General features: G+C 38.1%; 2 pseudogenes; both read right to left on the bottom strand.

Annotated features, from left to right (window-relative positions):
- Positions 1-49,863: 49,863 nt before the first annotated feature.
- LOC112301093 (ADP-ribosylation factor 1 pseudogene) lies at positions 49,864-219,553 on the bottom strand (annotated as a pseudogene).
- A 31,439-nt stretch (positions 219,554-250,992) lies between these two features.
- LOC112301094 (nascent polypeptide-associated complex subunit alpha pseudogene) lies at positions 250,993-251,629 on the bottom strand (annotated as a pseudogene).
- Between the last annotated feature and the right edge of the window lie 36,729 nt (positions 251,630-288,358).

Here is a 288,358-nt window from a genome sequence, read left to right as displayed (position 1 = left end):
TTTCATCTATACAGTATCTTTCAGTTTATAATGAACTTTCTTGTTATTGTGGATTTTTTTTTGCCTCTCTTCCCAAATTCATATTTTGAACTCTCAACCCTCAATGTGGTGGCATTAGGAGGTGAGGTCTTTGAGAAATAATTAGGTCATGAGGGTGGATTTCTCATGAATGAGATTAATACCCTTATAAAAGGGACTCCAGACAGCTCTCACCTCTCCTTCTGACAAGTGAGGATAGACCTCACAAATCAGTAGTCTATACCTAGGAAGAGAGCCTTCACCAGAATCTGACCATGTGGATACCCTGATCCTGTACTTCCAGCCTCCAGGTTTGTGGGAAACAAAGTTGTGTTGTTTAGGCCATTCGGTCTATGGTATATTCTTATAGCAGCCTGAACTGAGTAAATCACTTATTTAATTCCCACTTTGGTGCTTCTAAATTGTGTACAAATTACCTCTTTAAGACTTGGCTTCCTCATAGGCTAAATGGACTACCATTTACCTTACAAGGTGATGGTAGAAGTTTAAGGAGATGGTGCACCTGGAAATGCATAACTGGTTTTGCTCATGGCCAGTATTCAATATGCATACACTGTTAATGCTGTTAGTATTTCTTGGAATTCAAACAGAAACCACTCTGTGTATCCCAGTATATGGAGGGAATAATATATAATTCCCTCTATAGAGAATTAGAGGCTTGTACAACTTTTGAAAAGTATAAAGGAAGAAAGATCAGGAAAGTCTCTAATCATCTCAGCCTGCAGCCCTGAACTGGCTGGTCTAGACACTCACTGAAAGGTGCCTTGATTCTCAGGAGCCCAGGATGCCTGCTGACCAGCTCAGCTGGCCACACCAAGGGCAGGGAGTCCCAGAAGATGCAGCTTGCTCCCTCAGATGCCTGAAGTGGGTGACTCATGGGGTGCATTCAGACACTGCTGCAAACTGTGCATCTGCTGCAATTCCTCCTTAAGTAATCACCTGATTTCCCTCCTGCTCCCCACTTCTTGTACAAAGAGCTTCTCTCTGGTAGAATCAGCTTGGAGAGATTCTGACCTGCGGATTCTGGGAATTGCAGTTCTGGCTTCTGTGTAATGCAGAAGATACCCCAGAAGGGGGTGGCAATGATGTCAAGGTGACTTCAGACAATTTGGCTTACTTTGTTATTCCTCTGATCTCTACAGTTCTTTCAAGTATGTATTGTCCTCACTATTTAGGTGAGAAAACTGCCACTCAAAGAGTTGACAATTCTTTTCAAAGTATAGTTGGTGGCAGACCTGGACTCCAAATTCAATACCCCTGCCACTATACCATCATCCCCTAGATGTAGTGCAGAAAATTAGCTACCATTTTGGAGTCATTAAAGGGAATGAAAAACTTATTTTTCCCAAACATCTTTTTCTCATAAGTATAAATGTCATTATTATTAATTTGATTTAAAATATTGATGTTTTAAGAGTAACAGTAAAGTAATAGAGAGGAGTAGCCATAAAGACATTATTGATTATTGCTGCCTTGCACAAAATATCTTTTCATCAAATTCATGTGTTATGTTAGAAAGATTCTATTGACCCTCTGGCTGGTTTTCCTACAGAAGAATGTAATGAAAAGAGAGTGGATTTTAGAGTTTGACTTGATCTTGGTTTTATGATTCACTTTCTAAGAAAATTTAGGCAAGTTATTAGCTTCCCTAGGCTCTGGTATTTTTATAAATAAAATGAAGATGATATCATATACATCAGAGGTTTGATATAAATATTAAATAGGGCAATATCAAGACAGCATAGAAAAAGCACTATATTTCTTTCCATATCTGTATGAAAAACATTTGAGGTGCACCACTGTGTTAGGTGCTATCCTAAGCAATATGAGGACTGATGAGGCCCTGGTTCCCATGGGGGATTCATTCTAGTGTGTTTGGGAGGACAACATTATAAACAAATAAAGTAGTAAATAATTTAGCACAGATCCTCACAATTGTGATAAGGAAATAAACAAGGTGATGGGGCAGGGGTGTCTAACCTGTGGCCCAGGATGGCTGTGACTGTGGCCCAACACAAAATTGTAAATTTACTTAAAACATTATGAGATTTTTTTTGTGATTATGTGACACAATGTTTTTAATATATGGCCCAATAGAACTCTTCTTCCAGTGCGTTGCAGAGATTCCAAAAGGTTGGACACCCCTGGAGAGAGCAAGGGTGTGGAAGAGCATTTTAGATGGATCAATCTACTCTGAGGAGGAGGATATTTGATCTGAGACTTGAAGTACCGAATTAATTCTTTTTTGCATATGTTTATTGAAAAGCATTTTAAGTGCTAGGCATTATTGTAGGCACTGGACATAAAACAGTGAATAAAACCACAGTAACTGCTCTCAGTTCTAATAAGGAGAGACATAATAAACAGACATATAAGTAATCATATAGTATCTCAGAGGGTGATATATTCTATGGAGAAAGTAAAACAAGGCCCACATTGCTGCTATGAAGACATCTGAGCAGATTCTGAAGGGAGTCACAGAGGAGCCGTGAGAATATCTGGAGGAAGAACACTCTGGGCAGTTGAAGAAGCAAATGCAAACATCCTGAGGCAGAAGCACAACTGCTTTTGAGGAAAGCTAGCAAGCCAAGTGAAAGCAGTGAAGGGAATAAGGATAAGGGTAGTAGAGGAGAAGCTCTAAGAGATAACAGAAGGTCAGATAATGTGGACCTTTGTGGTTTATTACAGAAAACATTGTCTTTTTCTTTGAGTAAGATGGATGACTCTGCCTGTGGAAAATTGACTCAGGAGCAAGTGTGAGAGCAGGAATATCCACTAGAATTCTAGATAATTATTCAAGTCTGGTATAATGGTGGCTTGAGTCAGAATGGTTGTGGTGGTGGTGGTGGTGATAGGTAGTTGGATTCTAGGTGTATTTTGCAGGCAAGGCCAACATGAGGCATATACTAAAAGGCTGGATGTAGAATGAAAAAAAAGGGAGTCAAGTATGTCTCCAAGATTTCAGGCCAGAGAACTTCAGAAGATGAAGTTGTTATTTATTGAGATTTGGAAGCAAGTTTTAGGGCAAGAATCAGCCATTAATGTCTTCTTCAGTGTAAGATACCTATTAAGACATCTACATGACAGTGGAAGTCTGAAGTTCTTGGAAAAGTCAAATACAGAGATCTAAATTTGGAAGTTGAGAGCATATAGATAGTATTTAAACCCGTGAAAGAAAATGAGATCACTGAAGAAGTGACTATAGATGGGGTAGAAAGGATGGTCTAAGTCTAAGCTGTGGGGCACTGCAGTTTACAAGTGGAGCACTCAAAGGGGACCCACCAGAAAGGACTCATTAGTAAGAAAAGGAGACAGTCAAGGGGAGGAAGGGCTTCAAGGAAGCACGTTGGTCAATTGTGTCAAATGCTGTAAATAACTCAAGTAAGACAATGAAAATCGTTTGGATTTAGCAAAGTGGGGTCATTGGTGATTTTGCCATAAGCAGTTTTGATCTAGCACTATAGACACAAAGTTGATTAGAATAGGTTTAAGAAAGATTCTAAGAAAAGAAAGTAGACTCTTTGAGAATCAAAAACATGGGAAATAACTCAGAGGTAGGAGGACAGTTGTGTGGTTAAGGGTCAGCAGAACTGTAAGGTGCAAAGATGCTTCGGAGGCACTAGGAGTGCATCAGAATCACTAGAATGGGAGGGGGGGAGTGGTGCTTGTTAAAACAAGCTGGCTGGTCCTGCTTCTCCTCCAGAGTTTCTTATTTGCTAGGTCAACGGGATGGAAAGAATTTTCATTTTCATCATGATATCAGATGATGCAGATGCTGCTTGTCCAGAGAACACATTTTGATTACCCTCTTGGGTATTCATTCCTTTGCTGATCCTTCTGCCTACAGCAACACCCCATTGTCCTACCCATTTCTCTCACTCTCTCATTGTGTAAATCTGCCTTATTTATAGTTCTTTATTTAAATTCCCTTTGATATAGTCTTTGTAGGAATGGAGAGTTATCAGAATTATCAGCGTATTTTTACTATTGCTCCACCTGTGTGTCACACAGTGCTTGGCATACACTTGAAACTAAAAAAGGGAGGGTGGTATAAGTTAATATACATGAAGAAGTGAATGAATAAACCAAAACTTTCAAAGAGAGTCACCTAAAATGGGGAGACAATAAAAGAACATGCAATCAATAGGAATGGAAGACTCTCCACAAAAAGAGCTAAATGAAATGGAGGTAACGAAACCATCAGATATAGAATTCAAAATAATGGTTATAAAGGTGCTCAAGGAACTCACAGACAACTATAAGGAACTGAGTGAGAACTACAACAGTATGAAAAAGGAAATAGAAACTATAATAAAAATTAGGAAGAAATCAACAATAAAACCATTAAAATAAAAAACACACGAGAAGGAATTACAAGCAGGGTGGAAGAAGCAGAGGATCTAATCAGTGAGCCAAAGGACAAGGAAGAAGAAAACACCCAGGAGGAGCAGGAAAGGAAAAGAGACTCAGAAAGAATGAAGAGGTGTTAAGGGAGCTACAAGATGACATGAAACATAATAATATCCATATAATAGGAATACCAGCAGGAGAAGAAGAGTGAGGGATAGAAAACCTGTTTTTAAAAGTAATGATGAAAAATTCCCTAATTTTATCGGAGAAGAAGCGACAAACACAAATCCAAGAAACACAGAGAGTCCCAATCAAGAGGAACCCAAAGAGGCCCACTTCAAGACACATAATAATTAAAATGGCAAAATTCTGAGGCAGAAAAAGAATCTCAAAGGCAGCAAGGGAGAAACAGGAAGTAACATACAAGGGAGCCCAGATACGACAAGCAGCTGACTTCTCAATGGAAATGCTGCAACCCAGAAGAGGATTGCAAGAGATATTCCAAGTGATGAAAACCAAAGGCCTGCAACCAAGACTACTTTATCTAGCAAGGCTCTTGATTAAAATGGAAAGCCAAATAAAGAGCTTTCTGGACAAAAGAAGCCTCAAACAGTACACCTCCACCAAACCAGCTCTGCAAGAGATGTTAAAGGGTCTGCTTTAAGAAAAGGAAGAAAGAGAGAGAGAGAGAGAGAGAGAGAGAGAGAGAGAGAGAGAGAGAGAGAGAAGAAGAAGAAGAAGAAGAAGAAGAAGAAGAAGAAGAAGAAGAAGAAGAAGAAGAAGAAGAAGAAGAAGAAGAAGAAAACAGGTACAAAAAAATGGCAATGAATAAGTACCTACCAATAATAACCTTAAATGGAAATGAATTAAATGCTCCAATCAAAAAAACACAGAATAGCTGAATGGATAAGGAAACATGATCCACACATATGCTGCTTGCAAGGGACTCAACTCAGGACAAAAGACCTACACAGACTGAAAGTGAAGGGCTGGAAACAAATATTCCTAGCAAATGGACAGAAAAAAAAAAAAAAGCCAGGGTAGCAATACTCATATCAGACAAAATAGACTTCAAAAAATGAGCCATAAAAAGAGACCCAGAAGGTCACTTCATAACACTCAGTGATAGAATCTATGAAGAAGACATAAACATTGTAAATATATATGCACACAACAGAGGAATACCCAAATACATAAAGAAAATCTTGGAGGACTTCAAGAAAGATATTGACAGCAACACAATTATAGTAGGGGATTTCAACGCCCCACTGTCAAAAATGGATAGTTATTCCAAACAAAGTATCAACAAAGATATTGCGACATTGAACAATGTCCTAAATCAAAAGAACTTATCTAATATATGTAGAACCTTTCATCCCCAAAAGCAAAATATTCATTCTTTTCAAATGCACATGGAACATTTTCAAAGATAGACTACATGATAGGACAGAAAACAGTCTCAACAAATTCAGGAAAACTGAAATCATACCGAGCATTTTCTCTGACTGCAAGGGACTGAAACTAGAAACCAACCTCAAGGAAAAACCTCAAAAACACTCAAATTCATGGATATTGCATATCATGCTATTAAACAATGAATGGGTCATGAATAAGATCAAGGAAGAAATCAAAAAGTCTCTGGAAACAAATGACAATGAACTCACGATAATGCAAAACTTATGGGACACAGGGAAGGCACTGCTGAGAGGGAAGTTCATAGCAATACAGGCCTACCTAAAAATGACAGAACCATTTCAAATAAACAGCTTAACCGTACAGCTACAATAACTCAAAGAACCACAACAAACAAAGCCCAGAGCAAGTAGAAGGAAGGAAATAACCCAGATTGTAGCAGAATTAAATGACATAGAGAATAAAAGCACAATTCTAAGGATCGATAAGTTCAGGAGCTGGTTCTTTGAAAAGATAAACAAAATTTACAAGACTTTAAGCAGACTCATCAAGAAAAAAAAGAGAGGACCAAAATAAGCACAATCAGAAATGAAAGAGGAGAGATTACAACTGATACCACAGAAATACAAAGGATTGTAAGAAATTACTATGAAGAACTATATGCCAAGAAATATGAACACCAAGGTGAAATGGACAAATTTCCAGAAAAAATATAATCTTCCAAAGCTGAATGAAGAAGAAGCAGGAAGCCTGAACAGACCAATAACAGCTGATGAAATCAAACCAGTCATCAAAAAATTCCCAGCACAAAAAAGCCCTGGACCAGATGGTGTCACAGGAGAATTTTACAATGCATTGAAGGAAGAGGTAACCCCTATCCTTCACAGACTTTTCCAAGAAATCTAAGAAGATGGAAAACTCCCAAAGTCTTTTTATGAAGCCAGCATCATCCTAATCCCAAAACCAGATAAAGACACAATGAAGAAAGAAAACTTCAGGCCAATATCACTGATGAACACAGACGACAAAATCTTCAACAAAATATTGGCAAGCCAAAGCCAGCAATACATTAAAAACATCATACACCACGACCAAGTTGGATTCATCCCAGGGATGCAAGGATGGTAAAATATTCATGAATCAATAAACATAATACATCACATAAACAACAGCAAAGACAAAAATGAGGTGATCATATCAAAAGATGCAGAAAAAGCATTTGATAAGGTCCAGCACCCATTTATTATAAAAACACTAAGCAAAGAGGGAACAGAGGGAGCACCCCTCAACATAATAAAGGCCATATATGAGAGACTTACAGCCAACTTCATACTCAATGGACAAAAAATTAGAGCTTTCCCACTAAGATCAGGAACAAAACAAGGATGCCCTCTCTCACCACTCCTATTCAACAAAGTATTGGAAATCCTAGCAACAGCAATGAGACAAGAAAAAGCAATAAAAGGCATCCAACTTGGAAAGTAGGAAATGAAACTTTCACTGCTTGTAGATGACATGATAGTGTACATGGAAAATCCTATAGACTCCACCAAAAAACTACTTGACCTAATAATGAATTTGGCAAAACAGCAGGATACAAATTTAATAACCAGAAATCAAAGGCATTTTTGTATACCAACAATGAAATATCACAAACAGAAATCAGGAAAAAACCCCATTTGATATAGCAACAAGGAAAATAAAGTACCTAGGAATAAAACTAATGAAGGAGGTAAAAGACCTGTACTCAGAAAACTACACAACATTGAAGAAAGAAATTAAGACACAAACAAATGGAAATATATACCATGTTCAAGGATTGGAAGAATTAACATCATCAAAATTTCCATACTACCCAAAGCGATTTACAGATTCAATGCAATACCTTTTAAAGTACCCATGATGTATTTCACAGATATATAGAACAAATACTTCAAAAATTTATATGGAATCATAAACAACTGCAAATAGACACAGCAATTTTGAGAAAGAAGAACAAACCTGGAGGGATCAAAATACCTGATATCAAACTGTTACAAGGCCAGTGTAATCAAAACAGCCTTTTACTGGCATAAGCATAGACACATGTACCAATCGAACAGAACAGAGAGCCCAGAAATAAACCCAAGTCTCTATGGACCATTAATATTTGACAAAGGAGTCAAGAGCATAAAATGGAGCAAAAAGAGCCTCTTTGACAAATGGTGTTGGGCAATCTGGAAAGCTACATGCAAAAAAATGAAACTCGATCACCAACTTACACCATACACAAAAATAAATTCAAGGTGGATAAAAGACGTAAATATAAGTCGCAACACCATAAAAGTCTTTGAGGAAAACATTGGCAGGAAAATCTCCGACATCCCAAGCAGCAACCTCCTCACAGACATGTCCCCTAAACAAGGGACATAAAGGAAAGAATAAACAAATGGGACCTAGTCAAAATAAAAAGCTTCTGCATGGCTAAAGAAAAAAGCATTAAAATAAAAAGAGAACCAACAGTATGGGAAAACATATTTGCCAATGATACCTCAGACAAGAGTTTCATCTCCAAAATATATAAAGAACTCATAGAACTCCACTCCAGGAATACAAAACAATTCAATTAATAAAATGGGCAAAAGACTTAAACAGACACTTCTCCAAGGAAGACATAGAAAGAGTCCAGAGACATATCAAAGGATGCTCAGCATCACTGGCCATCAGAAATATGCAAATAAAACCACAATGAGATATCACTTCGCACCAGTGAGAATGGCCATACTAAGAACTGTCTTTTGATTTGGCAATTCCACTTGTAGGATTATATCCTAAGAACACTGAAACATCAATCCAAAAGAACCTATGAACTCCAATGTTCATAGCAGCACAATTTACAATAGCCAAGTGCTGGAAGCAACCTAAGTGCCCATCACTAAATGAATGGATCAAAAAACTATGGTACATTTACACAGTGGAATTCTACTCAGCCAAAAGAAAGAAGGAGCTCCTACCTTTTGGGACAGCATGGAAGGAACTATGGTGCATTATGCTAAGTGAAATAAGCCAGGTGGAGAAAGACAAATACCATATGATCTCATCTTTAATTGGAATCTAATCAACAAAACAAAGAAGCAATCAAAATATAACCAGCGACATTGAAATTGGGAAGAAGCTGATGGTAACTAGAAGGGAGAGGAGAGGGGATAATGGGGGAAAAGGGTGAAGGTTTTACAGGAACAACTATAAAGGACACATGGACAATAAAAAGGGTGTGTGGGAACAGGGGAGGGAGGTGGGAAAGGCTGAGGTGGTGGGGAGTGGTGGGGGGAAAGGGCTGAAAACTGTACTTGAGCAACAATAAAAATCAAAAGTATTAGAAAAAAGTTTCAACAGTGATAAAATTTTTTTGTTTACGCTTTTAAATGTTTAAGGTTTCTTTAGAAATGTTTGTGAGAAAAAAAGGTTTTGCCAAATGGCAAGTGAAAATATTGAGTTATTTCATTTTCAACCTCCAAGACACCCTGAGGGATCTGAGCTGGTTATTTACATTTCAAAATTCATGGTAACCAGCCCAGAGATCCCTAATGTGGCTACTGTGTGGTGTTTCAAATATGATCATGTAACTTAAAAAAAAATGGTGCTTGGAAAACAATGTGTTTTTTTTTTGTCATTAACTATTTACATGTAGGTCCCCAATTGTCACCATTTTAGAAACTTCCCTTGTATAGGAGAAAACAGTAAAATTATGCTTTGGCCTTCAATATTTAATTAGCCTATAAGTCAACCCATTTGTAGCAGGCTTCATTTAGGTTTTACATGAGGGCTATTTCAGGCCCATTTAGTTGGAAAACAAACAAACCAACAAACAAATGACAACAACAAAACCCCCATGGTAGCCAGGTTCCTGGTAAAGTTTGTTTCAAGAGTGTTAAATGAAAATGTCTCTGCTTGATATTCATAATTTGGCAATGACAGTTTCATCACTCAGACAACATGAATAAAAGATATTACTCTTAGTCATTAGCAACTCAGTCAGGGAGAAAAGAAAAATTGGACATTTAAGAACATTTTACTTTTCTGTCATTTTCGGCTAAATGACACTCTTAAATGATGGCTAGTCAAACCCACAGAATCCATTTAGTCAAAGCCACAGAATCTATTAATAACTCAAAAATAAGTGTGAAGGGATGCCAAAACCCAAAGAAATCTTAAACCTGCATTTATCAGGCCTGTCACATCATGGCTACTGGTAATAAAATCATTTTTGTTTTATGTTGCAACGTCTACAGAGAATAATGTTTTTTTACACCAGAGTAAAAAGTGATATTGCAACATTCATCACATTCTTCGATATACAATAGTTTAAAAAGGTTGGAAATTGATGTTCATTATTTTAAAGCTAATTTAAAAACCTGGTATATTTACAGAAGTTTTCCTGGTTGCTTTTTATAAAGTTCCATATTCAATTTTCAGAATCATCGCCCTACATGAATTTCATGGGTTTCATTGGGTTCCCAGGAGTAACTACTCAGGTGTTACTGGTGGTGACAGAACCCAACCAATTTACTTGTGCATTTATTTTCTTATATCATTCAGTCCCTGGGCCTGTTACACTGCAATGACCAAAGAAACAAAAAATTGTCATTTTTCAGTTTCTGCAAGATTTAATCAGAGTCCAAACTTTTACTGTCTTCTTTTTTCATTTATTTTTCCTCAAGGTCTCCAAAGCACTGATCCTATGAAAGAAAACTCAATGTAGGAGGTGAAAAAGAACCAAGATTCTGGTCACAGTTGACATGGACTGCCACAATTGTGTGTATATTGATTTTACATGACTGTATTAAAAAACAAAATACCATCCTCTGTGAGCCATTCAGAGTTTCTTAGATAAACTAAAGACAAAGTAAATCCAAAGTGGCCACTCTCTCTTTAAGTGAGAGTTCTGAATCATCTCTCAAGAAACAAACCTGTATTTTTATGTCCCTTATTTGATGAACAGCAAGGACAACTGAATTTTCTTAAACTACTGAAATTTGCATAGTAAATTAGGTAAAATTTCTCTTAGAAATTCATAGTTAAGACAAACTGTTAAACTGGAGATATAAGAGATTCTAATTCTGCCACTTAATTATCTTCCAAATATTAGAAAAGGAAAGAAGAGATAAATGACTTAATTTTTTTTTTGAGAGTACTGCAGGAGGTGTTTATGTACTTCTCTCCATGACTGTGGCATGACCAAGCTAGCAGAGCAGAGCAGAGCAGATGTATCTTCTGGTAAAATGCAAGTTGATTTAAAGAGGTACATGACCAATGCATTTTATTTTACTAGTTCGAGATTCATTTATATATGACAAAGTATTCCTTGAACCTCTTTTCTTTTTGACTTCATGTATAATATTATTTGGGCCAGGTTAAGAAAAAGAATTAATTAAAATAAAGTTAAAAAAAATAATAGAATAGGGTATTCAAGGTATGGGTGAAGAAGAGTGAAGGATGAAAGTATAGGAAATACTGCTAAGGTATAGTTATTTTTCTCAAGACATCAATCAGCTGTGTTCAACATTTATAACATATTTGAAGAAGAGGGTGGGAGGAGAGAACGAGAGTGAGGGAAGGAAAAGAATGGACCTGGCTATTGGAGAGGTATAGCTGCTGGAAATTCATCAGGAAGGAAAAAAGAGGAAACATTACAAAACATATTTTGAAAAAAAATGTAAATAAGTACAAAAGTATAGAGAATAATATACCTAACACCAATGTATCCATCATGCAGCCCAAGAATGATCGAATCATGGCTGACTGTATTTCATCTGTATCTCCATTATCTCAGATTATTTTGGAGTATCCAAGATATAATATCACTTCACTTTGTAATAAATATTTCTGCATGAATATTTTAAAAAGAAGAAATCTTTAAAAAAAAAGTAGACTTCTTCTCTCTGTCCAGAACTTCCAAGTTGCCACTCTGTTCTCACAAGAAAAAAGCCAAATACACTAAAAAAATCAACTTTTCTTATATCTTTCAGGGATGTAACTTCACAAGGCAAACCACTGCCCCAAAGTTGGGAAAACAGACAAGTGAATACAGAGAATCACAACTTACTGGAGTGGCAATCCACAAGCAAAAACGTCCTCTGGATCCAGTACCAGGTAGGAAAACTTGAACTATAACTGATAAATTGCTGGAGGCTCATTGTAGACAATTCTGAGAGTTAAAAACTCCAGGGGGCCATAGTCATAGGAGGGGCTTTCACATTTTTATTTTATGTCCACAAATTCTGTTAGACCTTCACAGTGAATATTGGGAAAAATTCCCCGTGTGTTTTGGCAGAGGGGATGGGGAAAATAAACCATTTTGAAATACACCAGAACTCCCTGTCCTTCTTAACAAGACCTGCCCTTGGTAGAAATTATCAGAGCCTAACCTACTGAGATTTTATCAGATCTGGGCAAGGGAAATACACAACATTAGCCAGCTCTAGGCTTCCACATGGGGGGAAAGGAAATACCAAAGTCCAGTAACTGAAGCTATCCTGTCTCCACATAAGCAGTGGGAGAAAACCCTGAGAAGTACTTGTGCAATTCACAGTCCAGATGCACAAGCTTAGCAAAAGATTGCAACCTAATCCTAGACTGTTTATAGACTGTTTCATACCCCCTTCTTAACGTATCACTAAAAACCTATTTGCTGCAGTCTCTTTACCCAGCACATGATATTCCCCCTTCAACAAAAAATTACAAGGCATATTTAAAGTCAAAAAACAAAGTTTGAAGAGAAAAAGCAAGCATCAGAACTGGAGTCAGATCAGACAGGCGTATTAGAATTATAAGAGCAGGAATTTAAAAACTATGATTCATATGCCTAGGGCTTTAACAGAAAAAGTAGACAACACACAAAACTAATTGGCCACTGTAAGAAGAAAAATGGAAAATTTAAAAAAGAATCCAAAATAATACTACATACCAAAAACAGTTACAGAAATAAAGAATGCCTTTGACAAAAAGAGAACAGAATACACAAGAACTGTAAGTCACTACAAAAGGTTTAACATACACATAATGAGAATACCAGAAGGAGAGGAAAGGCAGAAAAGAACAGAAGCAATATTTCCCCTAAATTAATGTCAGACATCAAACAACAAACCAGAAAACTCAGAGAAACACCAAGCAGGATGAATTCAAAGAAACCTATACATAGGCATATCATATTCAATTTTCAGGAAATGTAAGGTAATAAAAAATGTTGATGAAAACTAGATGAACCCCCCCAAAAAAAACACCTTACCTACAGTGAACCAAAGGCACGAATTAACCATAGTGTGGTAAAATATTTAAAGTGTTAAGAAAAAAAGACCTTCACTAACCTACAATTCTGTACCCTCTAAATTTATCTTTCAAAGGTGAAAGAAAACTAAAGGCTTTCAGAAAAAAAAAATTGAGAGAATTTGATTTGTTGTCAGTAGACTGTCATGGTAATTCCCTGAGCCCCTGCCCTGACTACCCAGCCTTTGGGCTCTTCCAGCATCTTTCTGTGCTAATGGTCTCTCTTGTTTTGCTAGGTGGACTTTTCTAAAATCTTTCAAATCTCCACAAACCCTAAAAAGCAGCTTCTAGCCTTGGTGTGTCCTGTACGTCCTACCAGCAGCCTAAAGCACAGCATTAATGGTGGCTGTCCTTGGTTTTCAGCTTACCTCTCCTAAGCATTCAAGCCAAGCACAGGTGGCAACCATCTGAAGACCATTTTGTACCTCCTTGCAGGTGGTTCCAGACCAGAGATAGGCAGCAGCTAACCTTGGCCTGCCACCGGAGCCCTTCCCAAGAGGCCCCACAACTCACCTGATGCCTGGCTTCAGACTACACCAGATCACCACCCAATTAGCACCACAAATGAAACATGTATAGGTAGGCTCAGCAGGCACCAGAGGCTTGCTAAAGCAAATCACACTTCAAGGGGTCATCACACACACAACAGCTTATCTGCTATAATTACACCCATTCTTCATAGCCAGTGAGCTTGAGGGTCAACCCCTTCCACTGATGTCCAACATCACTCAACACCCAACTACAAAAGACTGCACACAGAGTGCACACAGGGACACCCCTGGAGCACCCTGCTCAGGTGACCAGGGAGACTGCGCCATGGGGCTCCACAGGACAATTACTCCAAAAGCTACTCTGCTAAGATTGGGAAACATAGTAGATCTATCTAATACATACCAAAAAAGAAAAAGAAAAGAAAAAAAAACACAGGGAGGTAGCCAAAATGAGAAGACAAAGAAACATGTCCCAAATGAAAGAACAGGACAAAACTCCAGAAAAGAAATAAAATAAATTCAAACAAACAATCTGCCTGGTGTAGAGTTCAAAACACTGGTTATAAGGATGCTCAATGAACTTAGGGGAAGAGTAGATGAACTCAGTGAGAACTTTAACAAAGAGATAGGCAACACAAAGAACCAGTCAGAAATGAAGAATACAATCAGTGAAATGAAGAATATACAGTAATGGGTCAATAACAATTAGATGTATTGGAGGATTGAATCAGCAATCTGGAAGACAAGACAATCTGGTAGAACACACACAATTGGAACAGCAAAACAAAACAAAAATCTTTCTAAAATAGGATAGTTTAAGCAACCTTTGAGGCAACATCAAGCATACCAGCATTTGCATCATAGGAGTCCCAGAAAGAGTAGAAAGAGAGCAAGGAATTTAAAACCTATTTCAAGAAATAATGATGGACAACTTCCCTATCCTCATGAAGGAAGCACAGAGAGTCCCAAACAAGATGAAACCAAAGAGGCCCACACCAAGACACATCATAATTAAAATGCCAAAGGTTAAAGATAAAAAGAGAATTTGAAAAGCAGCAAGAAAAAGGCATTTAGTTACCCACAGGGAGCTTCCATAAGATTGTTAGGTGATTTTTCAACAGAAACTTTGCAGGCCAGAAGTTGGTACAAAATATTCAAAGTAATGAAAAGCAGGGACCTACAACTAAGATTAATCTACCTGGCATGGACATCATTTAGAATCAAAGGACTGATAAAGAGCTTTCTAGACAAGAAACCAGTATTACAAGAAATGTTAAAGGGACTTCTTTAGAAGGAAAAAGAAGAAAAAAGATTAAAATATGAATGATAAAATTGCAATTAACTATATATTAATAATTAATATATGCTTTAAATGTATATTGCAATCAAATCTAGGACAACCACTAAAATTTTTAAAGAGTATAAATGATAGGCTAAGAAAGGAAAGAACATGGAATCATATAAAATGCTCAATTAAACTAGAAGTGGCAGAAAAATGAAGATAAAAATAGAAAGAAAGAACAAGGCCAACCAATAAAAATCAGCAACAAATATTGAATATATTAATCCAACTGTCTCAATAATGGTTTTAAAGGTCTATGGTCTTAATATTCCAATGAAAAGACAGGGCTCATCAGAGTGGATCTAAAAATAAAATACAATTTGCCTATAAAGGCACATATAGATTAAAGTAATGGGATCTCACCTTTAACTGGAACATAATCAACAAAAGAAAAAAGCAAACAAATTATAATCAGAGACATTGAAATTAAGAACAATGTAACAATAGTCAGAGGGGAGTGGGGAGGGGATAGTGGAGAGAGGGGTATACAGGAACTACTATAAAGGACACAAGGACAAAATCAAGGGGGAGGATAGAGGTGGGGGAAGGAGGTGGGATTGGCTGGGTTGGGTTGGAGGGATGGGGAGAAAATGCAGACAATTGTAACAGAATAAAATTTTTTAAAAAATTTAAAAAATAAAGTAAAGGGATAGAATGGGGAAAAAGGTGGGACAACTGTAATTGAAGAAAAATAGAAAAAAATAATAAAAAATGAAAAAAAATAAGACTGTACACTGTAAAAAGTAAAGGGATGGTGAAAGATATACAAGGGTAATGCTAATTAAAAGAAGATAGGAGTAGCTATATTAATTTTAGATAGAACAGAGTTTAGAACAAAGAAAATTATCAGGGAAAAAGAGAAGTGTTACATAATGATAAACAAGTTAATACTCAAAGAGAACATAACAATCTTTAATGCATATACATCAAGAACAACATCAAAAACATATACATCAGAACCTGATAGAATTGCAAGGAGGAATGGATGAATCCAATCATAGTTGAATACTTTTACCACCCCTCTATCATAAATGGACAGAGAATGCAAGTAGAAAATCAGTAAAGACATAGTTGAACTCAATAGCACCAAAAATCAATTGGATTAAATGGACATCTATAAACTACTTCACCACCAATAGCAGATTACACATTCTTCTCAAAGTCACATGAAACATTCACCAAGATAGACACATTCTTTCCAAGAAAAGATACCTTAGCAAATTTAAAAATATAAATCATATAATATCTTCTCTCATACCACAATGGAATAAAACTAAAAATCGATCATTGAAATACAGCTTTAAAGTCCCAAATACTTTGATATTAAATAACAGATTTCTAAACAAAGCATGGGTCAAACAAGTAATGCCAAGAAAAATGTAAAATTATTCGGCCTTTTGAACTAAGTGTATATGGAGATACAGCATATCAAAACTTGTGGAATGCCATGAAACTAGTGGTTAGGGGAACTTCTAGTATTGAATGCATATATTAAAAAATAAGAAAGATGTAAAATCAATATCTTGGAAAAGTCACAGTTAAACAGTTAACAGTTTACTTGGGTTTGTAAGTTGGGTGGAAAGGAGTCTCAGGGGATCTCCAGGGCAAGGCAAAAAGTGTTAGCCAGGTTGATGGAATCTCAGATATGGCAGTGGCCTGACGACTTTGTGGCTCTGTGAGGGCAGAGTTCAGAAAGGGACAATGGCCTCTGCTCACCTTTTTCTATCTGAGGGAAAACTCTCCCCCAGCTCTCATCTTGATGTCAGACATTTTAGTTCCTCCCCATATGCGGTGGTGGGTTTCACGCTGCTACCCCAGTGCTGGAGCTCAGAGAGAAAGAATCTGAGTCTATGTGGGGGTTCTTTAAGAGGTAGCAGGTTCTTTGTAATCATTATCAAAATTCCAGCAAGTAATTTTGTGGATTAAACAAACTATTTCTAAAATTTATTTGTAGAGGCAAAAGACACAGAATAGTTAACTAAATGTTGAAGGAGAAGAACAAAGTTGGAGGACAGACACTACCTATTTCACTACTTACAATAAAGTCATAGTAATCAAGACAGTGTAGTATTGGTGAAAAACTAGACAAACAGTTCAATAGGACAGATTACAGAAGCCAGAACTACACCTACATAGAAAAAAAAAAAAAAAAAGCAAAGGCATGCCCTGGCCGGTGTAGCTCAGTGGATTGATTGTGCACTGCAAACCAAAGGGTAGCTAGTTCTATTCCCAGTCAGGGCACATACCTGGGTTGCAGGCCAGGTCCCCAGTAGAGGGTGCATGAGAGGCAACCACACATTGATATTTCTCTCCCTCCCTTTCTCCTTCTCTTCCCCTCTCTATAAAAATAAATAAATAAAATCTTTTTAAAATAAGCAAATGCAATACAATAAAGCAAAGATAGTCTTTTCAACAAATGGTGCTGAAACAACTGAACATCCACATGTAAAACAATGACTCTAGACACAGACCTTCCACCCTTCGCAAATGAACTCAAAATGGATCAGAGACCTAAATATAAAATATAAAACTACTAAATTCCTAAAAGATAACATAGGAGAAAATCTTGGTGACCTTGTGTATAGTGATGACTTTTGAGGTACACCACAACCAAATGCACATCCATGGAAGACATAATAAACTGAGCTTCATAAAAATTAAAATCCTTTTTTTCTGTGAAATACAAGATCAAGAGAATGAGAAGAAAAATGACAGGCTAGTAGAAAATGTTTGCAAAAGACACATCTGATAAAAGACTGTTATCCAAAATATTTAAAAAACTATTTTAAAACTCAACAATAACAAAGCAAACAATCTCATTAAAAAATGGACCTTAATAGACACCTCACTAAAGAAGATGTACAGATGTCAAATAAGCATACAGAAAGATGTGCCACATTATATGTCATCAGGAAAATTCAAATTAAAACAACAATGAGATACCACTACATATTGATTAGAACAGCCAAAATCCAAAGTACTGACAACACCAAATGCTGATGAGGATATGAGGCATCAGGAAATGCAAAATGGTACAGCCACTGTGGAAGACTGTTGAGCAGTTTTTTATAAAACTAAACTTACTCTTACTATAATATCTGGGTAAGCATGCTCCTTGGTATTTACCCAAATGGTTTGAATATTTGAAAAATCTGTACATGGATATTTGTAGCAGTTTTATTCATAACTGTGAAAACTTAGAAGCAAACAAGGTGTCCTTCAGTAGGTGAAAGGATAAATACACTGTGGTACATCGAAACAATGGAATATCATTCAGTGCTAAAAGAAATAAACTATAAAGTCATGAAAAAACATGGAAAAACCTTAAATGCACATTTAAGGGAAAGAGGCTATACTGAAAAAGCTAGAAATACATATCATATGGATCCTACTACATAATATTCTGGACAGTAAAAAAAATAGTGATTTGTAGAAGGGAGAGAGACATGAATAGGCAGAGCACAAAGGATTTTTAGGGCACTGCATCAACACTTATAGAATGTAGAACACCAAGCATGAACCCTAATGTAAATTATAAACTTCGGGTAATAATTGGTCAATGTAGGTTCAGTGACAGTAAAAAATATACCACTCTTGAGGGGGATGTACATAGCAGAGGAAGTTGTATGTATGTGGGGACATAAGGTATATGGATACCCTCTATACTTTCTGTTCTATTTTATTGTTAATATAAAATTGCTTTAATAATAAAGTTTACCAATAAAAAAAAGTACCAGTGTACAGTGAGAATGGCCATCATAAACAAATCAATAAACAACAAGTGTTGGAGAGGTTGTGGACAAAAGGGAACCATAGTGCACTGTTGGTGGGATTGCAGACTAGTGTAGTCACTGTGGAAAACAGCGTGGAATTTCCTCAGAAAACTAAAAATGGAACTGCCTTTTGACCCAGCAATTCCACTGCTGGGATTACACCTTAAGAATCCTGAAACACCAACTCAAAAGAACCTATGCAACACAATGTTCATACCAGCACAATTTACAATAGTCGAGTACTGGAAGCAACCTAAGTGCCCATCAGCAAACAAGTGGATCAAAAAACTGTGGTACATTTGCACAATGGAATACTATGCAGCAGAAAGAAAGAAGTAGCTCCTACCTTTCACAACAGCATGGATGGAAATGTAGAGCATTATGCTAAGTTAAATAAGCCAGGCCAAGCGCTGAAAGACAAATATGATCTTACCTATAAGTGGAACATAATCAACAAAACAAACAAGCAAGCAAGATACAACCAGAGACATTGAAATAAAGAACAAACTGACAGTAACCAGAGAGGAGAGGGGAGAAGGATAATAGAGGGCAATAGGGGAAGGACTGTGTAGGAACATGTATAAGGGACACATGGACAAAGCCAATGGTGGTGAGTGCCTGGGGGGGGCAGGGATAGGTAGGGCAGGGGGCTGTGGTGCGGTGAAAATGGAGACAACTGTACTTGAAAAATAAAAAAAAATAAATGTACCAGTATAATTCTTTTTCTTTTCAAAAAAATTTTATTGTTATTCAATTACAGTTCTATACCTTTTCTCCCCATCCCGACACCCCACCCAAGATAAACCCACCTCCCTCACCCACCTCTATCTTCCCTCTTGATTTTGTCCATGTGTCTTCTATAGTAGTTCCTGTAATCCGCTATCCCCACTGTCCCCTCCCCACTCCCCCCTGGCTATTGCTAGATTGTTCTTAATTTCAAGTCTCTGGTTATATTTTGCTTGCTTTTTTTCTTCTGTTGATTATGTTCCAGTTAAAGGTGAGATCATATGGTATTTGACACTCACCACCTGACTTATTTCACTTAGCATAATGCTCTCCAGTTCCATCCATGTTGTTGCAAAGGGTATAAGCTCCTTCTTTCTCTCTGCTGCATACAATTCCATTGTGTAAATGTACCATAGTTTTGGGATCCATTCATTTGCTGATGGACACTTAGGTTGCTTCCAACACGTGGCTATTGTAAATTGTGCTGCTATGAACACTGGGATGGATAGATTCTTTTGGATTGGTGTTTCAGGGTTCTTAGGGTATAATCACAGCAGTGGAATTGCTGGGTCAAAGGGCAGTTCCATTTCTAGTTTTCTGAGGAAATTCCATACCGTTTTTCACAGAGGCCTCACCAGTCTGCATTCCCAACAACAATGTACTATGGTTCCCTTTTCTCCCCATCCTCTTCAACATTTGTTTGTTGATTTATTTATGTTGGCCACTCTGACTGGTATGAGATGGTACCTCACTGTGGTTTTAATTTGCATCTCTCTGATGTCTAGTGATGCTGAGCATCTTTTCATATGTCTCTGGGCCGTCTGTATGTGTTCCTTAGGGAAGTGTTTCTTCAAGTCCGTTGCCCATTTTTTTTTAAATTTTTATTTTTATTCAATTACAGTTGTATGCCTTTTCTACCCACCCCTCCACCCCACCCCAGCTGAACCCAATCCCTCCCCTACCTCCACCCTCCCCCTTGATTTTGTCCATGTGTCCTTTATAGTAGTTCCTGTAATCCCCTCTTCCCACTGTCCCCACGCCACTCCCCCCTGGCTATTGTTAGATTGCTCTTAACTTCAATGTCTCTGGTTATATTTTGTTTGCTTTTTTCTTCTATTGATTATGTTCCAGTTAAAGGTGAGATCATATGGTATTTCACTCTCACTGTCTGGCTTATTTCACTTAGCATAATGCTCTCCAGTTCCATCCATGCTGTTGCAAAGGGTATAAGCTCCTTCTTTCTCTCTGCTGCATAGAATTCCATTGTGTAAATATACCATAGTTTTTGGATCCACTCGTTTGCTGAAGGGCACTTAGGTTGCTTCCAGTACTTGGCTATTGTAATTTGTACTGCTATGAACATTGGGGTGCACAGGTTCTTTTGGATTGGTGTTTCAGAGTTCTTAGGGTATAATCACACCAGTGGAATTGCTGGGTCAAAGAGCGGTTCCATTTCTAGTTTTCTGAGGAAATTCCATACTGTTTTCCACAGAGGCCTCACCAGTCTGCCTACCCACCAACAGTGCACTAGGGTTCCCTTTTCTCCACATCCTCTCCAACATTTGATTGTGGATTTGTTTATGTTGGCCACTCTGACTGGTGTGAGATGGTACCTCATTGTGGTTTTAATTTGCATCTCCCTGATGGCTAGTGATGCTGAGCATCTTTTCATATGTCTTTGGGCCATCGGTATGTCTTCCTTGGAGAAGTGTTTGTTCCAGTCTTTTGCCCATTTTTAATTAGGTTGTTGGTCTTCCTGAAGTGGAGTCATGTGAGTTCTTTATACATTTTGGAGATCAGGCCCTTGTCTGAGGTATCATTGGCAAATATATTTTTCCATACTGTTGATTCTCTTTTTATTCTAATGCTATTTTCTTTAGCCATGCAGAAGCTTTTTATTTTGATGAGGTCCCATTTGTTTATTCTTTCCTTTATGTCCCTTGTTTAGGGGACATGTCTGTGAGGATGTTGCTGCGTGGAATGTCTGAGATTTTCCTGCCAATGTTTTCCTCTAGGACTTTTATGGTTTTATGACTTATATTTAAGTCTTTAATCCAACTTGAATTTATTTTTGTGTATGGTGGAAGTTGATGATCGAGTTTCATTTTTTTTTTTGCATGTAGCTGTCCAGATTGCCCAACACCATTTGTCAAAGAGGCTCTTTTTGCTCCATTTTATGTTCCTGCATCCTTTGTCAAATATTAATTGAGTGTAGAGACTTGGGTTTATTTCTGGGCTCTCTGTTCTCTTCCATTGTTTTATGTGCCTGTTTTAATGCGAGTACTAGGCTGCTTTGATTAAAGTGTCCTTGTAATACAGTTTAATATCAGGTATTGTGATCCCTCCTGCTTTGTTCTTCTTTCTCAAAATTCCTGCAGCTATTCAGGGCCATTTATGGTTCCATATGAATTTCTGAAATGTTTGTTCTATATCTGTGAAATATGTCATGGTTACCTTATAGGGATTGCATTCAATCTATAAATCGCTTTGTGTAGTATGGCAATTTTGATGATGTTAATTCTTCCAATCCATGAGCATGATGCATGCTTCCATTTGTTTGTGTCTTCCTTAATTTCTTTCTTCAATGTGGTGAAGTTTTCTGAGTACCGGTCTTTTACCTTCTTGGTTAGGTTTATTCCTAGGTTCTTTATTTTTCTTGTTGCTATATCAACTGGGATTTTTTTCCTGATTTCTGTTTCTACTGTTTCATTGTTGGTATCCAGGAATGCCTTTGATATCTGAGTATTGACTTTGTATCCAGCTGTTTTGCCAAATTCATCGATTAGCTCAAGTAGTTTTTTGGTGGAGTCTACAACATTTTCCATGTACACCATCATGTCATCTGTCAACAGTGACAGTTTCATTTCCTCCTTTCCAATTTGGATGCCTTTTATTGCTTTTTCTTGTCTGATTGCTGTGCCTAGGACTTCCAATACTTTGTTGAATAGGAGTGGTGAGAGAAGACATCCTTGTTTTGTTCCTGATCTTAATGGGAAAGCTCTAAGTTTTTGTCCATTGAGTATGATGTTGGTTGTAGGTCTCTCATATATGGCCTTTATTATGTTGAGGAATGCTCCCTGTTTTCCTACTTTGCTGAGTGTTTTCATAATAAATGGGTGCTATATCTTATCAAATGCTTTTTCCCCATCTTTTGATATGATTACCTAATTTTTGTCTTTGCTGTTGCTTATGTGATGTATTATGTTTATTGATTTGCAAATATAATACCATCCTTGTATCCCTGGGGTGAATCCCTCCTGCTTATGGTGCCTGATGTTTTTAATGTATTGCTGGATGCGGTTTGCCAATATTTTGTTGAGAATATTAGAGTCTATGTTCATCAGCCATATTGGCCTGAAGGTTTCTGTCTTCATTGTGTCTTGATCTGGTTTTGGGATTAGGATGATGCTGGCTTCATAAAAAGAGTTTGGGAGTCTTCCATCAGTTTGGATTTTTTAAATATCCTTGGAAGGCTAGGGGTTAGCTATTCCTTAAATGCTTTGTAGAATTCTCCTGTGAAACTATCTGGTCCTGGGCTTTTGTGTGTTGGGAGTTTTTGGATGACTGCTTCAATTTCCTCTGCTGTTATTGGTCTGTTCAGGTTTTCTGCTTCTTCTTCACTCAGTTTTGGAAGATTATATTTTTCTAGAAATGTGTCCATTTCACCTAGGTTTTCAAATTTCTTGGCATACAATTTTTTGTAGTAATTTCTTACAATCCTTTGTATTTCTGTGGTTTCAGTTGTAATCTCTCCTCTTTCATTTCTGATTGTCTTTATTTGGATCCTCTCTCTTTGTTTCTTGATGAGCCTGCTTAAAGACTTGTCGATTTTGTTTATCTTTTCAAAGAACCAGCTCCTGGATTCATTAATCCTTAGAATTGTGCTTTTAGTCTCTATGTCATTAAACTCTGCTCTGATCTTGGTTATTGACTTCCTTCTACTTGCTCTGGGCTGTCTTTTTTTTCCTCAAGTTCTTGTAGGTGTAGGGTTAGGTTGTTTGTTTAAAATGTTGCTATCTTTTTAAGGTAAGCCTGTATAGCTATGAACTTCCCTCTCAGGACTGCCTTTGCTGTGTCTCATAGGTTTTGGGTTGTTGTTAGTTCATTTTCATTTGTTTCCAGAAACTTTTTGATTTCTTCCCTAATCTCATTCTTGACCCAGTCATTGTTTAATAGCATGCTCTTCAGTCTCCATTATTTTGGGTTTTTTCCTTTGGTGTTGGTTTGTAGTTTCAGTCCCTTGTGGTCAGAGAAAATGCTTGATATGATTTCAATTTTCTTGAACTTGTTGAGGCTTGCTTTGTGTCCTATCATGTGGTATATCTTTGAAAATGTTCCATGTACACTTGAATATAATGTGTAATTTGCTTTTTGGGGATGAAAAGCTGTATATATATCAGTTAAGTCCATTTTATCTAGGGTGTTGTTAAGTGACAAAATATCCTTGTTGATATTTTGCTTGGAAGATCTGTCCATTTTTACAGTGGAGTGTTGAAGTCGCCTACTATAATTGTGTTGCTGTCAATATCTTTCTTGAAGTCCTCCAAGATTTTCTTTATGTATTTGGGTGCACCTATGTTGGGTGCATATATATTTATAATGTTTATGTCTTCTTGGTGGATTCTTCCTTTGAGTATTATGAAGTGACCTTCTGGGTCTCTCTTTATGGCCCTTCTTTTAAAGTCTATTTTGTCTGATATGAGTATTGCTACTCCTCCTTTTTTTCCTGTCCGTTTGCTTGGAAAATTTGTTTCCAGACATTCACTTTAAGTCTGTGTATGTCTTTTGTCCTGAGGTGGGTTTCTTTTAGGCAGCATACGTGCGGGTCATGTTTTCCCATCCATTCAGCTATTTTGTGTCTTTTGATGGGAGCTTTTAATCCATTTGTGTTTAAGGTTATTATTGATCGGTAGTTATTCATTGCCATTTTTTGGTACCTGTATTCCTCTCTCTTTCTCTTTTCCTTCCTTTCCTTAAGGCAGTCCCTTTGGCATCTCTTGCAGAGCTGGTTGAGTGACGGTTATTCTTTTAGATTTCTTTTGTCTGGGAAACTCTTTATGTGGCCTTCTATCTTGATTGAGAGCCTTGCTGGTAAAGTAGCCTTGGTGCAGGCCTCTCGTTCTCATTACTTGGAATGTTTTTTGCCATTCTCTTCTGGCTTGGAGCGTTTCCATTGAGAAGTCAGTTGCTAACCTTATTGGGGCTCCCTTGTAAGTTACTTCCTTTTTCTCCCTTGCTGCCTTTAAGATCCTGTCTTTTTCTTGGAATTTTGCCATTTTAATTATGATGTGTCTTGTAGTAGGCCTCTTTGTGTTCCTCTTGCTTGGGACTCTCTGTGTTTCCTGGATTTGGGTGACTTTTTCTCTCATCAGATTAGGGAAATTTTCCATCATTACTTTTCCAACAGGTTTTCTATCCTTTGCTCTTCTTCTTCTCCTTCTGGTTTCCCTATTATATGGATATTATTACCTTTCGTGTTGTCCTGCATTTCCCTTAATCCCTCTTCATTCTTTCTGAGCCTCTTTTCCTTTTCTTGCTCTTTCTGGGTGTTTTTTTCTACTTTGTCCTCCTGCTCGCTGATCTGATCCTTCTCTTCATCAAGTCTGCTTTTGATTCCTTGTACTGTGTTCTTCAGTTCAGAAATTGTATTCTTCATTTCCTCTTGGCCCTTGTTGATAGTTTCTATTTCATTTTTCATGTTGATATATTTTGCAGTGAGTTCATTGCAGTTTCCCTGTAGTTTCTGGTAATTCTCTGTGAGCTCAATGAGCTTCCTGATAAGTATTGCTTTGAACTCAGTATCTGATAGTTGACTTACCTCTATTTCATTTAGCATTGTTTCTGAGGCTTCCTCCTTTCCTTTCATTTGGGGATTTTTTCCTTGTCTTCCCATTGTTTGTGAGTTTCTTCTTGTTAGCCTCTGCTTCTTAAATCTTATCTGTTCTGACTCCCTGGGTTTATGGTATGAACTTCTATGGTAGAATGCCAGTGGGATTCAGTGGTGCCGCCTTCTTCATCTGCTGAGCTCACTTGTCTTGAGCTGGCATTTATGGGTCTAACAAGGTCTTACTCTGGTCTTTTGACATCTCCCAGTTTTATTGTCACATGTGGGAAAAGGAGAAAGAAGGAAAAAGAAAAGAAGGGAAGGAAGTTAAATGGAATAGAAATGGATAGAAAGGTAAGAAGGAAGGAAGGAAGGAAGGAATGAAGGAAGGAAGGAAGGAAGGAAGGAAGGAAGGAAGGAAGGAAGGAAGGAAGAAGGAATAAAGAAACATCAAAAGAAAGATAAGAAGAAGCAATTTTAACAAAAATTAAAATAAAAAATATATAAAAGAAGGCAGGAAGAAGGAATAGAAAAGTAAAAGATGGAAGGAACAAGGAATATAAAAATAAAGAAGGACAGAAAGGAAGAAGGAATTTAAGGGGAAAGTAAAAAAAAATGTCTTCTGCCGGGTTTAAACTGGTCAGGTCATTTCTGCTGGTCTTCCTTTCTCTCAAAAGTGAGGTGGTGGGTGAAGGGATTGGTTTCAATTTTCTCTCTTCCTGAGCCACAGTCTTCACTGTTGTCCAGCCTGTAGTCCAGTTCCTCAGGGTCCTTCTGCTCCCCCTAGGCCTTTAGTTCACCAGTTGTGTTGTCCTTGCAGTTCACCAATTAGGGGCAACTCCCACTCCACCTTCTCACCCTTTGCTGTCCTAGATGCTAGGGCTCTTGGTGCTCCTTCAGGGTAGTTCAGCACCCTACTGAGTGAAGTCTTTCTGGGGACTGCAGTCTCTCCCAGCCATGCAGCTCCCCTCTGCTGGGTTTTCTTCTGACTTCCTCCTAGAGAGTGAGTAGGCCACGTAGGGCTCTGTGTGCAGGGGCTAGGTGGGAGGTGTTCAGACCCTGGTGCTTCAGCCATGGTCACCCGTGGGCAGCCAGGCAGTTTATTGGGGTGCGCACCAACCCAGCTTCAGATGTGGGTGCCCAGGCCGCTGATCTGAGTGCGAACTAGGCAGGCTTTGGGTGTGTGCTGTGATTGCTTATCTGGTGTTCACAGTCCAGGGGCTGAGTGGGTAGGGGCACAAGAGGCCACAGCTGCTGTGGAGAGTTCTCTAAATAGCCACTCAGTGCCTCTATTTTATCTTTTTCTCTTTGAGAAATTCCTCCTATTCAAGCCCCTCTGGTCCAAACAAGCACCTGACCTCTCACATAGCCCACCCTGGCTCTCTCCCAAGAATCCTACAGCAGACCTGCACCCCGGCATGGGCTTCAGCCGCCCTGATCCCCGTGCTGGTCCCAGGGACCATATTGTCCCTAAGCACTCTTCTTACCATCTGATCTTTCAGTGTCCCCTAGCTCTGTTCTCCGATCTTCATATATGCTGTAATATCGTTGGCTGTTCACTCTTTTCCTCAGATCAGCTAGACATTTCACTGGTGTTGAGGGGAAGTGGACTCTGCTCCCACCTATCTCGTCATCATCTTCAGTCACCCCAGTATAATTCTTATACCAAAAAATGACAGTAATCCCAAATGCCATCAAACTTCAACTTAATACATGAATGTTCCTCATTGCCTTATGAATTTATTTTTAATTCTTACAGTTTGCTGGAATCATGTTCTAAATACAGTCCACATACTACTATTAGTTGATTGGGATTGTCTCTTTATTTATAGATTATCCACTCCTTCTCTTACTTTTACTATTTTTTACTCTGTTGAATTAATGTAGTTCCGTAGGTCTCGAGTTTGCTGTGTCCTAAAGGTATCATTTAACCTGTTTCTCTGTCCCTTGTATTTTTGAGTGGGTGATGAGTTTTTTAGAATTATAGATTTCACTAGATTCAGTTTTGATTTTTTTTTAAGAATACTTAGTTGATATTGGGTATGTCCATCAGTAGATGATAATAACCTGGCTTTGCCTTATTTGTGGAGTTAGTGACAATTGATGCTTATCAAAATTATTATTTTATCAGATGTTGCAAAATGATATTCTAATTTTATCATTTCTTCTGCAATCATTAGCTGAAATACCTCTATAAAGGGAAATTTCTCTTTATCATCTATTGGTTACCTGGAAATAGAATTCATACAAGAAAGAATACATATTTGATTATTTTCCTTCTCATTTACCAGTTTTCAAAATGATTATGGCTCTTTGCTTGGAAAAGGTGACCAACCATGTAAAAGGTAACACCATCAATTTTTTTTTCTAGCAAGACAGTGTCTTTGAGTTCTTCCGTGAATCAAGTATCTGTTGTATTATACGAATTTACTCTTAGTTTTTATTTCTGTTTTCTATTTTAGTGAAAATAAAATGCAAATTGTTAAGCTATTGCAGAGTCTTTAATATTGGGATTCACATTTCTTCATCTTTTAGGTATCAGACACTCAAGTGTCTCCAGGAACCTGGCATGCCACATCTACAAGTGAAGTGGTTCTGCTGAAGGATGTGGCCAACTGGAGAGTTCAGGTTTCCTCTGAGGTGGCAGAAGGTATTTAACTCTGTCCACCATTACCCCAGAGGTAATGGGGTGGGGGATAGTATAACCAGCTATTCAAAAGAAGCTGATAAACTGAACTTTCTGATAATGTCTCTTGATTTTTTAAAAAAAAAATATTTATTTATTTTTATTCAGTTACAATTGTCTGCATTTTCTCCCCTTCCCTCCACCCCACCCCAGCCAGTCCCACCTGTCTCTTGACTTTTAAAGGTTGACAAATAATATAAAAATTTAAACCACCACACCTGGTTAAAAAAAAATCTGCAAATGTATCTAGCTGTGGCCGCCAAAACATTATTTGTACGCAAAGTAATTTAATGCAGTATTTCATTTCTGTTTACATGTATATTTTCCTTTCAGAAACCAAGGGGGCACATCCCCCTCTCCTTATTCCCCAGGGTCCCTCTCAATTTTAGACTGTGACCATACCTGAGGAAGAGCTGATCTGGCCCAAAAGCTTCACTTTCCTTTCCTAACAGGACACTGGCACTCAGAAAGGAGAAATATCTTGTGGATGATCTCAACCTTGAATCCAGATCTGGTGCCAGTGCCAAGTACCTTCCACTGAGTACCATAACCTTTTTTAGCAAAGCAATAGACCAGCACTGTCACTCCCTCCCCTAGTAGAAGCATCCACTTTCCCAGGCCTTGGCCTCTCATCACTGTCCCATCACTTGAAAACAGAGGCCAGGAACCTGTCTTAGATGTATATTTGTTACTTTAATAATTAACTATCACACAAAATTCCCAAGTTGTGGGTATTGTTATGTTTTAGAACAGATGGCAAAACTGAGGCTCAGAGATAAGTAACTTTCTAACTAACAGACCTGCATCAGAGTGACTCACAAGCCTGTGTTTATTCTATAACCTCAAACTCCCTCCTCCCTCCAAGCTCCCAATGACACCCAATGCCATTTTCTTAATTTCTGCAACAGCGTAACCTGATCAGATGGCTTCCATGGCCATGCTGCGTCCTGAGAGGACAGCCAAGGACCACAGTCAGCATGTGGCCCTGGAGCTTTCTCTCCCTTCACCACCTACTGCTCTCTTTCCTCCTCTTCAGATTGCTTTTCTGGAACTCATTTACTAGCCAGAACTAATTTACTGCCTAGGTTAGGGTCCCGGGAGGAGGCAGGTAAAACATCCAAACTGGGTAATTGAGTGGAGTATTGTATGGGGATTGCTGCTGAGGTATGGGCAGTGTTAAGAAAAGCCAGGGAGATGGTGAACCAGCCCTTGGTGAGCCCCCTAGCTGTGACCTTGGGAAAAGAATGTGGCTACTGCTGCCTCAGCGCCTTGCAGGGAATGAGCTGGGGAATAAACACGACAAACCCTCCTTCTTCCATAAAAACAAACAAACAAACAAACAAATAAGACAGAAAGAAAGAAATGAAGGAAGAAAGAAGGAAAAAAAGAAAGAGAGAGAGAGAAAGGTAGAGAGTGGAGAGACAAAGAATATCCCAAATGTTCTCCCTGTTTTTCTATAAGCTACTGCCACCAAAGTAGACAGGAACCCTATTCTGAAGGGCACCTCTGCTAGAAAGGATCAGCATGCCTCCCTCAGCTTCCAGCTTCACTTCTGCCTCCCTGGCTGGAGGCCCAGCCAGCTTGCCTCGAGACAACCTCTTTAGTTCTGCACTAGCAGACATGAGAGCCCCACCATCTGGGTCAGGCAATTGGGATTTTCAAGTTCAGTCTTGAGTATCCTGAGCAGAGAAGCTATATTCTTTCCCCAGCACATGTGCACTGTTAACACCTGCATGCTCTAGCTCTATGTAGAGGCTTAACCTGCCTTCTCACTCTACTCCTGTTTTCTCTGGTCCTGCCCTTTTTCTTGAAAACCCAGAAATATTTCTCCCACAAACCCCTCTGCTACTAGGCCCAGAGTGCCAGCAAATCAAGTTATTTTCATTTTATGAATATGCATATACAAAACACAAGCTATTTCTGGGATAAATTGCAAATTTGATCTGCAGGAAACATGTTGCTATTTCTGCCAACGGGTAGAAATTCTGTTAAATTACACCGGGGCAACCATTTTGCCTTTTGGGGAGAACTCCTTTTTCAGGGTGCATTTGCTGCTTAGAAAATGGCTTTCCACTTCCCAAACAAGCTGATAAAGTTGAGTTGTGCCCACCTTCAAAATGGAAAAGTTGATGTCCAACCTTCTTTACATAGAGGTATAAGTTAAGCACTTGCTTAAGAAATCCAAATTTCTTTCCTAATTTTTATTTTTTTACTTTTTTAAAATATATTTATTGATTATGCTATTACAGTTGTCCTATTTCCACGCCTTCACTCCACTCCATCCTGCCCACCCCTTCACTCCCACATTCCCCCCCTATAGTTCATATCCATGGGTCATACATATGAGTTCTTTGGCTTCTACATTTCCTATACTATTCTTACCCTCCTCCTGTCTATTTTCCACCTAACATTTATGCTACTTATTCTCTGTAACTTTTCCCCCTCTCTCCCCCTCCCACTCCCCTGTTGATAACCCTCCATGTGATCTCCGTTTCTGTGGTTCTGTTCCTGTCCTTGTTTGCTTAGTTTTCTTTTGTTTTGATTTTAGGAGTGGTTGTTAATAACTGTGAGTTTGCTGTCATTTTTACTGTTCATATTTTTTATCTTCTTTTTATTAGATAAATCCCTTTAACATTTCATATAATAAGGGCTTGGTGATGATGAACTTTAACTTGACCTTATCTGAGAAGCACTTTATCTGCCCTTTCATTCTAAATGATAGCTTTGCTGGATACAATAATCTTGGATGTAGGTCCTTGGCTTTCATGATTGGAATACTTCTTGCCAGTCCCTTCTTGCCTGTAAGGTCTCTTTTGAGAAATCAGCTGACAGTCTTATGGGAACTCCTTTGTAGGTAACTGTGTCCTTTTTGTTGCTGCTTCTAAGATTCCCTCCTTCTCTTTAATCTTGGGGAATGTAATTACGATGTGCCTTGGTGTGTTCCTCCTTGCGTCCAGCTTCTTTGGGATTCTCTGAGCTTCCTGGACTTCCTGGAAGTCTATTTCCTTTGCCAGATTAGGGAAGTTCTCCTTCATTATTTGTTCAAATAAGTTTTCAATTTTTTGTTCTTCCTCTTGTCCTTCTGGTACCCCTATAATTCGGATGTTGGAATGTTTCAAGATGTCCTGGAGGTCCCTAAGCCTCTCCTCATTTTTCGGAATTCTTGTTTCTTCATTCTTTTCTGGTTGGATGTTTCTTTCTTCCTTCTAGTCCACAGCGTTGATTTGAGTCCCAGTTTCCTTTGCACCACTATTGGTTCCCTGTACATTTTCCTTTGTTTCTCTTAGCATAGCCTTCATTTTTGCATCTAATTTGCGACCAAATTCAACCAATTCTGTGAGCTTCCTGATTACCAATGTTTTGAACTATGCATCTGATAGGTTGGCTATCTCTTCGTTGCTTAGTTGTATTTTTTCTGGAGCTTTGATCTGTTCTTTCATTTGGGACATATATTTTTTGTCTCGGTGTACCTGTTACATAGTAAGGGGCAGAGCCTTAAGTGTTCACCAGGGCAGGGCAACCCATGTCGCTGCATTGTGATGCTATATGTGGGGAGGGGCCTAGAGGGAGCAATGGTGCTTGCCCCACTCTCTGCAGGATTTCAGTCACTCCCTCCACTACCCACAATCAAATTGGGCCCCTCTGGTGCTGATTCCCGAGCAGGTGGGCTTGTGCACGCTCTAGGCCCCTGTGGGTCTCTCCAACGAACTCTCCTGTGAGGCTGGGATTCTCTCCTGCTGCGGCCTCAACCCCCATGGGTGTTTTCAATCAGAGGTTTGAGGCTTTATTTCCCCATGCTGGAGCCCTGGTTTGTGTGGTCAGCTTCGCTCCCCCGCCATTCCTTCCGGTTTATCTATGCGTGAATGTGGGGCCACAGGGTCTGCCAGCCACCACCTTCTGGGGTATGCTAGCTGCAGCCTGGCCTGCCCCATTCCCTATTCCACCACCTCGCTGAGTCCGCCAGCCCCTGCCTTGTCGCGAGTCCTCTCCACCTGGCTGCCCATCTCTGCCCCTCCTACTGGTCTGGATGAATGTTTCTTCTTTATCTACTTGGTGTCTGACTTCCATACAGTTCGATTTTCTGTCAGTTCTGGTTGTTTTTTGTTTTTAAATTGTTGTTGTCCTTGTTTTGGTTGTGTGAGGAGGCACAGTGTACCTACCTATGCCTCCGTCTTGGCTGGAAGCCTCAAGAAATCCAAATTTCTTTCCTTGATCATCTCAGATCTAGCATTTCCTTCCTCCTCTTAAGTCTTCTCTTGTGCAGTCAGCAAAAATGCTACAAGTTGACACATTTCAAGTTCCTCACAGCTTACCCCTTCCTATCCCCATGAAGTTTGTTTGAAGCACCATTGTACAGAAAGGAGCAAATGAAATAGACCAATCTCAAAAGGTGGGACTGAGCCATGGAATTGCTTAAAAAATTAAGCTTATGCCAGTTGAACTTTCTGGCAGTTGACTTATGTAGGCTGATATTAAGTTACTTATGTCATTGTTATATGTTCCCTCCATTCCTCTCCTAAACAGGAAGACACCCTTACAATTTTCTTTGCCTTTGCATTTCTCAACACTGAAGCAGTATGCACAGTGGATAAAAGCACTGGCTGTGGAGTCTGATGGACATACCTGAGTCTGTGCCTTAGTTCTGCCATTTGTTAGTGGCATGACTTCATGTAAGCCCTTAAACTCACTGAGTCTCAGATCCCACCTAAAAAAACTGGGAAATAATAGTTCCATTGCAGAGGAGTTCTGTGATTGTTAAATGAACCAAAGCAGGTAAAACATTTAACACCATTCCTGCACCACAGTAAGTGCTCAGTAAGGGTCAGCTATTACTGCTAATTTCCATTAAGCTACAAAAGCAGTGCCTATGGGAAGAGCTACCTGTAGATTCATCCTTCCTCTCCCAATATGAAATTTGTTCCAAATTTGATAGGCACTTACACTAAATTTCTGCATTTAAGTACCCTCTGCCTTAATGCTTTGATTTTGCACCATTCTCTAGGAATTCTCTAGGCTCTTCCTTTATAAAATGCTCTGTGCTTTCATTAAAGCGACACTTATACTGAAGTGTTAGCATATTTATTGATGGATAGAGTCTCCTGGGTCTTTTCTACTCAAGTGGGAAAGCACCCATCTGATTTGGGGCATTGGCAGATCTGACCTTTTGTTACTATTTTTCCAAGACCTAACCCAATGTCATGATGTCATTTAAAAAGTTGTTGCCTCAAATTTAACCTTAAATTATGTTCCCCTTTCATCTCACTGTTACCTCATCTCAAACTACACTCTAATCATTCTTCTATGTTGTCTGTACAGAAGCAGAACTTAAATTTGAATCTTAATTGCTAAATGCACTGCTTACTTTTTATTTAGATTATTTAGCGCATATTACTGAGAGCTATGGACTTTTCTTTTTAATTTTTAGTTTATTGCTGCATTGAAAATATCCTTTAAAATAGATTAAAATGAAAGATGTTATTACCTTAAAAAGAACTTAAAAATTAAAGTAAATATTTTCAACAAAATGCTGTATTTATAAAAATGTATAAGGTATAAAGAATAATGATACAATGACTATCTGTACATCTACTACTAAGTTTATGGGGAATAAATATAACCTTTGGTTTGAAACCCCCTTAAGTGCCCATCCTGAAATCATCTCTTTTTTTTCAGAGATAATACTGGTACTAAATTTATCTTTTGCATTTGCTTTCATTCCAATGTGTAAATGAATACATCACAATTTATTTTTACATTTTACTTCTGATGGATATTTGAGTTCTTTCCAGTGTTTTTAAAATTAAACTTTTTGTTTTGAACTAATAGTAGACGAGTGTGAAGTTATAAGAAATGATACAGAGAGGTCCCACATAAACTCAGTTTTTCCTATCAGAATATCTTATAGAACTCTAAATATTACAACCAGGATATTGATATTTCCCTCAGCCCACAGATAGACACACTCACTTCCCTCAGATCCCACCTCTGTCTTTAACCTGAGGGAGGCAACCAATAATCTGTTTTCCATTTTTATAATTGTCTCTTTTCAAGAATGTTACACAAATGTAACCATATAGTATGTAACTTTTCAGGACTACTTTTTTTTCTCAACATAATTTTCTGGAAACTCATCCAGCTTGTTGCATGTAACAATAGCTCACTTTTTCTCACTGCTGAGTCATATTCTATGGTATGGGTGCACTATACATAGTTTGTTACACCATTTACCCGTTGAAGACATACGGAGTTTATAGTTTGGGGCTATTACAAATAAAGCTGCATTAAGTATTTTGGTCCAGGTTTTAGTGTGTACTGGAGCCCTCATTGTCATATGATAAATGTCCAGGAAAGCAATAGCTGTGTCATGTGATAATTACATCTTTAATTATCTAAGGAACTGCTTAATGGTTTTCCTGAGTGGCTGTGCCATCTTACATTTGTACCTGCAATGTTTCATTGACAGTTTCTCTTCATCCTTGATAGCTTTGGTGTAATCATTATGTTTTATTTTACCCATTCTGATAGCTGTATATTGGAATCACATTCTGGTTTTGATTCATGTTTCCCCAATGGCTAATGGTGTTGAACATCTTTTCATGTGTTTATTAGCATCTGTTTATTTTCTTTGGTGAAATGTCTTCTTTTTTTAGTCTTGTTTGCTTTTTAAATGTTGAGTTTTATAATTCCTTAAATAAATAAAATAGGTAGATAAAGAATGTATCATTGTTTTACATAAGTGTGTAATCCATTTTGAGTTAATTTTTGTATAAAATGTTAGAGTTAGGTAAAAGCTTTTTTTTTTTTTTTTTGTCTGTGCATGCCCACTTGTTTCCAGCATCATTTGTTGAAAAGGCTATTCTTCCACTGGATTATTTTTGTACCTTTGTCAAAAATTAGTTGGGCTTATTATGTTGGTCTACTTCTCTGTTTCCTATGAAGCCCATTTACTTATATGTTTTTCCCTTCTTCAATACTACAGTCTTGACTACTGTGTGCATTGAAATCAGTTAGACTGAGTCCTCCCATTATTCTTTTCCATAATTGTTTTAGCTATTTGAGTTTCTTTGCTTTTATACATAAATTTTAGAATAATCTTGTCTATAGTTACAAAAATTTTTGCTTGAATTTTAGTAAGAATTGTGTTAAACCTGTTTTGGGAGAATTGCCATCTTTACTATGTTGAATTTTCCAATGCATGAACATAGTATGCCTAACCATTTATTTTAATTTTTGAAATTCTTTATCAGCATTAAGCAGTTTTCATGTATGAGTCCCATGTATGATTTGTTTTATGTATATACTTAAGTTTTTCAGCTTTTCTTTGAGCTACTGAAAATATTATTTTTCAAATTTTGGAGTCAACACATTTTTTTTCATATTTATTTTATATTCTCCAATCTTGCTGAACTCACTAATTAGTCCTATGTGATTCTTTGGGATGTTCTACATGACAGTTATATCATCTGGAAATATAGTTAGGTTTATTTCTTCCTTTTAGGTATCTATGTATTTGATTTACTTTTCTTACTGAATTATACTGGCTAGAACTTTAACACTCTGCTGAAAAAGAGTGGTGACAGTGGACATTTTTGCCCATCTGTTCTGAGTCTTAAGGGGGGAAGCATTCAGTCTTTCACTACTTTGTCTAATGTGCACTAAAAGTGTTTTGTAGATTCTCTTATTGGTCTGAGGAAGTTCCTATCTATTCCTATTTTTCTGAGAGTTTTTATCATAAGTCAGTGTTGAATTTTGGTAAATGATTTTTTTCCTGCATAGATGGACATAATTATGTGATGTTTCTTCTTCAGTTTGTTAACATTGTGGGTTCAATTGATTGATTTTGTAATGTTGAACAAGCTTTGCATTCTGGAATAAGTCCCACTTGGTCACTGCATATAATGTTTTTAATACACTGTTGAATTCTGCTGTTACTGCTTTGTTAAGGTTTCTGCCTGTCTATACATTCATAGAGGTTATTGGTCTTTGTTTTTTAATTTAAATTGTACTTTTTTTTCTCTGGTTTTGTAACAGGTTTATACTCATTTCATAAAATGAATTGGAGAACATTCCTACCACTCTTATATTTTCAAAAATACTGAGTAGAATTGGAGTTGATTTTCTTTGTAATTTGGTAGAATTCTCCAGTGAAACTACTAGGGCCTGAGGATTTCTTTGTGGGGGAGTATTTTAAATCTATTAATTCAATTCCTCAGTAGTTATATGGCTATTCAAATCATCTATTTTAAGTTGGGCAAGTAGTAGTAGTTTGTATTTTTGGAGGAATTGGTCCATTTCACCTTAGTTGCCAAACAATGTGAGTAGAGTTGTTCATAGTATTTCCTTATTATGCTTTTGATGCCTGCAGAGCTTCTAATGAAATCAATGGTTTCATTCAATTAATATTGATAATTTGATCTTCTCTTGTTTTTCTTAACAGTCTTGTTCAAGTTTTGTCTATTTTATTGATTAACCCCCCCCCAGCTATTTATTTATTGATTTCATCAATTTCCTTTTGGTTCTTCATTATGTCTGATTTCTTTGCTGAGACTTTTAATTTCTTTCCTCAAGAACTCTTTTCTTTTATTTGTTTCAAGCATACTCATAATTGCTCACTGACCCATTTTTATGATGGCTATTTGAAAGTCTTTGTAAGATAATCCTGATATCTCTGTCATCTCAGTATTGACATCTATCAATTACATCGTTTTATTCAGCTTGAGATCATCTTGGTTTTTGATATGGTGAGTGAATGATTTTTGTTTGAAACCTGGGCTGTTTTATATTATTTTATGAGAATCTGGGCCTTGTTTAAACATGTGGTTTTAGCTGTTTTCTTGACACCATTCCAGCAGGGTTAGTAGGAGTCATGGCCTTGTAACAACTGGAAGTAAATGTTCCCAACTGAGCCTCTGTTGACCCCCATGGTGGGGTTCATCATTTGTGAAACTGCTGGGTGATAGTGGGCACCCTGATTCTCCTCCAGGTCTCATTTCCCACCACCTCAGTGTGGAGATGGAAAGCACCTCATTACTGCCAGGTGAGGACATATGTCCCCTCCTCAAATGGCATTCTGGGAGCCCATCTTGGTAGAGGTGTTATGGCAATTCATTACAGACTTGTGAGGGTGAAAATATAGGCTCACCATTTGGCTTTTGATAGTGTGGGTGGAGGTGGTGCCACCGGTGTTTAATGTGGTGTCTGGCTGGAGTGAAAGAATATTGTCGGAAAACCAAGATGGTGGCGTAGGTAGATGCACTGCGCCTCCTTCCACAACCAGAACTGACAGAAAATCAAACGGCAAGGAAGTCCGACACCAAGTAGATAAAAAATAAACATACATCCAGACAGGTAGGAGGGGTGGAGACGGGCACCTGGGCGGAGAGGACTCACGTGGCCCTGGTGGAACCCAGACTGGCGGAGTGTGGGACGAACGGGGCAGGCAGTCTGACCACTAGCAGACCCTGTGGCCCCACATTTGCGCACAGATAAACCGGAATGAATGGAGGGGAGTGAGGCAGACCACGTAACCCAGGGCTCCAGCGTGGGGAAATAAAGCCTCAAACCTCTGATTGAAAACACCAGTGGAGGTTGGGGCGGCAGCAGGAGAGAATCCCAGCCTCACAGGAGAGGTCATTGAGAGACCCAAAGGGGCCTAGAGTGTGCACAAGCCCACCCACTCGGGAACAAGCACCAGAGGGGCCCAATTTGATTGTGGCTGGCAGAGGGAGTGGCTGAAATCCAGTGGAGAGTGGAGCAGGTAACATTGCTCCCTCTTGGCCCCTCCCCTACGTACAGCATCACAATGCAACGACCAGTGTTACCCCGCCTCCCCCCGGGAACACCTAAGGCTCCACTTCTTTAAGTAACAGACACACCAAGACAAAAAAAAAAAAAAATGGCCCAAATGACAGAACACTTCAAAGCTCCAGAAAAAATACAAATAAGCGAGGAAGAGGTAGCCAACCTATCAGATGCACAGTTCAAAACACTGGTTATTAAGACGCTCACAGAATTGGTTGAATTTGTTCAAAAACTAGATGAAAAAATGAAGCGTATGCTAAGAGAAACAAAGGAAAATGTACAGGGAACCAATAGCGATGCAAAGGAAACTGGGACTCAAATCAACGCTGTGGACTAGAAGGAAGAAAGAAACATCCAACCAGAAAAGAATGAAAAAACAAGAATTCGGAAAAATGAGGATAGGCTTAGGAACCTCCAGGACATCTTGAAACATTCCAACATCCGAATTATAGGGGTGCCAGAAGGAGAAGAAGAAGAACAAAAAATTGAAAACTTTTGAACAAATAATGAAGGAGAACTTCCTTAATCTGGCAAAGGAAATAGACTTCCAGGAAGTCCAGGAGGCTCAGAGAGTCCCAAAGAAGCTGGACGCAAGGAGGAACACACCAAGGCACATCATAATTACATTCCCCAAGATTAAAGAGAAGGAGAGAATCTTAGTAGCAGCAAGAGAAAAGGACACAGTTACCTACAAAGGGGTTCCCATAAGACTGTCAGCTGATTTCTCAAAAGAGACCTTACAGGCAAGAAGGGACTGGCAAGAAGTATTCCAAGTCATGAAAGCCAAGGGCCTACATCCAAGATTACTGTATCCAGCAAAGCTATCATTTAGAATGAAAGGGCAGATAAAGTGCTTCTCAGATAAGGTCAAGTTAAAGGAGTTCATCATCACCAAGCCCTTATTATATGAAATGTTAAAGGGACTTATGTAATAAAAAGAAGATAAAAAATATGAACAGTAAAAATGACAGCAAACTCACAGTTATGAACAACCACACCTAAAACCAAAACAAAAGAAAACTAAGCAAACAACTAGAACAGGAACAGAACCACAGAAATGGAGATCACATGGAGGGTTATCAATAGGGGATTGGGAGGGGGAGAGAGGGGGGAAAGGTACAGAGAATAAATAGCATAAATGATAGGTGGAAAATAGACAGGGGGAGGGTAAGAATAGTGTAGGAAATGTAGAAGCCAAAGAACTTATAAGTATGACCCATGGATATGAACTATAGGGGGGGAATGTGGGAGTGAAGGGGTGGGCAGGATGGAGTTGAGTGAAGGGGCGGAAATGGGACAACTGTAATAGCATAATCAATAAATATATCAAAAAAAAGAAATGCAAGGAAACGAGTGAGAATAAGCAGAGAGGAGAAGGGAGCACTTCCTGTTTAGCAGTTACAAAAAAATGCCTTCGAATTTTTGGGTATTTCCTTTTCTAATTATAAACACAAAAGGAACCGTTACTTAGAATGTTTGTTACTCCCATAGACTAATAAACCAAATTCTTTGAACTTCTATTAGCATCAAATCATCATATAATTATATATAAATCATATAACTATTCCACAAAAAAAGAATATTGTCATGTTAGGATTCTGTCTTGTTACATTTACCTTTTTCTGGTCCTCTGGCTAGCGAGAGCAGGATCTTGTGAGGGGGGCCTTTTTTCAGTCTGTTTTCCTTGGCATTTTGGGATTGCCAGATTCTTAGCTCCAAGTCTGATATACATGAGACAAAAAGAAAATTCAGGAAACTAGTCATTTTTAGGTCTTTTTCTCCCAGCCAGTTTGACGTCTCTCCACTGTTCAGAGTCGTATATATCTCCTTCACTTTCTCAGCAAAATTTTAGTTGTACTTAGTGAGAAGAATAGGAAAAAGTACATCTGCTCTTTTTTTCCCAAGAAGTTTAAGCAACTCAGCTATGCCTCCTCACCCCAAGGCCTGTGCAGTCCAATACATTAACCACTAGCATATATGAATATTTCAATTGAAATAAAAATGAATTAAAATATAATATTTATGTACTTCATCAAAGTAGCCACATTTCAAGTACTTGGGTACATATGGCAAGTCACTACTGTATTGGACAAACAGATTACAGAGTATTTCCTTCATTGTTAAAGTTCTGTTGGGTAGCCCTGGCCAAAAGTATATACCTAAGTGCAAAGTTGGTGGCTTGAAGATTATGAACTTCTTAATCTTCATTAGTTAATGCTAATCTGTTTTCCAAAGTAGCCATATTGATTTATACTTCCATTAACAATGGATGAGAATTCCTATTATTCTACATTTGTATTAACATGGGGTAGTGTGAGGCTTTAAAAGTTTGCCATATTGATGGGAATGAAAATAATGGGGTATGTTTTTCTCCATTTACTAAAGAGAAAAAAATATTTTATGTTGCTATTGAACATTATGAAATAGGCTGTTCAAATCTTTTGCCCATTTTTCTATTGATGTTTATGGGAGCTTTAAAATATATTGGATACTAATCTTTTATTAATTAGATGTACGAAAAATGTCTTCTCTACCTTGTAGCTGCCATTTTTGCTCTGGAGCTTCTTAAACAGTATAGAACAGGCTAAACTGGGGGTAAAAAATAAATCTTGAATCTTAGTGGAATAACAAAATTTGATGGTGGTAGGGTGGTTCTCCATCTTGATGGTGTGCATTAGAAAACACATGGCCTTCAAAGTTGGGGGGCAAAGGGAAAGAGAACTGGAGAACCTGCATAAGATGTTTCCACATTCTAGGCCTTCACATGGCTTATATCGGTCACTACCATGCAAATTGCATCTATTTATGAGGCCCCAAGGGAGGATGAAAAATGTAGAGGGGCATATTGATAATTGGGAGTACTCATAGTCTTAGCCATATGGTATTTTAAATAAATGGATTATCTTAATTCTAATGTAATTGAGTTTAGCTCTCTTTCTTTATGGGTTCTACTTCTAGCATATTTAAGAAATCCTTCCCTACTCCAAGATCAACTCCAGGAAAATTGGAGAATTCTTTGAATGGAATGGTGTAGATATTTTTCTATGTTGTCTTTTTATATTGTTATACCTTTTCTGTTCCTATGTAGGTCTTTAATTCCTATGCAATTATCTTGTTTTATATAGCCACTAATTTTATTTTTTTACCACTATTTATAGAAAAATCAATATTTCCTGCTAATCTTTCAAAAAAACTTCCATGTGTGTGGATATATTTCTGGGTCTTCATATTGTTTCAATAGTCTATTCATATATCCCTGGACCAATATTCATATAACTTAAATATTAGATTTTATAATACTTGAAGCCTGGTAAATCAAATATCTCTACCTTATACTTCCTGTTAAGGGCTGCTTTGACTATTATTTTTAAAATTTTAATTGTTATTCAATTACACTTGTATGCATTTTCTCCACCTCCCTACCCCACCTCCACCCTCCCCCTTGATTTTGTCCATGTGTCCTTTTAGTAGTTCCTGTAATCCCCTCTTCCCACTGTCCCCACCCCACTCATCCCTGGCTATTGTTAGATTGTTCTTAACTTCAATGTCTCTGGTTATATTAGCTTGTTTTTTTTCTTCTATTGATTATGTTCCAGTTAAAGGTGAGATCATATAGTATTTGTCCCTCACCACCTGGCTTATTTCACTTAGCATAATGCTCTCCAGTTCTATCCATGCTGTTGCAAAGGGTATAAGTTCCTTCTTTCTCTCTGCTGCATAGAATTCCATTGTGTAAATATACCATAGATTTTGGATCCACTCGTTTGCTGATGGGCACTTGGGTTGCTTCAAGTACTTGGCTATTGTAAATTGTGCTGCTATGAACATTGGGATACACAGGTTCTTTTGGATTGGTGTTTCAGTGTTCTTAGGGTATAATCCCAGTAGCGGAATTGCTGGATCAAAAGGCAGTTCCATTTTTAGTTTTCTGAGGAAATTCCATACTGTTTTCCACAGTGGCCTCACCAGTCTGCATTCCCACCAACAGTGCACTAGGTTTCCCTTTTCTCCGCATCCTCTCCAACATTTGTTTGTAGATTAGTTTATGTTGGCCACTCTGACTGGTGTGAGATGATACCTCATTGTGGTTTTAATCTGCATCTCTCTGATGGCTAGTGAGGCTGAGCATCTTTTCATATGTCTCTGGGCCCTCTGTATGTCTTCCTTGGAGAAGTGTCTGTTCAAGTCCTTTTCCCATTTTTTAATTGGGTTGTTTGTCTTCCTGGAGTGGAGTCGTGTGAGTTCTTTATATATTTCGGAGATCAGGCCCTTGTCTGAGGTATCATTAGCAAATATGTTTTCCCATACTGTTGGTTGTCTTTGTAATTTGGTGCTGTTTTCTTTAGCCATGTAGAAAGATTTTATTTTGATGAGATCCCATTTGGTTATTCTTTCCTTTATGTCCCTTGCTTTAGGGGACGTGTCTGTGAGGATGTTGCTGCATGGAATGTCTGAGATTTTCCTGCCAATGTTTTCCTCAAGGACTTTTATGGTGTTATGACTTATATTTACGTCTTTTATCCATCTTGAGTTTATTTGTGTGTATGGCGTAAGTTGGTGATTGAGTTTCATTTTTTTGCACGTAGCTGTCCAGATCTCCCAACACCATCTGTTGAAGAGGCTGTTTTTGCTCCATTTTATGCTCCTGCCTCCTTTGTCAAATATTAATTGACCATAAAGACTTGAGTTTATTTCTGGGCTCTCTGTTCTGTTGCATTGGTCTATGTGCCTGTTTTAATGCAAGTACTAGGCTGCTTTGATTAAAGTGGCCTTGTAATACAGTTTAATATCAGGTATTGTGATCCCTCCTGCTTTGTTCTTCTTTCTCAAAATTGCTGCAGCTATTCAGGGCCATTTATGGTTCCATATGAATTTCTGAAATGTTTGTTCTATATCTGTGAAATATGTCATGGGTACTCTAATAGGGATTTCATTGAATCTATAAATTGCTCTGGGTAGTATGGCCATTTTGATGATGCTAATTCTTCCGATCCATGAGCATGGTACATGCTTCCATTTGTTTGTGTCTTCAATAATTTCTTTCTTCAATGTGATGAAGTTTTCTGAGTACAGGTATTTTACCTCCTTGGTTAGGTTTATTCCTAGGTACTTTATTTTTCTTGTTGCTATATCAAAAGGGATTTTTTTCCTGATTTCTGTTTCTGCAGTTTCATTGTTGGTGTACAGGAATGCCTTTGATTTCCGAGTATTGACTGTGTATCCAGCTGTTTTGCCAAATTCATTTATTACGTCGAGCAGTTTTTTGGTGTAGTCTATAGGATTTTCCATGGACACTATCATGTCATCTGCAAACAGTGACAGTTTCATTTCCTCCTTTCCAATTTGGATGCCTTTTATTGCTTTTCCTTGTCTGATTGCTGTGCCTAGGACTTCCAATACTATGTTGAATAGGAGTAGTGAGAGAGGGCATCCTTGTCTTGTTCCTGATCTTAGTGGGAAAGCTCTAAGGTTTTGTCCATTGAGTATGATGTTGGCTGTAAGTCTCTCATATGTGGCCTTTATTATGTTGAGGAATGCTCCCTCTACTCCCATTTTGCTGAGTGTCTTTATCAGAAATGGGTGCTGAATCTTATCAAATGCTTTTTATGCATCTATTGATATGATCATGTGATTTTTGTCTTTGCTGTTGCTGATGTGATGTATTATGTTTATTGCTTTGCGAATATTATACCATCCTTGCATCCCTGGGATGAATCCCACAAGGTCATGGTTTATGATCTTTTTAAAGTATTGCTGTATGCGGTTTGCCAATATTTTGTTGAGAATTTTAGTGTTTATGTTCATCAGAGATATTTGCCTGAAGTTTTCTTTCTTTGTTGTGTCTTGATCTGGTTTTGGGATTAGGATGATGCTGGCTTCATAAAAAGAGTTTGGGAGTCTTTCCTCAGTTTGGATTTTTTTGAATAGTCTGTGAAGGATAGGGGTTAGCTCTTCCTTAAATGCTTTGTAGAATTCTCCTGTGAAACCATCTGGTCCAGGGTTTTTGTGTGTTGGGAGTTTTTGGATGACTGCTTCAATTTCGTCTGTTGTTATTGGTGTGTTCAGGTTTTCTGCTTCTTCTTCATTCAGTTTTGGAAGATTATATTTTTCTAGAAATGTGTCCATTTCACCTAGGTTTTCAAATTTCTTGGCATACAGTTCTTCATAGTAATTTCTTACAATCCTTTGTATTTCTGTGGTTTCAGTTGTAATCTCTCCTCTTTCATTTCTAATTGTGTTTACTTGGATCCTCTCTCTTTTTTTCTTGATGAGCCTAATTAAAGGCTTGTTGATTTTGTTTATCTTTTCAAAGAACCAGCTCCTGGATTCATTGATCCTTAGAATTGTGCTTTTAGTCTCTATGTCATTTAACTCTCCTCTGATCTTGGTTATTTCCTTTCTTCTGCTGGCTCTGGGCTGTCTTTGTTGTTGTTCCTCGAGTTCTTCTATGCATAGGGTTAGGTTGTTTTTCTGAAATGTTCCTATCTTTTTAAGGTAGGCCTGTATTGCTATGAACTTCCCTCTCAGGACTGCCTTTGCTGTGTCCCATAGGGTTTGGGTTGTTGTGAGTTCATTTTCATTTGTTTCCAGAAAGTTCTCGATTTCTTCCCTAATCTCGTTCTTGACCCATTCATTGTTTAATGGCATGCTATTCAGTCTCCATGATTTTGAGTGTTTTGGGTTTTTTCTTTTGGTGTTGGTTTGTAGTTTCAGTGCCTTGTGGTCAGAGAAAATGGTTGATATGGTTTCAATTTTCTTGAACTTGTTGAGGTTTGCTTTGTGTCCTATCATGTGGTCTATTTTTGAAAATGTTCCATGTACACTTGAAAAGAATGTGTATTTTGCTCCTTGGGGTGTAAAGCTCTATATATATCAGTTAAGTCCATTTCATCTAGGGTATTGTTAAGTGACACAATATCCTTGTTGATATTCTGTTTGGAAGACCTGTCCTTTTTTGATAGGGTGGTATTAAAGTCCCCTACTATAATTGTGTTGCTGTCAATATCTTTCTTGAAGTCCTCCAAGATTTTCTTTATGTATTTGGGTGCTCCTATGTTGGGTGTCTATATGTTTACAATGTTGATGTCTTCTTGGTGGATTCTTCCTTTGAGTATTATGAAGCGACCTTCTGGGTCTCTCTTTATGGCCCTTCCTTGGAAGTCTATTTTGTCTGATATGAGTATTGGTACCCCTGCTTGTTTTTCCTGTCCGTTTGCTTGGAAAATTTGTTTCCAGCCCTTCACTTTCAGTCTGTGTAAGTCTTCTCTCCTGAGGTGGGTCTCTTGTAGGCAGCATATGTGTGGGTCATGTTTTCTTATCCATTCAGCTATTCTATGTCTTTTGATGGGAGCATTTAATCCATTTGCATTTAAGGTTATTACTGATAGGTAGTTATTCCTTGCCATTTTTTCCTACCTGTGTTCCTCTGTCTTTCTCTTTTCCTTCCTTTCCTTACAGCAGTCCCTTTAGCATCTCTTGCATAGCTGTTTTGGTGGAGATGTATTCTTTTAGACTTGTTTTGTCTGGACAACTCTTCATTTGGCCTTCTATCTTGATTGAGAGCCTTGCTGGGTAAAGTAGCCTTGTTTGGAGGCCCCTGGTTCTCATTACTTGGAATATCTTTTGGCATTCTGTTCTGGCTTGGAGTGTTTCCATTGAGAAGTCAGTTGCTAACCTTATTGGGGCTCCCTTGTATGTTACTTCCTGTTTCTCCCTTGCTGCCTTTAAGATCCTATCTTTGTCTTGGAATTTTGCCATTTTAATTATGATGTGTCTTGCAGTGGGCCTCTTTAGGTTCCTCTTGCTTGGGACTCTCTGTGTTTCCTGGATTTGGGTGACTTTTTCTCTCCTCAGATTAGGGAAATTTTCCATCATTACTTTTTTAAACAGGTTTTCTATCCCTTGCTCTTCTTCTTCTCCTTCTGGTATTCCTATTATACGGATATTGTTACGTTTCATGTTGTCCTGCATTTCCCTTATTCCCTCTTCATTCTTTCTGAGCCTCTTTTCCTTTTCTTGCTCTTTTTGGGTGTTTTTTTTCTACTTTGTCCTCCAGCACGCTGATCCGATCCTCTGCTTCATCGAGTCTGAATTTCATTCCTTCTACTGTGTTCTTCAGTTCAGAAATTGTATTCTTCATTTCCTCTTGGCCCTTGATGATAGTTTCTATTTCCTTTTTCATGTTGATATAGTTTGAAGTGAGTTCATTGTAGTTTCCTTGTAGTTTCTGGTAGTTCTCTTTGAGCTCAGAGAGCTCAGTGAGCTTCCTGATAACCATTGCTTTGAACTGAGTATCTGATAGTTGACTTGCCTCTTTTTCAGTTAGCATTCTTTCTGAGGCTTCCTCCTTTCCTTTCATTTCGGGATTGTTTGTTTATCTTCCCATTGTTTGTGAGATTGTTCTTGTCAGCCTCTGCTTCTTAAATTGATGTATTCTGACTCCCTGGGTTTATGGTATGAACTTCTATGGTAGAATGCCAATGGGATTCAGTGTTGCTGTCTCCTTAATGTCCTGTGCTCACTGGTCTTGAGCCTACGTTTATGGGTGTAACACGGTCTAAGTCTGGTCTTTTCAGCACTCCAGGTTTTCTTGTCTCACCTGTAGGGAAAAGAGGAAGGGGGGCAAAAAAAAAAGAAGGGAAGGAGGGAAAATGGTAATAGAAAAGGAGAGGAAGGAAGGAAGAATGAATAAAGAAAGATCGGAGGCAAGATAAGAAGGAATTTTAACAAAAATAAAACAACAGAATAAATAAAAGAACGCAGGAAGAAGACATAAAAAATGTAAAGAATGGGAGGAAGAAGGAATAAAAAAAGAAAGAAGGATAGAAAGGAAGAAGGAATTCAGGGGGAAAGGAGGAAAGAAAAAAAAAGTCTTCTGCTGGCTTTAAACTGGTCAGGTTAGTTCTGCTGGTCGTCCTGTCTGTGGAAGAGGAGGGGGTGGTTGAAAGGATTGGTTTCACTTTTCTCCCTTCCTGAGCCATGCTCTTCGCTGTTGTTCAGCCTTCAGTCCAGTTCCTCAGGGTCCTTCTGCTCCCCACTAGGCCGTTAGTTCACTAGCTTCGCTGTCCTTGTGTTGCACCAGTTAGGGGCAACTCATATTCCACCTTCTTGCTCTTTGCTGTCTTAGATGCTAGGGGCTCTGGGTGCTGCTATGGAGTTGTTCAGCCCCTTACTGGGTTGAGTCTTTCTGGGGAATATAGTCTCCCCTAGCCCTGCTTCTCCCCTCTGCTGGGTGTTCTGCCTTCCTCCTAGAGAGGCAGTAGGTTCTGCAGGGTTCTCTGTGCAGGGGTAGGTAGGAGTTGTTGAGAACTGGTGCTTTTGGGTGTGGTCGCCTGCAGGCAGCCTGGCAGTTGATAGGGTTGTATGGCCGATCTTGGCTTTGGGCCTGGGTTGGCTGCTGATTCCCCACTTTGGGTCTGTGTGCGGGGGCAGCCAGCCACTGATCCTGTTGCGCTCCCACCCCAGGTTTCAGGTGTGCGCGCCCACCCAGGCGCCTTTTGTCTGTGCGCCCTGGCAGCCGGGCTGCTTATCAGGGTGCGCGCCCACCTGGGGTTTCAGGTGTGGGCCCCAGGCCACTGATTGGGGTACGTGCCCACTGGGGCACTTTAGGTCTTGCGTCCAGGTAGCCGGGCCACTTATCAGGGCTCCCGCTCACCAGGAGTTTCAGTTGTGGGCCCCCAGTCCGCTAATCTGGATGCGTGCCAGCTGGGCTTCAGGTGAGCTCTGGGGCTGCTTTTCTGGCATTCACAGTCCAGGGACTGAGGGGGAAGGGGCGCCAGAGGCTGCGGCTGCTGCAGAGAGTTCTCTAACTAGACTGTGAGTGTCTCTATTTTCTTTTTCTTTCTGATAAATTCTTCTTATTCGGGCCCCGCTGGTCCAAATAAGCACCTGGCTGCTCACATAGCCCAGCCTGGCTTTCTCCCGAGAATCCTGCAGCAGACCCTGTGCCCGGGCTGGGGCTTCAGCTGCCCTGGTCCCCCTGCTGGTCCCAGGGACCTTATTGTCCTTAAGCACTCTTCTTAACATCTGATCTTTCAATGTCCTCTATCTTTGGTCTCCGATCTTCATATATGCTGGAATACTGTTGGCTGTTCGCTCTGTTCCTCAGATCAGCTAGGTGTTTCACTGGCGTTGAGGGGAAGTCTGCTTTGACTATTCTTGGTCTTTGCTCTGCTACTTAAACTTCACATTTTCTGTCAAGTTTCAAAGTAAAACTCATTTGGATTGATTATACAGATCAATTTGTGGAGAATTGATATTTTTACAATATTGAGTCATTCTATCTATGAACCATGGTACATTTCTACATTTATTTAGCTCTTATCTAATATTTCAATAAAGTTTCAAAATTTTTTGATGTTGTTAAGGTCTTGTATATATTTGGTTAGATTCATTCATTGGTGTTATTGCAAATGTTATTTTTACAAAATTACATACTTCAACTGTTTATCCTATATGGAAATTACATTTTTTGGATATGTGTACTCTTTTTAATCTTTAAATATTTCCTCCTGGCTTCCATTCAGAAACAAGATGTAGATAGCTAGTTTCATTTCTTAATCCTAAAAGGTACAATTTTATTACTTATTTGCATGTTGAGGGTGTAATTTTTTAGGTCAGGTATATGTTTAGAATCTCTTTTTAGGCTTTCCTCTCTGAAAGATTTTTCTCATCCTTCACTGTCTGTGAGGCAATGAAAAGTGAAACCCAAAGTTATCTGGGCTCAGAAGATACTCTTAGGGTGAAAGTGAGCTCTTGTCCTCTGCTTACCACATTGGACTCCTATTTTCTCTTAACTTCAGGATTGTGGACAATCCTTCCCTGCTTGCCAGTTTGTCAGTGCAGTAAAATATTGTTTGGGCAGAAAGTTTGTTCGGTTTCTTCCATAAGATGGATCTACTAGTGCTTAATTGTCTTTAACTTTATTCAAAACAATTTTGTTAGATTGTATTATGATAGCTGTCATATCAGCATACATTTAAAAAAACATCAGAAATGATCAATTTTTGTGTAGCCATTTTAATATCGAAGATGGAAAAAATAAGCAACATTTTTGGCATAATATGTTTATTATTTCAATAAAAGTAAAAATGCAACTGCAACACAAAATATTTGTGTAGTGTATTTAGAAGGTACTGTGACCGATCAAATGCATCAAAAGTGGTTTATGAAGTTTTGTGCCAGAGATTTCTTTTATCTTTATATTTTTTTATTATTTATCGTGTATTGAAACCAGTAAGAGATTCAATGACACCAGATAAACCAGTTCTGAGGTTTTCCTCCCAAGATAAAGTTTAACAGCTCCAGCTTTTTCAGTGTTTATCAAAATACAAAAGAAAAAAGTAGAGGTTGTTGATTTTTATGTCAAATCTGACCCTTGCAGGCTGAGGGAGTGAAAGCACGTGTGGATGGGGCCTCTGAGGAGCTAGGCTCTAAGATGACTGGTCACATGTCTGGCTCCTACTGGTAAGACCCAGACAATCTGGAGCAAGTGAGCATGCATGGGGACCATGGGAGGGCTCCTGCTCTGGCGTGAGTGATCCCACAAAGCACCTATACCACCCTAAGGGAAACCTGGGGCCCCTCCAAGGGGTCCTTCAGTGGTGGCCACAGCCCCCAGCCCTTCCCAGGGGCAGCGGTGTAAGCGCAGGTACAAGCGAACACTATGGGATGTGGAAAACCCAGCAAGAGAGCCATTCAGGGACTGTAAGTGACCATGCAGAATGTTTTGTGGCTGGTTCTGCCCATTGCATGCTCCAGACTGGAGAGAGACTATGGGTAGACTGGACTCAAGCCATTACTCCAGAACCTACACTAGGCACATTTCTCCCTTCTCTGTGTTCAAGTGCCTCCTTATCTTGTGTTTGTAACTATTTTTAAAAATGCACTGAATTTGGGTTAAAAACCAACCATCAAAATGGATCTCAACACAGATCTAAAGCTCAGAGGAGGAGTGTTGGACTGATTTGACAGCACCTCCTAGAGGCCCAGGTGCCTAAATTCCCTTCTCAGTACAAGACAGTGGGTTGATGCTCATTTTACAATAAAACAAGCTGAGTAATATTGCATAGGAGTACCAGAAACTGCCTCATTGGAAACAAGAACTATTTACATTAAATAAAAACCCAGTTGAAGGCTGCGTCTGCACATGTACAGCATGGTGAAGCACCCTGGGATGGGCCTTGAAGACAGCTTCTGGCACTCACACCAAAGGGGCAGGCTGCCACAGGAGAGGAAAAGCGAGGGTGAAGGAGGGAGTGAGAGGGGAGAGAAGACTGCAGCTCACTCTGGTTACCGAGCTGATTGGACAGCCAGTCCAGTCCCTCATAGAGCCCGTCCCCACTGGTGATACAGGAGACCTGAATGTGCCAGTTCCTCTGGTGCAGAAAGTGCAGGCCCAGCTTGTCCGTGATCTCGGCCATGTTCATGGCATTGAGGCAGTCCTGCTTGTTTGCAAACATGAGCAGGGCAGCATCCCTGAGCTTGTCCTCCACCAGTATCCACATGAGCTCCACTGGGGCCTCCTTCATGCACTCTCAGACACTATTGTCAACCACAAAGATGAGACCTTGTGTGCTCTGGAAGTAGTGGCACCACAGATGCTGGATCTTGTCCTGACCGCCCATGTCCCACATGGTGAAGCTGATGTTCTTGTACTCCAGAGTTTCCACATTGAAACCTATGGTGGGGATGGTGGTCAGGATCTCACCCAGCATTAGTGTGTACAGGGTGGTAACCTTCCTTCGAAGCGTCCAGGTTCACCATGAGAATACACACTTATTTTTTGTGCCAGAAGAGCCCTTAAAGAGGTTTGCAAAAATATCCCCCATGCTGTAGACCGGATGGAGAGACATTGGCTGGAGAAACCCTTTGCCTCAGCAGCGCTGCTGCTCCAAGTCAGATGGTAGGTTTTGCTCCCTGGTGTTAGAGATTTCTCGCTGGACGATCCATGGTCAGGTAGACCAGTTGAAGTTGACAGAGATCAAACTGAGACATCATTTGAGAAGATCAGTGTTAAACCATGCAGGAGATAGCCAACATATTCAAAATACCCAAATCAATAAAGTTGTTGGTGAAAATGAAAAATGTGCCTTTCAGGAAAAAACTAAGTGGACTTTTTGGCCAACTCAGTATATATAAAAACACATATACATATATATAAACATATATACATATGTATAAACATATATACATATATATTATAAGATGTATTATAAGAAGTTTATTAAAAAAAAGAAAAATTTAAAATCACTCGTGGTCCAGCCACTGGATAATAATTACTATTAGTATATTGGTGGTTCAGCTTTATTGCTGTGTATACCTGGTGTATTTTTTTAATTTAGTTTCAGTCAAGAGAGTATTTAGTCTACCATGCAGCCAGAAACTGAAATTAAGATACATGCACTAATACATATATAATTTTAAATACCTTCAAAACAGTGTAAGTGTAAAATGATATTTCTATAATTATAAAAATAATTCTAAAGATAACTATAATTCTTTTCATTTAAATGACAGTCCCTTTGAATTAAAAATCTTGGTAGCAAGCTTATTGTCATTTAACCCTCTTTCACTGATTACTTTTTTCCCTTTTAATTTTCTCCCCATGTTTCACTGTTAGGTCAATAAAGTTCTCTAAGGCTTGTGGTCAACAAAGTTATCCTTCTTGTTAGATGAAAAAAATTCCACTCATCCTCCTAACACTATGGCCTTTATTCAGTATACTAGGAGACAGTGAAAGTTGACACTAACCTTGCTAAATCTTGCAAAGTCAAGTTGTCTGTGTTATAAACTTTCCTCCCTTACCTGTCAATTAATCAACAAGTAGCTATTGAGTTTCCACCACAAATCTGTTTTGTGATAATGGCAAGCTTGTTCTGATAGCTATGGGTATTATACCAGGTTTCCCTAGGGTGAGAATCTGACTAAACAGATCTTTTATGATTACTTTATTTTTTTCCCCTTCTTTCACAAAAACACTGTAGGAATTTCTTGGGGAGGCTAAAGGGTAAAGTTAATTATTTTTTGAGGCTTCTCCTCTGTGGATGGCGAAGACAACACAGAAGAGATAGAGATGATACTTTAAGCCCTAAAGAAAACTCTGGCAATTGAGTTATATAAAATTCAAAATTATCAATTTATTTGGTGCTTTATCATTACAATTAATATTAAATTACCTAAAGCAATATCCAAATTTGTTAACTTTCTCTTATAATTTTTTTAAAATTTCAAATACAGTTGACATACATTAGTTTCAGGTATACAAAATAGTGATTAGATATTTGCATAACTTATAAAGTGAGCTTCTCTTTTTTAGTAAGTGAACACTGGTCCATGACATACCATATTTAGAGATATAATCTCATTATTAAAGATCTGTCTATAATTAAAAGAAATATCTGGCCCTGACTGGTGTGACTTAGTTGGTTGGGTGCTATCCTGAAAAACTAAAGGTTGCGAAGTCACCAGTTGAATTACCAGATGAGGCACATGCCTGGGTTGTGGGTTCAGTCCCTGGTCAGTCGGGGTATGTGCAGGAGGCGGCCAATAGATGTTTTGCTTTTGCATTGGTGTTTCTCTCCCTATTTTTCTCCCTCCCTTCTCCTCTCTCTGAAGATAAACAAATAAAATCTTTTTAAAAATCTGGTAAATATTTCTCATCAAATTAGTCTCTGCCCAAATAATTAAAACACTTGCCTTTTGAGTGATTGATAGATCGATATATTTTCTTATCATCAAAAAATACTTTTATTTTATGTAATTGATCACTGTTTGCTATTGAAAAGGAAATAGAGACAAGGAGATAGAAAAAAACATATATTATTATTCAGAAGCAACCACTATAACATTTTTAAATGTTTTATTAGACAATAATTTCAAATTTCCAAAAAGGTTGTAAGAATAATACAGAGAACTGCCATGTAACCTTCACTCAAATTTCACTTGTATATATTTTTCTATATTCTTCATGTATCATTTTATATTTATATCTATTGTTTTATATATATATATGTATGCATATGCATTTTTTTCTGAATCACTTGAGTGAAAGTTGTATTTATCAAAACCTTTTACCCCTATGTGCTTCAGAATATATTTCCAAATAACAAAGGCATTCCAATTATATGACTACAATTATGTGATCAAATTTGGAAAGTTTAGCATTGATATAATACCTTCATTTAAAATTCAGTCCATATTCAAATTTTATCATTTTTTCAATGTTGTTTCTCATAACAATTTTCCCCTTACCTAGGGTTCAATCAAGAATCATGTACATAATAAATAGAAGAAAAAAGGAAACAAAATATAACCAGAGACATTGAAGTTAAGAACAATCTAACAATGGGCAGGGGGGAGTGGGGAGGGGACAGTGAGGAGAGGGGATTACAGGAACTACTTTAAAGGACACATGGACCAAATCAAGGGGGAGGGTGGAGGTGGGGGAAGGAGGGGGGTTCGGCTGGGGTGGGGTGGAGGGATGGGGAGAAAAGGCACACAACTGTAATTGAATAACAATAAAAAATTTTTAAAAAGAATCATTTATAGAACTTATTAATCATGTTTCATTGATCTCTTTTTATCTGGAGAAATTCCTCAGCTTTTTTTAAAAATCATTTTTGACATTGACATTTTTGTGGAGAAGAGGCCAGTTTTTCCTAGAATGAGTTTCCATTTGTTGGTATTTTTTAAATGTGAAAACACTTTGAGAGAATCGTATAATCCCATTGCCAGCCCTGCCTTCCCATTCTCTCTTAAGCTCCCAATTTACTTTAACTTTTGTCCATATCATTCTTCTAAGATAGCATTTATTGAGTCACAAAACTCAATGGTCAATTCTCAGTCCTACTCTTATTCAACTTTTTGGCAAAATTTGATGGCATTTCTCTCATCCTCCTTTTTGAGAGTACATAGCTTTCTGCTTTACCTTCTTCCTCAGTGGTCCTTTATAAGCTTTGCTAACACTCTCAATTTTCCAGACCCCCTAAATGATGGAATGCTACATGGCTCAGTCCTCAAACCTCATTGCCTCCTACATTTGTTTTCATATAAATACCATTTATACATCAAATTTATAATACCAACCTAAACATTACTCCAGAAGTCTAATTCAACTGTCTAACTCCCATTTGGAGCTCTGACAGGCTTCTCAAATGTAACATGTCCATGACTAAACTCTTATTCTTTCTAAAGCCTGAGAGTCTTTTTGCTCCATTCATTTTTTTTATTAGAAGCCATTCTTGTTTTCCTTACAGCTGCCTTTCAAAACTAACAAAAAAATAAGAAAACAAGCAAGTAAAAAACAGATCGAACTTAAAATGACCACATGTTAAACTCTTGCGAGAAGTTTTCACAACTTCCCTTGTATGTCATTGCTCTCAGTTCCACTGGTGAGAGAGAGCTTAAAGGGTGGGACTAGGAGAATCCACTTTACCTGGGAACTTGATGTAAAGGGACATTCTTTTTTAAAATTTTTGTTTAAATTAAATTTATTGGGGTGACATTGGCTAATAAGATCACTAGGTTTCAAGTGTACATTTCTATGGTTCTAGATCTGTATATTCCACTGTATGCCCACTACCTAAAGTCAAACCATTTTCTGTCACCATATATTAGGCCCCTCTCCACCCCTCACCTCCAACTCCCTTCCCTGTGGTAACCATATTGCTGTCTGTGTCCATGAATTTCAGTTTTATATCCCATATATGAGTGAAATTATATGGTTCTTAGCTTTTTCTGACTGACTGACTTCACTTAGCGTAATATTGTCAAGGTCCATCCATAGTGTCATAAATGGCAATATTTAGTCTTTTCTCATGGCTGAGTATTATTCCATTACAATGGAATAATAATAATTATTTTATATATATATATATATATATATATATATATATATATATATATATATATATATCACATCTTCTTTCTCCAATCCTCTATCAAAGGACATTTTGATTGTCTTCATGTCTTGGGCACTGTGAACAATGCTGCAATGAACAGAGGGGTGCATATATCTTTGTGAATACATGTTTTTGAGTTTTATGGGTAGATATCCAGAAGAGGAATTACTGGGTGATATGGTAGCTCTATTCTTAATATTTTTTAGGAACCACCAGATTGTTTTCTATAGTGGCTGTAGCAGTCTACATTCTCACCAGCAGTGAATGAGGATTCCCTTTTCTCCACAACCTCTCCAACACTTGTTATCACTTATCTTGTTGATAGTAACCATTCTAACAGGTGTGAGATGGTATCTCATGATAATTTTGATTGACATCTCTCTAATAGCTAGTGAGCTTGAGCATCTTTTCATATATCTGTTCACCATTTGTATGTCTTCTTGGGAGAAGTGTCTGTTCAGATACCCTGTCAATTTTTCAACTTAATTGTTTGCGTGGTTTTGAATTTTATGAATTCTTTATGTATTTTGGATATTAAACCTTTGTCAGAGATATTCTTTGCAAATATCTCCCATCTGGTTGGTTGCCTCTTTGTTTTGTTGTTGGTTTCTTTTGCTGTGCAGAAGCTTTTTAGTTTAATATAGTCTTATTTATTTGTTTTTGCCTTGACTTTCCTTGCCTTTGGAGTTAAATTCATAAAATGTTCTCCACAAACAAAATCCATAAGTTTGGCACCTATGTTTTCCTTTATGTAATTTGTTATTTCAGATCCTATGTTTAAGTCTTTGATCCACTTTGAATTACTTTTTGTACATGGGGACAAACTGTAATCTAGTTTCATCCTTTTGCATGTGGCTTTCCAATTTTCCCATCACCATTTATTGAAGAGATTTTCTCTTCTCCATTGTGTGTTTCTCACTCCTTTGTCAAAAATCACCTGCCCATATCCATGTGGTTTCATAACTGGGTTCTCAGTTCTGTTCCATTGATCTGTGTGTCTGTTTTTCTGCCAATACCATGCTATTTTGATTATCACAGCTCTGTGGGATAAGTTGAAATCAGGTAGTATTATACCTCTGGCTTCATTCTCTTTTCTCAGAATTGCTTTGTCTATTTGGGGTTTTTTTTTTTTGTGTGTGTGTGTGTGGTTACGTATAAATCTATGATTTTTTGTTCTATTTCTTTTAAAAATGACATTGGGATTTTGATGGGAATTGCATTAAACTTGTATATTGCTTTGAGTAATATGGCCATTTTGACTCTATTGATTCTTCTAATCCATCAACACCGAATATCTTTCCATTTCATTGTATCTTTTTCTATCTGTTTTAGTAATGCTTTGTAGTTTTCAGTATATAGGTCTTTCACACCCTTTTAAGTTTTTTCCTAGGTGTTTTATTCTTTTGGTTGCAAATGCAAAAGGAATTGATTTTTTCCCCATTTCTTTTTCTGAAGTTTCATTGGTAGTATACAAGAAAACAGTGGTTTTTGTATAATAATTTTATATTGTACAACTTTGCTGTATTTGTTTATTGTTTCTAATAATTTTTAGTGGTGTCTTTAGGGTTTTCTATATACAGAATCATATCATCTGCAAAAAGTGACACTTTTACTTCTTCCTTCCCAATTTGGATGCCTTTTATTTCTTTCTCTTGCCTTATTGCTCTATCTGGGACTTCCAGAACTATGTTGATTAAGAATGGTGAGAGTGGACACCCTTGTTCTTGATTTTAGAGGAAAACTTTCAGTTTTCCACCATTGAGTATGATATTAGCTGAGGGTTTGTTATATATGAACTTTTTTATGTTGAAGTACTTTCCTTCTATTCCTATTTTATTGTGTTTTAATCATAAATAAATGCATGTTATCCAATGTGTTCTTTTGTTAATATGGTGTGTTACATTGATTGATTTTCATATGTTGAATTGTATATGTCAGATTTATAGTATCAGTTTAAACATTACTCCTGAACTCTAGATCATCTGTCTGCCTCCCATTTAGAGCTCTGACAGGTTTCTCAAATGCATTGTGTCCATTACCAAATTCTTATTTTTTCTAAAATCTGACAGTATTTTTGCTCTATTCAGAATAAAAATCAAAATTTAATTTCCCACTAATTCTCTGATCTCATTTCCTACCGCCATTCCTTTTACTTTATCCTACTACACCAAGTACAGTTGTATCTTTATACTTGCTGGTCCTTTGCCTGGAGTTCTCTTCCCCAAGATAACTATGTGACTTAATTCTCTTACTTTAGGTGTCTGGGGAAATAATTTTCATCAGAGAAGTGTTTCCTGACCACCTTTATAATATAGAAATGTTCCCCACAACACCCCTATCACTCTTTATTCAATTTTCCTAATTCACTTCTTTTTGTTACACTTATGGTCCTAAATATAGTTTTTATCTCTACCCCTTTCCCCACTAGAATGTTAACTTAATGTTCATAGAGACTTTGCTTTGTTTAATTCTATATGTACAGCTCTTAGAATAGTCCTTGGGTTATAGTAAGCATTCAATAAATATACTTTCAGATGTTTTTTATACATAGAAATGCCACCTTAAAAATTATTTGGATAATGTTCTCCCTATGGTTCTGCCAGTTGCTGTCTTTGTAATATGTCCTGAAGATCTTTCAACAAAAGCAAATATAGATCTTAATCATTTTTAATAGTCTCAGAGTGTTCCATTGTATGAAGGTGCTATAACTGATTTTTTTGAACTCAACCAATGGACTGTTGGATTGTCTTAAATTTTTTGCCTATTTCAAACAGTTCTATAATGAGTAAGCTTACAGTGAAGTCTTTTTGTAATCCAGGTTGTCACACAACTATTGAGTATCTGCTACATGCAGGTCACTGGCCTGAGCAATGGATGGCAAGTAGAAGCAAATGGAACACAGCTTTTACATTCAGGGAGCTCCTGACATGCTCAGAAAAATGGAGACTGATAAGTGAAAATGGATATTTTATAGAACTGTGAATATCACAAGGTCAGTAAAGAGGTGCAATGTGCAAGTAGAATTCAGGGATAGGACCTACTGGAAGGGATAGAAGAAGGTGCAGAAAAGCTTTCTGGAAAGTCTACAAATTTAAATGGGGCTTTGATAAAGTTTTTTTAAAATTTTTATTGTTATTTAAGTACAGTTGTATGACTTTTCTCCCCATCCCTCCACCCCACCCCAGCTGAACCCACCTCCCTCCCCCACCTCCACCCTCCCCCTTGGTTTTGTCCATGTGTCCTCCATAGTAGTTCCTGTAATCCCCTCACCCCATTGTCCACTCCCCACTCCCCTCTGGTTATTGTTAGATTGTTCTTAACTTCAATGTCTCTGGTTATATTTTGTTTCCTTTTTTCTTTTGTTGATTATATTCCAGTTAAAGGTGAGATCATATGGTATTTGTCCCTCACAGCCTGGCTTATTTCACTTAGCATAATGCTCTCCAGTTCCATCCATGCTGTTGCAAAGGGTATAAGTTCCTTCTTTCTCTCTGCTGCATAGAATTCCATTGTGTAAATATACCATAGTTTTTGGATCCACTCATTTGCTGAAGGGCACCTTGGTTGCTTCCAGTACTTGGCTATTGTAAATTGTGCTGCTATGAACATTGGGATGCACAGGTTCTTTTGGATTAGTGTTTCAGGGTTGTTAGGGTATAATTCTAGCAGCGGAATTGCTGGGTCAAAAGGCAGTTCCATTTTTAGTTTTCTGAGAAAATTCCATACTGTTTTCCACAGTGGCCTCACCTGTCTGCATTCCCACCAACGGTGCACTAGGGTTCCCTTTCCTCCCCATCCTCTCCAACATTGTCTGTTGATTTGTTTATGTTGGCATGATAAAGTTTTTATTCAACTGGAAGAGGGGCTGGAATAGAGAGTGCCACACATTCAGAAGATGGAGACAACTATTGGTAGGTTATTAGCTCTCCGGTTTGGCCAGAACAAAAGGTGGGGCAATAAAAAGGCCAGAAATGTGGGCCAAGGCTGGAGCATATGGCAGGCCCTAATCATTATCAAGCCAAAGTACCCAGGGATAGAAAGTAACATAGAAATGGATCCACTTACCTATCAGGCTTACCTATCAAACTTTTTCCTTTTGGGAGAAAGAATTGATGTGGACTATCCTGGCCTGTAAAATGCAGAGTCATTATATCCAGATGTTCTGGTTATTTGAAGGGAAGCTGAAAATCTGTATTGTATTGGTATTTGCAGAATAGCCACAAAGATGTGAATTGCAGCATGGGGAACATAGTCAATAATATAAAGATAACAGGATATGGGACCAGGTGGGTGCTTAGAGCAGCCGGGGAACCACTCTGTAGAGTGCATGGTTACAAACAAACAAACAAACAAACAAACAAAAAACTAAAACAAAAAGAAACTAAAGATATAATTACAAGACTGATGAGAATAAATCTAATAAATGTAAAAAAAGTGGAACTATTTGACATTTAACTGTTGGCTATTCATTTATATTTTTCAAACTCTCTTTTGTGAAATACAGAACAAAATAAACAATACTAAAACCCCTAACCCACACAATATTAATGGGCCATATGTATCCTATGAGGTACCAGTTTGTAAACTATGTCCCCTAATATGGTGAACTTATTCTTTTTCAGACATTGAACCACACCAAAATATTCCATTTTACATCACAACCTAATATATGCACACATATAAACATATATAAGCAAAGCAAAGCTTTTAGAAAACAATATTTTACACTAACACTTTACTTAACTGAATTGGAAGCACTCCAATCTAGTCTGGTTCAGTGTAGTTGATTCAATTGTAAAAAGCAATGCTTGCCTTGATGTACTGAATTAACTTCAGCACTCACAGTGGCCACAAACTTATTGAAAACACAATCTTGACTATGATGCTTTTTTGCCATCTAAATCTATGTTGTTTTGTAGTATCTCTTAAGAATTGTCTTCTCAGGTATTTAGGATTGAGGAATCCAGGTGGAATACAAACAGCTCTGGGCACAATCTGCTCTTTTCTCTTAAGACCCAGAGTCTAGACAAACATAGCAGGTATTCAACAATTGGATGTTGGGACTGGGGCCTCTGGGAGTCTATACAAGCCTGTGAGTCCCGGTGGCCTTGTGTCTGCAATCCTATTTCCTGATTTAGCTGGTGAAATGGTCAGTGGACTTCAGTTAAGAAACCCAGCTTCCCTCTAACAACGTATCCATGAACCTCAGCCCAAAATGAAGATCTTCATACTCTTGAGGCTAAATTGATTCAACTGACCACTAATCCAGTTCCTGTCCCAACCCCAATCCATGTCCTAGTTGGTAGATTCATTATGAAGGATGAGTCATACAAGGTCCTAGTATTTTAAGCTTTGTGTGATCAGAACCTTTCCTGGTTATGAAGAAACACAAATGATTTTAGTTACCTTGGAATTAAATGTAGCCTAGAACACTCAATATTTGTCAGGTCATGTTGTAAATGAGCTACCATATTCATAATGGATATGCAACCATCATAAATATGGCAAAAAGACATTTTCAGAAAGATGATTATCTACACCGATAGGAAAGAAATACAAGCTCAAGAAATTAATATTCTCATCATTTCCTGGCCTCTCTTTGCTTTGTATTATTTAGGGATCTCTGATAACTTGACTAAAATCCTCCCTGCCCACCAAACCCCAGTGTGATGAGCTTCTGGAATATATACCTCCTGACATCAAAGGAAGTCTCTGTTAGAGGAGTTGATGTTTCCCCTCTGATCTCTGGGTTAATGGGAAGAACTGTATGCAAAGACATCTTTGTCTCAGTGGGAAAACCTTAGACATCTTTGGTCTTGATTTACATCAGTTGCAGGTATACCCTGCATCAAAGCAGATGAGAGAGTGAGAAAGAAGCCAGATGAAGAGTAGATCCAGGGCAAGAACTGAAATACAGAATGTTTTACTTCTTTGTTTAGCTAACTGTGCAATAATACCTGGACAACATTTATAATGTAGTATTATTATATTATTTATTATATATTTATTATTTATTGTTATTACTTATTACTGAGCACTTGCTGTGTACAAGACTAGTGGCTCCAACCCTCCTGTTCATTTGAATCCCCTGTGGAGCTTTTTAAAGCTACTTTTGTCCTGGCCTTACCCCCAAAGATTCTGATTTAATTGGTCATGGGTGAGGCCTGGAAATGGCATTTTTTTAACAGCTGCCAGGTGATTCGAATGTGCAGCCAGGGTTGAGAACCACTGTATTAGCTACTGTTTTAAATCTTTTCAATTATTAGCTCATGTACTCCTAATAATAGGTCTATAAAGTTGGTGTTATCATTATTCTCAATTTTCACAACAGAAAACAGAGGTAAAGAGAAGTTAAACATCATGCCTGTGGTCAAACAAGCTAGTAAGGGGTGGAATCCAAATCTGAATTCAGGTAGTTGGATTCCAGAAGGCAAAAGAACTTTAATGCAAAGATCAGGGAGAGAGGAACACTTCCTGCTAGGCTTTTGAGATAAAAGTGGCAGAGATGACTATTGAGGAAGATGATAAGGGGAGAAATAGGATGTTCAAACCCTCTGTAGGACTGGCTTCAACCTGTGTATGTGCTTGGAAGGGTTCCATACTTAGTTGAATGCCCTGTTGTTGTAGTTTAAAATTTTTTAATACATTTCAAACAAAGAGCCCCAAGTTGTTATTTTGAAATGGGCCCCCAAATTTATGTGTCCAGTCCTGAGTGTCAGACCCATGGACAGGGAATACTAGACATTTTCCGTGGTTTGAATCATGTGTGTGATGAAGTAGGTTATTGCTTCCAGGAGTGATTTAAGTGAAGCACAGACCATCAATGCCCTAGACAGGGCTTTTATTTATTTATTTATTTATTTATTTATTTATTTATTTATTAAATTTTGTATTGTTATTCAAATACAGTTGTATGCCTTTTCTCCCCATCCCTCCACCCCACCCCAGCTGAACCCCTTCCATCCCCCACCGCCACCCTCCCCATTGATTTTGTCCATGTGTCCTTTATAGTAGTTCCTGTAATCCCCTCTCCTCACTGTTCCCTCCCCACTCCCCTCTGACCATTGTTAGATTGTTCTTAACTTCAATGTCTCTGGTTATATTTTGTTTGCTTTTTTCTTCTGTTGATTATGTTCCACTTAAAGGTGAGATCATATGGTATTTGTCCCTCACAGCCTGGCTTATTTCACTTAGCATAATGCTCTCCAGTTCCATCCATGCTGTTGCAAAGGGTATAAGTTCCTTCTTTCTCTCTGCTGCATAGAATTCCATTGTGTAAATATACCATAGTTTTTGAATCCACTTGTTTGCTGATGGGCACTTAGGTTGCTTCCAGTACTCAACTATTGTAAATTCTGCTGCTATGAACATTGGGATACACAGGTTCTTTTGGATTGGTGTTTCAGGGTTCTTAGGGTATAATCCCAACAGCAGAATTGCTGGGTCAAAAGGCAGTTCCATTTTTAGTTTTCTGAGGAAATTCCATACTGTTTTCCACAGTGGCTTCACCAGTCTGCATTCCCACCAACAGTGCACAAGGGTTCCCTTTTCTCCGCATCCTCTCCAACATTTGTTTGTGGATTTGTTGATGTTGGGCACTCTGACTGGTGTGAGATGGTACCTCATTCTGGTTTTAATTTGCATCTCTCTGATGGCTAGTGAGGCTGAGCATCTTTTCATATGTCTCTGGGCCCTTGTATGTCTTCCTTGGAGAAGTGTCTGTTCAAGTCCTTTGCCCATTTTTTTTTTTTTTAGTTGGGTTGTTTGTCTTCCTAGAGTGGAGTCGTGTGAGTTCTTTATATATTTTGGAGATCAGGCCCTTGTCTGAGGTATCATTAGCAAATATGTTTTCCCATACTGTTGGTTGTCTTTGTAATTTGGTGCTGTTTTCTTTAGCCATGTAGAAACATTTTATTTTGATGAGGTCCCATTTGGTTATTCTTTCCTTTATGTCCCTTGCTTTCGGGGACGTGTCTGTGAGGATGTTGCTGCATGGAATGTCTGAGATTTTCCTGCCAATGTTTTCCTCAAGGACTTTTATGGTGCTATGACTTATATTTAAGTCTTTTATCCATCTTGAGTTTATTTTTGTGTATGGTGTAAGTTGGTGATTAAATTTCATTTTTTTGCACGTAGCTGTCCAGATCTCACAACACCATCTGTTAAAGAGGGTGTTTTTCCTACATTTTATGCTCCTGCATCCTTTGTCAAATATTAATTGACCATAAAGACTTGAGTTTATTTCTGGGCTCTTTGTTTTGTTCCATTGGTCTACGTGCCTGTTTTTATGCCAGTACCAGGCTGTTTGGATTACAGTGGCCTTGTAATACAGTTTGGTATCAGGTATTGTGATCCCTCCTGCTTTGTTCTTCTTTCTCAAAATTGCTGCAGCTATTCACGGTCATTTATATTTCCATATAAATTTCTGACATGTTTGTTCTATAACTGTGAAATATGCCATTGGTACATTAATAGGGACTGTGTTGAATCTATACATTGGTTTGGGTAGTATGGACATTTTGATGATGTTATTCCTTCCAATCCATGAGAATGGTACATGCTTCCATTTGTTTGTGTCTTCCTTAATTTCTTTCTTCAGTGTTGTGTAGTTTTCTGAGTACAGGTCTTTTACCTCCTTGGTTAGGTTTATTCCTAGGTACTTTATTGTTCTTGTTGCTATATCAAATGGGATTTTTTTCCTGATTTCTGTTTCTGCAGTTTCATTGTTGGTGTACAGGAATGCCTTTGATTTCTGAGTATTGACTTTGTATCCAGCTGTTTTGCCAAATTCATTTATTAGGTCGAGTAATTTTTTGGTGGAGTCTATAGGGTTTTCCATGTACACTATCGTGTCATCTGCAAACAGTGACAGTTTCATTTCCTCCTTTCCAATTTGGATGCCTTTTATTGCTTCTCTCCTCTGATTGCTGTGGCTAGGACTTCCGGTACTATGTTGAATAGGAGTGTTGAGAGAGGGCATCCTTGTTTTGTTCCTGATCTTAATGGTAAAGCTCTAAGTTTTTGTCCATTGAGTATGATGTTGGCTGTAGGTCTCTCATATATGGCCTTTATTATGTTGAGGAATGCTCCCTTTATTCCCACTTTGCTGAGTGTTTTTATCAGAAATGGGTGCTGTATCTTATCAAATGCTTTTTCCGCATCTTTAGATATGATTACCTCATTTTTATCTTTGCTGTTGTTGATGTGATGTATTATGTTTATTGATTTGCAAATATTGTACCATCCTTGCATCCCTGGGATGAATCCCACTTGGTCATGGTGTATGATCCTTTTAATGTATTGCTGGATGAGGTTTGCCAATATTTTGTTGAGAATTTTACGTCTATGTTCATCAGCGATATTGGTGTGAAGTTTTGTTTCTTTGTTGTGTCTTCAACTCGTTTTTGGATTAGGAAGATGCTGGCTTCATAAACAGAGTTTGGGAGTCTTCCATCACGTTGGATTTTTTAAAATAGCCTGGGACAGATAGGGGTTACCTCTCCCTTCAAAGCTTTGTAGAATTTTCTTGTGAAACCATCTAGTTGAGGGCTTTTGTGTGTTGGAGGTTTTTGATGACTGCTTCAATTTCATCTCTTGTTATTGGTGTGTTCAGGTTTTCTGCTTCTTCTTCATTCAGTTTTGGAAGATTATATTTTTCTAGAAATGTGTCCATTTCACCTAGGTTTTCAAATTTCTTGGCATACAGTTCTTCATAGTAATTTCTTACAATCCTTTGTATTTCTGTGGTTTCAGTTGTAATCTCTCCTCTTTCATTTCTGATTGTTTTTATTTGGATCCTCTCTCTTTTCTTCTTGATGAGCCTACTTAAAGGCTTGTCGATTTTGTTTATCTTTTCAAAGAACCAGCTCCTCGATTCATTGATCCTTAGAATTGTGCTTTTAGTCTCTATGTCATTTAGCTCTGCCCTGATCTTGGTTATTTCCTTTCTTCTGCTGGCTCTGGGCTGTCTTTGTTGTTGTTCCTCCAGTTCTTGTAGGCGTAGTGTTAGGTTTTTTGTTTAAAATATTTCTATCTTTTTAAGGTAGGCCTGTATTGGTATGAACCTCCCTCTCAGGACTGCTTTTGCTGTGTCCCATAGGTTTTGGGTTGTTGTGAGTTCATTTACATTTGTTTCCAGAAAGTTTTTGATTTCTTCCCTAATCTCATTCTTGACCCATTCATTGTTTAATAGCATGCTCTTCAGTCTCCATGATTTTGAGTGTTTTTGGTTTTTTCTTTTGGGGTTGGTGTCTAGTTTCAGTCCCTTGTGGTCAGAGAAAATGGTTGATATGATTTCAATTTTCTTGAACTTGTTGAGGCTTGCTTTGTGTCCTATCATGTGGTCTATCTCTGAAAAAGTTCCATGTACACTTGAAAAGAATGTGTATTTTGCTCTTAGGGATGAAAAGCTCTATATATATCAGTTAAGTCCATTTCATCTAGGGTATTGTTAAGTGACACAATATCCTTGTTGATATTCTGTTTGGAAGACCTGTCCTTTTTTGATAGGGTGGTATTAAAGTCCCCTACTATAATTGTGTTGCTGTCAATATCTTTCTTGAAGTCCTCCAAGATTTTCTTAATGTATTTGGGTGCTCCTATGTTGGGTGTCTATATGTTTACAATGTTGATGTCTTCTTGGTGGATTCTTCCTTTGAGTATTATGAAGCGACCTTCTGGGTCTCTCTTTATGGCCCTTCCTTGGAAGTCTATTTTGTCTGATATGAGTATTGGTACCCCTGCTTGTTTTTCCTGTCTGTTCGCTTGGAAAATTTGTTTCTAGCCCTTCACTTTCAGTCTGTGTAAGTCTTCTGTCCTGAGGTGGGTCTCTTGTAGGCCGCATATGTGTGGGTCATGCTTTCTTATCCATTCACCTATTCTATGTCTTTTGATGGGAGTATTTAATCCATTTGCATTTAAGGTTATTACTGATAGGTAGTTACTCATTGCCATTTTTTCCTACCTGTGTTCCTCTGTCTTTCTCTTTTCCTTCCTTTCCTTACAGCAGTCCCTTTAGCATCTCTTGCAGAGCTGGTTTGGTGGAGGTGTATTCTTTTAGACTTCTTTTGTCTGGAAAACTCTTTATTTGGCCTTCTATCTTGATTGAGAGCCTTGCTGGGTAAAGTAGCCTTTTTGGAGGCCCCTGGTTCTCATTGCTTGGAATATCTTTTGCCATTCTGTTCTGGCTTGGAGCGTTTCCATTGAGAAGTCAGTTGCTAACCTTATTGGGGCTCCCTTGTACATTACTTCCTGTTTCTCCCTTGCTGCCTTTAAGATCCTGTCTTTGTCTTGGAATTTTACCATTTTAATTATGATGTGTCTTGCAGTGGGCCTCTTTAGGTTCCTCTTGCTTGGGACTCTCTGTGTTTCCTGGATTTGGGTGACTTTTTCTCTCCTCAGATTAGGGAAGTTTTCCATCATTACTTTTTTCAAATAGGTTTTCTATCCCTTGCTCTTCTTCTTCTCCTTCTGGTATTCCTATTATACGGATATTGTTACATTTCATGTTGTCCTACATTTCCCTTAATCCCTCTTCATTCTTTCTGAGCCTCTTTTCCTTTTCTTGCTCTTTTTGGGTGTTTTTTTCTGCTTTGTCCTCCAGCTCGCTGATCCGATCCTCTGCTTCATCAAGTCTGCTTTTCATTCCTTCTACTGTGTTCTTCAATTCAGAAATTGTATTCTTCATTTCCTCTCGGCCCTTGTTGATAGTTTCTATTTCCTTTTTCATATTGATATAGTTTGCAGTGTGTTCATTGTAGTTTCCCTGTAGTTGCTGGTAGTTCTCTTTGAGCTCAGAGAGCTCAGCGAGCTTCCTGATAACCATTGCTTTGAACTGAGTATCTGATAGTTGACTTGCCTCTTTTTCAGTTAGCATTCTTTGTGAGGCTTCCTCCTTTCCTTTCATTTTGGGATTGTTTCTTTTTCTTCCCATTGTTTGTGAGACTCTTCTTGTTAGCCTCTGCTTCTTAAATCTGATCTGTTCTGACTCCCTGGGTTTATGGTATGAACTTCTATGGTAGAATGCCAATGGGATTCTGTGGTGCTGTCTCCTTAATCTCCTGTGCTCACTGGTCTTGAGCTGACATTTATGCGTGTAACACGGTCTAAGTCTGGTCTTTTCAGCACTCCAGGTTTTCTTGTCTCACCTGTGGGAAAAAGAGGAAGGGGGGCAGAAAAAGAAAAAAAGAAGGGAAGGAGGGAAAAAGGGAATACAAAAGGAAAGGAAGGAAGGAAGAATGAATAAAGAAAGATCGGAGGCAAGATAAGAAGGAATTTTAACAAAAATTGAAAGAAAAGAATAAATAAAAGAAGGTTGGAAGAAGGAATGAAAAAGGTAAATGATGGAAGGAAGAAGGAATAAAAAAAAGAAATATGTACAGAAAGGAAGAAGGAATTCAGGGGGAAAGGAGGAAAAAAAGAAAAGTCTTCTGCTGGCTTTAAACTGGTCAGGTTAGTTCTGCTGGGTTCCTGTCTGTGAAACGGGAGGAGGTGGTTGGAAGGATTGGTTTCACTTTTCTCCCTTCCTTGGCCACACTCTTTGCTGTTGTTCAACCTCCAGTCCAGTTCCTCAGGGTCCTTCTGCTCCCCCCTAGGCCTTTGGTTCACCAGTTGTGCTGTCCTTGAGTTGCACCAATTAGGGGCAACTCACAGTCCCCCTTCTTCTTTCTCTTTGCTGTCTTAGATGCTAGGGGCTCTGGGTGCTGCTATGTGGTGGTTCAGCCCCCTACTGGGTTGAGTCTTTCCGTGCAATGCAGTTTCCCCTAGCCCTGCTTCTCCCCTGTGCTTGGTGTTCCGCCTTCGTCCTACAGAGCCATTAGTCCCTGCATGGCTCTGTGCGCAGGGGTTAGGTAGGAGTTGTTCAGAACAGGTGCTTTTATGTGTGGTCGCTCACAGGCTTCCAGGCCGTTGATCAGCTGATCTGCTGCTTTGGGCCTGGGTCGCTTGCAGCTGGTGGGTGTGCCACTTTGGGCCTGGGTTGTGCACGCAGCAGGCTGGTCTCCGCTTTGGGCCTGTGGGTGGGGCAGCTAGCCTCTGCTCCTGGTGGGTACCCACTCGAGGTTTCAGGTGTGGGCGCCCGGCCAGGGTCTGAGGTGTGGGCGGCCAGCTGGGGTTTCAGGCGTGGGCCCGCAGTCCGCTAATCTGGGTGCAGGCATTCGGGCTTCAGGTGAGGGCTGGGGCTGCTTATCCCGCGTTCACAGTCCAGGGGCCCAGGGGGCAGGGGTGCCAGAGGCTGTGGCTGCTGCAGAGAGTTCTCTAACTAGCTGTTGAGTGCCTCTATTTTCTTTTTCTTTCTGATAAATTCTTCCTATTCAGGCCCCCCCTGGTCCAAACAAGCACCTGGCTGCTCACACAGCCCAGCCTGGCTTTCTCCCGAGAATCCTGCAGCAGACCCTGTGCCCGGGCTGGGTCTTCAGCCACCCTGGTCCCCGTGCTGGTCCCAGGGATCTTATTGTCCTTAAGCACTCTTCTTACCATCAGATCTTTCAATGTCCTCTATCTTTGGTCTCCGATCTTCATATATGCTGGAATACCGTTGGCTGTTCGCTCTGTTCCTCAGATCAGCTAGGTGTTTCACTGGTATTGAGGGGAAGTGGACTCTGCTCCCACCTATCTCACCGCCATCTTCCCTCCTCCAAATCCGAGAGTGCTTTTCTTAGAGCTGGGAAAGCAAACATTAGCTCTGACAGGGGGCAGCAGGAGTTGCATACACTGAAATGCAAAGGGGAGGGGGTGATATGAGGGAACCAAAGAAGGCTTGTCATGTTCTGAATGACAAGTTCTTCTATGTTCTAAGCACTGTTTTATGTAGTGTACATGCATTTTTCCTTCAATTTTTACTCCTTTATTAGATAAATACTTTTATCTCTCTTTTATGGCTCAGGGAAATAAGATACAGAAAAGTTTAGTAACTTATCCAAGGTCACAGAAAGGTCTGTAAAAGGAATAACTGAGGTTTTAACCAGATCAGTCTTTCTTCACTGCTCTTAGAACAAAATGGACCTTATGTGTTCACCTGAGTTTCTGACCATTGCATTCTCCAGAGAGGCTTCTTACCAATCTCCTCTTGGTAATTCCTGAATGTGGAGGGAAGGAGTCCAGTACCACATGAAAAATTTATAAAAGATCAGGAGACCCAAGTTCTTGTTCAGTTCCATCTCTGCTGTTTACTAGTCAGACAACTCTAACCACGTCATATTAACTCATTTATTTTTACTCCATCATCACCCATTCAATAGTCATGGGGCACCTTTAATAAGGTGGACACTGTGCTCCTTTTTTGACTTTCAACAGTAAATAAGAACAGGTCTCTTACCTCTTGGAACACACCTCATTTTGAAAATAGATTTGAAGTACTTAATTACCAGCTTCAGTTTCCCTGTTTGTTAAAAAGCAGGTGTATGTGATTTGGGTTGAAGATGGGGGTGAGGGAAGATAATAGCTATTTAAATTATAAATAGAAGGATTTAGTGAGATGATTCTGTGCAAATATGATTTGTTATTACATATTCCCCCTTATACAGGTTGGCCTTTTTACTGAGTTCCTAAGTTTGACTTGTGATTACATCACCAGATACTTGCTGTTTTAATCCTACAATTTAAGACTGAGACCAAATTCTATCTATTTCAATTGATTTATTTTTCTGGAATTTTGTAAAATTGAATCATAATGAGGATGGTGATTCTAAGAGCCTTTATGGAGCATAAGATATGCCAGACACAGTGGTGGCAGTTATTGCACCAGCTCATTCAATTTAACTCTTAGCAGTAGCCCAATGTGATAGGTACATTTTACAGGTGAGATTAAAGCTAGGGGAGGAGTAATAAATTATTCAGTATCACCCAGATAGTAATCCTAAAGCAAGTATTCAATCCCTACTTTGCAGGGCTCTTAAATACTCTTTCAATGAACCAATTATTTAGCATTTCTATTATATAAATATATTATGTATACATATTTATATTACATACAAATATTAATATTTACATTACACTGTTGTTGCACGTTGATACAACTCCATTTATTTAATACCCAACTTACGTTGTTATTGAAACTGGATATAGAACACATGTTGTGAGTTAGCCTCCAAGCTCTTAGAGGAAGCTGTCATTTAAACTTAATGTCTTATGCAGCATTTTAAATCATGTCTCTTGTGGTATAGACACTCAAACATTGACAAAAATTTAACTTGAAAATATACTATAATATCTAATTTCAGTTCAGGTAAAAAAAAATCTACAAAATACTTTATACGAGACCATGTTTCCTCTTGGTTTGCCATTAAGTCTTTATTGCCCAAAGTTCTAGAATTTTATTTAGAAAAATAGATTAGTTAGTTTTAGTCCAAACAAAAGAGTAGTTAGTGTTATTGAGCACTTTCCATATCCCCAGATATTGCCTAATTTTCTAAGTGCTCTACCTGCCTGAGGCCATATAATCTTTATAAGTACAGTGGATTTAGTGCCACTTCCTGCCTGTCTTATTCTTTGGGGTTTGTGCTTCTTCCTTGGAGCAGCACCAGTGCCTCAGGGGAAGCAGGTGTTTCCAGCTTCTGAATGAGTCTGATTTGTCTCCTATTTCCTTGACAGCAGTTAGTGTAGGAACCCAGGTCTAAGACAACCGACCATTCCTGGACAAAAGAATGGGTTCAGGGAATGGCATACAACTCAGTGCAAGTAAGAAGACTGCGTGGGATGTTTTCAGGGGTCATGGGGAAAGGGAAAGCCATGAAAAAAGTTGTCCTCCCTTGGTTGTGGACATAGGCAGGGCAGAATACACAGCCTTCCCACTACTGGCTCAAAAATGAAGCCAGCAGTGAGAAAAAGGGAGAGACCAGAGACTCACAAATAAAACAGAACCTGGGTCCAGATTAGTCACCCTATCTGTGGAACTTTTCAGTTTTGTGAGGCAATAAATTCCATTTATCATTTAAGATATGTTGAAATGGATTTTCTATTTCTTGTCTTCAAAATCATTGTAACTCTTACATAAATACTGTTTGTTATATTATGTGAGTATTAATATAAGAGGATATACCAAGAATCAAAATATGAAAATATAAAAATACTTCCACATCACATTTGCATGGTGCTTGATATTTTTAAAAGCACGTATTATGCATTTTAAACTCATTGAGTTTCTATAAGCTTAACAAGTTAGGTGAGACAGGTATGATTGCAGTGGAATTACATTTTACTCAGGAGATGGGTTCTAAATATACAGGGTGAAAATTGTGTATAGTCAAAATTATCCTTTGGAATCCTATACTGCAATAAGTCACTTTCCACTTTCTCTTCATTCATTCCATCAGTCAAAAATGTTTATTGAGAAACTTCTATGTGTCACAAAGAGGGTACAGAGTAATGATAAGATCTCTGATCTCATAAAATTTACTTTCTAGTGGTTGAGAAAATTATAAAAAAAGACAGTTGAGCTCATAAAAAGGTTGGAATTATTGAGATTAATAAGATGCAGAGGACTTTTGTTGAAGGTAGTCAGGGAAAGCTTCTATGAGAAGTAACTGAACTCTTAAGGATGAGAATGAGCTAATCTGTTGACAAGTGGCCAGGGACCATTCTAGGCAAAAGGAAGAACAATGATGACAAAGACCTTAGTTGGAAAACTGTACAATGTGTTTGAGAAAGAGAAGAATGGTAGGGGATGAAGTCACAAAACAAAGCAACCCTTAAAATATGCAAAATATTTCTGTAGGTCAAGGTATGGGAATTTTGATTTTATAGTAACAGGAATGGAGAAAGGCTTAGAGCAAGGTAATGGCATGCTCTGATTTGATGTTTAAAAATAATTACTATAACAAGGAATAAGAGAGAAAAACAAAGTAGTTAAGTGGGTTTGAAATTCAAAAACATTATAGTAGTGTGTGGTAGGGTGATGGTAATGAAGACCAAGGGAAGTTTTTAGAAATCAAAAGTATTTGGGAAGAAGAACTTACACAACTCAATGATGTTTGGATGTTGGGAACAGGTAAAGGAAAGGAAGGCGTGAATGATGACTCCAAAGTTTTTGTCTCAATTACCTGAGGGTAGAGGGATGCCATATACATGAACAGGACTGCAGTATGAGCATTAGGGTGGGAACTGAAGAGTTCTATTTAGGGCTTATTAAGCTTGAGATGAATGATAGACATGTTATTTTATTGTTGAGGAAGAGGACACAGAGAGGATAAATGACCTATTCATACTCATATGACAAATAAATAGAGAACTTCTTTGACCTTTGGTCTTCCTGAAGATACAGGTGGCTCCTTTAGATATTAGTCTACACCATTTTAGCAGTGATTGACCAATTGAGTTGTCATTTGATTACAAAACACCTCCCAAATAGTGAATATATGCTTACAAGTTCAACCATGGTAGCAGCAGCTTTTAATTGTTTGTGAGCATTTCCATTGACAGACCCCACAGAACCAGGATGGGAATGTCAGTAGTGCTACAAGGCTAAGGTGGTTGATGGAATGAGTAGGAGATATATCTTCCTTGTCTGATTTTCCTGTCCTTTGGGTATCATTATCTCCAGTAGTTCACCTGTAAAAATTCCTTTTGTCAGGTAACTACAGGAACTATGTACAGTAGTTATGTGACAGAGTTCTATATAAGAGGATATATTAGTGGGTGAAGTCAGATAATTATAAAAATGATTTCACCTTGCATTTGCATACTACAACACTATTTTGCAAAATGCCATTGTATATTTTAATCTATTTAGTTCTATGAACCTAGTGAGTTTGGTTATACAAGTACGCATTGTTACAATTATCATTATAGTAGAGTTTCATCTTACTTGGCAGCTAGGTTCTAACGTACATAAGTAGAAATTGTGTGTAGCCAAAATTACCCCAGATAGTTCTATTTTTCAAAAAGTTCAACACAGCTAATTTTCAGACAAGTATTAGAATTCATTGTTCTTTTTCCACTCACACCTGGTAAAGTGAGTGACTTCTCTTTGGGGTCATGCCGTAACAAAAAATAGAGATACACTCAGTGCAGCAAAATACTATTTTCTCTTCCTTTCTTTTTCCTTCCCTCCCTTCCTTCCACAAATATTTATGGACTCCTACATTTCAAGTGTTATTCTAGACACTGAAATTACAGTGATTAGCCAAAGGAATAAGTTCTTGACCTCAGACTTAGTGAGGCACATAGGTCACAGGAATAGTGATGCGGCCTCTACAGCAAACAGCAGAACATTAATGGCTAGCAGAACTCTTGACCTAATTCAATTGTTTCTTTCTCTTTTCTGAGCACTTATTTTTGAATTTTCACGTGCTATACTATTAGATGCAATTCTGTATTCCCATTATACATGCAAATAAACAGGCTAAAAGAGATGACTTTCCCAATAGTCTTATGATTGTAGTAGAATTAGGTTTCAAATTTGGCTTCAAATTTAAAGTCCTAACTTTCCTCTCCTCTACCCCCTTAAGCATCTTTCCCTTTCTTCTGATTTGGTCAGTCTTTTTTTGATTTGTTTGTTTTACTTTTATTTTTATTTTTTTCAGTACCATGTATCCACCTTCTAACCCTCTACTCAATCACCACACTGTTGTCCATGAGCCCTTTTTACTTTTTGCTCAATCCCACCATTCCCCCACCCTCCTACCCAGTACTGACAGTGTGCTCTATTTTTATGGGTCTGTCCCTCTTTTGATTGTCAGTTCAGTCTGTTCATTGGATTCCACATATGAGTGAAATCATATGGCATTTTCTTTTTCTGATTGGCTTTTTTACTCAGCATAATGTTCCCCAGGTCCAGGGTTAATTTTTTTCCCCCAAAATATGTATTTATTTTATTCTGTAAATTATTTAGCCCCCATATTTTCTTTTTTTTATAATTGTAATTTTTTATTGTTATTCAATTACAGTTGTGTGCCTTTTCTCCCCATCCCTCCACCCCACCCCAGCCGAACCCCCCTCCCTCCCCCACCTCCACCAGAGACATTGAAGTTAAGAACAATCTAACAATGGTCAGGGGGGAGTGGGGAGGGGACAGTGAGGAGAGGGGATTACAGGAACTACTATAAAGGACACATGGACAAAAAAAATTTTTTTTAATGGCTGAGTAGTATCCTATAGTTGTTTTATCTACCGATCCACTAATGGGCACTTGGTCTGCTTCCATAGCTTGGGAAGTGTAAATAATACCGCAACGAACATAGGGGTGCTTATGTTCATTTTAATTGTTGTTTTGAGTTTCTTTGGAAAAATTCCGAGAAGTGGAATCTCTGGGTCATAAGGCATTACATTTCTAATTTTTTTGAGGTATTTGCATACTGCTTTCCACAGTGGCTGCACCAACCCACATTCCCACCAACAGTGACGAAGGGTTTCCCTTTCTCCACATCCCCTCACCAGTGCTGATTGATTGATGATAGCCATTCTTGTAGGTGTGAGGTGATATTTCATTGTGGCTTTAATTTGCATTTCTCTGATGATTAGTGGCGTTGACCATCTTTTCATATGTCTATTGGCTATCTGTATGTCGTCATTGGAGAATTGTCTATTTAGGACATTTGCTCAATTTTCAATTGGATTGTTTTGTTTTTTGAGTGTTGAGTTTTAAAGTTCTTTATAAATTTTGGATATTAATCCCTTATCAAATATATCAGCAAATATGCTCTCCCATTTGTGGGTTGTCTTTTTATGTTGCTTTGCTGTGAAAAACTTTTCAGTATGATGTAGTCCTCTTTGTTAATTTTTTTGTTTCTTTTCCTTTCTTGACGAGATGCGTCAGAAAAAATATTGCTATGAGAAAATGTCTGAGATTTTACTACATAAGTTATATTCTTGGGTTTTTATGGTTTTGTGTTTAACATCTAAGTCTTTAATCCATTTTGAATAACTTCTTGTGTGTTGCTTAAGATGGAAGTATAGTCTCCTTTTTCTGTACATATCCATCCAATTTTCCTAACGCCACTTATTGAATTAACTATCTTCAGTGCATTGTACATGCTTGCTTCCTCTGTCAAATATTAATTGACTATAAAGGCATGGGTTTATTTCTGGTTCTCTATTATATTCCATTGACCTATGTGTCTGTTTTTATGCCAGCACCATGCTATTAAGATTATTATGGTCTTCTTGCATATATTTTTCTTTTTTTTCCACTTTTTTTTCATTTTTTAAAAAAATATATTTATTGATTATGCTATTACAGTTGTCCCATTTCCCCCCCCCACTCCACTCCATCCTGCCCACACCCTCCCTCCCACATCCCCCCCCATAGTTCATGTCCATGGGTCATACTTATAAGTTCTTTGGCTTCTACATTTCCTACACTATTTTTGCCCTCCCCCTGTCTATTTTCCACCTATCATCTATGCTACTTATTCTCTGTACCTTTACCCCCCTCTCCCCCTCCCACTCCCTTAATGACAAACCTCATGTTCTAGTTGTTTGCCTAGTTTGCTCTCGTTTTTGTTTTATGTGTGGCCGTTAATAACTGTGAGTTTGCTGTCATTTTTACTGTTCTTTTTTTGATCTTCTTTTTCTTAGGTAACTCCCTTTAACATTTCATATAATAAGGGCGTGGTGATGATGAACTTCTTTAACTTGACCTTATCTGAGAAGCACTTTATCTTCCCTTCCATTCTAAGTGATAGCTTTGCTGGATACAGTAATCTTGGATGTAGGTCCTTGCGTTTAATCTTGGGTAATATAATTATGATGTGCCTTGGTGTGTTCCTCCTTGGGTCCAGCTTCTTTGGGACTCTCTGAGCTTCCTGGACTTCCTGGAAGTCTATTTCCTTTGCCAGATGAGGGAAGTTCTCCTTCATTATTTGTTCAAATAAGTTTTCAGTTTTTTGTTCTTCCTCTTCTCCTTCTGGCACCCCTATAATTCGGATGTTGGAACGTTTCAAGGCGTCCCGGAGATTCCTGAGCCTCTCCTCATTTTTCCAAGTTCTTGTTTCTTCATTCTTTTCTGGTTGGATGTTTCTTTCTTCCTTCTGGTCCACACCATTGATTTGAGTCCCAGTTTCCTTCTCATCACTATTGGTTCCCTGTACATTTTCCTTTGTTTCTCTTAGCATAGGCTTCATTTTTTCATCTGTTTTTCGAATAGATTCAACCAAGTCTGTGAGCATATTGATAACCAGTGCTTTGAACTGTGCATCCGATAGGTTGGCTATCTCTTCCTCGCTTAGTTGTATTTTTTCTGGAGCTTTGAAGTGTTCTGTCATTTGGGCCATTTTTTTTGTTGTTTGTTTGTCTTGGCGCATCTGTTACTTTAAGGGGCGGAGCCTTAGGTGTTCACCGGGGCGGGGTAATGCTGGTCACTGCCCTGTGACGCTGTACGTGGGGGAGGGGCCGAGTGGGAGCAATGGTGCCTGCCTCACTCTCCTCCAGCTTTCAATCTTTCACTCTGATACCCACAATCAAACTGGGCCACTCTGGTGCTGGTTCCCGAGTAAGTGGGCCTGTGCACACTCTAGGCCCCTGTGGGTCTCTCCAAGGACCTCTCCTGTGAGGCTGGGAGTCTCTCCTGCTGCCGCCCCAACCCCCAGGGGCGTTTTCAATCAGAGGTTTAAGGCTTTATTTCCCTGAGCTGGAGCCCTGGGTTGTGTGGTCTGCTTCGCTCCCCGCTGTTCTTCCAGTTTATCTGTGCGCAAATGTTGTGCCGTGGGGTGCTACCCGCTGCTCTGCCTGCCCCGCTCTTCGCCACTCTGAGTCCGGCCCTCTGGGTTTATCTGTGCAAATGTGGGGCCGCAGGGTCTGCTAGTGCTCAGACTGCCTGCGCCATTTGTCCCACACTCCGCCAGTCTCAGTCCCGCCACAGCCACGCGAGTCCTCTCCACCCCGGTGCCCGTCTCTGCCCCTCCTACCAATCTGGGTGAATATTTATTTTCTGTTTCCTTGGTGTTGGTCCCCCTTGCTGTTCGATTCTCTGTCAGTTCTGGTTGTGTGAGGAGGCGCAGTGTGTCTACCTACGCCGCCATCTTGGTTCTCTCCACATTTTTTTTTATTATTGCTCAAATACAGTTGTCTCCATTTTTCCCCTACCACTCCCCCTTACCCCAGCCATCCCCACTTCCCACCCTTGATCCTACCCCTCTTGTGTTTGTCCATATGTCCTTTATATGTGTTCCTGAAAACCTTTCTCCCCTTCCCCCCATTATCTCCTCCCACCTCCCATCTTGTTACTGTCAGATTGTTCTTAATTTTATTGTCTCTGGTTATATTTTCCTTGCTTGCTTGTTTTCCCATAAATACATAAATAAGTAAAAATTTCATATAATATATGTAATATCTCAATAGTGTTTATATTGATTACATATTTAAGAGCTATTTTAAATGCTTTGAGTTCAATAAAATTTATTATTAAAAATAAAAAAGATTATTATGGTCTTATAGTATAGTTTGATATTACATAGCGTGAATTCCTCTGACTTTGTTCTTCTTTCTGAAGATCGCTGTTGCTATTTGGGGCCTTTAAAGTTCCATATACATTTTTGAAATATTTTGTCTAGTTATGTGAAATAAATCATTGGCATCTTGATAGAAATTGCATTGTATCTATAGATTGCTTTGAACAGTGTGGACATTTTAATGATGTTAATTCTTCCTATCCATGAACACGGTATGTGCTTCCACTTATTTGTATCTTCTTCAATTTTTTTTCTTCAGTGTGTTATAATATTTTTGAGGACAGGTATTTTATATCATTAGTTAGATTAATTCCTATGTAATTTATTCTTTCTGAAGTAACAGCGAATAAGATTACTTTCATAATTTTCCTTTTGATAATTCATTATTGGCATATAAAATGCAGCTAATTTCTGGATATAAACTTTGTATACTGCTTCATTATTGAATTCAGTTATCAGTTATACTAGTTTGTTGGTGGAATCTTTAGGGTTCTCTATGTACAATATCATCCATTTGCAACAAAGGCAGGTAGTTTTACTTCTTCCAATTTGGATGCCTTTTATTTCATTTTCTTGTTTGATTGCTATGGCTGGAACTTCTGAGACTGTGTTGAATAAGAGAGGTGAAAGTGGACATTCCTGTCTTGTCCCCAGTCTTAACAGGGATGCTTGTAGATTTTTCCTACTCATTTTCATGCTGGTAGTGTGTTTGTTATATGTGGCCTTTATTATATTTAAGTATGTTCTCTATCCATTTTGCTGTGAGTTTTTTTTTAATGTTTATTGTTATTCAATTACAGTTGTACAACTGTAATTGCTGTGAGTTTTTATCATAAATGGGTACTGGATTTTATCAGATGCTTTTCCTGCATTTATTGATATAATCATGTGGTTTTTATCCTTCAGTTTGTTTATGTTCTATATCACATTTATTAATTTGTGAATGTTGTACCAACCTTGCATCACCAGAATGAATCCAATTGATCACTGTGTATGATCTTTTTGTAGTATTGCTGTGTTTGGTCTGCTAATATTTTGTTGAGGATTTTAGCATCTATGTTCATTAAGGATATTGGTCTATAATTTTCTTCATTTGTAGTGTTTTTATCCACTGTTGTAATTAGGATAATGCTGGCCTAGTAAAATGAGCTTGGAAGTATTTCCTCCTATTGAATTTTTTGGAGTACTTTGAGAAGGAGAGGTGTTAGTTCTTCTCAGAATGTTTGCTAAAATTCACCTGTGAAGCCATCTGATCCAAGGATTGTGTTTGTTGGGAGATTTTTTTAATACTCTTCAATTTCACTAGGTGTAATCTGTCTATTGAGATTGCTAGATATAGATTCTTCCTGATTTAGTGTTGGAATGTTGTATGTTTCTAGAAATTTATCCATTTTGTTCAGGTTGTCCAATTTGTTATCATATATTTGCTCATATTTTCGTACAATCATTTGTATTGCTTTGGTCTCAATTGTTATTTCTCTTCTTTTATTAGTGATTTTATTTATTTCGGTCCTGTCTTTTTTTCTTAATGAATTTCTTTAAAGGTTTGTAAATATTGTTTATCTTTTCAAAGAACCAGCTCTTGGATTCATGGATCTTTTGTATTTTTTTAACTTTATTTCATTTATTCAGGTAGTTGTGTTCTCATTTTCATTTGTTTCAGGGTATTTTTTTTATATGTAGAATCGATTTTAAAAAATTTTTTATTGTTATTCAATTACAGTTGTATGCCTTTTCTCCCCTTCCCTCCCTCCCACCACAGGTGAACCCATCTCCCTCCCGCACCCCCACCATCCCCCCGATTTTGTCCATGTGTCCTTTAGAATAGTTCCTGCAATCCCCTCTTCCCACTGTCCCCACCCCACGCCCCCCTGGCCACTGCTAGACTGTTCCCAACATCAATGTCTCTGGTTGTATTTGGTTTGCTTTTACCTTTTGTTGATTATGTTCCAGTTAAAGGTGAGATCATATGGTATTTGTCCCTCACCACCTGGCTTATTTCACTTAGCATAATGCTCTCCAGTTCCATCCATGCTGTTGCAAAGGGTATAAGCTCCTTCTTTCTCTCTGCTGCGTAGAATTCCATTGTGTAAATATACCATAGTTTTTGGATCCACTCGTTTGCTGATGGGCACTTAGGTTGCTTCCAGTACTTGGCTATTGTAAATTGTGCTGCTATGAACATTGGGGTGCACAGGTTCTTTTGAATTGGTGTTTCAGTGTTCTTAGGGTATAATCCCAGCAGCGGAATTGCTGGGTCAAAGGGCAGTTCCCTTTTTAGTTTTCTGAGGAAACTCCATACTGTTTTCCACAGTGGCCTCACCAGTCTACATTCCCACCAACAGTGCACTAGGGTTCCCTTTTCTCCGCATCTTCTCCAACATTTGTTTGTGGATTTGTTGATGTTGGGCACTCTGACTGGTGTGAGATGGTACCTCATTGTGGTTTTAATTTGCATCTCCCTGATGGCTAATGATGATGAGCATCTTTTCATATGTCTCTGGGGCCTCTGTATGTCTTCCTTGGAGAAGTGTCTGTTCAAGTCCTTTTCCCATTTTTTAATTGGGTTGTTTGTCTTCCTGGAGTGGAGTCGTTTGAGTTCTTTATATATTTTGGAGATCAGGCCCTTGTCTGAGGTATCGTTGGCAAATATGTTTTCCCATACTGTTGGTTGTCTTTGTAATTTGGTGCTATTTTCTTTAGCCAAGCAGAAGCTTTTTATTTTGATGAGGTCCCATTTCCTTATTCTTTCCTTTATGTCCCTTGCTTTAGAGGACATATCTGTGAGGATGTTGCTGCGTGGAATGTCTGAGATTTTCCTGCCAATGTTTTCCTCGAGGACTTTTATGGTGTTATGACTTATATTTAAGTCTTTTATCCATCTTGAGTTTATTTTTGTTTATGGCGTAAGTTGGTGATAGAGTTTCATTTTTTTGCACGTAGCTGTCCAGATCTCCCAACACCATCTGTTGAAGAGGCTGTTTTTGCTCCATTTTATGGTCCTGTATCCTTTGTCAAATATTAATTGACCATAAAGACTTGAGTTTATTTCTGGGCTCTCTGTTTTGTTCCATTGGTCTACGTGCCTGTTTTTATGCCAGTACCAGGCTGTTTGGATTACAGTGGCCTTGTAATACAGTTTGATATCAGGTATTGTGATCCCTCCTGCTTTGTTCATCTTTCTCAAAATTGCTGCAGCTATTCGGGATTGTTTATGGTTCCATACAAAATTCTGAAATGTTCGTTCTATATCTGTGAAATATGAAATGGGTACTCTAATAGGGATTGCATTGAATCTATAAATTGCTTTGGGTAGTATGGCCATTTTGATGATGTTAATTCTCCCAATCCATGAGCATGGTACATGCTTCCATTTGTTTGTGTCTTCCTTAATTTCTTTCTTCAGTGTTGTGTAGTTTTCTGAGTACAGGTCTTTTACCTCCTTGGTTAGGTTTATTCCTAGGTACTTTATTTTTCTTGTTGCTATATATAATGGGATTTTTTTCCTGATTTCTGTTTCTGCAGTTTCGTTGTTTTTGTACAGGAATGCCTTTGATTTCTGAGTATTGACTTTGTATCCAGCTGTTTTGCCAAATTCATTTATTAGGTCGAGTAGTTTTTTGGTGGAGTCTATACGATTTTCTAAGTACACTATCATGTCATCTGCAAACAGTGACAGTTTCATTTCCTTCTTTCCAATTTGGATGCCTTTTATTGCTTTTTCTTCTCTGATTGCTGCGGCTAGGACTTCCAATACTATGTTGAATAGGAGTGTTGAGAGAGGGCATCCTTGTCTTGTTCCTTATCTTAGTGGGAAAGCTCTAAGTTTTTGTCCATTGAGTATGATGTTGGCTGTAGGCCTCTCATATATGGCCTTTATTATGTTGAGGAATGCTCCCTCTATTCACACTTTGCTGAGTGTTTTTTCAGAAATGGGTGCTGTACCTTATCAAATGCTTTTTCTGCATCTATTGATATGATCATGTGATTTTTATCTTTGCTGTTGTTGATGTGATGTATTATGTTTATTGATTTGCGAATATTGTACCATCCTTGCATCCCTGGGATGAATCCCACTTGGTCATGGTGGATGATCGTTTTAGTGTATTGCTCGATGCGGTTTGCCAATATTCCGTTGAGAATTTTAGCGTTTATGTTCATCAGAGATATTGGCCTGATGTTTTCTTTCTCCGTTGTGTCTTGATCTAGTTTTGGGATTAGGATGATGCTGTCTTCCTAAAAAGAGTTTGGGAGTCTTCCATCAGTTTGGATTTTTTCGAATAGTCTGTGAAGGATAAGGGTTAACTCTTCCTTAAATGCTTTGTAGAATTCTCCTGTGAAACTATCTGGTCCAGGGCTTTTGTGTGTTGGGAATTTTTTCATGACTGCTTCAATTTCCTCTGCTGTTATTGGTCTATTCAGTGTTGGAAGATTGTATTTTTCTAGAAATGTGTCCATTTCACCTAGGTTTTCAAATTTCTTGGCATACAGTTCTTCGTAGTAATTTCTTACAATCCTTTGTATTTCTGTGGTATCAGTTGTAATCTCTCCTCTTTCATTTCTAATTGTGTTTATTTGGATCCTCTCTCTTTTCTTCTTGATGAGCCTACTTAAAGGCTTGTCGATTTTGTTTATCTTTTCAAAGAACCAGCTCCTCGATTCATTGATCCTTAGAATTGTGCTTTCAGTCTCTATGTCATTTATCTCTGCTCTAATCTTGGTTATTTCCTTCCTTCCTCTTGCTCTGGGCTGTCTTTGTTGTTGTTCCTCGAGTTCTTGTAGGCGTAGCGTTAGGTTTTTTGTTTGAAATGTTTCTATCTTTTTAAGGTAGGCCTGTATTGCTATGAACTTCCCTCTCAGGACTACCTTTGCTGTGTCCTATAGGGTTTGGGTTGTTGTGAGTTCATTTTCATTTGTTTCCAGAAAGTTTCTGATTTCTTCCCTAATCTCATTCTTGACCCATTCATTGTTTAATAGCATGCTATTCAGTCTCCATGATATTGAGTGTTTTGTCCTTTGGGGTTGGTGTCTAGTTGCAGTCCCTTGTGGTCAGAGAAAATGGTTGATATGATTTCAGTTTTCTTGAACTTGTTGAGGCTTGCTTTGTGTCCTATCATGTGGTCTATCTCTGAAAAAGTTCCATGTACACTTGAAAAGAATGTGTATTTTGCTCTTAGGGATGAAAAGCTCTATATATATCAGTTAAGTCCATTTCATCTAGGGTATTGTTAAGTGACACAATATCCTTGTTGATATTTTGTTTGGAATACCTGTCCTTTTTTGATAGTGGGGTGTTAAAGTCCCCTACTGTAATTGTGTTGCTGTCAATATCTTTCTTGAAGTCCTCCAAGATTTTCTTAATGTATTTGGGTGCTTCTATGGTGGGTGCATATATATTTACAATGTTTATGTCTTCTTGCTGGATTCTTCCATTGAGTATTATGAAGTGACCTTCTGGGTCTCTCTTTATGGCCCTTCCTTGGAAGTCTATTTTGTCTGATATGAGTTTTGCTACTCCTGCTTTTTTTCCCGGTCCATTTGCTTGGAAAATTTGATTCTAGCCCTTCACTTTCAGTCTGTATGAGTCTTTTGTCCTGAGATGGGTCTCTTGTAGGTAGTGTATGTGTGGGTCTTGTTTTCTTATCCATTCAGCTATTCTATGTCTTTTGATTGGAGCATTTAATCCATTTACGTTTAAGGTTATTATTGACAGGTAGTTATTCATTGCCTTTATTCCTACCTGTGTTCCTCTGTCTTTCTCTTTTCCTTCCTTTCCTTAAAGCAGTCCCTTTAGCATCTCTTGCAGAGCTGGTTTGGTGGTAGTGTATTCTTTTAGACTTCTTTTGTCTGGGAAACTCTTTATTTGGCCTTCTATCTTGATTGAGAGCCTTGCTGGGTAAAGTAGCCTTGATTGCAGGCCTCTGTTTCTCATTACTTGGAATATTTTTTGCCATTCTCTTCTGGCTTGGAGCGTTTCCATTGAGAAGTCAGTTGCTAACCTTTCTGGGGCTCCCTTGTACGTTACTTCCTTTTTCTACCTTGCTGCTTTTAAGATCCTCTCTTTGTCTTGGAAATTTGCCATTTTAATTATGATGTGTCTTGCCGTGGGTCTCTTTGGGTTCCTCTTGCTTGGGACTCTCTGTGTTTCCTGGATTTGGGTGACTTTTTCTCTCCTCAGATTAGGGAAATTTTCCATCATTACTTTTTCAAATAGGTTTTCTATCCCTTGCTCTTCTTCTTCTCCTTCTGGTATTCGTATTATACGGATATTGTTACGTTTCACGTTGTCCTGCATTTCCCTTATTGCCTCTTCATTCTTTCTGAGCCTCTTTTCCTTTTCTTGCTCTTTCTGGGTGTTTTTTTCTACTTTGTCCTCCAGCGCTCTGATCCGATCCTCTGCTTCATCAAGTCTGCCTTTGATTCCTTCTACTGTGTTCTTCAATTCAGAAATTGTGTTCTTCATTTCCTGTTGGCTCTTGTTGATAGTTTCTATTTCCTTTTTTATGTTGATATAGTTTGTAGTGAGTTGATTGTAGTTTCCCTGTAGTTTCTGGTAGTTCTCTTTGAGCTCAGAGAGCTCAGTGAGCTTCCTGATGACCATTGCTTTGAACTTAGTATCTGATAGTTGACTTGCCTCTTTTTCAGTTAGCATTCTTTCTGAGGCTTCCTTCTTTCCTTTCATTTGGGAATTGTTTCTTTGTCTTCCCATTGTTTGTGAGACTCTTCTTGTTAGCCTCTGCTTCTTAAATTGATCTATTCTGACTCCCTGGGTTTATGGTATGAACTTCTATGGTAGAATGCCAATGGGATTCATGGGTGCTGTCTCCTTAATCTCCTGTGCTCACTGATCTTGAGCTGACGTTTATGGGTGTAACACGGTCTAACTCTAGTCTTTTCATCACTCCAGGTTTTGTTGTCTCACCTGTTTGAAAAAGAGAAAGGGGGGAGGAAAAAAAAAGATGGGTAAGAGGGAAAAAGGAAATAGAAAAGGAAAGGAAGGAAGGAAGAGGGAATAAAGAAATATCAGAGGCAAGGTAAGAAGGAATTTTAACAAAAATCAAAACATAGGAATAAATAAAAGAAGGCAGGAACAAGGCATAAAAAAGGTAAAGGATGGGAGGAAGAAGGCATGAAAAAAAAAAAAAAAGAAAGGAAGAAGGAATTCAGGGGGAAAGGAGGAAAGGGGAAAAAAAAAAATCTTGTGCTGGCTTTAAACCAGTCAGGTTAGTTCTGCTGGTTGTCCTGTCTGTGGAACTGGAGGGGGTGGTTGGAAGGATTGGTTTCACTTTTCTCCCTTCGTGAGCCACACTCTTCTCTATCGTTCAGCCTGCAGTCCAGTTCCTCAGGGTCCTTCTGATCTCCAGTAGGCCTTTAGTTCACCAGTTGTGCTGTCCTTGAGTTGCACCAATTAGGTGCAGTTCACACTCTACCTTCTTGCTCTTTGCTGTCTTAGATGCTAGAGGTTCTGGGTGCTGCTATGGAGTAGTTCAGCCCCCTATTGGGTTGAGTCTTTCTAGGGCATGCAGTCTCCCCTAGCCCTGCAGCTCCCCTCTGCTGGGTGTTCTGCCTTTGTCCTAGAGAGCTAGTAGGCCCTGCAGGCCTCTGTGCGCAGGTGTTAGGTAGGCATTGTAGGTGTGGTCCCTGGCAGGCAGCCAGGCCGTTGATCAGCCAATCCAGCTGCTTTGTGCTTGGGACGGGCAGCCGGCTGATCCAGGGGCTCTGGGCATAAGTCTCTTGGGTGGGCAGGGCCGCTTTGGGACTGAGTCACGTGGCACTGGCGTCTGCTGTTTTGGGCCTGTGTGTGGAGCAGCTAGCCTCTGCTCCAGATGCTCTCCCACCTGAGGTTTCAGGTGTGGGTGCCCCGCCAGGGTTTCCTGTGTGGGCCCCCAGTTTGCTAATCTGCGTGCACGCAACCGGGCTTCAGGTGTGCACGGGGCTGCTTATCCTGTGCTGGCAGTCCAGGGGCGGAGGGGGGAGGGGTGCCAGGGGCTGCGGCTGCTGCCGAGAGTTCTCTAACTAGCCCCTGAGTGCCTCTATTTTCTTTTTCTTTTTGAGAAATTCTTCCTATTCAAGCCCCCCTGGTCCAAACAAGCACCTGACTGCTCACAGCTTAGCCTTGCCCTCTCCCAAGACTCCTGCAGCTGCCTCTGCACCTGGGCTGGGGCTTCTGCTGCCCTTGTCCCTGCACTGGTCCCTGGTCCTGGGGACCTTATTGTCCTTAAGCACTCTTCTTACCGTCAGATCTTTCCATGTCCTCTATCTTTGGTCTCTGATCTTCATATATGCTGGAATACTGTTGGCTGTTTGCTCTGCTCCTCAGATCAGCTAGGTACTTCCCCGGCATTGAGGGGAAGTGGAATCCGCTCCCACCTATGTTGCCGCCATCTTCCCAGGTCTGTTTCAGGGTATTTTTTATTTCTTCTTTGGTCTTGTTGTTGACCCATTCTTTATTTAATAACATGTTACTTAGCATCCATGTCTTTGTGTATTTTTCAGTTTTCTTCGTGTTTGATTTCTAGGTTCATAGCATTGTGGTTTGAGAAGGTGCTTGATATGATTTCAATCTTAAATTTATTGAGACTCATTTTGTATCCTACAGTATGTTCTATCTTAGAAAACATTCCTTGTGCACTTGAAAAGACTTTGATCTATCCATTGAAGTCAATGAGGTGTTAAAATCAACTACAATGACTGTATTTCTGTCAATCTCTCCTTTTATGTCCATCAAGATTTGCTTTACAAAACAATAAAGTAATAGAAAAAAAGAGATTTCCTTTACACATATAGGCGATCTTATTTTGGGTGCATATATGTTTACTAGGCTTATATCTCCTTGTTGGATAGTTCCCTTTATCATTAGATAGTGTCCCTTTTTGTCTCTTATTATAGCCTTTGTTTTAAAGTTTATTTTATTAGATATAAGTATTGCTACCCCGGGTTTTTTCCTTTCCATTTGCATAATATAGCTTTTCAATCCCTTTACTTTTAGACGGTGTGTATCTTTCATTCTGAGGTGGGGCTCTTGGAGACAACAAATATATGGGTCTTGTTTTCTTACCCATTCAGCTACCCTATGACTTTGATTGGAGCCTTTAAGCCATTTACTTTAAAGTGATTATTGATAGGTATTTATTGCCATTGTATTTATATATTTTTTAATTTTCTTTTTTTTAATTGTTCAAGTACAGTTGTATCCATTTTCACCCCACCATGCCTCCCCCACCTATCCCAACCTCCCATTCTTAATCCCATTCCCCTTGTTTTTGCCCATGTGGCCTTCATATATGTTCCTTTTTAAAAAATTATTTTATTGTTGTTTAATTACAGTTGTCTGCATTTCCCCCCACCACCACTCCCCACCACCCTATCCAAACCCATCTCCCTCCCTTGCTTCCACCCATCCCCTTGGTTTTGTCCTTGTGTCTTTTATAGTAGTTCCTGAAAACCCTTCCTCCTACTGTCCCCTCCTCTCTCCCCTCTGGCTATTGTTAAACTGTTGCTAATTTCAATGTCTCTGGGTATATCTTGCTTGCTTTTTTCTTTTGTTGATTATGTTCCAGTTAAAGGTGAAATCATATGGTATTTGCCCCTCACCACCTGGCTTATTTCACTTAGCATAATGCTCTCCAGCTCCATCTATACCCTTGAAAGGGGTAGGAGCTTCTTTTTTCTCTGCTGCATAGTATTCCACTGTGTAAATATACCATAGTTTTTGGATCCACTCGTTTGCTGATGGGCACTTAGGTTGCTTCCAGCACTTGGCTATTGTAAATTGTGCTGCTATGAACATTGGGGTGCACAGGTTCTTTTGGATTGGTGTTTCAGGGTTCTTAGGGTATAATCCCAGCAGCGGAATTGCTGGGTCAAAAGGCAGTTGCATTTTTAGTTTCCTGAGGAAATTCCATACTGTTTTCCACAGTGGTTGCACCAGTCTGCATTCCCACCATCAGTGCACTAGGGTTCCCTTTTCTCCACAACCTCTCCAACATTTGTCTGTTGATTTGTTTATGGTGGCCATTCTCACTGGTGTGAAGTGGTATCTCATTGTGGTTTTAATCTGCATCTCTCTGATGGCTAGTGATGCTGTGTGGGGAACTGTTCCAAGCGTGGAAAATGTGGCTCAACCCCCACTCGGAAAAGCCAGTGGGGAGCGAGGTTGGCGGGCAGGACCCACGCCCATGGATAGGTTCTCCAGTGGGAAATCAGGCCAGCATTGTACCTAGACTGCTATGAGGTTTGCTTTTGCTAAAACTCCATCACCCTGAATTGAGGCAGCAAATGTTTACTGAGTATCTTCATCTTCCTAAAGTCTGTGCTAAACCACCCAAGTTTGGAGTGTGAGCAACTTCCCCCTTGAGCTGTAACATCCTTCTCTTTGAAGTAATTGGCAGTGTCCTGTCCTTTGTCCTCCTTAAAAGGTAATCACCTGTGGTGAACCTGTGCATAGTAAATGAGGATCACCCTCAATGTAATGTGCCCAGAAAAACAATAAAAGCCTGTCCAGGCGGGGGTCAGGGGCCCTCTCTTTAACTTGGAAAGTGGTCACGCAGCCCCTTTTTCTCCACAGGATTTCTGTAGTCCATGTGTATGTGTATTTGAATATAGCAACAACAATGGATCCTGCTGGCCAGGATCCGCGTCAATGCTGACCATCTTTTCAAATGTCTCTGGGCCCTCTGTATGTCCTCCTTGGAGAAGTGACTGTTCAAGCCTTTTGCCCATTTTTAAATTAGGTTTTTTGTCTTCTCACAGTGGAGTCATGTGAGTTCTTTATATATTTTGGAGCTCAAAACCTTGTCTGAGGTATCATTGGCAAATATGTTTTCCTATATAGTTGGTTCTCTTTGTATTTTAGTGCTGTTTTCTTTAGCCTTGCAGAAGCTTTTTATTTTGATGAGATCCCATTTGTATATTCTTTCCTTTATGTGCTTGATTTAGGGGACATATCAGTGAAGGTGTTGCTGAGTGGAATGTCTGAGATTTTCCTGCTGATGTTTTCCTCTAGGATTTTTATGGTGTCATGACTTATATTCGAGTCCTTTTCTGCCTTGAATTTATTTTTGTGTATGGTGTAAGTTGGTGATCAAGTTTCTTTTTTTTTACATATAGCTGTCTGGATCTCCCAATACCATTTGTTGAAGAGGCTCTTTTTGCTCAATTGTATGCTTATTTCCCCTTTGTCAAATCTTAATTGACCATAAAGACTTGGTTTTATTTCTGGGCTCTCTGTTTTGTTCCATTGGTCCATGTGTCTGTTCTCATGCCAGTACCAGGTTGTTTTGATGACAGTGGCCTTGTAATACAGTTTGATATCAGGAATTGTGATCCCTCCTACTTTGTTCTTTTTTCTCAAAATTGCTGTGGCTATTCGGGGTAGTTTATGGTTCCATATAGATTTCTGAAATCTTTGTCCTATATCTGTGAAATGTGTCATTGATACTTTAATAGGTATTGCATAGAATGTATAAATTGCTTGGGTAGTATGGACATTTTGATGATGTTAATTTTTCCAATCCATGAACATGGTACATGCTTCCATTTATTTGTGTCTTCCTTAATTTCTTTCTTCAATGTTGAGTAGTTTTCTGAGTACAGTTTTTTTTTTTTTTACCTCCTTGGTTAGTTTTATTCCTAGGTACTTTATTTTTCTTGTTGCTATATCAAATGTTTTTCCCCCCTGATTTCTGTTCCTGATATTTCATTGTTGGTGTACAAAAATGCCTTTGATCATACATGTTCCTTGATTCCCACCCCACCCCCCATGATTCCCTATTATATCTCTCACTCCTCCTCTCTGATTGCTGTTAGATTGTTTTTTATTTCAAAGTCTCTGGTTGTAATTTTCTTGCTTGTTTGTTGTGTTGATTATTTTTAAACTATATTTCTATGTTATTTTTTTCTTTTTCCTTTTCTTCTTAAAGCAAGCCTTCTAAGATTTCTTGCAATACTGGTTTGGTGGTAACAAACTTCTTTTGCTTTTTCTTGTCTGGGAAGCTGTTTATTTCTCCTTCAATTTTAAATGCTGACCTTGGTGGGTAATATAGCCTTGGTTTTAGGTTCTTGCTTTTCATCACCTTGAATATTTCATGCCAATGGCCCTTCTGGCCTGAAATATTTCTGTGAAGAAATCAGATGAGAATTTAATGGGAGTTCCCTTATAGGTAACAGACTGTTTTTCTCTTGCGGGTTTTATGATTCTCCCCTTGTCTTTAAGCTTGACCATTTTAATTATGATATGTGTTGGTGTGGGCCTCTATAGGTCCATCTTGCTTGGGAACTCTTGAGCTTCTGGACTGGTATATCTTTTTTCTTCACCAGTTTAGGGAAGTTTGTGGACATCATTTCTTGAAATAGGCTCTCTTTTTACTTTAAAAATTTTACAGATTTTAATGAATACATTATTATATCAGCTAACAAGTTTGTCCAAGATAAAACCAAATTACTATAGCCAAGGCTTCTTATGTGTCTGTTTAAGATTAAAGACAATTTTCATTGATTATTTCCACAAACAGAATATTCAAAGTATTTGAAAATAGGATGACATCTTTCATATGTATGTTTCCAGACAATGGTCAACAGCTATTTTATTAAGAAACTATTTAATTCTGGGTCTCTACATCATTTCATTTTTTTAATTAAAATAATTGTATAAACATTTTTGTCATCTTTTTTCTTTTATTTTCTTTTAAAAATATTTTTGTTTTTAATATAGTTTATTGATTATGCTATTACAGTTGTCCTATATCCCCCCCCTTTATTCCCCTGCACCCTGTACACCCCCTCCCACCTGAATTCCCCCTTTGGTTCATGTCCATGGGTCATATATATGTTCTTTGGCTTCTATATTTCCTATACTCTTCTTAACCTCCTCCTGTCTATCTTCTTCCTACCATTTATGCTACTTGTTCTCTGTACCTTTTCCCCCATTCCCTCCATCCACTACCCCACTGATAACCTTCTATGTGATCTCCATGTCTATGATTCTGTTCCTGTTCTAGTTGTTTGCTTAGTTTCTTTTTCTTTTTCTTTTTTTTTTAGGTTCAGTTGTTAACTGTGAGTTTGTTGGCATTTTACTGTTCATACTTTTGATCTTCTTTTTCTCAGATAGGTCCCTTTAACATTTCATATAATAAGGGCTTGATGATGATGAACTCCTTTAACTTGAATGTATCTGGGAAAACTTTATCTGTACTCCCATTCTAAATGATAGCTTTGCTGGATAGAGTCATCTTGGATATAGGTCCTTGTCTTTCATGACTTCAAATACTTCTTTCCAGCCCCTTCTTGCCTGCATGTTTCCTTTTCAGAAGTCAGCTGATAGTCTTACACTCCTTTGTAGGTAAGTGTTTCCTTTTCTCTTGCTGCTTTTAAGATTCTCTCCTTATCTTTATTGTTGTCTATTGTAATTATCATGTGCTTTGCTGTGTTCCACCTTGGGTCCAACTTCTTTGGGAGTCCTTGAGCTTCTTGGAGTTCCTGGAAGTCTATTTCCTTTGCCCGATTAGGGAAGTTCTTCATTATTTGTTCAAGTAAGTTTTCAATTTCTTGCTCTTCCTCTTCTCCTTCTGGCACCCCTATGATTAGGATGTTGGAATGTTTAAAGATGTCCTGGTGCTTCCTAAGCCTCTCCTCATTTTTTTGAATTCTTGTTTCTTCATTCTGTCCTGATTGACTATTTCTTTCTTCCTTCTGGTCCACACTGTTGATTTGAGTCCTGGTTTCCTTCCCATCACTGTTGATTCCCTGTATATTTTCCTTTATTTCATTTAGCATAGCCTTCATTTTTTCATCTAATTTGCAACCATATTCAACCAATTTTGTGAGCATCCTGACTACCAGTGTTTTGAACTGTGCATCTGATAGGTTGGCTATCTCTTCGTCACTTAGCTGTATTTTTTCTGGAGCTTTGATGTGTTCTTTCATTTGGGCCATATATTTTTGTGTCGGTGTACCTGTTACATAGTAAGGGGCAGAGCCTTAGGTGTTCACCAGGGCGAGGCAACCCATGTCGCTGCATTTTGATGCTATATGTGGGGAGGGGTCTGAGAGGGAACAATGCTGCTGGCTCCACTGTCTCCTGGCTTTCAGTCTCTTCCCCCACTACCCACAATCAAATGGGGCCCTTTTGGTGCTGATTTCTGTGTGGGTGGGTTTGTTTACATTCTAGGATCCTGATGGTCTCTCCAACAAACTCTCCTGTGAGGCTGTGAATTTCTCCCACTGCCACCACCACCCCCCAGAGATGTTTTCAATCATAGGTTTGAGGCTTTATTTCCTAGAGTTGGAATTCGAGGTTGCAAGGTCTGCCTTGCTCCTTAGTTGTTCTTCTCGTTTTATCTGCACGCTAATATGGGATCACCCAGTCCACAATCTGCTGCCTCACTGGGTCTGCCAGCTGCCACGTTGCCCACTATCTGCAGCCTTGCCCACCCCAGTCCACCAGCCACTGTCTTGCCTGGAGTCTTCTCCACCTGACTGCCTGTCTTGACCCCTCCTACTGGTGTGTGTGAATGTTTCTTCTTTAACTCCTTGGTTGTCAGACATCCATACAGTTTGATTTTTTGTCAGTTCTGGTTGCTTTTGTTTTTAACTTTGTTGTTGTCCTTTTGGTTGTGTGAGGAGTCACAGTGTGTCTACCTATGCCTCTCTCTTGGCCGGAAGTCTCTAAAATTGTTTAAGAATTGTTGTTCAAATACAGTTGTCTCTATTATCCCCCCACAAATATCACCCTCTCGAGCCATCCCACCACCTGCCCTCAATCCTACCCCCCTCTCATGCTATCCCTGTGTCCTTTCTACATGTTCCTGACAACCCCTCCCCCTTTCCCCTTTTTATCCCTTCCCACCTCCCTTCTGCTTACTGTCATTTGGTTCTTAATCTCACCCTTTCTGGTTATATTTTGCTTGATTGTTTGTTATGTTGATTAGGTTCCACTTACAGGTGAGACCATGTGGTATTTGTCTTTCACAGCCTGTTTTATTTCACTTAGCATAATGCTCTACAGATCCATCCATGCTGTTGCAAAGGGTAGAAGGATGTTCTTTCTTTCTGCTCTGTAGTATTCCATCATGTAAATTTACCATAGTTTTTAGATCCATTCATGTACTGTTGGGAACTTGGGCTGTCTTCAGCACTTGGCTATGGTAAATAATGCTGCTACGAACATTGGGGTGCATAGGTTCTTTTGAATTGGTATTTCAGTGTGCTTAAGGTATAATCCCAGCAGTGGAATTGTCAGACAGAAATACAGTTCCATTTTCAGTTTTCTAAGGAAATTCCATACTGTTTTCCACAGTGGCTGCACCAGTCAGCATTTCCACCAAGAGTGTGCTAGGGTTCCATTTTCTCCACAACCTCGCCAGTACTTCTTGTTTGTTGATTTATTTATGATGGCCATTCTCACTGGTGTGAAATAGTACTTCACTGTGGTTTTAATCTGCATCTCTCTGATGGCTAGTGATACTGAGAATCTTTTCATATGTCTCTGGGCCCTCTGTATATCTTCCTTGGAGAAATGTCTGTTGCAAATCTTTTGCCAATTTTTTAATTGTTATTTGTCTTCCTGGAGAGGAGTTGTGTGAGTTCTTTATATATTTTAGAGATCAAGCCCTTATCTGAGGTATCATTGGCAAATATGTTTTCCCATACAGTTGGTTCTCCTTTCATTTTTTTGCTGTTTTCTTTAGCCATGCAGAAGCTTTTTAATTAGATGAGGTCCCCTTTGTTCCTTCTTTCCTTTATGTCCCTTGCTCTAAGGGACATATCAGTGAAAACATTGGTGCATGGAATATCTGAATTTTCCCCACATATGTTCTCCAGCAGGATTTTTATTGTGTCACAACTTATATTTAAGTCTTTTATCCACCTCAAATTTATTTTTTTATGGTGTGAGTTGGTGATAGAGTTTCATTTTTTTGCATGTAGCTCTCCAGATAGCCCAGCTTGTTGAAAAAGCTATTTTTACTCCATTTTATGCTTCTGCCTCCTTTCTTGAATATTACTTGATCATCGAGACTTGGGTTTATTTCTGAGCCTTATATTCTGTCCCATTGGTCTGCATGTCTGTTCTTATGCAGTACCAGGCTGCTTTGATTACTGAGGCCTTGTAATACAATTTTATATCAGGCATTGTGATTCCTCCTACTTTGTTCTTCTTTCTCAAAACTACTTCAGCTATTCGGGGACATTTATGGTTCCATATAAGTTTTTCAAATATTTGTTCTATATCTGTGAACTCTATGCCATTGGTACTTTAATAAGGATTGTGTTGAATCTATAAAATGCTTTCAGTAGTATGGACATTCTATGATGTTAATTCTTCCAATCATTGACCATGGTATATGCTTGTGTTTTCCTTAATTTCTTTCTTCAGTGTTGTGCAGTTTTCTGAGTACAGGCTTTTTACTTCATTCCTTATTTTTTTTTCCTAGGTACTTTATTTTTCTTGCTATAGCAAATGGGATATTTTTCCTGATTTCTGTTTTTGATGTTTCATTGTTGGTTTACAAAAATGCCTTTGATTTCTGAATACTGAATTTGAATCCTGCTGTTTTGCCAAATTGACCTATTAGGTAAAGCAGTTTTTAGGTTGAGTATACAGGATTTTCTATGTGCATTATCATGTCATCTGCAACAATGACAGTTTAGCTTCCTCCTTTCCAATTTGGATGCATTTTATTTCTTTTTGCTGTCTGATTGTGCTGGCTAGGACTTCCAATACTATGTTGAATAGGAGTGGTGAATTCAGACATCCTTGTCTTGTTCCTGATCTTAGTGGGAAAGCTTTTAGTTTTTGCCCATTGAGTATGATGTTGGCTGTAGGTCTCTCATATATGGCCTTTATTAGTTGAGAAGTGTTCCCTCTACTCCCAATTTGCTGAGTGTTTTTATCATAAATGGGTGCTATACCTTATCAAATGCTTTTTCTACACCTACTCTTATGATCATGTGATGTTTGTCTTTTGTTTTGTTAATATGATGTATTATGTTTATTGATTTGTGAATATTCTACCATCCTTGCATCCCTAGCATGAATCCCACTTGATCATGGTGTATGATCTTTTTAATGTTTTGCTGGCTGTGGTTTGCCAATATTTTGTTGAGGATTTTAGTGTCTATGTTCATCAGTGATATTGCCTGTAGTTTGGTTTCCTTATTGTGTCTTTATCTGTTTTTGGGATTAGGATGTTGCTGGCCTCATAAAGAGTTTGGGAGTCTTTTGTCTTCTTTGATTATTGGAATAGTCTGTGAAGGATAGGGACTGACTCTTCCTTAAATGTTTTGTAAAATTCTCCTGTGAAGTGGTCCAGTACAGAGCGTTTGTGTGACAGGAGTTTTTTGATTGCTATTTCAATTTCATCAGCTGTTATTGGACTGTTCAGGCTTTCTGCTTCTTCTTTATTCAGTTTTGGAAGGCTATATTTTTCAAGAAATTTGTCCATTTCATCCAGGTTTTCAAATATCCTTGCATATATTTCTTCATAGTAAATTCTTACAATCCTTTGTATTTCTGTGGAATCTGTTATAATCTCTCATCTTTCATTTCTCATTGTGTTTATTTGGGTCCTCTCTTTTCTTGATGAGTCAGCTCAAAGGCTTTTTTTTTTTTTTTTTTTTTTGAAAGAAGCAGCTCCTGGATTTATTGATCCTTAGAATTGTGTTTTATTCTCTATGTCATTTAAATTTTCTCTGATGTTGGTTCTTTCTTTCTACTTGCTTTGGGCTTTGTTTGTTGTTCCGCCAGTTTTGGTGTAGATGTAGAGTTAGGTTGTTTACTTGAAATGTTTCTTTTTTAGGTAGTCCTATATCGCTATGAACTTCCCTCTCAGGTCTGCTTTCATTGTGTCCCATAAGTTTTGCATTGTTGTGAGTTCATTTTCATTTGTTCCAGAAACTTTTTGATTTCTTCCTAATCTCATTCTTAACTCATTCATTATTTAATAGTGTTCTATCTAGTCTCCATGAGTTTGAGTTTTTGAGTAATTTCCTGGAGTTTGGTTTCTAGTTTCAGTCCCTTGTGATTGGAGAAAATGGTTGAATGATTTCAATTTTCTTGATTTATTGAGGCTTGTTTTGTGTCCTATCATGTGGTCTATCTTTGAAAATTCCATGTGTATTTGAAAAGAATGTGTATTTTTCTTCTTTGGTGTGAAAGGTTCTATATATATATATACACATACATATATATCAGTTAATTCCATTTGACCTAGGATATTGTTCAATGCTGCAATATCTTTCTTAATATTTTGTTAGGAGGATGTATCCATTTTTGACAGTGGGGTGTTAAAATCCCCTAGTTAAATGTGTTCCTTTCAATATCTTTCTTCAATTCTTCCAAGATTTTCCATATGTACTTGGGTGATGCTATATTGGGTGCATATATGCTTATAATCTTTATGTCTTCTTGATTGATTCTTCCCTTTAGTACTATGAAGTGTCTTTCTGGGTATCTTTTTTGGCCTTTGTTTTGAAGTATATTTTCTCTCATAGTACTATTGCTACCACAGCTTTTTCCCCCCTGTGCATTTGCTTGTAATATTTGTTTCCAACCTTTCACTATCAGTCTGTGTATGTCTTTTGTTCTGAGGTGGATCTCTTGTAGGCAGCATATGTATGAGGCATGTTTTCTCATCCATTCAGCTACTCTATGTCTTTTGATTGGAGTATTTAATCCATTAACATTTAAGGTTATTAATGATAGGTATTTATTCATCCCCCCCCTTTTTACCTGTTTCCTCTTTTTCTCACTCTTTTCCTTCCTCTTATAGTAGTCTATTTAGCATATCTTGTAGTGCTTGTTTGGTGGAGGTACATTCTTTCAGCCTTCTTTTGTCTGGGAAACCCCTTATTTCACTGGGTAGAACACTTGGTTGTGGGCCTTTGGTTTTCATTACTTGGAATATATCTTGCTATTTTCTCCTGATTTGGAGTGTTTCTATTGAGAAATCAGCCCCCAGCCTTATTGAAGCACCTTTGTATGCTACTTCTTGTTTCTCCCTTGCTGCTTTTATGATTCTCTCTTTGTCTTTAAAACTTGGCGTTTAAATTATGATATGTCTTAGAGTAGGCCTCTTTGGGTTCATCTTGATTGGGACTCTGTGCCTCCTGCACCTCCGTGGATTTTCCCTCTCCATGTTTAGAAATACTTCGGTCATTATTTTTTCAAACATGTGTTTCTCTCCCTTGTTCTCTTCCTTCTCCTTCTGTTATTCCTATGATTTGAATGTTGTCGCATTTCATGTTATCTTGGAGTTCCCTTAAGCTATCTTCTTATTTTTTGAGTGTTTTTTCATGCATCTGCTCTACCTGGGTGTTTCTTTCTGCCTTGTCTTCCAGCTCATTAATTTGGTCCTCTGCTTCATCCAACCTGCTTGTAGTTTGTTCTAATGTGTTTTTTATTTTGGAAATTGTGTTTTTAGTTTCTTCCTGGTTTTTGTTTATAGTTTCTCTTTTTTTTATCATACTGTTGTAGTTTTCACTCAGTTCTCTGTATTTTCTGTGAGTTCCTTGAGCATCCTTATAACCATTATTTTGAATTCTATATCTGATAGTTAGCTTACCTCCATTTCTTTAGCTCTTTTATTGGGGAGTCTTCCATTCCTTTTGATTGCAGGTTCTTTTATTGTCTCCCCAGATTAGGTGACTCTTTTTGGTTGTTTCTGTGCTTCCTGATGTTCTGCTTTGGTTGCTGTCTTTGTAGGGTAAACATCTATGGTAGGAATTCTATGGGATTCAGTGGTGTGATCTCTTTGATCTTGTCTGGATGCTCTAGGGTTGCTCTGTCTTCTGTTTGTGTGGGCTCTGTTTTACTTGGGTTTTTACCCATTGGTGGTTCCTTTGTTGGCGGGTTCTCTCCTCCAGCAGGTATACTGATGTTCACAGCTCCCACCTCATCTCGTATATTATCAGTGTCAGGGGGAAGGCAAAATGGATTAAGACAGCAGGAGAGTATTCTATGGGATTTAAAATACCAATCAGTAAAGAAGAGACAGAAGATCCTTTTAATGAGTATAGCATTAATTGTGATATTTCACCCAACTAGCCACCTAGTATAAAAGGTGAAAAGGAGATAAGTCTCCTCTTAGAGATGGGAAGGATTGTGAGCTGAATCCAGAAAACAGAGTGCTTGTGGGAGGACAGATGATGAAATATAGTGAGAGTAAAAGATAGAAAGTAGGTGTAGTGTGTGAGAGAATAGAGTTAACAACACAGTAATAAAGCTCCAGAAGATACTGAAATGTGCAAAGATCAGGGAGGGGTGCTGTGTAGTGTTTACAATTATAGGGAATAACAATTATTTACAATAATAATGGAACAAGAATAATATGACAAGAAATATATGACCTGAATAACAAGAATAGGAAGTACACGACCAAGAGTAGTGTGATATTGGAGCACAAGTAAAGTGAAATAAGAAAAATTCAAAATGCAATATGAAAGACAGAACTAGGAAAACCAGGGAAACAATGCAATTAAATAAACAAATAAAACAGAAAACTATACAGAAAGAAGAGAAATAAAAACACTAATAAAATAAAAGAAGTAAAAATAATGAAAAAAATAATAATACAAATAAACAATAAAATGCCAGTTCTATGGGATTGCAAAGTGAAATTTGTCTTAGTTTCTCAGTTGTTGGGGTTAGCCTTCTGTTCCTTCTGTGGTTCAGTCTTTGGACCTTTCACAACTGCAGATCTTATTGTCTCACTCGGGGGAGGGGAAAAATAAAAGCCTCCTGCTGACTTTAAACCTGCCAAGTGATATCTGCTGGTCTTCCTGGATGCTACAGGCTGAATGGGCCTGGGCTTTAATTTTCTCCCTTCCTATGGCTTTGCAAGGATCGGGGCCAGGTCTGGGCCACAAGATTCAGTTTCCCAGCCTCCAGCCCAGGTCCTCCACTGTCTATCTGCACAAGGCTGGCGCCTTTAATCCATCAGTTGTGCCATCCATGAGGTGCGCTAATTAGGGGCAACTCACACACCACCTTCTCCTTCTTTGCTGGCCTAGGTGTTGGGTACTCTCAATGTCTCTTAGGACAGTTTAGCTACTCCACTGAGTTAAGTCTTTCTGGGGACTGCTAACTCCCTGAGTCCTGCTGCCCTCCTTTAAACAGTCTGTATGCGGTGTCTTCTCCTTCATCTTCACAAGCTAGCCTTGGTGAGACCAAGTGGCAGCGAGCATCAGCCACTGCACTAGAGTTCTTTAAACAGCAACTGAGAGCCTTTTTTTGAATAAAGCCCTCTGGTTTAAGTCTGCCATTCTTGTGTGTGTGTGTGTGTGTGTTTCCAATTTTATTATTGTTCAAGTACAGTTCTCTGTCTTTTCTCCCCACCCCAGTATAACCCCCAGCCCTCCCCACATCCCTCCCATTTTCAGCCCCCCTGCCCAGTTACTGTCCATGTGTCCTTTATAAGTGTTCCTACAAGCCCTTCACCCCTTTCCCCTGAAATTCCCTCCCCTCTCCCCTCTGGTCACTGTCAGCCTGTTCTCAATTTCAGTGTCTTTGGTTATATTTTGTTTGTTTGTTTGTTTTGTTGATTAGGTTCCTGTTAAAGGTGAGATCATATGGTATTTGTCTTTTACCACCTGGCTTATTTCACTTAGCATAATGCTTTCCAGTTCCATCCATGCTGTCGCAAAGGGTAGGAGCTCCTTCTTTCTTTCTGCTGCATAGAATTCCATTGTGGTGGGACTGTAGACTGGTGCAATCACTATGGAAAACAGTATGGAATTTCTTTGGAAAACTAAAAATGGATCTGCCTTTTGACCTGGCAATTCCACTGCTAGGATTATACCCTAAGAACCCTGAAACACCAATACAAAAGAACCTAGCACTCCAACGTTCATAGCAGCACAATTAACAATAACCAAGTGCTAGAAGCAACCCAGGTGCCCATCAGTAAGTGAATTTATCAAAAAACTATGGTACATTTAATCCTGCCTTTCTTAACAAGCACCCAGCTTTTCACACAACCCAACTTTCTAACCAGAGTGGAGACTATCCGGGTCAGGGTTCAACACAGCCCAACTCTTCTGTCTTCCCCAGGTATCACCTGGCTCCCCAATTTCTCTGGTGATGACCTAGTCAGCATCCACAGTCCTAGCAGTCCCACCTCTGTGCATTTCCCACTTTGTCTTTATTCCGCTCAGTGACTTCAAGCACTCAGGTCCATCATGATGCCACTCTGTTCACCCTGTTTGGCAAGGGAGGGAGCTGTTGATTTGGCTCTCCTCCAAGGATCCTGCAGCACTGGGCCAGGGGCTGTAGCAGCCTTGGTCCCTGTACTAGTCTCAGGGAACTTACCATCCCATCTCAATCTTTTTACTGTCTGATTTTCAATATCCTCTACAATTTTGGCCTCCAAACTTCATATAAGCTGGGATCCCATTGGCTGTTCATTCTATTCCTCAGAAGATCGGCAAGGTGTCCCATCTGTGCACAGGGGGATGTGGGCTCTACTCCCCCCTACCTCACCGCCATCTTCTTGAAATTGGTTATTTATCCTTTATTCAATCTCTTCTTCTTTTGGTATTCCTATGTTGCAGATGTTACATTTCCTATTGTCCCAGGAAGATCTTAAAGTTTGCTCACTTTTAAGTCCTTTCTTCTTTTTGCTGCTCTGATTTTTTTCTACCTTGTCTTCCAAAACACCGATTTGATCCTGTTTCCTCTAACCTAATGTTTATTCCTTCAGTGTATTATTTATTTCAGATATTGCATTCTTTATTTCTCAAGAGTCCTTTTTTATGGTTTCTTTGTTCACAATGTCCTGCATCATAATAATCATTACTCTATTTTTTGATGAATTGATTGTCTCCATTTTAATTAATTCTTCTGGGGAATTACCTTTTTCTTTCATTTGGGGATTGTTTCTTTATCTTCCCATTTTTGGCTGTGTCTTTGTGGGTTGTTTTTCTATGTATTAGATAGATATGTAAAGACTGGTGTCACATGCTGCCTGTGATTGGCCCTGAGCAATCTGTTTGGAGTTATTAGTGATCCACAGCTTGTGGCTCCCTCTGCTGGGTATGGGTGTGTGCATAACAGATCAAGCTGTACATAAAGGCCACCTTTTAGCAGCACCAGGCTCATGAAGGTGTCAGCTAAAGCCTCAGATATCCCAGAGATCCACCTTTGTTGGGAACCACCCTGCCTGGTTTCAGAGGCTGTAACCCCCCATGATTAAGGTTGAGTCAAAGTTGGGACCATAAGCCACTAAGGAGACAAAGCTTATCTCCCTGGCAGGTGTGCCACCTCTGCCCACTTCACCCTGCTTGGCCCTGAGCTTGACCAATTAGCTAATGACAGGTAAGAATCCTCAAGGGAGGATCAACCTAAGACAGGCTCTGGTCACCAGGAATAAGCTCGCAGGGAAGGACTCGGGGGGTTGTGGCAAAAGGGGGTGATGGACCCTCGCCCCTCGGCTTTGAAATACCCTGAGTCCTCATTCTGTCTGCAAGAAGTCTCCTAATCTCTTGGCTGCCTTACTTCCCCTGCCTGACTTAAGCCTGAAGCAATAACAGAGGGCAGTGCAGTCCTGTGCTAGGAGGGGCGGATTCCCTGGGGAATCAAGCCTAAGAAAAATACATACATTCCTGTGAAACCTGCTTAGTTTGTACCCTCAGCTTAAAAGATAAGGGTCCAGAACTGAAATGAGTCTGGCGCCTAAAGTTTTATAGCCCTCTAACTAATTGGCTGTAACTCAGAATAAGCCCTCAAAGTTCCCTGTAAATCATGTATTGTTTAACCCTTACTGCCTAACAATGATTGATGAGCTTTATCTGTATTCCTGTGCGAATGAACCTAATGAAAGCCCATAGAGGAAGAGGCTCGGGGCCCTTCTCCTTTGAGAAATTGGCCACCTCTCCTCCCCAAGCAGATCATGTCTTGGTAGACTTATTCTTCATCCATGGCGGATGGGGGCTGCGTTAAAGCTCCCCGACACACCTTGACCTGTACACTTTCTTTTGGCTTAATCAGTGAAATTGCCTCCAGCTACTCTTCAGTAGCCCTGCTTTTTTTCCACAGGTGTGTGAGAGGGATTTCTGAGGTGGAACTATTGCTTTCTCACAGGCTAATGCTACATGGAGGGGTGTGCTCTTCCCAAGAAAGATGGCTTCTGTAGTAGGGGGAATGACTCAGTACAAGGACCCTGGTAGCTGACACTTCACCCCTCTCTCCAGAGCCACCAAATCCAGAATCTCCTCATGTGGCTTTGGTCCACTCTGCTCTCCCTCTTCCAGAGCCCAGGGTATGTGACTGCAAGTGAAATTTTATGCATTTCACCCTTTTAGTGGCTCTCAGTTTCTCTAGTCACTGAGCTAACAGACACCTGGTAAACAGACACCTTGTTGCTTTGCACAGCTGGATGTTATTTGTGTTCCTTTCCTGGTTCTGGTGCTCTATTCTGGGGAGGCCGGAATGGTACTCGCACTTTTCAGGGGGCTGCCACCCATGGGAGGCCAACCAGCCCTTCATGCCTCTGTAATTCCTACCACTCTTGATGTAGTGCTGTGGTTTCTTCTGTAAGTCCATTATAGGGCTTCTCTCCAGCTAGTGTATAGTTGGTTATTAAGGATGATTTTTCTATAATATAATTGTAACTCCAGTTTGGTCCTGGGAGAAGGTTAGTATAGCCTCCACCTATTCCACTGCCATCTTGAATCTCTGATGTAGAAATGAAATTTAGTATAACACATTTAATATTATTTTGAGACCTGGGATGCTGGAATTCACATGCTGATGTACTCTGTCAGAAAAATTTCATGATCTTGGGGGATAAGAATGGCATTTGGGAAGATAAGACTCTTGGTTCATAGCTGCTCTAGGATTTAGGTTAGGTTGAAGTTCAATGTGCTGGTTATTTCCCTTTGGCTGTTGGTCAGTCTTTTAGACCTAAAGTCTATGCTTCCCCTTGTTCATCCTGAAACTGACCTCTTGTGTCTCTGCTCTTGACCCTTTTTTTTTTTTTTTACTGATTTTTCTCTGCAGAGATATGAATTTCTGTTTCTATTCTGGTCTTAGCCTTACAAAAGATAGGACTTCCAATGTCTTCATTGTTTAATTTTTGGCTTTTGAGATCCTTAACTCTTGGTCAATATTATCCTAAGAATGCTATCTAATAGGAAGGACCTGACATCACCCTATTGACATTGCACCTTTACAACTTCCCTAGAGATTTCATTATATTCCTACCACCCACTACAGCACTGTCATTGTTACTTGAGGATAAAGTTACTCTTAGGTGAACATTCCTCTGCAGAACCATTTATCTTCCATTCCAGTTTACTGTGTATACATGGATTTCATCCAAAACACTATGATTTATTAAGGTTTCTATTTAGGATTGTGTTTAAAGACACTATGCCCTACATTGTGCACTTGCTAAAGTTGAACCACACATATAATTTAATTTATAGCAAAATAACTGCTGTGGGTGAGGAAAGAATGGTCTGAAGTACAAAAAATTCTTATTGTTGAGGATGTGGAACCCTTCAACTGTGTCATATCAGACTGTCCTTTCCTATTATGGGGTAAAAGTAGAAAGTTTAAGCAATGTTATTTCATTTTTCTTAATGTGCTATGTGATAGAACTCCTTAAATGTTCTGGAGTAATTGCCACTGTAGTTTTATAATATAATGACTTGATTTAATGTCACAATCTTTTAGTGCAATTTTCATCTTTACCTAAGGTAAGCTATGAGAGGAAACAAATAATTACTTGCAATTTGGTTTTTTAAAATAAGAGGAATAAAATGATGAGGTCTCTTGTAAATAAAATGTGAAGTCTCTTAGGCAGAAAGAGTTCAGAACTGCTGCACCCTTAATTAACTGTGGAACGTTGGGTGTGCTGTCATATTTCTGGGCCTCAGTTTTTCCTAGGGTGAGTAACACCAGCTGCAATAACAACCTCAACATTTCGGTGGTTTTACATGAAATTTCAGTTGTTTCTTTGTCACTCACTTCAGCATAAGAAGTGTGTATAAGGAGGTAAGTTCTGGCTTTTCCATGTTGTGGCTTCACCATCTTTAAGCACATAGTCTCAAAATAGTACTATTTGAAAGTTTTGAATTGTTAAGCTCATTTCTTTAATGAGGAAATCATCTTTCACACTGAACTTGTTCTTTGGTTGTAGGATTTTTTTTTCATCTTATTTTTCTCCTACTCTCGTAGATGACTACAGCTTTAACTTGGATAACAATAAATCATATCTCTTTGATACTAAATTATTAGCTTCCAAAAAGTTCTTAGGCTGCAACCACTAATTGTGTAATATTTTAGGCTTAATTACTTAAATATGTAAAATAATGTAGTAACTTTTTAGTTCAATGATTCTGTATGTGTTCTTCACAAAACCACAGCAACAAAAATAAAGATGTCTGGGTGCTTTAGAGCAAAAAGATATTTTTTCCAAAAATGTAAATGATTACTACTACTACTACTAACTTATTATTAATTACCTGTAATAATACTTATTTAATAAAATTAAATGTGTATAAATTTAATTTTCAAATTACTTGTTCTCTTGTGTCTCTTCTAAGTAAAGAAAAACTAAAATACCAAGTATTTATTTTTGTTTAAATGGAATATCTATTAACATTTCAAGAGGCACATTTTGGATAATGCCTCTGTAGGAAATAATGAGAATTAGATTATAAAATGAGGCAAGTGTGAAAGAAGTAGTACAAAAGGTATATTAATTTTATGTTACATTTTACAGGTTGATGGAGGTGGGATGAGAAAGGCAGATAACTATATTTAGAGTCTTTAGTTAAAAACAAATAAACAAAATAACCAAACACAAGTAAAAAAGAAATAAAAATCAAGGGACTGTTGCATATGCTTTTTCTGGCCCCCCCAAAATCAAAGGAAAAGCATGAGAGATAATGCAGATTAAAAGGGGGAAACAATATATAAAATTATAGAAGGCAGGAAAGCAGAGTGGTTAAAGACAATGGTGTTGAGTAAACATAAAATAAACAGATGTTAAATATGACATCAAAAGCATAAAATATTGGGTGAGAGAGTAAAATCTAGAGTTTTATAATGTATTCAAACTAAAATTGTGATCTACATAATAGAGAGATTGAGAAAAAAAGGGAAAAGGACTCAGAGACATGGGCAACAGTGTGGTGATTCCTGGGGGGTGGGATGGGGGTGTAAGGGGACTAAATGGTAATGGAAAAAATACAATAAAGATAAAAAAGAATACATAAATATACATTTTAATTTGTAAGCCTTATGGTAACCACAAAATCCCCTATAGTCAGTACACAATAGATAGTGAGAAAGGAATCTAATCATAATCCTAAAAAGTTCATTGAACCATAAGAGAAGAAAGGAACAGAGAGAAACTTACATATGAGCCAGAAAACAATGAACAAAATGCCAATAGTGTATACCTGTCAATAATTATTTTAAATATATTGGATAAAATTCTCCTTTGAAAAGACATCAAATGTTTCATTTGATTAAAAAAAAATACAGGATCTATCTGCATACTTTCTACAAGAATTTCACTTCAGATATAAGGACACACACAGACTGAAAAGTGAAGTGAAGGATAAAGGTGTTCCATTCAAATAGAAACCAAAAGAAAACTGGGTAGCTATACTTAATGTCAGACAAAATAGACTTTAAAACAAAGACTTTACAATAAAAGACAAAGAGGGCATTACATAAGGATAAAGGAGTCAATCCAACCTAAAGACATACAATTTATAAATATTTATTCCCCTGACATAGGAGTACCTAAATATATAAAGCAAGTATTAACAGACTTAAAAGAATAGATAGATGGTTTTACAATAATAGTAGGGGACTTCAATAATTCACTTGCATCAATGGATAGATCATTCAGATAGAAAATCAATAAAGAAATATCAGCCTTAACACAGGCCAAATATACTCAATAGATATGTACAGAACATACCATCTAAAAACAACAGAATACACATTCTTTTCAAGTGCATATGGAATATTCTCCAGAATAAATCACATGTGAGACCATAAAACAAGTCCTAATAAATTAAAACAAGATTGAAATCATACCAATCATGTTTCCTGACCACAAGGGCAATAAAAACAAACATAAGCAAATAGGACTATATCAAACTAAAACTTCTGCATAGCAAATAAAACCATCAACAAAATCAAAGCCAGGATACTGAATTGAAGATATTTGCAAATCATTTATCCAATAATGGGTCTTTAAACTAAATATATAAAGAACTCATAAAACTTAATGATAAAAAATACAATTAAAGTATGGCCAGAAGATCTAAATAGACATTTTTTTATCATGCTAACAAGCATGTAAAGAAATGCTCAGCATCACTAATAATCAGAAAAATGAAAATTAAAATAACAATAAGATATTACTTTATAGCTGTCAGAATGGATATTATAAAAAACACAAGAAATAACAAGTGTTGGTAAAAATGTGGAGAAAGAGAACCCTTGTACACTGTTGGTGGGAATTTAAATTGGCACAACCATTATGGAAAACAGTATGAAAGTTTGTCAAAAAATTAAAAATAAGAGCTACCATATGATCCTGCAACTCCACTTTAGGGTATCTATCTGAACAAAAGAAAACAATAATCTGAAAAGAAAAATGCACCCCTATGTTCATTGCAGCATTATTCACAATAGCCAAGACATGGAAACAACCTAAGTGTCCATCAATGGATGAGTGGATAAAGACTGTTTCTTTCACACATCCATTTATCCACTTCCATCTGTTCTTTCATGCAAATATTCATTCTTTTATCCTCACTCCGTCATTCATTTATTCCTCTGATATTTACTGAGCATCATTAAGTGGCATGTGTTGAGGGAGGCAATAAGGATATGAGAGTGAATAGGACCCAGTGCCTGTCCAACAAATTTACAATAAATGTTATGGAAATAAATTTTATTAGAAATAATGGAAACAAATTCTAACATCAATAGTCAGGTATATTGCTCATTCACTCTTTCTCCTCTTTAGAAGTTGGAATTCAGCTCTTTTTTCTATTTTTTGCTTCCAGATGCTTTACATTGGATAGGATATATTTATTTGTCTCTGCTTTGGTGTGGTCTATTGGGAAACAGATCTTCTATCATGAGCTCATCTCAGTAACTGCCACTATTTCATTGTTGTTTTAATTGAAATATAATTGACATATAACATTAAATTAGTTTCATGTGTACAACATAATAATTTAATATTTGAATACACTGTCAAATGATCACCTCAATAAGTCTGGTTGCCACCATTACCATAAATAGTTACAATTTTTTTCAAGTTCTTGTGATAAGAACTTTTGAGATTTACTCTTTTAGCACTTTCAAATATACAGTAGCGTATTATTAACTATAGTTACCATGCCTTACATTACATCCCCATTACTTATTTATTTTATAACTAGAATTTTATAAATTTTGACCTCCTATTCCCATTTTGGTCACTCCTATAACCCTTCCTTCTGGCCATCACCAATCTGTTCTCTGTACCAATAAGCTTGTTTTTATTCTGTTTGGTTTTGATTTGTTTTCTTGTTTGTTTATTTATTTTTTTAGATTCCACATATAACTAAAATCATACATTTTTCTTGTTTTTAGAGGTAGGCCTGTGTTGCTAAGAACTTTCCTCTTAGAACTGCTTTTGCTGTATCCCATAGATTTTAGTATGTTGTATTTTTATTTTTATTTATCTCTAGGTATTTTAAAATATTTCTTCTTTTAGGAACAAATGATATGTAGTAACATGTTTAATCTCTACATTTTTGTGCTTTTTTTCCTATTTTCTTCATGTAATTGATTTCTAGTGTCATATCACTATGGTTAGAAAAGGTGCTTTATATGTTTTCAGTCTTTTTGAATTTATGGAGACTTGTATTACAGCCTTATATGTTCTGTGTCCTGGAGAATGTTCCATGAGCACTTGAAAAGAATGTGTATGCTGCTGCTTTTGGATAAAATTTCCTGTATAAACATATTTTGTACTTTTGGTATAGTGTCTTTACTTTCCTGTCTGGATGATCTACCCCGTGATGTGAGAAATTAAAGGGCCTTGCTATTATTATTATTATTACTATTATTATTATTATTATTGCTATCAATTTGTTTCTTTAGGTTGTTCATATTTTATATATTTAGGTGCTCTTCTGTTGGTATCACATGTATTTATCAATATTATATGTTCTTGCTAGACTGACCTCTTTACCATTATATAATTAATGTAATTCTTTGTCTTTTATTATATTTGTTTTAATGTAAATTTTGTCTTATATTAGTATAGCAACACTGGCTTTGTTTTCTATTTATGTGAATTTTTCTCCAACCCTTCACTTTCATTCTGTGTGTCTCTACTTCTGAAGTGAGCCTCTCATAGAAAGCACTTAGATGCATCTTGCTATTTTTACCATCTTAGCCACTTACGCCTTTTAGTTGGAAAATGTCATCCAATACATTTAAAGTAATTATGGATAGGTGCACAGTTATTGACATTTTGTTCATTGTTTTCTGGCTATTTCTGTAGTTACTCTCTGTCCTTTTCTTCTATTTTTCTCTGGTTTGAGGACTTTTTAGTGTTATGTTTATATTCCTTTCTCATTTTCTTTTGTGTATTTACTGTAAGTTATTGCTTTGTGGTTCCCATGAGGTTACATATAGTTTTCTGTGAATATGAGTCTATTTGAAATTTATAGCAACTTGAATATGAACACATTCCAAGGCTATATAATTCTCCCCCCATTTTATGTTTTGGATGTTACATTTAACATGTTAAAATTTTATCTATCTCTTAACTATTTGTTGTACTTTTATTGGTTTTGTTTTTTGACCCTCATATTAACTTTATAATTTGTTAATACAATACTTTTATTATATTTATTTTACATTTATATAATTTCTTGTTATTAATTAGCACCATTTATTTTCTGTTTAAAAAATACCCTTCAACATTTCTTATAAGGCCAGATTAGTGATGATGAAGTCTTAGCTTCTGCCTATCTGGATAACTATTTCTCCTTAAATTCCTAATAATAACCCTGACAGGTAGAGTATTGTTACTTGTAGGTTTTTGCCCCTTCATTGCTTTGAATATATTGTACCACAATCTTCTGACTTGTAAAGCTTCTGCTGAAAAATCTGCTCACAGATTTATGGAGTTTCCCTTGTCTGTAATAAGTTGCTTTTTCTCACTGCTTTTGAGATTTTCTTTTTATTTTTAACTTTTGACATTTTAATTATAATGTGTCTTGGTGTAGGTTTCTTAGGGTTTTTCTTACTTGGAATTCTCTGGGCTTCTTGGACCTGGATGTTTGTTTCCTTCCCCAGATTAGAGAAGTTTCCATTATATCTTCAAATATATTCCCTGGTCCTTTCTCTTTTCTCTTTCTGGAATCCTATAATGCAAATGTAATTCTGCTTCATCTTGTCTTATAGATTCCTTGATTTATCTTCACTTTTCTTTTTTTTTTTTCATTTTTTTCTCTGTCTAGGTGAGTTCCAATGCTTTGTCTTTAATTTGCCGATTTGCTCTTCTGTTCCACCCAGTCTGATGTTGAATCCTTCCAGTGTACTTTTCAGTTCAGCTACTCATCTGATTTGTTTGTGCCTTCTGTTTGGTACTTTTTGTTTTTCTTATATATTTTTCACATTTCTTTCTCTTTGTTGAAGTTCTGTGTTTATCCACTCCTCTCCCAAGTTCAGTGAACATTTTTATTATGATTACTTCATACAATTTATCAGATAGATTACTTACCTCTGTTTCAAAAGGTCTTTCTTTAAGGTTTTATTTTTTGTTTGTTTTGTTTTGTTTGGAATACCTTGCTGTTTGACTTTGCCCAATTCTATGTTTTAGGTGAATCAGCTACCTCTCACAGTCTTGAAGGATTTGTGTTATGTAGGGGATGAAGTTTGAGGCTTAGAAGCACAATACCCCTCTGGTCACCAGAGCCAGGCTCCCATGTGTGGGCTGCATGTGCCTACATGCTGTGGAGGGTCAAGGATGCTTTGAGAATGTGGGTGGGGTGCTCACCCAGCTGGCTAGGAAATTGTTGTGGCATGGAGGTCACTGGGACACTCTCACAGCTGCTAGGGAGTTCAGAAGGAGAATTCTAAAATGGTGCCAGGCAGCCAGAACTAGAAAAACAGGGGATTGAAAAAATAGTGTCCACTAGCATCTCTGTCCTTGGAGAGAATCCCAATAGGTTCCTGACTCTCTTAAGATGCTTTAAGATTAGTAGTTGTTTCTCTTTCACAAGTATTTTAGGCACATTTGAAACTGCAGCTTTTTCATTGGGTCAACAGGGCAAGTGAGTTTGCATGCATGCCCTTTAAGAATGATTCTCCATTCCTTATAGGTCTGTGATTTTCCTGGATCTAATCCCCATTAGTTTTCAAAGCAAGATATTTTAGGGGCTTGTCTCTGCAGTGCAGGACCCAGGATTTGGGGGTACCTTATGTGAGGCACAAACCCTTTGCTTCTTGGTGAAAAGTTCTGTATCTTTGAGGTCTCTCCAAATTGTGGGTTGCCCCACATAGGGTGGGGTTTTTTTGGTAAAAGTTTGTCTTTGCTATGCTTACCTGTCTTGATGTGTCCCTTTCATCCTATGTTGTGGAGTCACTGTTCATCTAGCTTTCAAGTCTTTTCCCAAGAATAGTATTCCATATCTAGCTATAGATTGGCTTGTGTTTGTGGGAGGAAGCGAATTCAGGCTCTCCCTACACTGTGATCTGGAATCCCACTGTCTCTTAATGTCTTTTTGTATGTAATTTTCCTAGCACGTCTGTGATGTAGATCTGGGATTGGCAAACTTCTTCTGTAGGGACCATATTGTAAGTATTTTAGGTTTTGGGAACCATATAATTCCTGTCACAAAAACTCAACTTTATCATTGCCATGGAAAAGAGATGATACAGAAATGAATGGGAATGGCTTCATCCCAACAACATTTTATATACAAGCCAGATTTTCCAACCTCAGATGTAGATTGTCACTCCAGTTTATTGCTTTTCATCTACAGAGGCAAGATGCTAACTCAACTCTTCTGTTCCAGAGCCTACTCTCTTAAATATGCCATTATATTGCTTGAAACCAGGCTTTAGAAAGGTAATCTAAGCAGAGGAAGAATGGCAGAGTTGGAAAGGAAAAGCTTGTAGTTGGAGACAGGGAGATCAAATGGCAAAAAATTCCAAAGACAATCCTTAAACAGCTGAAATTAGAGTGAAAAGGAATCAATGGCCAGGAGAGAATGGGTAGAGGTCCACTGTCAGAATAGAATATCAATGATTTTGCAATTGATTTGGATGCATGACAGTGCACTAGAACTGGGAATGCATATATAAGGGTTGTCAAAGTATTATGTGAAACCAGCTCTTGACATGGTGTATGTAAGTTATGGTTATTAGGAAAGAAAAAACACCATGGTGAGCCAGCCCTGCCTTTATGAATGAATCATAAAGATGCTTCTCCTAAAGCATGAAGAAAATACATGAAGCATGGCCTTCAGTGAAAATCTGAATAAACACTCTGTCTTTCCAGACTGGCAACATTGTGCCAAGTACAGGGCCATCTTCTTTACTTGAACCAGTCCTGACTATGTACTTAATCAGGGATATACTTGGGTAACCATTCAGTGCAATTGTCCACAGTTGCTTTCTGTAAATCCATAATAAACTTTTTGCTTGCGTAAATGCTCTCCTAGCTACAGATATTTTGCAGGGCCTAAAAATATGTTTTGCATGTTTTCGGAGGAGGGCTTATGCTTTTGTTGTTCATGTTACCTATCTCTGATGCTCAAGTTTTTTCTGATGCTCTGATTGGAAAAAAAAATCCTTTCTTTTCCCAGTTTCCTACTTTTTGTACCCACTTTATAGTATTAGCCAGAGTCCTTTCTAAATCAGAGGAGTTTTTTTAATGTACATGATTGTCTCCAAAATTTGATTAAAGGTAAGTTGAGAGTCTGAATCAGTGTCTCAGTTTTTCTCCCAGTCTTTTAATTATCAAAAGTGGGTCTGCTGATTGAACCTAACATCAGATAAAAAGGCCATAGAAATCTCATGAGTATAACAGAGCTGAGGGGCTATGAGGGCTTATAACTAAGCCCTCTACTACTGTGGTTTTTAGAATCACACAGTAGTAGAGACATTATATTCAAGCTTTCACATGTTTATGTGCCAGAAGAATATGAGTTTATATGTAGTTTATTCTGTTGATAAAAGAAATACTGAGTAGCAGATATTTGTTAATTTTTAGTATATGTATCTAAAAAGATTCCAGCTGCTTGGAGAATATAGAAAATTAGGATGCTACAGAGGTGGAAATGATGTGATTACTGTCCCTATAGAAGCTGAAACTGCCAGGCACTCTAGTTTCCATTCTGTTCAGCAGCAAGGGCGAAGGCTAATGATTGTCTAGGTAAATCAGGCACACCCACCCCCCGATTTGTGTGTTTCTTAGTTTGGGATCTTCCAATAGCAACCCTTGACATATGGTTTTGACTTATTTGTTTATTTGGGAAGTAAATTCCAGAAGCTCTAGCAAAGGAATTGGGAAAGTAAGAGAGGATATGGAGAAAAGCCAATTAAATGGAGGTAGATGAGCAGATTCAACTATAAACACCTGAGTCTCAATATTCCTGACTACCATCTGAGGAATCTTCTAGAAAGCAAGTTAGAAGTACCTCAATGAGAAACTGGGCTATTTATGCACCAAATTCCATACATTGTTCATTGAGGTTTTCCCAGTGCAGGGGCTGAGTAAGTGCCTCAGGAACAAAATGATCCCAGGAGGCAAAGTAAAAAGGCATGAGAGGTAAGAGATGAGAACTTGCCAGGAATTGTCCACTCTCATGGCAGGTTAACTCAGAGATGGGCTGAAGGACTGGAGTGGGGTGGCATCAGCAGCAGCTTCTCTGAGCTAGACATGAAGGGAACAAGATGGCAGGGGAATCTTCTGCAGTAATAAAGCCTGGTGGATGCACTCAGGGCCTTGGGTCAGCATTGACATCCAGGGTAGAGTGCTACATAGTTAGTGGTACACTCTAAGATTATCTCCTTTAATCCTCACAACTCCTTCATAGCAGGTGAGAGGAAACAGCCTTAGGGAAGAACATCTAACTTGTTCAAGATCATACAACTACTACTGCAAGAGAAGATGTTTCATTTTAAAGAGTGTATAACAGTCAACAAATGGTAGCTGTTCTGAGTATCTGGAGATTAAAAATGTTGTAATAATAGCAACAATAATGACAGTTCTTTGTCTTTGCAGAGCACATCAATGTCAAGGTACTTTCTCAGACATCTTGTTTATCTTGCTTCATTCATGGGGAGGAAATTATGGAATTGATCACAATCTTAGCTCAAGTTGTCCTCAAGTTGTCGGAGTCTCTTCCCAGCTGCTGGCCTGCCTCCCTGGAGGCAGCAGAGAAGAGTGTACAAACAAGTGCAGTTCAGTTTCCTTCCAGGTGTGGCTCTCCTGTGCGATTCGCAAGAAACACTTCATGAGGTTAAAATATCTGTTGGCCGGGTTTGGAAAACCCTACTGTTGCAAAGGTAAACACCAAACCTTAACATGTATTTCATTCTCCCTAGTGCAGGATTGGAGTTGGCAAACAGTTGATGTAACCACCTGCCATTCTCTGGAGAGAAGAAAAAATTAGGGGGAATGTAAGATCTGGAGAAATGGTCCTGTAGAGAATTAAGACTTTTAAAAATAGTCTCTGGTTGTTACAACCAGATATCTATGAGTTTTCCTTCAGGGGTTAAAAAGGAAAGAAAATTAGATTTTATAAATACATTAGATTTTATAAATAAATACAATATTTACATAGTTATAGCTTGCTGATTTATACATTTGGATTTTGTGTGCTTTCTCTCATTTTGGAAGGACTACTGATGGAAATGAATGGCATTACAGAGGAGATGCCAGATATTCTTATTGTACATAGTTGTTCCATAACCTGCAGAAATGTGTAGTTCTGCCCATGAAGGTGATGTAAGGTGGGAGGGTAGAATGGGTCATTTTGGAATCAGTTCTTTTTGTCATCCCCAAATGCCCTGAGGTACACACAGTTTTAAATGCACATGAAACCATCAGGTTCATTAGGTCATCACTTTTGTATATTTAACCAGTTCTTATGATAAAAATTAATGTGAGATGTAATTAAATGTGAGGCCTACATTATTGCACTGTCAGAGTCTAAAACAAAACAAAACAAACAAAAATCCCTCTTGGGTTTCTTCCTGATATAAAAATCAATCTAAAAGGGGTGATAACAGAAGAGTAAAAGAAAGCTGCTATTGGAAACTGGTATCAAATAACCTATGCATAGCTTCTCATTAGGAATCTTTGTGTTTTACAAAACACCAGAAGGTGGTTGTGGGCTCCTTAAGGCTGTGTCCTGATGAATTTTTAAACAGTATACTCAGGCTGAGCTGCACTGGTCTATTCTATGAGTTCACTTTCTTGGTTATCTGTAGCTGCTTAATAAAATACACCAAACTCAGCAGCTAAACAATAACCATTTTATTTATTTGCTCCTTCATTTCTGCTGCGGCTGAGGTTGGAGACTCCACTTCTAGGGTGGCCTCAGTCACTAGCTGGCAGGTAGGCACGGCTGTCACTGGAAGCTTGACAAGGCCCACTGCTGGGGACTCAGTTCTCTTCTACATGTACCTGTTCCTGTGATGAGGTTGGACTTCTCACTGCATGGCAGTGTAGGGTAGTCAGATCTTACATCATAGCAGGAGCAAAAGCAGAATCCACAAAACAGACACACCATTTTTCCTGCCTCATTCTGTTGGTCACAGAGCTGGTCCAGACTCAGGGAGAGGTATGCAAATCAGCGTAAATACTTGGAGTGTCATTTACCAGGGACCTGCAAAGTCTACTGCACCAGCTCAATGTATTATAACTTAGCACTTTTATTACTTTAAGTACTTTCCTTTGGGAATTAGATTTGTGTGCAAAGATGTGAAGTTGAGGCCCTACCACAGGGACCTGGGATGGGTGTGTGCCCATCCTTGTGGGATGGCTAAGGGTGTGAGTCAGGGAGGGGTGTGGGGTTGGACATTTATGAGATTTTGAGCTAGCATTGTCTGAAAAAACTGTTTTTAAAAATCCATAGCATACCTGTTCACATGCATAAAATTCCAGGGACAACATGATCTTTATTCACAGTTGAAGTTAATGTTTAGCATAAGTTGTTTGAATAATTGTCCCCTCATTGCGTCATTGTGCTCTCAAAGGGGCAAGCAATGGAGATTTTAGGTCCTCCATTTTGTTGGAAGAATTGTGGAAACTTGGGTTAAAAGTTTGGCATACTGTTATCATTCAACATGTACACAGATCCTGTCTTCTAGCTGAGGAATAAATGTAACCCAGGAATGGAGAAAAATCTCTTTTATTAAAATTCAGACTTAATATTACTGAATATACCTTCATCAAACATAGTTATCCTTGTCAGTGTTATTAAAATTTGGTAGTTTGTTACTTAACTCTCTGGAAATATATCACAGTTAAAGTCTCTAACCTTACTAATGGGACTTTTAAAGCAGACTTGGAAGTGCATACCCTAAAGCAGTATACTTATTGATCAAAGTTTCAGGACCTATAAGTTTCATGATCATTCCCATAATTAAGATTTCCCTAGGGACTGCCCAACTTCTTGGAAGGGATGTTTCCTAATTCATTATAGCTTATTAGTGATGGCTCTGTACCATCAAGGAAAATTCCTAAGCATGTGTCACATGAATCATGACAAAATTAAGGTAGTCAACTACTCAGCATTCTCTCTCTGCCCTACACTATGTAAAATTTTACCATCGCACCCAGTTTTCAAAAGAAAAAATTGAAATATAAAAGAACTAATTATGAAAGTTAGCAGAGCCTAGATTCAAACCTGTGCAGCTTTATGTTCAGGTCTGAGTGCTTGCCTGCTGTCAGACCACCTGCAAACAGCACAGCATTCTGGATGGCTGGTCCTTAGTTGTGGTCCATGGACCAGGACTTGTGAAAAGGCAGGATGGTGATCTTGTTCTGGATCTACTGGATCAGAAACTCTGTGGGGGTGGGGGTTAGGGGAAGCAGAGAAGTAGGGCACTGGCTGTGATGTGTTTTCTCCCTCTTGGTGATTATGATGCAGGTTTAAGTGTGAGGCTCACTTGTTTTGACTTTTACTTCAACAAAAATGCTGTAAATCACGGGGTTTGCTGATTAATGCTCTGAAGCCATGGGCTTCTCAAGGCATTTACCACTCAGCAGAGATCAATGTACTTCAGAGAAGTGATCCATACCCAGGGAACATTTCAGCTATAGCTTGACTGAATGATCAAGTCTTTCACATTTGACTTGGAATCTGACTTTGCTCTATATCCTGACTCTCTCGTTGGTTCTATGCTTCAGTTTTCTCATATTAAAGTATAGATAATGATGCTCACTTTCTTCCCTCATAGAAATAGTCTAAGAGTTAATGGGCTATATTAAACTCTTTCAGTTCCTGGAAGAGGGGCAATATGTAAATTCTGTATTAATATTTTAAGCAGGTTAACTTTTTCTATGTGAGTCTTTTGGCAATTAAACATGTTACGTTTCTCCAAAAGAATTTTTGGATTTTTAAAAATTGTCTTCTTTAAAGACATCAACCAGATTTCTCTCTTTCTAAAAGGTGAAGTTTTAAGCCTGCTGGTTTTATCAGTGATAGGAGGCAGTGCGATATCATCACAGGAGCGGAAGGTTACAGATCTAGTAATGCCAAGTTTAAGCTCTCCATGTTACTTTTAGGTGTAGAGATTAGGGTTTCCTCTTCCTGTTTCTTGGCTTCAGTTTATTAAATTGTGAAGGGTAACAATATAACATGGAGTTAAACATTGTAGGCCTTGGCTTCAAAGAACTGGGCATGAATTCTGACTTGGCCATTCACCAGCTGTGTGACCTCAGGTTAATTATGTACCCTCTCTGACCTTTCATCTCCTCATATATAATGAAGGTAGTGATAGGATTAAATAAGGTAATAAATCTAAAGGGCCTGGCTTTAAATGCTGGGTATTGTAATTATTAATAAAAATTCAGGTCTAGTCTAGATGATTCCAAAGAGGCCTTGCTGCTTTGGAATTTTAGAACACCTTCTGGAATTTTGTCCAGAATTTTCAGTTGCTTTCTTTCCTAAGAATTCAACAGTCATTCTTATTCATTATTGAGCACCTACTATGTACCAGAACAATTCAACAGCACTAAGGCTACACTGAACATAGGAAAAACTCCTTGCCCTTCTGCAGTTTATGTGCTAGGGGAGCTTGTCTATCTTGAACTGTTCTAGGTACATAGAAGTGCTCAGTACATCTGGGTTCTATTGAATGAAATTCCTCTTTTTTTGGACTGAAAAATCTTCAGTCCAAAACACCAACAGGAAACTATTTTTCTTAGTTTTCACCTATTCAAAGAAATAAATTTGTCCCTTTGATGAGTGCCTTGCAACTTTATTTCTATGAGGTGATAGCTCACCTCTCAGCGAATGTGTAGAGAACTGTAGGAAGGAGGTAGGTGTCTCTACTTCATCTTGCCTGGACTAGGGGAAGACATAACAAATCAGGGTGGGTTGGGAAGGAGGACATGTCAGCTCAATTAATGGGAAGTGAACGACATTTTGAAATCCATCTGTTTAGCTGCCGATTCCTGTTTGCTACTTAAGAAGAAAAGGGTTTTGAAATTTGGCTTCCTGTCTGTATAGGGGTATTAGTCTATCTAGACGTCTGGGGAAATCTGAAATGATGCAGTTCACTCCCATTGGGAGGATGGTATTATAAAACCTTTTTGGATTCACACAGAAAATCTTCCTTCTGAGGCTTTGTCTCCACAGCACAGTACCAACCAACTGTGCCAGGTTTCAGCTGATAGAAACATCTTAGGCAGGAAGGAGTGTACTTCTTTCATTTCTTACAGCATAAATTAAACATCACAGCAGACATCAGCTGGAAAATGTTACAGGAACCGAAGGCACTTCCAACACTTTTAATGCAGTCTGGCTGATGAGTTCTGAGGGGCAGTGAGATCACCAGCAGGTATGGAGCCCAGGGTGGTTATCAGCTGGCCCCACAGGCAGGCTGGGTGTTGGAGAGCCATCTCTGGCTCCAGATCCTGTAGCACATCCAACCCACTTAAGTCTGGAGACAGGACCTAAGAGCCTTATTATCAACTTGTAGCAGCACCAAGCCATGGGCAGAACAAGCTGGGAAATGTCAGGCCCAGAGCCCAGGCTGGGCCAGTTAGGGTAGTGGTCAGATCAGTGGCCAGACCTAGCAGAGGTTGTGCTAGGGTGCTTGTCCTTGTGGAAGGGTTGTGCAGCTATGATGAGGCCTGCTGTCAAAATAAGCTCAGGCCCAGATTGTTGGGCCAAACTGGAGACCAGTTTGTGTCCAAAGAAACATCAGGCCATGGTGGGTGTATTAGTTTCTTAGAGTAGTCATAACAAATTACCATAACCTTGAAGGCTTGTAATAGATATTTAATCTCTCACAGTTCTGGAAAGTAGAAGTCTGAGATGAAGGCAGGGCTGCTTCCTCTGAGTCTGAGGGAGAATCTGTTACACATCTCTATCCTCACTTCTGGGGGCTACAGCAATCCTTGGTGTTCCTTGGCTTGTGGATGCATAACTACAATGTTTGCCACCCCCTCCACCGCTTCACCTTCTCCTCTTTGGATTGTTACCTGTTCTTGGATTTAGGGCCCACACAAAATTCAGGATGGTTTCACCTGGAGAATCTTAATTATATCCACAAAGACCCTTTTACCAAATAAGGTCAGCTGTACAGGTCTTGGGCTTGGTTAGGACTCAATCACAACTTTTTTAGGGCCACTATTGAACCCATTACAGTAGATATAAAGTCAGAAAACCTGGATTTTAATCACAACTAATAATATGGTAATAGCTAGCTACACTTTTAAGTTTTTACCATTTATCAGGTACTCAGTCATGAATAACAAATATTTATTGAACATCTACTGTATGCCAAGTACTAGTCTAGATTCTGGGGCTTTAGTAATAAACAAAACTGGCAGAAACCTCTGTTCTCATGGAGTCCACACTCTAGTGAGGGCATTAGAGGAGATAGAGAATAGATGGAAGGACATGGTATGTGGGGTGCTGAGCACTACAGAGAATGTGAGTTAGGGGAAGTGGATAAAAGTGCTGGGGTGCAAGAAGGGCTACAGTTTTAAATAGGCTGGTCTGGGAAACCTTAGTAAAAGCTGCCATTGCAGCAAAGACTTTTCAGGAGGGCAGGGATGAGCCTGGTAGATGCCTGGAGAAACAAGTAGACGACAGAGCAAGTGCAAGGGATCTGAGGCTAGAGGATGAGTAAAGAGGCCACCAAGGCAGAAGGGGAGTGAGCAGGAGGGAAGTAAATGAGGTCAGAGAGACAGCAGAGGGCAAATCACATACATGCTGGCTGTCCATTGTAAGGACTTTGGCACATGCTCGGAGTAGAATGAAGAGCCACTGGGGATTTTGAGAAGAGGTGTGATATGATTGCAGCATAAGTTCTGCATCTGTAATGAAAACAGGCTCAACATCACACTCAATGGACAAATACTTAGAGCTTTCCCACTAAGATCAGGAACAAGACAAGGATGCCCTCTCTCACCACTCCTATTCAACATAGTATTGGAAGTCCTAGCCACAGCAATCAGACAAGAAAAAGCAATAAAAGGCATCCAAATTGGAAAGGAAGAAATGAAACTGTCACTGTTTGCAGATGACATGATAGTGTACATGGAAAATCCTATAGACTCCACCAAAAAACTACTCAACCTAATAAATGAATTTGGCAAAACAGCTGGATACAAAGTCAATACTCAGAAATCAAAGGCATTCCTGTACACCAACAATGAAACTGCAGAAAAGAAATCATGAAAAATATCCCATTTGATATAGCAACAAGAAAAATAAAGTACCTAGGAATAAACCTAACCAAGGAGGTAAAAAACCTGTACTCAGAAAACTACACAACACTGAAGAAAGAAATTAAGGAAGACACAAACAAATGGAAGCATGTACCATGCTCATGGATTGGAAGAATTAACATCATCAAAATGGCCATACTACCCAAAGCAATTTATAGATTCAATGCAATCCCTATTAGAGTACCCATTTCATATTTCACAGATATAGAACAAACATTTCAGAAATTTATATGGAACTATAAACGACCCCGAATAGCTGCAGCAATTTTGAGAAAGAAGTACAAAGCAGGAGGGATCACAATACCTGATATCAAACCGTATTACAAGGCCACGGTAATCAAAACAGCCTGGTACTGGCATAACAACAGGCACACAGACCAATGGAACTGAACAGAGAGCCCAGAAATAAACTCAAGTCTCTATGGTCAATTAATATTTGACAAAAGAGGCAGAAGCATAAAATGGAGCAAAAACAGCCTCTTCAACAGATGGTGTTGTGAGATCTGGACAGCTACGTGCAAAAAAATGAAACTCGATCACCAACTTACACCATACACAAAAATAAATTCAAGATGGATAAAAGAGTAAAATGTAAATCGTAACACCATAAAAGTCCTAGAGGAAAACATTGGCAGGAAAATCTCCGACATCCCAAGCAGCAACATCCTCACAGACATGTCCCCTAAAGCAAGAGACATAAAGGAAAGAATAACCAAATGGGACCTCATCAAAATAAAAAGCTTCTGCATGGCTAAAGAAAACAACATTAAAACAAAAAGAGAACGAACAGTATGGGAAAACATATTTGCCAGTTATACATCAGACAAGGGCCTGATCTCCAAAATATATAAAGAACTCACACGACCGCACTCCAGGAAGACAAACAACCCAATTAAAAAATGGGCAAAGGACTTGAACAGACAGTTCTCCAAGGAAGACATACAGAGGGCCCAGAGACATATGAAAAGATGCTCAGCATCACTAGCCATCAGAGAGATACAAATTAAAACCACAGTGAGGTACCATCTCACACCAGTCAGAGTGGCCAACATAAAGAAATCCACAAACAAATGTTGGAGAAGATGCGGAGAAAAGGGAACCCTAGTGCACTGTTGGTGGGAATGCAAACTGGTGAGGCCACTGTGGAAAACAGTATGGAATTTCCTCAGAAAACTAAAGATGGAACTGCCCTTTGACCCAGCAATTCCACTGCTGGGATTATACCCTAAGAACCCTGAAACACCAATCCAAAAGAATCTGTGCACCCCAATGTTCATAGCAGCACAATTTACAATAGCCAAGTACTGGAAGCATACTAAGTGCCCATCAGCAAACGAGTGGATCCAAAAACTATGGTATTTTTACACAATGGAATTCTATGCAGCAGAGAGAAAGAAGGAGCTTATACCTTTTGCAACAGCATGGATGGAACTGGAGAGCATTATGCTAAGTGAAATAAGCCAGGTGGTGAGGGACAAATACCATATGATCTCACCTTTAACTGGAACATAATCAATAGAAGAAAAAAGCAAACAAAATATAACCAGAGACATTGACGTTGAGAACAATCTAACAATAGCCGGGGGGGGGGGGGCAGTGGGAAGAGGGGATTACAGGAACTACTATGGTGGACACATGGACAAAACCAAGGGGGAGGGTGGAGGTGGGGGAGGCAGGTGGGTTCAGCTGGGGTGGGGTGGAGGGATGGGGAGAAAAGGCATACAACTGTACTTGAATAACAATAAAAATTTTAAAAAAATAAAAAAGAAAACAGGCTCATGGGAGGCAAGGAAAGAGCAAGGAGACTAGTGGACTATTGTGCTGATGCAGGTCTGTGTACTTAGCCTCCAGGATGCTAGGTTCACACCTGGGAGAAGTGATGAGGTTCTGCATTTATTTCAGAACTGGAACTACTAGAATATGTTGACCTGAGGCATGAAAAAGGAGTCAAGGATATTGCCAAGGTCATGGGCCTGAAAACTGGAGGCATTTAGTTAGATGGGCTAGTGCTAATTACTGCACATGCATTAGATAACCCACTCTTCAGCCCTGTAAGGCTTGTAACATTATTGTACCTGTTTAGTAAATAAATAATCTGAGTTTTTCAAAATTTAACTAAGATCATATAACTAGTAAGTGTGTCAAATGAGATTTAGACACACATCTAACTCATAAAACCCCAATTTTTGCCTCTGTATAAAGGATTTTATTATATTATCTATGGATTATAACTGTTACTTGAGAATTAATGTAAAAATGCTTTATAAACTACAATGTACTGTACAATTATGTGTGGTATCTGTTGTTATATAATAAAATACTCCAAACTTTGTGATGTGAATTAACAATGATTTATTATTACCTCTCATGGTTCTGGAGGTTAACTGGGCTCAACATGGTGGTTCTGGCTTGGATCTCTCACACAATGTCAATCATCTCAGAATTCCTCACTTCATTTCTGGTGGGTGATTAAGCTGGCTTTTGGTTAAGACCTCAGCTGGAACTGTTGACTGGAACACCTATACATGATCTCTCTGTATGACCCCGGCTTCCTTACAGTATGGTGGCTGAGTTACATGAGCGAACATCCCTAAGAGAAATAGCCAGGTTGAAGCTGTATTGTCTTCCTGGAAAGTCACATAGAATCATATCCTCCACACTCTATTCATCAAGGGGGTCACAGATTTCCACCAAGTTCAAAAGAAGAGGGTGAAGACACCAACACTTAATGGGGGAATTAGCAAAGTCACATATGAGTCACATATTAAGAAGAAGATATGGGGTGAGACAAATTGTTACGGCCATCATTGGAAAATAAAACACACAACAAAGTAGAGGATAATATTCCAAGGGAAGTTCAATCAAGGAAAAAGGACTTGACAAACTTGATAGATTGGACCCTAGGTTTAAGCCAGGCACAAGTAAAAGATGAGAGAAATTTAGGGCAAGTAACTAGAAACATCCACCCAGGGTTGCAGCATAGTAAGCAGTCACCATCACACAGCCACAGAATGATGGATGTCTGGGCCCACATCAGGAAAATTCTGCTTCTTGTTGCATTTTTTCCTATTTTTTTATGATTTGTTTTTAAACTTATAAAAAGAGCCCCAGGTAACAATGTTATAGGAAAAAGTTAAAGCTATAGGGAAATATAACAGGAAAACAATTACCCATCACCCCACTGCACAACTAGAGTCAATGAAAGTTTTCTGGTGCATAAGGGCTTTGGGTTTAGAAATCCCACAGACCTGGGTTTAAACTTTCTCATAGCTGGATAACCTTGGACAAGTTTCTTAACTTCTCTGTGCCTCAATATCCAATATTTAAATACTGATAATTATGAAATTGTCCTATAATGTGGCCTAGGGGCTGGAAAAGAGCAAGTTCTCAATGCATGTTAGCTTGTAAAATCACTATTAAATAAACATCTTTTTTTACAAAAATGTTATCATTTACAAAAAAGCATGCACGTTTTACATCTGCTTTATTCACATAATTTCATCTTGAACAATTTTCTGTATGGCTCCAGAAACAACACGTGCATCGTCTTTATTAGATACATACTTTCCTATTGCAGACATGAAATACATTTTGTTTCTCTGCTTCTAATTATTGGATATTTAGGTTTTCAAAAATTAATTTTCAGCTACTGTATATCACACTGCAACAATCAACTTAAATGCTTGCTTAATTACTTTCTGATCGGCAAATTTGATCAAAAGACAAATAAATATTGACAAATTTATAGATGTGGATTTACTAGGCCCAGACTGTCCTATTTAAGTTTTTTTTATTTTGCTTTACTATTTTTTAAAATTTTATTGTTGTTCAGCTACAGTTTTTGCCTTTCCCCACACAACATGTCCCCACCCCAGCCATCCCCACCTCCTTCCCCTGATTCCGCATCCCCCCTTGGTTTTGCCCATGTGTCCTTTATAGTTGTTCCTGAAAACCCTTCATTCTTTTCCCTCAATTATCCCCTCCCATCTCCCCTCTGGTTACTGTCCGTTTGTTCTTAATTTCACTGTCTCTGGTTATGTTTTGATTGCTTGTTTGTTCTGTGGATTAGGTTCTACTTAAAGGTGAGATCATATGGTATTTGTCTTTTATTGCCTGGCTTATTTCACTTAGTATAATGCTCTCCAGTTCCATCCATGCTGTTGCAAAGGGTATAAGCTCCTTCTTTCTCTCTGCTGCATAGAATTCCATTGTGTAAATATACTATAGTTTTTGGATCCACTCGTTTGCTGATGGGCACTTAGGTTGCTTCCAGTACTTGGCTATTGTAAATTGTGCTGCTATGAACATTGGGATGCATAGATTATTTTGAATTGGTGTTTCAGGGTTTGTAGACTATAATCCTAACAGTGGAATTGCTGGGTCAAAAGGCAGTTCCATTTTTAGTTTTCTGAGGAAATTCCATACAGTTTTCCACAGTGGCCTCACCAGTTTGCATTCCCACCAACAGTGCACCAGGGTTCCCTTTTCTCTACAACCTCTACAACAGTTGTTCTTTGTTGCTTATTTTATGATGGCCATTCTGACCAGTGTGAAGTGGTATGTGATTGGGGTTTTAATTTGCATTTCTCTGAATGCTAGTGATGCTGAACATCCTTTGATATATCTCTGCACCCTCTGTATATCCTCCCTGGAGAAGTGTCTGTTCAGGTCCTTTGTCCATTTTTTAATTAGGCTTTTTGTCTTCCTGGTGTAGAGTCACATGAATTCTTTATATATTTTGGAGATCACACCCTTGTGCAACGTATCATTGGCAAATATGTTTTCCCATATGGTTGGTTCCCTTTCCATTTTGTTGATGTTTTCTTTAGTCTTGCAGAAGCTTTTTATTTGCATGAAGTCCCATTTGTTTATTCTTTCCTGTATGTTCCTTGCTCTGGGGGACTTATTGGTGAAATATTGTTGCATGGAATATCTGAGATTTTCATGCCTATATTGTCTTCAGGGACTGTTATTGTGTCATGACTTACACTTAAGTCTTTTATCATCTAGATTTGTGTGTGTGTGTGTGTGTGTGTGTGGTGTAAGTTGGTGGTCAAGTTTCATTTTTTTTTCATGAAGCTGCCTAGATTTACCAACACCATTTGTTGAAAAGGATATTTTAGACTATTTTTTGCTTCTGCACTCTTTGCTGAATATTAATTAATTGACCATAGAATCTTGGGCTTGTTTCAGGGCTCTCTACTCTGTTCCATTGATCTATGTGTCTGTTCATATGCCAGTACCAGACTCTTTTGATTACAGTTGACTTGTAATATTGTATGATGTCAGGCATTGTGATCATCCTACTTTGTTCTTCTTTCTCAGAATTGCTGTGTCTATACACGGTTGTTTATGGTTCCATATAAATTTTTAAAATGTTTTTTCTGTATCTGCAAAATATGCCATTGGTACTTTAACAGGTATTGCATTGAATCTATAAATTGCTTTGGGTAGTATGGACATATTGATGATGTTATTTATTCTGATCCATGAACAAGGTAAATGTTTCCATTTATTTGTGTCTTCCTTCATTTCTTTCTTCAATGTTGTGTAGTTTTCTGAGCACAGGTCTTTTATCTCCTTGGTTAGGTTTATTCTTAGGTACTTTATTTTTCTTGTTGCTATATCAAATGGGAGTCTTTTCCTGATTTTTGTTTCTGATATTTCATTGTTGGTATACAAAAATGCCTTTGATTTCTGAATATTGATTTGTGTCCTGCTGTTTTGCCAAATTCATTTATTAAGTCAAGTAGATTTTTAGTGGAGTCTATAGGATTTTCTGTGTACACTATCATGTCATCTGCAAATAATGACAGTTTTACTTCCTCTTTTCCAATTTGTATGTGTTTTATTTCCTTTCATTGTCTGATTGCTGTGGCTAGGACTTCCAATAATATGTTGAATAGAAGTGGTGAAAGTGGACATCCTTGTCTGGTTCCTGATCTTTGTGGGAAAGCTTTTAGTTTTTGCCCATTGAGTATGATGTCAGCTGTAGGTCTCTTGCATATGGCCTTTATTACTTGAGGAATGCTCCCTGTGTTCCCACTTTCCTTCGTGTTTTTATCATAAATGGGTGCTGTACCGTATCAAATGCTTTTCCTGCATCTACTGATATTATCATGTGATTTTTGTCTTTACTTTAGATAATGTCATATATTATGTTTATTGATTTACAAATATTGTATCATCCTTGCATCCCTGGGATGAATTCCACTTGATCATGGGGTATGATCTTTTTAATGTATTGCTGGATGTAGTCTGCCAATAGTTTGTTGAGGATTTTAGCGTCTATATTCATCAGCAATATTGACCTGAAGTTTTCTTTCTTTGTTATGTCTTTATCTGGTTTTGGGTTTAAGATGATGCTGGCTTCATAAAAATAGTTTCAGAATTTTCCATCTTCTTGGAGTTTTGGGGATAATCTGAAAAGGATAGGGGCTAGCTCTTCCTTAAATGCTTTTTAGAATTCTCCTGTGAAACCATCTGGTCCAGGGCTTTTGTGTATTGGGAGATTTTTGATTATTGTTTCAATTTTGTCAGCTGTTATTGGTTTGTTCAGGCTTTCTGCTTCTTCATTCAGTTTTGGAAGATTATATTTTTCTAGAAATGTGTCCATTTCACTGAGTTTTTTAAATTTCTAGGCCTATAGTTCTTTGTAGTAATTTCTTACAATCCTTTGTATTACTGTGGTATCAGCTGTAATGTCTCCACTTTCATTTCTGATTGTGTTTATTTTGGTCCTCTCTATTTTTTTCTTGATGAGTCTGTTTAAAGGCTTGTCGATTTTATCTTTTCAAAGAACCATCTCCTGGATTTATTGATCCTTAGAATTGTATTTTAGTCCCTATGTCATTTAACTTGGCTCTGATGTTTGTTATTTCCTTTCTTCTACTTGCTCTGGGCTGTCTTTGTTGTTCTTCCAGTTCTGGTTGGTATAGGGTTAGGTTGTTTATTTGAAATGTTTTTACCTTTTTTTAGGTAGTCCTGTATTGCTATGTACGTCCCTCTCAGAACTGCCTTTGCTGTGTCTCATAGGTTTTGGGTTGTTATGAATTAATTTTCCTTTGTTTCCAGAAACATTTTGATTACTTCTTTGATCTCATTCTTGATCTATTCATTGTTTAATAGCATGATATTCCTTCTCCATGAGTTTGAGTGTGTTTGAATTTTTTCCTTGAGGTTGGTTTCTAGTTTCTGTCCCTTGTGGCCAGAGAAGATGCTTGATATGATTTTAATTTTCTTGAACTTGTTGAGGCTTGTTTTGTTTCCTATCATGTGGTCTATCTTTGAAAGTGTTCCATGTGCATTTGAAAAGAATGAGTATTTTGCTTCTTTGGGATGAAAGGTTTTACATATATAAGTTAAGTTCAATTGATCTAGGACATTGTTCAATGCCACAATATCTTTGTTGATATTTTGTTTGGAAGGTCTATCCATTTTTGACAGTGGAGTGTTAAAATCCCCTATTATAATTATGTTGCTGTCAATATCTTTCTTAAAGTCCTCCAAGATGTATTTGGTTGCTCCTATGTTGGGTGCATATATATTTACAATGTTTATGTCTTCTTCATGGATCTTCCCTTGAGTATTATAAGTGGCCTTCTGGGTCTCTTTTTATGGGCCTTTTTTTTTGAAGTCTATTTTTCTGGTATGAGTATAGCTACTGTGGCTTTTTTTTTTCCTGCCCTTTTGCTTAGAATATTTTTTTTCCAGTCCTTTACTTTCAGTCTGTGTAAGTCTTTTGTTCTGAAGTGGGTCTCTTGTAGGCAGCATATGTGTGGGTCATGATTTATTATCCATTCAGCTATTCTGTGTCTTTTGATTGGAGCCTTTAATCCATTTACTTTTAAGGTTATTACTGATAGCCATTTATTCATTGCCATTTTCTCATACCTGTGTTCTTCTCTCTCACTTTTTTTATACCCTTAAAGCAGACCCTTTAACATCTCTTGCAGAGCTGGTTTGGTGGAGGTGTATTCTTTGAGGCTTCTTTTGTCTGTGAGGCTCCTTGTTTTGCCTTCCATTTTAATTGAGAGCCTTGCTGGATAGAGTAGTCTTGGTTGCAGGCCTTTGTTTTTCTTTAGTTGGACTATTTCTTGCCATTCTCTTCTGGCTTGGAGTGTTTCCATTGAGAAGTTAGCTGCTAGTCTTATTGGCATTGCCTTGTATGTTACTTCTTGTTTCTCCCTTGCTGCCTTTAAGGCTCTTTGTCTTGGAATTTTGCCATATTAATTATGATGTGACTTGAAGTGGGCCTCTTTGGGTTCCACTTGATTGGGACTCTCTGCTTTTCCTGGATTTGTGTAACTTTTTCTCTCATCAAATTAGACAAGTTTTCCATCATTACTTCCATTGAACAGGTTTTTCTATCCATTAGTCTTCTTCTCTTGCTGGTATCCCTATTATACAGATATTATTACTTTTCATGTTGTCCTGCATTTCCCTTAACACCTCTTCATTCTTTTTGAGTCTCTTTTCCTTTTTTGCTCCTTCTGGGTGTTTTCTTCTATGTTGTCCTCCAGACCACTGATTCAATCCTCTGTTTCACCTAGCCTGCTTGTTATTCCCTCCAGTGTGTTTTTTATTTCCGAGATTTTATTGTTCATTTCTTCCTTCTCTTTATTTATAGTTTCTATTTCCTTTTTCCTACTGTTGTAGTTCTCACTCAGTTCCTCGTGGTTGTCTGAGTTCCTTGAGCATCTTTATAACCATTATTTTCAATTCTATATCTGATAGTTTTCTTACCTTCATTTCATTTAGCTCTCTATCAGGGAGTTTTCCATTCCTTTTGAATGCAGTTTCTTTTCTTGTCTCCCCATTTTAGTGATTCTTTTTGTTTGTTTCTGCTGTTCCTGATGTTTTGCTTTGCTATCTGTAAACTTCTATGGTAGGTAGTCTACAGGGTTCAGTGCTGTGGTCTCTTTGATCTCCTTGTTTAGATGGTCTAAGTATGCCCTTTCTTCTATTTGTGTGGGTTCTCTTATTGTACTTTGGGTTTTACCTGTTGGCAGTTCCTTTTTTGGTGAATTCTCTCCTCCAGTGGGTATACTGATGTTCACAGCTCCCACCTATTCTTGTATGTGGTCAGTGGCAGGGGTTAGGCAAAATGGATTAAGACACGGTGATACTATTGTATGGGATTTAAAGAACCAGCAAGTAGAGAAGAGATAGGAGATTCTTTGGATAAGTATAGTGTTAACTGTGATATTTCACTCAACTAGCCACTTTTTATAAAATGTGAAAGAGAGATAAGACTTTTGTTAGAGGAGAGGAGTATCGTGAGCTGAATTCAGAAAACAGAGCTTGTGCAAGATTAGATGATGAGTATAGTGAGAATAAAGGATACAAAGTAGTCATAGTGTGAGAGAGAATAGAGTTAACCACAACAATAATACCGCTCAGGAATAAAATGAAGTGGGCTAAGATCAGGGAGGGTTGCTGTGTAGTATTTACAATTGTATGGAACAACAATTATTTACAATCGTAGTGGAACAACAATAATGTGACAAGAAATATATGATTTGGATAATCAGAATAGAAAGTACATGATCAGGGTAGTGTGTTATTGGAACATAAGTGAAGTGAAAGAAGGAAAATCAAAATACAATAAAGCAAGAATAAGGAAAACAAGTTAAAGAATGCAAACAGAGAAATAAAACAAAAGAAACTAAACATAAAGAAGAGAACAAATACTAATTAAATAAAAGTAGTAAAAATAATGAAAAAAAATAATAGAAATAAACAATAAAATGCTAGTTCTATGAGATAGCAAAGTGACATTTGTCTCAGTTTCTCAATTTGGCGGGTTAGCCTTATGCTCCCCCTTTGGATCTGTTTCTGGACCTTTCATAATTCCACATCTTATTGTCTCACTTGGGGGAAGAAAAAAAGGAAGAAAATGAGAGAGGAAAGAAAAAAAATGAGCCTCCTGCTGACTTTAATCCCCTTAAGTGAGTTCTGCTTGTCTTCCAGGATGCCACAGGAATAGGTGGCTGGGTTTCACTTTCCTCCCTTCCTATGCTTTTGCAAGGATGGGGGCCAGGTCTAGGTAGCAATATTCACAGTTGCCCAGCCTCCAGCCCAGGTCCTCCATGAGCTGCCAGGACCCCACTGTCCATCTGAGCCATTCATGCACCTTTAATTCACCAGTTGCATAGAGGGCTGTGTGGTGCGCCTCTTCCTTGCTCTTTTCAATCCCACTCTGGCCAGATCCCACCGCCGGGCAAACGGTGCCAGTCAACCTTCTGGGCACATAGCAGCACTCAGCCTCTGGGTGAGCGGCACCAGTCAAGTGCTGGCATATGGCTCAAATCAGTCAGCCCAAGGGCTAGCAGCATGAGTAAAGCTTGGGTGCAGGGCTGAAATCACCCTTAGGATGAGCCAGCTGCTGGGAGAGATTTCCTTACAAAGCACCTGCCTGCCATTCTTAGCAAGCACACGGCTTTTCATATAGCCCAACTTTCTAACCAATATGGAGACTCTCGGGGTCAGGGTCTGACATGGCCCAACTCAGAATAATAGCCTTCTCCAGGTGTTGCCCAGCACCCCAATTTCTCTGGTAATGACCTAGCTGTCATTCGCAGTCCCAGTGGGTGTATACCGCCTCTATGAGTCTCCCATTTTGTCTCTATTCCCCCCAGCGATTTCCAGCATCCATGTCCCTCCTGGTGCTGGGCTGTGCTCCCTGCTCTTGTAGGGGAGGGAGCTAGTCCTTATTCAAGTTTTTAAAAATTTATATTTTATTATGAAAAATTGCAAACTGACATAGAATTAGAAAGGATCATATAAAGAACACAAATATATGGATAGAACTCATATTTAGCCTTTTAACATTTTGCCATATTTTCTTGATCTATGTTTTTCTCAAGTATTTGAAAATAAAACATTTATTATGACATTTTGCCCTAATACTATAGTGTTAAAATGATATAACTATCATACCATTATCATACATAAAATTCAGTATAATTCCCTAATATCATCAAATACATTGTTTTAAATTTTTTTAATTGTCCCAAATACCCTTTATATCTTTTATAATATCTTTTTTCAAATAAGGACTCAATTAAGAACCTCAATGACCTTTGGTTTTTGTAGTATCTTAAGCGCCTTTAATCCAAATCATTCCCTATCATCCTTGATTTTCCCCTTTGACATTGACATATTGAAGAGCCCAAACTGGTTGATCTTTCTCCCTTCTGACAATTAAAAACCTCTGCTTGAAAGAAAATTCTCAGAAGTGAAATCATTGGAAAAGGCCATTCTGGTTGTAGGTAGCCCTCTTGGAGTGAGCACGTGATAGCCTGCTGTACTGAGACTGCTCCAAAGCCAGGCCCTGCTAGGTAGACAGAGGACCTTAATTGTAAAGGTCACCTTTGGGGATGCCCCTCTCCTCCAGCAGGGATTCAGGAGTCTGTTCTTCAGTACCAAGTTTCCTAAGGGTAAGGGGACCACTGTAAATTAGTACCAGAAATGACACTCTGGTTTAATGGAAAAGGTGAGCTGAAGTTGAACATGAGAAAAGATGCTTTGAGGGATTTCATTCTACTCCATCTTCAGAGGGCAGGTGAGTCTCTCCTGGATACATTTCTGTCCTGTTGGTGGAAAGGCTGAGAGCAAATCTTAACAGTCACAGATTTGTGTGAAATCATGTTTCTGCTTATTACTAGGGTAACCTGTTACCTTGGAAAAGCCACTTATAATTCTGTTCTATTTGGCATTCTGATATGTGCAAGGAACTGTGTCCTTTCTGATGGACCTACCTGTCTTACATGCTGCTGAGCTGCAAAGATACTGCCACAGAGAAGTGGGCAAGTGTTTTAACCTCCAAGACAGGGCTTCTACAGACATTTATATACATAAGGATCACCTAGAAGGCAGGCAGGGCTTGCAACTACCAGAGATTCCTCTGAGATCTGATTCAGTAGCTGAGGCTTGAGAATCTACTTTTATTAATAGGCATCCTAAGAGATATTGATAAAACATCCTTAAGATTGTTCAGGGACCATATTTGAATAAACTTTATGCTGGACCCTCAGTTTACTTGTCAGGAATAGATAACACTTTATAGCAATTACTGTGTTCCTTAGATACCCTTCTAACTACTTTATAGACATTAACTCAATTCTCAAAGCCACCCTCTGAATGAGGTACAAGGTACTATTTGCATCTACCTTCATAATGTACAGGTGAGAAAACAGAGGCACAGAGAGATTAAGTAACTTGCCCAAGGTTCACAATACTGTAGGTAACAGAGTCAAGATATGATAATATATATATATATATATTTTTAAATTATTTTATTGTTGTTCAATTACAGTTGTCTCCATTTTCTCCCCACCCCTCCCCCCTCCCCCTGCCAAAACTACCTCCCTCCCTTGCTTCCACCCTCCCCCTTAGTTTTGTCCATGTGTCCTTTATAGTTGTTCCTGAAAACCCTTCTCCCCAATGCTCCCTCCCCGCTCCCCTCTGGCTATTGTTAGATTGTTCTTAATTTCAATGTCTCTGGTTATATTTTGTTTGCCTTTTTTCTTTTGTTGATTATGTTCCAGTTAAAGGTGAGATCATATGGTATTGGTCCCACACCACCTGGCTTATTTCACTTACCATAACCCAATTCAAAAATGGGCAAAGGACTTGAACAGACACTTCAAGGAAGACATACAGAGGGCCCAGAGACATATGAAAAGATGCTCAGCATCACTAACCATCAGAGAGATGCAAATTAAAACCACAATGAGGTACCATCTCACACCAGTCAGAGTGGCCAAGATAAAAAAATCCACAAACAAATGTTGGAGAGGATGCAGAGAAAAGGGAACCCTAGCACATTGTTGGTGGGAATGCAGACTGGTGTAGCCACTGTGGAAAACAGTATGGAATTTCCTCAGAAAACTAAAAATGGAACTGCCTTTTGACCCAGCAATTCCGCTGCTAGGATTATACCCTAAGAACCCTGAAACACCAATCCAAAAGATCCTATGCACCCCAATGTTTATAGCAGCACAATTTACAATAGTCAAGTACTGGAAGCAACCTAAGTGCCCATCAGCAAATGAGTGGATCAAAAAACTATGGTACATTTACAGAATGGAATTCTATGCAGCAGAGAGAAAGAAGGAGCTTATACCCTTTGCAACAGCATGGATGGAACTGGAGAGCATTATGCTAAGGTATGATAATATATATCTTAAATTGATTTGAAATTCAAAATTCTTAGAGTAAGAGGTTACTTTTATTTGGTGGTGTGTAAGAAATACTTTCCATTATGATCAAAGTGGTATGTATAAAAACTATTTGTCATTCTATCAAAACTGAGCTAGACTATGTAGAGAGTGGATGAATGCTTGGAAAAACTAGAATACTCAATGCATGCTTGTGAATGAATATATATGTTTTTATGTTTTCCAATATACTGTAACTATTAATCCTTGAGCACTTCCACTGATGACACATTTCTACCTGTCCTTTCCAGATTTTTCTTCCTGTCCAGACCTGCTATGCCCACACAATATCACCAGCTGGAGGTCCAGCTGTTCAGTCATGGCAACCATGGAGTATTAAGGGACCTTGCTGCCTTTGTTTTCTCCTATCTGTTCTGGTAGGGTGTAGGTAAAACTTCGGAGCTCTTCAATGCAGAGTTCTGGTATTGATTGAGTCACTGATCATTGTGTGACAAGAACCTGGTCCACTTAGTTAGTTACTTAAGGCGTCTAATTTGTTCACGTCAAATATGCTGTTTAAAATCACAGGCTTGGGTTCAAATTTCAGGTCTGATATTAGGGAAATGTGTTAATTTTTTTTTTGCCCTTCCTTCTTTCCTTCCTTCCTTTATTTATTTATATATTGTTAGTCAGTTAAAGATGTCCCATCTTTTTCACCATGTTTGCTTCTACCACATCCCCCACCCCCCACCCAGAGTCAATCCCCCTCATTGTTTGTGCCCATGAGTTCTCTATTTGTGTTCCTTTGCTTGCCCCTTCCCCTTCTTTCCCCCATTATCACCCTACCACCTCCCCTCTGGTCACTGTCAGTTTGTCTTTATTTCCAAATCTCTGGTTCTATTTTGCTAATTTGCTTGTTTTGCTGGTTAGGTTCCACTTATAGGTGAGATGATATGGTATTTGTCTTCCACCATCTGGCTTATTTCATTTAGTATAATACTCTCCAATTCCATACATGCTGTCATGAACGGTAGGAGCTCCTTCTTTCTTTCTGCTGCGATTATTCCACTGTGTAAATGTACCACAGTTTTGGGATCCATTCATTTATTGATGGGCACTTTGGCTGTTTCCAACACTTGGCTATTGTAAATTCTGCTTGTATGAACATCGGGATGCATAGGTTATTTTGAATTGGTGTCTCAGAATGCTTAGGGTATAATTCCAGCAGTGGAATTGCTGGGTGAAAAGGCAGTTCCATTTTGTTTTCTGAGGAAATTCCACACTGTTTTCCACAGTGGCTGCACCAGTCTGCATTCCTACCAAGAGTGTTCTAGGGTTCCCTTTTCTCCACAACCCTGCCAGCACTTCTTGTCTGTTGATTTGTTTATGATGGCCATTCTGACCAGTGTGAAGTGGTATGTGATTGGGGTTTTAATTTGTATCTCTCTGATGGTTAGTGATGCTGAGCATCTTTTCATATGTCTCTGGACCCACTGTATGTCCTTCTTAGAGAAGTGTCTGTTCAAGACCTTTGCCCATTTTTTAATTGGGTTGTTTGTCTTCCTGGTGTGGAGTCATGTGAATTCTTTATATATTTTGGAGATCAAACCCTTGTGCAGCATATCATTGGCAAATATGTTTTCCCATATGGTTGGTTCCCTTCCCATTTTGTTGATATTTTCTTTAGCCATGTAGAAGCTTTTTAGTTTGACGTACTTCCATTTCTTTATTCTTTTATATAACTTGCCCTAGGGATGTATAGGTGAAAATATTAATGCATGGCATATCTGAAATTTTCCTACCTATATTTTCCTCTAAGACTTTTATTGTGTTACGTCTTCTATTCGTGTTGAGTTTATTTTGGTGTATGGTGTAAATTGGTGGTCTAGTTACTTTTCTTTGCGTACTTGTCCAGATCTCCCAACAAAACTTATTGAAGAGGCTATTTTACTCCATTTTATCTTCCTGCCCTCTTTGTCAATAATAACTGACCATATTGACATGGGTTTATTTCTGGCCTCTGTATTTTGTTCTATTGGTCTATGTATCTGTTCTTATGCCAGTACCAGACTGTTTTGATTACAGTGGCCTCATAGTATAGCTTGATATCAGGTACTGTGATCCCTCCTACATTTTACTTCTTTCTTGAAACTTCTGAGGCTACTGGGGTCATTTATGGTCCCATATAAATTTTTGAAATATTTGTTCTGTATCTGTGAAATATGTCATTGGTATTTTGATAGGGATTGCATCAAATCTATAAATTGTTCTGAGTACTATGGACCTTTTAATGGTGTTAATTCTTCCAATCCATGAACAAGGTATATGCTTCCATTTATTTGTGCCTTCCTTAATTTCTTTCTTCAGTGTTGTATAGTTTTCTGAGTAGAGGTCTTTTACCTCATTCATTAAGTTTATTCCCAAGTATTTCATATTTCTGTTGATATAGTAAATGGGATTCCCCCCCTAATTTCTGTTTCTGTTATTTCATTGTTGGTGTACAAAAATGGCATCAATTTCTGAATGTTGATTTTTATCCTGCTGTTTTGCTAAATTTGTTTATTAGGTCGAGTAGATATTTGGTGGAATCTATGGGGTTTTCTATGTACACTATCCTCATTTCCAAATAATGACTGCTTTACTTCCTGGTTTCCAATTTGTATGTCTTTTATTTATTTTTCTTGTCTGATTGCTGTGGCTAGGACTTCCAATACTACGTTGATTAGACATAGTGAAAGTGGATACCTTTGTCTTATGCCTGATCTTAGAGGGAAAGCTTTTAATTTTTTCCCATTGAGTATGATGTTGGCTGTAGGTTTCTCATGTACAGCCTTTATTATGTTGAGGTATGCTCCCTCTATTCCCACCTTGCTGAATGTTTTTATTATAAATGGGTACTGTACCTTACCAAATGATTTTTCAGCACCTATTGATATGATCATGTGGTTTTTGTCTTTGCTTTTGTTTATGTGGTGTATTACATTTATTGATTTGTGAATATTGTACCATCCTTGCATCCCTGGGATGAATCCCACCTGGTCATGGTGTATGATCTTTTTAATGTATTGCTGGATCTGATTTGCCAATTTTTGTTGAGGATTTAGCATCTATGTTCATCAGTAATATTACTTCTAGTTTTCTTTTTTTGTTGTGTTTTTATCTGGTTTTGGAATTAGGATAATACTGGCCTCATGAAAAGAGTTTGGGAGTATTCCATATTCTTGGATTTTTTGCAATAGTTTGACAAGAATTTGGGTTAGCTCTTCTCTAAATATTTGGTAAAATTCTCCTGTTAATCTGTCCAGCCCAGGGCTTTTTCATTCCAGAGTTTTTTTGATTACTGCTTCAATTTCATAGCTGATATCTTTTTATTCAGGCTTTTTGCTTCTTCTTGACTCAGTTTTGGAGGATATATGTTTCTAGAAATGTGTCCATTTTCCCAGGTTTTCATTTCTTGACATGTTGTTGTTCATAGTAATTTTTTATGATCTTTTGTATTTCTGTAGTATCAGTTGCAATCTCTCCTCTTTCATTTCTGATATTATTTATTCTGGTCACCTCTCTTTTTCTTCTTGATGAGTATGGTTATAGTCTTGTTGATTTTGTTATCTTTTCAAAGAACTAGGTCATGGTTTTATTGATCCTTTAAATTGGTCTTTAGTCTATGTAATTTCATTCTGCTCTGATCTTGATTATTTACTTCCTTCTACTTGCTCTTGGCTTTCTTTGTTGTTGTTGCTCTAATGTTTATAGATTTAGGTTTAGATAATTTATCTGAAATTTTTCTATCTTCTTTAGGTAGGCCTGTATTGCTATGAAATTCCCTCTCAGGATGTCCTTCACTGTGTCCCACAGGATTTGGGTTGTTGTAGGTTCATTTTCATTTGTTACCAAACACTTTTTTTTATTTCTTCCTTGATCTTATTGTTTACCTATTCATTGTTCAATAACATGTTATTCAGTCTGCATGCATTTGTTTGTTTGTGAGTTTTTTCCTTGAGTTTGGTATGTAGTTTCAAGCCCTTGTGATATGAAAAAATGCTTGATATGATTTCAATTTTCTTGAATTTGTTGCATCTTGGTTTGTATCCTATCATGTAATCAATCTTTGACAATGTTTTGTGTGCATTTAAAAAGAATGTATATTTTGCTTCTTTCAGGTGAAAAGTTCTGTGTGTACCAGTTAAGCCTATTTGACCTAGCATGTTGTCAGTGCCACAATATCCTTGATGATTCTTTGTTTGGAAGATCTGTCCATTGTTGACAGGGGTGTTGAAATACTGTACTATGAGTATGTTGTTTTCTATATTTTTCTTAACTCCTGTAATATTTTCCTTACATATTTGGATGTTCCTATGTTGGTTGCATATATGTTTACAATATTTATAGCTTCCTAATGGATTCTTCCCATTAGAGTTGTGAAATGACATTCTTTGTCTCTTTTTATGGGCTTTGTTTTGAAATCTATTTTGCCTGATAAAAGTATTGTTACCCGGGCTTTTTTTCCCTGTCCACTTACTTGGAATATTGTTTTCCAACCCTTCACTTTGCAATCTGTGTAGTTCTTTTGTTCTGTGGTGGGTCTTTTGTAAACAGCATATGAGCAGGTTATGTTTTCTTATTCATTCAGTTAGCCTATGTCTTTTGGTTGGAGTGTTTAATCCATTTACATCTAATGTTACTACTGGAAGGTATTTATTCATTGCTATTTTTTTCCTTTCCCATTTGTTTCCTTGTGTTCTTCTCTCTCTTTATCATGGATACCTTCATCTTCTTAAAGTAGTCCCTTTAGCATGTCTTGCTATGCTGGTTTGGTGAAGGTGTATTCTTTCAGCCTTCTTTTGTCTGGGAAACTCCTTATTTTGCTTATAATTTTAAATGAGAGACTTGCAGAGTAGGAGTAGTCTTGGTGGCAGGCCTTTGCTTTTCATCACTAGGAATATTTCTTGACATTCCTTCTGGCTTGTAGTGTTTCTATTGAGATCAGTTGTTAGCCTTATCACAGCTCCCTTTTACGTTACTATCTGTTTCTCCCTTTACTGCTTTTAAGGGTATATCTTTATCTTTAAAAGTTAGCACTTTATTACTGCATAGAATATCTGAGATTTGCCTGCCTATGTTCTCCTCTAGGACTTTTATGGTGTCATGACTTATATTCAAGTCTTTATCCACCTTGAACTTATTTTTGTGTATGTTGTTAGTTGGTGAACAAGTTTCATTTTTTTCCACGTAGCTGTCTAGATCTGCCAACACCATTTGTTGAACAGGATATATTTACTCCATTTTATGCTTCTGCCCACTTTATGAAATATTAATTGACCACTATGACTTGGGTGTATTTCTGGGCTCTCTATTCTGTTACATTGGGCTATGTGTCTGTTCTTATGCCAGTAACAGGCTGTTTTGATTACAGTGGCCTTGTAATACAGTTTGATATCAGGTATTGTGATCGCTCCTACTTTGTTCTTTCTCAAAATTGCTGGAGCTATTCGGAGTCATTTATGGTCCCATATAAATTTTTGAAATGTTTGTTCTACATCTGTGAAATATGTCATTGGTATTTAATAGATATTGCATTGAATTTATGAATTGCTTTGTGTAATATGGACATTTTGATGATGTTAATTCTTCCAATCCATGAACATGGTATCTGCTTCCATTTGTTTGTGTCTTCCTTAATTGTTTTCTTCAGTGTTGTGTAGTTTTCTAAGTACAGGTCTTTTACCTCCTTGGTTAGGTTACACTAGTGAGAATGGCCATCATAAATCAACAAACAACAAGTGTTGGAGTGGATATGGAGAAAAGGGAACTCTAGTGCACTGTTGGTGGAAATACAGACTGGTGCTGCCACTGTGGAAAACAGTATGGAATTTCCTCAAAAAACTTAAAATGGAACTGCATTTTGACCCAGCAATTCCACTGCTGGGATCATATCCTAAGAACCATGAAACTCTAATTCAAAAGAACCTGTGCACCCCAATGTTCATAGAGACACAATTTATAATAGCCAAGTGTTGGAAGCAACCTAAGTATCCATCACTAAATGAATGGATCAAAAAACTATGATACACTTACTCAATGGAATACTATGCAGCAGAATGAAAGAAGGAGCTCTTACCCTTTGAGAGAGCATAGATGGAACTGAAGAGCATTATGCTAAGTGAAATAAGCCAGGTGGTGAATGACAAATACCATATGATCTCATCTTTAAGTGGAACCTAATCAACAAAACAAATTAGCAAAATATAACCAGAGACATTGAAATTAAGGACAAACTGACAGTAACCAGAGGGGAGGTAAGAGGGGATAATGGGGTGAAGAGAGGGAAGGGTTTTCTGAAAAACTCTGAAGGACACATGGACAAAACCAAGAGGGGTGGGATAAGGGCAGGGAGGTGGGTATGGTGGAGGTGGGGGGCTTTAGCGGGGAGGGGGATGGAGACAACTGGACTTGAGTAACAATAAAAAAAGTAAAATTTAGCATTTTAATTATGATGTGTCTTAGAGTAGGCCTCTTTGTGTTCAACTTGATTGGGACCCTCTTTGCTTCCTTAGGTGTTGGGAACCATCCTGCCTGGTTTCAGAAGCTGTAACCCCCCATGGCTAAGGCTGAGTGAAAAGACCTTGGGGCCACAACCTGCTAACAGATGAAACTTATCCCGGCAGGGGCACAAACTCTCTCCCCTTTACTTCATCCTGCTTGGCCTCTGGATGGTGACTGGATAGTCAATGATGGGTAAGATTCATCAAGGGAGGAACAGCCTAAGACAGGCACAGTTGTGAAGGGGCCATTAGGGAAGGACTTAGGGGATTATAGAGGAGGGACAAAAAAACCTCACCCCTTGGCTTTATCATAGCCTTAGTCCTCATTCTATCTGTAAAAAGTCTGATAATCTCTTTGCTGCCTTGCTTACACTACCTGATTCAGGCCTGAAACATTGCCAAAAGTGGATACAGCCCTCAGGTGGAATGGGCAGTTCCCAGTGGGCAGGGTGGGGGGGCGATCAGGCCTAAGAAAGAATACATAAAATTCTGTGAAACCTGCTTTGCTAAGAATCCCCTCAATTTAAATATTAAGGGTCCTAACACAAAATGAGTTTGTTTCCCAAAGTTTTATGGCCCTCTGGTGTCACTCTATCTATGTGACCCTGACTCAGAATAAGCCCTCATAGTTCTTTGAATGTTATCTATTCCTTGATCATTACTGCCTGACAATGATTGATGAGCTTTATATATATGCTCTGTATTCCTATGCAAACTAAACCCAATAAAAGCCCAGGGAAAGAGGTAGGAGAGAAACATTGAGGCCCTTCTCCTCTGAGAGATTGGCCAGCCTTTTCTTTCCAAGAAGATCATGTCTTGGTAGATTTGTTCTCCTCTGTGGTGGCTGGGAGAGCTCTATGGGATGGAGATGCTCTAAGGTTGCCCTTTATTCAGTTTGTGTGGACTTTCTTGTTATACTTGGGCTTTACTTGTTGGTGAGTTCTCCCCTCCAATGGGCTTACTGGTATTCACAACTCCCTCCTTGTCTTGTATGCTCTTGTACAGGTATTGGTTAACAAAGTAATATTAATGACAATGAAAGCTATACCAGCAGAAACAACCCTCCTACTACATCAGCAATCTTGACCACAATTGAGCTAAGATTAATGTAGATGAAGAGAGATTACAGATATTATAAGATATGACAAAGGGAATATAAGATGACTAAAAGAGGGGAAAATATTATTGAGTGGTAAGAGGGAGGAAAATTGGTAACAGTTGGAATAGAACTGAGGCAAGGAAAGGGAGAGAACAAAATTTAAAACATAACTAAAACAAGACAAGGGGATGGGAACAATGGGGTAAGAAAAGGGAAAAGTATACTATGAGCTTTGAAGTAAAATAAAAAACATATTGGACCAACAAGGGCAAAATTGCAGAAAAACCACAGCAGGGTTGATAGAAACAACAGCTGAATGAAGTTTAATAAAGTTGGAACAGGAATAAGAATATTGTACAAGAGAGAAAAGTGAATATGAGGTGTCTACTGTAAATAAAAATGATTTTGAGAGGATGAGGGAAAGCAAAAAGGAGTACAGAGTAAAGCCCATGTTGAGAGAGGGGGAAAAAAAGAGGAAAAAATAAAATAAAATTCTTTACTCAACTGATCAGGGCCAGAGGGAAGGCAAAATGGAATAAGACAGGGGGAGGGTATTCTATGGGATTTAAAGTACAAACAGATAGTGAACGAATAGGAGTTCCATTGGAAAAGTACAGCATTAACTGTATTTCACCCAAATAGCCACTGTTTATAAAAGGTGAAAAAGAAATAAGAGTCTTATAAAAGGGGAAAAAGACTGTGAGCCTAAGAAAGAAGAGCACTTATGTGAGGTTAGATGGAAGAGAAATAGATAAGGGATAGAAACATGGTGTAGTATGAGATAAAATAAAGTTTACAACAACAGTAATAAAGCTCAGGAAGATGGTGAAATGGATTAAGACCAGGAAAGGGTGCTGTGTGGTGTTTGGAAAAACAATAATATACTAGAAAAATATATAATCTGCCCTGGCTGGTGTTACTCAGTGGATTTAGCACTGGACTGCGAACCAAAAGGTTGCTTGTTCTATTCCCAGTCAGGGTACATGTCTGGGTTTTGGGCCAGTAGGGGATGCATGAGATGCAACCACACATTGATCTTTCCCTTCATCTCTTTCTCCCTCCCTTCCCTCTTTAAAAATAAATAAATAAAATGTTTTTTAAAAAGTAAAAAAAAATGTATATATATATATATATATATATATATATATATATAAAAAGAATAAAAAGTAAAAGACAAATAGTGAGTTATTTGTAATACGGGTCAAGTGAAAGAAGAAATATTAAAATGCAATATTAAAGGGAGAAGAAAAAACAACAAAGAAAACTAAATAAACTAAAAGAAATAGAAATTAAAAAAAAAAAGCCTGGCTGGTGTGGCTCAGTGGATTGAGTGCCAGCCTGAAAACCCAAAAGATGAAGGTTCACTACCCAGCCAGGGTGTGTGCCTGGGTTGCAGGCCAATGTTTCTATCCTTCACTTTCTCCCTCCCTTATCCTTACTCTAAAAATAAATAAAGAAATTCTTTTAAAAAATGCAAGTTCTATTGACGAGCAAGGTGAAAATTGTCTCAGGTCTTGATACCTTCTGACTTTTTTCTGGATCTGTCTTTGATTTTCTTTCAGCTCCAGGTCTTACTGTCTTTCTCTTGGGGGGGGGGGGGGGCGGACAAAAAACGCCTCCTGCTGATTGTTAAGCCTTCCCAGCCAGTTTTGCGGATTTTCCTGGTTTCTGCAGGCAGCTGGAGGTTGGACTCCACTTTTCCTTTCCTGTGGTTCAGAAAGGATCAGGCATCATCTATGCTATGATAATCACAAGTGCCCAGTTTCCAGACCACACCCTCAGAATGCTGTGTGGCCTAAACTCTCCACTCTGTACTGTTGTGCCAGGTTGGCATGGATAAGCCACCTCACTTTACATCCCTTTGATCAATCAGTTGAGGTGCACTGAGGGGGAGCAAATCATGCCCACACTCCTCCCTTTTTCTTGGCCATTCTGCTGCATAGGAGGTCCCTGCACAGTGCACCTCAGTTTCCTTTTTGAAAAAAGTCTCTTTGGATACCAATGCTGCTCTGAGCCATGGCCTACTTTCCACATACTCCAACTCTCTAGTAAGTCCAGAGTCTATCTCAGTCATGGCCAATTGCAGCCTACCTCTTCTCCAAGAACCAGATGCCACCAGGATCACCCCCAGTCTCTGGCACTCTCCCAGACAGCAACTACTGCCCTAGCTTAGATGCTCCTCCAGTTGTGTGTATGCCTGTGTGCCTTCTGAGACTTTATGCGTTCAAGTCTCTCCTGGTAGGGGTCTGCAATTTGTCTGCCCTGGGAGGGGAGGGAACCACTAGGCTGCTGTCAGTGACCCAGTTCTCCTCCGATGTTGCCCCTGCAGCAGCTGTGGTTTCTGATGCCATGCCCACGAACTTTCCCCCCGTTCTCCTATAAAACCTCCTTACCGCCCTTTTTGAAGCGTCCTTTGCACACTTTGGCTTCCAAACTTCTTATCAGCTACGATTCCATTGGCTGTTCACTTTGTCCTTTGGAAGATCAGCTAAGTGTTCCCATTGGGTGCACAAGCAAGTAGTCTCAGCTCCCACCTACTTTGCCTCCATCTTCGCTCTGCATCTAAATCCTTTAACTATGAATTACCCCCTCTATCGGGTGAGGAGTAATTGTCAGTAATTAGCAATGAGGGATTTGGGGATGTTTTTGCCTCTCTTTGAAGCTCAGCTCAATTGTTTATCAGCTCTGTACACTTTGGAAAAATAACTTGCTTTATCTGTAAAGTGGGGAAAATAATAATACTCACTTTAAAGGGTTAGTGTGAGGGTAGAATGAGTAAATATAATAGAGTACTTTAGCACAGTGCCCAGTGAATTATCACTAACATTAGCCATGTTATTGCTATGAACATGAGGTCATCATACCTACTCTTTTGGGAGTTTGAAAAAGTGTTTGTAAATTATTCTGATGTTTTGTAACTGCTCTATAAAGAGTAATTATGACTTCTGTCACTATACTATGTGGTTAAATTAGAGATTTAAAATAATTTTTCCAGTGCTATCATTCTGTGATTTTTTAAAAAATAAGGTAAGTGACCTACCATTTTAACTTTGAGAGCTATGGTACAACCAAAAGAAATAGCCACGTGATGTTGTCAAGGTTGTTTGGGTGATGAGGAACTCTGACATCAGGGCTTCCTTCAGTAAAACAAGCTGTTGATTTTAAGGTTAAGGATTGATACAGATGTTTCCAGTGAGAAATTCCAGTACCTGAAGATTAGACAAGATCAGAGAGATTTCCTAGTCTTTCAACTAATGGAAATGTCAGTCCTTTTGAGTGTTGTTATGTTATTCAGTTGGGGATAAGAAGCACAATCCTAAAGGATGCTTTTAGAAACCAAAGTTCTGTCTTTGACTATGGTATGCTCACATCATTCTGGTGAACTGATCCAACTGTCTGCTGCACCCTGGGAGAGAAGGTTCCCTCTAGGACTTCCATGAGAATTAAATGTGTGCAAAACTACTGTTATGTCCTTGGTGAAACATAATCGCTTTATGCATGGCAGATGTTTTATTTATATGATTATACATTAGAGTGTGTTATCATTCTCTGCTTGTTTTAAGAATTTTTTCCTTTCTTTGGTCTTCCTAACTGGTTAATCAAAACATGAAGTCCATTTTGAATGCAGGTACTTTACCAGGCATATTGAATAAGTTTTTTTTTTTTTTTAATCTTTAAGTGATAAGAAAAGTGAGACCCAGAGTTTAAATAACTTGACCAGAAGGTTGTGACAGATTAGAATTTGAACCCAGGTATCTAACTGCAAGTATCATCCTCTTGAGTTTATATTTCTCCTGTTGTTCTTGGACTTAAAGTTTACAGTTATTGGGTTTCACTGTTAAAACTGATACAAAGAAAGGATGTACAATTCACTGATGTTAACATGGGGCAAATCATCCAGCTGATTGATTAGTAAGTGCCTTTATCTTTTTGATACTAGTCTTTGGCTGTTGGGTCCATTAATAACTCTGACCCTGATTTATCAGTTTTACAATTTGGAATTCTGGCTAAGATGTAAAGTCTGGATGAAGAGTAGAATAAGTCTTGTGTGACAAATTGGGATATGGTATTCAAAACTTCATCAGACTGGGTGCAGGGGCGTTAATCTGTCTAAGTGTTAATGCTTTAATTACCAAATTGAAAGAGTTCTGGGAAGGTGGGGTAGAGGTTTGATCCTTGGGAGCTTATTTAGGGCAGTGGATGTTTACTAACTAAAAGTGTTTAAATATTTTAACCACTGGCACAGCAATACTAACATGAATAGGGTGGATATCTTACCAATTCAAAGACTGGGTTCCTAAATATCTCCATTTCTTTGGATAATCAATGAAAATTGGTGTTATTGGTACAAAGAGACATTTTCATCATCAAGATTTTTAATTTTTCTGGGTAAGTAAGAATTGTAAAATAAAGGTTAAAATTAGAGGTTTGAATTAAAAATACCAGCTATTATTAATTAAAGGTATACATCATAATTATCTATGAAATTTTTCTAAAATTCATGTGTCTGGGATCATACTGCTAAGATTTTGATTTAGTAAGAGTGGGTGTATTCCTGGAACCTGTGTTTTTGTGTCTTCCCTAGATGCATGATCCCTGCTGTATTAGAGATCTACTTCACCCTCCAGATATATGTCAACATTTTTTTTGACCATGCTCTATTCTCATGAGGCCAGGCTCTGTGGACTGCTTTAATTAACTCCCTTGTTTTCTGGCTTTCTATTAGGAACAGCTAATGGGAAGCCCTAGAAGCATATGGGAGGAGGGAAGCGGAGAAAGGCTGGGGAATTTTATTCTCTTGGCTCCCTCCATAAGGGATCCCTTTGGACTGGGTATAACTTTGACCAAAGATCACAGCTCCTTCGAAGGTGGTCCTCTCCATATGTGACTTTCCAAGTTATGATAACTCTTTCAGCCCCTTCCAGCTAAGGGGTGGGAACAGCTCTGCTGACACTAACATCAGGGCATTATTACAGCTTTTATGATTTTCTCACACTCTTTGTAAACAATTCCTTTATTAAAATTCCTCATTATTCTATTTGTGTCATTTATTTCCTGCTGGGACCCTGTCTATTAGACTCTGATTATTCATTTCTCCAACCTTTAATGGGACTTAGAGGATCTTTAAAGAACTTTCCATTGCCAATATGCTGACTCTGTCCATAGTTCAGATGTCAGAGAACATTCTGCTATGGTTGTCTCTCCAAGGTACAAGAAGAGATACAGAAAACCAGTTGGAGGCCTGTCTACCTTCTAACATCCTGCCTCCTCATCCTGCTCTGAAGAAAATCTGGCCAATCCCAGATGGCAAAGAACAAATAAATTGATGATGATCTTAGGGAAAAAACCTAAGTGAATGCTGTAAGTTTTGAACAAATGATACAATCTGATTAAAATATAAAGGATATTGCTCCCAAAGAGAAATACTTAAAGGTGCCTTAACTAGGTCTCTGTTTGGCAGCTGGATTTTATGCCTTTCAGAATTTGCATGGCCAATTAAACCCTTAAAGTGATCACTGGTCAGCAATTTATTTGGATGATAGAAGAGGCTAATTAGTAATATCGTTACACAAAATCTTGTGAGCAAAAGTTATGCCTGTCTTCTAAAAATGTGCCCGTGGTATTTGAAAGGAGAGCTCTAGTGCCTTTGGCCTCAGAGGAATTCAGTCTGCTGATATCAGAATTAATGAAGAATATGGAAAGTTGTGTGCAGGATAGATGGAGTGAAAACTGCATTAAAGATTAATGACATGAGACTAGTGGGCGAGCCATGTTTTTTGGTGATCAAAGATGCTGAGGCTTTTATGTGCAAGTGCCTGGGAGAATGTTGAACATCTTGGAATTTCTCATATCACCTTTAGTTAAATTATAACAGCCTGCTATTCAGCAACATGCTGTAAGAAAAATCCCCAGCTCTGATCTGTTCATTTAGTTAGCAAATGTTTTCAAGGACCTACTCTGTGCTAGGCACCCTTTAAAAAACTGAAATCAGAGATGAATCAAACACATACATTGCCTTCTCCCAGGGAGATTGCAATACAGTGAAATGGACAAGTGTTTTAAGTAATAGAATAAATACAGATTTATATTATGAGGTAGAATATTATATTTCTTATAATATTATTAACTAGAATAACAAGAAATCCTCCAGTTTCAGAATATCCCAAACATTGGATAACATATAATAAGAAACATTTTGAAAGTGACACCGAACCCCTCAAGAGTCAGGGAAATTCTCAGAGGCCAGGAGACAAACAAGGTATGAACGAGAGAGTGTGTGCTAACATTCTAGTTGTCTTGTTTGTGAAGCAAGAGAGGGGAATTCACACAGATAACCAGTAGAAGGGGGGCAGGAAACCAGGAGTATAAATTAGCAGTCAGAGGAATATAGAATTTGTCCCCAATAAGGTAATGATCCGAAGGAAAGCAAGATTGCCCTCAGAGAATTGAGCTGAATAATCTAGCCTAAAGTGGACCAGGCCTCAGGAAGTTTCCCTGAAGACACTGCTTGGAGTTGGCTCTGAGCATGAGTTGGACTGTGGTGGTTGAGGCCAGGGATGGGCACTCAAGAAGAAAGGCAACCTGAGGGTCCTCGTGGAAGATAAGACATGGAAACTCAGCTAGTAAAGGGCCAGAGCTTAGGGGTCAGGGTTTCACCTGTGAAACAACTATGAAGGGTTTAAGCAGCATGATAACATCAGAATTACCATTTTAAATCTCCTTCTTGCCATTTTGAGTAGTAGGGACTGTGTCAGGGCAAGAATGTAAGATGACCCATGTGAGAGAACATGGAGCCAGAACACTGTGCACTGAATGCCAGCAAACACAGCCCCTGGAGAGAGGTGGAGTGCTCTGTTCAGTGCTTTAGTCCTATGTCTTGTGTTTAAAAGGAGTAGACGTAATACTCCAACATGAGCAAAGAACATGCACTATACATGCACTCATTTTTCCATTTGAAGTATTTAAAAATAAAGCATGAAATACAGAGCACCAAAACAAACCACCGCCAATAAAACTTGTTTTTAAGGAATGAAGAAGAAAAATGCAGCTGCATTAAGTTCTAGAGCAGAAGTGGATATAGTGTAGCTATAAATCTATTTTAGGATTAATGCATGGCAATTTTCTGTTTCTTACTTCTCCCTGCCTTGTTTTCTCACTGGCTGAACCTCCAGGTACCTTTTTCTCTGCTTTGATCTTTTCTCTTAATGACCAAGCTCTTTCCCCTCTTCCTTTGATTTATTTATTTGGCTATTTTTTATTTCTTTCAGATTTTAACCATTGAGGGCATCTCATGACTGTGGTAAGCACTTCTCGGTAGACAATTTTTTATTACCTACAACAACCCTTGGGGATATGTGCTTATATTCCCATTTGCAGATGAGAAAATGAGACTCAGGGAAGCCAAATAACTTGGGAAAAGGTCCAACTATTAGTAGTGGTAGAACCAGAATTGGAACTCAGGCAGCCCATTAAAAAAAATCAACATTAGTTCTTCCTATGGGTGTACATAGACCTCTATATCGATGCTCCTTAAACTTTAAATTAGATATGTATCACCTTGATAAAATGAGGATTCTGGGGCCTGGGAAAGGGGCCCAGATTTACTGGTTCATGAACTACACTTTGAGCAGCATTAGAGTGTGATAGGCATTTAGTGAATATTCAATAAAATAGTGAATGAAATAATTCAAGGAAAGAAATTGCTAAAATGTGTATACTAGTATTAATGATTTCTCTCTCTGGAGATCGGTTGTTGCCTAACACTTGTGGTTATCTGAATAGTAATTTTTCAGTTAAATGTTGACTGAGAAATTACTGTGAACAGGGCACCATGGAAGATGCAGAGATAAATGAGAAATGACCTCTTTCTGGGCTGGGAGCCCAGATGGCATTTTCACAGACAAGCTCTCAGGCATAGCAGTAGGGTTCTGGGGTACAGTAACCAACTAGCCTCTTTTCCTACCACTAGTCATCATGAAAGTAACTACCAGGGCAAATCTCAGTGTACACTCTTTTACATGCACAATTTTATTCATTTCCTTCAACATCCCTGTATTCCAGATGCTATTGCTTTCCCCCTTTTTCATGTGGGGAAACTGTGGCAGAGAGTAGTTAAAGTAGCTTGCCCAGGAAAACACAGCAAGGCTGATGTTGGAATTAAAGTGGTTTTAATTCCAGAGTCAATTTTTTTTTTTTTTTTTTTTTTTTTTTTTTACCATGAGCTCTTCTGCCCACCCAGACCACAAAGTAGAGAACAGTGAGGAGGAAAAGATAGGAGGTTGCAAGCATAGAGAGGTATTATTTTTTAAATTTTAAGAAATACAGAAAATTATATAATAAACACTGGGATTTTCACATTAATAAAATTTTACTTTTTCTCAGTCTTGTTTTGTATATTTTAATATAAGAGAAACAAAATATAATGTAATATTAACATTACCTTTACCTCTCCCTATTCCCACTTCCCCTCCCTCCCATTCCTGAGTTAGGGAAGTTAAATATTTTTATTTCAATTTATTTATAACTTTCCTATTTTCTAGAAAAATTTTACTTGTATGAATATATGTAATATATACATGTAAATATATAAGTATATATATATACACACTATTTGAGTATTTAAAATATTTAGAAATTATAATATGCCATATGTAACCATTTACAATGTCCATTTTTACTTGGAATTATATTTTTACTATATGTCCATATAGATAACATAGGTATAGCTTTTTCATTTTAAATTTTGCTGCATTTTATCTTAATTATATATTTAACTATTGATAGACTTTTAGGCTGTTTTTTATACAGTTTAATGAATGCTGGTGTAAACATTCTTAAACAGTCTTCTGGACACACTGCAAGTTTTTCTATCAAGTATATACTTAGCAATGGAATTGTTGGGGTGTAGATTATGTTCTTTTTAAAAAGTACAGATATGAGGAGGCTCAAGAGGTGTGAATGGAAGCCACACTAACCTCCTCCCAGGGCCAATCTGGAATTACAACTAAATTGTGGAGAAATCACCTGGGACAAACAACTGAACAATAGAGAGAAAAAAGACTTATAACCTCGGATGGACAGAAGAATCAGCTTCAGCGCAACCTGACTGGTAAGAAGTACGGTGGAGAGTTGAGAAGGCTGGCTAGGTTCCCACAGATGGCAGCACTGGAGGGGTAATTAAGCAACTGATTCCCCCTGAGAAGTGTGGGGTCTAAACCCTAAGCTGGGATCCCCAGCCTAGAGTATCAAAACCCAAAAAGTACACAGATAGCCAACAGAGGTGAAAAGTGGTAGGGTTGCCTTCTGCCATATATGGACAACTGGAGACACAAAGAGCCATTTAAAGGGACATTGCACAAATTTTCATTTGCAGCCACTTACCCTGGGCTCTGGCAAAGGTGGGGGCAGAGTGGGCTGGAGAGGCCCGAGGAGAGACTGGGGATGGAAGCTTTGGGGAGAAAACTGAGAGAGTAGATACTGGGATACTGGTGCTGAGTCATCACCCATACGGCAGCAGCCATCATGCTCAGGCACACCACTCCCCTGCAAGTGGCAGTAACCTAAAGGGAAACAAAAGCACTGACCCCAAGAGGGATTCTGCCATGCCCTGTAGGGCTTAAGCCTGACTGCTGAGTGCAGAGTGATTAGATTAAAAACTGAAGGAGTCAGCCACAGACAATAGATCCCTAGCAAAGGAGGGGGAGAGTGAACTAGAAATGCTTGAGGAGAGACTGGGGATGGAGGCTTTGGGGAGAAAACTGAGAGAATAGCTGCTGGGATCCTGGTGCTGAGTCATCACCCCTACAGCAGCAGCCATCCTACTTAGGCAGAACACTCTCCTCTGAGCAGCAGCAGTCTGAGAACAACAATAGCCCCAATACCAGGAGGGATTCTGCCCCACCCTATGGGGTTTAACACTCAATGCTAAGTGCAGAGTGACTAGATTAACAACTGAAGGAGCCTATCATAGAGAATAGATCCCTGGCAGTCTCCAAGCAGGCTGCCTAAGATCAGATGGGGTAAACATCTGACATCACCAGAGGCCTATCCAGAAAGAAAAAACAGTGGTAAATACTAAAGGCTACCAAGACAAAGTACACTGTGGTCTTCTCCATGATATGCAATATTTTCTTCCTTTCATAGGTTTTGACATTCATTTCTTGTCCATCAAGTTTGTGCATATTAAGTCACTAGATTTTATACTATGTTTATTTCTCTCCTTTGTTATAATAGACTTTTACACCCTTATTTATACTGATTCATTTACTATTGATAGTGGTATTGGAGGGGGGAGTAATGCGGATCCCGGCTGGTGGGATCTGTGTGTTGTGGCAGCAATAGACAAATTCACACGGACTACAGAATCCTGTGGAGAAAAGGGACTGCACGGCCACTCTCTAAGTGAGAGAGAGGGCCCAGAACCCCACCTGGACAGGCTTTTATTGTTTTTCTAGGCACATTACATCAAGGATGGTCCTCATTTACTGTGTACAGGTTTGCTTTGGGTGGTTACTTTTTACAGAAAACAAAGGAGAGGATGTTGCTAATAACATCAAAGAATAAGGATATTTGCAAATGTAAAGGGAAAAGTGGTTGAACTGGTTACACTTTATGCTTGGGAGGTTTAGCTCAGATTTTAGGAAGTTTAAGATATTCAGAAAACATTTGCTGCCTTAATTCAGGGTGAGGGAGTTTTAGCAAGAGCAAGCCTCATGGCGGTCTAGGTACAATGCAGGCCTGATTCCCCATGGGAAAACCTACCCATGGGCATGGGTCCTGCATGCTGGACCTCAGTCCCCACTGACTTTTCTGAGTGGGGGCTGGGCTACATTTCCCACACGTGGAATGGTTCCATATAAGGGAATTATTTTTCTGGATGTGGGTTTGTTTCCTAGGGTTTGTGGTTTTGCTATGGCAGCACCTGCACTACAGTATATAACATGTGGTGGCCAGAGTGACCCTCAGTCAACCAGCTGGAGGGAAGGACCACCAAAGAATGAATCAACAACAATCAAAACCCAATTACATCCATAGAGCAAACATAAACAACATAAAGGGCATCACAAAACCATCAAGTTCAGGAGATCAAGGAGACTGAACCACGGAATCTCACAGGTCTCCTACCATAGAAGTTAACACCAACAGTCAGGGAGTCAAAACAGATCAATTTAAGAAACAGAAGCAAATAAGAGTCTCACAAACCATGGGAAGACAAAGAAACAACCCCCAATTGAAAGGAAAGGGGAATCCTCAGGAAGAGTGCTAAATGAAAGAGAGGAAAGTCAAGAGAGGAAAGTCAATGATTAGTTATTGAATTCAAAACAATGGTTATAAGGAAGCTTAATGAGCTCACTGAGAATTACCAAAAACTACAGGGACACTACAAAGAACTTACTGCAAACTATATCAGCATGAAAAAGGAAATGGAAACTGTGAACAAGAGCCAAGAGATAATGAAAAATACAATTTCTGGATTGAAGAACACAGTAGAAGGAATCAAAATCAGGTTAGATGAAGCAGAGGATGGAATCAGCGAGATGGATGACAAGGTAGAAAAATACAGAAAGAGTAAGAAAAGGAAAAAAGACTCAAAAAGAATGAAGAGGGATTAAGGGAAATGCAGGACAACATGAAACATAATAATATCCATATAATAGGAATACAAGAAGTAGAAGATGAGCAAAGGATAGAAAATCTGCTTCAAAAAGTAATGATGGAAACCCTCCCTAATTTGATGAGAAAAAGTCACACAAATCCAGGAAGCAGAGAGGGTCCATATCAAGAGGAACCCAAAGAGACCCACTCCAAAACACATCATATTTAAAAGGGCCAAATTCAAAGAGAGAATCTTAAAAGTAATAAGGAAGGAAAAGGAATTAACATACAAAAGAGACCCCATAAGGCTATCACCTGACTTCTCAACAGAAACACTGCAAGACAGTAGGGAATGGCAAGAAATATTCCAAATAATGAAAAGTAAAGGCCAGCAAGCAAGAGTATTCTACCCAGCAAGGCTCTCAATTAAAATGGAAGGCAAAATAAGGATTTTCCCAGATGAAAGAAGGCTGGAAGAATACACCTTCACCAAACCAGCATTGCAAGATACGCTAAAGGGGCTGCTTTAAGAAGAGGAAGAAAAAGAGTGAAAGAGAGAGAGGAACACAGGTACAAAGGGGTTAAAATGTCAATGAACAAGTACATGTCAATAATAACCTTAAAGGCAAATAGAAAATGCTCCAATCAAAAGATATAGGGTAGCTGAATGGATAAGAAAGCATGACTTGTACATATGCTGCCTACAAGAGACCCACCTCAGGACAAAAGACCTACACAGACTGAAAATGAAAGGTTGGAAAAAAATATTCCAAGCAAATGAATGCGGGGGGGGGGGGGGCAGGCACGGGGAAGCCAGGGTAGCAATACTCATATCAGATAAAATAGACTTCAAAACAAAGGCCATAAGAAGGTATGCAGATGGACTCTTCATAATATTCAAAAGAAGACTCTATCAAGACATAAACATTATAAACATATATACACCCAACATAGGAATGCCCAAATATATAAGGAAAATCTTGGAGGACTTCAAGAAAGATATTGATAGCAACGCAATTATAGTAGGGGATTTTAACAGCTCATGTCACAAATGGATTGATCTTCCAAACAAAATATGAACAAGGATATTGTGGCATTGAACAATGCCCTAGATCAAATGGACTTAACTAATATATATAGAAACTTTCATCCCAAAGAAGCAAAAACATTCTATTCAATGCACATGGAACATTTTCAAAGATAGACCACATGAGAGGACACAAAAGAAGCCTCAACAAATGCAAGAAAATTGAAATCATATCAAGCATTTTCTCTTACCACAAGGGCCTGAAGCTAGAAACAGACCTCAAGGAAAAACTCAAAAACACTCAAATTCATGGAGATTGGATATCATGCTATTAAAAAATGAATAGGCTAATAATAAGATCAAGGAAAAAATCAAAAAGTACCTAGAAACAAATGAAAAGGAACACACAGCAGTCCAAAGCTTATGGGACATGACAAAGGTAGTCCTGAGAGGGAATTTCATCACAATACAGGCCTACCTATAAAAGATAGAATCATATGGAACTGGAAAGCATTATGCTAAGTGAAATAAACCAGGTGGTGAAAGACAAATTCCATATGATCTCACCTTTAAGTGAAACCTAATCAACAACAAAAAACAAGCAAGCAAAATATAACCAGTGATACTGAAATTAAGAACAAATGGACAGTAACCAGAAGGGAGACAGGAGGGGATAATGGGGGAGGAGGGTGAAGGGTTTTCAGGAACAACTGTAAAGGACATGTGTACAAAACAAATGGGGATGGAATCAGAGGAGGGAGGTGGGGATGGCTAGAGTGGGGAGGATAGGTGGGGAGAAAAGGCAGACAACTGTACTTAGACAACAATAAAAAAATAAAAATTGTAAAAAAGGTAACAAGGAATATTTCAAATAAACAACCTAAACCTACATCTAGAAGAAATGGAGGAATAAAAACAAACAAACACCAGAACAAGTAGAAGGAAGGAAGTAACCAAGATCAGAGCAGAATTAAATAACATAGAGACTAAAAGAACAATTCTAAGGATCAGTAAATCCAGGAGCTGATTCTTTGAAAAGATAAACAAAATTGACAAGCCTTTAAGAAGACTCATCAAAAAGGAGAGGGAGGGAGGGAGGGAGGGAGGGAGGGAGAGAGAGAGAGAGAGAGAGAGAGAGAGAGAGAGAGAGAGAGAGAGAGAGAAGAACCAAATAAACACAATCACAAACGAAAGAGGAGAGATTACAACTGATACCACAGAAATAAAAGGGACTGTAAGAAATTACTGTGAATATGCCAAGAATTTCGAAAACCTAGGTGAAATGGAGAAATTTCTAAAAAACATAATCTTCCTTAATTGAATGAAGTAGGAGCAGAAAACTTGAACAGACCAATAACAACTGGTGAAATTGAAGCAGTACTCAAAACACTCCTGTCACATAAGAGCCTGGACTGGACAGTTTCACAGGAAAATTTTACAAAACATTTAAGGATGAGCTAACCCCCTATCCTCCACAGACTCTTCTAAAAAGTACAAGAAGAGGGAAGAATCCGAAACTCCTTTTATGAAGCCAGCATTATCCTAATCACAAAAACAGATAAAGACACAACAAAGAAAGAAAACTACAGGCCAATATTGATGATGAACATAGACGCTAAAATCCTCAACAAAATACTGGCAAGCCTAAGATAGCAATACATTAAAAAGATCATACACACGATCAGGTGGAATTCATCCCAGGGATGCAAGGATGAAACAAGATTTGCAAGTCAATAAACATAGTATATCACATAAACAAAAAGAAAGACAAAAATCACATGATCATATCAATAAATGCAGAGAAAGCATTTGATAAGTTAGATCACCCATTTATGATAAAAACACTTAGCCAAGGGGAAATAGAGGGAGCATTCCACAAAATAATAAAAGCCATATATGAGAGACCTACAGCCAACAGCAAAAACTAAAGATTTTCCACTAAGATCAGGAACAAGACAAGGATGTCCACTTTCACTACTTCTATCCAACATAGTATTGGAAGTTCTAGCCACAGCAATTAGACCAAAAAAAAAAAAGAAAGAAAGAAAAAAAGAAAGAAAGAAATAAAAGGCATCGAAATTGGAAAGGAGGAAGCAAAACTGTCATTGTTTGCAGATGACATGATAGTGTACACAGAAAATCCTATATACTCCACCAAAAAACTACTCGACCTATTAAATGAATTTGGCAAAACAGCGGGGTACAAAGTCAATATTCAGAAATCAAAGGCATTTTTGTATACCAACAATGAAATATCAGAAACAAAAATCATAGAATGTAAATGTCATTTGATATAGCAACAAAAAAGAGTAAAGTACCTAGGAATAAGTCTAGCCAAGAAGGTAAAAGACCTGTACACGGGAAACTACACAACAATGAGGAAAGAAGTTAAGGAAGACACAAATAAATGGAAGCATAAACTGTATTCATGAAATGGAAAGATTAGTATCATCAAAATGTGCAGACTACCCAAAGCAATTTATAGATTCAACACAATTCCTATTAAAGTACTAATGACATATTTCACAGATCTAGAACAAACATTTCAAAAATTTTATGGAACCATAAACAACCATGAATAGACACAGCGATTTTGAGAAAGAAGAACAAAGTAGGATGATCACAATGCCTGACATCATACAATATTACAAGTCCACTGTAATCAAAAGAGTCTGGTACTGGCATAAGAACAGACACATAGAACAATGGAACAGAGTAGAGAGCCCTGAAACAAGCCCAAGTTTCTATGGTCAATTAATTAATATTCAACAAAGAGTGTAGAATCATAAAATGGTCTAAAATATCCTCTTCAACAAATGGTGTTGGTAAATCTAGACAGCTTCATGAAAAAAAAAAAAATGAAACTTGACCACCAACTTACACCACACACACACACAAGTCAAGATGATAAAAGACTTAAGTGTAAGTCATGACACAATAACAGTCCCTGAAAACAACATAGGCATGAAAATCTCAGATATTCCATGCAACAATATTTTCACCAATAAGTCCCCCAGAGCAAGGAACATACAGGAAAGAATAAACAAATGGGACTTCATGAAAATAAAAAGCTTCTACAAGACTAAAGAAAACATCAACAAAATGGAAAGGGAACCAACCATATGGGAAAACATATTTGCCAATGATACGTTGCACAAGGGTGTGATCTCCAAAATATATAAAGAATTCATGTGACTCTACACCAGGAAGACAAAAAGCCTAATTAAAAAATGGGCAAAGGACCTGAACAGACACTTCTCCAGGGAGGACATACAGAGGGTGCAGAGACATATCAAAGGATGCTCAGCATCACTAGCCATCAGAGAAATGTAGATTAAAACCCCAATCACATACCACTTCACACTGGTCAGAATGGCCATCATAAAGAAATCAACAGACAAGAAGTGCTGGCAAGGCTGTGGAAGAAAGGGAACCCTAGAACACTCGTGGTGGGAATGCAGACTGGTGCAGCCACTGTGGAAAACAGTATGGAATTTCCTCAGAAAACAAAATGGAACTGCCTTTTGACCCAGGAATTCCACTGCTGGAATTATACCCTAAGCATTCTGAGACACCAATTCAAAATAACCCATGTACCCCGATGTTCACAGCAGTAGAATTCACAATAGCCCAGTCTGGGAATCAACCTAAGTGCCCATCAGTAAGTGAATGGATCAAAAAACAGTGATATATTTACACAATGGAATTTTATGCAGCAGAAAGAAAGAAAGAAGTAGCTCCTACCCTTTGCAGCAGCATGGATAGAACTAGATAACATTATGCTGAGTGAAATAAGCCAGGTGGCAAAAGACAGATACCATAGGATCCTACCTTTAACTGGAACCTAATGAACAAAACAGAAGGAAACAAAATATAACCAAAGATACTGAAATTGGGAACAAGCTGACAGTAACTAGAAGGGAGAGGGGAGGGAATAATGGGGGGGAAAGGGAAGGGTTTTCAGGAACATGTATAAAGTACCCATGGACAAAGCCAAAGGGGGGTAGGATCAAGGGTGGGAGGAAGGGATAGGTGGGTTGGGGGGAGTTGTGGGGGAAAATAGAGACAACTGTACTTGAACTACAATTTAAAAAAGAAAATAAATAAAAACACATGTTAAAACATAAAAATAAAAACTGAATTCCAGAATAAATATTAAAAAATAGAATGTACTGTTAGGATGCCAAATTCTTCTCAATAGTGTTTGCAGCAGCTCAGTTCCTTCCAGAAGCATACCCTACTAAAACATTTTTATTTCTATTAACACTCTGTGAGGTCAGATGTACGCAATGGTATTCTATTGTTACTTTAATTTTAGTACTTTTGTTGCTAGTTTTTTTGGCTACTGGGTTTCTACTTTGCCTATTCATGTCATTGCCTCATTTTTTTCTAACTCATTTATAGAAATTCACATCTGTACTGAATGCTGTCTCCCATTTGTGTGTGCATAGAAATTGCTATTTGTATTGTTACTTGTTTATATTATCTTATATTATCCATAAGTTGATGCTGTTATCTGGGCAAACCTTGTCTTTTCTTTTGAGAATTGTAATTTTTAAAAACTAAGGCCTTCTTTGGTGAGAGGCAGCAAAGCAAAATGGTTGGGAACTTCATCTCTGGAGTAAAATTGCTTGAGAAAGGAACTAGGTTGTAATTTGCCTATATCCTATCCTATCTTATCCTGTCTTCTCCTGGCCTGTGCTGTCCTGTTCCCTCCCCACCCCTTCTCTCCCTTCCTCTGCTACCCTATTCTACCCCTCTTATTTTAATCACATTGAATTCATGAAGACATTCAATACAGTGTTGAAAAGTAGAAGTGGTTGGAAGAGGTGGAGTCAGTGGAGTTCCTTGTGAAACAGCAGCATTGTCTTGATTGGGAATTATGGGATTCTTTATTTAGGCCTGTCCTGTGTAGCAGGCACTTACTTGAGGATAACTCTGTTGGTGGTGCCTAATCTTTTAGGAGTTTGGATCAAGTGATCATTTATAGGGAAGAGTAATAATATATGTGAAGAGAGCAGACTTAAGTCAGAAATGCTAAAAACTATTTTAGGTTCCTCATGAATTTGCTGTTTGATTTCATATTTTTTTAGTTGACATTTTATTTACTAATGTCCTTCACTAGTATCATAAAGATAATGTCCAGGTCAATATTATTGTTTTAAAAGTGTATCATAGGTAGAAACATATTCACATGTACCTGGCATAATATCTCACATATTATAAGTAGATGTGTATTGAATGATTAAATGATTGTTCTCATTTTACTTCTCTGTTCAGTGATTTCTGCATAATGGGGTTTGTGGAACTTGCTCTACCTCTCACATGAGTTGAGAAGATTAAATCAGATCAAGTGCTTTGAAAACTGCCCACAGTTTACTATGACCATAGGTCATGGTGGATAGCAGGCAAGGAAGCATAAGTAAGTGGTAGATTTGTCTGTCTCCCTGACCAGATTTTGAATTCCATGAAAATAGGAATGTTATTTGACTTATTTATGGCTTTGACCCAAGTGTCTAAAATAGTGCCCAGAACTCAAACATTTGTTGGAAAAATGGAGTAGAGTAGAATTAATCAAGATATTTATTTGACTCAGAGAAAATATAGAAGAATGGTAAGTTGAATTCAAAGGTCTGATATGAGAACATATATATGTGTGAGGGTGTATATGAGAAGAGTAGAAAAGACGAAAACAGAATAAAGAAATGAATGAGAAAATTGTACATGAGAATGAAGGAGACATGGTCTAGGACTTTAAAAATCCTAGACTACACAGGTCAGTTTGATGTTTGGGGTTGTCTTTCTCACTAAATAGGATCGACTGAATGACCAATTCGATTGCATAAAACTGGTCATTAAGATGTAACTGTAAATGCTTGATTCTGTATTTGTAAGTCTGTAAAGAGAGACAAGAGTCTGCAGAACTCTGACCTTTTGCACTCTACAGAAGTGTTTTGAGAGTTGGGCCATTGCCTGTGCTTTGAAAGCAATAGTAATGTATTCTGAAGAACTTTGAATTTATATTTCAGTTTTGTCCATTGTAACATTCTCAGTATTCTTATCAAAGTAGTTTTAGTAGACCTCTGTTGATTTTGCTTGTCCTGCATCTATTTCCTTCTCCCACCTCAACAACATCTGAATTTGGACTACTCTTTCATCTCTGAGGTTGCCATGTAACCCAACTCAGGCCAATCAACATAGACCATTTTTCTAGTCACAGTGACTCAGGGTGAAGCACAAAGCCCAAGACAGGGAAAGATACTCAGTCTTGGAATTTTGGGTCTAACTTCTGTAGAGAGAAGTTATCCTTCAAGCAAGGCTGCTGCATTGACTTTTATCCAAAGTAGAGAACCTATCCAGAGAAAGCTAATCCAAAGGAAACTGAGTCCTGATGATAATGCTTGAGTATCTGAATTCTTTCATTCTTGAAGCTCTTCTAGCCATTTCTATTAGATCAACCAGTAAATTCTCTACTTCTTTTAATTTGAGTGGGTGTTTACTTGCAAATCAATTCAGGATCACTTGGATTAAAAGCTATTCTAAAGGGGAAAAATAGGTCTCAGGGAACAAGGAGCACTGCTTATATTGCATAGCTGCTTAAATAGTTGATGCTACATAAGATATTGTCAGCTCCTATCCAGAATGTGGCCTATTTCTTGATGTAGTTATTGCTAAAATTCTAGAATGGCTTTATGTAAGAAAGACCTGGGGATGTTATTCAGAGATGTAGAGACCAAGGTAGAGAGCATGCTTGCTCCTGCTTTGGCCTGTGGATACTTTACACTCAGTATGCCATGGCACTGAAGATCATTCTCTCTCAAATTTGTTTCTTCTTCAGTATTCTGTATGAAGTATAAAGGGAATATCATTGTTAATATTAAAAGAGAAAATTAGCTCTGAGCTTGATGCAGAGTAAACTCTCAATAAATAGTGGCTTAGGGTTACAGTGATTACTATATAGTGCTTCATTTAATCTTTCAAAGTACCTTTGTGAGGTACTAAGTGCTACTATTACCTATATGCTTAGATGAGAAAAATTAAATGTCATAGAAGTTAGCGATTGATTCAAGACAGCATAGGCTTCAGAGAAGGAGGAAAACTGAGGTCTCTCTGACCTCAGAGAAAGCTTATACTGTTAGCCAAAAATCTATACAGCCTCTCAAGCTGTCTAATACAATTAGATAATGACTCTGAAGTAAAAAGAGGTTATGATTTCTACATTCCTTTTACCTTGTTCTGAAAGGTTTGCTGTTTCCCTATGGGTCTTTAAAGCTTCCAGCACCACACACTTTTATGTGGAGAATGTTCTTAACTAGACACAGAACTGCATTAGCTCTTAAATTGGATACATGTCCATGTAATATGTTCTGATTGAATTTCTTAGCACTTCAAAGACCTGAAGTACAGTTTAATGGTGTTTCAGCTGTCACTGGAATTAAAAGTCGAGTGCTTGCTACTGTGTGCTGGCTTTTGTACCCCATTTGGCTGATATTTAGAGAATTATTGTACCTGAGGACTGCAAAGATATGTGTTTCATGAAACAATAAAAAATAGGCCTCTTTAGGTGGGCCCTGGATCATTTATTTTCCTTTAATATTTCTCACTGAGAACAACTTACTGCCTACATTTTTTACCAACTATAACTTTTTTTCCTTAATAGAAAGGAAAAGAGACTTTAGATCTAACTTGCCCAAATTTATATCATCAGTAAATCACACAGTAAACAACAAAAAAACCCACTTCTTGTCCTTAATGTTGCCAACATGGGAGCAAAAAGCAGAGTTACAGAAAAGCCAGGCACTGATTAAACACACCCAAAGAGGTCATTCTCCAAAGAAGCTCATGTAATGGACTGAGCAGTCTCACTTTTACCAATGAGTAAGGCACATCTTTCTATATCCCCCCTCTTTACCATACCAAGGAATGGACATATGTCTATGCTTAAACTTTCCAAGCATTTGTGTCATATGTTTGCAGTTGAAATTTTCTCTCCCACGTAGAGAAGCAGTTCTATTTGCTTTCTTCCATTTTTCATAGGTGTGGAGTGACCATTGTGTGCTTGGTACACACAGAGGCATCAGGATGAACAAGAGGCTCAGCTCCTATCTTCTGTATTCAACACAACACCTTGTTTGAGACACTTGAGAGGTGTATAATAGGTCCTTGTTAACTTGATATGCTTAAAAATAAGGAAGAATGTGATGAAGCACCAATTTTGTCTAGTAATAACCATGAGAAGCTTTGTGAATCAATGCCATCTGTGGTCTACAGAAGAGGAGCAGCAGCAGTAGAACTCATTAAAAGTCAGGAATCCTTATTGTGTTCTGGGAGCCAGGAAACAGATAGGTGCTAAAGAGGTGAAGGGAACTGAGCTTTAAGACAGGAAGCAGTTATGGGGTTTGTGGAAACTGAAGGGGGCTGCTACATCTAAAAGTATTCAAATCAAATTTCAAAAAAAAAAGGGGGGGAAATGGCCCACAAACCTGTATAGGCTGCTGCTTCTCTGATTATAGAGAAACTGGGGCAAGTCCAAGGAAAGCATCAAGGGTCTCAGAGGTTCAATAGTGTCTTTTGAGGCATAGTCAGAGCTGGGTGCTCTTTCTTACACAAGAAAGAACTCAAATGAAAGATAATATTTTCCTCAGATATATGAGTTTTTTTAATGAGTTCTGATGAGTAATGAGTTCCTGTCCCTGAAGGCATTCAGGATTACAATGAACTTATATCTGGAGTATGGAAGAGGAGTTGAATTTGAGGATATTTATAGTCTTTTACCAGTTTTGCTGCATTTTGATTCCTTGAGGGTCAAGGTGCAGGGAGATATTCTGGGAATGATGTGAGTATCTTTGGATGGTAACTTGCAGATGGAAGAGATGGCTATTTGTTCCAAAGTGCCCTGGAACTGGACATACTGAATGAAGGCACAAATGCCTTCAGTCTTAGGTTTCTTTTAAATCCCAGGCATCAGATGCATAGACCATTGAAAGAATATTATGGGCTTTGTGTCTCACTGGTACTCAGCATGGATGGATATTTAAAATAATATTCACTTGGATTGCTGTGCTGTGCTGAGATCCAAGATGGCAGAGGAGTAGGTGGAGGCTACACTAACTCCCCAGGACCAAACTGGAATTACAACTAAGTTATAGGGAAAAAATCCTGAATAACCAACTGAACACTAGCTGGAGAGAAGCCTTATAACAAAGCACTTATGGAAGAAGCAACTTCTCCACATTGAGACTAGTAAGGAGTACAGAAGCACAAGTGGGCTCTCACAGGTGGCAGCTGAAGTTCTGGAGGGAAATTTAGTGGCTAGGGAATTTCCCCTGAGAAGTGTGGGGTCTAAATGCAAGCTAGGCTCCCTAGCCTAAGCACCAGAGCTGGAAAAGGGATGCAACTAACATCCAACTGTGAAAAGCCACAGGGCTTCTGTACACCATGAAAAGATGGCTAGAGACACAGAGACCCTCTTAAAGGGTCAACACACAAAATTTTGTTTGCAGCCACTTACCCTAGGCTCTGACAGAGGGAGAGCAGAGTGGACTAGAGCTGTGTGAGGAGAGTCTGGGGTTGGTGGCTTTGGGGAGAGAACTGAAGAGTCAGCTACTAGGATTGCTGTGCTGAGTCATTCCCCCTACTGCAGAAGTCATCTTACTTGGGGAGAGCACACCCTTCCATGTGGCATGAGCCTGGGGAGAAGCAACAGTCCTACCTGTAGGAATCCTTCTCACACCACTCTGTGGAGCTTAAGCTGGTCTGTGGTGAGTACAATGGAGGCAATTTCATCGATTAAACCTAACAGAAGGCCTGCAGGTGAAGGTGGATCCCTTGGAGCTCTGAGACTTTAGCTGACATTTCCCTGGGCATGGTGCTGATAAAAGCTGGCCATGGTCCACAGCTTGGTTCTTTCTGCGTACATTCAGGTCCAGCAGAGGGAGCCAGAAGCTGTGGATCACTGATAGGTCCAAATAGGTTGCCCAGGGCCAATCACAAGCATGCACCAGAGTTTTTGCAGATCTATATAATACATAGAGAAAAAAAACTCAAAGAGGCAGCCAAAATGGGAAGACAAAGAAACAGTTCCCAAGTGAAAGAAAAAGAGAATTCTTTGGAAGAAATAAATGAAATGGGGACAAGCAATTTATCAGAGAGTTTTGAGTAATGATTAGTTTGATGCTCAACAGCATGAAGAAAAGACACAGAAACCATAAAAAAGGACCCATGAGAAATAAAGAATGCAATATCTGAAATAAATAATACACTGGAAGGAATAAACAGTAAGTTAGATGAAGCAGTGGATCAAATCAGAAATTTGAAAGATAAGGAAGAAAACACACCCAGGCAGAGCAGCAAAAAACAAAAAAAGAATTTAAAAAATGAGTGGTTTAAGAAATCTTTGGGACAACATCATGGGAATACCAAAGGAGAATATAATAAGCAAGGCATTGAGAACCTATTTGGAAAAAAAAATGACCCAAAATATCCCTAACCAGGTGAAAAAGAAAAGACACACAAGTCCAGAAAGTGTAGAGAGTCCCAAAGAAGATGGACCCAAAGAGGCCTGCACAAACACATATCATAATTAAAACAGCAAAGCTTAAAGACAAAGGGAGAATCTTAAAAACTGCAAGAGAAAAGCAGTTAATTACCTCAATGGGAGCACTAATTAGACTGTCATCTGATTACTCAACAGAAACATTTAAGGCCAGAAGGGGGTAGCATGAAATATTCAAGGTGATGAAAAGCTAGGACCTACAACCAAGGCTACTTTACCCAGCAAGGTTATCATTAAAAAGGAGAAATAAACAGCTTCCCAGACAAGAAAAAGCTAAAGAGTTTGTTATTACCAAACGGTAATGCAACAAATGTTAAAGGGATAGCTTTAAGTAAATAATTTAAAGCAAGAAAGCATAGGAAAACAGTTAAAAAATAAAATGGCAATAAATACACATCTATCAATAGTCATGTTAAATGTAAATTGCTTAAGTGCTCCAATCAAAAGACATAGGGTGGTTGAATACAGAAGAAAAGAAAACCCATATATATGCATCTCTAAGAGACCCAACTCAGATGGAAAGATAAACACAGTGTAAAATTACAGGGATGGAAAAAGCTATTTCATGTAAATGGAAAGGAAAAAAACAGGGGTGGTAATATTTTTATCTCACAAATAAGACTTAAAAACCAAGGCTATTATAGTATGAACAAAGAAGGATGCTACACAACGATAAAGGGAACAATTCAACAAGTGGATATAAGCCTAGTAAACATTTATGTACCCAACATAGGAGCAACTAAATATGTGAAGCAAATCTTTTTTTAGAATATAATCACAATTTTATTAAACATGTAAGATATAAAAACCTAAATAAAATGTAACAAAGTATTAAAACTTTTATCTACAAAAAATATTTACCTCTGGGTGTTAGGATTATGAGTCATGGTTTTATTTTCATATATATATTCTGTTTTCTCTACATTTTCTGCAATAAACCCACTTGTATGACTTTTCTTGAGAGAGTTAATGTTGTTGAGAAAATGTGAGAACAGGTTACTGGTGACCTTTACATGTTAAATAATGTTCCCATTTTCCTTTTGTATCTGAAAAAATTTGAGAATCACTCTGTGCATGAGGGTTTGTCAGAGACAAAAAGCTGGGTCCTTGTGAAGCAAATCTTGATGGACATAAAGGTAGAGATCCACAGATACAGTCAAGGTAGGAGATTTTAACACCCCATTGACTTCAGTGGATAGATCTTTCACACAGAAAATCTGGAAGAGTCAGTGGCTTTAAATGTGACACTAGATCAAATGGAGTAAATGGATATATTTAGAACATTTCATCACAAAGCATCAGAATATACATTCTTTTCAAGTGCACATGAAATGTTTTCTAGGATAGACCACATGTTAGGACACAAAAAAGTCACAACAAATTTAAAGTTTGAAATCATATGATGCATTTTTCTTGGACTACAATGCTAAGAAACTAAAAATCAATCACAAGAAGAAAAACTGAAAAAATACACAAAGATATGGAAGCTAATTAACACATTAAAATAATGAATGGGTAAACAGTGAGATCAGGGAAGAAATCAAAAGGTACCTTGAAACAAATGAACATGAGAATACAACCAAAATCTGTGAGAAATAGGGAAAGCAATCCTAAGAGGGGAATTGATAGCATTATAGGCCTATCTCAAGAAACAAGAAGAAGTCCAAATAAACAATATAACTATATATATAAAAGAAATAAAAAGAACAAGAAACAAAGCCAAAAGTGAGTAGAAGGAAGGAAATAATAAAGATCAGAGCAGAAATAAATGAAATAGGGTCTAAACAAACAACAAAAAAGATCAATGAGTCCAAGAACTAGTTCTTTGAAAATATAAATAATATTGACAAACCTTTAACGAGACTCACAAGAAAAAAATAGAGCGGAGGCAAACAAACAAACAAAAAACAGAAATGAAAGAGGAGAAATAAAAACTGACACTGAAGAAATACAAAGGATTGTAAAAAATTATTATAAATAACTATATGCCAAAAAATTAAAATACCTCAAGGAAATGGATAAATTCCTAGAAACATACAATCTTCCAAAACTAAACAGGGAAGAATCAGAGAATTTGAGTAGACATAACATATTGAGTGAAATTGAAGGAATTTTTTTTTAAAACCCAACAAATAAAAGCCTAGGAACAGATGGCTTCACAGGTGAATTTTACCAAACATTCTGAGAAGAATTATTGGTGAATTTTACCAAAACATTCCAAGAACAACTAATACCTCTCCTTCTCAAACTATTCCAAAATATTCAAGAGGAGGGAAGACTCCCAAGCTCATTTTATGAAGCCAACATTATCCTAATTCCAAAACCAGATAAAGACACTACAAAAAAGAGAAAACTATAGGTCAATATCCCTGATGGACATAGATGCTAAAATCTTCAACAAATATTAGCAAGCCAAATACAGCAGTACATCAAAAGATCATACACTGTGATCAAGTGGGATTTATTCCAGGGATGCAAGGATGGTACAACATTCACAAATCAATAAGTGTGATTCAGCACAAAAGAAAATGAAGGATAAAAACCACATGACGTCAATAGATGCAGAAAGAGCATCTAATAAAATCCAGCACCCATTTATGATACAAAAAACTCTCAGCAAAGTGGGAATAAATGGGACATAAACATAATAAAGGCTATATATGAAAAACCCAGTGCCAGCATTGTACCCAATGGGCAAAACTACCAGCATCCCCATTTAGATCAGAAACAAGACAGGGATGTCTTCTTTCATCTTTTATTCAACAGTACTGGAAGTCCTAGTTACAGGAATCAGATCGAAGAAGAAATGAAAGGCATCTAAATTACAAAGGAAGAAGTAAAACTGTCATTATTTGCAGATGACATGATAATGTACATATAGAACCCTGGAGATTCTACCAACAAACTACTAAAACTGATAAATAAACTCAGTGATGTGGAAGGATACACTATTAATATCCAGAAATCAGATGAATTTTTTCTGCATTTTTATATGCCAATAATGAACTATCAGAAAGGGAAATTAAGAATAAAATTCCATTCCTAATTGCTTCTTCATAAAGAACAAAATACCTTGGAATAAATCTAACCAAGAATTTAAGGACCTCTACTCAGAAAATTATGAGACACTGAAGAAAGAAACTGAAGAAGATACACATAAGTGGAAGTACATACCATGTTCATGGGTAGAAAAAATTAACGTCGTTAAAATGTCCATACTATCCAAAGGAATCTACAAATACAATGCAATTCCTATGAAGATACCAATGACTTATGTTACAGAACTAGACCAAGTATTTCAAAATATGTTTGTGGAACTACAAAAGGTCCCAACAGCAACAGTAATCTTGAGAAAGAAGAACAAAGTTTGATGAATCATGCTACCTAATATCAAACTGTTTTATAAGGCCATAGTAAACATAACAGCATGGTACTGGCATAAAAACAGACACATAGATCAATAGAACAGAATAGAGAACCTGGAAATAAACCCATGCCTTTATAGTCAATTAATATTTGACAGAGGAAGCAAGTACATACAATGAGCTAAAGATTGTTTTCAATAACTGGTGTTAGGAAAATTGGACAGATATGCACAGAAAAAGGAAATTAGACCACCTTCTTATGTCACACACAAGAATAAATTCAAAATGGTATTTGTCTTTTACTGCCTGGCTTATTTCACTTAGCATGATGCTCTTTGGATCTATCCATGCTGTTGCAAACGGTAAGAGCTCCTTCTTTCTTTCTGGCACACAATATTCCATCACATAAATGTACCAGTTTTTTGATCCATTCATCTACTTATGGGCACTTAGGTTGCTTCCAGCACTTGGCTATTGTAAATTGTGCTGCTATGGACATTGGGGTGCATAGGTTCAAAAAAGGAAAATATAACCAAAGACATTGAAATTAAGGACAAATAGACAGTAACCAGAGGGGAGATGGGAAGGAATAATGGGGGGGGGGGAAAGGGGAAAGGATTTTCAGGAACATGTATAAAGGACACATGGACAAAACCAAGAGGGGTAGGATCAAGGATGGAGAATGGGAATGACTGGGTTAGTGGGGGAGTGGTGGGGGAAAATAGAGACAACTGTACTTGAACAACAATTAAAAATGTGAAGAAAAATAAAAATAAAAAATAATTCGAAAGGGATTAAATACTTAAATGTTGTATCTGAAACCATAAAAATCCTAGGAAAAAAAAACATAGGCAACAAAATCTCAGACATTACTCATACCAATATTTTCTCTGATATATGTCCTCATGCAAGGGAAACCAAAGAAAAAATTAACCAATGAGACTACATCAAACTAAAAAGGTTTTTTCACAGTAAAGGAAAACATCAACAAAATAAAAAGACAACCCACTGAATGGGAAAATACCAACAGCAACAACAACAGCAATAACAACAACAATCCAACTGAAAAATGGGCATAGGACCAGAATAGATGCTTCTCCGAAGAAGATATACAGATAGGAAATAGGCACAAAAATATGCTCAATGTCAACAATGATCAGAGAAGTGCACATTAAAATCACAATGATACACCATCTCACACCTGTCAGAATGGCTATTATTAATAAATAAACAAGTGCTGCCAAAGATGTGGAGAAAGGTCAGCACTTTTGCACTGGTGGAAGGAATGCAGACTGGTGCAGACACTGAGGCTAGCTAGCAGTATGGAGATACCTCATAAAAGAAAGAAGGGGCTCCTACCCTTTGTGACAGCATGCATGGAACTAGAGAGCATTATGCTAAGTGAAATAAGCCAGGTGGTAAAAGACAAATGCCACATGATCTCACCTATAAGTGGAACCTAATCAACAAAACAAACAAGGAAGCAAAATATAACAAGATACATTTAATTAAAGAACAAACTAACAGTAACCAGAGGGGAAGGGGTAGAAGGATAATGGGGGGAAATATGGGAAGGTCCATCAAGGAACATGTATAAAGGACACATGGACAAAGCCAAAGGGGATAAGTTCAAGGGTGGGAGGCAGGGATGGATGGGGGGGGGGGCTGAGGTGGGGTGAAAATGGAGACAACTCTACTTGAACAATTAAAAAAATTGAAAATGGAACTGCCTTATGACACAGAGATTCCACTTTAGGGAATTATTCCATAGAAACCTGAAATATTAATTCTAAAGAATATAAGCACCCATATGTTCATTGCAGGGTTATTTACAATCCCCAAGGTATGGAAGCAGCCTGAGTGCCCATCAGTTAATGAGTGAATAAAACAACTATGGGACATTTACACGATGGAACTCTCTTGGCCATAAATAAACGAGAAAATTTTGCCCTTTGCGACAATGTGGATGGACCTGGAGAATATAATACTAAGTGAAATAAGACAGAGTAAAAATGAATACTATATGATTTCATTGATATGTGGAATCTAATGAACAAACTAAACTAACAAGCAAAATAGCAACAGACTCAGAGATCAGGTTGACAGCACTGGGTTGGGGATGCTGCAGTTAGGGGTGGATGGATCAAGCAAAAAAGAAAAAGAACTCAAGGACATGGACAACAGTGTGGTGATTGTGAGGGGATGGGGTGGGTGAAGGCGGAATAAGGCATAAGGGGGATACATAGTAATGAAAAATATAATAAAAATAAATAAAATTATACCTCAAAAATAAAATACTATTCATTCTGTTATAAATATATTATAGCTTTATAGATTATAGAATAAAGAAAGTAATAGGTTATTTGTCTAGTGAATTAGTTATCTGTCATTATGTTACAAATTAACCATAGTAGTTTGAAACAGCAATAACAATTTATTGTCCCATGGCTTCTGTTGATCTGGAATCTAGGAGTAGCTCAGCTGAGCAGTTCTGGCTCAGGGTGTCTCATGAGGCCAGAATCAAAATTTTGGTCAGTACTGCAGCTGCTGGTAAGCTTGACTGAGTCTGAAGCATCTGTTTCCAATGTGATTTGCTCACATGGCTGGCTAGTTAGTGGTAGCTATAGGTGAAAAGCCTCAGCTCCTTCCTATGTGGCCTTCTCCCAAGGGCTGCTTGAGGGCCCTCACCTTATAGAGATTGACTTTCCCCTGAGTGACTGATTCAAGAGAATGCAAAAGCTTCAACATTTGTATTGATCTCTGAATTCACAACCCTTCATATTTCTATCTTATTTATTTTACAGGGCAGTCAATTTTACATGGTGGGAAAGGACTGACTACACAGGACATAAATACCAGGAGGCAAGACTCAATGGGGTCAGTTTTGGAGTTTTGCTACCACATCTAGTAAACCCTACATTTGTGAATTCATCTCTCAAATATTTCTTCAAGTCTGAAATATTTCAAAAAGAGCTCCATCATAATTCTGTTTCAGATTTTTTTAATAATTGTATTTTTTTTATTCGGAAGTCACTCTTTAGAAGAGTGTTTTGAATGGCAGTTTGACAGTGTTTCATTGTGGATCTCTTGGAATGCAATTCTTCACAAAATCTTTTCTATTTAACTATGAAAAGGCAAATGGATTGGGAAAAACTTCTAAAACCAGATATTGAGCAATCTAATATCATTGGTCTTTCACTTAAAAAATTTTAGTAAGGATTTAAAAACTTTCAGCTTTTATAACTTCTGGTATGTAATGAATGTGTATATATAAAATGCATTAAAATATCTGTTGTCCCTTTTTGGTTACTAATATTTATTTAATTTAATGCCCAAATCCTGACCAATAATATTTTCTCAGTAAGAGAGCCATAAAAGAAAGTTTTTTATTGAGTCCATTCCAACAACTTTTTGATGGGCTTACTAAACCTATCAAAGAATTGCTATGTCAGCACATGTCACTTTAAAAAAATGGGCACTTGGTTGAGGTATTTTTGTTTTCCTACTTACAACTTTGTAGCATTTCAGTTGCTCAAGTTTTTCCCTTCTACCACAGATTACTGTAGTATTTAATATTTATGTGTTCTTTCTTAGTACCAACTGGGGACATGGGCAAAATTCTGATTGGGAGTGGGTACTGGAGTTGAAATATGAATATATATATATATATATGATACACATAATAGCTGAACAGCTGTGATAATCTATGTTTTTGAGGCACTAATCATGAATATTTGAAATTTAGCTATTAAAATAGAATGAAGAGATAACATCTTACCACGTGGAAATTTGAAGGAAAAGTTAAAGTTTTAGAGTTATAATGATAATACCTATGGCTAAGTGTCAACGTTATTGACTCACTGCTCTCAGTTTGAAATAAAAATGAAACAACATTGACTTGATCCCTGAAGAACAGATGATAGAGAATCCATTTGATGTCTTCTCTGAGAAGTCTTCCACTGTTGGACTCTGAATTGGGTCAAGTGTTCCTTTTGAGTGGACCCATAGCCCCTACATTTTTTCACTGTCAGAAGTTATTATGACTAGTTGACCTGTTGAATGCTCAGCACTGAGCATACTATAGGTATGCTAGACAGTAGACTTTAGCAGGAAGTGAGCAAAAAGTAATTCAAGAAGGCTTTTGCATAAAAGATCATTTATTGCTCAATATATCTGAAAAGTCTCTTGGTTCATGGCTGCAGGCATGACTGGATCCAAGTACTCAAAGAGTTGTCTTCATTTCTCAAAACTTTTTTTCCCTCAATGCTGGTATTAATTTTGGATGTCAGTATGGGTACCAGAGAGCCCCAAGCTTACTGAGAAAAGAGTCTTATTCCTTACTGTTTCAAATATAAATATAAGGTGCTAAAGAACTTTGCTTTGATGAGACCATCTGGGGTCAAATATTCTTTTGAAAGATTCACTGTCATTGAAGTGATAGAAATATAATAATTGACATGAGTTGTCTACAGACAAAGGGGCTGAAACTTAAAGGCTTTAATGATTTGTCTTAGGTAAGAAACGAGAAAGGGTGAAGACATTCTGGCCAAACTTCAAGAGTAAAGACAGAAAGGACCATGGATATGGAGAAACTGAAGGGGAAAATAACTTGTGCAAGTAACATTTGAATCCCAGCATTCTGAACATGAATAACACCTACCATTATGCCACATTGTTCTCTTATAAATGCTATCTTATTAATGCTACTTAATGCACTTCTTTATACCTCTTTCAAACATTGGGTAGGGTATACCTTTATACCATATACCTTTTCCAAAGCAATTTCAAGCATTGGGTATGGTAAGACATCTATCTCCAAATCATCTGGAGAAGACAGAAGGAGTTGATGGTTTTAGCACCCTGCATATAGGTTGAGCAAATTTTACCCACCTAGGTGATGAAATTAGGTATGAATCTAAAGCTGGTAAAACAACAAAAGAAAGATAACAAGTGAGTCAGTGTGATTTCTGAAAATAGAAAGCAGATATATTAATTTACAGAAACAATGATTTTCCCAAAATGGATCTCAAAACAGAACTTTACTTACAAGTCTTACACTAAGGATATTGACAAGAAGTAGTATATCATTGTTTAATCAATAGTTGTTTAAAGATTAAAAAATTATTGGTTCATTGGCTATACAGTATCTGCAAAGGAGGTAAGTGATGGGTATTTCACATTTCTTTTTTATTATTTTTACTTTTCATATTTATGTTTTTTGTCATGAAAAATTTACAGAGGCAGGATTCTTGGAAACATTTTCTTGGAATAAGGTGGGACACAGAGAAATGAATCCTCTAAAACAAGGGTTCCAACAGTAGCTTTCTTTTATTTTTAATATTTACATTTTTTATTGTTGTTTAAGTATAGTTGACTCCATTTTCCCACCACCACTACCAACTACACCAGCCATCCCCACCTCCCACCCTCAATCCTACCCCCATTTGGTATTGTCCATGTGTCCTTGATACATGCTTCTGAAAACCGCTCCCCCTTTCCCCCTCTTAATCCCCTCTCACCTCACCTGTAGTTACTGTCAGTTTGTTCTTAATTTCACTGTCTTTGGTTACATTTTACTTGCTTGTTTGTTGTCTTGATTAGGTTCCACTTAAGGTGAGATCACATGGTATTTGTATTTCATCCCCTGGCTTATTTCATTTAGCCTAATGCTCTCCAGTTTCATTCACGCTCCTGTAAATGGCAGGGACTCCTTCTATTTTTCTACTGAGTACTATTCCATTGCGTAAAAGTACCACAGTTTTTTGATCCATTCATTTACTCATGGGCATTTAGGTTGCTTCCAGTGCTTGGCTATTGTAAGTTGTGCAGCTGTGAACATTGGATGCAAGGTACTATTGAATTTGTGTTTTAGGGTTCTTAAGGTATAGTCCCAGCAGTGGAATTGTCAGGTTGAAAGGCAGTTCCTTACTTAGTTTTCTGAGGAAATTCCACACTGTTTTTCACAGTGGCTGCAACAGTCTGCATTCCCACCAACAGTGCACTAGGGTTCCCTTTTCTCCATATCCTCTCCAACACTTGTTTGTTGCTTTGTTTATGACGGCCATTCTGACCAGTGTGAAGTGGAATCTCATTGTGGTTTTAATTTGCATCTTTGATGGCTAGTGATGCTGAGCATCTTTTCATACATCTCTGGACCCTAAGTATGTCCTCCTTGGAGAAGTGTCTGTTCAAGTCCTTTGCCCATTTTTCAATTGGGTTGTTTCACTTCCTGGAGTGGAGTTGTGTGAGTTCTTTACATATTTTGGAGATGAAACATATTGGCAAATATGTTTTCTTATACTGTTGGTTCTCTTATCATTTTAATGCTGCTTTCTCTAGCTGTGCAGAAGCTTTTTTTTTTAAATTTTTATTGTTATTCAATTACAGTTGTATGCCTTTTCTCCCCATCCCTCCACCCCACCCCAGGTGAACCTACCTCCCTCCCCCACCTCCACCCTCCCCCTTGGTTTTGTCCCTGTGTCCTTTATATTAGTTCCTGTAATCCCCTCTTCCCACTGTCCCCGCACCCCCCCCCCCCGCCCTGGCTATTGTTAGATTGTTCTTAACTTCAATGTCTCTGGTTATATTTTGTTTGGTTTTTTCTTCTATTGATTATGTTCCAGTTAAAGGTGAGATCATATGGTATTTGTCCCTCACCACCTGGCTTATTTCACTTAGCATAATGCTCTCCAGTTTCATCCATGCTGTTGCAAAGGGAATAAGATCCTTCTTTCTCTCTGCTGCGTAGAATTCCATTGTGTAAATATACCACAGTTTTTGGATCCACTCGTTTGCTGATGGGCACTTGGGTTGCTTCCAGTACTTGGCTATTGAAAATTGTGCTGCTATGAACATTGGGGTGCACAGGTTCTTTTGGTTTGGTGTTTCAGTGTTCTTAGGGTATAATCCCAGCAGCGGAATTGCTGGGTCAAAAGGCAGTTCCATTTTTAGTTTTCTGAGGAAATTCCATATTGTTTTCCACAGTGGCCTCACCAGTCTGCATCCCACCAACAGTGCACTAGGGTTCCCTTTTCTCCGCATCCTCTCCAACATTTGTTTATGGATTTGTTTATGTTGGCCACTGTGACTGGTGTGAGATGATACCTCATTGTGGTTTTAATTTGCATCTCTCTGATGGCTAGTGATGCTGAGCATCTTTTTATATGTCTCTGGGCCCTCTGTATGTCTTCCTTGGAGAAGTGTCTGTTCAAGTCCTTTGCCCATTTTTTAATTGGGTTGTTTCTCTTCCTGGAGTGGAGTCGTGTGAGTTCTTTATATATTTTGGAGATCAGGCCCTTGTCTGAGGTATCATTGGCAAATATGTTTTCCCATACTGTTGGTTCTCTTTGTAATTTGATGCTGCTTTCTTTAGCCATGCAGAAGCTTTTTATTTTGATGAGGTCCCATTTCTTTATTCTTTCCTTTGTGTCCCTTGCTTTAGGGGATGTGTCTCTGAGGATGTTGCTGCGTGGAATGTCTGAGATTTTCCTGCCAATGTTTTCCTCAAGGACTTTTATGGTGTTACAACTTATATTTAAGTCTTTTATCCATCTTGAGTTTATTTTCGTGTATGGCGTAAGTTGGTGATCGAGTTTCATTTTTTTGCACGTAGCTGTCCAGATCTCCCAACACCATCTGTTGAAGAGGCTGTTTTTGCTCCATTTTATGCTCCTGCCTCCTTTGTCAAATATTAATTGACCGTATAGACTTGAGTTTATTTCTGGGCTCTCTGTTCTGTTCCATTGGTCTATGTGCCTGTTTTTATGCCAGTACCAGGCTGTTTTGATTACCGTGGCCTTGTAATACAGTTTGGTATCAGGTATTGTGATCCCTCCTGCTTTGTTCTTCTTTCTCAAAATTGCTGCAGCTATTCGGGGTCGTTTATGGTTCCATATGAAATTCTGAAATGTTTGTTCTGTATCTGTGAAATATGTCATGGGTACTCTAATAGGGATTGCATTGAATCTATCAATTGCTTTGGGTAGTATGGCCATTTTGATGATGTTAATTCTTCCAATCCATGAACATGGTACATGTGTGCAGAAGCTTTTTATTTTGATGAGATCCTATTTGTTTATTCTTTTCTTTATGTCCCTAGCTCTAGGGGGCATATTGATGAAAATATTGCTGCATGGAATGTCTGAGATTTTCCTGCCGATGTTTTCCTCTAGGACTTTTATGGTTTCACGACTTATTTTCGAGTGCTTTATCCACCTTGAATTTATTTTTGTGTATGGTGTGAGTTGGTGATCGAGTTTCACTTTTTTGCATGTAGCTGTCCAGCTCTCCCAGCACCATTTGTTGAAGAGGCTATTTTTACTGGACTTTATCCTTCCAACAACTTTGTTGAATATTAATTGACCATAGAGACTTGGGTTTATTTTTGGGTTCTGTATTCTGTTCCATTGATTTATGTGTCTGTTCTTACACCAGTACCAGGCTCTTTTGATTACTGACTGTGGCCTTGTAATACAGTTTCATATCAGATATTGTGATCCCTCCTACTTTGTTCTTCTTTCTCAAAATTGCTGTGGCTATTTGGGGTCATATATGGTTTCATATAAAATTTTTAATATTTTTTCTATATCCGTGAAATATGCCATTGGTACTTTAATAGGGATTGTGTTGAATGTATACATTGCTTCAGGTAGTATGGACATTTTAATGATGTTAATACTTCCAATCAATGACCCTGGTATTGCTTCCATTTGTTTGTGTCTTCCTAAATTTCTTTCTTCAGTGTTGTGTAGTTTTCTGAGTACAGGTCTTTTACCTCCTTCATTAGGTTTCTTCCTAGGTACTTTAATTTTCTTGCTATAGCAAATGCTATTTTCTTCCTGATTTCTGTTTCTGATATTTCATTGTTGGTGTGCAAAAATGCCTTTGATTTCTGAATATTGACTTTGTATCCCGCTGTTTCACCAAATTCATTTAACAGGTCAAGTATTTTTTTGGTGGAGTATATAGGATTTTCTATGTACACTCTCATGTCATTTACAAACAATGACAGGTTTACTTCTTCCTTTCCAATTTGGATGCCTTTTATTGCTTTTTCTTGTCTGATTGCTGTGGTGAGGACTTCCAATACTATGTTAAACAGAAGTAGTAAAAGGAGGAAGTAAAACTCTCACTGTCTTGTTCTTGATCTTAGTGGAAAAGCTTTTAGTTTTTGCCCCTTGAGTATGATGTTTGCTGCAGGCCTCTTGTGTATGGCTTTTATTATGTTGAGGAATGCTCCTCCTATTCCCCCTTTGCTGAGTGTTTTTTTTTTTTTTTTATTCTAAATGGGTGCTCTACCTTTTCAAATGCCTTTTCTGCATCCATTGATATGATCACCTAATTTTTGTCTTTGTTTTTGTTTATGTGATGTATTACATTTATTGATTTGTGAATATTGTACCATCCTTGCATCCCTAGGATAAATCCCACTTGGTCCTGGTGTATGATCTATTTAATGTATTGCTGGATGTAGTTTGCCAATATTTTGTTGAGGATTTTAGTGCTTCTATTCATCAGTGATATTGGTTTATAGTTTTCTTTTTTTGTTATGTCTTTATCTGGTTTTGGGATTAGAATGATGCTGGCTTCATAAAAGGAGTTTGGGAGTCTTCCGTCTTCTTGTATTTTTTGGAATAATCTGTGAAGGATAGGTGTTAGCTTTTCCATAAGTGTTTTGTAAAATTCACCTGTGAAACTGTACAGTCTAGGGCTTTTGTGTGCCAGGAGTTGTTTGATTACTGCTTCAATTTTGTCAGCTATTATGGGTCTGTTCAAGCTTTCTGCTTCTTCTTCATTCAGTTTTGGAATATTATATTTTTCTGGAAATTTGTCCATTTCACATAGGTTTTCAAATTTCTTGACATACAGTTCTTCATAGTAATTTCTTACAATCCTTTCATTTCTGTGGTATCAGTAGTAATCTCTCCTCTTTCATTTCTGATTGTGTTTATTTGGGTCCTGTCTCTTTTTTTTTTCCTGACAATTCTGCTTAAAGGCTTGTGGATCTGTTTATCCTTTCAAAGAACCAGCTCCTGGATTTATTGATCCTTAGAATTGTTCTTTTATTCTCTATGTCTTTTAATTCTGCTCTGATGTTGGTTATTTTCTTCCTTCTACTTACTCTGGGCTGTCTTTGTTATTGTTCCTCCAGTTCTGGTAGATGTAGGGTTAGGTTGTTTATTTGAAAAATTTCTCTGTTTTTTAGGTAGACCTATATCTCTATGAACTTCCTCTCAGGGGTGCCTTCACTGTGTCCCATAACTTTTGGACTGTTATGAGTCCATTTTCATTGTTTCCAGAAACTTTTTTATTTCTTCCTGATCTCATTATTAACCCATTCCTTGTTTACCTGCATCTTCTTCAATATCCCTGAATTTGAGTGTTTTTTGAGTTTTTTCCTTGTGGCTGGTGTCTAGTTTCAATCCCTTGTGGACAGAGAAAATGCTTGATATGATTTCAGTTGTCTTGAATTTGTTGAGGTTTGCTTTGTGTATTATCATGTAGTCTGTCTTTGAAAATGTTCCATGTGCATTTGAAGAGAATGTGTATTTTTGATTCATTGGGATGAAAGGTTATATATATAAAGGTGTAAATATATATTTTATATACATATATACATTATATATAACATATATATGTATATCAATTATGTCCATTTGATCCAAGACATTGTTAAATGCCACAATATCTTTGTAGATATTTTGTTTGGAAGATCTATTCATTCTTCACAGTTGGGTGTTGAAATTCCCTACTATCATTGTGTTGCTGTCAATATCTTTCTTGAAGTTCTCCAAGATTTTCCTTATGTATTTGGGTACTCCTATGTTGGGTACATGTATGTTTACAATGTTTATGTCTTCTTGATGGATTCTTCCCTTGTATATTGTGAAGTGTCATTCTGGGTATCTTTTTATGGCCCATATTTTGAAGTCTATTTTATCTGATAAGAGTATTGCTTAACTTCCTTTTTCTTTCTACGCATTTGCTTGGAATATTTTTTTCTAATTCTTCACTTTCAATCTCCATAGGTCTATTTTTCTGAGGTGGGTCTCTTGTAGGCAGCATATGTATGAGTCATGTTTTCTCATCCATTCAGCTACTCTATGTCTTTTGATTGGAGCATTTAATCCACTAATATTTAAGGTTATTAAGATTGGTATTTATTCATTTCCCCCTTTTTACCTGTGTTCCTCTCTTTCTCACTCTTATCCTTCCTCTTCTTATAGTAGTCTATTTAGCATATCTTGTAGTGCTTGTTTGGTGGAGATATATTCTTTCAGCTTTATTTAGTCTGGGAAACCCCTTATTTCACTTGGTAGAGTACTTGCTTATGGGCCTTTGGTTTTCATTACTTGGAATATATCATGCCATTTTCTCCTGATTTGGAGTGTTTCTATTGAGAAACATGTGTTTCTCTCCCTTGTTCTCTTCCTTCCCCTTCTGTTATTCCTATGACTTGAATGTTGTGCATTTCATGTTATCTTGGAGTTCCCTTAAGCTATCTTTTTATTTTGGGGGTGTTTTTTCATGCATCTGCTCTACCTGGGTATTTCTTTCCACCTTGTCTTCCAGCTCACTAATTCAGTCCTCTGCTTCATCCAAACTGCTTGTAATTCCTTCTAGTGTGATTTTTATTTTGGAAATTGTGTTTTTAGTTTCTTCCTGGTTTCTGTTGGTAGTTTTTGCTTCCTTTATCATACTGTTTAGGGTTTTTTTTTTCATTTTCCCTTTTCTTTAAAATTTTAAAAAAATTTTTACTGTTATTCAATTACAGTTGTATGCCTTTTATCCCCATCCCTCCAACCCACTCCAGCGGAACCCACCTCCCTCCCCCACCTCCACCCTCCCCCTTGATTTTGTGTCCTTTATAGTATTTCCTGTAAATCCCTCTCCCCAATGTCCCCTCCCCTCCCCCCTCTGGCTATTGTTAGATTTTTCTTAACTTCAATGACTCTGGTTATATTTTGTTTGCTTCTCCTTTTTCTTTTGTTGATTATGTCCCAGTTAAAGGTGAGATCATATGGTATTTGTCCCTCACCACCTGGCTTATTTCACTTAGCATAATGCTCTCCAGTTCCATCCATGCTGTTGCAAAGGGCATAAGCTCCTTCTTTCTCTCTGCTGCATAGAATTCCATTGTGTAAATGTACCATTGTTTTTGAAACCGCTCGTTTGCTGATGGGCACTTAGGTTGCTTCCAGTAATTGAATATTGTAAATTGTGCTGCTATGAACATTGGGGTGCACAGGTTCTTTTGGACTGATGTTTCAGGGCTCTCAGGTATAATCCCAGCAGTTGAATTGCTGGGTCAAAGGGCAGTTCCATTTTTAGTTTTCTGAGGAAATTCCATACTGTTTTCCACAGTGGCCTTGCCAGTCTGCATTCCCACCAACAATGGACTAGGGTTCCCTTTTCTCCGCATCCTCTCCAACATTTGTTTGTGGATTTGTTGATGTTGGCCACTCTGACTGGTGTGAGATGGTACCTCATTGTGGTTTTAATTTGCATCTCTCTGATGGCTAGTGATGCTGAGCATCTTTTTATATGTCTCTGGGCCCTGTGTATGTCTTTCTTGGAGAAGTGTCTGTTCAAGTCCTTTGCCCATTTTTTAATTGGGTTGTTTGTCTTCCTGGAGTAGAGTCGTGTGAGTTCTTTATATATTTTGGAAATCAGGCCATTGTCTGAGGTATCATTGGCAAATATGTTTTCCCATACTGTTACTTCTCTTTTCCTTTTAATGCTGTTTTCTTTAGCCATGCTGAAGCTTTTTATTTTGACGAGGTCCCATTTGTTTATTCTTTCCTTTATGTCCCTTGCTTTAGGGGACATGTCTGTGAGGATGTTGCTGAATGGAATGTCTGAGAATTTCCTGCCAATATTTTCCTCAAGGACTTTTATGGTGTTATGACTTATATTTAAGTCTTTTATCCACCTTGAATTTATTTTTGTGTATGGTGTGAGTTGGTGATCGAGTTTCACTTTTTTGCATGTAGATGTCCAGATCTCCCAACACCATTTGTTGAAGAGGCTGTTTTTGCTCCATTTTATAGTCCTGCATCCTTTGTCAAATATTAATTGACCACAAAGACTTGGGTTTGTTTCTGGGCCCTCTGTTCTGTTCCATTGGTCTATGTGCCTGTTTTTATGCCAGTACCAGGCTGTTTTGATTACAGTGGCCTTGTAATACAGTTTGGTATCAGGTATTGTGATCCCTCCTGCTTTGTTCTTCTTTCTCAAAATTGCTGCAGCTATTTGGCATCATTTATGGTTCCATATCTATTTCTGAAATGTTTGTTCTATATCTGTGAAATATGTCATGGGTACTTTAATAGGGATTGCATTGAATCTATAAATCACTTTGGGTAGTGTGGCCATTTTGATGATGTTAATTCTTCCAATCCATGAGCATGGTACATGCTTCCATTTGTTTGCATCTTCCTTAATTTCCTTCTTCAATGTTGTGTAGTTTTCTGAGTACAGGTCCTTTACCTCCTTGGTTATGTTTATTCCTAGGTACTTGATTGTTCTTGTTTCTATATCACATGGGATTTTTGTCCTGATTTCTGTTTCTGCAGATTTGTTGTTGGTGTACAGGAATGCCTTTGATTTCTGAGTATTGACTTTGTATCCAGCTGTTTTGCCAAATTCACTTATTAGGCCGAGTAGTTTTTGGTGGAGTCTATAGGATTTTCCATGTACACTATCGTGTCATCTGCAAACAGTGACAGTTTCATTTCCTTCTTTCCAATTTGGATGCCTTTTATTGCTTTTTTTTGTCTGATTGCTGTGGCTAGGACTTCCAACACTATGTTGAATAAGAGTGGTGAGAGAGGGCATCCTTGTGTTGTTCCTGATCTTTGTGGGAAAGCTCTACATTTTTGTCCACTGAGTATGATGTTGACTGGAGGTACTGTTGTAGTTTTCACTTAGTTCCTTGTAGCTGTCTTTGAGTTCCTTGAGTATCCTTATAACCATTATTTTGAATTCTATATCTGATAGTTATCTTACATCCATTTCATTTAACTGTCTTATTGCAGAGTCTTCCATTCCTTTTGATTGCAGGTTCCTTTTTTGTCTCCCCAGATTAGGTGACTCTCTTTGGTTGTTTCTGTACTTCCTGATGTTCTGCTTTGGTTGCTGTCTTTCTAGGGTAAACATCTATGGTAGGAATTGTATGGGATTCAGTGGTGTGATCTCTTTGATCTTGTCTGGATGCTCTAGGGTTGTTCTGTCTTCTGTTTGTGTGGGCTCTGTTGTTTTACTTGGGTTTTTACCCATTGGTGGTTCCTTTGTTGGTGGGTTCTCCCCTCCAGCAAGTATACTGATGTTCACAGCTCCCACCTCATCTCGTGTATTATCAGTGTCAGGGGGAAGGCAAAATGGATTAAGACAGCAGGAGAGTATTCTATGGGATTTAAAATACCAACCAGTAGAGAAGAGATGAAGATCCTTTTAATTGTGATATTTCACCCAACTAGCCACCTAGTATAAAAGGTGAAAAGGAGATAAGTCTCCTCTTAGAGAGGGGAAGGATTGTGAGCTGAATCCAGAAAACAGAGTGCTTGTGGGAGGACAGATGATGAAATATAGTGATAGTAAAAGATAGAAAGGAGGCATAATGTGTGAGAGAATAGAGTTAACCACAACAGTTATAAATCTCCAGAAGATATTGAAATGTGCAAAGATCAGGGAGGGGTGCTGTGTAGTGTTTACAATTATATGGAACAATTATTTACAATAATACTGGAACAGCAATAATATGACAAGAATTATATGACCTGAATAACAAGAATAGGAAGTACACAACCAAGAGTAGCATGATATTGGAGCACACGTAAAGTGAAAGAAGGAAAATTAAAATGCAATATGAAAGACAGAACAAGGAAAAACAGTTAAACAATGCAATTAAACAAACAAGACAGAGAAAACTAAACAGAAAGAAGAGAAATAAAAAATGACAGAGTGGTTGATTTGGCTCTCCTCCAAGTATCCTGCAGCCACCAGGCTGTGGGCTGCAGCAGCCTTGGTCCCCACACTGGTCTCAGAGACCTTCCAATCCCAATGCAATCTCTTTAGTGTCTGATTTTCAATGTCCTCTACAATTTTGGCCTCCAAGCTTCAGATAAACTGGGATTCCATTGGCTGTTCACTTTGTTCCCCAGAAGATCAGCTAGGTGTTCCACCTGTGCACAGGGGGAAGTGGGCTCTGCTCCCACCTACCTCACTGCCATCTTCAGCCCTCCTCACATTTCAATTTTCCCCCTTCACCTCCATAGTTGCTGATGATCTGTCTGTCCTCCTCAAGTACTCATAATGTTCATACATGGGCATAGGCAGAATAGCTGATCTCCCCAGATGAGTAAAAGATTACAAAGAGCACTTTGCATTGGTGTCTTTGCACTGAGCTCATCTTCTATGTTGGAATATTAAATGCATGCAAAATATCACCAAATAGTCTAGAATATAATTTATTCTTAGTTTATCATTAAGAATTACTGGAAGTTTTACTATGTGTCAGACTCTGGTTCCAAGCACTTTACAAGTGTAATCTAGTTTAATTGACAGTATACAATCGATTAGAAATTGATAATATACAAATATATAGTTTAATCATGGTTTGGATGTAGTAGAGGAAATTTATTTATCTCCTTCCTAGGAATTTCCATTAGGGGCAAGGTTATTACTTTCTTATCTCCCTCTTGAATTAAAATAAGTGTTTAGGACATTGGTGTGTATTTCCTCCCCAAACCCATATCTTTCAGGATCTGCCTGGCAATCATGAACAAAGTAGCCATGATGTCCCAGCCAGATGTTTCAGGCCACACTCAGAGGCAGACAAATATGTGTCCAGGGGAGCAGTCACCATGTGTACTGATGACCTTGTCTTCTTTGCAGAACAAAATAGTTTCCTTGAGCACTTAAGGAAATGCCTGAGCTATTCTTAGTTTAGGGGTAGAATATAGGGGCCCTCTCTTAAAAAAGCAAACAGCCCTGGCTGTGTGGCTGAATTGGTTAGAGTGTTGTCCCATACTCCAAAAGGTTACAGGTTCAGGTTCAATCCCCAGTCAGGTCACATATCTAGGGTATGGGGTTTGATCCCTAGTTGGGGTGAATACAGGAGGCAACCAATCAATGTTCCTCTCTCACATCAATGTTTCTCTCTTTCACACACATACACATACATCATTGTTTTTCCCTCTCTCCTCCCTTTTTTCTCTCTCTAAAATCAATAAAAACATATCCTCAGGTGAGGATAAAAAATAAAAACAAAAGCAAAACCCTCCAAAACCCCAAACAAACAAATGTTCTATTTTAGTTCCAAGATAAAAAACCAAAACACTCAAAGTTTATAAATCATAAATATTTATGTAAAAAGTGTAAATGAATTCCCTAATGCAACCAGTGACTGTTGTTAAGCTTGGAACACTTAAGTTCCCACTTAGGGAACAATTCTTATACTAAAACAAAAGTTCCAATTTCCTAACTCCCAGTTTTCATCATATAAAAGAAGTTTAAAGAGAAAAACAAAAAAATTGCTGATCTGGGATTTTTACCTTGAAGCATAATGATCTACTCCTGTGATGTGATGCAGGAAGGAGAATCACTTCTGGCCAGCTGTTGTACTGTGGTATCTTGGGTGTCTCTGACAGGAGAAAATGCTTCCTTCCTTCAAGCAGAAAAGAATTTGGAATTTGAGGACGTATTGAGGAAAAGGTCAAGTCTGACTGGAAAGGGGATGTGAAACAGCTGGTGAATGCTGTTTTGCTTTTATGAATCATTGGTTATTTTATATTCTAGAGAGCACTTATAAAAATCTCTGAAACTTACATAAAAGTATTGGTCTTTGTTATTCAAAAATTCAGATTATAAGATATGTACTCCTGAATTCAAAAGTTTATAATGGTGATAATTTTCAACTTTCTCAGATAAAGTAAAATAGTGAGTCACTTTGCTAGTGCATGAACCTAGCTAGCTGCCCAGTATCTAGATTTCAATGAAGCTGTAATACTTCGACTTCCTTATATTTAGAAACATTTATCAATTTATTAAAACAATAACAGCAACTTTTTTCTTTGGGGAAATGGCTACCAACTTAAGGTGAACCTGAGTGAAAATTGAAAGGTGGGGATTCGTGGGTTGAGGCAATACAGAGGAAACGTGTTTCTGGGTGTGATTGAAAAGAAGACAGTGGGTAGAGGGGATTACAGGAACTACTATAAAGGACACATGGACAAAACCAAGGGGGAGGGTGGAGAGGGGGGAGGGAGGTGGGTTCACATGGGGTGGGGTGGAGGGATGGGGAGAAAAGGCATACAACTGTAATTGAATAACAATAAAAAAAAAAAAGAAAAGAAGACAGTTAACCTGTATTCGTCAGCTTGAGCATTTGTGATGGTCTCATTATGTATTTACTTCTCAATGTCAGGATATCAATGTTGTTTAATGTGTGTGCTTTGGTAGATAGTTTTATTTTAGTGTAAATAAAAACAAGTTTATAGAATAATCATTATTTGGGATGAGGTAAAATGAATAAAAATGACTTAGCCTACAATGATTCTTATCTTCTAAACCCTGGTCAAACCTGACACTGGTGTCTTTATCCAAGTCAGATGTTTTGTATTTTCTAGAATTAAAATAAGGGAGGATAATTAAAAAGAAAATAATAAGGAAGTATCAGTACAGTAAGTCAATGCTGCATTTATAGATGAAGACAGAAGGACACATTACTGCAAATAATAGAGGATGGAATTTCAAAAGTTCTCTTCTTTATAAAAGCCATGAGAAAATTGGCAAACATTGTCTGAATCAACTTTTCCAGAACTTTGGAAATTAATAAAGTCTTACAGAAATCTCAGGAGTACTTATTCAAGAAAAACAGGTTAATCTTCATAAAAAGTGTGAGCTTTGTCAGATTTTTAATTTGCTCTACTTGGATCTTCCTCTCTATAGCTCCAAATGATGATATTGAAGACCAACAGACTACGATCTTGGAGAAAATCAATGGGCTTGCATCTGTTGGAGGGGGCAGAATGTTGTTGGAGCTTCTTTGAAGTGACATTCCCAGAGAATTATTATTATTTGAACTATTTGGTGGTTTCCAGGAAGACCCTACTTGCAAAAATATCATTATTCAACTTACATCTTATCCAATAAAGCAAGTCTTAAGGAAGAAAGTCTTAATCCTGGGATATTTATTTAAAATATGTAGAGGCAAATAATATGTTCAACTTTGTGGCTGCCTAAAGCAATTGACAAGAGTAGGGAAAAAATAGGCTAACCAAAAAGCTTAAAAAGTGAAGGCTGGGAAGTCCATAAAAGCTTTGAAGAGCTTCAACACATTTTGGAGAATTTAAAAAAACATGCACATGTGTAGGGCTTTACCCATGCACAGAGCTGTATTCATGCTCAGGAAATACCTGATATGCATTACCTAGGCTCTCACCTCCAGCTGATATTGAGGCTCTATGTAAGCATGAAGTAAAAAGTAAGGTAAAGTTGTTAACTGGCTGGATAAGTGTTATGGTGTGCCCCAACATGCACACATAGCCTCTCAGCAAAGACTGGGACACTTGTTGGTTTTGACTGCTTAAATAAATTTTTATTTAATAATTAGCAACCACTAAACTAACTGAGCAGATACTTCATTGGCCAAATAAGACAAGGTATACAGATTTTACAGAATTAGTTCCAAAAAGTCACTAAACAAACAAGCAAACAACAATTACCAATAACAACAAACCCTGGGATGGGGACAACATGTTTTTTTTTCAGTTTCCAGAGTATATTATTTAAATGTCCACTTTTCAACGAAAATTAGGAAACATGAAAGGAAATACGAATGAAAAACACATGAAAAAAGCATTTAGAAACTGTTCCTGTGGAAGACTAAATGTTAATCAAAGTAGATGAGACTTTAATCAGGTATTTTAAAATATTCAAAATATTAAGGAAACTATGTTTATGTAAATAAAGGAAACATGAGAATAATTTCTCACCAAATAGAGACTCCCAACAAAGATATAGAAATTATGAAAAAGAACCATGTAGAAATTCTGGAGTCAAAAAGCACAATAACTAAACTTTAAAAAAAAAATCAGAAGGGCTCAGTATCAGATTTGAGTGGGTGGAAGAACCATTGAACTTGACAATAGGTCAATTGAGATTATCCAATCTTAGGCACAGAAAGAAAAAGGAAGAAAAATGAACAGAGCCTCAGAGAACTGTGAGACACTTAAGGACATTAACATACACATAATACACATAATAAAAACCCAAAGGGAGAGAGGAGAGCAAAAGGAGTAGAAGTAATATTTAAAGAAATAATGACTGAAACATACCAAATTTGAAGAAAAACATTTATCTATACATCTAAGAAGCTTAATAAGCTCTAAGATCAACTCTAAGAGATTCAACCTAGACAAAACATAATAAAAATGTTGAAAGGTGAAAACAAAGAGGAAATGTTTTTTTTTTAATTTTTATTGTTATTCAATTATGGTTGTATGCCTTTTCTCCCCATCCCTCAAAGAGGAAATCTTGAAAGCTGCAAGAGAGAAGTGACATCGTTTACTAGGGATCATTTACAGTTCTTAAATAAGATTAACAACTGATTTCTTATTGTATATCATAGAGGCCAGAGACAGTAAGATGGTTTATTCAATGTGTTCAGAGAAAAAGTGTGTGAACCAATAAATTCACCAAAGCTATCTTAAAAAAAAAAAACAAACAGAGAAATTAAGACACTGATATAAAGAAAAACAGAAAATGCTATCTATGAAAATGAACTATGAGAATGGATCAAAGATCTAAATGTAACATCTAAAAACTATAAAACCCTTAGAAGATACAGATCTAAGGCATCCTGACCTTGTATTGGGCAATGTTTTCTTAGACATGATGCCTAGAGCACAAGCAACCAAACACAAAAATAGATCAAAGAGCTCCTCAAGAAAGTTAAAGATAACCCCAGAATGGAAGAAAATATTTGCACACAAACACACAAGATAATATATCCTTTTCTGATATATGATGAGCTCATTTATGTGTATGGTATGAGGTGTTTTGCATATGGATATTCAGTTGCTCCAGTACAATTTGCTGAAAAGACTATTATATTCTAATTGAATTATCATGGTACTCTTGTTGAAAATCAATTTACACACATATGGGTTCAGTTCTGGATTCCTAGTTCTATCCCATTGATCTACATGTGCATCCTGTGCAATTACAACATGGTCTTGATCACTGTAGCTTTATGGTAAGCTTTCAAATTGATATTAGAAGACATTTAAGATGTCTCCATCAGTTTAACAAGTAGCTCCCATGAAGACACATGTCAATCTTTTGTTCAATCTCACAACTGAGGAATTTCCCAAATCACATTTTGAAAATTGGATCCCTGTCAAGATGTAAAGCTGAGAATGATTGTTTCTGTGATAGGACAAACAAAGAAAAATCATATGGGTATTTAGCATTTTGGAAACTTGAGTCATGTAAGCACAACTGCAATATTTTTCGCTTTAGCCATTTGTTAACTTTCTCTCTTTTTTCCATTGATTGATTCACCTAAATACCTAATTGTTTGAAGTAGCAACTCTATATTAAGTATATCGTAAGTGTTATCTATGAAATCATGGGCTCTAACATATATTAAAATAACACATAATTATTAAAAATAAAGATTGTCTAGTCAACACCTAAAAAGATTTTAGGAGCTATAAGGTACATGCAAAAGGCACCCTACTTTGGGAGATACTACTGTTTGGAGAGAACCTTCTATAAGGAGTTATTTGACCAGAATTCTAATTTCCATTATGTTGATTTTGTGATTTTTGGTAAGCAAGGCAAATTAAGTGGCCTTATCCGAAAACTGTGACCAAATAGGTTATCCTGTGTTAGTTATTTATTGAAGTCCTCCTGGAAGCAATGATCTTGGGATGGCCTATCAGACATTACCTACTGTTGTGGGTTGTATTGTGTCCCCTCCAACAATGATTTGAAGTCATAATCTCAGTTACCTGTGAATGTGATCTTATTTGGAAAAAGGGTCTCTTCAGATGTCATCAAGTTAACATGAGGTCCTACTCTGTAAGTGTGGGCCCAAAATCCTATGAATGATGTCCCTATAAGATGAAGGAAATTTGAAAATACGAGCACCCTGGGAGAGTTCCCTGGGACCACGGAGGCAGAGATTGGAATGATGAGTCTATCATTCAAGGAACCCTGAGAATTGCTGTTAACCATATGAACATAAAAGAAGCAAGGAAGGGTTATTTCCTAGAGCCCTCAGAGGGAGCACGGCCCATGGAACACGTCAGTTTCACACTTTTAGATTCAAAACTGTTGAAGAATAAAATTTTGTGGTTTTATGCCATCCAATCTGTAGTAATTTATTACAGAGCCTAGGAAAATAATACACCTAAATTTCATTTTTTCTGTTGTTTTGGCATAATTGGTTTTTTCCCAATTTTTAAATTACTTTATTGTTGTTCAATTACAGTTGTCTCCATTTTCTCCCCACTTCTCTACCCCACCCCAGCCAAAACTAACACCTTCCTTGCTCCAACCCTCCACTTGGTTTTATCCATGTGTCCTTCATAGTAGTTCCTGAAAACCCTTCACCCCACTATCCCCTGCCCACTGCCCTCTAGCTATTGTTAGATTGTTCTTTTTTTAATTTTTTAAAAAATTTTATTCAGTTACAACTGTCTGCATTTTCTCCCTATCCCTCCACCCCACCCTAGCCAGTTGCACCTCCCCTCCCACATCTACCCTCCCTCTTGATTTTGTCCTTGTGTCCTTTATAGTAGCTCCTGTAGACTCCTCCCACCACTATCCCCTCCCCACTCCCCGCTGGCTATTGTTAGATTGTTCTTAACTTCAATGTCTCTGGATATATTTTGTTTGCTTTTTTCTTCTGTTGATTATGTTCCAGTTAAAGGTGAGATCATATGGTATTTGTCTCTCACGACCTGACTTATTTCACTTAGCATAATGCTCTCCAGTTCCATCCATGCTGTTGCAATTACAAAGGGTATAAGCTCCTTCATTCTCTCTGCTGCATAGAATTCCATTTTGTAAATGTACCATTGTTTTTGGATCCACTCGTTTGCTGATGGGCACTTAGGTTCCTTCCAGTACTTGGCCATTGTCAATTGTGCTCCTATGAACATTGGGGTGCACAGGTTCTTTTGGACTGGTGTTTCAGGGCTCTTAGAGTATAATCCCAGCAGTGGAATTGCTGGGTCAAAGGGCAGTTCCATTTTTAGTTTTCTGAGGAAATTCCACACTGTTTTCCACACTGGCTGTACCAGTCTGCATTCCCACCAACAATGTACTAGGGTTCCCTTTTCTCTGCATCCTCTCCAACATTCGTTTGTGGATTAGTTGATGTTGGCCACTCTGACTGGTGTGAGATGGTACCTCATTGTGGTTTTAATTTGCATCTCTCTGATGGCTAGTGGTGCTGAGCATCTTTTCATATGTCTCTGGGCCCTCTGTATGTCTTCCTTGGAGAAGTGTCTGTTCAAGTCCTTTGCCCATTTTTTAATTGGGTTGTTTGTCGTCCTGGAGTACAGTCCTGTGAGTTCATTATATAATTTGGAGATCAGGCCCTTGTCTGAGGTATCAATGGCAAATATATTTTCCCATACTGTTGTTTCTCTTTGTAATTTGGTGCTGTTTTCTTTAGCCATGCAGAAGCTTTTTATTTTTATGAGGTCCCATTTATTTATTCTTTCCTTTATGTCCCTTGCTTTAGGGGACATGTCTGTGAGGATGTTGCTGCATGGAATGTCTGAGATTTTCCTGCCAATATTTTTCTCAAAGACTGTTATGGTATTACAACTTCTATTTAAGTCTTTTATCCATCTTGAGTTTATTTTTGTGTATGGCGTAAGTTGGTCATCCAGTTTCATTTTTTTGCACGTAGCTGTCCAGATCTCCCAACACCATCTGTTGAAGAGGCTGTTTTTGCTCCATTTCATGCTTCTGCCTCCTTTGTCAAATATTAGTTGACCATAAAGACGTGGGTTTGTTTCTGGGCTCTCTGTTCTGTTCCATTGGTCTATGTGCCTGTTTTTATGCCAGTACCAGGCTGTTCTGATTACAGTGGCCTTGTAATACAGTTTGATATCAGGTATTGTAATCCCTCTTGTTTTGTTCTTCATTCTCGAAGTTACTGCAGCTATTCGGCATCATTTATAGTTCCATATGAATTTCTGAAACGTTTGTTCTATATCTGTGAAATATGTCATGGGTACTCTAATAGGGATTGCATTGAATCTATCAATTGCTTTGGGTAGTATGGCCATTTTGATGATGTTAATTCTTCCAATCCATGAGCATGGTACATGCTTCCATTTGTTTGTGTCTTCCTTTATTTCTTTCTTCAGTTTTGTGTAATTTTCTGAGTACAGGTCTTTTACCTTCTTAGTTAGGTTTATTCCTAGGTACTTTATTGTTCTTGTTGCTGTATCAAATGGGATTTTTGTCCTGATTTCTATTGCTATTTCATTGCTGGTACATGGAATGCCTTTGATTTCTGAGTATTGACTTTGTATCCAGCTGTTTTGCCAAATTCACTTATAGGTCGAGTAGTTTTTTGGTGGAGTCTATAGGATTTTCCATGTACACTATCGTGTCATCTGCAAACAGTGACAGTTTCATTTCCTCCTTTCCAATTTGGATGCCTTTTATTGCTTTTTCTTGTCTGATTGCTGTGGCTAGGACTTCCAATACTATGTTGAATAGGAGTGCTGAGAGAAGGTATCCTTGTCTTGTTCCTGATCTTAGTGGGAAAGCTCTACGTTTTTGTCCATTGAGTATGATGTTGGCTATAGGTTTCTCATATATGGCCTTTATTATGTTGAAGAATACTCCCTCTATTCCCACTTTGTAAGTGTTTTTATCATAAATGGGTGCTGTAACTTATCAAGTGCTTTTTCTGCATCTATTGATATAATCATGTGGTTTTTGTCTTTGTTGTTGTTGATGTGATGTATTATGTTTATTGATTTGTGAATATTGTACCATACTTGCATCCCTGGGATGAATCCACTTGATCATAGTGTATGATCTTTTTCATGAATTCCTGGATATGGTTTGCCAATATTTTGTTGAAGACTTTAGCATCTATGTTTATCAGCGATATTGGCCTGAAGTTTTCTTTCTTTATTATGTGTTTATCTGGTTTTAGGATTAGGATGATGTTGCTTTCATAAAAACAGTTTGCTACTCTTCCATGTTCTTGCATATTTTGAAATAGTCTGTGGAGGATGGGGTTTAGCTCTCCATAAATGTTGTGAAGAATTATCCTGTGAAAACTTCTGGTCCAGGGTTTTGTGTGTTTCATAAGCTTTTTGATTACTGTTTCAATTTCATCAGGTCTTATTGCTCTGTTCAAGCTCTCTGCTTCTTCTTCATTGAGTGTGGAAGGTTATATTTTTCTAGAAATTTGTCCATTTCATCTACATTTTCACATTTCTTGGCATATGATTCTTCATAATAATTTCTTATAATACTTTGTATTTCAGCGGTATCAGTTGTAGTCTCTCCTCTTTCATTTCTGTTTCTGTTTATTTCGGTCCTCTCTCTTTTTTTCTAGATAAGCTGCTTAAGGGCTTGTCAATTTTGTTTATCTTTTCAAAGAACCAACTCCTGGAGTTATTGATCCTTATGATTGTACTTTTAGACTCTATATGATTTCATTCTGTTCTGATCTTGGATATTTCCTTCCTTGTATTTGCTCTGGGTTGTCTTCTTGTTGTTCCTCTAATTCTTCTAGGTGTAGGGTTAGGTTGTTTATTTGAATTGTTTCAATTTTTTTTTTTTTTTAGGTAGGCCTGTATCACTATGAACTTCTTTCACAGGGATGCCTTTGTTGTGTCCCATAGGTTTTGGATTGTTGTGAGTATATTTTCATTTGTTTCCAGAAACTTTTTGATTTCTTCCCTAATTTCGCTCTTCAACCATTCATTATGTAATTGCATGCTATTCAATCTTCATGTTTTTGAGTGTTTTGGGTTTTTTTCCTTGAGGTTTGTTTCTAGTTTCAGTCCCTTGTGGCAGAGAAAATGCTTGATATGATTTCAAATTTCTTGAAGTTGTTGAGGATTGTTTTGAGTCCTATCATGTGGTCTATCTTTGAAAATGTTCCATGTGCATTTGAAATGAATGTGTACTTTGCTTCTTTGGGATGAAAAGCTCTCTATCTATATATATATATATCAGTTAAGTCCATTTCCTCTAGGGTATTGTTAAGTGACATAATATCCTTCTTGATATTTTGTTTGGAAGACCTGTCCATTTTTGATAGTGGGGTGTTAAAGTCCCCTACTGTATTGTGTTGCTGTCAATATCCTTCTTAAAGTCCTCCAAGATTTTCTTGATTTATTTGGGTGCTCCTATGTTGGGTGCATATATATTTACAATGTTTATGTCTTCTTGGTGGATTCTTCCTTTGAGTATTATGAAGTGACCTTCTGGGTCTCTCTTTATGGCCCTTCTTTGGATATCTATTTTGTCTGATATGAGTATTGCTACCCCTGTTCTCTTTTTTCCCTGTCTGTTTGCTTGGAAAATTTGTTTCCAGCCCCTCACTCAGTCTGTGTAAGTCTTTTGTCCCGAGGTAGGTCTCTTGTAAGCAGCATATGTGTGGGTCGTGCTTTCTTATCCATTCAGCTATTCTATGTCTTTTGATTGGAGCATTTAATCCATTTACATTTAAGGTTATTTTTGATAGGTACTTATTCATTGCCATATTTTTGTAGCTGTGTTTCTCTCTCTCTCTCTCTCTTTTCCTTCCTTTCCTAAAGCAGTCCATTTAGCATCTCTTGCAGAGCTGGTTTGGGGGAAATATATTCTTTTAGACTTCTTTTGACTCCATATTTGGCCTTCTATCTTGATTGAGAGCCTTGCTGGGTAAAGTAGCCTTGGTTGCAGGCCTCTGGTTCTCATTACTTGGAATATTTTTTGCCATTCTCTTCTGACTTGGACTGCTTCCATTGAGAAATCAGCTGCTAACCTTATCGGGGCTCCCTTGTATATTTTTCCCTTGCTGCCTTTAAAATTCTGTCTTTGTTTTGGAATTTTGCCATTTAAATATGATATGTCGATTCTGGGAAGATGGTGGCGAGATAGGTGGGAACGGAGTCCACTTCCCCTCAACACCAGTGAAATACCTAGCTGATCTGAGGAGCAGAGCGAACAGCCAACGGTATTCCAGCATATATGAAGATCAGAGACCAAAGATAGAGGACATTGAAAGATCTGAGGGTGAGAAGAGTGCTTAAGGACAATAAGATCCCTGGGACCCGTGGGGGGCCTGGGCGCAGGGTCTGCTGCAGGATTCTTGGGAGAGAGCCAGGCTGAGCTGTGTGAGCAGCCAGGTACTTGTTTGGGCCAGGGGGGCTTGAATAGGGAGAATTCCTCAAAAAGAAAAGAAAATCAGAGGCACCCAGGGGCTAATTAGAGAATTCTCCGCAGCAACCATGGCCTCTGGTGCCCCTACCCCCTCAGCCCCTGGACTGTGAATGGGGGGTAAGCAGCCCTGGCGCTCACCTGAATCCCCGGCTCCCTGCCCACACCGGAAACCCTGGGGGGCACCCACACCTGAAAGCTGGGGTGGGTGCCCACCAGGAGCTGAGGCTAGCTTCCCCACCCACAGCCTTAAAGCAGCGGACCTGAGCGCTGCAGGACTCGGGCCCAAAGCAGCTGGATCAGCCAGCCTCAGGACTCAGGCCCAGAGCTGGGGACCAGCCTGCCCCTCTCAACCCAGGACCAAAGCAGCAGATAGGCTGATCAAAGGCCTGGCTGCCTGCAAGGGACCACACCTCCAACTCCTACCTAACCCCTGCTCACAGAGCCCTGCAGGGCCAACAGGCTCTCTAGGACTAAGGCAGAACACGCAGCAGAGGGGAGCTGCAGGGCTAGGGGAGACTGCATGCCCTAGAAAGACTCGACCCAGTAGGGGGCTGAAGTACCCCATAGCAGCACCCAGAGGCCCTAGCATCTAAGACAGCAAAGAGCAACAAGGTGGAGTGTGAGTTGCCCCTAATTGGTGCAACCCAAGGACAGCATAACTGGCCAACTAAAGGCCTAGTGGGGAGCAGAAGGACCTGGAGGAACTGGACTGGAGGCTGAACAACAGTGAAGAGTGTGGCTCAGGAAGGGAGAAAAGTGAAACCAATCCTTCCAACCAACCCCTCCCGTTCCACAGACAGGAAGACCAGCAGAACTAACCTGACCAGTTTAAAGCCAGCAGAAGACTTTTTTTTTTTTCCTCCTTTCCCCCTGAATTCCTTCTTCCTTTCTGTCCTTCTTTCTTATTTTATATTCCTTCTTCCTTCCATCCTTTACCTTTTTTATTCCTTCTTCCTGCCTTTTATTTATTCTTTTATTTTAATTTTTGATAAAACTCCTTCTTATCTTGCCTCCAATGTTTCTTTATTCCTTCTCTCTTCCTTCCTTTCCTTTTCTATTCCCTTTTTTCCTCCTTCCCTTCTTCTTTTTTTTCTCCCCCCTCCTTTTTTCTCTTTGTCCCACAGGTAACACAACAAAACCTGGAGTGCTGAAAAGATCACAGTTAGACTGTGTTACACCCATAAACGTCAGCTCAAGACCAGTGAGCAGAGGAGATTAAGCAGACAGCACTACTAAATCCCATTGGCATTCTACCATAGAAGTTCATACCATAAACCCAGGGAGTCAGAATAGAACAATTTAAGAAGCAGAGGCTAACAAGAAGAGTCTCACAAACAATGGGAAGACAAAGAAACAATCCCCAAAGGACAGGACAGGAGGAAGCCTCAGAAAGAATGCTAACTGAAAAAGAGGCAACTCAACTATCAGATACTGAGTTCAAAACAATGGTTATCAGGAAGCTCACTGAGCTCACTGAGCTCAATGAGAACTACCAGCAACTACAGGGAAACTACAATGAACTCACTGTAAACTATATCAACATGAAAAAGGAAATAGATATTATCAACAAGGGCCAAGAGGAAATGAAGAATACAATTTCTGAATTGAAGAACATAGTAGAAGGAATGAAAAGCAGACTCGATGAAGCAGAGCATCGGATCAGCAAGCTAGAGGACAATGTGGAAAAAAACACCCAGAAAGAGCAAGAAAAGGAAAAGAACTCAGAAAGAATGAAGAGGTAATAAGGGAAATGGAGGACAACATGAAATGTAACAACATCTGTATAATAGGAATACCAGAAGGAGAAGAAGAGCAAGGGATAGAAAACCTGTTTGAAAAAGTAATGATGAAAATTTCCCTAATCTGATAAGAGAAAAAGTCACCCAAATCCAGGAAACACAGAGAGTCCCAAGCAAGAGGAACCCAAAGAGACCCACTGCAAGACACATCATAATTAAAATGGCAAATTTCCAAGACAAAGAGAGGATCTTAAAGGCAATAAGGGAGAAAAAGGAAGTAACATACAAGGGAGCCCCAATAAGGTTAGCAACTGACTTCTCAATGGAAACACTCTAAGTCAGAAGAGAATGGCAAAAAATATTCCAAGTAATGAGAAACAGAGGCCTGCAACCAAGGCTACTTTACCCAGCAAGGCTCTCAATCAAGATAGAAGACCAAATAAGGAGTTTCCCAGACAAAAGAAGTCTAAAAGAATACACTTCCACCAAACCAGCCCTGCAAGAGATGCTAAAGGGACTGCTTTAAGGAAAGGAAGGAAAAGAGAAAGAGAGAGGAACACAGGTAGGAATAAAGGCAATGAATAACTACCTATCGATAATAACCTTAAATGTAAATGGATTAAATGGTCCAATCAAAAGACATAGAATAGCTGAATGGATAAGAAAACACCACCCATACATATGCTGCCTACAAGAGACCCATCTCAGGATAAAAGAATTGCACAGACTGAAAGTGAAGGGCTAGAAACAAATTTTCCAGGAAAACAGACAGGAAAAAAAAGCAGGGGTAGCACCACTCATATCAGACAAAATAGACTTCCAAAGAAGGGCCATAAAGAGAGACCCAGAAGGTCACCTCATAATACTCAAAGGAAGAATCCACCAAGAAGACATAAACATTATAAATATATATGCACCCAACATAGGAGCACCCAAATACATCAAGAAAATCTTGGAGGACTTCAAGAAAGATATTGACAGCAACACAATTATAGTAGGGGACTTCAACACCCCACTGTCAAAAATGGACAGGTCTTCCAAACAAAATATCAAGAAGGATATTGTGTCACTTAACAATACGCTAGATGAAATGGACTTAACTAATATATATAGCGCTTTTCATCGCAAAGAAGCAAAATACACATTCTTTGCAATTTACCTGGAACTTTTTCAAAGATAGACCACATGATAGGACTCCAAACAATCCTCAACAATTCAAGAAAATTGAAATCATACCAAGCATTTTCTCTGACCACAAGAGACTGAAACTAGAAACCAACCCCAAAGGAAAAAACCCAAAACAATCAAAATCATGGAGACTGAATAGCATGCTATTAAACAATGAATGGGTCAAGAACGAGATTAGGGAAGAAATCAAAAACTTCCTGGAAACAAATGAAAATGAACTCACAACTACCCAAAACCTATGGGACACAGCAAAGGCAGTCCTGAGAGGGAAGTTCATAGCAATACAGGCCTACCTTAAAAAGATAGAAATATTTCAAACAAACAACCTTACCCTACGCCTACAAGAACTCGAGGACCAACAACAAAGACAGCCCAGAGCAAGCAGAAGGAAGGAAATAACCAAGATCAGAGCAGAGTTAAATGACATAGAGACTAAAGCACAATTCTAAGGATCAATGAATGCAGGAGCTGGTTCTTTGAAAAGATAAACAAAATCGACAAGCCTTTAGGCAGGCTCATCAAGAAAAAAAAGAGAGAGGACCCAAATAAAATCAATTAGAAATGAAAGAGGAGAGATTACAACTGATATCACAGAAATACAAAGGATTGTAAGAAATTACTACGAAGAACTGTATGCCAAGAAATTTGAAAACCTAGGTGAAATGGACACATTTCTAGAAAAATATAATCTTCCAAAACTGAATAAAGAAGAAGCAGAAAACCTGGATAGACCAATAACAGTAGACGAAATTGAAGCAGTCATCAAAAAACTGCCAGCACACAAAAGCCCTGGACCACATGGTTTCACAGGAGAATTCTACAAAGCATTTAAGGAAGAGGTAACCACTATCCTTCACAGACTATTGAAAAAATCCAAACTGATGGAAGATTCCCAAACTCTTTTTATGAAGCCAGCATCATCCTAATCCCAAAACCAGATAAAGACACAACAAAGAAAGAAAACTTCAGGCCAATATCACTGATGAACATAGACGTAAAAATTCTCAACAAAATATTGGCAAACCGCATCCATCAATATATTAAAAAGATCATACACCATGACCAAGTGAGATTCATCCCAGAGATGCAAGGATGGTACAATATTCGCAAATCAATAAACATAATACATCAAATCAACAACAACAAAGTCAAAAATCACATGATCATATCAATAGATGCGGGAAAAGCATTTGATAAGATACAGCACCCATTTCTGATAAAAACACTCAGTAAAGTGGGAATAGAGGGAGCAGTCCTCAACATAATAAAGGCCATATATGAGAGACCTACAGCCAACATCATACTCAATGGACAAAAATGTAGAGCTTTCCCAGTAAGATCAGGAAGAAGACAAGGATGCCCTCTCTCACCACTCCTATTCAACATAGTATTGGAAGTCCTAGCCACATCAATCAGACAAGAAAAAGCAATAAAGAGCATCCAAATTGGAAAGGAGGAAATGAAACTGTCAGTGTTTGCAGATGACATGATAGTGTACATGGAAAATCCTATAGACTCCACCAAAAAACTACTCGACCTAATAAATGAATTTGGCAAAACAGCTGGATACAAAGTTAATACTCAGAAATCAAAGGCATTCCTGTATACCAACAACGAAACTTCAGAAACAGAAATCAGGACAAAAATCCCATTTGATATACCAACAAGAACAATAAAATACCTAGGAATAAACCTAACCAAGCAAGTAAAAGACCTGTACTCAGAAAGCTACACAAAATTGAAGAAAGAAATTAAGGAAGACACAAACAAATGGAAGCATGTACCATGCTCATGGATTGGAAGAATTAACATCATCAAAATGGCCATACTGCCCAAAGCAATTTATAGATTAAATGCAATCCCTATTAGAGTACCCATGACATATTTCACAGATATAGAACAAACATTTCAGAAATTCATATGGAACCATAAATGACCCCAAATAGCTGCAGCAATTTTGAGAAAGAAGAACAAAGCAGGAGGGATCACAATACCTGATATCAAACTGTATTACAAGGCCACTGTAATCAAAACAGCCTGGTACTGGCATAAAAACAGGCACATAGACCAATGGAACAGTTTAGAGAGCCCAGAAACAAACCCAAGTCTTTATGGTCAATTAATATTTGACAAAGGATGCAGGACCATAAAATGGAGCAAAAACAGCCTCTTCAACAAATGGTGTTGGGAGATCTGGACAGCTACGTGCAAAAAAATGAAAGTCGATCACCAACTTATGCCATACACAAAAATAAACTCAAGGTGGATAAAAGACTTCAATATAAGTTGTAACGCCATAAAAGTCCTCGAGGAAAACATTGGCAGGAATATCTCAGATATTCCACACAGCAACATCATCACAGACATGTCCCCTAAAGCAAGGGACATAAAGGAAGGAATAAATAAATGGGACCTCATAAAAATAAAAAGCTTCTGCATGGCTAAAGAAAACAGCACCAAATTACAAAGAGAAACAACAGTATGGGAAAACATATTTGCCAATGATACCTCAGACAAGGGCCTGATCTCCAAAGTATATAAAGAACTCACACGACTCCACTCCAAGAAGACAAACGACCCAATTAAAAAATGGGCAAAGGACTTGAACAGACACTTCTCCAAGGAGGACATACAGAGGGCCCAGAGACATATGAAAAGATGCTCAGCACCACTAGCCATCAGAGAGATGCAAATTAAAACCACAATGAGGTGCCATCTCACACCAGTCAGAGTGGCCAACATCAACAAATCCACAAACAAATGTTGGAGAGGATGCGGAGAAAAGGGAACCCTAGTGCACTGTTGGTGGGAATGCAGACTGGTGAGGCCACTGTGGAAAAGAGTATGGAATTTCCTCAGAAAACTAAAAATGGAACTGCCTCTTGACCCAGCAATTCTGCTGCTGGGATTTTACCCTAAGAACCCTGAAACACCTATCCAAAAGAACCTGTTCAGCCCAATGTTCATAGCAGCACAATTGACAATAGCCAAGTACTGGAAGCAACCTAAGTGCCCATCAGCAAGCGAGTGGATCCAAAAACTATGGAATATTTACACAATGGAATTCTATGCAGCAGAGAGAAAGAAGGATCTTATACCCTTTGCAGCAGCATGGATGGAGCTGGAGAGCGTTATGCTAAGTGAAATAAGCCAGGTGGTGAGGGACAAATACCATATGATCTCACCTTTAACTGGAACATAATAAATAGAAGAAAGAAGAAACAAAATATAACCAGAGACATTGAAGTTAAGAACAATCTAACAATGGACGGGGGGAGTGTGGAGGGGACAATGAGGAGAGGGGATTACAGGAACTACTAGAAAGGACACATGGACAAAATCAAGGGGGAGGCTGGAAGTGGGGAGGGACGGGGGTTTGGCTGGGGTGGGGTGGAGAGATGGGGAGAAAAGCCACACAACTGTAATTGAATAACAATAAAAAATTAAAATTTAAAAAACAAACAAATAAATAAATAAATAAATAAATATCATGTGTCTTGCAATGGGCCTCTTTGGGTTCCTCTTGGTTGGGATTCTCTGTGTTTCCTGAATTTGTGTGACTTTTTCTCTCGTCACATTAGGGAAATTTTCCATCATTACTTTTTCAAACAGGTTTTCTATCCCTTGTTCTTCCTCTTCTCCTTCTGATATCCCTATTATATGGATATTGTTACGTTTCATGTTGTCCTGCATTTCCCTTAACTCCTCTTTTTCTTTCTGAGCCTCTTTTCCTTTTCTTGCTCATTCTGAGTGTTTTTTTCCTCCTTGTTTTACAGCTCGCTGATCCGGTCCTCTGCTTCATCAAGCCTGCTTTTGATTCCTTCTACTGTGTTCTTCAGTTCAGAAATTGTATTCTTCATTTCCTCTTGGCCCTTGTTTATAGTTTTTATTTCCTCTTTCATGTTGATGTAGTTTGCAGTGAGTTCATTGTACTTTCCCTGTAGTTTCTGGTAATTCTCTGTGAGCTCAGTGAGCTTCCTGATAACCATTGCTTTGAACTCAGTATCTGATAGTTAGTTGACTTGCCTCTTTTTCAGTTAGCATTGTTTCTGAGGCTTCCCCCTTTCTTTCATTTGGGGATTGTCTCTTTGTGGTCCCATTGTTTGTGAGAGTCTTCATGTTAGCCTCTGCTTCTTAAGTTGCTCTCTTCTGACCCCCTGGATTTATGGTCCAAACTTCTGTGGTAGGAGACCTGTGAGATTCAGTGGTGCAGTCTCCTTGATCTACTGAACTTGCTGCTCTTAGGATGTCATTTTTGTTTGCTCTGTGTATGTTTTTGGTTTTTGTTTGTCATTGGGTCTTTCTTTGGTTAGTCCTTCCAACCAGCTAGTTATCTGAGCATCAGTCTGTTCCTGACCTCTTATTTTATGTTGTGCAGGTGTGGGCAGGTTTTGTTGGAGCTGGTTTTTCTGTGCGTACAAGGTTTTGAGGCTTTTCTGTTGCTCTTATTCAGTTGTTTGTTCTTAGTAACTCCTTCACTATTTAGTTGTATTTCCAGATAGTTCCTGGGTTTAGTTAATGTGACTTCCACTACCTCCTTCACCTTCTTCTGTTCTTAGCTGTTGGTTGTTCCTTTGTTGGTGGGTTTCCTCTTCCAGGAGGTATCCTGGTGTTCACAGCTTCTGCGTACTCTTTTTGTGATAGGTTGTAGGGGGAAGGAGAAATGGTTTAAGGCAGCAGGGGTGTATTATGTGATATTTAAAGTACCAGTCCGTAGAGTATAGATAGGAGATCCTTTGGATATATATAGTGTTAATTGTGATAATTGACTCACCTAGCCAGTTTTAAGAAAAGGTGGAAATAAGATAAGACTCTTGTTGGGGGGTGGGGGATTGTGAGTTGGATCTAGAAAGCTGAAAGCTTGTGGGATGTCAGATTATGAGGTAAAGTGAGAGTAAAGGGTAGAAAATAGGTGTAATGTGTGAGAGAATAGATTTAACTACACCAGTAATAAAGTTCAGGAAACAGTGAAGTGGGTGAGATCTGGGAGGGATTCTGTCTGGTGTTTAAAGATGTTTGGAACAGCTATTATTTACAACAGTAATGGAGCAACAATCACATGACAGAATCTATGTGATCTGGATAACTAGAATAGGGAGTGTAGGTCCTAGAGTAGTGTGCTAAAGGAATACAAGTGAAGTAAAAGACCTTTAATTAACAATACACTATGAAAGTGAGAACAAGGGGAAACCAGTCAAATACAAATTAACCAGTCAAGTGAAGAAGACTAAACCAAAAGATGAGAGATACAAAAATACTAATAAAATGAGTGATGTAAGAATGATGAAAAAAATAATAATACAGATATACAATAACTTGCAATTTCTCTGGAGTAGTAAAGCAAATTTGTTTCACTGTCTCAGCTGTTGGGATGCCCCGTCTTTGGGTCCAATTCTAGTCTTTTCAGAGTTCCAGGTTTTATTGTCTCACTTGTGGGGATTAAAAAAAATAAAAATAAAAATAAAAGAAGACAGAAGGAAGAAGAGATATAAAAGGAGAGAAAGAAGGAGTAGAACAAGAAAGCAGGAAAGGGAGGAAGAAGGTGTTAAAAGAAAGAAAAGTAATAATAAAATAATAATAAAGAATTACTTTAAAATGGGGGAAAAAAAAAAAAAACCAAGCCTGCTCGCTTCAAACTGTCCATGACAGTTTTGCTGGTGTTTTTGGCTGCAGCCAACCCAGGGGGCCTAGCCCAGCTCTTCTCCCTTCCCGACTAGCATTCGGGCAGCCTCTGGCCCAGTTCTCCAGTGGCCCCTGGACCCACAAGTTCAGGCACTCACCCTCCTCCTGGATATGGGTGCAGGAGCGGGGCCTTCAGTGATTCACACTCTCCTTGGTGCCTGTGGTCTTGGGTCCCTCCAAGGTGCGCACAGTCCCCCTTCCCTGTGGTTTCAGGTCCCTCCCTCAGGTGTGCACTCTCCCTGGTGCTTTGGGTTTGGGCTGGGTGGGCAGCCTGGTGTAGAGAAGACTAGAGCTGCTGGTGCAGAAGAATTCCCCAAAGTGCCCCCGAGGGTCTTTTTGTTTTTGAGAAAATCCTCCTGCTCAATCCTGCTGCTCCATACAAGGAAGGGCCTGTCCTCTCACACAGCCCACATCTCCAGCTATACCAGGGACTGTCCAGGCCCCACATGGCCCAACTCTCAACTTTCCCCAGCAGGTGACCACAGTCTCTGTGCGTTTACCACTTCGTCTTTATTCCCCTCCCTGCGACTTCAGGCAACCAGGTCTCTCTCTGTGCTGCTCAAGCCTTGTTTGGCAGGGGAAGGAGCCTTTAACTCAGCTGTCTCCCAGGAGTCTTGCAGCAGGCTCAGCGGGTGTGGGCATGTGGTTGCAGCTGCCCTGGTCCCCACGCTGGTCCCAGGGACCTTTTTGTCCTGAAGCAATCCCCTTACCGTCTGTTTTTTCAGTGTCCTCTATACTTTTTGGTCTCCTGTCTTCATAAATGCTGGGGTACTGTTGGCTGTTCGCTTTGTTCCTCAGTAGATCGGCTAGGTGTTTCACCTGTGAGCAGAGGGAAGTGGACTCTGCTCCCACCTATCTTGCCACCATCTTAAGCCTTTCCTAACTTTTCTTTTCTATGTAAATCAGATGATAGCAGAGTCCACTTCCTTTAGTTTACTGCTAATACTCAGATCCTGTAATAGTTTTTCACACTTATTAAATACTCAATTCATATTTTCTTGAATAAATGAATCAATAAGTCCTCTTAACAATCCTGAAAATTATACATTCATTGTATTACTGAATAAACTAAGCCTAGAGGAGCTTGAGAAACATGTCCAGGGGTTAGGTAGTGAGCCAAGATTCAATCTTAGGTCCATCTAATTCCATAGTGTCTGAGATACAAAATATAGAGCTGGAATCAAATGATTTCTTAAAGTCCCTTGAAGCAGTAGAGCCATGGTTCTATGATAATATACAGGCTTTTTAGAGGTCGTTGCTAAATATGGAGTCATTGCTTATAAAAATATTTATTAAGGTTGTAGTAAAACTGAGGCCTCTAGAGATAAAACTGTTAGTAACTAGTTTTTATTTTTTATTCAATAAATATTTAGTGAGGATTTTATTATGTACCTGAACCCAGATGTATTTTATTTATTTTTAAGGTTTATTTTTTATTCTCATTTAAGAGAGAGGGGGAGAAGGAGAGAGACAGAGAAACATCAATGTGAGATAGAAACATTGACCAGTTGCCTTCAGCACACATCCAGACTGCAGACTAAACCCACAACCTACGCATATGCCCTGGCCAGGAATTGAACAAACAATCCTTCCATGTATGGGATGGCGCCCCAAACAACTGAGCCACTCTGATAGAGAACTTCATAAGACTTTTCACAGTAGCTGAAATTATTATCATTTCTATTTTACACATGAAGAATATAAAACAAAGTCAAGTCATACAAATTGCTGAAATTCACAGCTATAATGTAGCCAAACCTAGATTCAATTCAGACTTTGAAACTACAAATTTTAAGTACCTGAAATGCTTGTATCCTCTCCTTGCCTGTTCCACCCTTTTGACAAGTCTGAGTTCAGCATCTTGAAACCCAGGAGCCTTCCTCTCGTGGTGTACAATTTATGGTATATTCCTCATGTGTACCACTGCTCTGCACTCCTCTCTGGCAGGTATCCTATTAACCTCTACAGCCATACTCTTAGCCTCCCATGCTTACACATAGCAGATAAGCAATCAATGTGGCCTGAGTTGGTTATATAAATGATGCAAAAGAAGGTGCTTTGTGGATACCTGAGACACATTTTCCAAATTTTCCAGGATGACCACTTCTGAACTTGTTTGAACTACCACATTGCTTCTGACCTTCTCAAAGTTTTTAATCACTTGCATTAGAATCTCTTGGGGTGCTTTTCCCACCTGGGCTTATTGAATCAAGAACATTGTAACAATAGCCACAGGGGAGGGGATAGTGGGGAGAGGGGTCTATGTGAGCTACTATAAAGGACACAAGGACAAAATCAAGGGAGAGGGTAGAGGTGGGGGAGGGAGTTGGGACTGGCTGGGGTGGGGTGGAGGAAAGGGGAGAAAATGAAGACAATTGTAACTGAATAAAAATAAATAAAAAATATATATCTCAGGGTGGGATCTTCCCAAACTCGACATGTTTTGTTCCAAATGTCTTCATGTCATTGGAGAAAATCTCTTTGTGTTTCAGGTGTTAGCTTAGAAGTCCCAGTGTCTATGAATAATTCTTTTTACCCCAGGCTAAAGGTGAAATGTCCCTTCTTTGTGATCTCGTTGATTGCACTGGTATTTAGCGATTTGCAATATACTTGCATCTTTACTTGTAATTCTCCTTTTGAGTTCCTTGGGGCCAGTTTCTCTAGGTGTCAATTACAATCCCTGGTATATAGCAGGTGGTCAATAATAAAATAGACAAATGTACAAATTTAGCATGGAGATCACATTTTGCATCCCCCCACCCTGTTCCCAGCCATTTTCTCAGTTGCAGGATTCAAGTTATGATTACTAGTCATAGGGGAGCATACGGAAACCACAAGAGTTGATGGAATTGTTTGTTGTACTGATATAGTTTAAGAAGGACACAAATGTGGTAAATTTAGGTGTTAATGGGGCAAGAGCTCTAGCCTCCTAAATAGTTCCTGGGCAAGCTTGACATGGCTTCCGTGAAAATTCATGATGAAACAAATAACGACAAACACATAATTTTGCAAACCAGAGCATTTCAAACAAAACACACTCCTTTGGCCATCCAAACTAACTACAAATTAAGGGAGCCACCATCATTTTCTCTTAAAATCTAGAATGTTTTCATGTCCTGATGCTATGTAGCAGGTGCTCCATTCATTATGCAAACATTTAATAAATGTTTATATACTATAGTTAGTAGCCTTCATACTCATGTATGTGGCAAAGAAAAAAATGCCCTTGGAAATCATTTCCTTTGTGGCCTGCATGTTCACACAAACCTGTCTTTGGAGAGGAGAGGAAAATCTACTTTATTCAAGTAACCAATGAGCTGGTGGTTTTAGAAAGATTCTTGAATCACTACAGAAAATATTCTTAGGTTTGGTCTTGAGTTTGTTTCTTAGTAGCCAGGTGGCCTCAGATAAGACACTCTACTACCCTTAATTATTATTATTTTTATACTTACTTGTCAGAGGAGGAAAATTCCAGTCCTTTTGTTAGCTCATTGCTTTATTCTGAGGATTTAATAAGACAATGTGCTAATGAGAGTTTATCTTGTCTATAATAAACAGTCATGTAACAGATATGAAGAATAAATAAGCAAATAAATGAATGCATATGAAAGATCTTTAGAGGTACTTGCCAAAAGATTAGAAATTTCCAAAGAAAGTTATTCCTGAGGGATTCAGGCTTCTTCTTACTCAGCCCAAATCAGTCAATTTCACTATCTGAACATTGTGCTATATAGAGTAGGCCATGATTGGACCACATATGGATAAATTTTAGTAGAAAAGAACAGTAAAGACTTTCTGAAGGAAGGAATGATTGGAGCCCAAGTGGGATGTTCCAGGGTGAGGCCATGGATTGTCAAACCTTGGGACCCATGGTAACTGAAAATGGTGGTGGGTGGGGGAGAGCAGAGAGGAGCCTCATCTGAAAAGCCAGCTTCTTGTACTCCTGAAAGTTTCCTAATTATATACAGAGTTCTGTACATTAGGCATGAGATCATAAGCAGTTGTGTGTTAATGTTTAACAATTAATTCTTCAGAAAAAAAGCCTTAATGAAGCATTAACTGATTCCCATGGTGGCTGATTTCAAGCCACCAATGGTTTAACAACAGGTTCATAAAACTTCTGAAATTTAATGATCAGCTCTCATGAGCCAGTGTAACCAACTCCAGAGAGACATGGGATAAGTTAACTATGAAACTGTAAAAAGTTACTACAGAAGATTTCAAAGAACAGAGAGAATTACCTAACAGACTTCCATGTTCCCATTACCTAGCTTTAGTAATTATCAAACCAGGCAAAATTTTGTTTCACCTGTACTTCATTTGTTTCTTTCATCCCTAGATGGATTATTCTGAAGCATGTGCTTCAACATGTCTCTAAAACATAAGGACTCTTTAAAAATAAACCACAATACAAAAAATTCTAACAGTAATTCCTTAATACTGTGAACTAACTATTCGCTCAGTGTTGAAACTTGCCCGATTGCATACAAAGGGAGGGGTGTAGAGCTGGTCTATTCAAATAGGGATCCAAACAAGACCTACACATTTCATTTAGTTGATAATTTTCTTGTTTATTTTAACCTACAGGTTCCCTTTTCCTTTCTCCACCCTTTTGTTTTTCTTAGCAATTTACATGTTGGGAGAATTAGTTCACTTGTCTTGTAGTTTTCCAGTCTGGACTTTGCTGATTGTACTGCTATGGTGTTCCTAATGTGTTCTCCTGTCCCTTATTTTTGTCTATAAAGCACTGACTGGATCTTAAGGCTATGTACTTTATGTCCTATGTGTGGGTTTATGCACACACATGCATAAAGATCTTTCACAGGAAGGGTATAACTTTTCCATTGCCTCCTATTAGGGAACACATTGTGTCTGGTTGTATCTCTTTTAGTGATATTAAGATTGATCAGTGTGTTGAGCATGAAATGGATGACATTTAACGTTAGCAGAAAAAAAAACACCCAAAATCTGAGATATTTTCTTAGTCTTAAAGATGACTTTACCACAAACACATAAATCAATGTACAAATATAAACAGTTACTAAATAAACCCATCTATTTTATTCATGATCACTCCACATTTGAAAGCTCTTGCTGTCTTTATTTTCTTTGAACTGAAGTTGCAGCTTTAACTAGGAAACCATAAATCCCATATTTTATGAAATATGGCTTCATCAGTAGTGCAGATTAGAAAGCATTCCTTGCTAATTTTTCTTCTTAGCATTTGTTTGGTAAGTAGTGAGCATTCACTTTTATTTCTTTCAGGAAAAATACAGCAAAAGTTGCTTCAACCTTTTAGAAACTTTATTTCTTTAATGTTTAATATTTGATGGAAAGTGTATTACTAGGTACATTTGAATCTGCCAGGTTGTACTGAAAGTATTTGAAGGGTGCCTAAGATATGGGCAGGTGAACAAGTGCTATCACCTGGAGTTTGGCTAATGCTTCTAACTTGCTCTAGCCACTATTTAGGCCTTAATACACTTAGAGTTTGCTCTTCTAATTTGAACTGTGTGAGACTTCGGCTGGAGGGTAGTTCTGTGTCTTGGTGATAAAAGAACATAAAACAGCCCAGTGTCTGATCAGTCTCCCTGGCTGTAGGGGCATCATGTCTAATAGCATCTCCACACAGTTTGTGCCAATTTGCTTGCAATAGTTTCCTTTTCTGTGGGCTTGCTGCTCAGCAGGCCCTGAAGCAATCTATGAATAACTTCCCAACAGATGCTGTTTATGAATTGAAGCAAATGGTTTCCCTGTTTCTCTTTTTTCTCACTTCAATAATTTTCAGTTACATTATGATGAATATTTATAGTCCTGTAGCAGTGCACAAAAATGGAGAACAAGCAGACCTGGGCATTGTTTCATACGTGAGTACTGTTCTAATGGGTTTTGGCTGACTGGTTTTAATAATGTTCTCGTGATGGACTGAAAAGAGGATGCAAATTGTAGATCAGTCATTATCATTCACTGTTTTAGCAGGATGGGCGTTGACGGAGCAGTGGTTGCATCCACCCCACACACATGGCACCTAACTTACCAAACAACCTGGCATGCAGTATGTCTGTCTCCTCTTTGCACTTCTTATGGGCCATTTCAAATACTTGACTTTGACAGAGACTCTGACACTAATATAAGAGCTCGTTAAGTTTGTGTTTACCACTTTCTACCGGTGGTCCCATTTGTGATTCAAGTGACTAACTGCATTAGAAATTGCAGCCCAACTAACATATCCCTAGAATTAAAATGTAAAATCACAAGGAATGTTTTGGTTTTGATTTGTGGGTCTTTTATAGAAAGTTATTGGGCCACGTTTTACTCTAAAATATCTTTTTCAAAACGTTTCATAATTCCATGTTCTCTTCAATATTACAAAAATAAGAGGACTTTTATATAAACAAATTTCCTAAATTTGATTCTAAGGAAACTACTCAAGTCTTCAGTGGCTTCTGTTTCAAGGAGCTGATATACCTTACTTGCATTTTCTATTTACAATAATGATATAGGTAACCAGGCTATAGTTTCCAAGCCATTTACTGTATTATATTGGTCCACAGACAAGTAATTGCCCATTTGGCTATTTGCTTATAAATTTGAGTGATGAAAATTGTATGTAAATATGTATACACATGCACAGTGAATATAAATTGAAGCTTCCAAAAATATTCAAATTCTCCCATTTTCTACTCCTGTATTATGAACTACTCACCAACTGAAATGAAACCATATTCATTATGCATGCAAACCCCCAATATTGCCACCACCTATCATTTGCATGCTATACACAAAGGCTGTCCTGTAACACAATAATAAACATTAAGAAAAGGAAATTTAAAGAGGAATGTGCTTCTTGCTCTAACTGCAAAAGATGTAAAGAGTGATTTTCCTTTGGGAAAACAAAGTATAACCCACCATCATGATATAGTTGCAAAACTCATGAAGAGCTGAAGAATTTAATATTTGATAGAGCAATGTTATGTCTAAAGAAACTAATATACAACATAATGCCTAAAAGTGATTAAACTGCTGCAAAAATACAAAAATAAGAAACTCTGGAAAGATTTCCAGGCCTGAAGCAAAAGAGCCAAGAATAGACTGAAGTCCCTACTCTTGAGGAATAATTCACCATAGTATGTTTCCATTTGTTTTCAACAATAGTAATAGATTGTAAAAGTAAAAGATTTAAGCAGTACATGAAGCTAATGTGAAAATTGCTCTACTCATTAGGATAACCATAGTAGACAGTGATTTGTATGTAATTTTAGGTTATTTATTAAATATGTAGCATTCACATAGGAATGCTTTTCTTCATATGCAATATTTTCTTTCATGATTGGACATTTTTAGATCTTTATTTTCTTTTTGCCTCTAAGTCTGTGATCAACAAATCTTCTGATTTCTAGGTAGGCAAGTCTTTTATTCAATTTTTTTCTCCTATATCACTCCTTTACCCTAAAGTAACTTAGAGCTTCATTTTAAGTATAATTTTTTAAAAAACAGTATGAGGCCTTGGGAAAATTGTCACTTTCTTAGTGTGGACACAACATCTAAGAGTGAGTTCACTTCCCCATGAATGAGGGCTGCAAAATGCTATTGGGTATAGAGACTTGTGTGTGAGAAACTGAGGCCTAGAGTGTTCTAAGGTCACGCTGGCCCTGCTGAGATTTGAATGTAGGTATCTGTGATGCCAAAGACAATCTTCTTGACCAGAGTGCTCCGCAGCCTATCTGGAACTCCCTAGAGCCTGGAGGTGTGAAGAGCACATGATAGAAGGGGCTATCTCATAGGTAGCATGCTTCAGATTCACATTCTAGTTCAACCTGTTCCTATCAACAAATCCTCCCGTTTCCCTGACTCAAAAGGCTGCAGGTGTCCTTACATCAAGCAAAAATTGGGGCAGCATAAATTTTGGAAGTCATCTGCATAATACTTATGTATATGTGTGTCCCCAAAGTCTAGAAACATAAGCCAGTATATCACTGTATAATGTTATCAAAGAAATCTTCAAATTATAGGAGATAAAGTATTATCTGTGTTTCAGACTTTATGGGAATTCTAGAGATGTTTTCTTTCTAGAGAAAAAGAAAAAGATGTTTTTCTTCTTAAAAGTATGCTTTGATTCATTATGGTATTAAATATATTATTGTTTGATTCCTTATCTAAAGTGACTAAATTGCTTTGTCATGTCTTTCGTATCTATCCTTTCTTATCTGTTCTATCATATTCCCCCCAGTAATTCATTTATCCATTCATCTCTTCATTCATTTGACAAAAAATATTTGTTGACCAATTACTGGCAGGCAGTATAGTAAGCACTAAAGATTTCTAGTTAATAAGATAGACCTTGAACCCACCGTAAGGGAATCATACCGCTAATAGGGTTTACAGCAAAACCTAAAGCTTATTATGACATAGTGAGATAAATGTCAAAATAAATAAGGGAAATATTATATAAACATTCCTGGGGAGGTGGGCCTTGGGGTGGGAATGATGGTATATAAACAGAGACCTGAAGGACATGTAAGAATTCACAGTGAAAAATGAAAGAATAAGATAAAAATGTTTTATGCAAAGGGACCAAGATATGTAAAGTCCAAGTGGGAGAAAATCATAGCTTATTGAAGAAATGAAAGGAGGTCTGTGTGTCTGTTCTCAGTGTATAATGGGTCAGTGGGAGCCTGGGTGGAGATGGAGTCAGAAGAAAGACATCATTAGAGATGAAGACTTAGGGAGATAAGGAGTTGTGATTGGGCCTGACTTACAAAGGTTGAGGAATTCCTGGTAAATACCTTGCATCCCATTATTGAGAGTAGTGGAAAGTCAAAATAGGTTTTACGCAGAATAATGACATGAATTTTCATTTGGAAAGATCGCTGGGAACACAGCATGTCAGGTACATTGGGAAAGCAAGCCTGAAGGCAGAGAGGCCACTTAGAATGCTATTGTGGTCCAGTTGAGAGGTAATGGTGGTCATAACTTAGAGTGTCCAGAGAATAGACAGACTAATATCCTTAGTCAGAAACCACATCATTGCTTACCAGTATTTTCTTCAATCTGACCTTCAAAAAGATTCCCAGGTGAAGCTTGCTCCTTCAGACCTTAAAATGCAATGGAAACATACAGTTGGTATCCATAGGAATTCTTTATAGTCTCCTGGAAAAAAGTTCCTTTCTGTCTTCCAGCCTTTTCATATTGTTCTTGTTTCCCTTGTCTGTCTTATCTATGTCCTCTGTCATTCTTTCATATAAATTTGTAATGTCACATAAATTTGGTATATCTTCAAGAATTGTGGTGTTGGGTACACATGGGATTAAGTCCTGGGCTTGTTTTTAAATATCTGAGTAACCTAGGAAAAGTTTCTTAACCTTCTGAACTTCAGTTTACTTACTTTTGAAATGGACATTATCATCATCACTACTATCACAATATTTGCCTTCCGGCTTTAAAACCAAACATAATCCATCACAATAACCTTTATAGTGTGTGGTTCATTTGGCCAGGACAGGGTCACATGATTTGTAATAAGCACATCCAGGGAATTCCAATCCATAGGGTAGAAATAGAACATTAGTCCATGTTTCTTTTTCATTAGGTACACATACTATTTTAAATATTTTGAGATAATATAAACTGAAGGTTCCAGTATTGGGAAAAATCAATTAGAGTTTATAAAACACTAATGTTAATTAACAAGTATAGGTTCTAAATTATTTTAGAAACTGTATATAAACCTTATATTGTTTTACTTATATAACTCAATAAATAGAAGTTTAACTATACTTGACCCAGTCATCATAAATGTATACATTTCAAGAACTTCTATAAAGGACACATGGATAAAACCAAGGGGGAGGGTGGAAGCAAGGTGGGGAGGTGGGTTTGGCTGGGGTTGGGGAGAAAATGCAGACAACTGTAATTGAACAACAATAAAGTAATTTAAAAAACAAATAAAAAATAAATATACTATTTAAAAAGCATATTTTAAAAGCACAGAAAGTAACTAATGGCAATTTCTTATAAAAATTACAAAATATAACCAGAGACATTGAAGTTAAGAGCAGTCGAACAATAGCCAGAAGGGACTGGGGAGGGGATAGTGGGAAGAAGGGTTTTCAGGAACTACTATAAAGGACACATGAACAAAACCAAGGTGGAGGGTGGAGGCAGGGGAGGGTGGTGGGATTGGCTGGGGAGGAGTGGAGGGGTGGGGAGAAAATGCAGACAACTGTAATTGAACAACAATAAATAAAAAGTTTTTTAAAAATAAATAAATAATTACTTTTCATCCTTGGACAAAAAGTTCAGAGCCAATCAAAAACCGGTCAATATAAATGGTAATATAAACCATGATTAAGAATGACAAATAGGTGCTCGTATGATGTTAAATAATGTGTTTGTAGAAATAAAAATCCAAAGTAACACTTAAAAGCCAAACCATCAATGTCTAAAGGATGCATACTGGTAGCATTCCTGCCAATATAGTCAGTTAGCGATTGACTATAAATGCCTTATGGGATTGCAAGTACTGGTAGTATGAGTTCTGTGATACTTTGAAGGTAGTTTAGGTTTTCACATACAGAAGAATAATTTTAGCCAACTTTTGACATATGCTTACTGTACTGACAGGCTTATATGGCTTTGAAACTGTCCTGTGGAACAGTCAGGGAAACTTCTGAGGTATATGAGGCTCTTAGAACTTGAAGGGCTGGTGGACATCTCTCATGTGATTGCTGAAGTCAACACTTGTAAGAACTCACACAAAACATTCTGTCCATTTCAAAATGAGGGATTATGAGAAATAAATATAACAAGCACCAAAAGCTTGGAATAATTTTTGATGGCATGTCTAACAGGGAGTCAACTTTGGCAAGCAAACAGGGCTTTCTTGCTGCTACCAAACAGCAAGTGGGGTCCTGCTGCCCCCTGAAACCCTCTAGGCAAAACTCAAGAGTCAAAGTTTTGGTGATAAAGGAAAGTAGTGTTTATTCAAAAGCTTCACAATTGTGGAATGATAGCTTTCCACATGCATTAGTCACTTAAGCCTATCAATTAAGGCTAACTCTTCAACACCTGAGTTCTCTTATCATTCCCCCATTAGTTTTTTTAAAAATATATTTTATTGATTATGCTATTACAGTTGTCCCATTCTTTTTCTCCCCTTTATTCTACTCCACCCTGCACCTCCCCTCCTACCAGCCTTTCCCCACCTTAGTACATGTCCATGGGTTATACATATAAGATCTTTGGCTTATCCATCCCCCATAACATTCTTAACCTCCCCTGGACTGTTTTGTACCTACTATTTATGCTTCTTATTCCCTGTACCTTTTCCCCCATTCCCTATTCTCCCCCAATCCCTTCTCCACTGTTTACTGTTCATATTTTTGTTCATCTTCTTTTTCTTAGATGTCTTTTTAATGTTTCATATAATAAGGGTTTAGTGATGATGAACTCCTCGAACTTGACCTTATCCAAGAAGTACTTTATCTGCCCTTCCATTCTAAAGGATAGTTTTGCTGGATACAGTAATCTTGGATGTAGCTCCTTGTCTTTCATGACTTTGAATGCTTCTTTCCAGCCCCTTCTGGGCTGCAAGAGAAATCTTTTCTTTTGAGAAATCTTTCTTTTGTGAAATCAGCTGATAGTATTATGGGAACTCCTTTGTAGGTAACTCTTTCCTTTCCTCTTATTGCATTTAAGATTCTCTCCTTATCTTTAATCTTGGGTAATGTAATGTTGATGTGCCTTGGTGTGTGCTTCCTTGGGTCTAACTTCTTTGGGACTCTCTGAGCTTCCTGGACTTCCTGGAAGTCTATTTCCTTTGCCAGATTGGGGAAGTTCTCCTTCTTTATGTTTTCAAATAAGTTTTCAATTTCCTGCTCTCCCTCTTTTCCTTCTGGCACCCTTATAATTCAGATGTTGGAACATTTAAAGTTGTCCCAGAGGTTCCTAAGCCTCTCCTAATTTTTTTGAAGTCTTATTTTTTTTTTCATTCTGATCTGCTTGAATGTTTATTTCTTCCTTCTGTCCAAATTGTTGATCTGAGTCCCGGTTCCCTTCCCTTCACTGTTGGATCCTTGTACATTTTCTTTTATTTCACTTGCATAGCCTTCACTTCTGCCTCTGTTTTGTACCTGTACTCAACCATTTCTGTGAGCATCCTGATTACCAGTGTTTTAAACTCTGCATCAGTTGGGTTGGCTATCTCCTCATTTTTTGGTTCTATTTTTAGAGCTATGATCTTTTATTTCATTTGGGGCATATTTTTTTTTGTCTTTGTATGCCTGTTACATGGTAAAGGGTGGAACTTTAGTTATTCACCAGGGCAGGTCAACCCACGTTGCTGCATTGTGGTGGTATACGTGGGGAAGGGGTCAGAGAGGGAACAATGCCCAATGCCACTTGCTCAGCTCTCAGGTGACTTTCAGTCACTTCCCCACTACCCACAAGCAAATTGGGCCCTTCTGGTGCTGATTCCTGGGTGGGTGGGTTTGTGTACATTCTAAGACCCTGTGGGTCTCTCCAACAAACTCTCCTGTGAGACTGGGAGTTTTTCTGAGGGCCACAACCCCCACAGCATTTTTCAGTCAGAAGTTTTGTGGCTTTATTTACCCATGGTGGAACCCTCGGTTGCACAGTCTGCCTTGCTCCCCAGTTGTTCCTCCTGGTTTATCTGCACACAAATGTGGGATCACGTACTCTGCCAGCTGCCACCTGCCACCTCGCCAACCCCCCAGTCCTCCAGCTGCCGCTTTGCCATGAGTCCTCTCTGCCCCTGCTGCCTGTCTCCACCCCTCCTACTGGTCAGGATGAATGTTTCTTCTTTAACACCTTGGCTGTTGGACTTCCATACAGTTCGATTTTCTGGCAGTTCTGGTTATATTTTACTTTTAAATTTGTTCTTGTCCTTCTTTTGGTTGTACAAGGAGGTAATGTGTGTGTACCTATGCCTTAATCTTGGCCAGAAAATCCCCTCTGTTAGTTTTAATTATCTTATTTCTATAAGGTTAGTTTACAAACTAAGACAATATAAGATACAAAAGCCACACAAGTTTTGGAGAATGGCAGGCTTCTGCCTGAGAGTTCATCCCCTCCAGAGCACCCAAAGAAGAATAATCCCACCACCCTCTACCAGGCCATCCTGATCCTAAGCTATGCCCAGAGTTCCTTCCCATCCAAAACACTATCTATTGGGAAATGCAGGCAGCTGCAGCACAATCATCCAGGAGTCTTCCAGGAAGAAGAGATAGAGAGCCAGCAAGCTAGTCTTTTATTTCAAATCTTCTAGCCCATAATTCCATGTGCTCTGGAGGCATTCAACTTCTCAGCCAGTCCCATCTAGACTGTTTACCATTGCCTTGGGTGACCTCCTCCCATGGTCCTTATCTACTTCTCCACAGTGATCTGATCAGATCTCTCTGTATCAATATTCCACATCTCCATGTGGGCTCCAGTTGCACTCTTCTTCAGCAAACATCATTCACACTAGGAAATAATTATTCTCATAATACACAGTACAGAAAATAAAGGTAAAACACCAATGCATTCCGACCAGATAGAGATGACATGAAGATCAATGTATTAGTAAAGGGGCTGAGCATTTGGAAAAAAAAGATACATATCTATTACACCTTTATATCACATAGTTTGTATTTAAATAGGAGTCATATACTAGAAGTATAGCAACACTTCTAAGCTTTCAGTATTTTTAATGAGTACTTAATGTTTTATACTTCTAAATGTTCTATCTGATCAATAGAGATAAAAGGTAACGTACAAAGTTACAGCTTATATTATTAAAGCATACAAATTTAAGTTAATGACTAGTTTTTATTACTTAAAAGTAAATTTCTATTTCAGGTCACTAGCTATTTATTTTGTATTTCACTGTTTGAATGCAATCTCCAAAGGGCTCTGCATATCCAATGTCTACACAGAGATCATTGTCTATAAAATATTATATCTGCATGTCTGACTCAGAATTTGCCTGTGTGAATGACTTTTGGGCTTTGGGATCTTTGCTTTCACTAGGCATCTGGGGAGGTTGAGGACATTTGTGAATCAGAACTTCTGAATGCAGAACATAGTTGTACCAAAACTAGCTGGCAAGATTTACTTTGTCAGGAATAAGGATAGAAATACCTTGTTCCTCTCGCCTACAGAGATTTAAGTGCTAGGATCATCCCATCAATATAGTTAGTTCTTTGCACACAGGCAATCCTGAGAACATTTGCTTTGTTCTTTGTCCTTGGCTTGGAAGATGTTATTAAATAACTTGTTATTTAAATTGTAGACTGTTTTGGGTGTACTTTTAACCCTCTAAGGCACATGCGTCTCATAGACTTGATAGATACACACAGAAAAATGATGAAGTCTTTCAAAGTTAGACTTTGATTTTCTTCTCTCTCTCTCTCTCTCTCTTTTTTTTTTTTTACTGTATGTGCAGAAATAACTTGATACAGTGAAGTGGCTATGTGGGTTGAACTTTTTCCCCAGTTCTACTCAAGCTGTTAACAAGCACTATCTACTGAGTATCTACTATGAGCAGAGGGCTGAACCCCGTCAGTGTAAATATATTGTCTGATTTATTTGTTCAAGAAATTTGTAAAAGAAGACTCTGTAATGCTTCCCCTTCTTATAGATGAATAAACCGAAGCTCAGAATGATTAAATAATTTGTTCAAGAGCACAAATCCAATGTTTTAATCTAGGTATGTTAGATCTCGAAGTTTGTCTATAACCTATGATCCCTTTCTGCTAATTGTGTAGACTTGGTAGGTAATTTCATTTCTGTGGGTGCATTTTTAGCATCTATGTAATAACAGGTTCATAGTAAGTTATATCTAGTGCTTCTTTTAATAATCCAAAAATCTGGATTTAATTAATATTCTTCCACAGGAGGTAATTCAGTGTAATGAATGTCTCTATTCAAGGGGTTTAGTTAATACATTACTAAGCACCTTATTAGTACCTGTTATGGAGGGAGTTTTGCCTATTATTTAAGCTTTCTCATGGCAAGTATCTGGAAAACAGCATTACTGAGTGTTTCTGATGCTTGGGCAAAAAAGTCCTCCCCAAAACTAAAAATTAAAGGTAAATTTATATAATTGCAAGACTTTAAGTGCTCATGTTTTATTCCAGGAATTGTTAGGACAAAAAGAATTAAATGGGTTGTAAGAACTGATTCACAGCAAACTGTAACAATCAACTAACATTTTATTTCTTAATGACACCTGTTGCATCTCTAGGGCCTACCCTAGGAAGATTTAAAAAAAAAACAGAGTCCTTTCTAAACTCAATTAAGAACACCACAAGTGATAGCCCCTTTTTCCTGTGTTTTCTCCCAGCATGAAACGATTCAGTCAGAAATAGCACGATAATATCGCAGATGTTCCTTTGCTCGGATAGCTGGTTATTGCTTATCTCAAAGATATTTTAATACAAACACACAACTGTTCATCCTGTTTTATGGCTGTCAGAATTTTGCCTCATATTTAACAAATGGAAGTTTATGAGCAGATGTATTATTGAGTCAGATTCACTTTTTCCCTCATTATGTTGCATGGAAAAGCTAAATGCTGGTGAGAATTAACCACATGTGCACTGGCTATGGGAAGCAGGTCATTCATCTGTCAGTTCCCACCAGTTCCATCGCTCTGTAAGCTTTATTTTCCATTGTTAAGACCAAAAGATCAAAATCTGATTCCAGGATCTTTAGCAAAAATCTCCTCCATTCTTTTTTTAAAAATATATTTATTTATTATGCTATTACAGTTGTCCCATTCCCCCCCCCCCGTCACTCCACTCCATCTTGCCCACCCCCTCCCTCCCACATTCCCCCCCTATAGTTCATGTCCATGGGTCATACTTATAAGTTCTTTGGCTTCTACATTTCCTACACTATTCTTACCCTCCCTCTGTCTATTTTCTACGTACCATTTATGCTATTTATTCTCTGTACCTTCCCCCCCTCTTGCCTTCCCACTCCCCTGTTGATAACCTTCCATGTGATCTCCATTTCTGTGGCTCTGTTCCTGGTCTAGTTGTTGGCTTAGTTTGCTTTTGTTTTTGTTTTAGGTGTGGTTGTTAATAACTGTGAGTTTGCTGTCATTTTTAATGTTCATATTTCTGATCTTTTTCTTAGGTAACTCCCTTTAACATTTCATATAATAAGGGCTTGGTGATGATGAACTCCTTTAACTTGACCTTATCTGAGAAGCACTTTATCTTCCCTTCCATTCTAAATGATAGCTTTGCTGGATAGAGCAATCTTGGATGTAGGTCCTTGCCTTTCATGACTTCAAATACTTCTTTCTAGCCCCTTCTTGCCTGTAAGGTTTCTTTGGAGAAATCAGCTGACAGTCTTCTGGGAAGTCCTTTGTAGGTAACTGTGTCCTTTTTGTTGCTGCTTCTAAGATTCTCTCCTTATGTTTAATCTTGGGTAATATAATTATGATGTGCCTTGGTGTGTTCCTCCTTGGGTCCAGCTTCTTTGGGACTCTCTGAGCTTCCTGGACTTCCTGGAAGTCTATTTCCTTTGCCAGATGAGGGAAGTTCTCCTTCATTATTTGTTCAAATAAGTTTTCAATTTTTTGTTCTTCCTCTTGTCCTTCTGGTACCCCTATAATTTGGATGTTGGAATGTTTAAAGATGTCCTGGAGGTTCCTGCTCCACTCTCTGCAGGATTGCAGTCACTCCCTCTGCTACCCACAATCAAATTGGGCCCCTCTGGTGCTGGTTCCTGAGTGGGTGGGCTTGTGCGCACTCTAGGCCCCTGTGGGTTTCTCCAACGATGTCTCCTGTGAGGCTGGGAGTTTCTCCTGCTGCTGCCCCAACCCCCATGGGCATTTTCACTAGAGGTTTGAGGCTTTATTTCCCTGCTGGAGCCCTGGGCTATGCAGTCTGCTTCGTTCCCCGCTGTTTGTCTGGTTTATCTATGCACAAATGTGGGGCCATAGGGTGCTACCCACCGCTCTGCCTGCCCCATTCTCCGCCACCCTGAGTCCAGCCCTCTTGATTTATCTGTGTGCGACTGTAGGGTCACAGGGTCTGCTAGCAGTCAGACTGCCTGCTCCGTTCCTCCCACACTCTGCCAGTCTCAGTCCCTCCAGGGCAACTGGAGTCCTCTCCACCCCAGCTGCCCGTCTCTGCCCCTCCTACTGGTTTGGATGAATGTTTATTTTTTATCTCCTTGGTGTCGGACTTCCTTGTCGTTCGATTTTCTGTCAGTTCTGGTTGTGCAAGGAGGCACAGTGTGTCTGCCTACACTGCCATCTTGGTTCTCCTCCATTCTTGATAGTGAACTCTACCTAATAGCACTACATTCTCCTTTTGCATCAAGTGCAACTTTACAGAAACACCAATATAGTTTCCTCAATCATTGTCATCTTCAAATGATATATTTTTTTCTGATCTGGCTCAGTGCAGTGAGCAAGGTTTGGAACCAGGCACATGTGGCTTCAAGTTTCCACTCCCAATGATTTAGTGAGACAACATTGGTAGATTCACTTTGACTTTGATCTGGTCCCTTTCTTTCCCCAAGCCTCGCCTGGGGCCCTTTAATCTGAATTCAGTCACTCTGGCCTTTTAATTGTATTATTAAAACAAGTTGCAAGGATTTGTCTTCAAGTGGGCCTGAAACCTCAGCCCACCCACTTGGAGGTAGGTACACTGGGGAAATTCACCCTGACTGGCACTGAACAGGGTGCTGGGCTGTTAACAATGACTTCTACTGGCTGGAAAGTAAGGCTCCCAAACCACTGAAATTAAGCAGAAGGTTATTAAACAAACAAACAAAAACTGTGAGACTGTCAAACAGAGACCCTTCCAGATGATCTGCTACAATTCTTACTCTAATCACAGGATTATCTGCAGCTGGAAAACTTCACAGGGACATTTTAAGCCAAAAAAATTATAGCTCTGATAGAATATTGAGGATTCTGGTTACAGATCCAAATTCCATGTGTGATCTTTCATTCAAACCATAGGCAATTACAAGGGGTTTCCTGCTGGCATCATGGGGAGTTGCCACCCCCAGTGGACCTAGCACACAGGCAATGCACACCTGTCTTGCAGGGATCTTCCATCAAGGGTTCACCTGCGGGGTCACACACTCCTATGTGTGTCTGCATTCCTATCTCAGACCCCTGCACTGACATCTCCTGATCAGGGGCCACTGCTGAGTATTTCTTCTCCATGCGGACTTGGTGCCTTTCCACTCTTACCCCTCTCTCTCTTCCTCACCATTCACTTGTAGGCCCATTAATATTCAGGGGCTGCTGTTCAGTCTCCTGGGCCATAGCATGATTTCCTCCCTTTGCACTACATTTACCTGAGCCTCGCCTAGTAGAGGTCCACACACAGGGAAATGGAACTACGGGCAGCTGACCCCTCTCTTTGCAACTGACTCACTCTGTCCTGAGTGAGTGAAGGCTTGACTGTTACTGTCATTTTGGTTCATTGTTCTAATTGGCAAGACAGATATGTCACCATGTTTCCTGCTCTGTGTGCTTTAATAATAACAAGAGGGAAAGCTAAAGTTTACTGAAAATGAATTTGTACTAGGTACTATCTCAGTGCTTTACAAAAATTAACCCATGTAACAAAATTCTGAGGTAGGCATCATTTCTATTCCTATTTTGTAATTGAGATAACAGACAATAAGAGGTTAAAGAAATTGACTTATCTTGTACAGATAGTAAGTGAGAAAATGAAGATATGAACCCAGGAAATATAGGTTGAGAGCCTCTACTCCTAACCCATAGGTTACATGACTTCTCCTCTAAGTCCCTTAAAAGAACTTATGTCATCTGCCTGTGACTGCTGACATTTCTCTATCAATCAATCATATGACTATGCTTCTGTGAATCCAACACTGTGTCACTTTCCCCCTCAGGCCTTTTGCAAACCACCTATACATTCTTCCTGCCTTCTAGTCATCTGTCATATTTTAGTTTATAAATCACTTTCTCATGAATGGTGAGCATTCTATCACTGAACCATCCTGGTTCCCATCCTGCTATTGAAAGTAAACAATAAGTGAAAAATAAAAAATATATATTTTAGAATTCTAGGAGTTCTGGCGAAGACACAGGCATAGGTAGAAACACTTTGCTTCCTTGCATGACCAAAAGAAGGATAATGACAAATCTAAAAACAATAAACAGCCAGAAGTGCCAGAAAATCAAAATGCATGGAACTCTGACAAAAAAGGAGTTAAAGAAACATCCACCGAGACCAACAGTGTCACAATGCAGCAAAGAGGGTTGTCTTGCCCTGGTGAATACCTAAGGCCCTGCCCCCTTACAACATAACAGGTGCCCCAAGACAAAGAAATATGGCTCAAATGAGAGAACAGATCAAAACTCCAGAAAAAGAGCTAAGCAACAAGGAGATAGCCAATCTATCTGATGCTGAGTTCAAAACACTGGTAATCAGGATGCTCACAGAACTGATTGAGCTTCGTCACAAAATGAAGGAACAAGTGAAGCCTACACAAAGTGAAATGAAGGAAAATATACAAGGAATCAAGTGAAGGGAAGGAAACCAGGACTCAAATCAATGATTTGGAAAAAAAGGAAGAAATAAACATCCAACCAGAACAGAATGAAGAAACAAGAATTCAAAAAAGTGAGGAGAGGTTTAGGAACCTCTGGGACAACTTTAAGTGTTCTAACATCAGAATCATAGGGGTGCCAGAAGGAGAAGAGGAAGAACAAAAAATTGAAAACTTATTTGAACAAATAATGAAGGAGAACTTCCCTAATCTGGCAAAGGAAATAGACTTCTGGGAAGTCCAGGAAGCCCAGAGGGTCCCAAAGAAATTGGGCCCAAGGAAGCACACACCAAGGCACATCATCATTAAGTTACCCAAGATTAAAGATAAGGAGAGAATCTTAAAAGCAACAAGAGAAAAGGAGAGAGATACCTACAAAAGAGTGTCCATAAGACTATCAGCTGATTTCTTAAAATAAACTTTACAGGCAAGAAGAGATTGAAAAGAAGTATTTGAAGTCATGAAAGGCAAGGACCTACATCCAAGATTACTCTATCCAGCAAAGCTATCATTTAGAATGGATGGGAAGATGAAGTGCATCCCAGATAAGTAAAGTTAAAGGAGTTCATAGTCACCAAGCCCTTATTATATGAAATGTTAAATTGACTTATCTAAGAAATTGAAGAAGATCAAAAACTAGGAACGGTAAAATTACAACAAACTTACAACTATCAACAAGTGAACCTAAAAAAAAGAAAAACAACGAAAACAAAAACTAAGAAAACAACTAGAATAGAATCAGAATCAAAGAAATGGACATCACATGGAGGGTTTTCAGTGGTGAAGGGGAGGGGAGGAATGGGGGGATGGTACATGCAATAAGAAGCATAATTGGTAAGCACACAATAGATGGGGAAGGGTTAAGAATGGTATACGAAACAGAGAAGTCAAAGAACTTATATGTACAACTCAGGGACATGAACTAAGTGGGGGTAATGCAGGAGGGCCGGGCAGTGTAGGGAGGAGGGGGGATAAATGGGAGAAAGAATTGGGAAAATTCTAATAGTATAATCAATAAAATATACTTAAAACACAAAAATATATATTATAAAAAAGTATTTTCTCAGAGAAAATTTCCTTGACTCACCTCTACATTTAGTCACATAGCATCCTCTACCTCTTCGTTTAAAAAATAAATTTGTGAGCACTTGTTACAAATTTAATCAAATACTTACTTGTTAACCAGTCTGCTCTTCTAATCTCAGATTCCCTGTGGGTAGAGGTCATAATTCTTCTGGTCATCACTCTTCATCCACAGTGAGGTGCAATGCAAAGCTCATCACTAAGCTCACTGTACAAATTCTCGTTGTCTGAATCACACTTTCTGTGTATAAATTTCCTTATTTCTAGAGAATATACAAAAATAACTGTCATATGGATTTAGGGAACATGAAATATAATGTCTCTAACAGCATATAAAGTAAGGCTTGGCATATAATAGTTGCTAAATAAATACTATTGTAGTTATTAGATAGAGTAGCAATACAATCTTTTACAAAATGTTTTCTACTTTTCTCAGTGGGACAATTATGCATCCCTGACCATTTGAATTTAGGCTAGGCCCTGTGACTTGTTTTTTTTTTTTTTTTACTTTTTATTGTTATTCAATTACAGTTGTATGCCTTTTATACCCATCCCTCCACCCCACCCCAGCTGAACCAACCTCCCTCCCCCACCTCCACCCTGCCCCCCAGTCCTGTCCATGTGTCCTTCATAGTAGTTCCTGCAATCCCCTCTTCCCACTGTCCCCACCCACCCCCCGCCCTGGCTATTGTTAAATTGTTCTTAACTTCAATGTCTCTGGTTATATTTTGTTTGGTTTTTTCTTCTATTGATTATGTTCCAGTTAAAGGTGAGATCATATGGTATTTGTCCCTCACCACCTGGCTTATTTCACTTAGCATAATGCTCTCCAGTTTCATCCATGCTGTTGCAAAGAGTATAAGCTCCTTCTTTCTCTCTGCTGCATAGAATTCCATTTTGTAAATATATCATAGTTTTTGGATCCAATCGTTTGCTGATGGGCACTTAGGTTGCTTCCAGTACTTGGCTATTGTAAATTGTGCTGCTATGAACATTAGGGTGCATAGGTTCTTTTGGATTGCTGTTACAGGGTTCTTAGGGTATAATCCCAGCAGCAGAATTGCTGGGTCAAAGAACAGTTCCATTTTTAGTTTTCTGAGGAAAGTCCATACTGTTTTCCACACTGGCCTCACCAGTCTGCATTCCCACCAACAGTGCACTAGGGTTCCCTTTTCTCCGCATCCTCTCCAACATTTGTTTGTGGATTTGTTGATGTTGGCCACTCTGACTGGTGTGAGATGATATCTCATTGTGGTTTTAATTTGCATCTCTCTGATGGCTAGTGATGCTGAGCATCTTTTCATATGTCTCTGGGCCCTCTGTATGTCTTCCTTGGAGAAGTGTCTGTTCAAGTCCTTTGCCCATTTTTTAATTGGGTTGTTTGTCTTCCTGGAGTGGAGTTGTGTGAGTTCTTTATATATTTCGGAGATCAGGCCCTTGTCTGAGGTATCATTAGCAAATATGTTTTCCCATACTGTTGGATCTCTTTGTAATTTGGTGCTGTTTTCTTTAGCCATGCAGAAGCTTATTATTTTTATGAGGTGCCATTTGTTCATTCTTTCCTTTATGTCCCTTGCTTTAGGGGATGTGTCTGTGAGGATGTTGCTGCATGGAATGTCTGAGATTTTCCTGCCAATGTTTTCCTCAAGGACTTTTATGGTGTTACAACTTATATTTAAGTCTTTTATCCATCTTGAGTTTATTTTCGTGTATGGCGTAAGTTGGTGATCGAGTTTCATTTTTTCGCACTTAGCTGTCCCGATCTCCCAAAACCATCTGTTGAAGAGGCTGTTTTTGCGCCATTTTATGGTCCTGCATCCTTTGTCAAATATTAATTGACCATAAAGACTTGGGTTTGTTTCTGGGCTCTCTGTTCTGTTCCATTGGTCTATGTGCCTGTTTTTATGCCAGTACCAGGCTGTTTTGATTACAGGGGCCTTGTAATACAGTTTGATATCAGGTATTGTGAGCCCTCCTGCTTTGTTCATCTTTCTCAAAATTGCTGCACCTATTCGGGGTCGTTTATGGTTCCATATGAATTTCTGAAATGTTTGTTCTATATCTCTGAAATATGTCATGGGTACTCTAATAGGGATTGCATTGAATCTATCAATTGCTTTGGGTAGTATGGCCATTATGATGATGTTAATTCTTCCAATCCATGAGCATGGTACATGCTTCCATTTGTTTGTGTCTTCCTTAATTTCTTTCTTCAGTGTTGTGTAGTTTTCTGAGTACAGGTTTTTTACCTCCCTGGTTAGGTTTATTCCTAGGTACTTTATTTTTCTTGTTGGTATATCAAATGGGATTTTTGTCCTGATTTCTGTTTCTGCAGTTCCGTTGTTGGTGTACAGGAATGCCTTTGATTTCTGGGTATTGAGTTTGTATCCAGCTGTTTTTCCAAATTCATTTATTAGGTCGAGTAGTTTTTTGGTGGAGTCTATAGGATTTTCCATGTACACTATCATGTCATCTGCAAACAGTGACAGTTTCATTTCCTCCTTTCCAATTTGGATGCCTTTTATTGCTTTTTCTTGTCTGATTGCTGTGGCTAGGACTTCCAATACTATGTTGAATAGGAGTGGTGAGAGAGGGCATCCTTGTCTTCTTCCTGATCTTAGCGGGAAAGCTCTAAGTTATTGTCCATTGAGTGTGATGTTGGCTGTACGTCTCTCATATATGGCCTTTATTATGTTGAGGACTGCTCCCTCTATTCCCACTTTGCTGAGTGTTTTTATCAGAAATGGGTGCTGTATCTTATCAAATGCTTTTTCCGCATCTATTGATATGATCATGTAATTTTTGTCTTTGCAGTTATTGATGTGATGTATTATGTTTATTAATTTGCGAATATTGTACCATCCTTGCATCTCTGGGATGAATCCCACTTGGTCATGGTGGATGATCTTTTTAATGTATTGCTGGATGTGGTTTGCTAATATTTTGTGAGAATTTTAGCGTCTATGTTCATCAGTGATATTGACCTGAAATTTTCTTTCTTCGTTGTGTCTTTATCTGGTTTTGTGATTAAGATGATGCTGGCTTCATAATAAGAGTTCAGAGTCTTCCATCATTTCGGATGTTTTCGAATAGTCTGTGAAGGATAGGGGTTAGCTCTTCCTTAAAAGCTTTGTAGAATTTTCTTGTGAAACCATCTGGTCCAGGGCTTTTGTGTGATGGGAGTTTTGTGATGACTGCTTCAATTTCCTCTGCTGTTACTGGTCTATTCAGGCTTTCTGCTTCTTCTTCATTCAGTTTTGGAAGATTATATTTTTCTAGAAATGTGTCCATTTCACCTAGGTTTTCAAATTTCTTGGCATACAGTTCTTCCTAGTAATTTCTTACATCCTTTGTATTTCTGTGGTATCAGTTGTAATCTCTCCTCTTTCATTTCTAATTCTGATTATTTGGATCCTCTCTCTTTTCTTCTTGATGAGCCTACTTAAAGGCTTGTTGATTTTGTTTATCTTTTCAAAGAACCAGCTCCTGCATTCATTGATCCTTAGAATTGTGCTTTTAGTCTCTATGTCATTTAACTCTGCTCTGATCTTGGTTATTTCCTTCCTTCTGCTTGCTCTGGGCTGTCTTTGTTGTTGTTCCTCGAGTTCTTGTAGGCGTACGGTTAGGATGTTTGTTTGAAATGTTTCTATCTTCTTAAGGTAGGCCTGTATTGCTATGAACTTCCCTCTCAGGACTGCCTTTGCTGTGTCCCATAGGTTTTGGGTTGTTGTGAGTTCGTTTTCATTTGTTTCCAGGAAGTTTTTGATTTCTTCCCTAATCTCGTTCTTGACCCATTCATTGTTTAATAGCATACTATTCAGTCTCCATGATATTGTGTGTTTTGGGTTTTTTCCTTTGGGGTTGGTTTCTAGTTTCAGTCCCTTGTGGCAGAGAAAATGCTTGATATGATTTCAATTTTCTTGAATTTGTTGAGGCTTGCTTTCTGTCCTATCATGTGGTCTATCTTTGAAAAAGTTCCATGGACACTTGAAATGAATATGTATTTTTCTTCTCTGGGATGAAAAGCTCTATATATATCAGTTAAGTCCATTTCCTCTAGGGTATTGTTAAGTGACACAATGTCCTTCTTCATATTTTGTTTGGAAGACCTGTCCATTTTTGATAGTGGGGTGTTAAAGTCCCCTACTATAATTGTGTTGCTGTCAATATCTTTCTTGAAATCCTCCAAGATTTTCTTGATGTATTTGGGTGTTCTTATGTTGGGTGTCTATATGTTTACAATGTTTATGTCTTCTTGGTGGATTCTTCCTTTGAGTATTATGAACTGACCTTCTGGGTTTCTCTTTATGGCCCTTCTTTGGAAGTCTATTTTGTCTGATATGAGTATTGCTACCCCTGTTTTCTTTTTTTCCTGTCTGTTTGCTTGGAAAATTTGTTTCCAGCCCCTCATTCAGTCTGTGTAGGTCTTTTGTCCTGAGGTAGGTCTCTTGTAAGCAGCATATGTGTGGGTCGTGCTTTCTTATCCATTCAGCTATTCTATGTCTTTTGATTGGAGCATTTAATCCATTTACATTTAAGGTTATTTTTGATAGGTACTTATTCATTGCCATATTTTTGTAGCTGTGTTTCTCTCTCTCTCTCTCTCTTTTCCTTCCTTTCCTTAAAGCAGTCCCTTTAGCTTCTCTTGCAGAGCTGGTTTGGTGGAGCTGTATTTTTTTAGACTTCTTTTGTCTGGGAAACTCTTTATTTGGTCTTCTATCTTGATTGAGAGCCTTGCTGGGTAAAGTAGTGTTGGTTGCAGGCCTCTGGTTCTCATTACTTGGAATATTTTTTGCCATTCCCTTCTGACTTAGAGTGTTTCCATTGAGAAGTCAGTTGCTAACCTTATTGGGGCTCCCTTGTATGTTACTTCCTTTTTCTCCCTTGCTGCCTTTAAGATCCTCTCTTTGTCTTGGAAATTTGCCATTTTAATTATGATGTGTCTTGCAGTGGGTCTCTTTGGGTTCCTCTTGCTTGGGACTCTCTGTGTTTCCTGGATTTGGGTGACTTTTTCTCTTATCAGATTAGGGAAATTTTCCATCATTACTTTTTCAAACAGGTTTTCTATCTCTTGCTCTTCTTCTCCTTCTGGTATTCCTATTATACAGATGTTGTTACATTTCATGTTGTCCTGCATTTCCCTTATTGCCTCTTCCTTCTTTCTGAGCCTCTTTTCCTTTTCTTGCTCTTTCTGGGTGCTTTTTTCCACATTGTCCTCCAGCTTGCTGATCCAATGCTCTGCTTCATCGAGTCTGCTTTTCATTCCTTCTACTGTGTTCTTCAATTCAGAAATTGTATTCTTCATTTCCTCTTGGCCCTTGTTGATAGTTTCTATTTCCTTTTTCATGTTGATATAGTTTGCAGGGAGTTCATTGTAGTTTCCTATAGTTTTTGGTAGTTCTCATTGAGCTCAGTGAGCTCAGTGAGCTTCCTGATAACCATTGTTTTGAACTCAGTATCTGATAGTTGAGTTGCCTCTTTTTCAGTTAGCATTCTTTCTGAGGCTTCCTCCTGTCCTGTCCTTTGGGGATTGTTTCTTTGTCTTCCCATTGTTTGTGAGCCTCTTCTTGTTAGCCTCTGCTTCTTAAATTGATCTATTCTGACTCCCTGGGTTTATGGTATGAACTTCTTTGGTAGAATGCCAATGGGATTTAGTGGTGCTGTCTGCTTAATCTCCTGTGCTCACTGGTGTTGAGCTGACATTTATGCGTGTAACGGGGTGTAACTCTTATCTTTTCAGCACTCCAGGTTTTGTTGTCTCACCTGTGGGAAAAAGAGAAAAAAGGGGGGGAGAGAAAAAAAAGAAGAAGGGAAGGAGGGAAAAAGGGAATAGAAAAGTAAAGGAAGGAAGGGAGTAGGAATAAAGAAACATCAGAGGCAAGATAAGAAGGAATTTTTTAACAAAAATTAAAACAACAGAATAAATAAAAGAAGGCAAGAAGAAGGAATAAAAAAGGTAAAGGATGGAACGAAGAAGGAATAAAAAAAGAAAGAAGGACAGAAAGGAAGAAGGAATTCAGGGGGAAAGAAGGAAAAAAAAAAGAAGAAGGAAAAAAAAAAAAAGGTCTTCTGCTGGCTTTAAACTGGTCAGGTTAGTTCTGCTGTTTGTCCTGTTTGTGGAACCGGAGGGGGTGGTTGGAAGGATTGGTTTCACTTTTCTCCCTTCCTGAGCCACACTCTTCACTGTTGTTCAGCCTTCAGTCTAGTTCCTCTGGGTCCTTCTGCTCCCCACTAGGCCTTAAGTTCACCAGCTGTGGCTGTCCTTGAGTTGCACCAATTAGGGGCAACTCACATTCCACCTTCTTGCTGTTTGCTGCCTTAGATGCTAGGGGCTTTCGGTGCTGGTATGGGGTAGTTCAGCCCCCTACTGGGTTGAGTCTTTCCGGGGAATGCAGTCTCCCCAACCCTGCAGCTCCCCTCTGCTGGGCATTCTGCCTTCCTTCTAGAGAGCCAGTAGGCCCTGCAGAGTTCTATGCGCAGGGGCTACTTAGGAGTTTTCAGAACCAGTGCTTTTTTTGGCTGTGGTCGCCTGCAGGCATCCAGGCCATTGATCGGGTTGTGTTTGCACTTCAGTTGGTTGCTGATCCCCTGCTTTGGGTATGTGCGCGGGGCAGCCAGCCACTGATCCAGTTGCGTGCTCACCCAGGAGCTTTTTGTCTGTGCTTCCAGGCAGCCAGCGCTTATCAGTGCACCCGCCCACCCGGGGTTTCAGGTGTGGGCCCCTAGATGCTCGTCAGCCGGGCTTCAGGTGAGCGCTGTGGCTGCTTTTCCGTGCTCACAGTCCAGGGCTGGGGGGGGGGGGGGTGGAGGGGGCGCCAGAGGCTGTGGCTGCTGTGGCTGCTGGGGAGAGTTCTCTAACTAGCAACTACGTGCCTCTATTTTCTTTTCCTTTTTGAGAAGTTCTTCCTATTCTTGCCCCCCTGGTCCAAACAATCACCTAGCTGCTCACACAGCCCAGCCTGGCTCTCTCCCAGGAATCCTGCAGCTGACCTTCTGCCCCGGGGGCGAGCGGGTCCCGGGGACCTTATTGTCCTTAAGCACTCTTCTTACCATCTTATCTTTTGATGTCCTCTATCTTTGATCTCCGATCTTCATATATGCTGGAATACTGTTGGCTCTTCGCTCTGCTCCTCAGATCAGCTAGGTATTTCACTGGTGTTGAAGGGAAGTGGACTCTGCTCCCACGTATCTCGCCGCCATCTTCCCACCCACCTCTTATGACTTGTTTTGGCAAGTGAAAATCAAGTGGAAGTGACTTGTGTTGCTTTAAGGCTGAAATTTTAAATGTCTCTGTGTGATTCCTCAGGACTTCTTTATTTCTCTCTCCCAAGAGGCCAGCCAAGTTCCAGATGTGGGCTTTCCCTTCAAAGATGAAACATGCCTGAGATGATATGCTGCCCAGCTTCAGTTGTACTGACATAGATGGGAAACACAATCCAGAAATTAAATTTTGTTCCTGTAAACCAATGAAATTTTTGAAGTTGTTTTACACAACAGTAAATATTTACCTAAGCTAACTAATATCTTAGCCTTATGTTGGTGCCAGTAGGTTAGAGTACAAATAGTGATTATTTTTGGAAGCAATTTTTGAGGATACTTTTCTCAGTATCAAATGCTGTCTTAACAATTTGAGGCACACATATACATTATATACAAAATAAAAATAATAGATAACATTTATCAAGCATTTATAATAATTTAAGAATTTAAATATTTGCAAACATTAACAATTTAACCCTTAAAAGCATTGTGAAACTAACTGGGAACAATGATATCCTTTTCACAAATGAGGAAACTAAGTCACAGAACCCTTAGATTACATACTGCAAGGCCATACAAATAGTGAGTGTCAGAGTCAGAATCTGAGTCCCACTGTTGTGAATTTAAAGCTTGTGTTTAACCACTGTGCTCCATTGTGTCACAAGTGTATATGCACAATGTGCAGACACAAAACACATATAGAATGCTAAGAAGAATGTATGCCATTGATTGAATATGATTTAGCTTCATCATATGAAAATGAAAGGATGGATTGTATTGAGATTCTTCCTAGATCTCAAGCTCTGTAATTCAACTTTATTTTCTTCTATAAGATGAGTGTGATTCAGGCAAGGAAAGGACAAGTTCCACTCATCATCATCTTCCACCTGCTGCCCTACAGGAGAGTGTGGAGGACTGATGGTTCAAATCTACAGATGCTTAGAAAGAGAACCTTCATTAGGGATTATTCAACACTACCCCCAAAGGGATTATTCAACACTACTCCTTTATTTACTGATTTGACAAGATTCTAAGGTGATATTCCACAGTAAATATACAAACAACTAGCCTGAAATTTGTTAGGTGGCCCAGGATTTTAAAAGAGTCGATCCTCAGCTGAACTTCCTAAGTTCTTTATGATAACTCAGAAAGATTTGTGCTTTCATTTTGTTGCAAGTGTAATATTCAAAATGTATGAATAGACATACATTTTCAATCATTTAGGAGTAAATGGGAAGTTGAGTAAAAGGCAAAATATTAGCAGTGTTGGAAGAAATAAGTTTTGAGTCATCCAGACCTGTTGTCAAATCCTAGCTCTTTCTCTGTGTGATTCTGAAGCATTGCTTATAGTCTCAAAGTTTTAAGTTCCTTACCTGAAATTGAGCATGTTGAATTCCTAAATCATAAGGTTAGTATAAAAAATAAATTCAGCTTTATCATTACCTAGTATGTAACAAATGCCTAATAAATTAATAAAGTGGCTATTATTTATATTTAATTATTAATTAAGGAACAAGTCTGTTAAAAAATAACTCCACATGGTAATATGCTGGCTAGGTACTTATTAACCCAGATATATTCCAAAGGACTTTTCAATGGGTTAATAATATCATGAATGTTACTAGAGAACACTGGCTTTCTTATAGAGATGTTAATCCTATTTGACAAAGAGGTAAAGCCCAGCATGCTGGACTAGGATTGTGATTTGACACAGTGCCTAGATAAATAGATATTCCAAGGAAAAAGCTGTTTTAGCATAACAGCAAAAACAGGTAAAGCAGAGACACTAAAGTAGGGCAAAACAAATAGGTTTTATAAATATAAAGTGAAAACCAAACTACTCTGGCAATTTCAGCTTTCATGTGATTTATACCTTTAATTTGTCTAAATCAGTGACCCATGGAGAATTGGCACAAAAATTTCAAATTCAGCAAAACCTAAATCACTATAAGGAAATACTGAATTTTTATTAGTTATCTTTCTTTCATTGACTTCTCCCAAACAAAATGAATTCTTCTCTGAGTGAGGCAAATGAAGTATCATACTTTACTAAGATACTATTGATCTGTGATTATTAGCACCCAATATGTCACAGAAACACAGGAACTTGACTGAAATCCACAATGCAGAATTACTATTTAAAGCATTTTTTCCTTTGTTCCTGTTTCACATTAACACTAGATATCAAATTTATTTTATAGAAAGCAACAGAATTGGATTCTGGCTAAATTGGGTTAAAAAAAAAAAAACCCACAACTTGGCCCTGGCTGATGTGGCTCAGTAGGTTGGAATGACATCCCATAAACTGAAAGGCTCCAGTTTCCATTCCTTGTCAGGCCACATGTCTTGGGTCACAGGTTCAGTCCCAGATCAAGATATATACTGGAAGAAATTGGGATGTTCTCTCACATTGATATTTCTCTCTCTCTCTCTCTCTCTCTCTCTCTCTCTCTCTCTCTCTCTTCTATCTAGAGAGAGAGAAAGAGAATATATTCTCTATGAGGATTTAAAAAAAATCTACAACTTGGAAAGATAAGATTCAAGGAGTCAAGATGACAGGCAAATATCCAGGTCTTGGAAAAGGCAAAAATCAATGCCTGGGATCTAGGTGGCATGGATAAATGATGAGTCATTTCAGGTTCCCTCAGAGGTGGTGAAATAGCTCCAATGGACTGGTCTTGAATTTCTGCACTCAAAATGTAAGTACTTTGGGAAAACTGATTATCCTCCATTGGCCAGAGGAGGACAAGGCACCTTGATTAACAGTGTTTGTGCAGAGGAGATGTTTCCCACATTAGGGGTCCCCACCAGGCTGCAGAAATTATGACAGTCCCGTCAGCTAAAACCTTGACTTTAGCCCTGTGAGACCCATATTGGATTCCTAATCTACAAAGCTGTAAGATAAAAAATTTGTGTTGTATTAAGCCACTATATTTGTAGCAATTTGCTATGGCATCCATAGAAAACTAACACAGTAATTTTTAGTATAAAATATTTTCCAATTATTGCAAGTGACATACTTATATTAAAAAAGACAAATAGAGACTAAGCATCCTCATATTCTGAAATGAGAACCTGGGTCACTGAAGCAGATATGGTAAGAGATGGTTGCCCTGTGTTTCCTTAGATTCTCTATTTGTCATTTGGAATCCATTCATCACAGGGCCAATTAAATTAACTACTTTTTCTTATTTTCTCTATTCTTGATGATTTGGCATCTGGGGTCATGGAGAGAGATGCCCACCACCCAGGGCTAGATGATTCTTAGAGATGGCATAGGGCTCAGCCAGGAGCTTGTCTATCATATGCACACCACCCAATCCCTAGTCTGTATCCCTGACCACCTCCTTATCCAAGTCTCACACACCAAGCCAATATCTCCTCAGTCTTAAATCATCCAAGAGCATTACAAACACAAGAGATGGCCTCACAACCCACTGGAATTATTCAAACTTGCCAATCCTAAAGTGTTTAGTCTGCCCTGCCTGGTCTTTTCTACAGAAACCCCAGTAAGGTCTGTGGCCTAGATTTCCCCTCACTACTGTCCTCTGCTTCCTACCATTCTGATGCTCTAGCCCTGTAGTACTGTGTGACTTAGTGTGTCCCTTCTTCATGGGAAATATAAATAATACATTCTTCTCTCTTTGACATCGCCTCCCATGTTGTCGTTCAGACCACTATATATTAAATCTCAGGTATAATTTTAGAACTATGGCAAACCTGATTCTCACAAGTTTTGGGAAAACTCCTGTTGGAGAAATAGAGTCAGTCAGTCTTCCTCACCAGGCCCCATAAACAGTATTCCCATAGCCTTGAGAATGGGCCCCACATGTACAGAATCATGCTTTGTTATATAATATCATGGCATCCTGCCATCTTTGTGTGCATTTAGTATGTAAGGGAGTTGGGACTTCCCATAGTGTGACACATAGCTTGTGGCATGCATAGATCACCCCATCCTTGAATAAAGGCAAGTCAGGCATTCCCATGGCTCTGCAAATTTTCTTCCATTTGCCCAAATCCTGAAAGAGATTTTGTCCAGCCTTGAAAGGCTTCAAGACAACCCTCTTCTGGCTTTTCTAGGCAACTAAGGTTGGAGGGTAGTATAAGGAAAATCATGATGCCATGCACACTTTTGTTTTCTTACCACTCCTCCATGGGGAAAAGAATGGCTATTTGTCCTTCCACCTAAACCCAAGTGAAACAGGAGGCAAGGGGAACAATAAGAGACCTGAACATCTCTTCATCTTATGGTGGAAGAGGAAAGAGGAAGGAATGAGCTGCGGCTTCACAGAAGCATTGTAAAAGACATTTCACACATGAGAATGTCCAGAAGGGGCCAGATGACCCAAGAGAGGGATATAGTCTTGGAATGGAAAGGAAGTTGAAAGTGCCATAGGAGCTGTAGTCTGAGGCTACCCAGAGGAGAGTGTCCCAGGCTTGATTACTAAAGCCCAACATCTTCTTGTGTTAGATAATTCAGGCCTCAGAGCCCCATCTAGTGGAAGGGTAGGCAGGTAAAAAAGATGAGCTGGTCATGCCCCTTTTACTAACTACAGATATCTCTGCTTGAAGTCTCTGCTTCAACTGGGAAAGGAAAACCATTTAAAATTTAAAGTTACTCTAGAGTTTTTATTTACTGAAATAAGACAGATCTTGTGACTTGAAAGCTATGAGCCTTGTCTAACTTTTCATGTACGAACAAGAAAAGATTAGCACACGGTACAGGTCAGGAGAGACAGTGGGAGGAAATATAGCAACATCTTTCATAGTTGTATCCTGTCGGGTCCAGCATTTTTCATATATCAGTTAAACAATAGAATAATTAGTAAACTCAAGGGAAAAAATGTAGTCCTCAATATCATTGTAGAGCTGATACAATAATTCCAAACACTAATTAAGAGAATCAATATTTAAAACTAAATTATTGCATATTATTGACATAGAGGGTAAAGTAGACATAATCCTAATGAATACTGATGAGATTAAAACAATAAAAGTGCTACAGACAAATAAGATTAAAACAACCAGCAAAAGAATAGTTGATCTATCTAAGGAAGATATTCCTCCAGGAGCAAAAGAAAAAAAAATGCATTCAAAAACGTATTAACAAAGAATTTCCTTGAAATAAACAAAAGCCACCTCTGTGTGTCAACAAGCACACACTGAATCAGCAGCATATCTAAGCATTCAAGTTCTGAGTAGAAAAAGCAAAGCCTGTACTGGAGGAAGAAATCTGGCTGGCCGTAGACCTTTCTTGAGAAACATCTGATGTCAGAAAACAAAAAGCAATGTGTAGTTTTGACAGGAAGAGAATACCACCCAAAGAAATATTACCTGGCCACGTTGCTTTTATTTGTGATGGTCACAGAGAGAACTTATCAAACATAAATCAAGGAATAAGTTCGTGTTGGAAGAAAATTATCTTGAAAACCAAAATCCAGTTGAGAGACTAATGAGACTAAGAATTCAGGAATGACATTGACAATGATTGCATTAAAATAGAAATATATCTCTTTTAGATAGAGAAGAGTAACTCAGCCATATTCAGTCCATTCTACCCTTCTTTTATAGTGCAAATTTTTGGGAGTAAAGCCATCTTCTCCCAAAATCCCTTGGGTTAGATTGTTTTAACTGGTGTTGTGAACCACCCTGCCTGGTTTCAGAAGCTGTAACCACCCCATAGCTAAGGCTGAGTAAAAAGACCTTGGGACCATAAGCCACTAAGGTGACAACACTTATTCTCCCAGCAGGGGTGCAGCCTCTGCCCCCTTTACTTCACCCTGCTTGGTCCCTGAACTATGGCTGGATAGTCAATGATGGGTAAGATTCTTCAAGGGAGGGACAACCTAAGACAGGCACAGTTGCAAAGGGGCCATCTGAGAAGGACTTAGGGGACTATAGAGAAGGGATGATGGGCCCTTACCCTTTGGCTTTGTTATATCCAGAGTCCTCATTTTATCTGTAAGAAGTCTCCTAATCTCTTGGTTGCCTTACTTCCCCCACCTGACTTAACCCTAAAACAATGCCAGAGGCAGGTGTGGCCCTGTGCTGGAACAAGCGGTTCCCAGGAGTGGGTTGATCAGGCCTACAAAATAATACATAAAATCCTGTGAAACCTACTTTGCTAATACCCTCAATTTAAATGATAAGTGTCCAAGCATAAAATGAGTTTTTTCCCAAAGTTTTATGGCCCTTTGACCTCACTCTATCTATCTGACCCTGACTCAGAATAAACCCTCATAGTTCGTTGAATGTTATCTATTGTTTGATCATTACTGACTGACAATGATTGATGAGCTTTACATATATGCCCTGTATTCCTGTGCAAACTAAACCCAATAAAAGCCCATTGGGGAACAGGGTCAAGGCCTTTCTCTTCTGAGAGACTGGTCAGCATTTCCTCCCCAAGCAGATCATGTTTTGGTAGAATTATTCTTGTCTGTGGTGGCCCAGGGGAGCTTTGTGGGCAGAGCCCCCCCGAACTGGATGCTCCAGAGGAAGGTTCAGAGAATAGATATGAAATGTAGGCACACTTTTCTGACTTCTGCTCTTTTTGCCTGGTGGCCCCAAAGGGGAATCCTGGAAGTTTCTTTCAAGATCTTCCAGTGAATAATCACAAGGTTGTGGTTTTAGGCAGGGTGAAGGGAGTCCCATCTTGTCTTCTTCACAAGGTGTATCTAGGAAGCAGGGTGAAGCTGAGACAAATAGTTGTGATGGCAGTACTTTTCTGATACCTGTGTCAATCCCTGTCTGGAGTTCCATTCCAATGTGGTTTCCTGATATCCCACTCTCCTGACAGTGTAGAAGCAGTAATTCTCATTTTGACCTGTTCTTTTATATTCTTAAGTAATGTTTCTTAACCTCATTAATACTGACATTTTGAGCCAAGCAATTCTGTTCTGGGGGCTGTACTGTACTTTGTAGGATATTAAGCCTCTACCCATTAGATACCCATAGCATCTGCCCCCTCCCCAACTATGAAAACCAAAAATATTCCCAGATATTGACAAATGTTCCCTGGGGGTTCAAATCAATGCCTGTTGAGAACCCCTTGTTTAAAATAATACAGCCTGTTCTACAGTCCTTCTGATCCTCTTGTTTGGTTTTGTGTTATGTAAGATTTAAAAATGGAAGAAGGTTTCAAATGGTTCTACTAGACAAGAATTTGGAACCAGGATCACAGCAAGACTCAGTGTCAGGAGACTGAATTAATTTCTAGCTGGTGTGTAGCATAAGAAGTAGCTGTGCACACTATTACCCTAAGTCCTCATTGTCCAATTCTTTCAGGAGTCTCTTCCATGCCCACTAATCTTGTGGGACAAGTCTTGAGGGTAGAAAACAAATATAGCAGAAGCATATCTGTGCAGAGAATTTACTCTGCCTCACCCTGATGTCCATGACATTATTTTATAAGGTTTATTGTTAGTAGTAGTACTACCCCACTGTGGGGGGCTCCACCCACAGGGCCCGCCCTGCTGCCACAGATGAGAATAAGTCTACCAAGACATGATCTGCTTGGGGAAGAAAGGCTGACGAGTCTCTTAGAAGAGAAAGGCCTTGAGCCTGTTCCTCAATGGGCTTTTATTAGGTTTAATTTGTGAAGGAGTACAGGGCATATGTATAAAGCTCATTAATCATTGTCAGTCAGTAATGATCAAACAATAGATAACATTCAAAGAACTTTGAGGGCTTATTCTGTGTCAGGGTCAGAAAGTTAAAGGACCATAAAACTTTGGGGAAACAAGCTCATTTCATGCTTGGACCCTTATCATTTAAATTGAGGGTATTAGCAAAGTAGGTTTCACAGGATTTTATGCATTCGTTCTTAGGCCTGCTCACCCCAGGGAATCCACCCTTTCCAGCACAGGGTCACACCCATCTCTCCGGCATTGTTTCAGGCTTAAGTCAAGAAAGGGAAGTAAGGCAGCTCCAACTATGTCAAAGCTGAAGGGCAAGAGTCCATCGCCCCCTTTTTCCATAGTCCCCCAAGTCCTTCTCTGAGGGCCTCTTCATGACCATGCCTGTCTTAGGTCATCTCTCCCTTGAGGAATCTTATCCGTCATTGGCTAAACCAGTCATGCACTAGGGGCCAAGCAGGATGAAGTAAAGTAGGCAGATGAGGTGCTCCTTCCAGGGAGATAAACTTTGTCTCTTTAGTGGCCTAGGGTCCCAAGGTCTCTGACTCAGCCTTAGCCATGGGGGTATACAGCTTCTGAAACCAGGCAGGGTGGTTCCCAACACCCTTCTAGGTACAGTTCTTATATTTTGAAAAAAGGACTATTTTTTATTAGACTTCCCTCTACCCTCTCCTTTATTAAATTTTGGGAAGACTTTTCATAGCATCACTTTTCAAATTATAAATTATAATATATACTCATTTTAGAAATAAATTATAATGTATACTCATTTATTCAACAATTATTTATGGCAGATTTTGGCTTAGGCACTGATGATACAAAGTTAAGCAAAAAAGTAGTTGCTGCCCTTGAGGAGCTTTTCACCCTGAGACACATGAAGAAACAAGTAACTTTAATGCCATTTTCATTGCTGCCACTGCCACTTAAGCAGCTGCTTTGCCATTTTTTAAAAATAGGTGTTAAGCTTCTGATTGCAAAAAGGACTTATTTAGGCAGGAAGGTAGAAATTTCAAGCAGACAAACTGATACAGACAGACATCTCTACGTCAGCAAGCTGTTCACATCCATTGGAGGCTGAGGTCAAGTGTGTTTTGGCAGAAGGCAGGGGTCAGTACCTAATGGAGAAGACAGCTGGAGAAGTGGCATGGGCACCACAGGCCAGTCATCTGCCCAGCCAGACCCCAGTGAGGCTTTGAAGGAGAAGAGTTCTAAGAAAAAGACCAACTAATGGCACCAGGTGGTGGAACATACTTTATGTAGAATGTTACCTGTTGCTTTAGATTTCAATGTCTGTGAAGGTTCTTAAAAAATAGAATAGTAGCAGAAGTCATTTGCATCCATTTACTGCTCCCAAGCAGTCCTGCCCCTCAGCCATCACAAGCAGAAATGCTTGACTTGGACTCACCAGATATGTGGAAGGGGTTCTGGGTCAAAAATACAAAAGTCAAGCAAGTTGTTGAAATCTCACTGCAGTTCTCTATATCTAGGGTTTAAATTAGCTAAACAATAGTGCAATTGGCTCTTGTTGATCATGAAATTTTGTTGCTCAAAGATACTTTAAAAAGTATCCTTGACTGGAGTCTTCTATCTCTGAGGGAGAACCACAGATAGAAGACTCCAGTCAAGGCTTCCTTGTACATATCCCCGGGGTCACATGATCCAGCTTTACATGCTTCCTCATATCTTCTCAGCCTACTTGCAAACTCTCACTGTAGGTGTCAGCTGCTTGCCCAGCTTCCTGTTAGAATGGACCCAGTGGAGGCTGCTATTCTGATGGTTCTGAAGTTTTTGTGAACTTCCCTCCCTTGGAGACAGAGGCTGGACTACTGCATGAACTTCACAGTGGCTCCCTATAGTAGAAGCCACAGCAGTTTCAGTGCCCGGTTCTGGATCCACAAAGTTCTGGCTTTCTTAGTAACTGCCTGGAAGGGCTTTGTACCCTAACACAAAGGTGCAGGGAAGATTATAGCACTGGATCTCCCCAAAGTTCTCGTGGGCAGAACTTTGGCCTATTATTGACAGGAAAGGGAAAGGAGTCAGCAGATAAAATGTAGCTACTCTTGACCTTGATGGATTGTTCTTAGGCATAGTTGTTCCATAAAGTTTCTGAGTGACTGATGTCACTGTGCTCTGTTGGGAAGTTGAAGCTGGGTCGATAATACACAACTCAGTGAACGAGTCGGTTTTCCTTTCTCCCCTGCCTCACTTCCCCCTTTCACTCGCTCTGGCTTCCCTAGGAAAGCATGCCTCCATAAAGGTGTGAAACATTGAAAAATGTGTGAACACATTTTTTAAAAGTATGTGCTATCAATTATGGTTGGATAGTTATATATAATTCTTAATTTTGAAATTTAATTAATTTCAAAACTTAAATAAGTGTACAGTCTATTTTCCTGAACATCAATGGAAAAACAACAGATTTCACCTCAAACCAGCAGTGATACTGTAACAGAAGTCAGTGGCAGCAATTTGCCTACAAGGTCAAAGTGTCAGTGGGGTGGGAAGGACTGGAATTAAAGACTGTCTATCTGTAATTGAAATCTCTTTAGAGATATGTGTCATAGGATGCTGTGTTAGGTCAGTGGCATCACTGTTAGGGATAAACATAAGTGTTTATAATGAGAGAGCTCAATACACCAACACATAAAGTCTCTGAGGGAAGTGGGCTTTGTGCATTCCCAATTCTTAGCATCTGTGTATTCAAAATAAGTCATTAAAAAAATGAAAAGACAAATGCATCATACTGGTACACACCATTTTCTAAACTGCCACCTGGGTATTTCCAGCAGGCTGTATCATGTACCTGTTCAATGATATTTTCCAAAAAGGAAATGGCATCAAGAGGGAAAAGTCCTCAGGCATAAACTCATTATACATGTTCAATACTCAATGGGATGTTTTCAAATTTTACTAGATGAAGTAAGTTGAGAATGTTAGCTGTGAGAGACTGCCTGAAGTATGTAATATCAGTATGATCATATTACAACATTTCAGTCCTGTTAAATAATTGAAAATGCCTTTCAGAAGCACTAAGTTGAATCCCCAACTCTTGGAATTAGGCCACTACTCTATCTGTTGGGGGCAGACTTTTCAGCACTAATAACAAATTTTCTTGTTCCTTGATTAGGTCCAGCCCCAAGATTATTTTACTGTGACTTTTCTTTGGCACCTTATTTCCTTTGAGTAGTTGTTTGTTATAAAAGACCAATGTATAATACATAAAATTGTAAAACTACCTTTTTCAACTCCCTCATTACAGCCCTCTGTGTTTTTAGAAGCGTATGTGTTGGAGAGTTTGCAGTATTCATGACTTGAACTTTGTTTTTGGAACAGAAAGCTAATTGGTTTATCAAAAGGATAATGAGATTTAATGAAATAACTGCTCAAGTATCCTTTTATTTCTATATATCATTCTAATTGCTATTAGATTTAGTCATTTGGGGTAAAATGCTCTGAAACGGCATATTTCAAACCCTAACCTTCAAAAATACTTGAATGTCACACACAAATCGATAGCACTTTAAACCACGCATCATTAGTGGTCTTCCCTGGGAGGAGTAGTGGCTGCATCTGCCTACTCAGTGCCAGGCCAGCCTCCAAACTGGCATGAGCTGACCTTTCCTTCAAACTCACTTGTTCTCATATGGGGACTTCTTTCTGTAAAATCTCAGAAACTTGAAGTTGCAATGGCTGATATTCTTTTTAAAATGTATATATTTTGTTGATTATGCTATTACAGTTGTCCTTCTAACATAGGCAGGAAAATCTCAGATATTCTAAGCAACAATATTTTTACTGATATGTCCCCTAGAGCAAGGGACGTAAAGAAAAGAGTAAACAAATGGGACTTCATCAAAATAAAAAGCTTCGGCATGGCTAATGAAAATGTCAGCAAAATGAAAAGAAAACCAAAGGTATGGGAAAATATATTTGCAAATGATACATTGGACAAGGGTTTGATTTCCAAAATATATAAAGAACTCACATGACTCCACTTCAGGAAGACAAAAAATCCAGTTAAAAAATGGGCAATGTACCTGAACAGACACTTCTCCAAGGAGGAAATACAGACAGCCCAGAGACATATGAAGGATGGTCAGCATCACTAGCCATCAGAGAGATGCAAATTAAAACTACAGTAAGATATGACTTCACACTGGTCAGAATGGCCATTATAACCAAATCAACAAACAATTGCTGGCCAGGTTGTAGAGAAGAGAGAACTCTAGTACCCTCTTTGTAGGAATGCAGACTGGTGCAGCCACTGTGGAATTTCCTCAGAAAACTAAAAATGGAACTGCCTTTCAATCTGGCAATTCCATTTCTAGGACTATACCCTAAAACTCCTGAAACACTAATTCAAAAGAACCTATGCACCCCAAAGTTCATAGCAGCACAACTTACAATAGCCAAGTGCTGGAAGCAACCTAAGAGCCCATCAGCAAATGAGTGGATCAAAAAACTGTGGTATATTTACACAATGGAATATTATGCAGCAGAAAGAAGGAGGTCCTACTCTTTGCAACAGCCTGGATGGATCTGGAGACCCTTATGCTAAGTGAAATAAGCCAGGCAGTGGAAGACAAATACCACATGATCTCACCTATAAGTGGAGCCTAATCAACCAAACAACCAAGCAAAGCAAAATAGAATCAGAGACTTGGAAATAAAGAACAAACAAACAGTAACCAGAGGAGAGGTGGGATTGGATAATGGGAGGAAAAGGGGGAAGGGTTTTCAGGAACATGTATAAAGGACATATGGACAAAACAAAAAGGGGGTAGGATTAAGGGGGGCAAGTGGGGTGGGGGGTGGGGGGCCATGGTGGTGTGAAAGTGGAGACAACTGTACTTGGACAACCATAAAAATATGTGAAAATAGATAAATAATTAATAAAATAAAAAATAACATATGAGTTCTTAAAGGTACACTAATCATCAGCTCAGCAACTTATTAATACTGTACTCTGAGTATTTTCTCTCCAATTCTTATTCCAGGCAAAAAGAAAACTCTTTAAAAAAAAAAGATTTTATTTATTTATTTTTAGAGAGAGGGGAAGGGAGAGAGTAAGAGGGAGAGAAGCATCAATGTTTGGTTGCCTCTCACACGCCCCCTACCGGGGACCTCACCTGCAATCCAGGCATGTGCCCTGACTGGAAATCAAACTGGTGACCCTTTGCTTTACAGTCCAGTGCTCAATTCACTGAGCCACACCAGCCAGGGCTCAAAAATAAAACTCTTAAAAGTAATATTTGAGAACTTCAATAAACAGGTCAGGTTGGAACATGGGTCACTGTCATTGATGTGTGGATGGTAGTGTATTAAATGTTATTTACTACCAGAAATGCCAACCTTGCCAATTTTTAAATGTGAAGATGGTGAAAATGGTGAAAGCCTTATGGTGAAAATAGAGGTTTATGCACTCTACCAAGGGATTACAGAATTTTGTAATCTTGGCATGAAAATGGCTTGATTATCTAATAAGTCAGTTTTATTTCTTTTTGTAAGTATAGGAATTTATGAACTTTTATAAATTTAAAAGCAAAATTTCTAGAATCTATTATATAATAATGGAGTCTAAAAGAAAATTTAATATGCTAAGTTTATAGATTTGGGAGGAAGACTGATTTCTCTGTTGGCTCTGGGGGAAAAATGAACCAAAATAATTTTAAATGGATTATATTAGTTTCTCTAAGCATGTGTAGAATGTTCAGTTGCATTTATAGGAAATTCTAAGTGACTCACTGCACCTTGAATGTATCATCTTTAGCAAAGCAGATAAAATTGCAGAGGGCCAGCTTCTCCCAAGAAACTTTGCCTAAATGCCCATAAAAAGTACAGTTCGTTACTTAACTTTGCTTTATTGTATGTAAAACTACTTTTTAAAAAACTTTTATTGTTGTTCAAGTACAGCTATCTCAATTTGCCCCACACCACTCCGCCCCTACCCCAGCCATCCCTACTTTCCACCCTTGATCCTACTCCCCTTTGGTTTTTTCCATGTGTCCTTTATACATGTGCCTAAAAACCCTTCCCTCTTTCCGCCACATTACCGCCTTCCACTTCCCTTCTGATTACTGTCAGTTTGTTCTTAATTTAAATGTCTCTGGTTATATTTTGCTTGCTTGTTTGTTTTGTTGATTGTGTTTCACTTATAGGTGAGATCATATGGTATTTGTCTTTCACCATCTGGCTTACTTCATTTAGCTTAATGCTGTTCAGTTCCATCTATGCTGTTGCAAAGGGTAGGAGTTCCTTCTTTCTTTCTGCTTCATAGTATTTCATCATGTAAATGTACCATAGTTTTTTGATCCATTTATTTACTGATGGGCACTTAAGTTGCTTCCAGCACTTGGCTATTGAACTACTTTAGAAAATTTTCCACTCAAAATATACCTCATATTTGTATAACATCTTTTCCATGAATTTTATTTTAAATGATTGCATACTAATTTAAATATTTTAAGAGGTTACTCTTAAAGTCCTCATTTTAAGATATGATTAAAACTTGCTCCAATTATTTATGTAACATTATTATCATTAATAACATGTTATATGCATGCTATTTGTATGAATGAAACTACTAAGTCTATTAGAAATCATTACCTGAACATTTACTTAGTAACAGAAAAGTTACATGCTCCCTTCTGAAGTTATTGTGGTTTCAGGAGATTTAGGGAAATATGTTCCCTTATCAAAGGTGAGTTCATGGATTAGTTAGAAATTCCTGTATCTATACATAATATTCAAGTTGGAATTTTCATTCATGTCTTTGAGAAACACATTTTCAGCAATGATTAAGTTGTGACCTAATAAAAGTGCTAAAATAGTTTAGTAATTATGGAAGGTAAATTTCTAACCACCCAATAACTCAAAAGAAATGGAAAATAGAGAAATAAAAATTGATCATGTTAGTGTCATCAAAGATAATCATTGTATCTTATAAAAACTAATATACATATATTAAAACTAATATATATGTTATAATATTAAATATATATTAGTTTTAATATATAATACATAGATCCTGTTCTTGTTTGTAATAGTGCTGTGTTCAAATATTAAACAAAATTACATTGTATATTATACTTATGCTATACATGTATTTCTATATAATTTTAGTTAAGTAATGGTGGCAGGAAGATGTCAGGTAATTTCTCCTGCAGAGAATAGTTTTAAAAGATTAATATCTAGAATTTATCATCTGTATATCCTCTTCAGTGAAAAGTCTTTCATGTCTTTTATCTATTTCCTGATTATATGTTAATGTTATCTGTATGTTCTAGATTGAGAACACCAGGAAATACAAATTAAAACCCCAATAAGCTATCACTGTACACATTTAAAGAGTGGCTAAAATAAAGAATGGTGTGAACACCAAATGTTGATAAGGATGTGGAGAAACTGGATCACTCATGCTGTTGGGAATGAAAAATGGTACAGTAATTCTGGAAATATGTTTGGAAGCTTCTTTCAAACCTAAACAAGCAATTACCATATGACCCAACAAGTAAAGTCTTGGGCATTTATTCCAGAGAAATGAAAATCAATGTTTTCACACAACATCAACCACCACCACCACCACCACCACTATCTATACGCAGATGTTCATGGTGGCTTGATCCATATTAGTTAAAAACTGGAAATAATTCATGTGATTTTCAACAGGTGAATGGTTAAAGAAACTGTGGCATATTTATTTTATGGAATACTACTGGACAATAAGAAAGAAATAATTACTGATATGTACCACAACTTGGATGAATATCAGGAATTATGCTAAATGGTAGGTTTAACGGTAAGAGGCAGAGATGAGTGGGGTGGGGGGATGTGGTGGGTGAAAATGGAGGCAACTCTACTTGAACAACACTTAAAAAAAGAAAAAGTCAATCCTAGAAATTACATAATGTATGATTCCATTTTCATAATATTTTGAATTGACAATATTCTAGAAATGGAATACAGATTAGTGAATGCCAAGGGTTAAGTAGGGATGGAGTGAGAGGGAGGTGGATGTGGTCATAAAAGGACAACACAAGGGATCCTTCTGGTGATGAAGCTGTTGGATATCAGCACTGTGGTTGTGGGAACAAAAACTTACACTTATGATAAAATTTTATAAAATGAAATATAAACACAAACACACATGCATAAAAGTAAAATTGAGGAAATGTGAATAAAATCAGTGTAGTGAATCAGTGTCGTGCATCAATGTCAATATATGTTTCCCCTGAAATGGGACTGCACAGGGTTCCTATAAAACCTTTTATAAGACTAAATGATATTAATGCAAAGAAACAATTACCTTAGGACTCAAGCTGCTAACAGATACACCAAATAAACTGAGATAAAGCACACATACTCACAGACCTAGTTCAAAGCTCTGGTGGCTTGAAGCTGACACACTGAGTGTAGTTCCAAGGGAAGGACCTTGGCGGGGCCACTTTCTGTGCTTGGGCTGTGCACAGCCTCTGTGACAGCTCACTGCAAAACCAATGCTGAACACTGTTTTTACTTTTCACTATCTTTCATAAAAGCAAAAATCCCCTTTGGATTCCTGTTAGTGAAAGCAGGGACTAATGTAGGTACTTCATAAAAGTGAAGTGTTATAAAGTGGACTTTTGAAAATTGGGGGTGGGGGATATCTGTATCTTTATATGATACTATAGTTTTTAAAAATGTTACTATTGAGCAAGTATACATGGGATCTTTCTTTTATATTCTTTACAACTTCATATAAATTACAATTATCTCATTTAAAACTACCGCAACCTCTTTTACCAGTTAGGAGGAGCAGATGATAGAGTTCAGAGAACAGAAATGTTCCACCTTTAAAGAGGACGCTTTGGAAGTAAAAGAGCTGCAGGAGTCTGATGTCCAAGATCTGAGTATAAACTCTTCCCAAATCTGTTGCTGTACACAAAACAATATATACTTGGAATAAAGGAGCCCAGTAAAAAAAGTGAACTAGACTCCAGAGGGTTAGATACCATTAAAATTCAGAACTGCTGTTGCTGCTGAGGTTTGTTAGTTTGCGGCATTTTTGACTGACTGTGTTCTCCAAATCACATCAAGTGACAGAGAGTAAAATCCTTTCTGGTCTTTCTTCTATCACAGGTAGGAAGTTGAGACTGGAAAAATAATTTGAAATTTAGAGAAACCGCCCCCCAGAAACAAAAGAACCAAGGAGATAGTGAACTATAAACTCTGAGTGTAAAGTATTCTGAAATCTTTGGCTGAAAGCTACACTATGTAGGCATAGGGGGACACTCAAGGGATAAGCCAAATAAGCAGCTAACTGGAAGCCAAAGAAAACTGATCATGTACCAGTGGCTGATCATAGCAGGGAAGACTATTTCATAGTTTGATTCTGGGCAAGTAAATCATCTACTATAATGACACTAAAAAAATAAAACAAACAAACAAAGAATCCTCAGAATATTCCAGAATTACTACAAGGTATAATCTACATGTGGTTTCAAACCAAAATTTACTAGATATGAAAAGAAGTAGGAAAGTGTTTCTCTGTTGAACTATAAGTGATAATCAGTAGAAACTAACACCAAAGGACCCTGATGATGTACTGAGCAAATATGTCAGATGAAATTTTAAATATGTTCAGATAATTAAAGGGAAATATAATGTTAATGAGTAAACAGATAGGAAATTTCAACAAAGAGATGTAAGCTATAAGAAAACACCAAATAGAAACACCTTACTGTATGAGCTCAACAAAAAATCTGAAATAGCAGAAGAAAAAATCAGTGAAATAAAGTTATATCTTTAGAAATGACCAAATATGACCATGAAGAAAAATATTTAGCAAAAATGAGCAAAACAACAGACAACTCCAAGGCAATATTGAAATGTTTAATGAAAGTACAAATGCTGTTCCACAGGCAAAGAGAGAGAAAGGGACAGAAAAACTATTGACTAAAGGTCAAACATTTTAATTTTTTCTAAGGAAAAGTCATTACTTAGAGATCTAAGAAGCTCAATGAAGCTGATAAGATACACACACACATGCACTAATCCAATCTCAGTACACCATATTAAAACATCTGAAAAATAAGAAATATAGAATAAATCTTGAAAGCAGCAAGAGAAAAACAAATACACATTACATGGAGTGAACTAACAATGTGATCAACAGCTGACTTATTACCACTACTTATATTGATCAGAAGAGATTGGGTTTATATATTCAAAATGCTGAATAATTTAAACAAACAAACAAAAACCTGGTAGCCAAGAAATATATGCCCAGTGCAAGTATTCTACAAATGCAAAAATAAAATAGAATTTCTTGACAAAAAGCTACAAAATGCATTGCTACCAGAACAGCACTATAAGAAATATCAAAGTAACTTTATGCTCAAGCTAAATGGCACTAGACAGTTAACATGTATATTCAGAAAGAAACAAATAGCACTGGAAGAGATACATATGTGGTGAAATATGAAAGATTATACAGGTAGTCTTGGCTGGGTGGCTCAGCTGCCTAGAGCATTGGCCCGTACACCAACAGGTTATGGGTTCAATCCCTCTTCAAAGCACATACCTAGGTTGTATGTTCGATCCCCCATCAGGGCACGTATGGGAGGCAACCCATCAATGTTTCTCTCTCACATCAGTGTTTCTCTCTCTCTCCCTTCCTCTCTCTCTAAAATCCATATTCTTTGGTGAGGATTTAAAAAAAAAAGTTTATATGAGTAATTTTTTTCTCTTCTCAAATTTAAAAAAGGCAGTGTAGGGTTTATAAGGCACATTGATATAGATGACAAAAAAAGCACAAAAGAGGTAAATAGAATTATACTGTTTCAAGCTTCTCATATTGTAATACAAGTAATAATATTAAATATAAGTAGATTGTTACAGATTAATGCATGTTGTTATTCCTCAGCAACCACTAAAAAATAATGCAAAGAAATATAGTAAAAAACTAATAAAAAATAAAATGACATACTATAATATTATTATAAAGCTAAAGAAAAGAAGAGAGAAATAAAGACACGAGACAAATAGGAAGTAAATAGCTCAATGGCAGACAAAAATCCTGTCATATAATAATCTCATTAATGGTAAATAGATTAACTATTCTAATTAAAAGGCAAAGCTTGTTGGATTGGATTTAGAAACAAGATCCAACTCTATGCTGTCTACAAAAGATTACTTTAGATGTAGACATACAAATAAGTTGGAAGTAAGAGGGTAGAAAATGATACAGTATTAAAATAGTAAGCAAAAGGAGAAAGGGGTGGATAAGTTAGAGTATTAGTAGAGATAAGGAAGTATTTCATCCAAAATACTCTCAATACAACAGTGATACAAAACAATGATAGGAGTGTATGCAATTAACTATCTCCACAATACATAAAACAAAAACTGATGGGAGTTAAAATATAGACAATTTAACAATTATTAGCAAGTATAATTGGAATTTCAATACTCCTTTCTCAATAACTAAGAGGACAAATCAGTAAGGATGCAATAGACTTAAACCAACTTGACCAAATTAACATTTGTAAAATACTACACACCTAAACAGCAGAATACATATTCTTTTCATGAACACATGAAACATATACCAAGCAACAAAAAGCACAGGGTCATTAAATAAATACAAACATTTGAAATTATACAGAAGATGTTTTCTAACTATAACAAAACATACAGAAAAGGAGAAATATTGTATAATTCCAGTTGGATGAGGTATCTGGAATAGTCAAATTCATAGATACATAGAGTATAATGGTGGTTTCAAGGGTCTGGGTTGGGGGAGAAATAATAGTTACTGTATAATGGGTACAGAGTATCAGTTTGAGACCAAAAAATCTAGAGATGAATGGTAGTAATGGTTGCACAACAATGTGAACGCCACTGGAGTGTACATTTAAAAATGGTTAAAATGACAAATTTTATATCATCTATAATTTACCATAGTAAAAAGAAAAAAGTATAAGAAAAATTAGACAATATTTTTAATAGAATAAAAATGAAAATGAAACATTAAATTTTGTGGAATGTAGCTAAAGCAATGCTCATCAGCACTTTCATAGATTTAACTGTTTCTGTTTAAAAGATGAAACATCTCAAATTAAGATGCAAACTTGTATCATAGAAAGTTAGCAAAAAAGAGCAAATTAAATACAACTAGAGGTGAGAAAATAATAAAATAACAGCAGAAATTAAAAAAGGGAATATTATAAACAAATTTCTGCCAATAATTTTGAAACTTTTGATGAAGTAAATAAATACGTTGAAAAAAATAATTTACCAAAACAACATCAAGAAGAAATAGGACACACAAAAACCCTATGTCTAGTAAAAACCTTTAATTAATAATTTTTAAATGTCTCAAGAAAAAAAACTATAGAACCATGTGACTTCATTAGTGGAAATCTATCAAAAATTTAATGAAGAAAGTATACCAATCTTACCTAAACTTAGAAAAGAGAGGAGTCCACTCTACAACACATTTTTATGGGGCCAGCTTTGCACTGATACCAAAACCAAGAAAAGAATATTATAGACCAATATCTGTCATAACACAGATGCAAAAATCTTTAACATAATATTAGCAAGTTCATTTAGCATTGTATAAAAATAACAGTTTATCACAAAAGTGTTTTATACCAGGAGTTCAATATTTTTAACATTTAAATTTAAATCAATGTAATTTATCATATTAATATAATAGAGGAGAGAAATTCCTCTATTATATTGATCTTCTCAATAGTAGAAAATATTTTTTGAAAAAAATTGAACACCCATTCATGATACAAATTCTTACAAAAATACTTTAAAACTTGGTAAAGATCATCTACAAAAAATTGACAGTAGACATCATATTTAGAATATAAAAAACTTAGAATATTTTGCCTAAAATCTGGAATGAATCAAGAATGTTTGCTTTCACCACTTCTATTTAATATTGTATTGGAAGTTCAAATCAGTGCAATAAGACAAGAAAAATAAATAAATAAGAGACATCTCTCTTGGAAAGGAAGAAAGGAAATTATTTTTATATGGAGATGACATTAACATGTATGCAAAATCCTAATAAAGATATTTAAGAATCTATTAGAATAGGTAAGTTTAGTAACTTCATGGGCCGTGAGATCAATATACCAAAAAACCCCTGCATTTATAATATTAGTAATAACCAATTAAAAATGAAATTAAAACTATTATTGCATGTAAAATAACACCCAAAATAATTAGGAATGAATTTAACAAAGATTGATTTGTAAGAACTGCATACTAAATATTACAAAAAATTGCTAAGATAAATTAAAGACCTAAATAAATGGAGAGAGATACCATGTTCACAGATCAAACACAATATTAAGATGTCAATTCTCCAACTAGTATATAGTTCCAAAGCAATTCCCACCAAAATTCTTTTGAATTTTGTAGAAAATGACAAAGTGTTTCTAAATTTATAAGGAAATACAAAGGACCCAAATTGCCAAAATAATTTTGAAAAGGGACAAAGTTAAAGGAGTTACATTACCTGATTTTAAGACTTAGTAAAAATCTCAGTATAAATTTTCAGTGAATAAGACAGTATGGCCATATTTAAAAGGTAGACAGATCAGAGGATCCAAGTAGAGTCCAGAAATAGAACCACACTTACATGGCCAAATGATTTTTCAACAAAGGTTTCAAGATAATTCAATGGGGGGAAAGAGAGTCTGTTCAATGTTGATGCTAGGCGTATTAATGACACCACACCACCTAAGATGTCTGCATCCTAATCTCCAGAAGCTATGAATATGCTTGGTTACATGGCAAAGACTAATTAAAGTTGCAACTAGAATTAAGTTTGTTAATTAGCTGACCTTAACATAGGAAGATTATGCTGAGTTACCCAGTTGGGCCCGATATAATCACAAGGATCAGAAGGAGGCAGAAGAGGACCAGAGAGATGGCAGGGTGAGAAAGTCTGGACCCAATGTTGCTGGTTTTGTTTTATTTTTTTTTCATCCCACAAGAAATCATAACTTTACTGTCAGAAACAGTACAAATTTTAAACCAGGCTGCAGTTACTCTTGAAACACAAAGAATAGTTCCTCATTTTTAGATGATTACATTGTTAATTCCATATAGCATTTACAAAATAATTATTATTGTTCTTCAGGGCTCGGAGTGCCTTTGCTCTCTATACATTTGCTTGTGACATGATCAATTCTATGTCCTAACTTCTACACCTCTTTCATCAACCTTTCTCTTCACTATCCTCTCATAGAGTTGGAGTTGATGTGTTTTCTTGAATGTTTGAGACAGCCTCACCTTGAACTTTGATTTTCTCAGCAACTGTGAGCTGTGCTTGCTGAAATAAATCCTCAACCTTGGTTTCCCTCAAAACTATGTAGGTATATGAAGTTGGGCTCTTGTAGACATCTGGTTTTGTGATGACAAAGAGGATATTTTTAGATTTCTGGATAGTGACCCTAGTAACCCCTGGAACCTGTCAAAGACCCAGGTTGGGATATAGCCTTTCATGCCTTATTTTCATTCCAGCTCTGTTTTGCTTTGCTGACTGGTTCTTCATTGATTTCAGCTGTTGCTGCTAGCTGGGCTTGTTGTGTGGTTGCCTGCATGGAATCTTGTTCCTGGAGCTCTGGTACTGATTCGTTACTGTCAGATTACATTTCAGATCTTGTTTCAGCCTGGGGCTGTGGTAACCCCTGCTCTATAGCAGGGATGGTTTCTGTGGCTTCACCTGGCATTTTATGCAAGGAATGTGGAACCAAGACGGTGGCAGAAAGATAGCCAGTGAGTGGTAAGTTCAATACCACTGGTTTTAAGTATGGAGGAAAGGGCTGTGAGCCAAGGAATGAGGGCAACTTCTAAAAGCTAGAAAGGGCAAGGAAAAGTATTCTCCTCAAGGTCCCCCAGAAAGGAAGTCAGGCCTGTTGACAACTTGATTTTGACTTAGAATCATGTTGGACTCATAACCTTCAAAATTGCAAACTAGTCAATTTGTGTTGTTTTAAACCAGTAAGTTTATGTTAATTTCTTACAACCATGAAAAAGTAATGTAATTGAATATCAGTATAGGGACGAAAGGGTGTGGAATCACAAGACTTATTATATTACTGGGGTGTCAAACTCATTTTCACCGGGGACCCACATCAGCCTCACGGTTACCTTCAAAGGACTGAATGTAATTTTAGGACTGTATAAATGTAACTACTCCTTAACTAGGGGCAAGGAGCTCGGTGCTGCCGCCAGGTAGAAACAAGGTGCCAGGCTAAATAAAACAAGGTGGAGGGCTGGATTTGGTCCACAGGCCTTGTGTTTGCTACCTGTGTTATATGCCATTTATGAATTAAATGTAAATGAATCATAAACTTAAATGTAAGGCCTAAGACAATAAAACTTTTAGACAAAAACAGGTAAATATCTGTTCTCTTGATTTAACCAAAGATTTCTAAATTTTGATACAAAATTTATGAGCCACAAAAAATTGATAAATTGGACTTCATCAAAATTTGAAAACAAATTTTGAGAAATTGTTAGGAAAATAGAAAGGTTATTGACAGATCAGTAGAAAATATTTGCAAAACCATATATTTGACCAAGGACTTGTATCCAGAATATGTAAAGAACTCAGAAAACTTCCAATCAATAATAAATGAGCAAAATTTTGAATGGACACTTCACTAAGGAAGATACTTGATGAACAGTAAGTATATTATGAGGGGGGACCCCACAAATCATACTTTATTTATAAAAAATTATGTATTCTTACATGTTTAAACTTCAGTCACATTAATAGTTCTGTCCAGCTGATGCAATATACCTATCGAGATATTTTTTTTCCACTGTTCAAAACAGTTTCTCAATTCAATTTTGAGGCCTCTGTACTTCTGCTGTTTTTTGTTTCACCTCTTGCACATCAGCAAAACATTTGCCTTTGAGGCCTGTTTTCATCCAGGGAAACAACAACAACAAAAAGTCACTTGGGACAACATCAGGTGAATAGGGAGGGTGGGCATGAGGGTCATGCTGTTTTTGATCAAAAACTGCTGAATACTCAGCATGGTGTAGGCAGGTGCACTCGTAAATCACCATCTTGAAGTGGGCAAACACCCTGAAGGAATCTTCAAAGAAATTAACTGAAGCCAAACACAGCCTCTCACAACAATGCCAGCCAGTACGCTGATACGGATGGGTTCCTAAAACACTCACTTAGTGGGGGAAGCCTGCACTACAAAAGGCCCACCCTCCAGAAAATAATTCCATTTTTTGGAGGGGTCTATTTCAGTGAACATCAGGGAAATGAAAATTGAATTAACAAAGAACAATCACTGGACACCCACCTGAATGCCTAATTTGAAAAGATTAAGGATACTGAGTCTTGGTGAGGATGCAAAGCCAATGGAACTCTAATTCGTTGCTGACAAAAATGCAGAAATGTTACAGCCAATTTGAAAATCAGGTTGTTAATTCTCATAAAGTTAAATATACACTTGTTTTATGACCCATCATTTTCTTTTTTGGGTATCTACTCAAGAAAAATGAAACATAATTCTACAATAAGATTTTTAGTGCTCCACAAATATTCATAGTTGTATTACTTACAATGTCCAGAAAACAGAGTAACCACAAGTTCCATCACTTGGTGAATAGAGAAACAAAGTGGTATATCCTAATGATGAAATAGTATTCAGCAATGAAAATGAGCCCACTACTGATAGATGCAATGGTATAGATGACTTTCAAGTCATTATGCTGAATGATAAAACTTGGATAGAGAACACTATATATTTTATGATTTCATTCATATGAAATTTAAGGCAAAACTATACTGGCAAATCATTTTGGTGATTGCCAGGGTTGAGGAAAGAGATGGATAGACAGGGGCAAGAGGAAATGTACTAAAGTGGGGAAATGCTCTCTGTCTTCGGTGTGTGGTAGTTACAAGGCTGTGTATTTGGGTGAAAGTCGTCAGACTGTGCACTTAAAATGAGTGCATTTTATTATATGTAAATTATACATTAGACAATTGAAAGATCATTATAATGACTTTTCAGTATTTGCCATGTCTATGCTCTGGTGAAATTAACACAAATAATGAATAACATTTACTCAGTTCCTACTAGCAGGTTTTTCCTTACTCTGTTTACCTTTTTAAATTACTGTATTTTTGGACTATAAGACACACTGGACCATAAGACATACCTAGGTTTTAGAGGAGGAAAATAGGGAAAAAAACCCACTCCACCACTGTCCCCCTTCCCCCAGCAAGCCAGGTAAGCTACATTTGGACTATAAGACACACCCCGATTTTCCTCCCAAATCTGGGGGGGGAGTGCATCTTATAGTCCGAAAAATATGGTATGTGATTGAATGAGTCTCAGTTGCCTTATGGAAATATTAGAAATAACCAAGATTACTCATTCAAAATACATCAACTGTATGCATGGAAACCAGTAAATTGGAAGGATCCCAGGGTAATTATAAAGAGTCCTAACATAAATAACTGATGATACAGGTGAATCGGTGCATATTATGTATCATTTCTGGAAATTATAACAGTAATGTGTACCACAAACTAGTTGTAAGGATAAATGAAGCAAGTCATGTGAAATACTTAGCACAGTGCTGGACATATAATTAGTCCTTGATACACAGTACTTGTTACCTTCATGAAATGTGAGCATTCTCATGAGGAAGTGTGGGTCAAGCCAGGCCTTGTCAAATACTATTTCTGCCTGTCCACCATATCTTTACCTTTCTTCAAGTAATGAAACATTGTCTTTTTTTCCTTTGGGCTATTGCTTTTCCCCAATCAATAGAGGCCTAGTCAGGCAGTTAATCCCACAGCCTCTTAGGGGAGGTTTTGTTTGCTGCCATTGAGTAAGGAAAGGGACCGCAGTCCAAGCGAGGTTAATTAGAAATTTACTGAGATTTAGTTACTCAGTGATGAAGGAGAATGTTAGGGTTACTTGCTGCTGTTTTCAGTGCTCTGCAGAAAGGTCAGCCTCAGAATGCAGCCATCATGTGGCAGAAGATTTAGAAACTGAGTGCAGCAGAGCCCTGGGACATTGTTCTTCTAGAGTCGTTGAACCTGTGCCTTTACAGTTTGATGAGTGAATAAAGTATGTTCTTCTCACCCACTCTGCCTAATCTAGCTTTATTTGGGTTTCTGCCATTTACAACCAAAAAATCCAGAGTTTCAAACACTGATTTTAGCAAGAATCTGTTTTTTCATCTCTAAAATAAGGGTGATAATTGTCCCTACTTTGCAAGGAGGTTGTAGGGTTAAATTACATAATATATGTAAAAGGCTTAGGACAGTGCCTGAAACAACAAGTACTACACATTTTTGCCATTTTTATTGTCATCTATTTTCCTTGTGGAAACTATATTTACATAGGGTGAGAAAGAGTATATAAAAATAGGTTTAAAATTTTTCTAACAGCTATTGTCATTAGTAACTGGATTAATGAATTAATTAAATCGAATGGATGATAAATTGAACTAATATGTGCAATAAGGTCACTCATTCTGCATGTATCTTCCTTCACATGCACCTTTCCAAGGGTAGCGACTTAATATGGGTTAGATGAAATCAATTTCTAATAGCTCATAATCAAGCATACAAAATAACCTTGTTTACTTTATATAAGGAACTGGGAAGTCTTGAGTCCTCATAGGTGGCTTGCTTAGCTGATTATAGTTCTCTCTGTGAATAAAACTTCAACAACAAACAGCCATAAAATAGAAGCCTTTCTATAATGACTTACAGCTTTCTCTGTCATCTTAAATAGTATTTTCAATAGGTTTTTGTGTTTTGTGTAAGATAACTTATGGTTATCTTCTTTGCTATTATCGAGCCATGTGGACAGCTGTGTTTTTTTAATACTTGTGCCAGATGCCATATCATTCTCTGTCCTTTCCCTCAGTGATAGACCCTGCATTTTGCTAAAAGTGTCTTAACAGTTCCCCTTCTCTTTCTCATTTTTAATAGCTCATTTTTTATCTTATTGTTTCCCATTACCATTTATCTCCCCTACCCTCTTCCACCTCCACCCAGCTCCCTTCCCCACTTCTCATTTGTATTTTTAATAATAGCTCATGGACAGGCAAATGAAATAACTAAAATTTTTGAAAACATATCTAAAATGAGAGTAAAAATAATGTGAGAGTAAATAAGTCACTAGTGAGTATACTTTTCTAAGGATAAGATACATTAGTCGGTCTCTTTTATATATTTTAGGGCCTCAGGGTTCTGGAATCTCATTTACCACAACCCCAACCCCTAGTTGAATGTCACATATGGGTTTGACTAAAAAGGTTCTCCACCTGAATGAACTATTGTTATAAAGAACTCTCACCTTTAACTGGAACATAATCAACAGAGGAAAAAAGCAAACAAAATATAACTGGAGACATTGAAGTTAAGAGCAATTTAACAATAGCTAGAGGGGAGTGGGGAGGGGACAGTAGGGAGAAGGGTTTTCAGAAACTACTATAAAGGACACATGGACGAAACCAAGGGGGAGGATGGAAGCAAGGGAGGAAAGTGGGTTTGGGTGGGGTGGAGAGAAAATGTAGACAACTGTAATTGGACAACAATAAAATAATTATAAAAAAATAAAAAAACTCTGATAACTCCATGAGCTCAACTGGTTGTGTTGTAGTTCATATTACTTTTAAAAACAGGTACTATGAATAAGACTTTTCTTGAATTATATAACATTTTTTACAGGAAAACACTTTAATTTAAAGGTAAAAGTTCCTAAACTATGTGTACAATATACCACTTCGATATGTTATGGATTTTTCAAAAATGTTACAATTTAGTTTTGATTAGAATTATCTAAGTATTATTGTCTTTGCTAAATATTCCATAGATGTCCATACATATAAATTTGCAATTACATTTTGCTAAATGTCTAAAATAGTCTGTATTTTCAGTGATTTAATCTCAAGTTAGGATTTAGGGTAAAATCTTCATCAAGTCTTTCTGCAAACAGCAATAGGAGATAATGAGAAAAACAAACTATTACTTGTGGTCAGCTATATATGAGCAAAGTGAATCTCCTTTACTGTGAAATACAACAAGCTGTTATTTAGAATTAAGGGTGAGGAAAGTTCAGTGACAATGACATGCAGACTTGATATAGAGCTTCTTTTGATTTTTTTCTCACAGTGTGGGCTCCAGGCTATAGTTATTGGGGTTATAATGGCATTTTTATAAATGCTGGCATGCCTTCAGAGGAGACTTTCACAAAATGGACAAGTCACAACTTTCACCATTAGTTTAAACCAAGGGGTCTGATCATGTCTCCTCTGTCACATAATTCTCATTTTATGTTAATAGAGGTTGTGCTTAATTATCAAGGGAAGAGTAGATTTCTAAATTATAGTCTCTTCTAGAAGAGTTATGAGTGTAACCTCCGTTAACACTGGGGAATGTAAAGAAGGCAACTCTTCGAATGTTGAGATAAAAATATGTTCCTCTAATGCAGGATTATATTTTATCCATAACTGAGTAATTTTGACTCAAGTGACCTATATTGAGAAATAGATTTAATAGTGGAAAGACTGTGGATTGATGGATCTCTGCCAGGCAGGAACAGAAAGTTCAGACCATTAATAGTACTGGAGAAAAATAGGACACAATGTTATTCCCAAAATTATCAGGAAGAGAAAATATAATAGAGGAAAAAAATAGTATAAACTGTTTTCCACCCCCACCTTCTGGATATTTCCTTGAATGGAGTTTTTGTTTCAGATTTCTCTTTGGAAACTTTCATTGTTTTATAGGCTCTTGTCTATTGAGAAATAAGCCTAAAGCTTTTGTTATTTTTGTAGCCATCACCTTGTCGCAGTATATAGTTCTCTGAAGCCCATTTGTTTGTGTTCTAAGAAAATTTGCCTCATCTGTGACAAAAATAGCATACACAGTAATTTTCCAATTGAAAGTACAGATAAGAATGTCTTCTAGTGCTCAGAAGCAAGCTAAAGATCTCTGTAATAGAGTTGCTCCTTCATGGAGTTACTAGTTTTGGGAATAAGATATCTTGGTTCTCTTCCTCCTTTCCTCCTCCTTCCCTCTCCCCTTCTTCCTCCCACATTAGTTCCTGTACCATTGCTAAAAAAATATCTGTCCCAGATATCAAGTTCTTTGAAATTTTTATAATAGAAAATGCACCCAGATTTTAATCTGATTATTTAAAAAAGAACTGAAGATTCAATTTCTTATAACTTGCTACTGTTTTATTGACTTTATGTCTTCAGAACTTAGCCACCACTATCTGAAGGAGGTGGTAAAATGAAAAAACAAAGAAACCAAAACCCAACAAGCAAAAAAAAACCCAAAAAACCACCAACCCAAACAACCTATATTTTTTCAATATCATAAACAGATTGAAAACTGTTTCATAAAACTTAGGATCTGTACTACTGATGTTTTTTTTTTTTTTTTGTACTGGGTGCTAAAAGGAATTTAGGTGAATTTGTGATGCATTACACTATTTTTAAGGGTTGTTTCAAGAAGGGCAGTCATCAAGCCACAAAATTTCCTCTAAAGGTGCAGAGTCCTTATTTGTATAATCTTGGCTACCGAGTAAACATGGCTTTACATTTTGGGACTCAGGACTGGTGCACTGTCACCTGCATGATCTGTTTCTGGGACTGGGTCTGTACCTCAGACTCAGACACTCAGTAGCACAGTTGCTTCCTTTAGCACCTAACTTTCTTTTAAGGATGTAGATTGATTTTTCGCATAGGCATCCTTAGAAAATATAAGACTTGCTAATATAATTAAGGCAAAAAATGCTTTTTAAAAAAAGGAATTATGCACTTAATGAATTTGATCCACATTGAAGTCCACTTTTCTCTGTCCTGACAAATTTGGGGGCTAATTTTATTTAAATCAGTGATGACTAAAGGGCTAAGCATTGCATGAATTCATCAAATGTTGGTTTAAATAGAGGGAGATAAATGTTCTATAATGAACCCTGACTTTCTGGCAATCATAATCCTGTCTCTTCAGTGAAAAGAATAAAAAGAGTGAAATTTGAATAGAAAATCTGAAGCTTTAACAGTGTTCCAGACACTGAAAATTTGTGATTACAGCTGCTCAATAGCATTAATAACTGTGTACATTGACTTGCTTGTTTTGTTTCAGGTTCTGCCTTAAAATCTGTATATACTGACATGATGTGATTTCCAAAATAAACTAATGAAAATAAAGCAAAATTTACAGGAGCAAATATGCACACAGGCACACAAATATACATATCGTACATTTAATTTTGTGTGTGCATGTGATGTATACAAACAGATTCAATACCTCTGAAAGGGTACATAAGAAATTGGCTATTATATTTCCTTTAGAATTAGGCAGAGTAAGAATATGAACTTAATTTTTACTGTATGTGCCTATTTATTTAAATCTTAAAAAGGAGAATAAAGTTGATCTCAATTAGATGTCTCCTAATTATACATCAAATCTTAAATAAGGTATTTACCTCAATACCTTGACAAGAATCTTGTATATGTATGTTGATTAAATAATTTATTTATAAGATAGACAATGACCTAATTATACTATTAATTAGGGCTTAAGTGTTGGCTTTGTCACAATAGGTCTACAGAAACTTCATTGAGAAATAAATGTAGAAGATTGTGATGCAAGTCAATGAGATATTTTTACTAAACCAGCTATGGGTTTGTGTGTACATAAGTCTCACTGGAATATCATGGAATGTCTGAACATATAATCTACAAGAATATTATATCTGTACCTCAAATTGCAACTAATGTTCTAGGGTTAAAAGAAAAAATTGAAGAACTGATGAGAGACTACTTGGTCTATATTAGTTAAGTATGACTGTGTTAAAAAAAAAAAAAAACACCCAAAACCTGATGACATAAAATAACAAGCATTTATTTGGCTCATGATTCTGCTGGACAGTTCTAGTGTGGACTGGTCTCCCTCATGTGTCTGTGGTCATTTGGAAGTGACCAAAATAGAGCTGTAGGGTAGCTTTGCTCATTAGTTCAGGGTTTTGCACACGTCTGGGACTTCAATTAGGCTGACTGGTCACTGACCCACGTTGTCTACCCTGTTCCTGCAGGGTGGCCTGAGGTTGTTCTTATGATTGAGGCAGAGTACCAGGTAGCAATGTGACAGCTTATATGGTCACGTGAGGGCCAAGACAGGAATGGGCACTGTTCCCCCATCTGCTGCACTCTGATGGCCAATCCTGCCCCAAGCCAGCCTGGATCCAAAGGGCTGGGAAACAGACAACACCTGCTGTGGGAGCGCCTTTTAAGCTATATTACAGGGGAAAAAATCTTGGAAAGGAAACCACTGTGGACACATAGTCTTGAGCTTCAGAAGGATCCTAAGTTGAGGGAAATATATAACTAAAATTACAAATTTTTCCCCAACAGTTTGAAAAAGAGTAATTAATTTAACTTTGTTTTGGAAATATATCATAATAATTCTATGTCTTTTATTTATTTTCTTATTCTTCCATCATAATAACAATAGTTGTAATTTACTAAGCACTCACAATGTGCCAGATACTATACAACACATAAGGTATTTCATATATATGTATCTCTCATTTTTAGCACTACAATGTAAGAGATATTATTCCCATTTTTCAGACGAGGAAATTAAAGTTCATCAATAAGTAGTAAGTGGAAAGTCATCTATCTTGTAGGGACTGTGAGTCTGAATTCAATATCTGGTGTGCCATATTACTGGGGAATTTTCAAGAATAATTTTGACTTTACATACTTATTGTTTTAAAGGCAAAGTTATGACTTTGAACTTCAATAGGATGCAAATGTAGTTAACTATGTTGTATTCTCTGGAGGAGTGGATTTTTAAAAATATTTTATTGATTTATTCTTAGAGAGAGAGGAATGGAGGGAGAAAGAGAGGGAGAGAAACACCAATGGTGGTTGCCTTTCATGTACCCCCTACTGGGGACCTGGCCTGCAATGCTGGCCTGCACATGCCCTGACTGGGAATCAAACTGGCAACCCTCTGGTTCACAGTCCAGCACTCAATTCACTAAGCCACACCAGCCAGGGTTGGAGAAGTGGATTTTAATGTTTATGAATACAATGACTTTTTAAACTGTGGTATAAGGTAATTAATTATTCTGCCCTCTTCAGGTATTTAGATCTAGTTAAACCTATTAGAAGGAATAGTGATAATACTACTGAAGTGCTGATGCCATGCAATGAAACCACATTGTTGACCTCAACTTTGTATCCTGTTTTAGGAATGAGTAGGTAGTTAATTTATAAAAATTCTCTGGAAGGAAGATGATGGCTTTCTTGTTAAGTACAATTAACTACTGATTATCATAACATTAACATGAAAAACTGTATATGAACTAAAATGAACAAAATTATCTTACCAGAAGAATTTTATTTTATAATATTAAATTTTTATTGAAAAATAATTTACATAGATATGCACATGAATGTGTACAGCTCGCTATATCTTCACACAGTGTACATACACTTGTGAACAACCCCTATGAACAAGCATAATAGAAGCCCCTTCATCAAAATGGCAACGTAGACAGACATAGTTCACCTCTTTACACAACCACATCAAAATTACAACTAAAACATAGAACAATCATCACTCAGAACTGTCAGAAATCAAGTTGAATGGAAGTCTAACAACTCTGGAAGTAAAGAAACCACAGCCTCCAGAGTGGTAGGAGGAATGCAGATGTGGAACAGGCTGGTCCCATACCCACATATAGTGGATAAAAATTTGGGAGGGATACCTCAGGAGTGATGAGTCCCAGCCCAGGTTTCCAGTACCAGGAAGATAAGTCCCACAACTTCTGACTGCAAAAATCAGCAGGAATTGAGTTGATGGAAGAAACTTCTGGAGCCCCAAGCAGCTCCTCTTAAAAAACATGGACTTACTCAGATTCACCCACTCTGAGCTCCAGTACTGGGGTAGTAGCTCGAAAGGCACCAGTGATATACTGGGAGGAACTGAAGTATCTGGCAACAAGCTGAGCAGAGGCCATTTTGTCTTTTCTGAGCCGTCTCCCCACAGAGCAATGGACCTGGCAGGCTGGTACCATATCTGAGACTCCATCAAGCTGGTAAACACTGTTTGACCCACCTTGGAGATCCCCAAGACTCTGCCCCACCCAACTTACAGACCCTTACAAAACTGTTAACTATGGCTTTACCATATGAATGGCTGGTCTTGGCTCATACTTCACAACTTCCTAAATCCTATCAAATAAGCAACAGCTGGCCTCAGTGAGCTGGAGGCCTGGCACAGGCAGCAACCAGCTAGGTTCACAGCATGGCTCTACCTGGGAATCTCCAAGGGCAGCACAAGTAGCAGCCATCTCATATTGCTTTATACATCAGGCAGGGTGGTCCTGGGCAAAACAGGTGGGGCTGATATTGGCCGGTACTACCCAGGAAAGCCCAGGGCCAACACATCCAGTGGACAGCTATAGGCCATGATGGAGAACCACCACCCTGCCCCAGCACAGCTAGTCCTCCACAGAGGATGGAGGCTGGTGGTAAGTGGTCACAGCCAATGATTACAGCTGAGTAATCATTGGCTGTGTAATCATTGGCCTGAGTAAATTCCACCCCCCCACACCCATTGATATCTTAACAGCATTCAAGGCTCAACTACAAGAGGAGGGTATATCATCCCACATGAAAGGCACAACTTGAGTGGAGAAGCTGTGCCACTGAATGCTACAGGGAACATATTACATTAGGCTGCTTTACCAAGCCCAGGAGATGTAGCAGCTCTACCTAATACACAGAAACAAATGCAGGAAGACTGCCAAAACAAGAAGACAAAGAAACATGGCCCAAATGAAAGAACAGACCAAAACTCCAGAAAAAGAGATAAATGAAATAGAGATTAGCAATATATCAGATACAGAGTTCAAAACACTGGTTATCGAGTGCTCAAGGAGCTAGTGAGGACCTCAGCAGTACAAAAAGAGATCCAGTCAGAAATGAAGAATACAGTGATTGAAATAAAGAACAGGGAAATAACAATACAGTGGATGAAGCTGAGGATCACATCAATGATTTGGAACATAAGGAAGAAAAAACAACTGATCAGAACAAGAAGAAGAAAAAAGAATCCCCCCAAAATGAGGATAGTATAAACAGCCTCTGGGACAACTTTAAGAGGTCCAACATTTGCATCATAGGGGTGCCAGAAGAAGAAGAGAAAGAGCAAGGAATTGGAATCTATTTGAAAGAGTAATGAAAGAAAACTTCCCTATTTTGGTGAAGGAAATAGACATGCAAGTCCAGGAAGCACAGAGATTTCCAAAGAAGATGGATGCCAAGGCCCACTCCAAGACGCATCATAATTAAAATGCCAAAGGTTAAAGATGAAGAGAGAATCTTAAAAGCAGCAAGAGAAAAAAGTTAGTTACTTACAAGGGAGTCCCCCTGAGACTGTCAGCTGATTTCTCAAAAGAAACTTTGCAGACTAAAAGGGATTGGCAAGACATATTCAAAGTTATGAAAAACAGGGACCTACAGCCCCTATTGCTCTACCCAGCAAAGGTATTATTTAGAATCAAAGGCCAGATAAAGAGATTCCCAGTCAAGAAAAAACTAAAGGAGTTCATCATCAACAAACCATTAGTATATGAAATATTTAAAGGACTTATTTAAGAAAAAGATGAAAACTATCAACAATAAAATGGCAAAAATACACATCTATTAGCAGTTGAATCTAAAAAACAAACTAAGCAAATAAGAAGAAGAGAGACAAAAGCATGGACACAGACAGTATTTTGATGGTTGCCAGATGGGAAAGGGTGTGGGGGAATGGGGAAAGAGGTGAGGGGATTAAGAAGTACAAGTAGGTATTTACAGAATACCCATGGGAATGTAAAGTGCAGTATAGGAAATGTAGTAGCTAAAGAACTTATACACATGACCCATGGATGTGGACAATGATGTGGAGATTGCCTGAGGGAGTGGGGGGTGCTGGGTGGAAGGGAGCAAAGGGGGGAAAAGCAGGACAATTGTAATAGTATAACCCATAAAATGTAACCAAAAAAGAAGCCCCTTCAATTCTCTGTTCTAGACACAATTTCTCCCACCCCTAAGAGAAGCTACTATTCTGACTTTTGACTATACAGAGTAGACTACTTTTGTCTACATTGTATTTTAATTAATGGAATCATATCATATGTACTTTTTTGTGTGTCTGATTTATTTTATTCAACATTGAGTTTGTAAGTTGATGCGTAAATCTGCATGCCATTTGAGATAGCTCATTCCCATTGCTGATGAATGGCTATTCCACTTGAATGAACATTTGGGTAGTTCTCAGTTTGGGGCTATTAAAAATAATGCTGCTATGAACATTTTAATACATTCTTTTTAAGAACACATGTGCACATTACTGTTGTTAAAGTACCTAGGAGTAAAATTTTGGGGTCACAAACCATGTGAGTTTTCATCTTTGGTAGAAATGTTAGCTTTCAAAGTTGTTGCCAGTTCACACTTGTACCAGAAATATATGAGGGCTCTTAACATGGTATTTTCCACCTCTTTAATTTAATGTATTATGGTTAATTCTTACCTAAAACAATGTAATGATTGATGTTTCCTATAATTAATACATCTATATATAATGTGAAGATTCCAAGTGAGTAAATTTGAGAAAATATTTTCTAAAAAACCCTCTGATAATTAGAGGGAAAATATTGTTCTTAACAGTTACACTGAAATTCATCTTTAAGAAAACAGAACACAGAATAATTATAGAATTAATTGAAAAGTGATGGTAGCCAGTTTGGATGTATTTTAAGGCCTTCTCTCTTATCTTATAAAACTGTTTGAAATAACTAACACATGCTTTGTACCCATTAAAAGAGCCAGGGGGGCGGACAGTGGGAAGAGGGGATTACAGGAACTACTGTAAAGGACACATGGACAAAACCAAGGGGGAGGGTGGAGGTGGGGGAGGGAGGTGGGTTCAGCTGGAGTGGGGTGGAGGGATGGGGAGAAAAGGCATACAACTGTACTTGAATAACAATAAAAATTTTAAAAAAAGAGCCTAACTTTAAATGCAACATTTTTTTTTTTTACTTATTCAGTGACTTTTGTTTTTTTTCCTCAATATGATTAAGGTCTGATTAAAGTTAGAGAAAAATCCTTTCTAATCAGTCTTGTGCATTACAATCTTAAGACAAAATTCTATGTAGAATAAATACCTGTGCTTTCATTTTCCTAGTATATACTTAAAGAAGGCCCTTCATATATGCAAGTTTCCATTTTGCATCTCAAAATATAAGCATTTCTCTAAACAGTAAGTCTCTAAAGAGCATGTAATTTTCAGGGAATTTAAATTTTTTAAGTATTTGGTTAGGAACCTATGATTTATAAAGTCAATAGTAGCATTTTATGAGTTGCTTAATAAATTATTAATAGATAAGAAAAAGTTAAAATAATAAAAATTATAGAAGACATTATTACTCTACAAAATCAATGGTGGTAGGACATTAAAGTTGGTGTTTTCTGATTGTAAGTTTTGTGTTGCTAAAGGCTTTATACAGTCATTTACAAATGACTATATATTTTGACTTGATTGTATGAATTGGTTTCTTTCTAGTAAGTATTATTACAGTTTAATCACTATTTTTATTGTTCCTTATATGAAGAGACTATTTATACTCATATGCAGGTCATGAATTTTATGAAGGATGTACTGTAAGCTTATGAATGAATGGCAAGTAGTTTGCCTAAGCAATTATTAAACAACAGAAACAACAGAAAAGCCACCTTTTAACCTAACTCGATGTTCAGTCAGATGAAGGCAAACTAACATAAATGAGGAAAGTGATCATGACAAATGTATAAAGATATGCAAGAGGAAGTGACATTAACAACAACAAAATAAACAACTCATATTAAAGGAACTCTTGGAGATAATTCCTGACATTGAAAGCTCAAAGATAAAATGTTGAAAGGTGATTTATATGTAGAAAGGAGTGTGACTATTTGCCAAGGCATAGAAAAGATGCTGGCTCAGTATCAAGTTCTATGATGAGAAGAGGAAGGCAATCACTGTTTAAAACTACTCTTGATGTAATTACTTTTTATGAAGAAATAAAACATCTTGTCTTATCAAGCTTGGGCTGCCATAACAAAATACCATAGACTGGATTGTTTAAACAATAGAAACTTATTTTTCACAGTTCTAGAGATCTAGGACCAAGGTACTAGTAAGGTAGGTTTCATTCTGGTTCCTATTTCCTTGTTTTGTAGGTGACCATCATCTCCCTATATGTGCACAGGATCTCTTGTTTGTGTGCTTGCACACAGGGAAAAAGATGTCTTTCTCTTCCTCCTCTTATGAGACTACTAATGCTAACAGGTTAGGGCCCAACCTAAGCTATCTATCTTAGGAATGGGGACACATTTATCCGTGTGTTTCCAGGTCCCTGTGGTCAGAAGTAGATCCAGGAACTTTGACTATCTCACACTTCCAGGAATTAAGCAGCTTGTTGTAGGCACACAGTGCCATGCTCTCTTAGATTTTGGGTAAGATAGTAAGTGGGACGTGGACTGTGACAAACCACATTAAAGGGACTCTTGGAGCTATTTTATGACATTGAAAGTGCCAAAGCAAAAATGTTGGAGATTGATTCAACCTTAGGCAGTGTAGGTAAATGTGGTACTCAGAACCTTCCACACCCATATCAAAATCACAACAAAACTACAGAACAACCATCATTCAGTACCACATAAATATAAGAGAATAGAAGTGCTACATCTAGGGATTTAAAGATGAAGCCACATTGACCCCTAGCCAGGTGGATCAGTTGGTTGGAGCACTGTCCCATACGCCAAAATATTGTGGGTTTGATTCCTGGTCAGGACACATACCTAGGTTGCAGGTTTGATACCTGGTCAAGGCATGTATAGGAGGCAGCTGATTGATGTTTCTCTCTAAAAATCAGTAAACATACCTTCAGGTAAGGATGAAAAAATAAAGAAACCACATTGAGACTGGTAGGAGGGGTGGACACAAGGACCAGGCAGGTCTCACACACATATGCAGTGATGAAAAATTAGGAGGGATATCTTGGGCAGTAGAGGTCCCACCTGAGGAGAGATGGGTATCAACCCCACATCAAGCCCCAAGCCCATGGTTTCAGTGCTGAGAAGAGAGGTTGCAATAACTTCTGATTGTAATAATCAGCAGGGATTGAGGCTGAGTGAGATGGAGTACTTCTGAAGTCCCAGGAAGTTCCTCTTAAAGCACTTACACTTCAGACTTTCCTAAAATCTTTCATGCAAATAGCATCTGGCCTCAGCGTGCCCCATAACTCTCACTAAGGGGTCCCAGGCTGGGCACTAGGAGTAGCCAGTTACAGCTTGACCTGAAATGAATACCTCTAAGCCCAGCAGAAGTAGCAGCCACCTGCAGATCACTTTGTAGCTCAAGCCAGGTGGCCCTGGCATGAACACAAGTGGTGGTTTACCTTGACCTGCACCTACTGGGAGACTCCAGAGCCAGCACACCTGGTGGACAGATTCAGACCATGTTGGAGCATCACCCAACCACCTCCGCAGAGACACACTTAAGGGGAGGATTTAGTGGGCACCAAAGCCCTGCTGAAGTAAGTATTGATCTGTGGGGTGGACCCCTGCACAATTGATACTCCACAATGGTTGGTGATCACAGCCAGTCCTTGCAGCCAGTTGGCTTGAGGGTAAATCCCTCCCATTGGCATGCCAACAGCAATCAAGGCTCTACTACAAGAGGGTGCACACAGCTCACATGGTTGGAGTAGTGTACCTGGAGTGCCCAGCTTGGGTTATTGGGGAGGCTATGCCACTGGAGCCTGTAGGAAACCTATAGGTCACTCTACCAAGCCCAGGAGATGTAGCAGCTCTACCTAATACATGGAAACAAATACAGAGAGGCTGCCAAAATTAGGAGACAAAGACACATGTCCCAAATGAAAGAAGAGAACAAAACTCCAGAAAAAGAATTAAACAAAATGGAGACAAGCAATCTATCAGATACAGAGTTCAGAACACTGGTTATAGTGATGCTCAGTGGTCTTAGGGGAAGAGTAGATGAACTTAGTGAAAATTTCAACAGAAAGAAAGGAAACAAAAATGCAGATAGAAAAAATAAAAAAGAACTACTCAGAAATAATACATTAACTGAAATGAAAAAATATATTACAGGGAATCAATAGTAGAATAGTTGAAGCTTGGAATCAAATCAGCAACTTGGAATACAAAGAAGCAAAACATACACAATCAGAAGAGTAGAAACAAAAAAAGAATAAAAAAAATGAAGTTAGTGAAAGGAGCCTCTGGGACAACTTCAAACATATCGACATTTGTATCATGGGGGTGCTAGAAAGAGAAGAGAGAGAGCAAGAAATTGAAGACTTATTTAAAAAATAATGATAGAAAACTTACATAACCTAGTAAAGAAAACAAACATACAAGTCCAGGAAGCACAGAGAGTCCCAAATAAAATGAACCCAAAATGTTCCACACCAAGATACATCATAATTAAAATGCAAAGGGTAAAGACAAATGGTGAATTTGGAACTGGAGAGTATTATGATAAGTGAAATAAGCCAGGCAGTGAAAGACAAATGCCAAATGATTTCAACTATTAGTGGAACCGAATCAACAAAACAAACAAGTGAGCAAAATAGGCCCAGAGACATGGAAATAAAGAGCAAACTGAAAGTGACCAGAGGGGAGGGGTGAGGGGAATTATGGAGGAAAGACAGGGAAGGGTCAAGTCAAGGAACATGTATAAAGGACCCATGGACAAAGACAATAGGGGGGATTGAAGGTGGGCATTGGGGGTGGATAGGGCAGGGTAGAGAGTAATGGGAGAAAAACAGGGATAACTGTGATTGAACAATAATTTTTTTTTAAAGCAGCAAGAGAGAAAAGCAGTTAGTTACTTACAAGGAAGCTTCCATAAAACTGTAAGGTGATTTCTCAACAAAAACTATGTAGACCGGAAAGGACTGACAAGAACTATTCAAAGTGATGAAAAACAAGCACCTTCCACCAAGATTACTCTACCTAGGAAGTTATCATTTAGAGTAGAAAGATATTTAAAGTTCTTGTGAGACAAGGAAAAGCTAAAGGAATTCATCACCACTAAACCAATATTGCATGAAATGTTTAAGGATCTTAGAGAAGAAAAAGAAGGAAGAGAAGGAGGAGGAGGAGGAGAAGGAGGAGGAGGAGAAGGAGGAGGAGGAGAAGAAAAAGGATAAAAAATATGAATAATAAAATGGCAAAAATACATATCTATCAACAAATGATTCTAAACAACAAAATAAATTAATAAACAGAAAAGAACGAGACTCATAGATACAGAGAACATTTTGATAATTGCCAGATGGGAGGGGGTTTGGGGAATAGGTGAAAAAGTTTGAAGTATAAGTATATATTTAAGAAGTATAAATTAGTTGTTGCAAAATAGTCATGGGGATGTAAATTACAGCATAGGGAATGTAGTCAATAATATTCTAATAACTGTGTATGGTGTCAGGATGAATACTAGATTTATTGGGATTATCACTTATTAAGTTATATAATGTCTAATCACTGGGGTGTATACATGAAAATATAATATTGTATGTCAACTGTAATTGAAAAATAAAAAGTGATTTAAAAAGATTAAAAATGGAATTTCCTTATGACTCAGCAATTCCATTTGTGGGAATATATCCAAAGAAACCCAAAACACTAATTCGAAAGCATCCTTATGTTCATTGCTGCATTATTTACAATAGCCAAGATTTGGAAGCAGCCCAAGTGCCCATCAGTAGATCAGTGGATAAAAAAGCAGTGGTATGTTTACACAATGGAATAGTATTTGGTTGTAAAAAAAAAGGAAATCTTACCTTTTGAGACAACATGAATGGACCTGGAGAATATTATGCTAAGTGAAACAAGCAAGTCAGAAAAAGACAAGTACCATATGATTTCACCTTTATGTGGAATCTAATGAACAAAATAAACTAACAAACAAAATAGAAATAGACTAATAGATACAGAGCAGAGACAGACAGCTGTCAGAGGGGAGGGCCACTAGGAGTTGGGTGAAAAAGGTAAAGGATTAAAAAAAAACCTCATAGACCAGAAGGAAAAGGGGGTGGAGAGAGGTAGAAGAGGTCGAAGGGGAATAAATGGTCAAATGGGAAAAGAGACTAGACTTGGGGTTGTAAAATATAAATAAATCAAAATTTACCATTGAGAAAAAAAAACAAAATAAATGAAAGAAAAAAAATTGATTTAACCTTAGACATAAGTAAGCCACAGTGAGGTTGCATCAGCAAAAAACTGGTCAAACTTAGAAAAAATTATCATGTGAGTCCTGGATTGCAATGGGACAGGAGGATATAATGCTATAGAACAAGTGTTTGTTACACTATAAGAATTATGTGTGTACATATTGTTTATCTCTACATTTCACAAAAGCATGACTGTCAAGGATGATTAGATGAGAAGAACATGAGATTCCTACATTAGGCTTGTGGACTCTGAAGGGTCTAAAATTATCTCAGGCTAGTAGCATTTTTTGGCTCTCAATAAAAGCTAAAACAAATTCTCAGTTGTGCAAAATTTTCAACATAGTCACCCAGTTCTCAATTCATTAAGGTCAAACAATAGAAGTTCATCAACCACCATGAATGAGAGTCAGCAAAAGCAAGCTAGCAATCAAATTTAGACATCTAGTTATTTGATATAAGAACATTACATACAGAATATATTTTACTGTATGAAATATTTAAAGGAATAAAACATAGCATAAAAATGAGCAAGTACCTTTTGAAGTACCTTTTGAAGGTATAAAAAATAATCAGATATTTGACAAGTAAGTCCATTTTTGGATCTTAGTGGTTAGCTCTTTGACATTAGGACTGTGCTAGAAAACAAAAATGTATGATTCATGTATAAATATATACAGAATAAATTAATTAGAAATTATTAGAGATAAAAATCATTAAATAAAATGTCAACTCATTGGGAAGACATAATAATTCTAAACATGTATGGACTTTACAAAATAGCCTCAAAAATATAAAGCAAAAACTTAGAATTACAGAAACAAAGATAGAAACAGTCTAACATCACAGCAGAATATTTTGACAGCATTGTCATTTATAAAAGAGCCAGAACATATCCATCTTATTAGAAGCTATCTATTTTATTAATCTTTTCAATATTGCTTGTGCCTTGAAAGTGGTTGAGACTTGTGTTTTGGCCTAGAACATGGTAACATTTTACAAAAGTTCCCTGTTAGCTTAAGAAAAATGTTACTCAATCTAGTTTTTAGGCTTGAGCATGTATCTTCTGTAGATTCAGGATTACTCATTGTACCCTTCAAACCTTCTAAAAGTTTGTAAATTTACTCACATAAAGAAAACTCCAGACCCAGATGGTTATATAGGACAATTTTACAAGACTTACAAGGAATGAATCATTCTAATTTCATGAAAATTCTTTCCAAGAATGCAAAAGGAGAGGCTACTTACTCCACATCCATCCTGTGAGCCAAATTGGAAGCAAGGGGTAATCTCATTAATAAACATAAATGTAAGATATTAACTAAAATGTTACCAAATAAATTCAGCAACCTATATAAAATGTAATGCATAAAAAGTAAGTTGAATTTATTTCAGGAATTCAGAGGTGAGTTAACATTAAGTGTTTACTTAATAATTTTTTACATATTACAACAAAAGCAGACAACAAAAGCAAAAATAGACAAGTGGGACTACATTAAGCTAAAAAGTTTTTGCACAGCAAAGGAAAAAAAATCAACAAAAAAATGCAACTTATGGAATGAAGGAGAATATTTTCAAACTACATATATGATAAAGGATTAATATTAAAAAATATAAGGAAATCCTACAACTTAATAGCAAGAAAGCAAATAACCCCAGTAGGAGTTACAGCCAGGATGGAGGCATAAGTAGAAACCCTTTGCTTCCTTGCACAACTGAAAGTAGGATAGCAACCAATCTAAAAACAATAAACAACCAGAAGGGTCAGAAAATCTAACTGCATAGAACTCTGACAATGAAGGAATAAAGAAACCTTCACCCAGACCAATGTGCCCAGACAAAGATATATGGCCCAAGTGAAAGAACACATCAAAACTCCAGAAAAAGAGCTAAGCGACAAGGAGATAGCCAATCTATTTGATGCCGAGTTCAAAACACTGGTAATCAGGATGCTCACAGAACTGATCGAGTTTGGTCACAAAATGAAGGAACAAATGAAGGCTACCCAAACTGAAATAAAGCAAAATATTCAGGGAACCAAAGTGAAGGGAAGGAAACCAGGACTCAAATCAATGATTTGGAACAAAAAGAAGAAATCAACATCCAACCAGAACAGAATGAAGAACCAAGAATTCAAGAAAATGAGGAGAGGCTTAGGAACCTCTGGGACAACTTTAAGTGCTCTAACATCAGAATCATAGGGGTGCCAGAAGGAGAGGAACAAGAGCAAGAAGTTTAAAACTTATTTGAACAAATAATAAACTTCCCCAATCTGGCAAAGGACATAGACTTCCAGGAAGTCCAGGAAGCTCAGAGTCCCAAAGAAATTGGGCCCAAGGAAGCACACACCAAGGCACATAATCATTAAGTTATCCAAGATTAGAGATAAACAGAGAAACTTAAAAGCAGCAAGAGGAAAGGAGAGAGTTACTTACAAAACAGTGTCCATAAGACTATCAGCTGATTTCTTAAAATAAACCTTACAGGAAAGAAGGGACTGGAAAGAAGTATTTGAAGTCATGAAAGGCAAGGACCTACATCCAAGATTACTTTATCCAGCAAAGATATCATTTAGAATGGATGGGAAGATGAAGTGCATCCCAGATAAGTAAAGTTAAAGGAGTTCATCATCACCAAGCCCTTATTATATGAAATGTTAAATGGACTTATCTAAGAAACTGAAGAAGATCAAAAACTAGGAACGGTAAAATTACAACAAACTAACAGCTATCAATAAGTGAATATAACAAACAAACAAACAATGAAAACAAATACTAAGCAAGCAACTAGAACAGGATCAGAATCAGAGAAATGGACATCACATGGAGGGTTTTCAGTGGGGAAGGGGAAGGGAAGAATGGTGGGAGAAGGTACAAGGAATAAGAAGCATAATTGGTTAGGATAAAATAGATAGGGAGAGGTTAAGAATAGTATAGAAAACAGAGAAGTCAAAGAACTTATATGTACAACCCATGCACATGAAATAAGGGGCAGGGAATGCTGGAAGGTTGGGGGGGTGCAGGGTGGAGGGGGGATAAAGGGGTAAAATTGGGAAAACTTCAATAACATCATCAATAAAATATACTTAAAAAAACAAATAACCCCCTTAAAAATGGGCAAAGGAACTGAATAGACATTTCTCCAAAGAAAACACACAAGTGGCAAATAGGTATATGAAAAGGTGCACAACATCAGTAATTATCAGGGAAATGTAAATCAAAACTAGAGTGAGTTATCACCTCCCACCTGTTAGGATGGCTATTATTTTAAAACAAAAGATAACAAGTGTTTGGCAAAGATGTAGAGAAAAGGCAACCACTGTTTAGTGTTGGTGGGACTGTAAATTGGTAGAGTTACTGTGGAAAACAATATGGAAGTTCCTTAAAAATACTAAATAGAACTACCATATGGTACAGCAATCCTACTTCTGGGTATATTCCCAAGAGTTGGGATTGGGATCTTAAAGAGGCATCTTCCCTTCCATGTTCACTGCAGCATTTTTCGGAATAGCCAAGACACAAAAGCAAACGAAATAATGGTTGGTGGATCAATGGATAACAAAAGCAGGGTATTTACATACACTTGAACATTACTCAACATTATAAAAGAATGAAATCCCGTCACTTTTTAAATTGCTATAGTTGTATTATTTAGTTTTAATTTTGTGAGTCAGCATGAGATGGTTTGCCAGAGTAAAATCAACGTCAACTGTTTCAAGGTTATCAATTCAGCATTTAAAACATTTATTTTGACAGTTTGAGGCTGTCATCAGGTAATAACAAAGCACCTTAGAAAGTTCACTGTGAATGTATTCTGAAAGAGAAATACATCAAGGTGGACATTTTCAAAACCTTTTTCTTGTGGCAGTTAATATGCTAGGAAGTCCTGCCATTTGTGACAACACGGATAAAGGACATCATGCTAAGTGAAATAAGTCAGACACCAAAGGCCAAGTGTCACATAATACCACATACACCAAGAATTTAAAATAGGCAAACCTATAGAAGCAGAGAATGGGATGGTGGTTGCCAGGCACTGGGAGAAGGGGAAATGGGAAGGTATTAGTCAAAGGATACAAAGTTTTAGTTATGCTAGGTGAGTAAGTCCTAGAGATGTTGAGTATAGCATAGTGCCTAATACCATACCATATACTTAACAATTTCCTAAGAGGATAGATCTTATATGCTGTGTTTTTATAACATAGGCAAAAATATGATAAAGAGAGTGGGAGTAAACTTTTGGAAGTGATGCATACGTTTATGGCATAGATTGTGGTGATGCTTTCATAGATGTATTCTTACCTCCAAACTCATGAAGATGTATGCATGAAATATGTACAGCTTTTGGTATGTCAATCAAACCTTTATAAACTGCTTTTTTAAAGTTTATTTATATAATATTCCATACTAATGCAATTAAGGACAAAAACCACATTTCAATAGATGTCAAATAAGGACTTAAAATTCCATATCCATTTATAATAAAACTTTTAGTAAACTATGAATAGAAAGAATGTCTTTAATATATTAAAGAGTACCCCCAAAACCTACACCAAATATAATTCTTAATAGCAAAACAGTAGATTACTTTTAAAACTAAGGATGAGACAGGATGTCCACTTTTACTGCTACTGTGCAACATTATTATATAAGTGGTCCCAGCCAGTGCAGCAAGAAGAGACAGATACAAAGATTACAAATATTGGAAAGAATGAAAGCATTCTCTCATCATTTTGGCATGTAATTATCTGCATAGAAAACTGAGAGGTATAGGGACTTCTGGACAAGATGGAGGCTAGGTAGATAGATATACTTTGCCTGCTTGCACAACCAAAACAAGGACAACAACAAATTTAAAAAATAAAAACAACCAGAACTGCCAGAAAATTGAACTGTATGGAACTCCAAGAACCAAGGAGTTACAGAAGAAACATTCATCCAGACTGGTAGGAGGGGCAGAGACAAGCAGCCAGGGTAGAGAGGACTCGTGACAAGGCAGCGGCTGGAGGACCAGGGAGGGCGAGGCAGCATCTGGAAGACCTGGCGAGGTAGCAGCTGGCAGAGTGGGAGGTCCCACATTTGCATGTGGATAAAACAAAAGGAACAACTGCAGACTGAGACAGACCACACAAACAAAGGCTTCCAGTGTGGGGAAATAAAGCCTCAAAACCTCTGACTGAAAAACCTGTGGGGGTTGCAGCAGGAGGAGGAACTCCCATGCTCACAGGAGAATTTGTTTGTTGGAGAGACCCACAGGGTCCTAGAACATACACAAAACCACCCACCAGGGAATTAGCACCAGAAGGGCCCAATTTGCTTGTGGGTATACTTATTGGTAGTGGAGGAAGTGACTGAAAGCTGGCCAAGAGCTGAGTAAGTGGCATTGTTCCCTTTTAGACCCCTTCCCCACATACAGCACCACAACACAGCAACAGGGGTTGCCCTGCCTGGGTGAATACCTAAGCCTCTGCCCCTTACTACATCATAGGCATGTGGAGACAAAAAATATGGCCCAAATGAAAGAAATACAACTAAGTGATGAAGAGATACCCAACCTATCAGATTCAGAGTTCAAAACACTGATAATCAGGATGCTCACAGAAATGGTTGAGAATGGTCACAAAATAGAGGAAGAAGTGAAGGTTATGCAAAGTGAAGTAAAGGAAAATATACAGGGAACCAACAGTGATGGGAAGGAAACTGGGACTCAAATCAACAGTTTGGACCAGAAGGAAGAAATAAATATTCAACCAGAACAGAATGAAGAAACAAGAATTCAAAAATTGAAGAGCCTTAGGAACTCCCGGGACAACTTTAAACATCCCAACATCTGAATCATAGTGGTGCCAGAAGGAGAGAGAAGAGGAAGAGCAAGAAATTGAAAATTTATTTGAAAAAATAATGAAGGAGAACTTCCCCAATCTGGCAAAGGAAAGAGACTTCCAGGAAGTCCAGGAAGCTTAGAGTCCCAAAGAAGTTGGACCCAAGGAAGCACACACCAACATACATCATAATTACATTACCTGACATTAAAGATAAGGGGGAAGTTAAGAATAGTACAGGAAATGGAGAAACCAAAGAACTTATATGTATGACCCAAGGACATGAACTGATGGGGGGAAATGTTGGTGGGAGGTGGGTTGTGGGGTGGAGGGGAATAAAGGGAAGAAAAAAATGGGACAACTGTAATAGCATAATTAATAAAATGTATTTAAAAAACAAAACAGAGGTATATATAAATAATATAATATTAAAATTTTGTAAAGTGAATATAATACCAACAGTCAAAATTTACATTTATATACACCAAATATAATTTATAAAACATGATTTTAAAAATATATTAGCATCAAAGAATATATGGTAGTTAGGAATACATTGTACAATAAATGTGCAAGATGTGGAGAAAATTATAATACTTTAATACTTAAAAATTATAATAGTATAATACTTTAATACTTTATTAAAAAATAAGGCTATACAATCATTTCATGAATAGGATGGTTTAATATTACAAAAATGTTAATTCCTATAAACTAATCTATAGATTAAATAAAATCTTCATAAAAATCCCAACTATCACCACAAGTTTTATGAGGAACTTCAAACAAATTTTAAATTTTAATGGAAGGTCAAATGCCCAAGAATAACCAACACACACCTGAAGAAAAGAAGTGGAAGATAGGGAAAATACTAGCTTAAGAAAAAGAAAAAAAACTATAATAATGTTACAACAATTAGCATTAAATAGGGTAATAGGCAAATTGATCGATGCAACATACTCAAGAACCCAAAAAGAAACATTTTCATATATGGTGGAGCTTTTGCAAATTAATGGAGAGATGATGGAACATTCAGTGAATGGTGCTGGAACAATTTATTATTCAAACACAAAAGAAAATCCCAAAAGAAACAAAAAAACCCAAAATGGTATCCCTACTTTGTGCCCATAAACAAAAGCAGTATTCAAGTACTAAAATCTTAAATGTGAAGGCACATATTTAAAATTTTAGTAGACTGTATATAGAGTATCCTCAGTTTTAGGATTAAAAAGTTGTCATAACAAAAATTGTTTATCATGGTATTAATTTCTAGTGGTTTCTCCACCAAATTACTACAAATTGGGTGGCTTACAATACAGAAATTTATTCTGTCACAGTTTTGAAGGCTGCAAGTCTGAAATCATGGTTTCTGCAGGCCCATGTGACTTCAGAATGCTCTAAGGAAGAATCATGCCTTGACAACTCCTACATTCTGGTGGTTGCTGGAAATCCTTCACGTTCCTGGGCTGTAGCAGCACAATCCCAATATCTGCCTCTCTTGTTAGGTGGCCTTCTTCCCTGTGTCTCCTCTCTCTTGGTGTCCAAATTTCCCTCTTATTAGAATAGCAGTGATTGGATGTATGGCTCACCCTAAGCCAGCGTGGCCTCATCTTAACTGGATTATATCTGCAAAGACGTTATTATCAAATAAGCCTATATGCAGGCTCTGAGTGGTCATAAATTTAGGAAGGAGGGACACTATTAAACCCAGTACAACCGTGAAGGAAAAGATTGACCAAAGAATGAAAAGAGAAGACACAAGCTGAGAAAAGACATTAGTGATATGTAAAATAGACAATATTTATATAAAAATACTATGTATAAGACATGAACAACTGATATGTGCCATATCCCAGTAAGAAAATTGGCCAGGATCGTGAATAAACAGTTCACACAAGAGGAAATACATTTGGTAGATTTACCTAATGAAAAGGTGCTAGACTTTCTTAGTAAGCAGGGAAATACAAATTAATATCACAAAAATATTATTTTACTTCCTCTAAATTATGGGCCTGATAAAACCAAGCATTGGCAAGGATGTAGCATGACAGGAACTCTCATACATTACTCATTAGATTGTTCACACAAACATTATTTTTTAAATAGCAAAACTTTAGACATAGCCCAATATTTGTTGGTAGAATAATTGATATATTGCATATATTTACTAAATGAACTATTCTATAACAATAAAAATGAATTAATTAGAGATTTATATGACAGCACAGTTGAAGGTTCAACCAAGTAAAGCTATTTGGCATATGATTGATGTATATTTAAAAAAGGAAGAGAATGATAAATATAAAATTCAAGATAGTGGTTACCTTTAGGGGATACAGAAAGTTGATACAAAGGAGCTTATGATGACATTGGTCATATTTTAGTTCTTGGGTGATAGATTTCTATGTGTCCATTTTATAAGGCTTCATATGGTAGATAAATGCGACATAGGCTTTGTGCATAGCAAGTATTTTGTGATCTAAATTAAATAAAATTCATATATTCATAGTTTTTAAGTATCATGGTCTGAGAACCCAGACCATGGCTTTTTCAAAGCATATTCAATGCTTTGAAACCAGCCCCATTTCAAAGTGGTGCTGAGGATTGGGGTATGAGCTGTAGATAGAATGTACTGGCAAATCTATTGTCCCTGGAGTCCTGCTGCCTGTACTGGAATCCTGACTCTGCAATTTACTAACTTCAGGATTTTGGGAAAGTTTCTTACCTTCTCTTTACCTCCATTTCCTTGTTTTTAAAATGAATATTAAAATGGGACCTTCTTCACAGGGTGGTTGTGAAGGTCATATGAAGAGTGTAGGTAAAGTTCTTAGTATGTGGTTGCATAATACACAGTAAGTGCCTGATGAATATGACCTGCATCGATTAGATCAGAGTATTGAGATGTGATTGCACACAGGCTTTCTTGCACTTCTGCCATTGCCCTGAACAGGCCTTGCCTCCAGGTACCTGCTGCCCTCTTTGCCTGGGTTGCAGAAAGAACACACATAATCCCAAATCACAATGAGAAGCCAAGGCCAAGTGGGCCTGCAGTCTAAGGCTGAGCTGTCTATCAGAGCCCAGCTTGGATGAACCAGTCTCTAGCTAATATGCAGCTAGAAAATTGAAACTAAATAATTATTTTTAAGGCTATGAGTCTTAGAACATTTATTTTCAAAAGTAGTTGACTGATACATGAGATGCTATTATTGTTGTTGTTGTTGTTGTTATTCAAATTAAAGATTTGAAAGATAGTTGCTCCTAGGTCTGCAAAGTTTATCTCACTCAAATTGTACTTAGGCAGGTTGAATTAGTGCATTAAAACATTAAGAATTTTCAGTTGCTCTTCTGAGCAGCTGCCTGAAGCATAAACATCTTACTATCATGACCTTGTCTCTCCTCCAGCTCCAGAACACATAGGCTTGAATCACCTTTGCTTCTGCACACTGTCATTGCCAAAAAGACTGAGGATAGAGAAGAGACACATGATTCCTAGCTCAGTAGACAGTCAACATTGTAATTAGCTGTTTGACATCTTTGTTCTGATGTTTCCCTTTGCTGTCAGAGCATTGTACTGGCCATCAACCACCCACGCACAGGGAATTTTGTTGATTTTCACTGCAACCTGCCTGGTAGTCAGGGTCAGGATTATGTTACCCCCTGCATAATGAAGAGCCTTAGTCTTGAAGAGGTTACAGTGACTTGCCCAAGGCCGCAAAGCTTGTAAATGATACAACAGGACTCAAACCTGCAAATTCTGGTGCTAAACACTAACTTTCACTGTTTCATAGATGCATTTTAATAACTCCAATATTCTTGAGAATACACGCTTTTTAACAGATTGGGTCACCAACAGATTGGACCAATCTCTTATGTCAAAGCAGTGCCATGAGAAGTGTGCTAATACACAGACACAACAGTGTGTCATTCCTATGCCATGTATCACTGGAACTCAGACAAATACATAGATTCTAAAGCTTCAGCTTCCGGAACTCTAGATATCTGCTGACTTCTGAATGTGTTTGGTTAGAAGATCTGGAGGTGAGGGTTACAGATAATGTAGGAAAAAATCTTTACCTAAAGTAACTTGGAAATGTCTAAACTTATTAACTATGTTATGCATTAAAAAGAGATTGCAGAATCAACTCACCAAGTTCTCTTTTCATATACTGTACTTACTTGGAAATTAAGTTATCATGTGAAATAAATTGATAAATAAATTTATTGTATTTTTTAAAAATCTGCGCAAACAAAAAAATAGTGGGGGCTTTCCACCAGATTGCCTCATAGGGTTATCCAACCTTTTGGTGTCTTTGGGCCACACTGGAAGAAGAATTGTCTTGGGCCACATATTAAATACAAAAACACTAATTAAAAGTGATGGGCAAAAAAAAAAAGAGTTTTAAGTAAATTTATGATTTTGTGTTGGGCTGAATTCATAGCCACCCTGGGCCGCATGTGGCCCATGGGCTGCGGATTGGACATCCCTGGATCAGATATCCTTGTATGTAAATGCTTTAAATAATGTTGTGCAATTTTACATAATATACCTTATTTATATAAATAAGATCAAAAGAATTTCTAAATCAGTTCCTTGTTGTTCGAAGATAGCTGGGTTCTATAATTTAGTGTTAGGAGTGAAGGCATCTGTATTTGACTGCTAAATTACAATCTCAATTCCACCATTTGCTGGTTCTGTGACTTTGGAAAAGTTACTTCAGATCTCTAACCTTCAGATTTCTCATCTATAAAATGAGACAACTAACAAGACATTTTTCATAGGTTCTTGTGACGTTTAGAAAAGAAAATTCATATACAATACTTAGAAGCATAACTGGCACTAAGAAGGTGTTCCAATGCTAGCAATTTATTACCAGTTGTTTCTCAAACAGACATTGGTTGTACATGACCTCTGACAAGTGATTTCATCTTTGTCACTTGCTTCACCTGAGCAGTCTATGGAATTGATTGTTTTACTTGAGTACTTTATGCTGGTTAAGAGATTAGACTTCAGGCAGACTGCTTAAGTTTCAAATTCTTCAGGTAAGTAACAGAACATCTCTAGGTTCGAATGCCCACTTTTATAAAAATATAAAATGCTAAAAGTAAGATAATCTATCTCATAGGATTGTTCAGGAGATTGGATGAAGGAATGAATGCAAAACAGAACAATGCCTTACACATGTCAATACTTAAAAAATAGGCACATAATACAACAATGAAGAAGTTTGAATAAAGAGTTCAAAGTGGTTACCCTTGTTTCCAATGATCTCGAAGTGTTGATTCTGTAAATTTCTAACAAGATTATTTTAGAAAAAAGTCATTGATATCTTTGTTCTGGTAGTCACCTGTCCCTAGGTTGTTGGTCTCCAGCTCCTGTTGGGTAGCTCACCCTGTACTTGGCTTCAAGCCTCCCTTCCTAATGGGCCTGTTTGGGGCTGAGCCAGAGTCCATACACATGCAGTGGGTCCTACAGCTCACAGCTGCTGCCAATCTGTTGCCTAGAACACACTCTCCTTGAAAAAGAGCTCCTCTGAGTTGTCATCCCTATGGTGGCAGGAGGGAAAGATGTCCCTCAAAAGTCCCTTCTTCCTGCATTATAATCTACATTTCTGACAATCCTTGAAATCCACTCCTGTTCACTGCTTGCCCCACCCCAGACAGGTTTTATCACCTATGATCACCTATGTATACCAGGAATACTTCTGTCTTTGTCTCAGAATATAAAAATTTAGGCCTAGGCACCATTAAAGGTCTACCTAGAAACATTTTGTCCTACATAACTGAACAGAAACTCTTTACTGAAAAATTTTATAACATTAAAAAAAAAACCCTGAAATTACAATGGCCTATAAGGCTTCTGTGATCTTATGATCAGTTTTTGTCTGCTGTCTGGTACAATCTCTTACCTCTGTGCTTTAGTCACACAAACCTTCTGTTAGTTCCTTTAGGACTCCAAGTTTATTATCACCTTATTGCCTTAGTACTTACTGTTCAAGTCTGCCTGGAATGCTTTCAACAAAAATATTTCCTGGTTGGCTTTATTTTTCTTTCATTTTTTAAGCCCCCACAGAGGTATTTCCTGAACATCCAATAAAAAAAGAAAACCCCCTAAATATTTATTCTGTCATTCTGGTCACGCTTGCATAGCAGTTCTCAGCTGGGTGGATTCAGCCCCTCCTCCCCAGAGGACATATGTCAATATCTGGAGATATCATTGACCATCATAACTGAGAAGGTGCTCCTGGAATACAGTGCATGGGAGCTGGGGATGCTACTAGGCGTCCTACAATGCATAACACAGCCCCAACAATAAAGAATTTTCTGGCACAATATATCAGTAGTGCTAAAGTTGCAAAATTGCATTTAGCTAATAGTCTTGTGTTATTTTTGTCAAGGAATTTGGAATTCTTTGAAACTATTTCATTCAGTTATTCTTTTCTTGATTTTGCCTGTGTCCCAAATTAGGATGCAAGCTCCATGGCAGCAAGAATTTGTTTGTCATGGTCAGTGTCACATTTCCAGTGTCTGTTATGGGACCTGACAGTTGGTAGAAGCTTTGAAAGCATTAGTTGAATTATTAAACCATTCCGTGAATAAATTTTGGCAGAAACTTCTACTAACCACATTGGGTACTTAACCACATCGGGTCATGCATGGTGTGCATGAATGTGTGTGTCTGTGTTGGTTATTTCTTGGACTGTGCCAAGAAAATGGATTATATACTTGGCGGCAGCAGTATTACCCTGCAGTGACTAGCATTAATAAGCAATACACAATGTAAGAATATTTTGCTTCCCCTGGGTGTCTAAGTAGCCAAGGAGTAATCCTCTGAATCATACCAGTGGTTTTCTTAACTGTGCTCTGCTAAGAACCCTTCACCGGTTCTTAGTACATTTGATTCTGATTTTATTTTGAACTATATATTTAATTGTGTAAAAATTAATTAAATCTTTCCTGGCTGGGTGGCTCATTTGGTTGGAGTATCATCCCATACACCAAAAGTTTGTGGGTTCAATTACTGGCCAGGGCACAAACCTAGGTTGTGGGTTTGATCCTGGTCTTGGATGTGTACAGGAGGCAACAAATTGATGTTTTTCTCTCTCTCCCTTCCTCTCTCTCTTTCTCTGTCAAATCAATAAACATATCCTTGGGTGAGTATTAAAAAATTATAAAATCCAACATACATTCTCATAGTACCTGTGAACAAGTTATGAGTACATTAAAATTTCTAACATTGAACTTTTGTGACCAGGTTAACACACTCCTTTTGTGTAGATTTTGAAATACCACCCCACCCCCAAGATATACACCTTATTTCCTGGATATACATCACTTGAAAATCTTGAGAATATTTTAATGAATGTTTAACTGTGCACAGTGCCATTTGATACAAATTCAGAAATGCTTCTCTCTGCTTGTTTAAAATGAGGCAGGTGAGAAATACCTCAGTGAAATGCCAGTGATGTCTCTGGCATAGTTCTCCTAAGGACAGAATAGCACACAGAGCAACAAGAAAAATGTGTGCTGTATGTACTGGCATTGTTCTGTTTTGGGTACTTCCAGTAATTATTTTAAGCATGATAGAATGGAGAATTGGTTTTGGGGGGCAAGATGGCAGAGGAGTGAATGGAAGCCACACTAACCTCCTCCCAGGATCAATCTGGAATTACAACTAAATGGTGGAGAAATTACCCAGAACAAACAACTGAATAGCAAGAGGGAAGCCTTATGATCTTGGACAAGCAGAAGAATCAGCTTTAGCACAAACTGTCTGGTAAGGAGTACAGTGGAGACTCGAGAGGGCTGGCTGTGGGCACACAGGAGGCAAGCCAGAAAGATAATTAAGCAGCCTATTGGATCCTCCTAAGAAGAATGGAATCTAACCATTAAGCTGAGATCCCCAGCCTAGAGCCCCATAGCCCAAATATACACAGATAACAACCAGCAGCGAAAAGTGGCAGTGTTGCTCTCCACCAGAGATGGACATCTGGAGACACAAATAGCTGTTTAAAGAGCCAACACACAAATCTTCATTTGCTGTCACTTACCCAGGGTTCCAGCAGAGGCGGAAACAGAGCGGGCTAGAGATGCCTGAGGAGAGAATGGGAATAGAAACTTTAGGGATAGAGTGGAGAGAGTAGCTGCAGGGATTATGGTGCTGAGTCATCCCCCAAACAGTGGCAGCGCTGGAGCTCAGGCATCCCCTCTGAGGGGCAGCAGCCTGAGGGGAAACAATAGCTCCATCCCCAAGAGAGACTCTGTCCTGGTTCTGTGGTGCTTAAGCCTTACTGATGAGTGCAGAATGACCAGATTAACAGCTGAAGGAGATAGCCACAGACAATAGATCCCTGACAAAGGGAGGGCAGAGTATACTAGAGATGTTTGAGGACAGATTGGGGATGGAGGCTTGCAGGAGAGAACTGGGAAAGTGGCTGTTGGGATCCCTGTGCTGAGTTGACACCCATACTGCAGCAGCCATCCTGTTCAGGCAGACCACTCCCCTCTGAAAAGCAGCAGCTTGGGGGAAAACAATAGCCCCAACACCAGCAGGAATCCTGCCCTACCCTGTGGGGCTTAAACCTGACTGCTGAGTGCAAAGTGACTAGATTAACAACTGAACTCTTTCATCAGAGACAAACACAGATAACAGATCCCTGGCAGTCTCAGAGCAGGCTGCCTAAGGTCAGACGAGGTCAATATCTGACATCACCAGAGGTAGATCCAGAAAGAAAAAACAGTGATAAATACAAGAGGATACTGAGACAAAGTCCACCATGGTCATCTCCATGATTAGTGATATTTTTGTTTCCTGCATAGCTTGTTAACATTCATTTCTTGTCAAGCAAGTTTGTGCTTTTAAGTCACTAGAATTTATACTATAGATAATTTCTGTCCTTTCTTATAATAGTCTTTATCTCTTTACACCCTTATTAATACTGGTTCATTTGCTGTTGATACTGAGATTGTGGGGGGAGATATTTTTACGGACGTGGGTTTGTTCCCCGGGCTCTGTGGTTTTGTTCTGGCAGCACCTGCACAACAGCATACAAGATGCAGTGGGCAGAGTGACCCTCAGTCAACCATCTGGATGGAAGGACCCACCAAAGAATGACCCAACAACAATCAAAACCCAATTACATTCAGAGAGCCAACATAACTGGCATTCCAAGAGCAGCAAGTTCAGGAGGTCAAGGACACTGCACCACGGAATCTCACAGGTCTCCTGCCATGGAAGTTCACACCATAAATTCAGGGAGTCAGAACAGATGAATTTAAGAAGCAGAAGAAAACAAGAAGAGTCTCACAAGCGATGGGAAGGCAAAGAAACAAACCCCAAATGAAATTAAAGGAGGAAGCCTCGGAAAGAATGCTAAATGAAATAGCGGCAAGTCAACTATCAGATATGGAATTCAAAGCATTGGTTATAAGGAAGCTTAATGAGCTCACTGAGATATACCACAAACTACAGGGAAACTACAGTGAACTTACTGAAAACTATATCAACATGAAAAAGGAAACTATCAACAAGGGCCAAAAGGGAAATGAAGAATACAATTTCTGAACTGAAGAACACAGTAGAAGGAATCAAAAGCAGGCTTGATGAAGCAGAGGATCAGATCAGCAAGCTGGAAGAAAAGGTAGAAAAAAAGCCCAGAATGAGCAAGAAAAGGAAAATAGGCTCAGAAAGAATGAAGACAGGTTGAGGGAAATGCAGTACAAAATCAAATGTAATAATATCCATATAATAGGGTTACCAGAAGAAGAAGAAGAAGAGAAAAGGATAGAAAACCTGTTTGAAAAAGTAAAGATAGAATGTAGAATTGGACTTTAGTTATTGTCATGGAATTGGGGCAGTGTGCACCTCTATGTTATTATTTTAATATTATTATATATATTATTACTATTGTATGAATTATTTTTGTCTTAAATTCTATTTTATCTAATATTATTATGTCATACCTATTTTCTTTCAGTTGTTGTCAACCTGATATATCCTTTGTTTTTCAATTCTCCTGTCTTTAAATTAGATATATCTCCTATGATAGCAGATAGTTGTTGGATTCTTAAAAACCAGTAGAACAATTTCGTAAAACTAGATGAGAGAGCTCACTAGAGTTTAGCCCCTTTATGTTCATATGATTTTTAATATATTTGCCATTATTTTTGTCATCTTATTTATGTACGGTAGGTTCTTTCTTTCTTTCTTTCTTTCTTTCTTTCTTTCTTTCTTTCTTTCTTTCTTTCTTTCTTTCTTTCTTTCTTTCTGTCTCTCCCTCTCTCTCTCTCTCTCTCTCTCCCTCTTTCCTTCTTTGTAACTCTTTCTCTCCTTCTTTCTTTCTTCTCTTACTTTAGTTGCATAAAGAATCTTTTCCTCATTCCATTTCATCTCTTTACTTGTTTGGAACTTCTATGTTATATGTCTATTATTTTAGTAAGCTATTGTAACATACCTACCTATCTTAATGACACCTGAAGTTAATCAATATTTTTATTATACTGCAGAATCATACAGGACCTTACAGCCGTTCATTCAGATCATCTTCTCCCAACTTAAATATTACTATTATCTAGTGCTTTAGTTTTAATTCCTCCCAAATTAGACAATTTTATATTCCATATTATCAGTATTTTTTAATTTACCCATATATTTTCCAGTATTTTTTCTCACATTTCTTCTTGCAATTCAGCCCTTTCATGTGATATAATTATCATTCTACTTGATATACATTCTTTAGAGCAACTGTCCCTAACCTTTTTGGCACCAGGGACCAGTTTTGTAGAAGACAATTTTTCCAGGGACTAGGGGATAGGATGGTTTCAGGATGAGTCAAAGGCATTATATTTATTGTGCACTTTATTTCTATTATTTTACATTGTAATATATAATGAAATAATTATACAACTCACCATAATGCAGAATCAGTGGGAGCCCTGAGCTTATTTTCTTGCAACTAAACAGTCCTATCTGGGGGTGACTGGAGACAGTGACACACAAAGTGTGTTGCTTATGTCCACTCTACTCCATAATCTTGTTTTGGTTGCTGTCACTGCAGAAAACCCAGCTTCACAAAGATAGGATGTTGGAAATGGAAGCAGGCTTTTCAGTGCTTTCATGGCAATCTGACGATATTCTACCTTGAATTTAGTCCAGAACATATGGAGATTTGAAGTTGTCTGAACCATACTTTTAAGGCCACTGTCATCTGTGATCTCAAGCAGATGATTTTCTTCTAGCACAAAGTCGATTTACCTGACTTACTCACAAATGGGTCACAGATCCATTTCTTCCCAGTTTGGGGGCCTTTGTGGTTGGGAAGTAATGCTCCAACTGTTTTGAAAGCTGAGGTAGGTGATCATACACCAGCTGGGAGGAAGAAGGCCCTGACTCAGTCTCTGTCAAAATCTCTGCTAATATTTGAAACATGTCAAAAATCCCCATGTTCACTCATTGCCCCCATAATTCTAGTCTGGCCTTGAATGCAGAGTTGGTTATACTTTATCTGCTGACTTGAATACAGTTGTTGTTCTCCCCTGAAATGACAGATTGAGTTTATTGAGCAGGTTGAATATGTCACACAAGGAAGCAAATTTACAAACCATTCTGTGTCACCGAAATGTGCTGCCACTGGTGACTGTCTTTCTAAAAGAAATCTCTGGAGTGGCTCTCATAACTCAAAAACTCTGGCCAGTGATCTACCTTTAGAAATCAATCCCACTTCTGTGTATAAGAGGAGACATGTGTGCTCTGCGTCCATCTCCTCACAAAGCTGCATGAACTGACATGAGTTAAGGGCACGTACTTTAATGTGGTTGACAATTTAAATCACATCCTGCAAAACGTTGTTAACTTCAGGTGGCATTTTTTGGCTAGCCAGCATTCTTTATGGATGAACAGTACACAGATTCACATTCAAAAGTGACCTCTTTGACCCGACTAGCTAAACCAGAAGACATCCAGTCATGGTCGCTGCTCTGTCCATGCATATGCTGACACAAAATGACCAATTCAGTTTTCCTGATCATTTAAAAACATGAATAGTTCTGCAGCTGTGGTGTTGGTTGGCAACAGAAGTGCACATAGCATGTACTCATGCATATCCTCCTGGAAAATATATCACACAACAGCAAGCATTGTTGCCTTGTTGTCAACATCAGTAGACTCATCAACCTGGATTGCATACCACAGTGACTCCTTAATCCTAACAATTGTGCCTCAATATCCTCTGCTATTTCCTCAATTTGTCTAGTTATGGTGCTAGCCGTAAGAAGAACACATGCCACCTTTTGAACTGCAGCCTCTCCTAAAAGTTCATGACAAATGTCCTTAGCAGCAA

Source organism: Desmodus rotundus, chromosome 8 (genome assembly GCF_022682495.2).
Source record: "Desmodus rotundus isolate HL8 chromosome 8, HLdesRot8A.1, whole genome shotgun sequence".
NCBI classification, from domain to species: domain Eukaryota; kingdom Metazoa; phylum Chordata; class Mammalia; order Chiroptera; family Phyllostomidae; genus Desmodus; species Desmodus rotundus.
This window is presented reverse-complemented; position numbering and strand designations above follow the sequence as displayed.